This window comes from Bubalus kerabau, chromosome 5, assembly GCF_029407905.1.
Source record: "Bubalus kerabau isolate K-KA32 ecotype Philippines breed swamp buffalo chromosome 5, PCC_UOA_SB_1v2, whole genome shotgun sequence".
In the NCBI taxonomy this organism is placed as follows: domain Eukaryota; kingdom Metazoa; phylum Chordata; class Mammalia; order Artiodactyla; family Bovidae; genus Bubalus; species Bubalus kerabau.
In genome coordinates, this window is record NC_073628.1 from 66,619,098 (window position 1) to 66,907,455 (window position 288,358).

The 288,358-nt window shown below is 39.6% G+C and overlaps 2 protein-coding genes, 1 long non-coding RNA gene and 1 pseudogene across 3 annotated transcripts; 2 read left to right on the plus strand and 2 right to left on the minus strand.

Annotated features, from left to right (window-relative positions):
• Positions 1 to 31,492: 31,492 nt before the first annotated feature.
• On the minus strand, positions 31,493 to 35,618 carry RGS1 (regulator of G protein signaling 1). The gene is made up of 5 exons (XM_055581843.1): positions 35,448 to 35,618; positions 35,009 to 35,089; positions 34,536 to 34,597; positions 33,045 to 33,208; positions 31,493 to 32,353 (listed from the first exon to the last, which is right to left on the minus strand). Exons 1-5 carry the CDS (start codon positions 35,582 to 35,584, stop codon positions 32,168 to 32,170), a joined length of 630 nt encoding a protein of 209 aa, XP_055437818.1. The 5' UTR covers positions 35,585 to 35,618; the 3' UTR covers positions 31,493 to 32,167.
• Positions 35,619 to 59,303: 23,685 nt separating this feature from the next.
• On the plus strand, positions 59,304 to 119,680 carry LOC129652832 (uncharacterized). The gene is made up of 4 exons (XR_008714802.1): positions 59,304 to 59,873; positions 61,374 to 61,536; positions 115,239 to 115,353; positions 119,338 to 119,680. It is a non-coding gene; the product is annotated as an uncharacterized LOC129652832 (long non-coding RNA).
• Positions 119,681 to 119,749: 69 nt separating this feature from the next.
• LOC129654244 (craniofacial development protein 2-like) lies at positions 119,750 to 192,420 on the plus strand (annotated as a pseudogene).
• A 39,290-nt stretch (positions 192,421 to 231,710) lies between these two features.
• On the minus strand, positions 231,711 to 257,418 carry RGS21 (regulator of G protein signaling 21). Its single transcript, XM_055581844.1, has 4 exons — positions 257,408 to 257,418; positions 253,018 to 253,094; positions 248,901 to 249,067; positions 231,711 to 231,914 (listed from the first exon to the last, which is right to left on the minus strand). The coding sequence occupies exons 1-4, from the start codon at positions 257,416 to 257,418 to the stop codon at positions 231,711 to 231,713; spliced, it is 459 nt and encodes a 152-aa protein (XP_055437819.1).
• Positions 257,419 to 288,358: the final 30,940 nt, after the last annotated feature.

A 288,358-nucleotide genomic window follows, 5' to 3' on the forward strand; every position in this document is an offset into this window, starting at 1 on the left:
AGTTGGTGATGGACAGGGAAGCCTGGTGTACTGCAGTTCATGGGGTTGCAAAGAGTTGGACATGACTGAGTGACTGAACTGAACTGAACTATAATTGAGAGCTAAAATTTTTCCATAGCTTTGCCATCATGTAAGGTCATGACCTATCTATTTATCTTTCTGTCTTCCTAAATATCTTCCTTATATATTTAGTTTAAATTTGTAGTCCAATACTTTGTAATTTATTTTATGAAAACTCCACACGACTCTCATATTTTGAATTATTGTGAATATTGAAATGCAATTATGCTGAATTCAAATATTTGTTATGTAATTGCAATGTTATTAGCAACAATTGTGTTATATCCTTGGGAGGATAAAGATAGTACAGATTGTAACTACTATAAGGTTCAGAATGATGTACTAGTGAAAAGTTAGAATGCTCTTGTTGAAGTAGGACTTGAAGTCATAATTGAAGGATAGATTTAGCTTTGCAGGATGGAAGTATACCATCCTAAAGTTGGGGGACAATGAAAAAACTGGGGCTCAGAGGCAGAGAGTAGAATGGTGGTACAGGAGCTAAGGGGTGGGGAAACGCAGAGGTATTGATCAAAAGCTTCAAAGTTTCAGTTATGTAGAATAAATAAGGTCTGGAGAGCTAATATACCACCTGGTGCCTATATATAATCATACTCTATTATGTACTTGAAATTTGCTAAGAGAGTAGCTCACAATGGTGCCCACCAAGAAAAACAAAAATGTAACTATGAAAGTGATGGATATGTTAATTAGTTTGATTGTGGTGATTATTTCACGATGTATATGTTTATGGAAATATCATATTATGCACCTTAAGTATACGCAACTTTTATTTTTCATTTATATCTCATTAAAAGCTGGGAAAGAAAGAAACAAAGAAAATATGTGGGCCCGTAATTACTGTGTGAACTCTGTAAGGAGGAGATTGAGTTTGTCTGTTTATAGCATGGGCCAGACTGAAGTTCAGGAATTAGAATCAGTGGACTCAAGTGTAAGGCAGCTCTAGAACATGAAATCAAGGTCATCTCAGAAGTGGTTGGTGTGGCACCAGGATGTTTGACTGTTGGGAGAATGCATACTGGGCAACTACTCAAGGGTCCAGAAGAAGCACAGGTAGGGAGAGGCTAGCTATCAACAGAGGGGGACTCAGCAGCCGACACACTGAAGCCCGGGAAGGTCGGAAGTCAGGGGGGATCTCTGTGGAGTTAGTATTAGTGCCTGGTGCCTGGGGCTCAACAAGAGAAAACTAAGGCAGGGTGAGGTGCTGGCGGTCAGAAGAAAAGATGAGAAGTGCTCTTGACAGAGTGGACGTAAGCAGCAAGACCAGGCCAACGTACCACAGTGGAATCTACAAGTCCCCTTGTTGTAAGTGTGGGTTTCTTAGAGCCTGGAGGCAGGGTTGAACCTGTGAGTAGGAATCCTTTGAAGGAATCCTTCAAAGATGAGAGAGATATAGGGGTTGGGGTCAACCACACCATTTTTCTTGATTGGATTTGAGGATGTGAGCTCTAGTGTGGGAGATAAAGCTGGATGTGAACGCCTTGGAAACTGGGAGAAGAGTTAGGGTATGATGAGGTTGGTTTTCAATAGGTTCTTCACGGGAGCAGACACACAGGGTAGTTCTCTGTGTGAACTGCTCTGGTCATAGCCCGAAAGTGACAGGAAAAGGGAGATTGAGCAGGTTAAGTGTGAAGTCACAGGACAGGTTAACTTTAAGTTGTCAGGCAGTTTCAAAGAAGTCATGAGGATAGAAGTTTCAATGCAGTGGGTTGAAAGTGAACAGGAAGTGAGTCAAAACAGAATGCCTGGGAGAAAGGAAAAATTAAGAAAGTTGTTGGAGAGGAACTCACAGTATCATTTTTATTTTTTCAAAGAGGAAGGACTCTTAATCATTTCTATTTCTATGTGGATGCTTGAGAAAAAATGCTTTTCTGCTTTTAGGACCAATAAGAATGGTGAGAGTGAAGTTGCTCAGTCGTGTCCAACTCTTTGCAACCCCATGGACTGTAGCCTACCAGGCTTCTCCGTCCATGGGATTCTCCAGGCAAGAATACTGGAGTGGATTACCATTTCCTTCTCCAGGGGATCTTCCCGACCCAGGGATTGAACCCAGGTCTCCCGCATTGGAGGCAGATGCTTTAACCTCTGAGCCACCAGGAAAGCTAAGAAGAATGGTACTTCTGAGCAATTCTAGTTGTGTGTGTGTTTTTTTATGTTAGATACACTTTTGATTGTGAAATTGATCAAGTTTTCCCATTTTTCCTTGACTAAAAGAATTCAAGTTAACTCTGATACAACTGTAGGAAATTTATAGATCTTCATGGGATGGACTTAAAGCCTAATTCCTGATTCCATTTTATGGCCTTGGTCTTAATTTTCTGCCATTTGCTCCTATTTTAATATCATCTCTCCCTCCTTCCCTTCCTTTCTACCTTCCTTTCTTCTCTCCTTTCTCACACTCTCTCTTTTGTAAACTTGTATATCATTTATATTACTTTCTAGAATGAGATGGGGATATAGATAAATTAATCATATTTCTAACACCTATAAATATATTGCCTGGAACAGGGTAAGAATTTCATCAGTTTTTTTTAAGTAAAGTGAATAAATTGAGCCTGGACTATGAATAAAAAAAAAAATCTTACTGACACTTCAGAGCATGACATTCAGGGGTTGAGTAACAGATTGCAAAGAGGGAATGAGGAGAGAAAATAGTGAAAAATAAGCATCAGTTCTAATGTGGAGCTTTGATGGGGAAACCTGGAACACAAGTGGGTATTAAAAAGTAATGTAGCTTTATAGGAAAGTGGTTAGCATGGATTTGAAAACACCTGCTTGGCAATCATGTATAAACAGTTTCAACTTTTTGGCAATCAGGTAGTTTCAACTTTTTGGCGCTTATATTCCTCATCTATGAGTTTATGTAGAAGGGGAGGATCATACTGAGTGGAAGGATGGACTCTTTGAGGGAGGAAGACAGTGATGCTTCTTGCCCGATTGGCATTACCAAGGAGCCTTGTACACAGGACTGTGCTCAAATCCATGCTGGGCATAGTTAGGGACTGATTTCTCTCAAGTTAGAGACAAATTTTAAAAATTGTCTCTATTGTCAGCATGATCATTCCCTTCAATTCTAGTCCTTTTCAGGTACACATGACACTAACACTTTGGACAGTGAGGGGAGGACAGGGGCATCTCAGGAGGGAAAGGAGAGAATCAAGAATAAACAGTGCTCTTAGTAACATGGAATAGGAACAGGAAAAAGTTAGCATACACTTAAAGCTTATGCTGCTCCTGCTGCTAAGTCGCTTCAGTCATGGCCGACTCTGTGCGACCCCATAGACGGCAGCCTACCAGGCTCGCCCATCCCTGGGACTCTCCAGGCAAGAACACTGGAGTGGGTTGCCATTTCCTTCTCCAATGCATGAAAGTGAAAAGTGCAAGTGAAGTCGCTCAGTCGTGTCCAACTCCTAGCGATCGCATGGACTGCAGCCTACCAGGCCCCTCTGTCCATGGGATTTTCCAGGCAAGAGTACTGGAGTGGGGTTATATTTAGATTCAAATAATGGGATGCATTTCTTTCAATTTTTTTTACATGACAATGAACAGAAACAATGTAACATAGTCCAAAAATCTTATGTGATTCAATAAGGAGAGGATACACCCTGACAGAGGTGAAGAGGGCTCAAGGGAGAGAAGTTTCCTTGTGTTCTGCTGGAATTCCCTGCTCTGGGTCTCTGTAACATTTTTTAGACCCACTGAGACAGATGTTGGGTAACATGACTGCAATGGAACGTGTTATAGGACCTGTCAGGACAACTTGCCACAGGACATGGAATTGTTAATTCTGGAGAAGAGGAGCTCTGTTAAGTATCTTGCATGTGAAAAGTAACTTGATTTATTCTGCAAATGTCTAGGGAATATACCACAATCATTAAACAGGATATCATGAAAGATTTCTTGGGCATCTATTGCTAGATGCTGTGGAAAGGGAGGAATAAGACAGGCACAGCTTCTGCCTGAAAACAGTGACAGCTTGTAACACTTAAAATGCATTGAGGTGAACGCCAGGAGGAGGTGCAGGACGCCATGGGTGCATACAGCAGTGGGGCCTATTGGCAGGAGACGTAGGGAGTCAGACTTAACCAATCACTATTCTACATAATGGAGAAGGCAATGGCAAGCCACTCCAGTACTCTTGCCTGGAAAATCCCATGGATGGAGGAGCCTGGTAGGCTGCAGTCCATGGGGTCGCTACGAGTCGGACGTGACTGAGCGACTTCACTTTCACTTTTCACTTTCACGCAATGGAGAAGGAAATGGCAACCCACTCCAGTGTTCTTGCCTGGAGAATCCCAGGGAAGTGGGAGCCTGGTTGGCTGCCGTCTATGGGGTCGCACAGAGTCGGACACGACTGACGCGACTTAGCAGTAGCAGCAGCAGCAGCAGCATTCTACATAAATGAAGTGGACTTCCCAGTCCCTAGTCCCCATCCTCCATGAGGAGTGCTCCTTCCTGCATCAGTTCTAGGAGCTGCCAGGGGGCTTTGTGTACAAAATCTCACAGGGAGGGTTTTTCTTCAGGTGGAAGGTTGGAGGAAAAGAAACGCCTAACCATAGTAACATTTTCAGCTGCAAATTTCTATCTCTATTGAAGTCACTTGAGACTCTTTAACACATGAAACAAGTAACCAACTGCCAATCTTGGTTACTTCCTTTTCTTCCGTGACTAAGTGGTCTTACTTATGAAAAAGTGTTGAGTGGGTGGAAGTAAAATACTGTTTGAGAAGGAAAGAGGGTGGTTAATACCCTTCAAAAACCTATCACCATCTTTGAGTTTTAAATAAACTCAGAAGAAAAACATGCCTCATCTAGCATCATTTTTTTTTTCCAGAAGTTTCCCAAGAGGTGGTTTCTCACCTCTTGAATAACCACAGTAAGAAGGAAGAGGGTCACATTGTTTGCAGTAATGTCATTTAGTGACCAAAGTGATGCTTATTGTCTTCAGGTGACGACTTGTGAGCTTTTATCTCATGGCTGCACTGCTGTCCTTTTCTTCTGCTCTGGATTTTCCCATGAGGCTTTCAGAAGATGCTCTCTGGCTGCTGGAGGCCATGGACTTAATCATGAAAATTTCTCCTTTTGGATTATTTTCAAATAAATTTAGACTTTAATAATCAAAATGCAGAAGGGAGTGAAACCACAGTGAAAAGAACACCTGCCTGAAATCCCTGAAAACTGAGTTCCAGTCTCCTTTTGTTTTTGGTGAGTCAGGTGGGCTCGAGCAAACCCTGTGTCCCTCTTAGCCTTGGATTCCTCAGGTGTGTAACTAGAGGGTCCAGATGATCATCCCTCAAAGTCCCTCCCAGCTGTGCCTATTGGAGTCTGTGAGCTGTTCACAAAACCCGGGGGTGGTTTTTCCTGATTATGTGACTCTAGCCTGGAGTCAGGCTGACTAGCTTCAGATCTGGTCTTCCCACTTGGTAGCAGTGAGAGCTTGTCCATATCACCTCACCTTACTGAGCCCAAGTTGGCCCATCTGGGTGATGGTGAAAATAAAAGCACATACCTTAAAGGGCTGCCTGTGAGGATTAAATGAGAAAGCTTCAGCAAAGCACTTGGCATAGTGCCTGACACACTGGAATGACAGCCAGGTGACCAGAGACTTTTATTAATAAGCCTGAGTTATGTTAGAGGAAAAATCATTGTCTTTTTTATTTTTGCAGAAAGAGTCTAAGAATTAGGATTTGTTTTGGGAATAGCATTTATCTCTTTGAACAATCTTAAAGTATGGAGATAAATTATGAGTTGTTCAGTCACTCAGTTGTGTCTGATTCTTTGTGATTTCATGGACTGCAAAACACCAGACCTCCCTGTCCTTCACTATCTCCCAGAGTTTGCTCAACTCATGTCCATTGAGTCAGTGATGCCATCCAACCATCTCATCCTCTGTCATCTCCTTCTCTTCTGGCCCTCAATCTTTCCTAGCATCAGGGTCTTTTCTAATGAGTCAGATCTTCACATCAGGTGGCCAAAGTATTGGAGCTTCAGCTTCAGTATCAGTCCTTCCAATGAATATTCAGGATTGATTTCCTCTAGAATGGACTGGTTGGATCTCCTTGCAGTCCAAGGGACTCTCAAGAGTCTTTTCCAGCACCACAGTTCTTAAGCATCAGTTCTTTGGCACTCAGCCTTCTTTATGGCCCAACTCTCACATTTGTATATGACTACTGGAAACACCATAGCTTTGACTATATGGACCTTTGTTGTCAAAGTAATGTCTCTGCTTTTTAATATGTTGTCTAGGTTTGTCATAGCTAGAGAGAATTTGTGCCTTTGGAGGAGTTATTTTACTTTTCTAAACTTTTATAAAGTCAGACCTAGATGATCTCCCATACTTCTTCCAGATCTAATAGCCTATGATTCTCATGAGTCTGTAGATACCTATTATTTATATTTATAAATTATAGACATATAATAACTATGTATTTCTATTTCTATCCTGGTAATTTCTCTTTATAGTGTAACCATCACATGTTGAGGATTTTCTTTTGGATAAACTAGTGTTCTGAGCATATTCCAAAATTCATCCTGAAAGACAGGAAGTTCCTGTTAGAGCTGTGCTTTGATAAGTATGTGGAAGTATTATTTAACGTAATGGTTATTTTGCTTAAGGAACTTGGCACCTCAGAGATGTGTAACTTTAAAATGTCAAATATATCAAATCCAGTCACCATTTATTGGCTAACTTTCCATAGACACTGAACTGCAAGCTTTACTATCAGTACTTTATCCTACACACACACACACACACACACACACACACTCACACACACACTCACACGCACGCATACTCCTTGTCAGTGAGGTGTTCTCATTCTATAATTGAGAACCCTGAGGCTCAGAGATGTTAAGTGACTTGTCAAGGTCATATAGGTGGTGACGAACTCCAGCCTTGCCCTTAACTTTCCTATTGTCTCCATAAAATGGTGTAAGTGTACAATGATTAAGAAGCTAAACTATTGGGTTGGCCAAAAGATTCATTTGATTTTTCCCATAAGATGTTACAAACCCTTTGGTCAACCCAATAAATGTTCTGGGGAAAAACTACTAATGGTCTGAGTTTGACATAAATCACGAAAATCTTTTTATTTTTATTTTTCTGGAAGACTGAAAACCCTTGGGTAGGATCTAAGGATCTAATTCTGTAGTTTTGAGGAAGAATTTCTTCTCTCCCAGGAAATCTTGATTTTGCTCATAAGGCCTTTCAACTGATTGAATGAGGCCCACCCACAGTAGCAAGGATAATCTCCTTTACTTAGAGTCAACTGACCATGAATGTTAACCATATACACAAAATGCCTTTCACAGCAGCACCTAGATTAATATTTTATTGAATAGCTGGATGCTATAACCCAGGCAAGTTGGCACAGAAAGCTAATCATCACAGTCAACTTTGTGATATGAAGAAAATTGTGGAAATAATAAAATAAGCAGTTTTCCTTCCTCCCTCCCTGTCATCTTTCCTTCTTTGTGTAAAGGACTCTCTTCATGGTCTGTTCCATTAAATCTCCAGATTAGATTTTGTGGATCTGAAATCTTCAAGAGGAACCATAGATTTCTGAAACATCAAAAGTAATGTTTTGATTTCAGCAAAAAATTTTAAAAATATATCCTTTCAAGTAGTATTATGGCAAATACTTCTAAGAAATCTACACTTCATAATACATTGTTGAAAAATACACCATTTTATTAAGATTTCATTTTCTTTTCTTCCTACCACTTCATAATCACTCACTGACTCAGAAACATCTTATAGCAAATAAAGGCCTGGCCTCATTACTTGAAACCAGGGAAGGAATGGCAACCCACTCCAGAATTCTTGCCTGGAGAAATCCATGGACAGAGGAGCCTGGCAGGCTACAGTCCATGTAGTCGCAAAGAGTCGGGCACAACTGAGTGACTATCACTCACTCATCACTTGAAAGAGTTTCCTGTAAATCAACCAAAAACTTCAACTTTTCTTAGACATATTTTCTATTGCCTTTCAATGTGAGGATGAATACAGATTCAAAATCAAGACTAGCTGCAAGTCTAACAGCAAAATTTCTATGCATCAATTTATATGTTTCTCTGAAACAATCTTTTAACGATTTATTTCACATTTTAGAGAGTTCATTCTGAGAAACCAAGGGCAAATCACACCTCTTTAGGGACTTTCCTTTCTCTCTCTGAATTCTTGGTAAAAAATGTTCCTGAAACTCAAACTTTATAGCCTGTGCAATCCAAAAACCACTTTGAGTTTCCTGTGAATTCTGGGCATGATGAAGTTGGAGAGCTTATAATGCATAATTTCCACTGCCTCCTGAGTTTCTGTTCTCTGTTTCTTAGTATGCTTTGCTTATGCGTTAGACCCTCAATGCAAACATGCTCAGACTCCTCACTATATTAGCAGCAAGAACAAAATATTGTCTCCATCAACACAAAACTTTTATTAGGCAAGTAAGTAGACGTTGTTGTTCAGTTGCTCAGTCACGTCTGACTCTTTGCCACTCCTTGAACCACAGCATGCCAGGCCTCCCTGTCCATCACCAACTCCCGGAGTTTGCTTAAACTCATGTCCACTGAGTCGGTGATGTCATCCAACCGTCTCATCCTCTGTCATCCCCTTCTCCTCCCGCTTTCAATCTTTCCCAGCATCAGGGTCTTTTCTATGCGTTGGCTGTTCACATTAGGTGCCAAAGTATTGGAGTTCCAGCTTCTGCATCAGTCCTTCCCATGAATATTCAGGGTTGATTTCCTTTAGGATGGACTGGTTTGATCTCCTTGCAGAAAATTTTTAAAAGCAGCAACTGTATACATGTGTCTGGAAAACTGGATGAAATAAAGGGATTCACATCCTGACAAGTCAGCGTAGGATGAGGCAGAAGACAGCCAGCGTGCCTTGGTGCCACACTGCCTTCCTTCCTTTCTCCTGTTTCTCTCTTCTGCATTTAGAGCTGTTAGTTGCTTGGAAGAGCTATTATAGCAACTTTCTCTGTTTCCACTATGGAACATCTTAAAAAAATTTTTTTTTTGCATATTTTAGATTTATTTTTTTATTGAGGTAATATTGATTTAAAAAATTTCATGTATTTCATGTGTATATTGTTATGTTTCTATTTCTATTTACCCTGCAGCAGGCTCATCTCCCAAAATTTCAATTCTACCCCTCACCGTGCCATCAATCCTCTTCACCCTTTCTGCCCTCCTTCCTCTTCCCCTCTGGTAGCTAACTGTTCTGTTCTCTCTCTTTGTTGGGTCTGTTCATTTATTTTGTTTATTTTATTTTTTATATTCCACATATGAGTAAAATCATATGGTATTTGTCTCTCTACTCTGACTTATTTCATTTGGCACCATACCTTCAAGGTCAATCCCTGTTGTTGCAACCGGCAACCTTTCCTCTTTTTAATGACTCAATAGTATTCCATTGTGTGTGTGCATGCACATATGTAAAATATCTTCATCAATTCATTCATTGGAAGGCATTTAGGTTTCAGTATCTTGGCTGTTATAAATGGTGCTGCAATGAATATAGGGGTGCAGATTTGTTGTTTTTCAGTTGATTAGTTGTATCTGACTCTTTGTGACCCCATGGACTGCAGCGTGCCAAGCTCCTCTGTCCTCCCCTATCTCCCAGATTTTGCTCAAATTCACGTCAGTTGAGTCAGTGATGCTATCTATCCATCTTATCCCCCTTCTCCTTTTGTCTTCAGTCTTTCCTAGCATCAGAGTCTTTTTCAGTGAATTAGCTCTTCACATCAGGTGGCCAAAGTATTGGAGCTTCAGCTTCAGCATCAGCCCTTCCAATAAATATTCAGGGTTGATTTCTTTTAGGGTTGATTGGTTCAATCTCCTTGCACCTTCTTAAAATAGTGTTTTCATATTCTTTGGGTAAATGCCCAAATGTGGGATAGCTGGATCATCCTATATTCCTTCTGACACCTGTGTCCTTAGATTCTAACTTATCCTAAGGAAAATACTGACTTTTTAAAATCACATGTTAAGTACCAAGACTAACTAATGAAAAGGGTACATACTTATTGCAAATGATGAAAATGATGGAACCTAAGATTATACTTTCATCCAGAAAAACAGATAAGAACAGTCCAGGTTAAGAATGGACTGTTTCCTGTTCCATGGAAAGCTGTCCCAAACCCAAATAGAAGTGTTTTCTTTTTCTCTGTTCTCTCAGTTACCCAGAGGGAAGGTTTTCTTCTGAACCTTTATATTCCCTGCACAGAGTGTAATGGTGAACACTGTTGTTTGAGCTTATTGTTTTCATTCATTCAGCAAACATGCAAATTTATCCAGAATAGTAGAGAGTGGAGATGCAAAAGATGTTACAAAAATATTACAGTCCAAGCATTAGCATTTAAATAAATTATGCAAATACATGTTGTCAACTCTACATAAGGCTGTGTTTTGGGTAAATCGGCCACAAAAAGTCTGGACGATTTTTCACTGATAATGAGTGTTTGGGTGTAGATGCCACAGGTCATTTTGAGAAACAAGTAACTGTTAAATGCTCTGAAGGTAGACAGTTCAACACTGGGGAAACGAAAATGTTTTTCTAATGAATCAAAATAGGTGCTGGTTAAGAGTAAGGGCAGGAGTAGAGAAAGGTGAGAAATGATGGAAAGCTGGAGTAAGGATGAAAGGAAAGTGAAAGGCAAGATAAATGGCTCTCAGTTTATTCGGTCTACTTCAATACAGTCAGACTACTGGTAGCAATTTTCTGAGAGTATCTAGTGGAATTTTGCTGTTTTCCAGCTTTGAGTATGATAGCTCATGAAATATTTACTGACAGCATAATAGGGAATATGTCAGAGATGAATCAGCAGGCTGGCTGTGGTGTGCAGTCAGGATTGGTGATTCACCTGGTGCTAGTGTGTGGCTGGGCCATTGCTGGAGATACAGTAGAGGCTGCGTGAGTTATTATGTAACAAAATATTCATCTACTGTTATTGGCACTTCCTGTTTTATCTTGAGAAGCTTTGTAGGCCATAGATTTGCTGCTTATGGATAATAACTTGTGTGCATGGTAAACTGCTGAGTTCTAATCCATCAAACAGAAACAGAACAGCCTGTAGCACTGTGTTACTGAAAAATTACTGAGGCATTGTCTGAAGTGTTGCTGAAATATTACAAAGTTACGTCTTTATGCACCCGCTTTAGTTTTTAGAACTCTTAGATCTGAGCCAGGCTCCAGGGCATAAACAGAAAACTTAAAAATCCTGATCTTTTTGCACTGGGGCTTCATAATCCTTAAACAGGAAGAGAGGATTAGACAGAACGCCATCTGACGTTCTCTGAGTCCGGAGAGACTTTGTTTTCCTCTCTCACAGTAGATGACAGAGCACTTAGCTGGACAGAAGCCCCCTTACGCTGCTTCCCTTCTCGTGACTTCCTCCCAGACACCACTGGAGTGAGACAGACATTTAAGGGTCCTTGTTTGACAGAATGATATTCTTTCAGGATGGTCAGGAGCCCTCAGAGATTTTTATGAATAGTCTCCAGATATGTACCCCAGTGTATTATAGGCAGATACCCCATTTTGTCAATGATGTTCCTTTTAGCATACATCTAAAAGCATAGATTTAGCTTTGGGGGCATGTGACTAAAGTTGTTTTAGTTAGGTATTTTTCTGGAATGTAATTGAACTTCATTTATAATTGGAATTTTTTTTTCCCTGTAATTATGTTATAAAGGTCAGGATAACAGTCCATTTTGAAAAATGCAAAAGTAAAGTAACCTGGGCCAAGGAGATTCCTGTTTGAAGAGAACCCGGTGCAGATAGAGCATCATCCCACCTCAGAAACTTGAAAAACAAACACCCAGGAGAAAAACAGAAACCACGGGTGCTACGACAAGGCTCTGAACCATAAGAAGCAGGAAGAATGTGATAGGAAGGGCCTGAGTTTTGCCCACAGAAGTCGCAAAACCTCCCTTTGTGGTTTCCAAGGGGCTGCTCTGAAAGGGAAATGGGTAGTGGAGGCTCTTTCAGTTTCCAATTTTAGTCAAAAGGAGTATCTGTCCTGCTGCATGTGGCTCATGCAGGAAAGAGGGAAAACGAAGGATGAGGAAGCCATTTAAAAGCAGGAAGTAGCTTTCAGCTGGTGTTTTGTCTGTTTTAATGTACAATGTCTGGCCTGAGGCCACAGGCATGTCACTGAGGATGGTAAATGATGTAAGAATATAAAGTGTAAAAATGGAAACAGTCATTTTAAAAAGCAGCTTAAGAACTGGGGGGACATGTTTAGAAAACTAAATTAATACTTCCCTAATCTTTTCACTTAGTGGCATATCTGTTAGGAGATGATAAAATGTGTCCATACCACCGTGGTTACTGTTAAAGACTTCAACTGTTGAGGTGACAGACCAGCTCTGGGACTTTGGCCACTCCAGGCCCAACCTAACCAGACCCAAGGGCCAAGGAGGTGAATATCCTTGTTCATCTGAAACTGATATAGTGATAATAAATATATTAGTGTATTAGCTAGGGTACCAGTTACAAACAAAGAGACTCCAAAGGCATGGTGAAACTTGCAGAGAAGAAGCCAGTTCTGATTCCATGTTGGGAACTTTCTTTGACTTGATTTTCATTGCTTTTGTTACTACAATCATGTGTGATGGTGTGCTTCAGAGAACCCTGCCTCTCTCCATCTGCCTGACTGTTAAACTAAAGTGCTTTTGTTCAGAACCCTGTCCGCCTGTAGATAGCAGGAAGGAAGAAATGAACACATCCCCCTTCAGGAGGCTTGGCATTCTAGGAGATGTTTGTCAGATTCATGGCCTTTTTAACTTTGGTTCCTCACCCCCCATCTCTGATCTATAAAAGAATCTGGCATCCAGACCCACATAAGATGGTTATTTCGTGACATTAGTCTGCCCTCTTCTTGGTCAGCCAGCTTTCTGGATAAAGTCATATTCCTTGCCTCAGCACCTTGTCTCTGGGATTCATTGGCCTGTCATGTGGCAAGTAGAGCGAGCTTGGACTCAGTAACTAAATGTCTCCCTCAAGAATCAGGGCAGGTGGATCTCTGCTGCCTCTCAAGGTCATCCAGGGACCCAGGCTGGAAGTACTGTGGCCTCCTCTGGGATGTGGTCACCATCTGCAGACTGAAAGCTGGGTGGGGGCAGGTGTGGGTCCCAGCCAGCGAGAGTGGCATGAAGTAGCAGGAGCATCTCTGCCCCGTGGCCTGGGCATTGGGGGGCACATCAGCTCACTCGCAGCCCACTGCAGAGAGCTGAACTTGGCAGCACAGCCTGCACACGAGGAAGGGAGGACAGGTTCTGCCAAACAGCCAACATTCTCCACCAGGAGCGTCATTTCATCCTGGCTTAGAGAAGTAAAGATTAAAAACATAATTTATTATAACACATGCACTCTTCTCTTTGGGAACTTCCTTCCATAGGAGATAGAAACTCAGGAAAAAACACCGGTTTAAGCTAAAGTAGAAGGGACACAAAGTCCCTATTGCCTAGGGAAGGGTGGAGATAGAAAGTAGTATAGAAATTCAGAATACAACAAATTGACTGAAATCATGTTCGTTTCAAGAGGGCTTGATGGAAAGAATGAAATGAGCTAGATTTTGAAGGAATGGTGAGAGCTGGGTGGCAAAAAAAAAAAAAAAAAGTGAAGTTATTCTATAAAGGGGTAAGGCTACCTCCAGTCCCCTTACAATATGTGGAATTTGGTGCATTAATAAAGTTTATTAAAGGAATGACAGCACTTGGTGGCTCAGAAGGTAAAGAATCTGCTTGCAGTCCTGGAGACCCAGGTTTGATCCCTCGGTTGGGAAGATCCTCTGGAGAAGAAATGGCAACTCACTCCAGTATTCTTGCCTGAGAATTCCATGGACAGAGGAGCCTAGTGGGCTACAATCCATGGGGTTGCAGAGTTGGACATGACTGAGTGACTAATTTTCACTTTTATTTTCAGGCTTATTGATGAGGTATTGGAGAAGGCAATGGCACCCCCCTCCAGTACTCTTGCCTGGAAAATCCCATGGACGGAGGACCCTGGTGGGCCGCAGTCCATGGGGTTGCTAAGAGTCAGACACGACTGAGTGACTTCACTTTCACTTCTCACTTTTATGCACTGGAGAAAGAAATGGCAACCCACTCCAGTATTCTTGCCTGGAGAATCCCAGGGACGGGGGAGCCTCGTGGGCTGCCGTCTATGGGGTCGCACAGAGTTGGACACAACTGAAGCAACTTAGCAGCAGCAGCAGCAGATGAGGTATTTAGTTGCCTTCTTGGGTTGGAATGAAATGTTTTAAGTACTTAGGTGACTTGCAGATGGGGTATGTTGCAAATAAAATGGCTTTTTATAAGAAAAATATTGGGTAAACTGAGTTAAACAGTTGTTGTTATTAGCAACAGTTACTGAAAATAGTGGCATAGATATAAGTACAGTTTCATTTCTTACATGGAAAGGCCTCTTGGAGACTTTGCCCATAGGAAGGATTCTGTATTGAAATGTCTGTTTATGGGTCACATGCCTCTCCATACTTTAAAAATTTTGAGGCAGAAACAGCTGGCTGTCTGCTATATATTCATGTTTCACTTTTAATAGAATATATTTATCACTAGGAAGTGGCTGTCCTTCCAGGGACTACATTTCCTAACCCCCTCCTGAAGCTATGTGATTAGTTCTAGTCAACAGAATCTGGACTAAAATTCTCACACTGCTTCTTGGCCCCACCCTAAACAAACAACAGGGGACTTTTCATGGCTGAGAAATGAACTTCTGTAATGTTAACCCTCCTGAGATCTTGTCTTTGCCCTCTGATAACGCAGGTAGAATTTACCTCATCTAAAGACATTTTTGATTCCAGAAACATTTGTCCTATGATTTTCTTTTAATATGCCTCATAAATTGCCCTGCTTATGACACACATTTAATAATTTCTTGTGGAGAGATTGCATTGAGGTCTTCAAAAGAAAATCAAGAATCTATTCTGAGGCTTTCTTATTATTTCAGGTAAAACAGATTTTTTTGTGATAAACACAAATATAGCAAGTTAACAAATGGAGATAACAATAAAGATCAAGTTACTTTAAACACATGCCTACTTCCAAGTGGTTTCTAAGTCCTGGGGCCTCGGCATTCAGAGAGATAGAAGAAAGCAGAGAAAAAGGAAAATCGTCTGCACGTGCTGTTTGGTCCATGTTGGTCCACCTTTGTCCGTTCATGATGGGAGGGCAGAGGGCGCGTCATTGGGCTTTCTCTTTTCTTGTTTTTGGTCTGCATTTTCCTGCCTTACTTGATTCCCTTACTCAGTTCCTATCCTCTTCCCAGGCTCCTAGGTCAGAACCAGAAGGCTCTCATCAGCTTTGAGATAAGGCAGCTTTAGAATTCGACAAACCTGACCACAAAGCTTTGGCCAGTAAGGCAAAATGATGCTCTAGGTTTTCTGTTTGTGGCTTTACATCTCAGGGTGGGACCTCTGTGGAAAGTGTACTTCATAAAACTCATCGCGGGTCCTCTCTCTGGGGTTTCTCACCGTCCTGCCCAGTTTTCTGTCCTGTTCAGCAGTTGTGTTAACAGCATCTCTCTTTTGCCTCATTGCGTTGTCTCTCCTGCTCCAGATGCTTAGCTGGTTTTCCTAGTGAGAACCCTTGGTCATTCAATGCAGGAGACCCCGGTTTGATTCCTGGGTCAGGAAGATCTGCTGGAGGAGGGATAGGCTACCCACTCCAGTATTCTTGGGCTTCCCTTGTGGCCCAGCTGGTAAAGAATCCACCTGCAGTGCGGGAGACCTGGGTTCGATCCCTGGGTTGGGAAGATACCCTGGAGAAGGAAAAGGCTACCCACTCCAGTATTCTGGCTTGGAAAATTCCAAGGGGTTGCAAAGAGTCGGACACGACTGAGCGACTTTCAGGCATTCAAGGGAAGGCACCTCAACTTCTGGTCAACATGGGCCCTCTGATCAGCTCTCCCTGTGTCTGTCCCTTGCCTCAAGTCGACCTCAGTTACACTTCTCCATAGCCCAGCCCAGAGGAAGCAGGCCTCTTGCTGTTCCTTTTCTTCCTTGTCATTTTCTACTCTGTTTCCTTCTCTTAGGAAGTCAGGTCAGCCTTTCCCATTTGATGATTCATCTTTCTCCACAGGGTCCGTGGCTAAAAGCCTAACCTGAAAATAGAATCTGTACTCTTTATTGTACAGTTTCTAATACTGTTATGCAAGCACCCTTCCGTGAAGTAGCAATTTCATAATAGTGGAAATACCTAGGGTGTGAGTCAGCAATCAGCCAAGCCATCATTCTAATCTTATGAAGCGTGAAAGGTTCACTTAGCGGATAGTACCCAATGCTATGCGATTGAATATTTTTTTAAATATTTAAAAAAAGAATACAGGATACTAGGCAAGATGAAACAAATTCTCAAAATGGTTAAAATGGTAACATGGATGTCTTTTTGAGGCTTTTCGATGATGACTGAGAAAATGTATCATCTTTTTGGATAATACCATCATCCACACAAACATTTATCATAATGTGGTGAAAGGACAATTGGATTTAAAGTAAAAAGTAATTCTGTCATCTTGGGGAAATCACTTCCCCTGCTAAACTTTGGTTTGCGGTCTACAAAGTAAGAACAGCATCAGCTCTTTCTCTGGGTGCTGTTCTATAGCCAAAGAAATGGTGCATGTTAGGGCCGGGAATACTGAAAGGTTCTTATTTGCCTACCTTGCACTCTTTCATGCAGATGCCATCTCTAGATCAAGCTGTGAACATACTTGATGGCACAGTATGCACCTGTTGGGCACAGCACCTCCCCCAGTACCTTACTTGCAGAATAGTTTTAATAAATGTTTGCTATAAATGATGAACTGATATTCCTTTTAAATAGTTTGGCCTTATTTCATTTTAATTTGGAATTTCCAATTAATTTGGAATTTAAATTAAATTAAATTAAAATTCCAATTTAATTTGAAATTTAATACAATGACACAACATGCGAATTGTATAACTCGATTCAGTTCCTTTTTAAAAGGAGATGGGTTATAAATCTTAAACTTTTGATATAGATGCGATAGAGATCTCAGATAATCCTTGCAGGAGTTTTGGAGGTAAAGTAGCCCTTCCTGTGTGACCCAGTTGAAGCAAGACATTTGGATCCTGCACTGACCAGTCCTTGACTGAAGGTTGTGTCCAAAAGCAGCTGTAAACCTGGCCAGGCTGCTTCTGGTGGATGAGGGCAGTTCCTGGAGAGGAAGCACCAGCTGTCAATGTTCAGCTCGTCGTCCCATGACACGTGTCTTCTTGGAGCAGGGTTGAACCTGTTTCCCTTGCTTTGGCAGGTGGATTCTCAACTGCTGAGCTACCAGGGAAGTCTTGATTTCTTTTTCTTGACGGTTGAACTTTGGCAAGGGCAGTAGCCAGAGTGGCTTTCAGAGGTGGAAGTCCATTCTCTTGGGCCGGCCATCTCTACCACCATCACTGTTCTGTTCATGAACCCCAAAGGGCTGGCTGACAACTGAGGCTGTCTGGGGTCATCTGGCATAGTTATTCTGTCTCCTTGGTTGTTCTTGTCTTTTGTGCGGTGGATGTTGCTGTATAATATAAAGACTTGCATACTTTTGAATTCTCTGATAGGTCTACCCACGTGCATCTTCTCAAGACCTTTTTATTCCCAACTATCCAATCTCTCTCCTTCCAGGCCCCAGTTCACCAGCCAAGCTGTTCACCACTTCCCATGAGTCAATATCGATCCTAACCTCAGGTCACTTTTCTTTCCATATGAAGTGGATGAACGGGTGCATTGTCCCTGATTCTGCACCTGGGGAGGGTTTCCACTTGTTGCTCCCTTTTGAGTCCGCCTCTTAGCTGAACTATATTGCAGAATCAGTCCATTTTCATCTAGCACCTACATACTATCCCAGCACAGAAGTGGTTTTCTTCCTCCATCATTAGTCGTGAGGGAAACCTGAGCTCCTGCTGAGGTTCAGTTCTGGGCTGACCATTTCCATCTCTCAGTGGATTGCTGCGGGGCCCACCTGATCTTACGTTCTGATGGTCTGAGAGAACCCAGCTCATCTTGATTAGGCCCAGTCACCTGCAGGAGCTCTGAGCTGGGCTGACTTTTCACATGAGTCCTAACTGAGACAAGACACCTGGGTGTTTGCTCCCCATATCGATCATCCACCATGTAAAGATCGTGCCACTGTCTTATGCTATTGGTAACGGAGTAGTAGGCTGATGGAACTTCAGAGTGAAGTTAGCAGGCCCGTTTGACTTTCTCCCAATGCTCTGTGCTCTGCTCTGACTGTATCAGCAGTACCTTGGCCCCCACTTTGCTCTTATTTTTCTATTTCTCAAGTACCCAGAACCTGAGTGGGGAAAGACATTGAGCCCTTCAAGATCACCACACAAGAAGCTATTAGGCTACTGTGACTGTGTGTCTGCGGACGGGGTGGTGATATCTCCTGCAGCATCACCCCCTTTTCCAGGTCTTCTCCTCCCAGGTGTGGAGGGGGTCTCTTGCCAGCTCAGTGTGTTGCTCTGTCTTGTCAGCACTCTGCTCCTGACTCCAGTGGGGTACTTTAGCACCCCTTGAGGACACCTTGTTCCCATGCGTGTCCTCAAAGGTTTACAGAATGCTCATGAAGTGTGTGTGTGTGTGGAGGGGGTTGCCCATTTAGTGCTCATAACTCTTATGCTCTCTCCTCTCCTGCAGATTTTGGATCAAAGGGCATCAAAGGGCAATCTGAGCTTCAGGCACCAGGTGTATCTCAAGTACCTTTCTCCTCCAGCTCTGTCCCACTTTTTTTTTTTTTTTTTAATTTGTTTTTTATTGCAGATAATTGCTTTATGGAATTTTGTTGCTTACTGTCAAACCTGAACATGAATCAGCCATAGGTTTACATATATCCCCTCCCTTTTGAACCTCCCTCCCATCTCCCTTCCATCCCACCCCTCTAGGTTGATATAGAGCCCCTGTTTGAGTTTCCTGAGCTATACAGCAAATTCCTGTTGGCTATCTATTTTACATACGGTAATGTAAGTTTCCAAGTTACTCTTACCATACATCTCATCCTCTCCCCCGCCTCCCCATATCCATAAGTCTATTCTCTATGTCTGTTTCTCCATTGCTGCCCTGTAAATAAATTCTTCAGTACCATTTTTCTAGATTCTGTATATGTGTATTGAATACAATATTTATCTTTCTCTTCCTGTCTCATTTCACTCTGTATAATAAGTTCTAGGTTCATCCACCTCATCAGAACTGACTCAAATGCATTCCTTTTTATGGCTGAGTAATAGTCCATTGTGTATATGTACCACTACTTCTTTATCCATTCATCTGTCAATGGGCATCTAGGTTGCTTCCATGTTCTAGCTATTGTAAATAGTGCTTCAATGAACAATGGGATACATGTGTCTTTTTCAACCCTGGTTTCCTGAGGGTTTATACCTAGGAGTGGGATTGCTAGGTCATATGGTGGTTTTATTCCTAGTTTTTAAAGGAATCTCCATACCATCTTCCATAGCGGCAGTGTCAATTTACATTCCCACCAACAGTGCAAGAGTGTTCCCTTTTCTCCACACCCTCTCCAGCATTTATTGTTTGTAGACTTTTTGATGATGGCCATTCTGGCTGGTGTGAGGTGATAGCTCATTGTGGTTTTGATTTGCATTTCCCTAATAATGAGTGATGTTGAGCATCTTCTCATGTATTTGTTAGCCATCTGTATGTCTTCTTTGGAGAAATGTCTGTTTAGGTCTTTTCCCCACTTTTTGATTGGGTTGTTTGTTTTTCTGGCATTGAGTTGTATGAGCTGCTTGTATATTTTTGAAATTAATCCTTTGTCAGTTGTTTCATTTGCTATTATTTTCTCCCATTCCGTGGGTTGTCTTTTCACCTTGCTTATAGTTTCCTTTGCTGTGCAAAAGCTCTTAAGTTTAATCAGGTCCTACTTGTTTACTTTTATTTTTATTTCCATTACTCTAGGAGGTGGGGCATACAGAATCTTACTCTGATTTATGTCATCGAGTGTTCTGCCTATGTTTCTAAGAGTTTTATAGTTTCTGGTCTTACATTTAGGTCTTTAATCCATTTTGGGTCTATCTTTGTGTATGGTGTTAGGAAGTGTCCTAATCTCATTCTTTTACATATAGCTGTCCAGTTTTCCCAGCACCATTTATTGAAGAGGCTTTATTTCCCCCATTGTATATTCTTGCCTTCTTTGTCAAAAATAAGGTACCCATGGGTGCGTGGGTTTATTTCTGGGCTTTCTATCTTGTTCTGTCCCCACTGTTTTTAGGCCTGATTTGTGCGTTGTGAACCTCTCTCTTTTTAGGATGAATTGTTTCGTAGGTGGTTCTTTGGTCTCTCAGGAAAACTGGCCCTGGTGAGTTCACTGCCCTAGTCTTCCTGGTTTGCACTGAATTCACACTTCCTGCCTGATGCCCAGCTTAACTGCAGCTCTGCTTTCCAGAGCCTCACACTACATTTGCTTGGAATCCTGACTTTTACTTGGTGATTGGCTCTGATTATAAACCTCAGAGGATTTGTATCTATATCTATTGTACGTAGCCATAAATGGAGTCAGAGTGAGTGAGATGAAAGTACACACGGCCTGGCCAACTTGTTTCCACGTCATGTTTTTATCAGTTGCAGAAATTTCCATCACTAATCCTTTTCCTGCTTCTTAGTTGTCACCTCCCGTTTTTTATGTTGTTTTTGGCATTTTCTGTTCTCAGTTGCCTCCGAAACAAGCTTTTCACATATTGTTCTCATTCACGGCTTACATCCTCTCTTCCAGGCAGCTCTATCTTGAAGAACATCACAGGGTCAGAGAGATAATCTTTGCCTCGTGTGGGAACTGAGTAACACTGCAGTGTGGTGGAGACGTCTCCCTGGTTTTTTTTCCAGGATGGCGCCATATAGCTTTCTCAATGAAAAAGAAATTGCTTAAACTTAAACATATATCAGTGTCTTTATATTTATCAGGATAAAACTCTCTAGTTACACTAACAAATCACTGCCAGGTCTTAAGAGGCTTTTGGTTTTCACTCACACAAATGCCAAAGCAGTTTGCTTCACTGTTTCAGGTGTGACAGTTCCTCCATGTGACTTTGCAATGTCAGCGTCCTTCGCTTCTGGCAGTGCATGTGGGGATGAAAGAGGCAACCTGCGTGTCTTCTTGACAGCTCTGGAAATGGTGTCTGTCCCTTCTGTTCACCTCACAGAACTCAGTTTTGTGGCTCTAATAATTCATGGGAAAATATCAAATTTCAGTTGAAGGAAAAAAAATGCCGAATTCAAATAAAAGAGCTACTAAGAAGTATATACCCAAATCCTGACTGTATAGAAATATTCATGATGGTGGTGGTTTAGTTGCTAAGTCATGTCCAACTCTCTGTGACCCCCATGGATTTTAGCCCGTCAGGCTCCCCTGTCCTTGGGATTCTCCAGGCAAGAATACTGGAGTGCGTTGTCATCTCCTTCTCCAGGGGATCTTCCTGACCCAGGGATCCATCCCACATCTCCTGTGTCTCCTGCATTGCAGGCAGGTTCTTTAATGCTGCGCCACCTGGGAAGCCTGCACAGAAGGTTCTATATTTGCCTTTCACTTTAAGGGGGCGGGGAAATGTGGTTTTCTTGGCGTCCATGGAGAAAGCCTAAAACTGGTGAGCATCTAAGCAGTGTCTACCATAGCCTCATACAAGGAAATAGGAAAAGGAATCATTATTTGAGGACAATAATAATGGTGAAAGCAAAAAAAATATAGATGTGACCTAAGTAATATTAGTAAGTAGTAGGACAGACTTGTTCTAGCCCTTTAATGGTATAGCTCAGTAATGCCAGAATTTTCATTTATTTGAGTTTCAGAGGTTGCAGTTAATCCAGTAATAGTTCAAAAAGTCACCTGGGTTATTCTGAGTTTAACCCCTGCTTTGCTGTGTACCTGCCAATTCTCTGAAGCCACATCCTTCCTCCAGGACAAAATCCCCAGTCCCTCCTCTGAGCTCACATGGCCCATTGTTCCTGTCTGCTGAGAGGAGACTGGGATAGACCCCAGGAAGTCCACAGGAGCAGAAGGGCAGGACGTATGTGGTTCCTTAGCCTCCCAGAATCTGGGGAGAGGAGGTCTGGGCTGCTTTCGCTCTTTAACAGGCACTCTGGAAAGGGGCATGCACCATCCAGCCAAGTTTGTGAGCGTGGAGGGAGAGGACTTGCTGAAGGAGGCATGCTTGAGAGGACTTGCTGAAGGAGGCATGCTTGATGTGACTGGATGCCCATGGATGTTGCATATGGAGCTGACGGCACCTGGAGGCCTTTTGGCAGGTTGGGACCACACGGTCTCTCCCATGAGGGGGGAGAGGGGGTGCCAGTCCTGTGTGGATTTTCATCAGGGACCCAGAGAAAGCTCAGGGGAGGGTGTCTCTTAGACAGTCTTGATTGCCGCTCTTCCTCATCTCTCTCAAAATGTTTAGTCTATCTGCCTGCCTCTCCTTCTGCTGTTTTCTTTCCAAGAGCACCAAGAGCCTCTCACTAGCTGGAGCCATATCTTAGTCATCTCTGTTTCCCTGGCACCCAGCAAAGCTTTTGGCACGAAGCAGGTATCACTGATTGGTGAGTCTATCAAGGAAGCCATCATCCTAGTTCAGTTCTAAAGGCACACAGTAGAGCCTAGAATTCTGAATATGAATTAAGAAACCCCTGAACAAGGAGTATTTTGTGCTTATTTTCCCGCTCAACTTTGAGACTTCTAATCACCTCCTTAGATAGTATGAATTATGATTATTCTAGTCAAAACCATGCCAAATAAACATCCTAGGAAGTATCTTATTCAGTTCTTAATATGGGAACGTGTTCTACCCATGACTTGTTAGCAGCAGGTCATTTGTAAGCACTGAATTAACTGACAGATTTAAGGTAAAAAAAATCAAGAGTAAGACACAGTCTGTTTCTATGGATAACTCAAGCTGAGGGTTTCAAGGCAGAGCATGAAAGGTAAGACCAGTGGAAAGAATGCCAATTTTACTGATTTAAACCTAGCCTGAATTTTAAAAAACTGAATTTTTACCTTCTGGGTTTGACTAAAATAGCAACAGGTAGTTTGGGGAGAGGATAGGATAATATCTGAAATCCACTCCATTCCTGTCCGTTTTCCGTCTCTCTCCAGAAATGAAGGGCAAACTCGTCACCTATTTTGAGGAGTTAAGGTAAGAATGACTGAAGGAAAAAGTGTGCCAGGGGAATGACTGGCTACCTTCAGGTTTCTCATCTTCTTTCTTGTCTCCATGGATAAGAAATGAGCACTAGAACATTCCACTGGTCACATGGACCCACTGTCAAGCTAGGGGCCAAGCCTGCCCTCTGAGGACACAGAATTCCTGCCGCAAAGTCACGGTCATCACACCCCTTCATGCTGTCTGCTGCTGCTCATCACTGGGGCAGTTTCTGTTTCTGTCTGACAGCCCTGTCTCTCTCATCTGGATCCTACACTTCAGTTTTGTTTTCTGTCTTTAAAAGGTGCTTTCAATCTCAGAGCAATTTCTTGCTGCAAATCTGTTGAGTATCTTCATCCTTGGTTTTTATTCTCAGTCTGGATGAGGGCTTTCAAGACTCTGCTTTTGTCCTAGAGATCTTTGAGGGAAAAAATGTGGAATGCTTTGTATGTAGGTTCATTGTGAATAAGCTGTTATCTGTTGAAAGCTCTACATAATTTATTTTGCATGTGGAGCCTCTTACAAACGTAGGCCTTAATCTTCCTCCAGGGCTCCCTTCTTTTGAGTTGTTTGATGCACATTTGCGAAAGACCTCAAAGGTGATCTATTTAAAACTGAGCTGGAAAGGGCTTTGTTGTGATTTTAAGGGCCCAGGCTAGACACCACAGAGGTACCACCCGTGTTCTTCTCTCTTATTATTCTCACAGCAAATCACTCCCCGAATCTTGTCCTTTCTCCCCTTCCCATTGCCTTGATTTCTGCCCTGATTCTCTCTTGCTGGGCTACAAAACTGCTTCCTCTGTAGCTTTTCTTCCTGAGTTATGTCTTCCTTTGTAATTGTCTTCCACACCAAATCCGGAATTAGCTTTTAAAACACAAAGTAGTCATGTCACTTGCAGGAAGGAGCATGACACAGTGCAGAGTCTTCAGAAGCACACACTTGTTGTTGTTGTTGTTGCGTAGTTGCTAAGCCACACATACCTGGATTCAAACCCTGGGTCTGCCACTCACTGGTTCTGTGCCCTTAGATAAATATGCCCGCCTTTTTGGTTATACTTTTGTTGATCAGTAAGATGAGGTTAAGAGTGGTTATCCCAGAGAGTTCTGATGTGGACTCAACAAGCAGCCTGTAAGTCAATGCAAATAGTTCCGTCTTTTGCTCATTTCTTCAAACTTCAGTGGTGACCTATCATATAAAGGATAAAACTCACACTCTTTGGAACGACTATGTTTCTTTTCAGAATATGCCCTAAACTACCTTCTCTGCTCTTCCTTTAATCCTCTTGCCCCCATATATTCCAGCCACACTGAATAAATCATCATTGCTGAATACAGAGTATAATCTTTTCTTATTTCCTGACCTTTTCACAAACTATCTCCTGAAATGTCCTCACCTTCTTTCTTCCCTGGATGGGGTTTATTTATTCTTCAAGATCCAACCCAATTATTCCTTTCCTCTGGAAAAGATGGAGAAATGAGCCAGCTAATATCATAACAAGCAAAAGTGCATATTAAAATCAGAACAAAACCAAAATCTTTTCCCGGATGAACCCATCTGATATCTATTTTAAACCATTACTACTTGAGTAACTATTTTTTGCTAAGAAAACGTGCAGTTAAAGAACTTTTTAGAAGGCTTATACTTTTCACCTGAGAAATAGGCGGCTGGTTTTTCTCTGAGTGATATGGAGAGTGTCTGTGTGGAGGGTCCCTAAACTCTTAGAAATTGTACATACTCAGCTACATGGATTGTGGACCTCTGACTCTGCTTGGAGATCGATAGGAGAGAGAGGAAGGATGATAAGGACATTTAATTCTGAAGTGTAATGACACGGCCGACACAGTGGTCCATGTCTAAGACACGGGCTTACCGTGCGCCATTCCTTCTTATGTAAACCAAACAGCTCCCTAAGCCTGGGAACCTGACTTCTTTTTCAATCATCAAGACTCCTGCCACAGGTCTTCCCCAAATGGCAACATTCCAGATTAAGGCAAGATCCACATGGGTTTATAAATTTGGTTCTTTTGGGATTGGATTAGAATCCTTAGCCTAATCTTTCATCAATTATGGCAGTTTTAAAATAATATAGACAATTCTAAACTATAGCACAATCACTTTTGGCCTTAAACTTCAATTTGAGAAGATAAAATATGTGTGGCATTTCAGGGCAGTCAGGTTTTCAAATGAGATGTAAGGTAATATAAACATTCAAGACACTCAGCCAACTCATTTCCTCTCTCCATCTATCCTTTCCTCCCTCTCTTTCATTTCTCTTTCGTCCTGTTTTCAAATTTCAAGTGAAATGAACCACTGAGGGGTACATACCCAGTTAAATACTGACTATATAGAAACATCCATAGAAGGTTCTATATTTTTCCACAGACTTATTTGTAGACAAGTTTCATTTAGATTAGGAACTGAGTAAGATGCAAAATTTTGCCATTGGAGTGATACATTTTTAGCTTTTGAAACTAAGCAGGACCTTGCAGAGCTTTCCTGAGGTAGACTCCCCTCCCTTATGTCCCCAGTCTCTTGTTTGTAGAAAACCTTTAGCCTCCTAGGTCTTCCCTGAGTTCCAAAGAGCACATTTAATCAGAGAAGTGAGAAAATACAGAAAGGAAAACAGTCAAGCAAGATAAAATAATGATATTTTAGCCATAAAACAGAGTCATGAACCTTTATTTTTCTGCTTACGGGCTGTAGATAATATTCTGAGCCACCGTGTCCTCAAGTTATTTTGCAGATACTAAAACCCCAACTTCTGCTTTATTGACTATGCCAAAGCCTTTGACTGTGTGGATCACAATAAACTGTGGAAAATTCTGAAAAAGATGGGAATGCCAGACCACCTGACCTGCCTCTTGAGAAATCTGTATGCAGGTCAGGAAGCAACAGTTAGAACTGGACAGGGAACAACAGACTGGTTCCAAATAGGAAAAGGAGTCTGTCAAGGCTGTATATTGTCACCCTGCTTATTTAACTTCTATGCAAAGTACATCATGAGAAATGCTAGACTGGAAGAAACACAAGCTGGAATCAAGATTGCCGGGGGAAATATCAATCATCTCAGATATGCAGATGACACCACCCTTATGGCAGAAAGTGAAGAGGAACTCAAAAGCCTCTTGATGAAAGTGAAAGTGGAGAGTGAAAAAGTTGGCTTAAAGCTCAACATTCAGAAAAAGAAGATCATGGCATCCGGTCCCATCACTTCATGGGAAATAGCTGGGGAAACAGTGGAAACAGTGTCAGACTTTATTTTTGGGGGCTCCAAAATCACTGCCGATGGTGACTGCAGCCATGAAATTAAAAGACGCTTCCTCCTTGGAAGGAAAGTTATGACCAATCTAGATAGCATATTCAAAAGCAGAGACATTACTTTGCCAACAAAGGTCCGTCTAGTCAGGCTATGGTTTTTCCTGTGGTCATGTATGGATGTGAGAGTTGGACTGTGAAGAAGGCTGAGCGCCAAAGAATTGATGCTTTTGAACTGTGGTGTTGGAGAAGACTTTTGAGAGTCCCTTGCACTGCAAAGAGATCCAACCAGTCCATTCTGAAGGACATCAGCCCTGGGATTTCTTTGGAGGGAATGATGCTGAAGCTGAAACTCCAGTACTTTGGCCACCTCATGCAAAGAGTTGACTCATTGGAAAAGACTCTGATGCTGGGAGGGATTGGGGGCAGGAGGAGAAAGGGACGACAGAGGATGAGTTGGCAGGATGGCATCACTGACTCGATGGACGTGAGTCTGAGTGAACTCCGGGAGTTGGTGATGGACAGGGGGGCCTGGTGTGCTGCGATTCACGAGGTCGCAAAGAGTCGGACACGACTGAGCGACTGATCTGAACTGAAATCCCCACCAGGTGCAAGAAATTAACTGCCTGCTGTTCACAAGCAGGTAGACCCTAGACTGATTGGAACCAGAAGGTTGAGTTGTTGACTCCCCAAATACCACCTGTTACCTCATCACCAGCCAATCAGAAGAATGTCCATGAGCTAATCAGACACCCTGCAATCCTCACCCTAACACTGACTTCAAAAACCCTTCCCTGAAAGCCACTGTGGAGTTTGAGTCTCTTCAGCCTATTTTCCTTGCTTGGTCCCATGTTGGATGCCTGGCAATAAACCTCAACGTGCTGTCAGTAGATCACCATAGCCTGGTGTCAGTAGATCCGCCACAGCCTGGTGTCAGTAGATCCGCCACAGCCTGGTGTCAGTAGATCCGCCACAGCCTGGAGTCAGTAGATCCGCCTCAGCCTGCTGTCAGTAGATCCACCACAGCCTGGAGTCAGTAGATCCGCCACAGCCTGGAGTCAGTAGATCCGCCACAGCCTGGAGTCAGTAGATCCGCCACGGCCTGGAGTCAGTAGATCCGCCACGGCCTGGAGTCAGTAGATCCGCCACGGCCTGGAGTCAGTAGATCTACCTCAGCCTGCTGTCAGTAGATCCACCACAGCCTGGAGTCAGTAGATCCACCACAGCCTGGAGTCAGTAGATCTACCTCAGCCTGCTGTCAGTAGATCCACCACAGCCTGGAGTCAGTAGATCCACCACAGCCTGGAGTCAGTAGATCTACCTCAGCCTGCTGTCAGTAGATCCACCACAGCCTGGAGTCAGTAGATCCACCACAGCCTGGTGTCAGTAGATCCACCACAGCCTGGTGTCAGTAGATCTGCCACAGCCTGGAGTCAGTAGATCCACCACAGCCTGGAGTCAGTAGATCTACCTCAGCCTGGAGTCAGTAGATTGGTTTTGATGTGTGTTGGGCAAGTGGATCCTAGTTTGGTTCCGTAACACTTTTAGGATACTGGTCTCAACAAGACAGGTAGTGGTATTTCTGCAGTTGGGCAGTATATATTGTTGTTGTTATTGTTCTATAGATTGGATTTCATGCAGTCTTGAGGAAATTCTCTTATTCTGTGTACTAACCACATTTATTTATATCTGTGGTAGTTTAAATCAGCTTTTACTCTATTTTTCCCTTCACATATGTCAGAATTTCTTATTTTTAATGACAAATCATCAGAGACTCCTATTAATATAGCCAATCTAGCCTATGTTTGCATACAAAGTAAAAGAAATTTGAACTTTAGTTTTATCCTATATGTGCTAAATGTGTACTTTTTATTGGACTTCATTCAGAGCATCTGATTTCTACCTTCATAGATTCCTACTTTTCTAAAATATACATACTATATTAGGATTAATGTAAAATATGTCTGAGAAAAGTATATTTGTTTTTAATTTTTAGATGAATTGATTTTCATACATACAAATCATACTTATTGTTCACTGCCACTGCTTTACTATCACAATAGAACACCGCATATGAGCTGAGCATCTCAGATGGAGTGAGTGGATCGGATTTCTCTAATCATATTCCTGTAAATAATTTAGTAAAACATCCACACCATAATAAGCAATGCCAATGAAAAGAAATCTTTTCAAATTTTTTGCAAAATCTTGAATCTCTGCAGCCATGGTGACATTTTTTGTCATTTTGAAAATGAAGAAATGTCTTACATGTTTGTTTTGATCATCTGTCCTTAAATTGGATGTCTGTTTACCATGATATCTTATAAAGACAAAGATCAGAACCATATATTTTATGACCAATGTGTGTATTAGACAGTGGCACTTCTAATTCCTCACAGTTTGAAGGGCCTGAACTATTTAACACGACGGCAGTGCTAGAAATAGGTGCAGAGTGTTTTGTGTTTATATAGACTCAGTTCACCTCCAGTAGACATTGAAAATAACTATGTAGTGATATAAGGTGTTAGAAAGCCTTTATGGAAGAGTAATTCTACCTGTGCCTTGAATAATTCATTGGATTTTGAAAACTAGAAGGAGGTAGGAAAAAGCATTTGTAGAGATAGTAGATTAACCAAAGGAAAGTGAAGATGAAGGCTTCTTCAAAAAACACAAGTAATGCAGAGTGATGTCAAGTAGGAAGGATACCTAGAGGGGAGTCATGCAAATTATACCTTGAAGATCTCACTAGGAATGTTTCTAATTCTAGAAAGTGAAATTTATACTCTATATTGTATGTCATGGGAAGTGACATGGCCAGATCTGAGTCTCAGAAAGTGACGTCTGTGGCTATTCAGAGGATGGATTGAAAAGAATAGTCTGGAAGAAAGGAAACAAGTCACATGAATGAGCAAGCAGTGAGATCCCACGTTAGTGTGCAAGGGACACAGAAAAAGAGCAAGTGACATGCCAACTGCAAACATAGATTTTAGAAGGATAACCAAGGGAATTTGGTGATGGAATGAGTAAGGGAAAGAAATACCTGATGATGGTGATGAAACCAGACTTCCCTCCTAAGCCTCTTTTATAATAGTTCTAGCTGCTAAATCATGGAATTAAGTTAAGGTAGAGACATTGAAAAGGAGAGATATTACTTTGCCAACAAAGGTCCGTCTAGTCAAGGCTATGGTTTTTCTAGTGGTATTGTATGGATGTAAGAGTTGGACTGTGAAGAAAGCTGAGCGCCGAAGAATTGATGCTTTTGAACTGTGGTGTTGGAGAAGACTCTTGAGAGTCCCTTGGACTGCAAGGAGATCCAACCAGTCCATTCTGGCGGAGATCAGCCCTGGGATTTCTTTGGAAGGAATGATGCTAAAGCTGAAACTCCAGTACTTTGGCCACCTCATGCGAAGAGTTGACTCATTGGAAAAGACTCTGATGCTGGGAGGGATTGGGGGCAGGAGGAGAAGGGGACAACAGAGGATAAGATGGCTGGATGGCATCACTGACTCGATGGATGTGAGTCTGAGTGAACTCTGGGAGTTGGTGATGGACAGGGAGGCCTGGCATGCTGAGATTCATGGGGTCGCAAAGAGTCGGACACGACTGAGCGACTGAACTGAACTGAACTGAACTGAGAGACAATTTGGATTATCCCGTGGTAATTCAGGAACAGTACTTTTATTTATTTATTTTTATGGTAATTAAAAAAAATTTTTTTTAATTTTATTTTATTTTTAAACTTTACAATATTGTATTAGTTTTGCCAAATATCGAAATGAATCCGCCACAGGTATATCTGTGTTCCCCATCCTGAACCCTCCTCCCTCCTCCCTCCCCATACCCTCCCTCTGGGTCGTCCCAGTGCACCAGCCCCAAGCATCCAGTATCGTGCATCGAACCTGGACTGGCGACTCGTTTCATACATGATATTATACATGTTTCAATGCCATTCTCCCAAATCTCCCCACCCTCTACCTCTCCCACAGAGTCCATAAGACTGATCTATACATCAGTGTCTCTTTTGCTGTCTCATACACAGGGTTATTGTTACCATCTTTCTAAATTCCATATATAAAACCCATCTACATATTGCACCATTGCTATGTGCTTAATGACAATCTAGTGTGTACTGAGAATGTCCAGAGTATCACGTTGTAGTGTGTGGATGGCTGATGATTCAATAATACGTGGGACACGGGTGCATGGGAAGATACAACTTTGCAGGATATGCTGGGCTATACATCATCTTGATTATCTTTATGTAGGTGTTCCTACAGAGCAGTCTTGTGTTCCTATTTAGGTAACACCTAGGACTGCTGAAGACTTGAGGATTTAGGAAATGTCTTCTAGCCAGTGGGGGGCAGTGTTGTGGAGTAGAAGGAGCAGAAATGATGTGGTCAGAAGGTTTATGTATATAATTCCTGGCTTTAGGACTCTGTCTTAACCCCAGGATTCCTGACCCTGAATAACCAGAGCATCTTCAGGATCACCTGGAATTTCCTCTTAAAATATAGATTCTCTACCTTGGGGATTCTGATTCAGTCAGTCTGGAGTAGGGTCCTGAAACTGGTGTTTTGTTTTTTAACATCCTAGGTAATTTTAGTAGTTAAATTTGGGAAATAGCAATTTAATCTTACTCGTTACTGCTTTCATAGGATTGATATAGACATTAAATGAGAAAATACATTTGACTTTTATAAGCTTTAAAACATAATAAACTACTAGTTGTTAATTAGATGACTTGAAATAAAATTCCCATCCCTTTTAAAAAGACTTCTGTTTCTCATCAGTTTGAAGCTTGACTGTATGAGAGCATATCATATTTGTTTGATCTTTATACATTGTGATAGAAGAGAGAAGACTAATTAATTCTGTCCAATACATGCACATAATACATATAATATAAATTAATTGGATGATAGGTTTTGATGTTGAAGAGGTAAAAGAGAGTAGACTTGCTTAAATTTTTGTTAAATCTGAAAAATAAGTGCCAGATTTTAAAGATGGCAAGGAAATATAAACAGAGATCGTTTCTATATTTTTAATACAAAACTCACATTTATTATTGACACTGTGATAATTTAATTTACAAATATATTCTGACTTTCCAACTTTAAGGCAATAGCTTAAGTTAAATACATTGTTCTCTTCTTTATCTCTTTCAAGCCCCCCAAACAATCAAACAAAAAACACTGAAAAACTTTGTCTGCAACAGCAATGGAGATTCTGAAACACAGACTTTTCAAAGTAAAAGAAATTTCAGCAGCTCAGTCCAGTCTCTGTATAACACTATGCAGCATAAATACCACTTGACCTTGAAGCTTACAGCATGTTTTAATGCGTTTCAAAACCTTTTTTCACAGTTTCTGTGTGGCGAGCGTTACCCGGCCTTCTCAGTGCTGAGGGATGTTCTAATACGCAGGTCCACTTTATTTTATGACAGTACCACAGCATCTCCTTCCTTCTACCATCTCTAAATGTTCACCTCACACGTCTTCAGCCCTGAGCCTGGATAGCTTCCATGTTAGTCTGTTCTGAGTCATGGGTTCTTCCCTTGGGCCTGTGAGTTGTCCAAAAAGGCCAAAGTGTTCCCCCAGGGAGCCACTCTCTCGCCTTCCTTCTGTACTTGATACCATCACTAATTCCCTCCAGCCAGGAGCCAGTCACTTTAGACTATTAGCCTGAAGGTCATTCAGAAGATTTAAGTATATATTTGATTTGAGGAACCTGGGATATGAGTCCTTTTCCATAAGAGTATATATGATTTTTTGGGCTTCGTCAAAAGACGTGGGTGTTGGTGCTTTAATCTTCTTTGCTGTAGATTCTCGAGTGCGGAAGTCAATATTGATCTAAAAAAGAAATCCACATTAGTTCATATACACTTCCCATTTGTTGTATATTTTATGATGTCACTGTTGCTTTTAAACTATCTGGGGATGGTGGCTCTAAACTGTTATTTAAATCAGCTTGAATATCTCTTGAATGCCTATTCTAAACATGCCTTTTACTAGGTGTGGAGGAGTTAAAAAGAAATATCACGAAGAGGCAGATATCTTTGTTCCAAGTTAGCTTACAATCTCTCTTAAATATTTATATAAGGTGACACATGTATCAAAAAATGTGATGTGCACATTTACAGGAACACAGGATGCTTGAACCAGGAATATTTAGCATGAAGTGGGCATTACTTCTAACTGGAAATACTTCTGCTGCTGTAATCCATGTATTGCACTAATCCCTCCTTTTCCTAATCCAAGATGAGCCAGCTCATCCAGGGCCCCCTGACACACAGTTCTGGTAATTGTCACCTTACTCCTTACCCCACCCTATCAAGTTAGCTTGTTTTATAAAACCAATCTTTTATTTAATCTTTTCACAGATATAGAAAATTAGATTATCATTGCACTGAACTATAGAAATACACTTAGATATATAGCAGTGAAAATCATGATGCTCAGAAAGGATTTCATCTTGCATCTATGTTGAATGTTATCCTGTATCTAAAGTCCTTTACACATAAGCTGATGGTAATAAACTCACTTGTTTGGCAGCATCTGACTGCACAAATGCCTTATAGATTTTCTCTGCTTTGCAATGCAAATGATCAGACTTTGTTTTTTTATAGTCTTCACAAGCCAGCCAGAACTCAATATTCTCCTCACTGAACTCAGACTTCAGGAAATTTCCAAAGACGTCTTGACCAGCTAAAAAGACAGAGTGAGGGGGTAAGATAAATTAGTTGAGCCAATAAATGAATAACTTGGAGAAATTTTACAAGAAAAATACTAGTAAATTCTCTGTGTACAAAGGAGAGAGTTGGCTCCTGCTGAAATAGCTGTTTGTAGAGATGGGAAAGCCTTAGAGATCCCTTCATTTATAGTTATCTGTGGTCAGATTCACTTATCACAGTCACACAGCTGCTTAGTGGTAGCTACAAAACTGTGCTTTACTTTCATCTGCTAATCAAATTAAAATTCTGCTCTGCAGATTAAAAAAGTCTCTTGTACTACCAACCCAGCCAGAATGCAGAGTATTTTAGGGAATAAAATACTGACAAAAGGCATTGATTGCATGCTAATCATTAGCAAATATAATTTCTCCATCCAACTCACATAAGTCAGAAGAGGTGAGGCCTGTATGTTACATATGTATGCTGTACTGATTATATTACTGAGGCCTTTCAATGGGCCATTTCTATAGCATCGTTTGTTTTTCTGAATTGTAAACTAAGGCAGATAATAAGCAGATGAACCAGATTGAACTACTTGATCCCCATGTGAGGGTGTTTGGGAGAAGAGGATCAGCTCCCCGGATAGGGACAAGCTGCCCATCTATGTCCCTGACTGAGGTCCTAATTTTAACAGGATCCCAGTGTCTATGATGAGGGTTAAGGTGAGCTGATTTCATTCACCATCTTCATCAGAAACTCCCCACAAAACTCTGTGGTTTAAAAAGTCTTTTATTATCATATCTATGTTATAATGTGTCATGTTTTATATAATGCGATTATATGCCATGTGTGTCAACCACCTTCAAGGCAGTAAGACACTGCTGTTGAATCCTTGTTGCTCTAAAAATGCCTGCACATAAAAGTGGGCTGAATGAGTGATTTAACGCATATATGAATGGAGAATATAATTAATGGACTGAGTGAATCCTGCTTCTTATATCCCATGGTACAAAAATACATCTTTTAGGTAAACTTTCAAAATAGTGGTTGAGATGTTTAATTGACTTTTTAAAACTTTAAACTCCAGAAACCCAGCCTAATTTTAAATTTTGCTCCTATAATGACCCCTGGAAGTACCTAGATGCCTGGGCAAATTTTTCTAAAGGGTGGAAGCAGCACTGAGCTCTGAGCCGTGACACCACAGTGAGGCATAACGTGCTGAAGTTGTCAGGGCTGCACAACTGCCAGAGGGCAGCTTTCCACACACCCTCCACCCACAACACTGTACTTTAAGGAGTCTGTTCAATTTGTCTGCACACTGAGATACAGCCAGAGACATCCAACAGTTAATCTGCACTTACTTTGGTTGGCAAGAAGTTTTTCCAGGGATTCAGACCACTGCTTCACTTCATCAGCAGAGAGTCTGCAAGGGGGCAATATTTACATCCATGAGTATTTTTTTGTGTAAGCACAAATGAAATCAGAATGCTGCTGCATTTTGATAATTTCCCAAACTAAGACTCTATGACTAATAAATTTTATTAAAATGTATCTATAAGAAAATAATAATTCACTTAGAATTACTATTGTTATGAAAGTATCTGCCAGTAACATGTGAAAAATATCCAAATATAGTCTAACAGTATAATAAATAGCAAACATATGCACACACATTTGTATTTAATTTACATTGGTACTAATGTAGCTTAATCTCATCAGGCTTGTTCCTTAAAAGAAACAAAGTCCATTATATCAGTATTACTGTCATGTTAGAATATAGAGCTAGTGCATAGGCTGCTTATATAGTGGCAGTTCCATGTATTAGTATACTTACAGGTCCTTGGACTTGGAAGGCTTCATTCCAGATTCCAGATGTGGGATCATAGATCTCAGGTATGCTTTCACATCCATTCCACTACAAAAGACACAAAAGTAAATATTCATGTTTCTTCAGTACAATACCTTTTATTAAAAAGAAAAGAACATGAAGTAAACTTCTCTAAGGAATCATGTCATAATAAAAAAAGCAGATACAATGTATTGCTATATTAAAGAGAGAGCCACTTTTTATGAGCCAAAGTCTGGAAGAATTCCCACTTCATTTAATGCCCTAGCATGAGTCAGTTTTAAATACAACCAAATATACTTATAATTCACAGAGGTCCTTGCTCTGATCTAGCTAAACTAAAGGCTCATATTTTCTTCCATTCATTTTCAATCGTTCTGCCATTAAAGATCACCTAAGTCCAAATTCACAAAATGAAGGAACTTACAAAGTCTTGGGCCTCTTTTTCTGCGTTTTGTCATCTAGAAGTGAACGATCAATTCCTTTCAGTTCCTTTGGGTTAGCAGAGAGGAACATGCCTGGCATTTTGTCTAACCTTGGCGTGGAGATGGCTGCTGCTCGCATCGTCTCCGGAGGCAAATGCCTGTGAGTCCGCGTCTCTGCCGCTTTATATAGTAACGGCTCACAGGCCCTCGCTGTGCAGACAAGTCTGTTTATCAAGTGATGTTGCCACAGACGCTGGAAGTTCCCCCTTTCTTGGTGTGTTGTGACGTGTATCTTGAAAAAAAAATGAGCATACAGTGATGTTTGCGGTTGAAACCTAACCAAATGAGACTAGGTCACTTGATTAGACAGAAAGAAAGAAACTGAGGCCTGCAGAGGCGCACACACACACACACATACCACATGTTAAATCACTCTTTGGTTCTAGAGGATGCTTGTTTTTTCATAAAGACTGCATGTTTCAATGAAACGTTTCATTTGGTGGATTTACTGTATCATGGAGACTAGAGAAGGGTCCCCTCCATGATTTGGATAGTCCTTGACTATAAATTCATTTGATCACAATATTTTAAAAGACTTTTTTTTCTTTCAGAAAGCAGTGTATAGAAATACTTTTTAGTTTATTTGTACAATGCATATATCTGGTAGGAAGGAGAGTTGTGAGAAATTACCCTGACTTTTCCCTACTTCACATTTTATTCCTTATTTCTGTGGCAAGAAATTTCCATGTGTTTTCCAAGGTGTGTGCTAGACTTGTGACATACAAGATGATCTTAAGGAGCGCATGAATTTTAATATTTAGTTCAAATAAGTAATATATCAAACTGAGTTTTTTGTATACCACTGCTTAGGATAAGAATAAAGTAAAATTTAAAAAACTGCAAACAAAAGAATCATTAACATAAAATATGACATAATATGCAAATACACCGATACAAAAGAATTGCACAGTATCAGGATAAAAACTGCTCATGGTAAAAATAAGAATATATTCAGCCAGGCCAATAATATAATTTTTAGATGATGATTTGAATTTTGGCAGTGTCTCTGGAGAGATATAGTGTAGCTTTAATAAAAATCAAGAATTAAAATAAAACCCCAAGAAAGTGAAAGTGAAACTTGCTCAGTTGTGTCCGATTCTTTGTGACCCCGTGGACTATACAGTCCATGGAATTCTCCAGGCCAGAATACTGGCATGAGTAGCCTTCTCCTTCTCCAGGGGATCTTCCCAACCCAGGGATCGAACCCAGGTCTCCTCCATAACAGGCAGATTCTTTACCAGCTGAACCACAAGGGACATCCAAGAATACAGGAGTGGGTAGCCTATTCCTTCTCTAGGGGATCTTCCCAACCCAGGAATCGAACTGGGGTCTCCTGAAACCAGATGACTAATCACTAATTAGGGAAGAGGGGTTGGTTCAATATAAGCTCTTACAGAGTTTGTATATACAGTGTGATTTATTTATAGAGTGACCAGTTTATATTTTACCCCTGAAAAGACAAAACAAATTTTACTTAGAGAAGCAAGCTTCTGAAAGTATTAGGTATAGTTGACAAAAGGGAATTGAGTATTACTCTTTCTATGTTAGTTCTCTCATTAGGATAAAAAATATTTTAAGAAATCACATTTATATTTAAAAATTTACTTACATTTGATGTTCGAAAGATAATGTGATGCATTTAGGAAGAGAACTAGTAAAATAAGCTGGCTTCGGGAAGTTACCCAGACAAAAATGATGAGGTTCAGGGATGGATGACATAAAGGCATTCATTTGTGTGTTTCTTGTAGTTCAGTTCATAGTTACTTTTCAGTTAAAATCTTCAGCATTGCTCATGTTTATTTATTTAATAACCTCTCATTCCTCTAGATAATTGTGGACATGTTATGATAGAGAAAAATGATTTAAAGTTTACTTCTAAAGCCCACTATTATTGCTATCAAAATATACTAATAATTTGCAAAGCATGTTTCTGTAACAGTAATTCCTTTGGATGTTAAGAAGTGTTATTAGAACTACGATACCAGCTGCAGCAATGGTTCTGGAACCACATAAGTTTGGGAAATGTTGGGTTAAAGCTGAATAAACTTTTAAAATTAACCACCGCTGATCTTCTGAGAACCTATGCACATTTATCAGTCTAAATGGAGGTGGGTGGTGTGCAGCAGTGTCCTAACATTTTTGAGAACTGAACTTTCAGTAAGTAGGGAAATAGTTTGCACAAATAATGTTCTCTTGATAGCATGTTAGGAAGCTCTGGTAAGAGAGAGCAAATAAGTATTTGTCTCTCTTACTTATGTATTAGTAATTCCTTAAACCTCCAATCTTTTGCTACCTTGATAGAGACTTTCAAGCTCAAGCATTTGCATGCAGTTACAATTGTGTGCTTTGAAGCCCAAATGGAGAACTAAACTCCTGATTCAGGGGGAGGGGGGAAATCCCTCTGAAATTCACAGTGGGCTGTTGAAGCCACCTCAGTGGCACACTAATGTAGCTGCGGTTTCAAAGGCTGCTTGGCAGCACATGCAAAGCCTGTGTGTACCAGAGCTGGGCAGATCCAGAGGAACTGTATCAGCAGGGTTGATGGTCCATGGCATGGCACTGAAGTTTCCTATCAGTCATACCACATGTTGCTGTCTGGTTCCTTTCTGTGAAATCTATTAAGAAATGACAAATGATCAAATAGCATCTTTACTTAATAACTTTGGTTGAAATAGTAGAGGATTTAACAAAAGTCAATAGGATAAACAGGGGCTCTCACAAACATGATCTTGTCTGTATATTTCTTCTGTGAAACTGTGCTTAAGTAACCAGATTGCAGTCCTAAGAAAAGGAATACTTCATGTTATCTTTTTTTTTAATTAATACTTTATTTTTGGAGCTTTACAGTAAAATAGAGCTGAAAGTACAGAGTTCCCGCATATTCCTTCCACCCCCACCTCCCCCGAAGTCTTCCCCACCATCAATATCTCACATCAGAGTGGTGTGTTTGTTACACAATCAGTGATAAACATACGTTGACACATCACTGTTACCTCAAATCCTTAGTTTACGTTGCGGTTCACTTTCGGTGTTGAACATTCTTTGTGTTTTGACAAATGTGTAAGATATACATCTACCATTATGGTGTCATAAGAAGAGACATTATGCATTAAAAATTCCAGTGTTACCTTTTAAAATGTCTAGGAGATATGGTTCAATAAAACATTTAAGATTATGGCTATCGGTTTCAATGGGGATAAATTTTCATCTTTGCTGACTTGATTTTACATTTAGTTTCCCCTCCAGCTGCCTGAATCCTTATAGGGAGGGCTTTGCTGCATGACTTTTCCAGTCTTGATATAGATTAAACTGATGCTGAACATTGCTGACATTTTACTGTGGGCATTAGGAATCACGGGAGAAAATAATGATTATGAGATTGTATTTTAAAATAAGAAATACATCTCTGTGGTAAGATTCTGTGACATGAACAGAAATTTTGATCCATTTAAACAAAATATTTTGACTTAATAAACTTTAATGGTAGTCCTACAATGTATCAGACCAAAGTACTGCAGATACAAAGGTGAATAAATATCTGTCCAAAGAGGGGTAGAGTATAGTCAGGCAGACAGTTACTTAAGCAGGTCATCAGAGTGGAAAGTGCCATCACGGAGGAATGTACTAAGGAGGGACTAACTCTGAAATTGTGGGACAGAAGAAAAGTGCTGTATAGAGAGCCCAGAAATACACCCACACACCTTTGGTCAATTAGTCTTCTACAAAGGAGGCAAGATTATACAATGAAGAAAAGACAGTCTCTTCAGCAAGTGGTACTGGGAAAGCTGGACAGCTGCATGTAAATCAATGATGTTAGAACACACCCTCACACCAAACACAAAAATAAACTCAAGAATGCTTACATATAAGATATGACACCATGGAACACCTAGAAGAGAACCTAAACAAAACACTCTCTGCCATAAATCATAGCAGTATGTTCTCAGATCACTCTCCTAAGGCAAAAGAAATGAAAACAAAAATAAACAAATGGGACCTAATCAAACTTGTAAGCTTTTGCACAGCAAAGGAAACCATAAAAAACATGAAAAGACAACCGATGAACTGGGAGAGAATATTTGCAAATGATGCAACTGACAGAGGTTTAATTTCCAAAATATATGAACAAACAGCACATCAATATAAAAGAAAAACCAAACAACTCAATCAAAAAATAGGCAGAAGACATAAACAGATATTTCTCCAAACTAGACATACAGATAGCCAACAGGAACATGAAGAGATGCTCAATATTGTTAATTACTTTAAAAAATGCAAATCAAAACTGCAATGAAGTCTCACTTCACACCAGTAAGTATGGTCAACATTAAAAAATCTACAGATAATAAATGCTGGAGAAGACGTGGAGAAGAAGGAATCAGGGATGGAGACTGGTGCAGCCACTATGGTGAGCAGAATGGAGGTTCCTTAAAAAGCTAAAAATAGAGTTACCACATGACTCAGCAATCCCACTCTTGGGTATATATCTGGAAAAGACAAAAACTAATTTTAAAAGATACAGTCATAGCCCAATGTTCGTAGCAGCACTTTTTGCAATAACCAAGACATGGAAGCAACCTAAATGTCCATTAACAGACAAATGGGTAAAGAAACTGTGGTACATATACACAGTGGAATATTACTCAGCCGTAAGAAAAGAATGACACATGCCATTTGCAGCAACATGGATAGGCCTAGAGATTATCATACAAATGAATATAGTCAGACAAGACAAATATATCACCTATGTGTGGAATCTAAAAAACAGTACAGATAAATTTGTTAATATTTACAAAACAGAAACAGACTCACAGACATAGAAAACAAACTTACGGTTATCAAAGAGGAAAGCAGGCGGAAGGATAAGTTAGGAGTATGGGATTAACAAATAACCACTACCATACATAAAACAGAGAAACAGGATTTACTGTAGAGCTCAGGGAACTATATTCAATATCTTATAATAATCTATAAGAAAAGAATGGAAATAAAAGTATATATATGTGTGTATATATACACACATAACAGAATCATTTTGCTGTATATACCTGAAACTAACAACAATATTGCAAATCAACTGTACTTCATTTTTCTAAAAACATCCTATTGCCATTTACTACAAAATCAACATGTGCTATTCCGCCTGTTTCTGCATGCAAAAGCATCACCCCCTGGAAAGTACAAAAACCTGTAGTGAAGAAAATGGTCTTCAGCAAGTAGACAACTCTTACATACATGAAGACCATGGAAGAATGGATCTGAACATACAAAACTTTGCAGAGTTGTTGTTTTTTTTTTTTTTGAGTATAGTTGGCTTACAATATGGTATTAGCTTTACCACAGCAAAGTGACTCAGCTATATGTATACATATATCCCCTCTTATTTTTTTCTTTTAAGATTCTTTCCCCATGGAGGCCCATATAATTTGCAGAGTTTAAAAGAGTCTATGAAAAGCTTTGTTGAATTTGCATAAAGTCTCACTGGTTAGGGGTTTCAGTTAAGGTCACTACCTGGGTCTATTTTGTCTCCTTCACTCTCCAGGCTTGTGGGTAAGGCCACTGACAGTGTTTCAGCTACATGTCATAGAATTTATTTGAAAAGCTTCAGCAAAGGTAAATTTGGAGAGTTTTCTCTGGGTCTAAGTAGAACATCGATGGGGTCATTGTTACTTACTTGATATCATTGATGAAGAAAAGGATCAAACATTTTAGACATGTTTGCAGTTTTATTTTCTAAACGAAGAAACCAACTGATAGGTTTTATAAGAGAAGAACTAGCAACTTGGGAAATTTCAGTGATCTCAGTAATAGCAAACTGAGCGAGATAAGAATCTAGTTTCTTTTTCTCACCCGGCTCTAATCTACTTATAGTAAACATCTAAGCCCTCTTTTCTATAATTTAAGAGATTATAAGAAAATGACCTTCAGTGAACTAAGCTCATGTGATTCACCTCACTCACCCCTGGATCTCATCTTACCAATAACATTCTCATCTAGACCCACCTTTAATGTTATTATCGCTGATATCCTTCCTGCACATTGGATTCATTTTCATTTATTTTCACCCATGATTTATAATCATTTCAACAAGAGAAAGTAGTCTTGTCAGACTCTATTTGATTATGCTTTGCAAATAAAATTGGGCCAGTGCTAAAGCAAGCATTATTCACAAGTTCAGATAAATGGAAACTGTGCTACAAGAACATTGACACGTTATTTGCAGTTGGACTGGAACGTTCTGTTTCATGACTCAGGACACAAATGCAAAGGCAAAGACGCTCAAAGGTCAGATTGGAGAGGCCATTTGTAATGGAAAATATATTTTAGTTATCAGAGAATAGCTTCAATAAATGACTGTGTTAATTTTTCAAGTTTCTAACAACTTGATTCCAGTGATTTGCCTTTGCTTTTACCACACATTTAAATGGTTAACAACAGTGACTTGTATCCTTTGTTTTTCTCCATTAATTATGTGATTTTCCAGAAAGAGTCTATCTTGCCTGACATGTTCTATCCTTTCTACTCATTTCTTGTCATTATCCTAACTGCATTTTTTTTCATGTCTTTTCTAATGTTTTGCTTTTGTGTTTATTTACTTTTATTTATTTATTTTTTTTACCAAGTAGTGATGTTGGGCCCACTGAAGACACTTATTTCATCATAAATGTCTTACTCTCAAAATAAGTCAATCTTCCTTCTTAGGTGAACAGCTTAAAGTCAGTGGTGACCCACTCTACGATTTTCATGGGTCAGATGGTCTGTGGTCCTCCACAGTTTCCTGTGCCTATACGTTTCCAGTAGGCTTGATTCATTATCCCCTTTTTCGTTTCCTAAAAAAAAATTCAATGAAAGGTCTTATGTCCCTTAAATCCTAATAATGTGCTAATCTTGCTGCATTTCAAAGGGCTGTGGTTTCAGTACCAAGCTCTAACTTTGGCCTGATTTGTGAGTTTGATTGTATCAGCTAACTACTTACCAGTTTCCTCTGTGTAGAAGTCAAAAGAGATTCTTAGGCAGTTTCCCCCATGACAGTGGTAGAGGGAGATTTTTGCTCCTTTTGAGATTCTACAGTGATCAAGACTAGACCCAGAAAAATTAGGGTTTAGTTGTAATTTGCTATAGGTAATGTATTTTACGCTTTTATTCCTAGGCAAGGGCCCTTTGCCTAGACTTCTTAAAACTCAGTAAATTTGGCATACCAAGTGCTCCAAAGGCAAGGCTCCTGGCATAGCAGCTCTGCATTCCCTGGGCCAGTCTTCCACACCATTCCTTTCTCTATCAATATTTATTTGTCATGGGTCTCCTTTGCTTTTAGCTAGTGTGTTTTTGTAAACTAATATGCTAGAGATACGTATGTTCAAGATGTTAACGATGTGGAAATATCACAGACTATTTCTGCCAGCCCCAATTTAATTTTCTCACCATCTGCTTTTTACAGATACTCATAGCTGGAAATATTGATCACTCCCAACTGCAGACCTTTTCCAGCTCTGGTTTCTGAGCCAATCTGTGATGAGTTTGGAAAGTGCTAAGTTATTTCATTTTGAGTTAGGAGTGGTGGAAAGTTTCTGTTGTGATGTCTGTTGTTAAGATGGAATTTTCATGGTTGCAAGTGTCAGGAACCCCATTTTGAGTATGAAGTAGCTCAGGCAAACAGGATGATAATTGAAGTATCCTGGGAGTACCTCAAGTGATAAAAGGAAATGCTGAACAATCTAACCCTTTGAGGGCCAACTAAGCTTAAGCTAGGCCCCAGAATGTTTGTAAAGTGTGAATTTGCTTTAGACCAGGAGTACCTCCAAACTGAGGCAATGGCTACCACCAACTGGGAAGGTTCTATTCAACAATTCCAAACGTAGCCCCTCTTCTAGTTTCTTCCTGTCTCTGTTTTCTCCTCCTATGTGTTTTGCTTTCAACTGGATTTTTAGAAGCAGAAAGCCAGGACAATATATTTGATGGGACCTCAAAATTAGATCAGGCACATAATCTTATTTTATCATTTGTCTCAGGTGATATGGAAGATCAGGATACATACATTTACAACCTGCTCTACAGTTTTGTTACTTTCTTTGTGAAAATCAGGTCTCTTTTACTTAGAGAAACATTTGCCTTTTTTCTTTATCACTGTCAGGTTTTAAATTCTGTCTCATCTTGATCTGGTATCTTGTTTATGACTCTCTAGCTGTTTCTCTTGCGATGCTATTTTTCCCAGGCTCTTGATAGAGACAGTGAGATCTGAACACACCAAAGACAGTGAACAGAACTATTATAAGCAGCCTGGTTCGTGTGGGAGTTTGTTCCGTTCTCCTAGCCCGGGGTTTCTTTTCTCACATTCTGTTTAAGCAAGGTTGAGGTGTATTTGCCTCCCCCACATGAAAGAGTGAGCGGGCAATACAAACAGAGTGAAGTGATTAGGAATGCTTACCCTCAATTACAGCAAGAGGGTGGATGTGTGCAAGAAGGCAAGGAAGCTGGGGCAGAGTGGGGTAAGAATTCAGATGTCCCTGTGGGGCTGGAGGCATCTGTGGTGATCTCCGGACTCACCTGTCCCTCTCCTGACTGGCTTGTTCTCCATGAGACTACAGCTGATTCCCGAGGAAACTGAAACCTCTTCAGAGCACAGCGGCTGCATCATGAAATTACATGATCCTGTTCAATCCTGGAAGCCACAGTCTTTAATAAAACAGCTATCTTATAGGTGGCTACATGTTAGAATTCATGCTTTACATCTTTCAATGAATCATTCTTCACCTTGCATAGACAATGAAAACTTCTGAGAAGACCTAAAAATAAGACTCCCCACCCCCCACCCTTTATACAGATTTCCCCTGATGTGGGAAAAAGACAATGGATTAATCCCAGGAATACTGGAAAGAAAGTCTACCTTTCAGTTCTCTTTTTATAAGCAGAGTTGTTTTACACAGTAGATCACTTCAGAACTAACAGTGAAAGAGATTTGCAGTGTTGATTTTTTTTTTTTTTTTTCTTTTCCTGGCAGAAACCATACCCAAGAATCAAATCAAATGTGAGTCAGTCCACAGAGAGCAGGTCTGGGCAACCAAGAATGTGTCTGAAACCAGAGGGGCATCAGACTGCAGAGCTGCTATAGGATGAGGACACTGGCACGTGTGTCTGAGATCTCACAGACAACATCAAGTGTCCATGATCACATCAAATTAAAGTCTATTTTAGCCACAGCATAACTCTGGCAGTAATTGGTATTAGCTAATGATTAAACTGTGCCAAACATTATGTAGTAAACAGGCCATTATCCAGATTTGTTTATTCTTTCTCAGAAACACTGTTCACTCCCTCTTTTCTGCTTATTTAGTTTGCCTTTTCCCCCTAAAAACCCTTGCATTTTTGTTCTCAAACACTCTTCTCTTCCCTTTTCCCTTCTCCCCTGTACTCCCCTCTTTATCTTCCCAAGTTCATTGGCTTCTGAATGTGCAGATGAACTATGGCTGCCTGATTTCACTGTGAAACCTTTACCTTTATTCATTTTCTTTGTGAAATTACAAGAGAGGACAGAACATGTCATTGGTTAATTAAAAATTTAGGGCTTATTTGGGCTCTGTCTCCAAAACTCCCATAGAATCTATAGTTTTGCAGTCATAGTCTATAAACAACACAAATTTCTTCTAAACAAACTTCATTTTTCTTTGTGTGTGTGTGTATGTGTGTGTGTTAGTCGCTCAGTTGTGTCTGGCTCTTTGGGACCCCATAGACTGTAGCCCGTCAGACAAGAATACTGGAGTGGGTTGCGATTTCCTACTCCAGGGGATCTTCTGACCCAGGGATGGAATCTGGGTCTTCTGCATTGTAGGCAGATTCTTTACCATCTGAGCCAACAGGGATGAAAAATAAGAATGAATCTGTTTTGCTCAAATGTCCAGAACAACGTCTGGCACATATGAGACACCAAAAAAAAGCTTGCTGAATAAGGCATAAAGGGCTGAGATTTGCACTCATTTCTTCAACTATTCAATGAATACTGAGTGCTTATTACATGCTCGTTACTCTGGTAAGTATTAAGGAATATGGGGGTGAATCTTATTCGGGAAAGAGACAAATAAGTGGGAAATTTCAAAACTTGCGTACAACACAGGGTTAAGCTCAGCCTGGGGACGCATGTAAAGTGGCTCCTAACCCAGTATCAGCAGGGTCATGAAACATGTGATCACTCAACAAATAACACTTATTATGTGCCACCTATTGTTCCAGGCACTTTTGAGAGAGGCCAGACTCTTGTCCTTTGTCCCTGTCCGTCAGCCATCGCCAGCTGCCATCTTGCCACTGTGAGCTTTCAAAGGATGAAAGCCAGCGGTGAGGTTGGTGAGGATGGCGGGGCAGAAACGCAGAGGGGCCTGGGGCTCCGACACAGCCACAAGCTACAGTGCCAGCCTGGGCAACAACCTTCCATGCCTCTTGTACAAGAGAAAAGGAAAATGACCAGACTTCCTTGTCTCACCACCTTATATTATGCTTTCTGTTCTTATCATTTTAAAGTATATAGTCTGTGTGATTTTTTTTTGCTACTGTTGTTTTAGTTTGCTTTTATATTCCTCCTGATTCATTTGAAGGTTTTATTTTTTTGCTCCAACTGGTTGTCTTTATAACTATGACTTTACATTACATGCCTTAACCTTTACTGCTTGAAATGGTGTCTGTTACTATAAATTATCATCCCGGTGGTAAATTCTACTTGCCCCACCTCTGCCCTTTCCCTCTACAATGCAGTGTTGGCGTATGATATTTTCTCATATTCACTCTTAATACTTTCAAATATTTTTTTTTACCAGTGTAACAACTTATCTTTGAGTTATCATTTGATACCCAGCAGTGAAAGAGAAGAAAATCAGCATATCTCCAGTTGCCTTCACCCTTTCCAACTTTTGTTAGTTGGAGCGTCAGTCCCTGGGTGATGGGGATGTGAGGGAAGGGTAAAGTCATATGGCTCCAGCCTTTCTGGAGGGAGTTCATGCTCCAGAGAGATGAGGCAATGACAAGACTCCCCCATTTTTTTCTGATTGCTTTCATCAGCATTTGTGTACTGTAGTCTTCTTTTCATAGAGCCAGAGTGCTGGAGCTTTCATTCGGCTTTTCAAGACCAGGGGCCCAACCCCCTGGGCAGCAGAAGCACAAACCAGGTGTCCTACATGGGAGACTGGTCATATGCTTGGGCCTTCTCTACATTCTAATCCACTATGTCAGCCTATATGGAAGCTCTGCTAATATCTTCTCCACTCTGGAGTTTTCTCTGCTTGGTCTAAGATCCTCCCCTCTGCCTATGCCTGGCTATGGCAGAAAAAATGGCCAGTCATCTCAGCCCACCTATGAAGGCTCTTCTCTCTCTACTTTTTCATTCATCCAGTCTTCTTGCTTCTACAACCATCCAGCATCTTTAAAAATATGCCAAGGAATTCCCTGGTGGTCCAGGGCTTAGGAATCCGTGCTTCCAGTGCAGGGGGGCCTGGTTTGATCTATGGTTAGGGAACTAAGATCCCACAAGCCTTGTGGTGCAGCCAAAATAAACATAAAAATATAACATTTTTTGAAATTACTATCTTTAAAAGATATCTGCACCCCCATGTTCATGCTGGGCTTCCAGGTGGCACTAGTGGTAGAGAACCCACCTGCCAATGTCGGCAACATAAAGAGATGTGGGTTCAATCCCTGGCTCGGGAAGATCCCCTGGAGGAGAGCATGGCAACCCACTCCAGTATTCTTGCCTGGAGAATTCCATGGACAGAGGAGGCTGGCAGCCTACAGTCCCTTGGGTCACAAAGAATTGGACACGACTGAAGCAACAGAGCATGCATGCAGTCTCTTATAAGTAGAATCTAAAAAAAGCCACACAACTCATAGATACAGAGGACAGATTAGTGGTTGACAGAGTTGGGGGGTGGTGTGCGTGGAGGAAATGGGTGAAGGAGGTCAAAGGTACAGACTCCCAGCTGCTAAGTCCCAGGGATCTGAGGCACAGCATAGTGACTGCAGTTAGCAGTACTCTATTGTGTATTTGAAAGTTGCTTAGAGACTCCAGTATTTTGGCAACCTCATGCAAAGAGTTGACTCATTGGAAAAGACTACTATGCTGGGAGGGATTGGGAGCAAGAGGAGAAGGGGACAACAGAGGATGAGACGGCTGGATGGCATCACTGACTCGATAGACATGAGTCTGAGTGAACTCCGGGAGTTGGTGATGGACAGGGAGGCCTGGCGTGCTGCAATTCATGGGGTCGCGAAGAGTTGGACACGACTGAGTGACTGATCTGATCTGATAGAGACTAGATCTTAAAAGTTCTCATCACAAGAAAAGCTTCTTTAACTGTGTGAGGTGATGGCTGTTGACTGAGCTTATTGTGGTGACCACTTGGCAATATATGCACATGTTGAATCACTATGGTGCCTACCTACAACTGGTTCAGTCTTATATGCCACTTATATTTCAGTACTCAGGGCAGGGAGAAATGAAACATTTCATTAGTAAAACTTCAAAGAAGTACTTACACAAAAATATTATGCTCTGGGTGTTTTTCTGTTTGTGTTTTCCTAGTTGTTGCCCCAGGAGCTGTATCCTAGCACTCCCTGTGATACTCTGCTCCAAGGCAGTCTTCTGAGCTCTTCAGGCTTTAAGTGAATTTGTGGGTGTGACCGGGATTCCCAGCTGAACTGAACGGGCCTTTCTCTGGAGCCTCAGGCAGAAGCTCATGGGGCACTGCTGCTGCTTCACAGGTTTCCAAGGCCAGAGCACTTTTCCCATCAGGTTATTTTGAAAGATATTTCCAGTAGTCATGTATGGATATGAGAGTTGGACTATAAAGAAAGCTGAGCGCCAAAAAATTGATGCTTTGGGGCTGTGATGTTGGATAAGACTCTTGAGAATCCCTTGGACCGCAAGGAGATCCAACCAGTCCATCCTAAAGGAAATCAGTCCTGAATATTCATTGGAAGGACTGATGCTGAAGCTAAAACTCCAATACTTTGGCCACCTGATGCAAAGAGCTGACTCATTGGAAAAGACCCTGATGCTGGGAAAGATTGAAAGTGGGAAGAGAAGGGGAAGACAGAGGATGAGATGGTTGGATGGCATCACCAACTCAATGGACATGAGTTTGGGTAAACTCCGGGAGTTGGTGATGCACAGGGAGGCCTGACGTGCTGCAGTCCATGGGGTCACAGTCTGACACAACTGAGCAACTGAACTGATACCTGCAATCATACCATTTGCAGTGTCTTTTAAAATGTGAAAATAATAGCTTTTCAAGATTAACTGAACACATGCTAAAAAAGGAAGCAAACAAAGATTCTAGAGAGGTCAACTCAGGCATCACACCAAGCTTACTGTTCCTGTCCACGTGCTATGGACCTGAGCCTGTGGGTCTGGTTGCTGCAGCTCGCTTTTACTTAGACATCTCCCCGCCTGCATTCCAGCTCCCAAGAACATAGATGTTACTGAGCACTCTGATTAGGCGGTTGTATCACTTAATCTTTAAAGCAATTCATGGGGTCTACGTAATTATTTCCATTTTATATAAGAAGATGGAGGCTTGGGGAGATTATATAACCCTCCCACAATCACACAGCTGATCCACGTGCTTAAGACCATGAGAAGGAAGAGAATCCTTCCCCACCCACTGCGCATGCCTTGCCTGTTCCTATTCTCTGTGCCAAGGACCAGCTATCTTGTTGGTCTGGAGACCCATCTTGTCCCCCTTTGGTGGTGGTCTGTTCTGTGGTGTCTGCCCCTGGCCATCTGCCTCTCACTTCGTCTCTGGGATCTCTGCAGGCTGGGCACAGCCCTCCTTTGCAGACCTGCCTTCACTGGGGAAAACCTCCTTTCTCCCTCTGCTCCACTTTCATTTCTATTGCTTCCCCTTCTGAAGGAAAGTCACACACACCCACACACTAATGCACACACACCATTAATGCTTCTAAAAGGAAAAAATCAAAATCTCCCATCTAAAGTCATTTTTCCCTCTTTTTTTTCTTCTCCTTTTTGGTCTCAGTGGGAGGGTATTTTACGTCCCAGTTCAAGTTTCTCTGTTGATCTATAAAATTTTAAGCTTCTAAACCTTGAGACTCTGCCTGTAATTTTCTTTTCAGGAATTGTGATGACTGGGACTCGTAGACACACATACTCTATTTTCTCCCTTGAGGTTTAGTCTTAATGGTGTAATAGGACATTATCACTGTTGTGTTTTTCATTTTGGATATTGTAGTTTTCATCTTGAAAAGTTTAATTTGTGTCTTCTAAAGCCTGTATCTTTCCTTAACATCTTCAGTCTTCTAACCTCTGGACCGTATGAGATGCAGTTATGATGACCGTTTCAGTGTTCTTGTATATTGGTTGTGTTATTTGTATCATTTCTGGAGAAGTTGCAGCTGACTGAGTTTTTTCATCATGGTGGATTGTGTCTTCCAGGCTTCTTGCTTACCTGACAGTTTTTGATAGGATGCCAGAGTTACGATTTTACCTCTTTTGGTGCCACATATTTTTCATTCTTATGAATATTCTACTTGTTGTTGTTGTAGTTGCCAAGTTGTGTCTGACTCTTTTGTGACCCCATGGACTGTAGCCCACCTGGGTCCTCTGTCCATAGGATTTCCCAGGCAAGAATACTGCAGAGGGTTACCATTTCCTTCTCCAAGGGATCTTTCTGACCCAGGGATCGAGCCAGCATTTCCTGCTTGGCAGGCAGATTCTTTACCACTGAGCCATCCGGGAAGCCCCATAAATATTCTTAGTAACAGTTAAGTTACTTGAAAACATTTTGATTTTTCCAGGTTAGGCTTTCTTAGGTGGGGTCAAAGCAATGACTTGTCACAGGTTTATTTTTTCCTGCTTCTAAGACAAGGACTTTTGTGGTACTCTACCAAATATTCTTTGAGTTTTAAGTCTTCTGCTCTGGCTCTTGGGATTATTTCTGTCCCCGTGTGATCTCTGAGTATTGTAGTGCATGCTCAGTTGCTTGGCCACGTCTGATTCTCTGTGACACCAAGGACTGTAGCCCATCAGATAATCCTCTTGTGCATGGGATTCTTCAAACAAGAATACTGGAGTGGGTTGCCATTTCCTCCTCCAGGGGATCATCCTGACCCAGGGGTGGAAGACATGTCTCCTGCAATGGCAGACAGATTTTTTACCACTGCACCATCTGAGAAGCAGAGAAGGCAATGGCAACCCACTCGGGTACTCTTGCCTGGAAAATCCCATGGACGGGGGAGCCTGGTAGGCTGCAGTCCATGGGGTCACGAAGAGTCGGACACAACTGAGTGACGTCATTTTCACTTTTCACTTTCATACATTGGAGAAGGAAATGGAAGCCCACTCCAGTGTTCTTGCCTGGAGAGTCCCAGGGACGGGGGAGCCTGGTGGGCTGCCGTCTATGGGGTCGCACAGAGTCGGACACGACTGAAGCAACTTAGCAGCAGCAGCACCTGAGAAGCCCCTTTGAGGATTGTTAACAATATACTTATCCTTTTAAGTGGTTCGTTCCTTGGCCTCTGGTAGTTCCATCACAGATTAGCACTTATCAGTATTCAATTGACATGGAACCCTCAGCAACCTTGAAAGTCATTTTTCTGTTCAGCTCATTCTTTTCTGGCTTTTCCCTGCTGACCCTAACCTCTCTGGTCTCCCTGAGCTCCCAGTGTTGCCTCCTCCACTTGGGGAGATGGCTGAGCCCTGCCCTGGCCCCTCCAGCCAAGCGAGGCACTCACCCCAGCAGCCCCCTGTGCCTTCACGAGGCACCTCATCCCCTAACTCCAGGGGTCGCTGTTCTTTATTGTCTGATGTCTTGAGAGCCCTGGAATAGTAGGTAGGCCTTTGGATAAAGAAATCCCCGGCTTGGTGACATCCTTAAACCCACTGACCATAGGTTTTGTGTCATTTTTATGTGGATATAAATGTTACATAGTCCGAACTCCTTACTATGATGTTACATGTTGACAACAACCCATTCATATCAAAATTGTATTCTTCATAAATTCATCTGATTGCTATTTTGACCTTCAGAGAACTACTGTGCCGATCTTATTGCATTTACTGATGCATATAACATAATGTATTATTTATAATACAGTTGAATGATTGTACTGATTATCAAGGACCGGGATTTGTACAGTTTTTAAAGTAGAAGTGTTAGATTTTTTTCTCTGGCATGATGCATTTGAGGTTTAAAGGAAGCAGGGCAGATGAACAGATTGGCTCATGCAGGTCAAATGACCAGTCTGAAATCAGCCAGCGCATCATTGTCAGAGGAGGAGGACTCTGGGGAGCAGGACTTCCAACCACTTGTCCTAACCTCCAGACCACACATTCCATCCTTCAAAACCCCACTCACAGTTAAGGAAGAACTGCTTGCTTTGTTTGTGTACTTAGGTCAAACAGTAACTCCCAAGTCTGAATGTATCACAGGTGGGTCTAGAAATTCATTTGAATAATAGCATACCCCAGTTTCGCCTTCTTATCACTGCAGGAAATAGCACATTATATTTGCAATACTTTTACCATAAAAGAAACCTTGCCATGATACAGGCACCTGAAAATAAATCACATTCAAGACTAATTGCAGATCGTGAGTCCTTTGGTGTTGTGATCTGGAAAGCCATAAACTTGGGGGAGTAAAGTGATCTGGAAGAAGCTGGTTATAAGGAGATGACCTGAGTGGCACAACTCTGTCAGTTTTTTGTACATTTATATAGATCAGTGATTCCAGACACATATTGCCCTAAGCCACACATGCTGGTTTTTCCCCTTCAGATTCAGTATAGAAATCATTTTACACAACTCACAAAAGTAACAATGATAGCTGATAATAACGTGAGATAATAGATGTAAAATTATCTCAGACATTTTAGAACCCATTTAGATCTAGTCTTTAATTATCCTTTGAGACAAATGTCATTAATCCCATTTAACAAACTAGGCAACTGAGTTTCAAAGAGATTAACATTCTAACTGAATGATGTGTCAAAACTTGGAAAAGAACTGAAGTCTGACTCAGAAGTTTGTGTTTGTTCCATGGTTTTCAGCTGATGCTCAAAATCACTGCTTTGTGTGACTAAAGTCAACAGCACTTCAAGGCGTTGCTTCCCTTTAGCGTCTGAGCCCAGTGGCCCTGAAGGCTGGCTCAGCACTAGACCTTTGCCACCTGGCTCAAGTTTCCCTTCCTGGGGTAGCCCTGAGGGTTCCCCTTGTACTTCCTTTTGCATCTGTCTTTTCCAAGTTGGAATCTGGTTTGGGGGATTATCTTACTTGTGTGGTACCCACAGCTCAGAATTAAAGCTCTTTCATGCAACCTGTCCTCTGTAGCTGAGAGGTTGACCCCTACTCTGCCCCCGCCACCACCCCATCACTTGCATCAGCTGCTTTCTTGTCCTAGGCAGTTCTCACAGAAATTCTCATCAGTGTATAAAGACTGTAGTTTTTAACACTGTGTTAGAAAATTTACCTAGTTTTCAAGTATAATCATAGAAGGCTTAGCTCTTTCAGTTCAAGATTAGAATGATAATATATCATCCTATGCAATTTTTTGGCTTGTGAGTTGCATGCCTCATCCCTGATCAAAACTCCCTCTTGTTTTGCGTGTCAAATTCGTCAGTTGCATTATAGCTTTGAGTGTATTTTGTACATTTTAGTGTAGGGGAGTTCTTTACAAAATGTGTTGTCAGCTCAGAAAGAAGTATGAGATTGACTTTAATAATATGCTTCCAAAGTGCTTTGTGAGAACCCTGCAAATTGTGGGGGTTTCCATTAGCAAAACATTAGAATTTAGTTCTGTGAAATCTAGGGGCTTTCTGATGTTAAGCTGTAACACATCTGGACTGAAAATTTAAATCTCATTTCATAAGCATCCTGTGTCAGTTTCTCTGCAGTGCAGGAAATAGGTTTAAGAAAAGATGAGAAAGATATATAACTGCTATGCAGGATGCCCTGCATACTGCTTCATACCAATGTGGCCATTTCCAGGAATCAGTGGCTGATTATTTTTCACGTGATATACTTAAAATACAGTTATGGGAGAATATCCACATTCAGTCAGATTCTCAAGTGTCTTTGCTCATACAGTCACGTGTTCTTATACTTACCATTAACACTGACATGTAGACATGTGCATCTGAATGTTATATATGATTTCTCATGTTTCTGTTTTTAGGTATCATTCAAGACATATTTTAAGATAATTCACTTCTGATATATTATGCTTCTAAAGAAAGAATCTCAAAAGATCTTTACTAGAAGAGCACACTGGTTTAAAACTGTAAAGATTAGCTCATAGATTTTCACAGCACAAGAACCATTTCCCCCATATATCAGTTTGTCTGTATTACATTACTACATTATTCTACATTATTTATGGTGGCAGATCTAGGCTCAGAGATTTTTTTAAAACCTGCTTAAGATCACAAATAGAATAGGAAATATATATATTGAGAACTTACTCTGAGCTGTGTTTTATGTATATTGATCAATCCTCATTTGATGATGAGGCACCGTAGCTTTGAGAGGTTAATAAATGAATTTGAGTTAAAATAATTAGCACAGTTTAGGGCTAGAGTTCTTAGTGCTGGGTGTCTGATTTGATCCCCAGTGGCTGTCCACTTCACCATATTTTCTTTCCCTGGTCCTTGGAGCAGGGCAGGGTAAGAACACATACTCAGGGCCTCCAACTTCATTGACCACAGAGTATCCACTTGAAGGTGTGCCAGTTTTATTAATACAAGAATTTAATTGATGTAGAAGTTTCAGCAAATTTGATGGTTAGAGTTAGCAAGTGTCCCCACAACAGGAACTATTTTTTACATGGTGCATTACTCATGAGAGTGCATCTGTAAACATATCAGCCTGGGAGTCACCCTTGGCTGGAAGTGACAGAAGTTGCTTCAGTGGCTCAGCAGCGAATGTTCGGAATAACCTCTTATCTAAACCGCTGCACTCAAGAGTGACTGGTTTGCCACTATGATCATAAATACAGATAACACACGATCAAAATCAAATCTCTCCAAGATACTTCCCATAACTGTTTGAAACATGTACCCTGTGTCCTTCACAAAGCCTTGGCTTTGATTCAGCCGAGAGAACCCATCTGGAGAAGTGGCGATGGGTCATTCTGGAGCGATATCCCCGACCTTCCCATCCTGTAAACCGAGGTCGAGTTCCCCAGCGATCAACTTCAAAGCTGCACGTAGAACACGTGTGTTAGTCACCTCCCCGCCCTATCCTCAGAGGTCCAGTCTCCTTCGTGGTTGCAGTCTCACTCTTCAACTTCCCCCGTGACATCTGATGTGTGGGAAATGTTCCAGCTGCCGCTTGGTCAGGTTCTCTTTGAGGACGGTGGCAGCAGAAGGCCTTCTATATCTGACTGAATAAATGGCTCCAAAACTTCAGAAAATGCCCATGTGAAAGCAGCTGCCACAGTTTGTCACAGACTGCAGGGACCAAGAGAGGCCCTTGACTTCCACTTGAACACCTTTGCTCTTCAGGAACCCTGCCTGAAGGCTCAGGTGGGAAGCCTCACTCAGGGCACATACACAGCTCCTGAAAATGAAGATGTGGCTGCAGACATGCCTGTGAGCGAAGCCGGGGGGTTACCTCCGTAGCTATGGAGGAAGTGTGACTGTGAACACTTTGACCTTGAAGATTCTGGCTGAAAAATCCAACATAGGTCACAGATACAATTCAGAGCTGAATGGAATCCACATGTGGGGCCCCTGCGTCACTTTCTGGACTGCCTTTTCCAGCGCTCTTCATGGGATGTCTTCAGGGAGCTCCAGGGAGGCTTCAGCATGAAACATCTGTTCCTGGTGTATTTTCATCAGTTCATGTGGTGACGGAAGCAAATGCACCATAGCTCAAGGCTCACTTGGCTTCATTAGTCCCACATAACGCTTACTCTGAAGAGTCCTTGGACCTTCGATGCTAATCATCTTCATAGGTGATTTGCTTGGCTGTTCATTATCAAAGTGAGTTCTAATTGAGTGCTTTTTAAGCAGAAGCCAAATCATCCTATGAACTGTATGTACAGGTTCAAGGCCTAATGATTAGGAGGCTGGGAAAGCCCAAGGGGAAAGCAGCTTTCTGTGCCCTGAGGGTGAAACTCAGGTCTGAAAGTGACCCAGAAGCGGGATCTGCGCCCAGAAAGCTCGAGAAAAAAACCACAACTTCCTCACAGACCCTGTCCTCACAGCTGCGCCCAGCGCCTCGCGGGAGCCTCACAGTTTCCAAATAACTTTAAGTAGGGCAGGAGCAGGCCGCAGCTAGGAGTGTCTGTTTCTTTCTTTCTTTCTTATTGGTTAAAACCTTTAATTATTAGGAGGCACTTTTGAAGACTTCTGAGGAACACTGTGGTGGAAAGGCAGCATTTATGGTTAAAGATAATTTCTAGTGAAAGGAGAGTGAGTGGTACTTTAAGGTCTAACTTATGTTCAGGATTGGAATGCTGGTGCCATCACATCCTCTGTCCTCTGTTCAAGTGAAGACATTGAATTAGTGGGTATTGCACACTATTCAAAGGAATACAATATTCAAAGAGGTTTTTTTTTGTTTGTTTGTTTTTTTAAACCAGTGGAGCAAATATTCAATTACCCATCGTGTAATACATGGCAGAAAAAAAATCAATGTTATTAGAGAAGTGCAACAGAGTGGCATGAGATTAGAAGGTATAGAACTCATCCAGTATCCTTGCCTGGATAATTCCATGAACAGAAGTGTCTGGAGGGCTACAGTCCATGGGGTCAAAAAGAGTCAGACATGACTTAGTAACTACACAACAAGGACTCACCACAGAGGCATCAGGTTCCATTCCCAGAGGAGTCCATGGACACCTGATGGTCTGGCCCATGATAACTACAGATGGAGTGACCTGAGAGTGAGATCTTAAACTCTTTCATCTACTATTGAAGTTAAATTTAAAAAAAAGAAAGGAAAAAAAAAACCCAACAAACCACTGTCAATTAGCACATCAAAAACTTTGGAAGGCTTAAATGGTATACCTGGTGATCTGTAGGAAAAAATGAAATTCAAATCAATTAAGCTGTGATTTTTATATAATTGTATTTATTTATTTTTGGCTGTGCTGGGTGTTTGTTGCAGGGTGGGCTTCTCTGTAGTTACGGTGAGCGGAGACTGTTTTCCAGTCCTGGTGTGCAGGGCTTCTCATTGCGGTGGCTTCTCTGGCTTCAGAGCACAGGCTCTGGGGTGCACAGGCTTCAGTAGCTGTGGATCCCAGGCTCTAGAGCACAGGCTCAGTAGCTATGGCTCGTGGCCCTAGTCGTTTTGTGGCATGTGGGGTCTTCCTGGATCAGGGATCGAACCATCGTCTTCTGCATTGGCAGGCAGATTCTTCACCACTGAGCCACCAAGAAAGCCCTGAGGGATGATTTTTAAAACTTTCTATTTTGATATACTTTGAGATTTAAGGCTTAGAAACATACTGCAGAGTTCATGTATAATTTTTACAAAGTTTCCTTAATTTTAACATCTCATACAACCTCTTTACAGTTAGTAAAACTAGGAAATTAACATTGGCACAATTTGTTGTTGTTATTGTTCAGTCGCTCAGTTGTGTCTGACTCTTTGTGACCCTATGGACTGCAACACGTCAGGCTTCCCTGTCCTTCACCAGCTCCTGGAGTTTACTCAAACTCACATCCATTGAGTCCGTGATGCCATCCAACCATCTCATCCTCTGTCATCCCCTTCTCTTCCTGCCTTCATTTTTTCCCAGCATCAGGCTCTTTTCTTTGAGTCAGCTCTTCACATCAGGTGGCCAAAGTATTGGAGTTTCAGCTTCAGCATCAGTCCTTCCAATGAATATTCAGGACTGATTTCCTTTAGGATGGACTGGTTGGATCTCCTTGCAGTCCAAGTGACTCAAGAGTCTTCTCCAACACCACAGTTCAAAAGCATCAGTTCTTCAGTGCTCAGCTTTCTTTACAGTCCAACTCTCACATCCATACATGACTACTGGAAAAAACCATAGCTTTGACTAGATGGGAACTTTGTCAGCAAAGTAATGTCTCTGCCTTTTAATATGCTGCCTAGGTTGGTCATAGCTTTTCTCCCAGGAGCAAGAATCTTTTAATTTCCTGGTTGCAGTCACCATCTGCAGTGATTTTGGAGCCCAAGAAAATAAAGTCTCTCACTGTTTCCATTGTTTCCCCATCTATTTGCCATAAAGTGATGGGACCAGATGCCATGATCTTAGGGTTTTAAATGTTGAGTTCTAAGTCAGTTTTTTCACTCTCCTCTTTCACTTTCATCAAGAGGCTCTTCAGTTCCTCTTCACTTTTTGCCATAAGGGTGGTGTCATCTGCATATCTGAGGTTATTGATATTTCTCCTTAAAATCTTGATTCCAACTTGTGCTTCAGCCTCCATTTCTCATGATGTACTCTGCATATAAGTTAAATAAGCAGGGTGACAATATACAGCCTTGACGTACTCCTTTCCCAATTTTTGAACCAGTCCATTGTTCCATGTCCAGTTCTAACTGTTGCTTCTTGACCTGCATACAGGTTTCTCAGAAGGCAGGTCAGCTGGTCTGGTATTTCCATCTCTTTAAGAATTTTCCACAGTTTGTTGTAATCCACACAGTCAAAGGCTTTAGCATAGTCAATGAAGCAGATGTGTTTTTCTGGAATTCTCTTGCTTTTTCTATGATCCGACAGATGTTGGCAATTTGATCTCTGGTTCCTCTCCCTTTTCTAAATCCACCTTAAACATCTGGAAGTTCTTGGTTCATGTACTGTTGAAGCCTAGCTTGGAGAATTTTGAGCATTACTTTGCTAGCATGTGAAATGAGTGCAATTGTGTGGTAGTTTGAACATTCTTTGGCATTGCCTTTCTTTGGGATTGGAATGAAAACTGACCCGTTTTTCACCCCCAGGCTTCCTTGGTGGCTCAGTCAGTCAAGGATCTGTCTGCAATGCAGAAGACCCAGGTTCGATCCCTGGTTGGGAAGATCCCCTGGAGAAGGAAATGGCAACCCACTCTGGTATTCTTGCCTGGGAAATCCCATGGACAGAGAAGCCTGGCGGACTATAGTCCATGGAGTCACAAGGATCGGACACAAATTAGTGACTAAACCACCACCAACTTTTCACCCCTCAATATCCATAGCCCACTGGACCTGTTCCCTCTCCTTATGTGTGAACTGCACTTTCAAACCTCTCTTGACTTGAGTTTGGTCATGTGTCTAGCTTTGGCTAAAGTATGTGGTTCAAGTGATGGTATGACAGTTTCAAGATTAGGCTGCAAGGGGCATGGCATTTTCCTCCCTTTCTTGTGCCTCTGAGTTGCTAGGAAAGGAGCACTCTGAGGCGAGCTGCCCGTCCTGGGGGCAGACACAGGGAGGAGAGGCAGACTTCCTCAGCTCTCCCCAAGCTAACTCTCACAGGTGTGGATGGCCTCATGGGAGCTCCGCACAGCCAGCCACCAGAGCCCAGCTCAGGTTAGCTGAATCCTCAACTCTTCCTTGGACCCATGAGAATCAAAGATTACAGTTTTAAGCCACTGAGTTTGGGAGAAGATTTTCATCGCAATAGCTAACTGATAAAGCACACAGCAGTGTAACATTTCTATCTGAGATAGAGGAAAGTACGTATTTAGTATCCAAATTTTTTTCTTTAAATTTTTTCTCCTAGAAGTGGGAAAAAAAAAATTACCATTGAGTATGTTGGGATGGTAAATATATGGCTGTTTGTTGTAATTCAAGTTTTTCTATATATTTGAAATATCTTAGTATCTCTTAAGGATAAAATGTTTTATAAAGTATATGTGAACTGTGGTTCATCTAGGCATGGGGTATTATCCAGCACCAAAAAGAAATGAGCTGTCAACAACAAGGTCCTACTGTATAGCACAAGGAGCTATTTCCAATATCCTGGGATAAACCATAATGGAAAAGAATATTAAAAAGAATGTATGTATGTGTGTATAATGGAGTCATTTTGCTGTATAGTGCAGATTGGCACAACATTGTAAATCAACTATACTTCAGTTTTAAAAAAAAAAAGAAATGAGCTATCAAGCCATGAACAGAAATGGAGGAAACTTTAATGCATATTACTAAGTGAAAGATGCCAATCTGAACAGAAAGAAGCCAAGCTAACATATGGTATGATTACAACTACATGACATTTTGGAAAAAGCAGAACTATGGAGACAGTGTAAAGATCAGTGGTTGCTGGAGGTTAGTGGGGAGTGAAGGGTGAATAGTTGGAACACAGAGGATTTCTAGGGCAGTGAACTCCTTTGTATGATACTATAATGGTGGATATATGTCATTACAGATTTGTCCAAACCCACAGAAGGTTTAACACCAAGAGTGAAACATAAACTATGGAGTCCAGGTGATTATGGTATGTCAATGTAGATTCATCATTTGTGGCAGATGAACCATCTGGTGGGGAATGTTGATAATGGAGAACAGGGAGGGTGTAAATGGGAAATCCCTTTTTCTTCCCCTCAGTGTTGCTGTGAACCTAAAACTGCTCCAAGAAATAAAGTATATTTTGAAGAAAAAGTAAAATTAGAGTTATTAATTGCCTGATTCTATATTACTTCATTTCTGATTTTATGCCTATATCAATTCTTTGATATTTTTTCCACATTCATTACTGATTTACTTAAATAGCTCTGATTTATGGTTCATATTTATGTTTATATCCAAATATATCCCAGATTTTTCATGTTTTAATGAAATACTCTTACAAATTGCTGTATTAAAATAGAATAAAATATACCCCAATGTTCATTGCAGCACTGTTTATAATAGCCAGGACATGGAAGCAACCTAGATGTCCATCAGCAGACGAATGGATAAGAAAGCTGTGGTACATATACACAATGGAGTATTACTCAGCCATTAAAAAGAACACATTTGAATCAGTTCTAATGAGGTGGATGAAACTGGAGCCATATACAGAGTGAAGTAAGCCAGAAAGAAAAACACAAATACAGTATACTAATGCATATATATGGAATTTAGAAAGATGGTAATGATAACCCTGTATGTGAGACAGCAAAAGAGACTCAGATGTATAGAACAGTCTTCTGGACTCTGTGGGAGAGGGCGAGGGTGGGATGATTTGGGAGAAAGGCATTGAAACATGTATAATATCATATGTGAAGTGAAACACCAGTCCAGGTTCGATGCAGGATACAGGATGCTCGGGGCTGGTGCACTGGCATGACCCAGAGGGATGGTACGGGGAGGGAGGTGGGAGGCGGGTTCAGGATGGGAACACGTGTACACCCGTGGTGGATGCATGTTGATGTATGGCAAAACCAATACAATATTGTAAAATAATCAGCCTCCAATTAAAATAAATAAATTTAATAAAAAAAACACTAAAAAAAATAAATGAATAAAATAAAACGAGGACTTCCCAGGTGGCTCAGTAGTAAAGAATCTGCCTGCCAGTGTAGGAGACTTGGGTTCCATCCCTGATCCGAGAAGCTCTCACATGCCATGGTGGAACTAAGTTCATGCACCACAACTATTAAGCTTGTGCCCTAGAGCCCGGGAGCCACAACTTCTGAGCCTACATGCCGTGACTACTGAAGCCTGTGTGCCCTAGAGCCTGTTGTCCACAACAAGAGAAACCACCCCAATGAGAAGCCCCTGCTTGCTGTAACTAAAGAAAAGCTCACGCAGCAATGAAGACCCAGCACTGGCAAAAACAAATAAATAAATTTTAAAAAATAAAATAGACTGTGGGACCTTTTAGTTTTATTTCCAGCTTGGTCATGATCTTTTCTAATAATTTGTGAATCATTTCAACACGTGAAATCTGAAAAGTTAAAATCTGAAAAGTTGTGAGTGCTAACCCATCTCTCATTTTCCTGCAACTTTTCAGAAGTAATGAGACAACCACAACAGCTAGAGAGAGCTAAATTCCTCTGGTTTTGGATTGTGAGAGAAACATTTGAAGCTGGAATTCCATCACTTCCACTAGCTTTGTTCATAGTGATGCTTCTTAAGGCCCACTTGATTTCGCACTCCAAGATGTCTGGCTCTAGGTGAGTGATCACACCATCGTGGTTATCTGGGTTATTAAGATCTTTTTTTGTATAGTTCTTCTGTGTATTCTTGCCATCTCTTAATATCTTCTGCTTCTGTTAAGTCCATACCATTTCTGTCCTTTATTATGCCCATCTTTGCATGAAATGTTCCCTTGGTGTCTCTAATTTTCTTGAAGAGATCTCTAATCTTTCCCATTCTATTGTTTTCCTCTATTTCTTTGCCTTGTTCATTTATGAAGGCTTTCTTCTCTCTCCTTGCTGTTTTCTGGAACTCTGTATTCAGATGGGTACATCTTTCCTTTTTTCCTTTGCCTTTGCTTCTCTTCTTTTCTCAGCTGTTTGTAAGGCCTCCTCAGACAACCATTTTGCCTATTTGCAGGGATGGCTTTGATTACGGCTTCCTGTACAATGTTACAAACCTCTGTCCATAGTTCTTCAGGCACTCTGTCTGTCAGATCTAATTCCTTGAATTTGTCACTTCCACTGTATATTCATAAGGGATTTGATTTAGGTCATATGTAAATGGCCTAGTGGTTTTCCCTACTTTCTTCAATTTAAGTCTGAATTTGGCAATAAGGGGTTCAGGATCTGAGCTATAGTCAGCTCCAGAGTGACATTAATGATCATTGTTAAATGGGTCCTGGCAACCATAAACTGCTCTATCTACCAGGAGCCACCTTGCAGTATTACTGGAGGGTGGTTCAAGGTTCCTCTAATGGACTTACTCAATAACCCAGGAACTCTGAGCTCTTCAAGCAGTCCTCAGATACAGGTCCTTCCTTGCTCTGCCATCTGCCTCTGTTATGTTCACAGTGTTGCCGGGGCTGCCATCTCAGGTTGGGATTTTGATGGAAACATAAAGTAATGTTTTTGATTAGAATTATATCCAGGAAGGCTCATCCCACCTCTGTGCTTTCCTGCTTTTGACAGTCATGTAGTTTTCATATATGCATGTTTTCTCCAGCTGCTATTAATGTATAACAAAGAAGTGATAGGGTGAAATAGAGTTAGTATTCTTAGTGACATATTCTTAAAAAGTCTTAAGTCTTAAAAAGTCTTAGAAAAAGATGGGACATGCCATCTGTCATTTTAGCTAAATTTCTTGATACAGAAAATTTCCTAAGCAACGGAGATTCTAATGACAGAGATTCTCTGCTTGACCAAACTTCAGTGCTTCTTCACCTTCTTTTAGGCTCATCTATGCACTTTCTTAAAAAAATCCAATTTTAGCAAGACTCCTGCTAAGTCAGTTTAGCGGGGCTCCCCCATCATCTTTATCCAATCCCTGTGAGTATCTGATTGGTTCCCACACCCCAGCACCCCCAGGTGATGTCTGATCATCTGGCCTGTCTTCAGGGAGACTCCTATTATGTCACTGCAGCCAGAATACTCCCTTACCCCTGATATTTCCTACTAGTAATTTTCCATCCACTGATCCCCACTCTGCTCCTTGGCTATAAATTCCCAAGTCTCCCATGCTGTATTCAGAATTGAGTCCAGATCTATCCTGAGATCTCTTCTCCTCTTACAATGCTCTAATTGAAATGTTTTTACTGCTTTAACTACTGCCTGGTTATTATTTTTTTTTTAAAAAAAAACATTAACTTGGTATTGCATAGCAATGCAAGAATATTTATGTCAAGAAAAAGTTGCACAGTTGGACATAATATTTATATTAATAGTTTCAAGAAGTTACCTTCCTCTATAATGAAGATGATAAAATTTTTATAATATTGTTATTCCTAGTAATTGCCATTATAATCCCAATATTGAGGCCAAAAATATTAATCTCTCTTAAAGATTTCACATAGTTTGGTACAGGTTCTCTTTCTTTTATTTCTCATTTTTCATCTTTTTGGTATTCTTATGAGGTTAGATGTGGGAAAAAGTCATTTTCTTTTGGAAATGGAAAGATTTTTCAGACTTCATTGGGAGTTAATGAGGTGGGGATTAATTGAGACCTGCTGATTCTCAGGCCATAGCTCACAAGTTGTTCACATTTTTCATGGGTTCCTCATTATAAATGACTAGGAATTATGAGAAAATTATAATAAGGTTATTACTACTGGAAATTTTCAAGTTGTCCATAGAGGTGCTTTCTTTTTAGGAAAGAATATTCAATGAATCATGGTTCCTTGCATGAACCCCTATGAAAGAAAAAAAAAGTTCAAAGGGGATGTCCAGAGACTAACTCTCTGGGACTACAGTGAATAGATTCTTAGTCAACGGGGGAATTTCTCAAACATTCTAAAAACCTAACCAGAACTGTACCTGTCAGCAGTGTTTGTCTTCCATGTCAGAAACATTTAGTGAGTATAACTTAAAATGCTAAGAATCTACAGCTCCCTCTTAAACAATTGTCTTCATCCTCTCAAGAGAACTGAAAATAATGGGACTCTGCATGTTTGAATACTTACTCATTTCCTGCAAATGCAAAACCTAACAGTTACATGAAATGAGGATCACAATTAGTTGTGTCTTATAAATGTGTATTAGAAATTTCAAAGAATTCAGGGTCAGAGGAAGAGTGGACCTCTGTCTCTAATCTGGAAAGTTTCCTTTTTAAATCACCAATGGGGATTTCTTTTTGCTGCCAGTTGGCAAAAATGACTCTATTAGTATGAGTTTATTTCATAATTACTTTGCCAACAAAGGTCCGTCTAGTCAAGGCTATGGTTTTTCCATTGGGCATATATGGATGTGAGAGTTGGACTGTGAAGAAAGCTGAGCACTGAAGAACTGATGGTTTTGAACTGTGCTGTTGGAGAAGACTCTTGAGAGTCCCTTGGACTGCAAGGAGATCCAACCAGTCCATTCTGAAGGAGATCAGCCCTGGGATTTCTTTGGAAGGACTGATGCTGAAGCTGAAACTCCAGTACTTTGGCCACCTCATGCGAAGAGTTGACTCATTGGAAAAGACTCTGATGCTGGGAGGGATTGGGGGCAGGAGGAGAAGGGGACGACAGAGGAGAGATGGCTGGATGGCATCACTGACTTGATGGATGTGAGTTTGAGTGAACTCCGGGAGTTGGTGATGGACAGGGAGGCCTGGCATGCTGCGATTCATGGGGTCGCAAAGAGTCAGACACGACTGAGCGACTGAACTGAACTGACTGATTTCATAATTTATAGTTCCTATACTAAATCAAAGTTGTGCAGGTGAAATTTGAAGGGTCATTGATCATTAGTATTTAACCTGAAATTCTAAGTACGCTAGAAATTTCTAATATTTATTGGTACTTGAGGTATTTACCCTGTCTGTCAGATTTCAGATAAAAAATCACAGGAAAAAACTATTCTGGAGAGAATCTCTGGAATTCATCTGGAATTCTGGAAAACATCTCCCTTGTTAAAATATATAGAGAAAATGTGCTTTTATAGCCACCATTAGCAAATCATTGTGGCCTTTCCTAATCTTTATAAAGTAAACCAATATAACATTTTTATAGAAAAAATAAATTATGTTCGTAATTCATTGGATAAAAAGCAGATGTAACGAGTAGAAGAAAAAAAACAGTTAAGACTTTCTCTTGTCAAACACAGCTGGACATTAGTGAAAGTGATGAAAACAGATTTAATTCAGTAAATACTGACTGTGCGAAAAAACGCTGAACTCCATTCAGATTTTCACAGAGATGTGGGGCCTGTTAAAGGCAGAACGGAGGAGTGGGGGGTGACTGGGTCTCCAGTAGAGTCAGGGAAGTGAAACTGTAAGGGGTCGGTCAGTGCAGAAGGCTCCACTGCTGTGTCCGCTAGTAGCAGGCCTGGAAGTTAGCACTTTATCCTCAACAGAGCCTGGGAGGCAGGCCCGTCCGTCCTCAAGGTTACCTGTGAAAGGAACGGCTTGTGAGTCCTTGAGAAAGGGCAATTCTGAGTTGTAGGAAGTACAAATACCTCTGAAAGAGACAGAGGAATGATTCACAGTTGGAAACAATCTTTAGTGAATACTCGTAAGAAACGGAGGTCAGAGGACTCTCATCAGGTGTTGCCTAGAACAAATGGTAAATTCTTTTGACAGCCCTGAGCTTTTCCAGGCAGGAACACCCCTCTCCCTCTGCTTTCCCTCTGCCTTACCCCCACACCCCCCTCCTCTTATTCCCTCTTACTGGATCTGATAGGATGAACTCCAAGAAACAGAAACTATCACTGTAAGTATTTTAAGTGAGAAGGGTTTTAATTCAGGAAATTATGTGCTTACACATATATTAGAAGTGATGGGAGAGGAGTCTGGGCTGGGCCCCCAGGACTGAGCCCAGAATGACCCCACTGGGAGGCTGCTACGTCTGAGGCCTTTACTAGAGCTGTAGGTTGTAGAACAATTCCCCGAGCCCTAATGCAGGTATTGTGTGTGTGTGTGTGTGTGTGTGTGTGTGTGTGTTAGTCACTCAGTCGTGTCTGACTCTTTGCAACTCCATAGATTGTAGCCTGCCAGGCTCCTCAGTCCATGAGATTCTCCAGGATGGAGAATACTGGAGTGGGTTGCCGTTTCCTTCTCCAAATGCAGGTGTTAATCGCTGGTAATTAAGTAGCTATCGCTGCTGCCGCTGTGGCTGACTTCCAACTCTAGGGGTGCTGGAAAGCAGACTCCCATAGCTACAAGCTCGGCACTGACTCTTGACACCCAGGGAACAATTTGCTGCTGCAGGAACACCTCCCGTTTCCACAACTGCTCACCAGCAGAAGGAAGATCAGTTTGAGTCTGCTGTACTTCCAAATTTTTAAGTCAACAGAAGCTAGTTTGCATCCAGAACGCTGGCCACAAAGGTGTCTTTCTACTTTCCTCCCGCTTTTCTCCCCTCCCCCATCCTATAAGTGGATTAGTGTATACTTGAAAAGGGCTAACCATTGATGAGCTTTGAAAACTAAACATGAAATAGGTGAATACCATGCTTTTGTGTAGTTCATGTTCTAACAGACAGGTAGACACAGAGTCCTTGAATAGAATTATGCCTGTGGGGTTTTGGAAACAAAAGAAGTTAACTCTATATGGAAGCAGAACAGTAGTCACAAAAAATAAGCTAACTGCTATCTATGGAAAGGTCGACTACAAGGTTGTCCACTGGGGAGTGGGTAGAGGGTCTTCTTAGAACAAAAAGTTTAATAATGTAGATTTCAGAACGCCTAGGGAGCTAGAGAATAGTAGTTCGGTACAGTTGTAATGCGAGGGTAGTGGCTGTAACTCTAGAAGAACGTCTTTGGAGGTGAGAGCTTGCCTGTAAGAAGGAGCTCTGACTCCCGAAAGAACAGTAGTATCACAACAGGATGCTTCTTGGTCTTTCTTTAGCCTGGCTTTGTAGTTGCTGGAGGAATTAGGCCCGGGCCTGTGACACCCAAGACCTGCTTCCCGATGAGTATTTCCTCTCTAAACTTCTAATTGCATTTACTTCTTAGGGCTTCCCTGGTGGGTCAGATGGTAAAGGCTCCACCTGCAATGCCGGAGACCTGGGTTCGATCCCTGGATTGGGAAGATCCCCTGGAGGAGGGCATGGCAACCCACTCCAGTATTCTTGTCTGGAGAATCCCCACTGACAGAGGAGGCTGGAGGGCTACAGTCCATGGGGATCACAAAGAGTCAGACACGACTGAGCGACAAAGCACTTTTACTTCTTAGGCTTAATAGAACACAGAATGTCTTCATTTTTATGGGCACATGCATCTCATTTTTTTATTCATTTATCACATCTTAAGCTCTGGTTGTGCTAGGCCATGTACTCAGTGCAGAGGAGAAGCAGATGACTGTGTCCGTGATGAGGAGTCTTTGGTGGGAAACAGACATGCAGACACTGGCACTGTGATCCCACAGTTGATCCAAGGAGGCATCGTCCAGAATGTGCTGAGAACCCTGAAGAGGTCTCTCCTGCATCATCTGGAAATATCAGCAGGGACTTCACAAGAGAAGCAGTGTCTTAACTGACAAGGAAAGGCTAAACGGGAATTTTCAAGATGGTTTAATATGTGGAAGGATGTTCCAGGGAGAAGTAGCCTTTCATGTATCAATAGTCCTTGGTGAGGAGAACCCTGAATGTTGGGGGAAAGGGTGACATGACTGGGATGGCACCGTGAGGACATATAGGACCCAGGATGGGTCCTCGAGAAGGTGCCAAGTATGAGACTGCCTAGCAGAAGCTGCAGATGTCTGAGGACTAGCGAGGAAAGGTTTCCTGAGGGCCTGGGACATCAGAGAGGACTTGTGGGTGGGCGTGAGAACCTGATTAAGGCTTGGATTTGGAAAGAATGCAGGGGCATGGCTGCAGGTTCTGTAGCGGTGGGGGTTCCATCCAGAGGTGATACAAATGCTGTTGCAGAGCGGGAGACAAAACCCATCCACGGCAGAGGCACGTCTCTGAGACTGGCAGAAACTAACTTTGGATGGGTTATCCGCACATGTCATGGAAAGCTCACCGCACCAGGGGTCTTTAAGGGAGTGAGATGGAAAAGTGCAGCAGCAGAGGTCAGTAGATTCGAGCCTACTGTCAGTTGTATAGATAACTACAGATGACTATAGTAACTGTAGATTTGAATCTATAGTTAGTTCTGTAATGTTGGACACATTCTAGAGTCCGTGAGTTCCTGGAGCTACCAGGTATAGAGTTAGGGCTGTTCAATTTAATAATCTGTACCCCATTTCCAGTTCTCAATTGCCATATGTCTTCAAGATGTGAAAGCGTTAGTGGGTTTTGTTGTGGTGATACTGTTATTTAGCCTTAAGAAGGCAGATTCAGTTGTGGTAAGGAACCCACCTGCCAATGTAGGAGATATAAGAAATGTGAAATCGATCCCTGGATCAGGAAGATCTCCTAGAGAAGGGTATGGCAACCCATTCTAGTACTCTTGCCTGGAGAATCCGATGGACAGAGGAGCCTGGCGGGTTACAGTCCATGGAGTCACAAAGAGTCAGACACCACTGAAGTGACTTGGCATGTAGTTCATGCACAGTTATCTGGCTTTAAGAAGGCAGATTCAGTTTGGGGAACTGGGACTTAGACCTGAAGTTTCAGCTCGGCAACTTGGTAGCTTCATGACCTTGAGAAAGTAGTTCACTCTTCCTGAGCCTGTTTCCTTATTTCCAAGTTGGATAATGTTTGCCTGGCCTACCACATGAGTTGTTTTCAGGGTCAGATGTGATGAATACGTAAAATACTGTGTGTTCTGTAAAATACTACAGGAAACATTTGAAACTAAGAGAAGTAATAGGCTACTTTGCTAACCCTGTGAGAGGAAACATAATCTGGATATAAGCAGTGCCTTTGCAAATAGTGAATAATATTGAGGAAGATATTTGGAACAAAATGCAGATAGGAAATAGTGACCTGCCCCACAAGGTTGATGGAGAAGAGGCGGAGAAGAGGGGAGTGCTCACAGTGACGGGGGTGACAGGGGAGGTAGTTAATGGTATTTACTTAAAATCTCTGTGCTGGATGCAGGAGCTAGGGCTCATCCCAGAACCAAGGAATTCGAATCTGCATCGTAACAAGAGGCCCGAGTGATTTGTGTGCACTTTTGTGCCCCCTCTCCTAGAAAATACCAGAACTGAGTGTCGTGTTCCATCATAGCTGGGTCTGCCCAACTGTGAGCAGCCTGGGGGCTTTGAGTGGCCCTGGGCCCTAGCCTGACAACCGGACCTCACTCGGAGCTCTTTCCTGATCAAGACAATACAGGAATTATTTCCACCAGTGGTTTTGCTTTCCGAGGAAATCAGGTAAAGGCAAAATACTCCAGTCAGAGGGATGTCGATGATACCTTAATGACAAAGGGTACAGAGAATTTAAACTTAAAAAGAGAGGAGAGAGAGAATCTGTTGAACATTGTATAACAAAGCCAAGAATATGAAAACCAACGAGTGCTGCCCCGGCAAACAGCTTGACCACAAAAAAATCTCATGAGAGACCCTGGGCCAGAACCACCAGCTGAGCTACTTCTGGAGAAACTCTGAGAAAAGAAATGTTTCTCATTTTAAGCTGCTGAAAAGAAAAGAAAATCTCTGTGCTGACACTGTAGAAAACCTATTTTAATGCAAAGTAAATCTTTGTTTTCTGGGCGAAAAGCAAGCCAAAATGAGAAATTTACTTCCAAATTTCAAGAAGCATATGGAAAGAGAACCAGGTCTTAGATATTTGCATCTCTGTCGTCTCCACTAATACGTGTGTGTTCAGGCACTCAGTTGTGTCCGACTCTTTGTGACCCCTTTACTACCCCCTGGCAGGGGCCTGCCAGGCTCCTCTGTCCATGAAATTTTCCCGGCAAGAATACTGGAGTGTGTTGCCATTTTCTACTCCAGGAGATCTTCCTGACCCAGGGATCGAACCTGTGTCTCATGCGTCTCCTGTATTGGCAGGTGGTTCCTTCACCACTGAGCCACCAGGGAAGCCTACCTCCACTAATACTTTTATACAAAATGCTTAGATAATAAAAGATGATAATCTGTTTTTCCTACTGTGGAAAGAGAAAGAAGATTAACTATAAAGTGGTGAGATTTGAGTAGCTCTTTATAGAATTAAATGAGAGAATTTCTTGATGCCTTCTAAATAAAACCAGAAAACTGCAAGTACATGGGGACATTTCTAGAACTGAATATAGAATCCTAGGACGTGTTTCTGCTCTAGGTTTCTGCAATCGCTACCATAAAGGGAGCAGTTCAGATGCTCTGTAGTATGGCTCCCTTCCTCAGGAATTTCTCTAATACTTGACACAGAGTGGGAGGAATGCAGACCTCTGGAGGTCGTATTTTATGTGTTACTATGGTACTATCTAAATATTATGAACAGAACAGTGGTATATGGCATAGAGCAGCCTAAAGCCACGAAACCATGGCAGCTGGAAACCAGAGTTCTGAGATGCAGGCTTCTAGTGTGAAAGATTGGCATGAATGTCTTTAATAAGTGAATTATTCTTCATGGCACTAAATTAGATCCAGTGTGGAGAGATGAGGCGTCACTTCAAAGCAGCTTCAGTCCAGGGAGGGTCTTACAGACCCTACACGGAAACAGGACAGGGCCTAGTGAGGGGCCGGCCTGAGGACAGGACTTGTAGCCTGGGGACCTCAACTGTGGCACTGATGCTACAAACAGAGTTGCTTTTAAACTGCAGCCCAGAACTGTGGTTGGAGGAAACAAGATAACTTAATTCTGGGCCCTGCAAAGTCCCCAAAGCAAGGCATGCCTTTCTCTTCTAGCTCCCCTGTTTTGAGCAGTTGAGACCCCAAACTCTCAGCTACCCAAACTGCAAGGTCTGATTCTTTCTCATATTCCAATAATTATTTATGAAACTTCTGTTCAAATTTTCATGTCAGAAGTGGTTGTTGTTCAGTCGCTTAAGTCGTGTCTGACTCTTAGCGACCCCATGGACTGCAGCACGCCAGGCTTCCTGTCCTCCACCATCTCCCAGAGTTTGCTCAAACTCATGTCCATTGAGCCGGTGATGCCATCCAACCATCTCATCCTCTGTCGTCCCCTTCTTCTCCTGCTTTCAATCTTTCCCAGCATCAGGGTCAGAAGTTACCCACCATAAAGTACAAGTCTTTTTCCTCCCTGTTATAGCTAAACCAAGTAAGGTTCATTAGAACAAGAAGTACAGCTCTGTGCTTCTTTTTGAATAACAGTTCTATGAATGCTATTTTCTTCTGTTGATTATGCCAAAGCCAGTTTCCTCTCTGAATGAATGTTTCTAATATGTGAATTCAAAATACAGCACACCTACGTCACGAACCAGCCTGAGTGAACAGGAACTAAGCGCAGCTGGGGCTTTGTGGCTTCTCTTGTTTTTTTTCCTTTGTTTTCTCCCCTTCTTCAGATAGTTGCTATTGAATATTATTTTTTTTTTAATTAAAGAGGGAAAAACAATTCTCAAAAATCTTTTTACCTACACCAAGAAATTCAAATTAAAAAACTGGAAACTTTCAAAAGAATGAAGTTTACTTTGCAAAATGCAGAGAAATGTGTCCATGTCATTATCTGGATCAGTTTTATTAACACCAGAAAGTTTCCACTTCCCTCTGTTTTTCTATTTTCTCATCTGCCCTGCCAAGGATGAGATGAAGAACCTGTTCCCTCTTTTCTTGTTGGTTCCTCTCTAAAAGGATGGGAATAAATTTTAACAAAGATATTACCTCTTTTCATTGGTATATTTAGACATGGCACCACCTGGATATCCTTGTCTGGAAAACTCCTTTTAAAGTGTGGGAGGTCTAGAAAAAAGTATAATAAGTAGAGGAAGTTTAAAAATATCTGTTGAATGAAACCGTGTCTCAGAATTTTTTTCAAACATCAAACTAATCAGTGTTTCTTTCTCCTTCTTGAGGCCTTTGATACACAGTATATAACGTCAGCAAAACAGGATCAAAGTTCAACCACAATCAAGCATCAACATAATACATTAAGAACTAATCAAATTCAGTGACATTGTTGGTAACGATCTTGAATCAAATACTGCTTGAAATAAGTGGCTCGTTAGCCTAGTCTCGAAAATAGGCTTTGCTGCAGATATTCTCATTATGTTCCTCATTAGAAACGGTGTACACAAGAGCTCTGGACAACTTTAGCTTTTCATCAAAGGGCAAACAAGAAGGTAATAGACAAATATGAAAAAAAAATTGCCTGGGTTTATTTATCATCCAGTCATTTCAAAGTGTCTTACCACTGTCTTTCCCCTGTGCAGTGGAAATCTAAGCCGTTATCGTAAAGCTTCTTTAATGCCAGACGTGAAAACTAATTGTTTTGGAAGATGTCCCTGACAAAGTGTGCTCAAAGTCAAGCCCTTATCAGTAAGCAGATGAAAAACCAACAGGCTTTTGCAACGCAACTCTGTGGTCTTCCTGCCTGTTGCCCAGCTTAGTGAGACATAAATCCTACTGAGTGGACAAAAATCGCCTGACACTTGCTGTTTCTAGGCTGTCGCATTTCTGAAGAAGGAAGTAGATTAGTCAACTGTGGCATCTGTGAGGAGCAGGACTATGACACAGAGATAACGGATCATTGGTGTGCTTCATCAGATGACAGGGTGCAGGGTGTCCTTTGATAGTTTGGGAAGAGATGATGTCTTTATCCTTTTGGCAAAGTTTGGCTGTGTTCTCTTGCTTGATGATTTCAAAACAGTTGCTCAGAATGAAAGAATTAAAAAATATATTGTAAAAATGAATTTCTATCTTTATTGTAGTTGTAAAGTAGTAGATTCTGTGTCAGTGGTTCTCAGCCAGGGGTGATTTTGCCACCCAGGGGACCTTTAGCAACCTCAAGACACACTTTTCATTGTCATGGCTCTGGGCTGGGGGCTAAAGGCCTATCATGGTTGGTCAGAGGCCAGGGGTGGTGGTCCACATGGTCCAGCGCGTTAGGACGGCCTCCCTCCGTAAAGCAGCTTCCAGCCCCAGGTTTGAGAAACTCTGTTTTATGTGACTTTTCAGAATGAAAAAATTACTTAACATACATGGCATAATCCTAAATTTTTTTTTGGTCTTTTCAGGTTACAAAGCTAAACATTTTTTTTTTATATATATTTTTAGAGGTTCATTGTCAAATAAAACAACTAGTTACATTATATCCAGTTTGAAACTGCAAGACATAATTATATTTTTTAAGACATGAAAAGGAAACATATTTCCTCCTTTTATGTGCGTGTTAGGATCCATTCACCATCTTCTACCTGTTCTTCTGCTGCTACTGCTAAGTTGCTTCAGTCATGTCCAACTGTGTGACCCCATAGACGGCAGCCCACTAGGCTCCCCCATCCCTGGGATTACCTGTTCGTGCACCCCGAAATAGAAGCCATTTTCAAACCTGAAAATAAACGGAATGTAAACTGCAGGGGGGAAATGTTCTATTTCATATTGAATTTATAAGCACTACAAACATTATTATAACCCATATTATACTGAGCTATTCAATAGTAACATCTCTAGGCTTATCTCATCTCGTTGAAGCATAAGAACAGAATGAGGATATAGTATCACTACACAGTGAAGGGAAACTGAAAGGGTTAGTCACTCAGTCGTGTCTGACTCTTGGCAACCCCACCAGGCTCCTCTGTGCATGGAATTCTGCAGGCAAGAATTCTGGAGTGGGTTGCCATGCCCTTCCCCGGGGGATCTTCCCAAACCAGGGATCAAACCTAGTCTCCTGCATTGACAGGAAGATTCTTTACCATCTGAGCCACTGAGGAAGACTTACTTACTGCACAGTAAGGATCAGTGCAGTTCTAATTATAAAGAGCAGTGGGAATCTGGATTAAGCTTTTAAAAATTTAATTTGATTTTTATTTTATAATGGAGTACAGTTGATTTATAATACAGTGTTAATTTCAAGTATACAGCAAAGTGATTCAGTTGTGCATATACAAATATCTATTCTTTCTCCGATTCTTTTCCTACAAAAAGGTTATTACAGAATATTGAATAGAGTTCCCTGTGCTATACAGTAGGTCCTTATTAGTTATCTATTTTTCTGTATATAGTAGTGTATACATGTTAATCCCAAACTCCTAACTCAAGATTCCACTTCCCACTCATCTCTCCCACTGAGAGGGAAAAGGAAGTCAGGGAGAGACTGGAAAGAATGTGGATGTACCTCACTCAGCTTAGAGAAATACCATGGTTCTACCTGACTTTGCTGTGGCTAGCAGACTGTATTAGGGGAAAACTCATTTCAAAGAAGCCAGTACCTCAGCTCCTGGTTGGAGTTAAGATATGTATCTGTATGCATCTTTTACCAAGCTGGGTGTAAAGATGGTGTGGATAAACAGTGAGCTTGACCACAGAGACCCTGACTGCCTTCTGCTGTAATTACTGAATATCACTCTGCTTCTGTAAGACATTTTCAAATTATTTCTGAACTCCTGGAAGGGCTGCCTCACATATGGTCACCACATGCCCCTACCCTGCCCTGTCCTGCCCACCTGCCAGTCTTTCCTGATATTATACACCCGAGCTCTCCAGAGGTGACAGGGGTCCTGCTAACCGAGCTGTCTCCAGATTCTCTTAAAACTGCTGTTCCCTGTCTTCCTGGGGAGATGCTGGAGTTGTGGATTTGGTTCTGAATAGATTTAGGGAAAAATACCCCTCTTTCCAATTTCTTGCTTCCTTCCAGGCCCCTCTCCCCCCACAGTATTGATTGACTAATGATTCATAGGGTCTTTGCAAAGGTCCCTTCTGTCCCACAAGCAACTCCTAAAACTAACAGAAAAACCCTTACCAGCTACAAGCAAAAGTCCAGACATGGTCCACTGCTGGTCTTTTCCATCACTGGCAGTTCTTTTTTTCCAGTGACAAACATAAATAACATATAACCTCTGCTCAATCTACTGGTTAAGTTTCCCAAATATTTATTTTATTTATTCCAGAAAATTATCTGGCTTCCTGGAAAGCTCAAATGGTAAAGAAACTGCCTGCATTGCAGGAGACCCAGGTTAGATCCCTGGGTCAGGAAGATCCCTTGGAGAAGGGAATGGCAACCCACTCCAGTATTCTTGCCTGGAGAATTCCATGGATAGAGGAGCCTGGCCAGCTACAGTCCATGGGGTTGCAAAAAGCTGGACACAACTAAATGACTAACACATATTCCAGAAAATTTATTATCTACATTTAGCTTAATGTAGATAGCAGCATGTAGATGGCAGCACAGATGTAATAGATGAATATTTCTTTACATTTATGTAACAGAAGGATCATTCTGGAGATTAAAAAATAAACAATCTGTTCCAAAATGAAAGTCTGCTGGTGGTACAGAAAACTGTGATATTTAGAAACAATTTTCCCCAATTTCTTCTTAGTCACATTTTAAATTCCATGGTATTCAGTTTAAGCTGTCAACTCAAAGGGGAAAAAGAGGCTTTAATCAAAGGGAAATGGAGTAAAAAGTAAATAATACAACACAGGTGTCATTAGCCCAAAGCCATGTGACACAGGAAGAATTTTGATTAGTTGAGAACTTTTGAGAACCTAGATCCCTTGAGAACTTTACTTTTAGTTGCATTGCAGAATAATGGCTTTTCTGATTATTTTCACATTTGTATCTCCAGCCGGATCACCCTCCTAGACACCACACTAATGAATCCTACTGCCAACTCCCTATCTTTACTGCCTGAATGTCTAAGAGGCATCTCAGACGTCTGGGTGAGGACTGAACTTCTCGTCATCCCCCTCCACCACCTCCACGTCTGTCTAGACTTCCTTCTCTAAGCTCAGGGCACCTCCCATTTTTCTGTTCCTCAGGCCAAAAACCTTGGGGGTCATTCTTCTTGAAATTTTTCTTCCTCCCTACACAAAATCCATCTCTAGTCTGTGTTTCATCTTCAAGATGTATGCAGAGTCTAAAACTTGTCTCTACCTCTGCAAATACTATCTTTGTACCAAGCCACTGTCATCTCTCACCTGGGTTATTGCAACAGTCTCTTGTCTAATCTCTCATTTCTTCTTTGGGCCCCTTAGACTTATTTCAGCAAAGATGCTGCAAGTTAGATTGGTTAAAACCTTTCAGTGATGTGTCATTTTGCTCAGAGAATAAGTCAGAGTTCTAACAGGGGGCCTAGAAAGCCCTTCAAATGTGTCCCCTCACTTTCGTATCTGTTTGATCTGACCTCATCTCCTGCCAAAGCTGGCTTCTAGGTCCTGGAGGATGGCTGAAGGATCTGCCGGAGCTACCTTGACATTTTTAATAATTTTGAGCAAGGGACCCCACATTTTCAGGTTACGCTGAGCCCCACAATTTACATAGCCAGTTCCGTCTCTACTGTTCCTCTCGTCACCCACCACCCTCATGCTGACCCCTCATACTTCTGTAAACATTCCTGCAACCCCTCCCCACCAGGTCTTTGTACTTGCTGTTCCCCTCTGTATTTCTCTTTTCCCCAGGGCCCTGGCCTGACTCACAGCTCATCTCCTTCAAATATGTCCTGATGTTAACTTTCAGCAAGACTTGCTTTGACTGCACCATTTATGTTGCAAACTGGTTACCTGATCTATTGGCTCTGCTGTATTTTTTTTTTTTCATTGTACTTATGACCTTCTTGCATAATAATGTCTTCTTATTTATTAATAGTCGATTATCTATATATCTCCCTTTTGAATATAATATGATTCATGAAGGCAAGGATCTTGATTTTTTTTTTTTACTGCTGTATACTATGTGCCTGGTACATAGTAGGTACTTACAAAGCGGTTGTTGAGGGAATGAATAAGCATTGGCCACTGAGAACAGAGTCTCAGATATAACCTCTGTAGTTAACTATATTTAACATGGAATGAAAAGCTATACATAGTTTTCACTGAATCTTGACTCATTTCATTCAGAGCAAGTCTTTGTATTGTTTTCATACACTACTTGTTTCACTCTAATTCAAAAAATAATGTATTGAGACTTCAATTACACTGAAATATGAGAGAATTCCAGCCTATATAAAAGCAGGCAACTTTAGGCCAATTTTGAAATGGAAGCTATTTTGTGGAAAGGGGCATTGATGACTTTGCAACAGAAGCACAAAAACCTAGTAAATTGGGATTTCTCCCAATTTAAGACAAACAAAATACCTACCTCTCCGTTCCTCACGTCCCCTCCTCCCCTGCCAGAAAGCAACCAAGTTAAAGTACATAAAGTACTTCTTGGCTTGTAAAACTGAAACCGATCAGTGGTGCTGGCCGAGTCTGGACAGAAGTAGACGCAGAAGTAACAGCCAGATCTGACTTGACTGTACTGAGTTTCACTTCCTTTAAGCACTTCTCTGAGCGCGTGGCTCTCCTCACCCTGCACAGTGTGTGCCGGGTTAAGACTCTGTGTGTATCAGCACGTCTTGTCCTGTCCTGAACCCTTGTGCAGCTGTCTGTGAAGAGATGGCAGGGGACCAGTGTGTCTCAGTCCATCTCTCGGGACGGTGTTTCTGTTTTCCCACTGGAATTGTATTGTTAGCTTTATTCTTTGAATCTTTACTATCTGGTGATGATCTTGTTTCTCCTTTTACTGAGAAAACAGAGGTGATTCGAGGAGAATTTCTACCTGACTTCTGGCCTCTGTGCCCACAATTCTGTTTTCTCTCCTATTACCCAGGAGAAGTCCAGGGTTGGCTCCTCCCCTTCCAGAAAGATACTGCTCCAGCCATTCTCCTCTCTTTGGAGTTTCTCCCTGGCTAGCATAATCTTTTCCATCAGCACGAAGATGGGATCAAGTCCTCACTGTCCCTTTCCTATTTAAGAAAAACATAAAATTTCTCAGTCAACCTACTTGATCAACTTCTGCCCCATTCTCCCTCTTTTTAAGTAGTAAATGTACATGGAAGAGGCAACTGTGCTCATTATCTTCAGCTTCCCATTTCATCCTGCATCAAGCTTGTACTTTCAGTATTTCACAGAGACTGCTCTTATCTACATCACTAAGATCTGGTGTCATTAAAATCAAGATCTGCGCCCAGCCCACCTCTTACCCAGAGTATGAGTAAAATCAGACACCGCTGATTATTACTTCTTCTTGACATATTTTTCACTTGCCTTCCCGGATAAGCCAGATTTTCCTTTTATTTCACTGGCCATTTCTTTTTATTTTCCATTGTTATTCCTCTTCATCGCCTGACTTCTCAATTTTCAGGTGGCCCAAGGCTCAGTCCTCAAACCTCTCTTCTGTTCTCACTGTATTTCCTGTGAAATCTCATTCATTCTTGTGATTTTAATACTATCCACATGCTGAAAAGCCCCTGAATTTATATAACTCCCTGGATCTCTCCTTTAAACTTGAGACTGAAGTATCTCAACTTGAATGCTGAATTGTTCTCTCAAAATTAGGATGTCTATATTTCCCATCATGCTTAACTTGCTCTTGCCAATTTTTTTCTGATCCTCACACATGGACATGTATTGTAGAAACTTCATTTTTCCAGGTGCTCAGGCAATAGTCTTTAGAGTCAATCTCAATGCCTCTCACATCTCGTCTGTGGTACATCCTGTTGGCTTTGTCTTCAAAATATTCAGAATCTGCTTCCTTCTTAACACTGCCACTACCCTGGTATGAGACATCATTATCCTTTGCTAAGATCATAGCAATAACCTCTTGTCTAGTCTTCCTTTTTATCTTCCATTCCATCTCTCACCTTTAGTCTGTTCTTAAAATAGCAGCCAGAGTGATCTGTTTTTAAAAAGTTGATTATTCACTCCTCTGCTCAGAATCCTCCGTTGACTTTCCATTTTGCTCAGAACAGAGTCAAAGCCACTACCAGACTCTCAGGAGTCTGATCTTCTCTAATCTAACTCCATCTCCTTGTTGGTGCTTCGCTCCACCCACACACCTTGCTTGACCATGCCAGGCACATTCCCTTTGCACCAATTGTCACTCCCACTGAGAAGAATATTCCTTCTGTATCTGGATAACTTGCTCCATTAATTCTTTCAGATTTCACTTTAGTCTTCGCTTCTCAGTAAAGTCTTCCTTGACTACTGGATTTGTATCACAGCATACCTTATCCTTCTTCCCTGATTGATTCTTATCCATAGCAATTATAACCATCTAACATTCTACATATTTACTGTTACTTTTTTATTATCTGTCTCCTTATACTAGAATGTAATTCCCACAAGAGCAGGTTAATTTTGTCTTTTTGTCCACTGTTATTTCCCTGGTGTCTGAGCAGTGTTTGTCACAGAGTAAGTGCTCAGTACATATTTGTTTAATAAGTAAATGAATATATTTTGTGCCTATTGATTCTATACATACACACACACACACATATATTTGATTGTATACATATACAGTATTTGATGAGTAAGTAAAAAGTTACAAATCTTATTTTGGGCCATTTAGAGTCCCCAGATCAGAACAAAGTGAGATAAAATTATTTTTAGTCTTTTTTGTTGTTGTTGCTATGAGAGACTATTTTAGACTATGTCATTTGTTCAGTCCTGTCTAGCATTTACCTGTTACTTTCCTATCTAACTCCGTTCTTGTCATTTCCTACTTTCTCCTTGGGATGAGAAGGCGTGTTCTGCAACCACATCAAGCGTCATCTTCAATACTTATTTCATGATAATTATGTTCAGCTTAAGAGTGGGCTGCTGCTCTTTGATACTGGCCGCTCCTGAGACCCATGCTGAAGAGGAGGTCATTCTGACTCCGCACTCATTCAGCATGTGGACTGTGAATGAAAGATTACACAAGAGATAGAAATGCTTGATGTTGCTTAACAACCTGCTTTTCCATGATTGAATCTTCCCCGAATGTACAAATACCCTAATTCTCAGATATATTAGTTTAGTTATCCTTTCCAAAACATGAAAATGATAAAATAGTTAAAAAAGAAAAAAGCTAAAAGGAGTATATAAATGCTCCATATCTCTCCTGTAATCTCTTATGATATATCAGAGGTAGCGTGTGTGTGTGTGTGTGTGTCTGTGTGTGTGTCTGTGTGTGTGTACGTATGCATATCTGTGTGCAAACACCTGGTTTTTGGATGCATTTGAGGCTGCTCAAGAGAAGGGGACTGTCCTTGAGAAATCCCCAGTATTTTGTCATGAAAGCTGAGCGTCTGGTTTCCCTCGTGACTCTCCTGATCCTTGGCCAGAAGTAAATGGCATAGAGCCCTTGTCAAAATGACTAATGGTGAAAGTCTTTTAGTTCCTGGAATCTCCAAGAAGGCTTAACTTGAGATTCATGAATAAGTACATTAGGATACCCATACTCCATTAAGGTGTGTGTGAAAGCCTGAGTTCATTATATCATTATTCAGTGAGTCCCCCAAGATGTTTCTTTGTGGACCTATTTAAAGAACGTTTCTGTGCATAGACTTCATACTCTGTTCTAAAAACTCTAGAGGACAGACAATAATAAATGGCCCAGAAGGTTTTCTGTGGAAACTGTGTAGGTTGATAGTGTTGGAGGTGAATCAAATGATTTGGCCTTGATCTTCTCCTCCCATGGTTTTATGATCAGTTTGATTACCACATGTGTGACTACTAATCATTTGCTTTTTCTTTGTGTGGTTTCTTTGTATATGTGTGGTGTCTTAGGCTTCTTGACTCTATGTGCTTTCAGATTTATTGAGAATAGTTTATTATTTTTCTCATTCACAAGGAACTAGTTAGTGTCCAGGTTTAGTTGCTGTTGATGCAAGTAACACTTGCATCTGTGTATAAATGACATCTTGCATGTACAGATAGAAATGGATGGCAGAGCCGTGGATGCTATCGCCAGCCGCCCCACAGGGATTCAACTGGGAACTTTGTAAAACCAAGGGAATTCATTGACTACACCTATAATATGAGCCTCTTGTAGCTTACTAAAAATAACTTACATATGTTCAATTAAAATTTAATTTTATTTAAATACAACTTATTGGTTCTCATGATGTTTGGGAAATTGTTCTAGATAGTGGAAGGAGAGCAGAGAACAAAAGAGATACAGCCCTGTGCCCCTGGGGCTTATCTTCTAGAGTAGTGATGGGGTGGACAGTCAGCAATAGGTGATAAATGATGTCATTCCTGGGAGTGATTTATGAGCCAGGAGAGAAAGAGAAGTAGAGGATGATGTTAGAGAGTAAGGTGTCAAGCAGAGTCTTTAGAGGGATGTTGTGGTTGAACAGAGACCTTAAAGAAGTCAAGATACAAGTCATGGGACTGCCTCAGGGATGTGCATCTGGACAGAAAGCAACAGGAGGTCTGGGCTCTGTGTTGGGAGATGATGAAGTCATGGGTGGTGACGAGAGCGATGGCAGGGTTAAAGAGTTACTGTTACTGGATAATGGGGACCTCGTAGACCACCCCAGAGTTTGGCTTTTATTCTCAGCGATATAGGAAATCACTCCGTGTGCTTGGTCTAGGACCAGACGATGGGGAGGTCATAGGAAGCATCCAGATTTATAATAAAATCTGGACAAAGAGTGGCCAGGATACACTCGAAGGCCTTGATGTAGAGTAGGAGAGGAAGAGGAGTCGAGGAAGCCTTCAGGCTTGGGGGCTAAGCAACAGGTGACCAGTAATAGCACCAAGTGACCGGGGGAGACTCGAGAAGAGGGCTAGGGTGGAATAGGGGGTAAAGAGCCAGAGTTTACTTTGGTTAGTTATATTCGCGAAGCCCCTTAGGAAATGTTGAACACAGCTGGACACAGGGGTCTGGCTTTTAGGAGAGAGATGAGGGCTGGAGATAGAAAGTTGGAGGACCCCAGCACACAGATGGGACATGGTGAGAACACCTGTGCAACAAGAAAAGAACCTCAGTATCGAGAAGTGGAGAGGAAGGCGCAGAAGGTTGGTCCGGCAAAGAAGCAGGGAACAAGAGTGGGCTTTGTGAATATAACTAACCAAAAAGGGATACCTCTTTGAACAAAGTGAAGAAAGACGATATTTTTAAAATATAGACTCTGTTTGTGTTAAATGCAGCTGATAGAACAAGTAAGAGATGAATAATAATTAATCCCTGGAATTTGAAATATGAGAGTGCATTCTGAAGGAGATCAGCCCTGGGATTTCTTTGGAAGGAATGATGCTAAAGCTGAAACTCCAGTACTTTGGCCACCTCATGCGAAGAGTTGACTCATTGGAAAAGACTCAGATGCTGGGAGGGATTGGGGGCAGGAGGAGAAGGGGACGACAGAGGATGAGATGGCTGGATGGCACCACCGACTCGATGGACGTGAGTTTGAGTGAACTCTGGGAGTTGGTGATGGACAGGGAGGCCTGGCGTGCTGCGATTCACAGGGTCACAAAGAGTCGGACACGACTAAGCCACTGAACTGAACTGGAAGATATTAATTCAATAATTCAAGATGCAATTCAGTCATTAATAAGGTGTGGTAAATAATATGTTTAAGTTTCTAAAAGATCCTTTTCTTTTTTCATCCCAATACTCCATTGTTTGCTAATATTTTCCTGTCTTTCTCAATAGTGAAAATCCTACGGTCACCTAAGAGGCAATGATTAATTCTTCAGAGAAAGACTTTCATTTTTTTCTTTTTTAACTAAATGTGAGGGCTTTTTGCTCTCATGCTGGTGCTCAAAGTTTGAGTTTTAGACTATTTATCCACGGTCACATTTTCAAACATATTTTACTGCCCACCCTCTGGGGTCTCCATGTTAGAAATTGTAAGGTCATGTTTGAAAACCAAATTCAATTCATCTTTCCCTACTAATGTTCAAATAGTGTTCTATTTCAAATTTTCTATTATGACTACTTGCCAGTATTAATGCAACTATGTGCTTATACTTGGTATCTTAATGCTTGAGAAGCACCAATTTCCCCAGTAGGGGTAGGTTTGTCTTTCAGTGTATCAGAAGTGTCCCAGGTAAGTTGGTGATGTAAATAGTAGTTCCCAGGGAAGGTTCACTTACGCTCAGCTCTTCCCCAGTATATCAGTCAACAACTTGCTTTTGTGGTCACTGGTTATTCAGTGGGAAAAAAAATGAAACATTACAGTTCTTCAGATGCTGAAGAGGGAAACACCTTAGAAAGGGCAAAAGGTCAATGAGTTTGTTTTAGGGGAAACCACTGTTTTTACCAGCACCTTCTCATTAGCTGCCTGGCACACCAAATGAGGAAGAATTGGGAAAATTCTGTATTTTAGTTGGTAGCTGGTAGAACTTTGTGGATTTGGGGGTTTATGGCTCATGTTATCTTTCCATCTGGGAACTTTCAGGGCACTGAAGGCAGAACAAAACTGCTCACATTTTTCTGAACTAGAATTTCTGAGAAATGAAAACTCTTTTCAGTATATGATTAAAAAAAAAAAAAAGCAGCCACCTCTGTGGGCACCAGCGCACTGGTCATTCCGATTTAATCGACTCAGCTGACACTTTGAACATGTAACATGTATATGGTACTGTCAGACCCTCTTTATTAATTTCCTCACTTAGTTTTCCCAACCAAACTATAGCATAGATATTACTAATAATATCATATAAAAAATTATAATACCAAGCATGTTTAAGTTATTGTATTAAAGGACACAGAAGTACACAACGGAGCCCTGACTTTCAGAATCCAAAGCCCACATCTAACATGCTGACCATCTAGGTGCTGGATAGACCAGATACAGCCAGTCAGGGTACAGTCCTATATGCTTGGTTCTGAACACGCTGTTGTGAATCAGTGGCAGAAGCAAGTCATGATCTTTTGAAAAAGCCACAAAGGTAGGTTATCTGTGGAGCCTTAACAGATTAGGATGGAGACGCTTAACGTTCCTGACTTTTGGAGAGGGGTAAGCAGAGGCTGTATACTGTCACCCTGCTTATTTAACTTATATGCAGAGTACATCATGAGAAACGCTGGGCTGGAAGAAGCACGAGCTAGAATCAAGATTGCCAGGAGAATTCTCAATAACCTCAGATATGCGGATGACACCACCCTTATGGCAGAAAGTGAAGAAGAACTAAAGAGCCTTTTGATGAAAATGAAAGAGGAGAGTGAAAAAGTTGGCCTAAAGCTCAACATTCAGAAAACGAAGATCATGGCATCCGGTCCCATTACTTCATGGGAAATAGATGGGGAAACAGTGGAAACAGTGTCAGACTTTATTTTTCTGGGCTGAAAAATCACTGCAGATGGTGACTGCAGCCATGAAATTAAAGGACGCTTACTCCTTGGAAGGAAAGTTATGACCAACCTAGATAGCATATTGAAAAGCAGAGACATTACTTTGTCAACAAAGGTCCGTCTAGTCAAGGCTATGGTTTTTCCTGTGGTCATGTATGGATGTGAGAGTTGGACTGTGAAGAAAGCTGAGCACTGAAGAATTGATGCTTTTGAACTGTGGTGTTGGAGAAGACTCTTGAGATTCCCTTGGACTGCAAGGAGATCCAACCAGTCCATTCTAAAGGAGATCAGTCCTGGGATTTCTTTGGAAGGAATGATGCTGAAGCTGAAACTCCAGTACTTTGGCCACCTCATGCGAAGAGTTGACTCATTGGAAAAGACTCTGATGCTGGGAGGGATTGGGGGCGGGAGGAGAAGGGGATAACAGAGGATGAGATGGCTGGATGGCATCACCGACTCGATGGACGTGAGTTTGAGTGAACTCCGGGACAGGGAGGCCTGGTGTGCTGCGATTCATGGGGTTGCAAAGAGTCGGACATGACTGAGCAACTGAACTGAACTGAAGCAGAGGCATAAATCACAGAAGTGATGTCTTTTATGACTGCATGCAATATACCCGTTGTTGCAAACCTTTCCAGGGTGGAATGTCAAGTCTCTGTGTATTCAGTTACCCATCCACGCTCTTCAGGATTGGCTGTGTGCTGCTAGTGATGGGAGTTGCTGCTGCTGCTGGTAAGTCGCTTCAGTCATGTCTGACTCTGTGCAACCCCATAGACGGCAGCTCACCAGGCTCCCCCATCCCTGGGATTCTCCAGGCAAGAACACTGGAGTGGGTTGCCATTTCCCTCTCCAATGCATGAAAGTGAAAAACGAAAGGGAAGTCGCTCAGTCGTGTCCGACTCTTAGCGATTCCATGGACTGCAGCCTACCAGGCTCCTCCATCCATGGGATTTTCCAGGCAAGAGTACTGGAGTGGGGTGCCATTGCCTTCTCTGGAGTTGCTAGTGGTACACATATCCAGAAGCTTGCTTAACCAACCACCATTACAGGGATACGTGGAGGCATGCCCTAGGAAAGTGCCTCAAAATCCTGGGTCATCAAGATTCTTGGAGGATGGAGAGGAGAGATATGCAGAAAAGGGGAAGCCGTGGGGCAGGTTGCTCCCCCGTCATTTCTGCGCTGGCTTCTAAACATCTCTTTTTCCAGGGCTGATTGTCCTGATTGTATAACATCAGAAGATATTATTTGAAAGCCTGAAGTCAAGTCCAGTGAGATGAATTAATGTAGGAAAGAGTAAAGGGCATTTCTGGTCTAGGTGATCAGAATGTCCAGTCCAAATCAAGTCCACACTGACCTTGGAGTTTAACACAAGAAAGAAAGATGCACTTCTCAGTAGAGTAGCTCAATCTAGGCATCAATTCTGGAAAGGGATGGGCAACTGTAGTTACGTATGGATGTAGTTCGAGCATAAGTCAAAACCTTTCTGGTGTAGGATGTAGCATTGCTTCTTTCCAAGGCTAGAGCTACCTCCAGGGTTGGCAGTTCTGATTTTATAAGTGGAGAAGAACAAGACTGGACGAGATGGGTGGAGTTCCTAGTGACTCAGATCACTTTTCCTGGAATGGTTTTTCTAATGGGGTTTGGGGTCTAGTCCCAGAACCCATGTGCTCTGTTCACTTGCACTTTGCTCTGCTTCTGTGTTTCCCAGGTTTTCTGTTGCTAAAGATGTTAGGCAAGACTCTACTGCACAGATGTTCCCCTGATACTGATTATATCTGTAATGTTGCATGGTCTGAGCTAAGTGTCCTGACTGATGTTCCTTTGTGAAGCCCATGTAACTCATAGGCTACCAGCCTTACTTCTACTCCACAGGGTGTAATATGGACAGGCGTCTAATTCCTGCAACTGAGAAATGGGTGTTTCCCTTGACCTCTGACCCCTGAACTTCTTCCCCAGCAATTTATGGGTTATACCTGTGTCCTAACAAGATGTATTACTTATATTTTCAGGTACATGTGTCTTATCACCTAGACTGTATTGTGGGGTCCTTGTGGTCAGGGAACACAACTGTCTGCTTTGATATTGTGTGCAACACCTCATTTAGTGCTTGGTCCACTGAAGCTGCCTAACATGGTTGTTACAGAGGGATTCTGGATCCCTCCCCCTGGATACTTTGATGACCTAGTCATTCTAGGGTGGAGGCCCAGAACATCCTTTTTCTAAGCCAGTTATCTCTGGGGATCATGATTGTACTTTGAAAAATACTTGAGTCTATAGTAAGAGTTCAAATAACATATATGGACTGAATATTGATGCACAGGGTATAAGTGGTGGAAAAAATGAAGAAATCGAGAGGTGTGATTTGATGTTGTTTTCTGTAATAAGCACTGGTTCTGTTGGTTGGTGTGCCATTGAGTGTTGCCACTTTGGTGGTAAAGTTCAAAATGTTCCTTCATACAAAATCACCCTTTCACAGTCAATGATCTCCCTACTGCCACCTCCACTGGCTTGATTCATTCTTTCCTGTCTTTCAAATGGTGACCTAAGTGTCACTTCTTCAGAGACTCTCCCTAACTTCTTCAAGCTCTTTGTACACACCTTTCCCCATACAGCCCTTATTCTGTTTTAACATTTATTTCAGTTGTCATTTTTTGTAAATACCCATCCACAAGTTACCCTTGATGTGCAGATGGAAAAACTGAGATGCAGACAACTGTCTGTTTCAAGAGGCCCTGGGTAGTTAAGGGGCAGTGTCTACCCACCCTCTCACCCCAGGTCTAGCCTGTGTTCTCCTGTAGGACACTGCATGCATGGGGTGATCAAGCTGCTATCACCGCTTTGTCTGTGTCTCTAGAATTAAGGAGAGGATCTGATGGCTAGGAAGTCACAGACTCCACATTTCCAGAACTATGTCTTGGAAATCGTTCATCATGGGTATATTTTTCTTGTTTTTTTAAGACTATATTTTGGTTCTGCTGATGATGAGCTTCACTTGTGGTATTCTGTTGATCCTCACATAGCTCCTGTTGAGGAAAGTTCTTTTTAGGGAGAAATGGCTTCCCTTCTCTTATATCCTCAGGATTATGTGGACTGAATTCAAGGTGTGGATTGAAACACATTGCACAATGGCAGGGCATGTTCAGAGAGAATTCATAAGGCAATGACACCCCACTCCAGTACTCTTGCCTGGAAAATCCCATGGACAGAGGAGCCTGGTAGGCTCCAGTCCATGGGGTCGCTAAGAGCCGGGCACGACTGAGTGATTTCACTTTCACTTTTCACTTTCATGCATTGGAGAAGGAAATGGCAACCCACTCCAGTGTTCTTGTCTGCAGAATCCCAGGGACGGGGGAGCCTGATGGGCTGCCGTCTATGGGGTCGCACAGAATCGGACACGACTGAAGTGACTTAGTAGCAGTAGCAGCAGGTCTACACTTTGAGTAGTGGTGTCGATTTTCTCAAAGTCATCTTTAATGTGGGTGTGTGTGAACAAAACCACCAATTCATTCTCCACAACTGATACAACCTCACTGAGACAAAATGGTTAACTGTTGACTTGTTTATCACAATATACTACTCATACAGTAGAATCAGTTTTGAAACAGAATAATTTTGTCTATCATTTATAAAGGTCTCTTAGAGATCTATGGTTTCTAATTATGATAATTTCTGTATATTTTTGGCCTCAAATAATGATTAAAATATTTAATAAAATGCAGTGTTATTAAAGTCTGTATTAATCTTTCTATGTAGAGTTTTGTTCCATAAATTTTGTTTCTGGGGTGGAATATTTTATTTGGCATGGTCATGAGGAAGTGAGTGGGGTCTTTGATCTACTAAAGTCATCTACATTTAAAAAGATTGCAAATCAGTACTAAAAAAATATGGCACCTCATTACTTATGGATTTCATTTCTTTCAGATGGTTCAGTGTTAAAGCATTTTACAGTCCAGTAAGATTATATGATAGATAAAGTCATGTAATTTATACTGAATCCAAGAAAGACTATTCTGCTGCCTACTGCTTTTTTAGCAGATATGAGTAAGAACTGAAGAGGTAACCCCAGAGCCAATGTGACAAGTTGAGGACCAGATAAGAGAATATGAAACGTAGTCAAATTTAACTTTACCCTTGGGTGACCTAGGATCTGTGATCATGCACATCTGAACCTTAGTGCATGGCCCCACCTGGTTTCTGACTAGGTCGGTGGCAGCCTTCCTAGAGTTATCAACTGCCTTTATCAAACTGGGTAGTTAAGAGGGAAGGCTTGATTGATCCTAATCATGTGCAGGGAATGAGGTGCACTAGCAAGGAAGCTATCTGGGCGACATGAGTGATGTTATAATATCTCTATGCTAGTGCTCAGTTGCTTAGTCATGCATGACTCTCTGTGACCCTGCGGTTTGTAGCCTGCCAGTCTCCTCTGTCCATGGGATTTCCCAGGCAAGAACACTGGAGTGGGTTACCATTTCCTCCTCTAGGGGATCTTCCCAACCTAGGAATGGAACCCATGTCTCCTGCAGCTCCTACATTGGCAGGCAGATTCTTTACCACTGAGCCATCTGGTAAGCCCTGTCTGAGTGATGTTAGAACATCTATACACTACATTCCTTGCAGCTCAGTGGGCTTCCTTGGTGGCTTAGTCAGTAAAGAATCTGCCTGCAATGCAGGAGACCCGGATTCAATCCCTGGGTCAGGAAGATACCCTGGAGAAGAAAATGACAACCCACTCCAGCATTCTTGCCTGGAGAATCCCATGGACAGAGGAGCCTGGCAGGCTACAGTCCATAGGGTCGCAAGAGCCAGACACGACTTAGCGACTAAACCACCACCATGTTACATCAAAATGAAGTGCCATGTCACTCAGTTCTCCAGTTATGTCTGTTTCATAATTGGCAAGATGAATTTTGGTCTTACTTCTGCCAGAACAGCCAATGCCCACCCAATAATAAAAATTGAACAAACTTGTCCTCACAGATACTGACCTACCTGGGTTTATTTTGATGACATATACATAGGAAGTTGCACAGTGTGAAAAAGACCACATCAAGTCTAAAACCAGCAAGCAGAGACTCCCTTGGGGTAGGCGGTTCAGTGCCCTGAAATTCTGAAAATGATTAATGTGCCATATAGCACTATTTACTGGGGCAAATGGTGGGCCTCATGGTTTTAAACCCAAGGCAAGAATTTGAATGTGACAAAGACTCACAGCGGGAAAGAGGAAACACCTGAGGTCTGAAAAGTGGGAGATAATTTTTAACTTGAAAACCAGAAAGTTCCAAAAGAGTATTAATGTTATAGTCAGTGACCAAAATACATCTACTTTTAATACAAAGTGGCTTTAATACAAATACTTTAATACAATTATTAAATTAAATTATTAAAAAGTATTAATAATTACTTTAATACAAATATTAAAAGTGCTTTTAATACTCTTATATAGTTTAGGTTCATAGGATATTCCTTTTATACCTTACTAAATAGATATTGAACAGGCTATTTAAAGAATATATTAAGTTGAAGAAATGCCAAATAACTAGCCTCATGGGGCTCTTACATCTCTCCCACATACTTGGCCCTACCCCTGACTCCTGCTATTTCTCCTATATAATCTCCAGGTTTATCCCATCATTCCACTAATGCAAAGTGTGCAGTGGCTTAACATTACCTATGGAAGGAGGTCTGAACTCCTTGACTTTGCATTCATATTCTTGCTAGTCTGACTTCCACCTGATTCTCAGCCCTAGTTCCTACTGTTTCCCCAGGTTCCTTTGCTGCAGCCAAGTCCAGTCCTTGTTCCCTTAACTTCCCTAAAGCTTTCCTACTTCCCCACTCCTCTGCCTTTTGCTCCACTCTTCTTCCCCCCTGTTCTTATTTCTATTTTTCTTATTCTTCTGTTTTATCTGAGTGGTTCTCTTCTTCAGAGCTGACATCAAGTGTGATTTCTTTATAGATTGCTCTAACTCATGATTATGGTAATTTAACTGTACACACATCTCTGATTATCAACATCAGTCATTTAGCAATGTATTGCCTGTGCCTGGTTTTGCTACTTCTTTTTTTCACATGCCTGAAACTTCCTCCTGTAACCAGATTGCAAATTCCTTGAGGAGCAGAAGCATTTTTTTTATACTTCTCTACAGTATCTATAAGAGTAGTACTGTGCAAATAATTGTTATCATTGTTGCTAGTCGTGTCTGACTCTTTTGCGATCCCATGGATTATAGCCTGCCAGGCTCCTCTGTGATTTCCCAGGCAAGAATATTGGAGTGGGCTACCATTTCCTCCTCCAGGGGATCTTCCTGACCCAGAGATCAAACCTTGGTCTCCTGTGGCTCCTGCATTGGCAGGCAGATTCTTTACTACTGAGCCACAAGGGAAGTCTATGCAAATAATAGGCATCCAAAATATAATTTCATTTGGCAAAACTAATACAATTTTGTAAAGTTTAAAAATAAAATAAAATTAAAAAAATATATAATTTCATCTAGAATAGTTTGGGTAGTTTAATTTGAATAAAAGTTGCTGAATTGTTTCCCCCAAAACTGTCATATAAGTTTTGATCTGAGATTCTCAGAGATGCTGCTTGTTTAAGCCCAGCATCTTTTGGCTTTGTTATAAATTTCAACACAGAGAGTCCCCACAACTAGTCAACAGCAACATGTCCTAAATTAATGTGGGTGACCTGACTAAGTTCTTTTGCTGTGTCTTGTACAAGTTTTATGTGTTGCATCGGGAAAAGCAAATGATTGCTGAAATGAGTAATACAGAGCTTCATGGTTAGTCAGCCTTCCTATTCCGGAAGCAAAGCCTTCCACGCACCACTCACTGACATCTCAGGCTGCAAAAGGAAGTTTGGGGCTAAGTGTCTGTAGTCTCTGCTCAACATGCGTGTCCCACACAACCGCACGGTCCTTATAAAACCACCTATATCCGTTCTCATAGCCCCTGTCTCGCCGTTGTGTTAATCATACTGGCAGCTGCACTTTTTTTTTTAAGCTTCTGAGCTCTTCTGTGGCTGTGTGAGATGTGGCGGAAAGTAAGTAAAGTGAATGCCACTTGAAAGGGAATCATCCCCAATATAACGTTTTATATACCATCCAAAAGAGTTACTTGATTCCATATCCATGTCCTCCTCTAGACTTAGAGTTCTTTGACGGCAGGAGCTGTTTCTTACCTATTTCTTCACTGTCTCCAGCACAGGGCCTGAAAGGGTCCAGGAGCTCAGCGAATGTTTATTGGAAGAATGTTTGGAGAAAGAATAAAGCAGTCAAGGAAGTATGTATGAGAGGTGAAGGGAATTAGTACCATTCCCACAACCAGTGAGGCTATGACAACAGTTCAGTTCAGTTCAGTCCAGTCGCTCAGTCGTGTCCAACAACTATGTGCTAAGGGCTTATTCATGAGCTATGGGCTTCAGAGAATGCAGAGAAGTGTGACTAGGACAAACTCGTGAAAGCTCACTGTCCGGTTTAAAGTGAAAGCCAGTGGAAAGAGGAATGAGGAGAGGAAGAACTGTCTATTCTCCTCTAATTCCTTTACTCAGCGTCGACCTCGTACCATTAGGTTGTGGAATGCTCATTTCTTCACTTTATCCATTGTTCTAGAAGGCAAAACTGGTGGTTTGTTTGGCCTTCTTACTGTTTAAAAAAATAGAAAAAATTTACATCAATATTCAGATGTCTGTCTATTCTTGAAAAATATCCAGCAACAGTGGGTTGTTCTGCAAAGCAGTGACATCTGAACAGGAGCTGCAGTTGTTAAATAGGACATGTGGATAATATTTGTAGGTGGTCACTATATACATTTTGAAGCACATGTTTATTGTTGTTTAGCCGCTAAGTTGTGTCCAACTCTTTGCAACCCTGTGGACTGTGGCTCACCAGGCCCCTCTGTCCTTGGGTTTTCCCAGGCAAGAATTCTGGAGTGGGCTGCCATTTCCTTCTCCTTTGAGGCAGGAAACTATACAATCACAGTTTGCTCTGCACACAGGGGTTTAAGAATTCAGTTTGTAAAATTTATTTTATTGAAGTGTAGTTGATTTACAATGTTGTGTTCATTTCTACTGTATAACAAAGTCATTCAGGTATATGTATGCTGCTAAGTCACTCCAGTCATGTCCGACTCTGTGACCCCATAGACGGCAGCCCACCAGGCTCCCCCGACCCTGGGATTCTCCAGGCAAGAACACTGGAGTGGGTTGCCATTTCCTTCTCCAATGCATGAGAGTGAAAGTGAAAGTGAAGTTGTTCAGTCGTGTCCGACTCTTAGTGACCCCATGGACTGCAGCCCACCAGGCTCCTCCATCCATGGGATTTTCCAAGCAAGAGTACTGGAGTGGGGTGCCATTGCCTTATAGGTGTATGTATATATATATATTCTTTTTCATGTTCTTTCCCACTATGGTTTACCACAGGATATTAACTATAGTTCCCTGTGCTATACAGTAGAACCTCCTTGTTTACCCATTCTGTATGTAATCATTTTGCATCTGATAATCCAAACTCCCACTTCATCCCTCCCCCACACACCTCCTCCCCCTTGGCAACTGCAAGTCTGTTCTCTATGTCTGTGAGTCTGTTTCTTTTTCATAAATAAGTTCACTTGTGTCATATTTTAGATTCGACATATAAGTGATGTAATTTGCTATTTGTCTTTCCCTGGCTGACTTTCTTCATTTAGTATGATAATCTTTAGGCCCACTCATGTTGTTGCAAATAACAGTATTTCATGCTTTTTGATGACTGAGTAATATTCCTCCATTTTATATATATATATATCCCATATCTTCTTTATCCATTCATCTGTTGATGGACATTTAAGTTGCCTTCATATCTTGGTTATTGTGAATAGTGGTGCTATGAACATAGGGATGCATGTATCTTTGTGAATTATAGTTTTGTGTGGAGTGAGATTATATGACACCTCTAATTTTAGCTTTTCGAGCAGACTTCATACTGTTTTCCACAGTGGTTGCACCAATTTACATTCCCACCAGTAGTGTAGAAGGGTTGCTTGCATGCTCAATCATTCAGTCATGTCTGACTCTTTGTGACCTCACGGACTATAGCACACCAGGTTCCTTTGTCCGTGGGATTTTCCAAGCAAGAATACTGGAACGAGTTGCCATTTCCTCCTCCAGGGGATCTTCCCAACCCAGGGATCAAACCCCTATCTCTGCATCTCCTACTTTGGCATGTGGATTCTTTACCAATGAGCCACCTGGGAAGCCCTGTAGGAGGGTTAAGAATTCTTAATTAAGTTTAGAATGAGAGGGAGTATGGAGGGTGTGTGAGTGTGCGTGCTCAGCCACTTCAGTCATGTCCAATGCTTTGTGACCCTATGGACTGTAGCCCACCAGGCTCCTCTGTCCATGGGATTCTCCTGGCAAGAATCCTGGAGTAGATTGCCATTTCCTCCTCCAGGGGATCTTCTCGACCCAGGTAATGAACCTGTGTCTCTTACGTCTCCTGCATTGGCAGGGGGGTTCTTTCCCACAGCGCCCCCTGGGAAGCCATGGAGGGTGAGTAGCACCAAGTTTCATTTAGGTGTTTTCCTTAGAACACAGACGTGCATGACATAAGCAGCATTGAATTGGGGGGTTTAGTTATCATTTAGGTGTGTTCCTTAGAACACAGACATGCATGACATAAGCGGGTTTGTTTGTTTTACTAAGTTTGCTACCACTTAGCTGTGTTTATGTCTCCAAATACTTTGGACCTTATTCTCATCATAGGTTAAATGAGGTCACTTGGTGGTCATTAAAGCTACTTTCTGATTTTTTCGTAAACACCCAAACAGAAGTGGGGTATGAGAGTAGAGAGAGAGGAAGGAGAGGAAGAGGCAGGACTTAGAAGAAGCAAACTGAATAGAGGCCTGCTTACCAGTTGCTTTTGTTTGCCTTGTTTCCTTTAATGTTTACGAACACATCATAAGGTAATTTTATTATCCCCAGTTTATAAATAAAAAACAAGGATTTAAAGTTCAAGAACATGTCACAGAGCCAGAAAGGCAGAATGTCCATGTGCTGATCTCTTTGATACTAAACTTAAGATGCTTCTAACCATCTGGGTTGATTTGAGTGCCTTTCTTTCCATGAAGGAGACCAAACCAGTCAATCCTAAAGGAAATCAACCTTGAATATTCACTGGAAGGACTGATGCTGAAGCATTCACTGGAAGGACTGATGCTGAAGCTGAAGCTCCAATATTTTGGCCATCTGATGCAAAGAGCCAATTCATTGGAAAAGACCCTGATGCTGGGAAAGATTGAGGCAAAAGGAGTAGAGGGCAGCAGTGGATGAGATGGTTAGAAAGCATGGGCAGGAATCTGAGCAAACTGGGAGATAATGAAAGGCAGAGGAGCCTGGCGTGCTGCAGTCCATGGGATCGCAAAGAGCTGGACACAACTTAATGGCTGAACACCAACAACTTTCCATGAAATTGGATTGGTGATCCATCAGCTCTGAATTATAGAATGAAACTTAGAATGCTGTGAAATTTTAAATGATAGAACAAATATAAAACACCTGGCATGAAACCAAGTACATAATAGGTGCTTAATAAATATAAATCCCAATCCCTTTTGACAGCCTTAAATAAAAAGTCATTATACTTGCAAATTTGACAATGAATTCCCAACCTTAGATACTTAATGATTTAAAGAATTAGTAAGGAAAAATGAGTTCTTGCCATTGCAAAGTCAAGTACCTATACATCTAATATCCATAAGTAGCCATCTATGTATTTATTTATGTAAGGACATATACCCCTTTGAGTTTTAAGAGTTGACCTGGGGCACAGGTTATTTAAGTCAAGTGACATAGTTGCTATTTCATGGTCATTGACCGGAATCAGCGTAGCTCCTCCTTGTGTATCAGCAGGAATCACCATAACAAAGAGAACACTTACAGGTCTCTTTAGTCTCCAGGGCACTAACACAAACTTAAATAATAAACGGTTCTGTTCTTGGAAACCAGGAATGTCTTTGGGAATCCTGGAGCAGAAAATAAAATGTCTGGAAGCTGATCAAGCCCAAACTGCTGCCAGGTAGAATTAGCTCAAGTAACACAGGCCAAAATGTACCATTTAGTCCATTTTTTGCTATCACAAAACGGATACTCTGCTTTGTGCTGATAAGCCTGTAGCCAAAGTGAATTAATCATTAGTGATTAAGAAAAATTCTCAGCAACCAAAGAGACCTCCTATTGAGTTATAGTGTAGTGTAACTTGAACTGATGGCAGGTTATTGGATGACATCAGGAAAGGGCGAGTAGAGAAGATGTTAACTGGTTGGATGTGAGTGGGTGGTCCTGCTTCCACACCGAGGAGGGCCTGTGGTCGCTTGGGGGCCGGCTCGCTGCCCACCTGCAGGTAAGCCAGGTGTCTTACACACAGGAAAGCGCTGTGAGCTAGGAGCAGCTCCTTCACACACTTGCAGTGTGGAGCACCTCACCCCACACACCTCACCCCACACTCTCCGCCCGGGGAAGAGCACATTCAGAAACAAAAGGCCTCTTCATTGCCTGTTTTCTACTTTTTGGTCCTATAATTAGCAGGAAGAATTCTTAAGATTCAGAAGGGATGAATATCCAGAATTTAGAATTTTTCTGTCGCTTGAAATAACTTACAGTTAGTAAGTATCCAATTTGATAATATTTTCTTGATTAGCCTGTAATGCCTAAGGAGAAATGCATGTGGTTTTATTTTTGTATTTCATTTAGCTTGAAACTAAAAGGAAATGAGCTATTTTTTTTTTTTAACCGTTGGAGACCCCATAAGAAATGCAAAATCTCAGACCATCCCGCACACACTCCCCCACCCCTACACACCACTCTTCCTCTTTTTGGAAAGGTACGTGTTAACTAAACTGAAGATTGATGAAGTGTTTTACTATTCAAACAAGAATATTTCTCACATAAGATATGGCGATCACAAGGCCTTTGAATTAATTCTTTGACACATTAAATTTCTATAATTTATTCCTTTATAAGCCTACTGAGGGAGAACTTTAAGCTCTAAAAGCGAACTTTAGAATTAGAAGATTGATGTAAACAGTGACAAAGAGATAGAAGATGATAGGATTTCAGCGGCTAATTGTTCATCCTTCTGTGTACCGGCAAGTGTACTGAGCCAAGAGCCAGCAAAAGACATATTTCTCAAGTTCAGGTAAGAAATTGGACATGCACACACTGCTGTATATAAAAAGGATAATCAACAAGGACAATCTGTACAGCACAGGGAACTCTGCTCAATGTTATGTGGCAGCCTGGATGGGAGGGGAGTTTGGGGGAGAATGGATACATGTGTATGTATGGCTGAGTCCCTTTTGCTGTCCACCTGAAACTGTCACACCATTTTAAATCGGCTATACCCCAGTACAAAATACAAAGTTTGAAACAAGAAGAAAGTGGATCCTTACCCAAGACAGTATGTGGATGAGTTCTGTTTAGAGTGAGTGCTACTGCAAATGGTTGATGACTAACCAATAAGAAGTAGAACTGTTCTCTGTATCTCCTTTACTATCATTCAGACAGAATGGAAGCTGAGAAAGTAGGAATGTAGAATGTTTACATTAATTCTTCTTTACTTTGTAAAAGATTCAATTTTATTTCCAGTAAAGTGGCAGGTTACAGAGAAGTAACAGGGACTGAGGGCTTGCCTGGTGGTACTAGTGGTAAAGAATTCACCTGCCAATGCAGGAAACACAAGAGATGCGGGTTCAATCCCTGGGTCGTGAAGATCCCCTAGAGAAGGAAGTGGCTACCCTCTCCAGTATGCATGCCTGGAGAACCCCATTAACAGAGGAGTCTGGTGGGCTACACAGTCCATAGGGTCACAAAGAGTCAGACCTGACTGAAGCGATTTAGTATGCATGCGTGCACAAGAGGGGATGAGGCTGAAGGCTTGCCATGTTGACGGGGCTGTTAAATGCTCCCTTGGTAGCAAAGAGACTGGCAGTCTTCCTCTGAGAACTGTGGTCACTCTTCTGCAGCATTGGAAATGAGGGAAGCTCTGCTGTGGGAAGTGGTTTCTCTTCCTTTTCCATGTGGGTGGCAGTGAGGTCTGAGCATCCAGAAATCAGAATTAGAGACATTTGTGCTCACGCTTCCCTAAACCAGTATTTCCTGAACACGTCCCATTGTGGGTGGGGCAGTGGGAGCTTATTCTCTGTGTCAGTTCTGGGGTTTGGGAAAAGGATCTGGAAATAAAAACCATAGACAAACTAGAGATGGAAGAAGGGAATGCAAATAGATTTCCAGCTTCATTTGTATCAAACTCTGTGCTGGTCTCTCACTGTCTTATCTAATTCTCAGAGGAGGACTGAGACCCAGAGAGATTAGGGAACTTGTCTGAAGTTGCACAGCTAAAACAAGCGGAAGCAATCTGTCAACTCCCAAAGCTCACACTCTCTCTACTTCATTACGCTGAACAGCAGGTTACAGAAAGAACTGAAAAGCAAAGCCATTCTAAATGCTCATCTTTCCTGGCTGAAAAATCAAGCAAGCAAACAAACAGATCTTGTTTATGTTGTTTCACTTTGTATAATGGCTTGCTTAGAAAGAGATCAGGAGCAAGGCCTTCCAAATAAAGCTACTTCTGTCTTTTGCTTCTTGGAGACATTCCTAAAGTGTGTCCTGGGGAGATGTGGAAGGTCCTGGAATAACTATTATCATAGATATAGCTTTGCTACCTGGGACTGTGAACTGACTTCCAGTTTGGAAGAATGCCTGGGATGGTTATACACACGGAGGCATATAGCCATGTCTATGTCATACGATTATATTACATGTAAGTCATTTAGTAACCTTTGGATTTTAAAATATCTTAATCAAAAACTCTGGCTCCAAGTCTATGGTCCCATTGTGGGCCATAACTAAATAAATAGATTTTGAGGGTAGTTTAGAGCAATTCTTCTCACACTTCAGCGTTCTACCTGCGAGGCTGTTACAACACAAACACTTGGGCAACCTCTGAGTTTGTGGGTCAGGTCGTCCGCAGTGGCATCCAAGGTTTGCATGGACGGCAAGAACTTTCTCACACTGTTATGCAGGGACCATGCTTGGAACGAGTCTGGCAGAGAAAGTGAGCAGGGCAGTAAAGAACTGGGACAAGTTCTGAATACTTTTTTTTTTGGCATTCAAGATTTTTCAGCTGTGAGCATGAGACTACAATTCATTCTTTTTCTTTGATGATTTCTTGAATCAATTCAGTTCGATTCAGGATATAATTTTGAGTGTCTTCTCTGTTTTGGACATGATGCCATGCACTATGGATGAAATTCAATTTTAATGCCTTTCAAGAAATAAATGCTAAAGGCTCTCACAGTTGTTCTAAGCTGGAGCTTAAAAACAGGTAAACAAATACTCATCATAGTATTATAGAAAAGGAAGAAAAATTAGGGCTAATCTACGACACCTTCATTTATGGATGAAGATATGTTCCAGATAAATAACTTGTCCCAGTTCATACAACTTGTGGACATGGCCAAGATTCTAAATTCTATATTTTTTGTAAACAACTCTGAACAAAATTCTGTGCTAGCTTTTGAGGGGGAAAGGCCTTTTCTGAGAAATGTTGCTTAGATACATTCTTTCCTTTCTATTCCTACTTTCACCAACTCTTATTCCCTTGTGTGAATTTATCACATTTCTTTCTTGCTATTCTGATTGCCAGATCTCTACCACCTCTAACTCATCCTGTTCCCAGTAAAGTACTTGTTTCTCTGATGTTCATCATAGATCCTCACTCTCTTGAATGTAACTTCAGCTTTTCTGCCCAGTCTCCACTATTGCTCTTACTGTTCCCCACCATGAACCTTCAGCCCCAGACCAGACATTAACACCCAGACATCAGCCATTGTGAATTCCTAATCTTCATTATCATGGGTTCACCAATTTAGAAGGTCCATTCCTTCCTTCGGGGCTCTCCCTATGGCTTAAGTGGTTAAGAATCCACCTGCCAAAGCAGGAGACACAGGAGATGAGGGTTCCATCCCTGGGTTGGGAAGATCCCCTAGAGGAGGAAATGGCAACCCACTCCAGTATTCTTGCCTGGAGAATCCCATGGACAGAGGAGCCTGGCAGGTACAAAGCTGGACACAGCTGAGAACACATGCACTCCCATCCCTCCATCACACAGGGAATCAGAATAGAGTGTTGGCTTAGAGCATGAGCTCTATAAGACAGATCATAATGAAATCTTAGCTACAGCCTTTGGACAGTGTAACCTTTCCAGACTTCCTTTGGTTTCTTCATGTAGGAAGGGGTCACTTACTCACAGGTGTGCGATGGAGATTAGCTAGGTGGAGATGATGGACACAAAGGACTTCACCTGGTCCCTGGCACGTAATGAGCAGAGCTCCCTCCCTGGTCTCTGCTTCAACATTGACCCTGGAACTCACCAGAATAAATCCTCCACTGTAAATGGATAACAGATAAATGGGAGTCCCCTGGTGGCTCAGATGGTAAGGAATCTGTCTGCAATGCAGAAGACCCAGGTTCTATCCCTGGGTTGAGAAGAATCATCTGGAAAAGGTACTACCCACTACCATCTGGAAAAAGTGGCTACCCACTCCAGCAGTCTTGCCTGGAGAATTCCAGGGACAGAGGAGCCTGGTGAGCTACTGTCCGTAGGGTCACAAAGAGTCAAACACAGCTGAGTGACTAACACTTTGTGTGCAGAGAGAAGGAAACACTTTGTAAACAGGTAATTTTTCTTCTCTGTTCTCACGCTTTCAGTGGTTTCTCACCTCACTGAGGGTAGACAGTGCCATTCAGGGGCTTGCAAGACTCTCACCCTGTCCCTGTTTCCCCCTGTGGCTTTGTCTCTGATTGCTCTCCTTTTGCCTTCTTTCCCAGACACACTGCTCCCCTGGCCTTTTCTCCAACCCACTAGGTATCTCCTGCCTCAGAGCCACCACTCATGCTGTTCCTCCTCCTGAAATGCTGTTCCTCCAGATATTTACATGGCTTCCTTTCTCATCTCTCAGGGCTCTGCTCACATACCGCCTCATTAGTGAAACTCTCCCTGGCCACCTAATGTACAGTAATGACTCCCTACCCATTATTTCTAGCTACTTCCTCTGCATTATGCTTCTTTTTAGTGTTTTTTAACTTATACCATATTAAATATATTTCATATTTTATTGTCTGTCTCCATATAGTCTATGTTATACATATGTATTTTACTGCTAGGACAGAGAAGGCAATCCATAAGTATTTAATAAATGTTTATATAATACTTAAGGAAAAAAATCTTACATCAGTAATTATAGGACTAGAAATCCACAGATATTTATATTGGTTGTAGTGTCTCTTTGTGTATAAAAACATAGTGAGTTTTTTACTTCTATTAATCTGTCCCATTTTCACTTCCCATATTATTGGGTGTTTAAAACTTTTATGTATGTTCATGTTATTTCATTTGATCCTCAAATATATTCAAGAATGTTATAAATATTTATGTTATTGAAATTTGCTGAATATAGGGAATGGGCTCTATTGGATTGAGGATGAAATAGTATTAATACTTTAAAAGTTGTAATTTGTATCTTTGTTTAGAAATTCAAAGCAGAAATCTCAGAAGTAATTAACATTAGAATCAATATAAATCAAGATTAGATTATAGATAATTAGATTATATAGAATCAAGATTTATCCTGATTTTTAAAGTCATTCAGAAAGATAAACATTTATGCCTAAGATTTAGAGTATAAAACTGAAGTCTTCTTTTTTTAATATCTGATTTTCTGTACTTGCCAAGTCTACATTTCTTCTTCCTTCTTCTTGCACTCCTCCTCTGCTTTTTTCTCTTTGTTTTCCTTGTCTTCCTCCTTTACCATTTCCCTGTTTTCCTCCTGTTCCATAGATTTCTTATTTTACTTTGCTTTTTAAAATACTCATTTTATGTACTTCTAATTCCTGATGATGAGGTGTTTTACTAGCATGTATATGTTTTATAAAGTATGTATAATCAAATGAAAGTAAAGCTGAGACTGTGAAAATAAATAAAAAAGAAATTAAAAACAACTACTCACTGTCTCCCCTGGAAAAAAATTTCAGAATGAATTAAATGTCTCTAGAGAGTTGAGATCAAACTGATGGGTCTCTTCAGTGGTAGAGGATGGGATGACCCTGGATGGATGGAGGGAATTAACTTTTGTCCTGGGCAAAACCAAAACAAAATAGCTGGTTATTCATTAATCCAATTACCAAATATATATATTCATGTTATCTTAAGTCTTTTGGTGCTCAATCCCGAAGACATGTCCAACTCTTTGCAGACCCATGGACTGTAGCTTGCCAGGCTCCTCTGTCTACGCAGTTTCCCAGGCATGGATACTGGAGAGGGATGCCACTTCCTCCTCCAGGGGACCTTCCCAACCCAGGGATCAAACCCACATCTCTTGCATCTCCTGCTTTGGCAGGCGGGTTCTTTACCATGGAGCCACCTGGGAAGCTCGAGTATTCTGGGAGATGCTGAAAAATATTAAAACATGATCTCAGTCTGTAAGGAGTGAATAACATATGGATATAGTTGATGTGTTAAACTGTAATTGGTATTAAAATAATGCAATTAATTATAGCTCTCACTCAAGTGGAAGTTCCCTGTTTGATCTAAATATTGACTTCAGTGAACCTGCTCAGGCTGCAGTGATCATCACCACAGTGAAGTTGGGTGTCTAAGCATAGTCTCACCTTGCCTGCCTGACCGGAGGGGTCCCCCTAATGGTTGAACAGTTCCCTGAAGCTCAAATGGGGCTTCTTAAGGACAGAAACAGGAACTCCTCTGGCCCTGTGCCCAATCCTGCTAGTCCCATCTCCTCTACGAGCCTAGAACAATGGCTTTTTAAAGTTACATAACTAGCAAATCCTGTGTCCTTCACACTCCTTTTGAGCTTTGGTCTACAGATATATTGAGTTTTGACTCACAAACAGATATGGGCAAGTCTTATTCTAAATTGAGCAGCAGCATCAGGTACTGCAGGGACTTAGGTCCTTATATCTATATGGACAAGCAGCTGTGAGCATCCAGTAGGTATAGTGAACAAATGTCTATGTGATGGGATTTTAGGGTTGCCAAGGAAAATATGCTACCGTCTGTCTCTTCTCCATCATGCCTTAAGTTCCATTGTTCACATCAGTGTCCTTAAAATAAGGCTCTGCCTTGTTAAATTGCACGCTTTGTATGGGAATACTAGCATCCTCACATCTTACCTATCACAGGAGGTTATAGTAGGAGAAATTTCTGCCTTGCTTGAAGTATCATAAGTTTTGGAGAGTCTAAGAAAGGGAAGTGGATTCTCTTTGTCAGTTTCCCCCTCAAATCGTTCATCCTTTTTGCTTTTCTCCTTCTGACAGAGTGGCATCACTGTTGGCAGTTACTCTGATTCTTTCTCCAGAATGATCTTGAAATTGGCCCTCATACATCGTAGCCAAAGAGTCAATAAGTTGTGAGGAAAACAGTCGAGAGGAAAATGGATTGCCTTTAGGTACAGAAAACAGAGTTCATCTTGGTGGTAAAACTCAGTGTCCAGAGGAATTTGCATGAACCGTCTTCTGTAGGTAGTTAAGGAAGGATGGTCCAAGACGGGATGTGTGTGTGTGTGTGTGTTTGTGTGTGTGTGTTAGGTGTAGGGAAAGGAACATGTGGTATCTAAAAGCACAAAAGTTACGAAATGGTGGAATTGATTTGTGGAACTTCAGGAAGGCTGCCAATGGCATTTATGTTGTTAGAGAGAAACTCTGGGACAGAACTGGTCCTGGAATTTGGGACTACAGATATTTCAGCTCTTGTCAGGAAAAGAAATGCAAACACTGGTTTGGATATTACAGCTGATGCTAAATCAATCGTGAATGTATTTAGCCACAAAAATTCAAAGACTTAATTGGTTTTTGAAGATTCATATTTGAAATAAATTTATGTATAGATGCATATATGAAAATTTGAAGGAATAGGTAATTTTTCACATGCTAATTTTTAAAGGTGTAGCCTACACAGAATGAAATACATGGATCTTAACCATTCAGTTCTCTGAGTTTTGACAAAGTACATACCCATGTGGTACCTGCCAAAGCAAGATGGGGTGCTCATCCATCACTCCAGAGGGTGTGTTTCCTGTCTATTTCCAACCAATGCACAGCCACACCCACCTTCCCCAGACCTTCCCTATTTTCTTATTTCTATTGTCATAAATTAGTTTCATCTGTCTTTCGACTTCATATAAATTAAATGATAAAATATGCATTATTTTGTTTGTTTTTTTTTGCTTTTTTTTTTAATTTTATTTTATTTTTAAACTTTACATAATTGTATTAGTTTTGCCAAATATCAAAATGAATCTGCCACAGGTATACATGTGTTCCCCATCCTGAACCCTCCTCCCTCCTCCCTCCCCATTCCATCCCTCTGGGTCGTCCCAGTGCACCAGCCCCAAGCATCCAGTATCGTGCATCGAACCTGGACTGGCAACTCGTTTCATACATGATATTTTACATGTTTCAATGCCATTCTCCCAAATCTTCCCACCCTCTCCCTCTCCCACAGAGTCCATAAGACTGTTCTATACATCTGTGTCTCTTTTGCTGTCTCGTACACAGGGTTATTGTTACCATCTTTCTAAATTCCATATATATGCGTTAGTATACTGTATTGGTGTTTTTCTTTCTGGCTTACTTCACTCTGTATAATAGGCTCCAGTTTCATCCACCTCATTAGAACTGATTCAAATGTATTCTTTTTAATGGCTGAGTAATACTCCATTGTGTATATGTACCTTTGTACTTGGCTTTTTAAACTCAGTGCAGTGTTGATGAGATTTATGCCTGTTGAATGTATGACTAGTTTATTCCCTTTTTTATGACTGAGTAGTTTTCCATTGCATGACTATATTAGTCATTGAAATAAATAGAAAAACTATCTACATCTATATCTGTGTCTATCTCTCAGGGTTTTCCAGACAATAGAATCAATATATATAAAGAGATTTTATTTTAAAGAAATGACCCCTGCAATTGTGGAGGATCTAGTCTATCTGTTTTTCCTTTCAATGCCCAGTAAATGTTTATTGTGTACAGTATATTATGGACAAAATTCTGTAGAGATTGTATTTTACTATCTTCTTCTGAAGAATATTAATTATTTTTTAGCAGGCAGTTCAACTACTGGCTGAGAATTTTGAACTTATGGAGGCTTGATGTTAGGCTTTGTTAGGGAAAGTATATTTCGGTCTTTCCTTCTTCTGGGAGAAGTTTCTTGGTCTTGTGACATTGTTTTTACTCCTAAAACATGGCAATTTGTGATGCCCTGGAAAGCCTGAGGTTATTACAGTCTGCTCTTTGTATTAATTATCACTGTATACTTTGTCTTCTGTTTTGTAGGCAGCAGTTTAAATCTCTAGTCAACAATATCTTTTTCTATTTGTCTCCCAGAATGATGGAAATAAAAACAAAAATAAACAAATGGAACCTACCTAAGCTCAAAAACTTTTGCACAGCAAAGGAAACAATAAAACAAAAAGGCAACCCACAGTTGGCATAAAATATTTGTGAATGATATGACCAAAAAGGGATTAGTCTCCATAATTTATAAATAGCTCATGGCTTTTAATAGCTTTATAAAAAATAAAAATAATAGCTTTATAAATTTATAAATAAATTTATAAATGGTGTTTATCAGCATCAAAGTAGACAACCCAATCAAAAAATGGACAGAAGACCTAAATAGATATTTCTTCAAAGAAGACATACAGATGGCCAAGAGGTGCATGAAAAGATGTTCAACATTGCTAACCATTAGAAAAATGCAAATCAAAACTACAATGAGACATCACCTCACACCAGCCAGAATGGCTATCATCAAAAAATCCACAAACAATGAATCCTGGAGAGGATGTGGAGAGAATGGAACCCTCCTATACTGTTGGTGTGAATGTAAGTTGGTACAACCACTATGAAGAACAATATGGAGGTTCCTTAAATAATGCCATTTGTAGTCACATGGTTGACCTAGAGATTGTCATACTGAGTGAAGTCAGACAGAAAAGGAGAAAACTCGTATGACATGCCTTATAAGTGGAATCTAGAAAGAAATGATACAAATGAGCTTACAGAAGAGAAACAGACTCAGACTTAGAGAATGAACTTATGGTTTCCAGGGGGAAGGATGAAGGAAGGGACAGTTGGGATGGACATGTACATAACTGCTGTATTACAAATGGATAGCCAACAAGGACCTATTATACAGCACATGGGATTCTACTCAATATTATGTGGCAGCCTGAATGGGAAAGGAGTTTAGGGGAAAATGGATACATGTATGTGTGTGGCTTTCCTTGTGGCTCAGAGGGTAAAGCATCTGCCTACAATGCAGGAGACCTGGGTTCTATCCCTGGGTTGGGAAGTTCCCCTGGAGAAGGAAATGGCAACCCACTCCAGTATTCTTGCCTGGAAAATCCCATGGACGGAGGAGCCCAGTAGACTACAGTCCATGGGGTCACAAAGAGTCGGACACGACTGAGCGACTTCACTTCATGCGTGTGGCTGAGTCCCTTTGCTGTCCACCTGAAACTATCACAGCGTTGTTAATCAGCTATACCCCAATACAAAATAAAAAGTAAAAAAAATCTCTGGTCAGTCCTTTGAGCCAGCCTACTTTTGATTTCTACTGTGCTTCTTGGGGCAAAGCACAGGGACCACAGATCAAGGCTCAGCCAAGGGTTTGAGGGGAGTTTTGCTCAGATTTTGAGGCTACTTGCTCTCTGGCTCCCCCCTTTCTGGTATTGCCCTCCCTAATTTCTACCTTCTTTGGAAGTTCTGAATCATATTCGCTGACATCTCAATCCAATGAGACCTTAGTTTTCTGCTTTAGTGTCTGGCTTTTTTCACTTCCTATAATGTTTCTGAGATGTATCCATGCTGTGTGTATGAATAGCTTGTTATCTTTTATGACTGAGTAGCTTTCCATTGTATGACCGTATCTGTGTCTGTAGCTGTTAAGTTGGCCAAAAATTTGTTTGGGTTTTTCCATAAGCTCTTACTTATTTCCTCTTAGAGGAAAACATAGGCAGAACACTTGATGACATAAATGAAAGCAAGATCGTCTATGACCCACCTCCTAGAGTAACAGAAATAAAAACAAAAATAAACAAATGGGACCTGATTAAACCTAAAAGCTTTTGCACAGCAAAGGAAACTATAAGCAAGGTGAAAAGACAACTTTCAAAATGAGAGAAAATAATAGCAAATAAAACAACTGACAAAGGATTAATTTCCAAAATATACAAGCAGCTCATACAACTCAATGCCAGAAGAACAAACAACCCAATCAAAAAGTGGGGAAAAGACCTAAACATACATTCTCTGAAGAAGACATATAGATGGCCAACAAACACATGAAAAGATGTTCAACATCGCTCTTTATTAGAGAAATACAAATCAAAACTACAATGAGATATCACCTCATACTGTTCAGAATGGCCATCACCAAAAAGTCTACAAGCAATGAATGCTGGAGAGGGTGTGGAGAAAAGGGAATGCTCTTGTACTGTTGGTGGGAATGTAAATTGATACAGCCACTGTGGAAGATAGTATGGGGATTCCTTTAAAAACTGGGAATAAAACCACATATGACCCAGCAATCCCACTCCTAGGCATGTACCAAAATTGAAAAAGACACATGTATCCCATTGTTCATTGTAGCACTATTTACAATAGCTAGAACATGGAAGCAACCTAGATGCCCATCAACAGATGAATGGATAAAGAAGTAGTGGTACATATACACAATGGAATACTACTTGAGCATACAAAGGAATGCATTTTGAGTCAGTTCTAATGAAGCAGATGAACCTAGAGCCTATTATACAAAATTAACTAACTCAGAAAGAGAAAGATAAATATCGTACTCTAATGCATATATGCAGAATCTAGAAAAATGGTACTGAAGAATTTATTTATAGGATAGCAATGGGAAAACCTAAAGTATATAATATGATATATAACTGTTTATAGATATAAAATTTTATACTTGAAAAGGAAAAGAAAAAAAAGGAATTGGCCTTTTGCTTGAGTTCTAACCACTCTGCAGTAAACATTCCATAAAGTGCTGTATTTCAGAAAGCCCATAACATGTATATCACCCAGTGCAATTCCCTTTTCTCAAAGATCGACTCCTCACCAGTTTTCTGTTTTGTTGTTGTTGTTGTCTAACACTGTGAAATGCCAGGCTGGATGAATCACAAACTGGAATCAAGATTTCCAGGAGAAATGTCAGCAACCTCAGATATGCAGATACTACCACACTAATGGCAGAAAGTGAAGAGGAACTAAATAGGCTCTTGATGAGGGTAAAAGAGGAGTGTGAAAAAGCTGGCTTAAAATCACCATTCAGAAAACCAAGATCACGGCATCCGGTCACATCACTTCTTGGCATATAGATGGGGAAACAAGAGAAACAGTGAAAGACTTTATTTTCTTGGGCTCCAAAGTCAATGTGGACAGTGACTGTAGCTATGAAATTAAAAGACACTTTCTCCTCGGAAGGAAAGCTATGACAAATCTATGACAATGTGTTAAAAAGCAGAGACATCATTTTGAAGACAAATGTCATGTAGTCAAAGCAATGGTTTTCCCAGTAGTCATTTTTGGATGTGATAATTGGACCGTAAAGAAGGCTGAGCACCAAACAATTGAATTGTGGTGCTGGACAAGACTCTTTTGAGAGTTCCTTGGACTGCAAGGGGATCCAACCAGTCAATCCTAAAGAAAATCAACCCTCAATATTCATTGGAAGGACTGATGCTGAAGCTGAAGCTTCAATACTTTGGCCACCTGTTGCAAAGAGAGGACTCATTGGAAAAGACTCTGATGCTGGGAAAGATTGAAGGTGGGAGGAGAAGAGGGCAGCACGATGTAGTGATTAGAGAGCATCACCAATTCAATGGACATGAATTTGAGGAAACTCTGGGAGATAGATGAAGACAGAGGAGTCTGGTGTGCTGCAGTCCATGGGGTCACAAAGAGTCAGACAGGACTTGGCGACTGAATAACAATCACAACCAATGCCTTCACATTGTTTTTATAAAAATGTTTGTTTTGAGTTTGTGATTGTTATCTATAGGAGGATCATTCCCACATAGGTCACTTTACCATTAGGTTTTCAGAACTGGAACTTTTCTCTTTTTTTAAGGTATACTCTTTATGTTTAGTCTTCAACAGTTTCACTAAGACATGACCAGGTGTGAGTTTTTAGAATTATTCTGCTTAGTGTTTGCTAAGATGTTTAACTGATATAGGTCAATTTCTTTCATCAATTTTTGAATATTTTTGGCCATCATCTTTTCTTAATGAGTTACTTTTCTATTTTTACTTGTTGTTGTATTAATTCTCTCTTTTCTCTTCTGGTGAAACTTCAATTAATGTATGTTAGAAAGTTTGGTATCACCACATAGACCTTGAATAGTCTCTTCTTTTTTCTTTTTGTACATCAGTTTTGATAATTTTAGTTGATCTGTATTCAAGAAAATGACTTTTGAAAATCCACTGTGTCCAGTTTCCTGATTAGCCACTGAAACTGTGGTGTTGGAGAAGACTCTTGAGAGTCCCTTGGACTGCAAGGAGATCCAACCAGTCCATCCTAAAGGAGATCAGTCCTGGGTGTTCATTGGAAGGACTGATGTTGAAGCTGAAACTCCAATACTTTGGCTACCTGATGCAAAGAGCTGACTCATTTGAAAAGACCCTGATGCTGGGAAAGATTGAGGGCAGGAGGAGAAGGGGATAACAGAGGATGAGATGGTTGGATGGTATCACCAACTCAGTGGAAATAGGTTTGGGTGAACTCCGGGAGTTGGTGATGGACAGGGAGGCCTGGTGTGCTGCAGTTCATGGGGTTGCAAAGAGTCGGACACGACTGAGCGACTGAACTGAACTGAAACTTTTTATTTCTGATACTACATTTTTTTTTAATTTCTAGCATTTACGTGTATTTGTTTTTTAATAGTTTCCATCTTTTTGCTGTATTTCATCAACTGTTTCCATGTGTTGAATAATGCCATTTCTACTAGATTCTTTTAAATATTTATTATAATATTTTGAAGTGCCTGTGATAATTCCAACATGCCATCTGTGGGCTTGTTTCTATTGACTATTTATTCTTTTAAACAGATCACTTCTCACTTTGGATGATTCAAAATTCTGGACTTTATAATGGGGATTGAGATTTAAAGGATAGTAAAGACTGAAGTAATATTATTTACTACCCTCTGCCCCTGAATCAAGACGTTTTTCTGTCAAGCCTCGAGCATTGACAACTAAATCAGTATAATCTGGTTAATTTCATCTGTCTCTGCTTTGCTAAAGCTTTAGTAAGATTTAGATCACTACTGACTTCAAACATTTTGAAGGCTGGATCAGGACTTTCCCTTCACGAGGACTCAAATCTGAGCTCTGGCAAGATCTCAAGGCTCTCCTCATACTTTACAGCCAAATTACTTTCTGTACCCTGGCTTCTAGACTTTTTAATTGCTCAGAGTACTCCTGGTTATTTATTCACACTCTTAGTTCTCTGACCCTTGGGAGATCTCTCTTCATCTTCCTGTCTCACCACCAAACTTCAGCAGCAATTGCTGGCATCCACCGAGAGCCTTAAGTGCCTCAGATGGACTTGCCGGGTCCCCAGGCCTCCGCACGGGTGCTTCTCGTAGGGAAGGCCCTGTGCGCCTCACCCTGTCCCCAGCTGTACCTTCACTTGCAGGAACTCTATGAGGAAATGGCGGGCTGGAGTGATTTGCTCTGAGGCCAGGGGTCCTGATGATTCTAATTCATTGCACCAGCCCTCGCTTGGTCACTGAGGGAGAATTGAAGAGTTTGGACAGTTTCTTCTTACTCTAGTCTGTGGTAGTTTTCTCCTCTTTCTACACTATTTCCTCATAAAGGAAAGCAATTTGGCTCAAATCTCTACCAGGCAGAGCTCAACACTTTTTGGATTTTGTTCCTTTAGGTTTCTTTCCATCCTCAACTCTCTGATGATTTTAAACTATGTTTTTGGAGTTTAACCATGTATTCGCGTTGGGGCTGGTCTCCTGTGATTTTTTACATGCTTCTTTGCAGCACAAGTCCCAGTTCAATTTAATGTCCACTACAAAATAATTTAATAAATGCTCTTACTTGAATGGGGTTAGGGTAAAGATTGTTTTAAATCCATAAAAGATGAAGGTTAATTTTACAGAAATTCTTTATGGTCAGGGAACCTATCTTTGAGAAATTCATGGCCTCATACAGAATTAAAAATTTATTTTGATAGGGTGAGAGAAAGAGATGATAGGAACAGATTACTAAATCTTATAAAACAATGATATTCTTTTTTAAAAGAAATATTTATACTTTATCTCATTAAGTAAGAATATGTGTTAAAACAGACACATACATGCTGCTGCTGCTGCTAAGTCGCTTCAGTTGTGTCCGACTCTGTGCGACCGCAGAGACAGCAGCCCACAAGGCTACCCCGTCCCTGGGATTCTCCAGGCAAGAACACTGGAGTGGGTTGCCATTTGCTTCTCCAATGCATGAAAGTGAAAAGTAAAAGTGAAGTCGCTCAATCGTGTCCGACTCCTAGTGACCCCATGGACTGTAGCCTACCAGGCTCCTCCGTCCATGAAATTTTCCAGGCAAGAGTACTGGAGTGGGGTGCCATTGCCTTCTCTGAGACACATACATATGTATACATATAAACATACATATTAAATTCTTTAAGAAGGAATTTTATACTTCATCCTACTTAACATTGATACATACTCATTATTAAAAAATCAAAAGGCATAGAAATATGTAAAATAGAGTTAATATTTCTTTTCCTCTTTAAAGATGATCACTGTGAACTTTTTTTGTGTGTGTGAATATATATACCTTTTTTTTTTTCCATTTCCCCCTACTTTTAAATTATCTATAGGGGGTTCCCAGGTGGCGCTAGTGGTAAAGAACCTGCCTGCTAATGTAGGAGATGCAGGTTCAAACTCTGGGTAGGGAAGATCCCCTGGAGAGGGCTTGGCAACCTATTCCATTCTCTGGAGAATCCCATGGACAGAGGAGCCTGGTGGGCTACAGCCCATAGGGTTTCAGATTTGGACATGACTGAAGTGACATAGCATGCAATACACAGAACTATCTAGATCTTTTTTAAAAATAGAAATTACATTAATAATTGTACAACATGGTGTGTTTTAGTTGACACACATGGACAGAATGTCATTCCATTATGTATTTTCCTAACCAGTTATTTTCTCCAGAAAGCATCCCTAATTATGGTGCATTAAGCAAAACTGAAATAACAAAGAATTAATCTCCAAAATGTACAAGCAACTCATGCATCTCAATACAAGAAAAATAAATGACTCAATCAAAAACTGGGCCAAAGGACTAAACAGACATTTCTCCAAAGAAGACATACAATGGCTTCTTTGGAGATGGCTAACAAACACATGAAAAGATGCTCAACATCACTCATTACCAGAGAAATGCAAATCAAAACCAAAATGAGGTACCATATCATGCCGGTCAGAATGGGTGCCATCAAAAAGTCTACAAGCAATAAATGCTGGAGAGGGTGTGGAGAAAAGCACACCCTCTTACACTGTTGGTGGGAATGCAAACTAGTACAGCCACTATGGAGAACAGTGTGGAAATTCCTTAAAAAACTGGAAATAGAACTTCAATACGACCCAGCAATCCCACTGCTGGGCATACACACATAAACCAGAATTGAAAGAGACATGTGTACAGGAATGTTCATCACAGCACTGTTTACAATAGCTAGGATTGGAAGAAACCTAGATGTCCATCAGCAGACGAATGGATAAGAAAGCTGTGGTACATATACACAATGGAGTATTACTCAGCTATAAAAAATAGCACATTTGAGTCATTTCTAATGAGGTGGATGAAACTAGAGCCTATTACACAGAGTGAAGTAAGCCAGAAAGAGAAACACCAATACAGTATATTAATGCATATATATAGAATTTAGAAAGATGGTAATGCCGACCCTATATGTGAGACAGCAAAAGAAACACAGATGTAAAGAACAGACTTTAGGACTATGTTGGAGAAGGTGAGAGTGGGATGATATGAGAGAATAGCATCAAAACGTGTGTATTACCATATGTAAAATAGATGACCAGTGCAAATTTGATGCATGAAGCAGGGCACACAAAGCTGGTGCTCTGAGACAACCCAGAGGGATAGAATGGGGAGGGAGGTGTGAGGGGGCTTCAGGATGGTGGGACACATGTATGCCCATGGCTGATTCATGTTGATGCATGATAAAAACCACCATAATATGTAAAGTAATTAGCCTCCAATTAAAATCAATCAATTAATTAATTAATTAAAAAAAGAAGTATTACCAAGGGGGAAAAAAGAAATTACATTAATAATTGTACAACACAGTGTGTTTTAGTTGACATACATGGAGAGAATGTCATTCCATTATGCATTTTCCTACCCAATTATTTTCTCCAGAAAGCATCCCTAACTATGGTGCATTAAGCAAAATAGAAATAATCAATTTTTACTTGATTTTTTCCCAGAATATGACTTCAGTTCAGTTCAGTCCAGTCACTCAGTCGTGTCCAACTCTTTGCGACCCCATGAACCTCAGCATGCCAGGCCTCCCTGTCCAAAACCAACTCCCAGAGTTCACCCAAACCTGTGTCCATCGAGTCAGTGATGCCATCCAACCATCTCATCCTCTATCGTCCCCTTCTCTTCCTGCCCTCAATCTTTCCCAGCATCAGGGTCTTTTCAAATGAGTCAGCTCTTTGCATCAGGTGGCCAAAGTATTGGAGTTTCTGCTTCAACATCAGTCCTTCCAATGAACACACAGGACTGATCTCCTTTAGAATGGACTGGTTGGATCTCCTTGCAGTCCAAGGGACCCTCAAGAGTCTTCTCTACACCACAGTTCAAAAGCATCAATTCTTCAGCTCTCAGCTTTCTTTATAGTCCAACTCTCATATCCATACATGACCACTGGAAAAACCATAGCCTTGACTAGACTGACCTTTGTTGGCAAAGTAATGTCTCTGCTTTTGAATATACTATCTAGATTGGTCATAACTTTCTTCCAAGGAGTAGGCGTCTTTTAATTTCCTGGCTACAATCACCATCTGCAGTGATTTTGGAGCCCAGAAAAATAAAGTCAGCCACTGTTTCCACTGTTTCCCCATCTATTTGCCATGAAGTGATGGGACCGGATGCCATGATCTTCGTTTTCTGAATGTTGAGCTTTAAGCCAACTTTTTCACTCTCCACTTTCACTCTCATCAAGAGGCTCTTTAGTTCTTCTTCGCTTTCTGCCATAAGGGTGGTGTCATCTACATATATGAGATGACTGATATTTCTCCTGGCAATCTTGATTCCAGCTTGTGCTTCCTCCAGCCCAATAGAATGGGAAAGACTAGAGATCTCTTCAAGAAAATTAGAGATACCAAGGGAACATTTCATGCAAAGATGGGCTCGATAAAGGACAGAAATTGTAGGGACCTAACAAAAGCAGAAGATATTAAGAAGAGGTGGCAAGAATACACAGAAGAACTGTATAAAAAAGATCTTCACAACCCAGATAATCATGATGGTGTGATCACTCACCTAGAGCCAGACATCCTGGAATGTGAAGTCAAGTGGGCCTTAGGAAGCATCACTATGAACAAAGGTAGTGGAGGTGATGGAATTCCAGTTGAGCTATTTCAAATCCTGAGAGATGACTCTGTGAACGTGCTCCACTCAATATGCCAGCAAATTTGGAAAACTCAGGAGTGGCCACAGGACTGGAAAAGGTCAGTTTTCATTCCAATCCCAAAGAAAGGCAGTGCCAAAGAATGCTCAAACTACTTCGCAATTGCACTCATTTCACATGCTAGTAAGGTAATGCTTAAAATTCTCCAAGCCAGTCTTCAGCAATACGTGAACTGTGAACTTCCAGATATTGAAGCTGGATTTAGAAAAGGCAGAGGAACCAGAGATCAAATTGCCAACATCCGCTGGATCATGGAAAAAGCAAGAGAGTTCCTGAAAAACATCTATTTCTGCTTTATTGACTATGCCAAAGCCCTTGACTGTGTGGATCACAATAAACTGTGGAAAATTCTTCAAGAGATGGGAATACCAGACCACTTGACCTGCCTCTTGAGAAACCTGTATGCAGGTCAGGAAGCAACAGTTAGAACTGGACATGGAACAACAGACTGGTTCCAAATAGGGACAGGAGTATGTCAAGGCTGTATATTGTCACCCTGCTTATTTAATTTATATGCAGAGCACATAATGAGAAACGTTGGGCTGGAGGAAGCCCAAGCTGGAATCAAGAATATCACTTAAGCTCACCCAACTCTGTTCCCTATGGTTACGGTTTGCCCCACGTTTCTCAGATGTCTTATAGCCTGCATTAGCTATGCATTTCCCTCCACCAGGAAACCACACTGGGGAAAATTGTTGGCAAAGACACTGCCTCCCATACCAGGATTTCTCTGAGCTCCACTGCCATTGGCAAAGTGAAGGGGTTCTTATTGCCAACTGGGTAACAAGAGATTCAGTTCTAAAATCCTGTCTTAGTGTTTGCTTTCATAGACCATACATGGCAGCATTGCTTGCAATAAGTTAGGACTCTTGGGCGCAAATTATGTGATGAAGCTTAGCATGCAGGATATTTACTACGTAAAGCTCTGGGGAGAAGAGGGATTGGGAGATGAGGCAGCCACTGACCTGGCTCAGAATCAACAGTGCCTTCCAGAATGGTTTTATTCCCATGGTGACTATGGCTCTCTGATGACCGAATGAACTGTCCTAAGTCAAAGCAACAGGTACCCTGAAAAACGGCATGAAATAAACCACACAGAAAGAACAGGGTACATCATGCCTGATCCTTTCCCTTTTTTAAACCATTTTTTTGAAGCTTCTCGTAACCATCAAAGGTAACAAGTGAAGAGTGTGCTATTTTTTGTATAATTACTAATTCATGATTTCATATATATAAGATCCATTTCAGACCTTTCCAGTCATTTCTAGCAATACTTAAACTGTTCCACAAACTCGCCCATAAGAACTGCTCTCATTGCTTCCACTGTCTCTTTGCTTTGACCTCTATGATCTTTGACAGCTTTCTTGCTTTTAAGCACAAGATATCACAGCTTTATTTAACATTTTTTTTTTCCACTCAGGCCTGGAATCAATGTTTCCCAAGGAGCAAAATAAAGTTCCAACACCAGAATCAAAGCCCCAGAGGTGGTCTTTGCTACTCATTTCTTGCTGCTTCTGGAACTTCTCAGTGGACAGGTACTTACATAATATGTATATTTTTAAAAGATAAATAAATATAGGTAGGTGTCGTCAGCTCAGGCTGCGGTAACAAATAGCATAGGCTAGATGGTTTAAACAACATTTATTTCTCAGTTCTGGAGAATGGGAAGCCCAAGATCAAGGTGCCAGCAGATCTGGTGTCTGGTGCAAGCCCACCTCCTGGCTTGTCAGTGGCCACCATGTTTCATCATCACATGAAAGGGGACGATGTCATTTCTTTCCTGTCTCTTCTTATGAGGGCTCCCTCTTAGGATCTACTGACCTTCCCTGAGCTCCATCTTTAAATATAACACACTGGAGATTAGAGTTTCAACATGAATTTGGGGATGGGTGGTGGGTAACAAATATTCAGCCCATAATTGAAGTATTTTTTAGCAAAAAAAAAAAAAATGTATATCCAAAATGATTTTTCTATTTCAAATGTTGGTTACAGTGTGTTAATTTATCTGTTTTTATACTTTTCTTCCCATAATTTCTTATATCAAAAATCTTGGTGACTTGATGTTAGCATAATTGCTTATTTGATATATCCTATAACCTACACAGGCAGTAATTTCAAAATAACAATGGCAATATCATTAACAATAAAGCTATTGATTGCGGCTTGAAATTTTCTTGTGGTGGTTTTTATCCTGAAGATGTATCTCTCTAGTGATGGACAGTAAACATACTGCATTTTAAAGTTATTTGAAGTAATTCTCTGTGTGTTTATGTCAACAATTTGTTACAGAATGAGATTCTTTTATTTTCATTTTTAGAAAGTGCTTAGCTTTGTATTTCTGAAATAATTATACATATGGCTTATGTGACAAATAGATTCAAGGATTAGACCTGATAGAGTGCCTGGAGCACTATGGATGGAGGTTGCTGACATTGTACAGGAGGCAGTGATCAAGACCATCCCCAAGAAAAAGAAATGCAAAAAGGCAAAATGGTTGTCTGAGGAGGCCTTACAAATAGCTGAGAAAAGAAGAAAAGTGAAAGGCAAAGGAGAAAAGGAAAGATATACTCACCTGAATGCATATTTCCAAAGAATAGCAAGGAGAGATAAGAAAGGCTTCCTCAATGATCAATGCAAAGAAATACAGGAAAACAATAGAATGGGAAAGACTAAAAGTCTCTTCAAGAAAATTAGAGATACCAAAGGGAACATTTCGTGCAAAGATGGGCACAATAAAGGAAGAAGTGATATGGATATAACAGAAGCAGAAGATATTAAGAAGAGGTGGCAAGAATACACAGAAGAACTATACAAAAAAGATCTTCATGACCCAGATAACCACGATGGCATGATCACTCACCTAGAACCAGACATACTGGAATGCGAAGTCAAGTGGGCCTTAAGAAGCATCACTACGAACAAAGCTAGTGGAGAAGATGGAATTCCAGCTGAGCTATTTCAAATCCTAAAAGATGATGCTGTGAAAGTGCTACACTCAATATGCCAGCAAATATGGAAAACTAAGCAGTGGCCCCAGGACTGGAAAAGGTCAGTTTTCATTCCAATCCCAAAGAAAGGCAATGCGAGAGAATGTTCAACCTACTGCACAATTGCACTCATTTCTCATGCCAGCAAAGTCATGCTCAAAATCTTCCAAGCTAGGCTTCAATAGTACGTGAACCAAGAATTTCCAGATGTACAAGCTGAATTTAGAAAAGGCAGAGGAACCAGAGATTAAATTGCCAACACCCACTGGATCATAGAAAAGCAAGAGAATTCCTGAAAAACATCTACTTCTGCTTCATTGACTATGCTAAATCTTTTGACTGTGTGGATCACAACAAACTGTGGAAAATTCTTAAAGAGATGGGAATACCAGACCACCTGACCTGCGTCCTGAGAAACCTATATGCAGGTCAAGAAGCAACAGCTGGAACTGAACATGAAACAGCAGCCTGGTTTAAAATTGGGAAAAGAGTGTATCAATTCTGTATATTGTTGCCTTGTTTATTTATTTTATATGCAGAGAACATCATGCAAAATGCCAGGCTGAATGAATCACAAGTTGGAATCGAGATTGCCAGGAGAAATATCAGTAAACTCAGATATGCAGATGACACCACTCTTATGGAAGAAAGCAATGAGGAACTAAAGAGCCTCTTGATGAAGGTGAAAGAGGAGAGTGAAAAAGCTGGCTTAAAACTCATTTAAAACACTTAAAACATTTTTAAAACATTAAAAAAACTAAGATCAAGGCATCAAGTCCCATCACTTCACAGCATATAGATGATAAAATAATGGAAACAGTGACAGAATATAGTTTATTTTCTTGGGCTCCAAAATTGCTGCAGATGATGACTGTAGTCATGAAATTAAAGACACTTGCTCCTTGGAAGAAAAGCTATGACAAACCTACACAATATACTAAAAAGCAGAGATATTACTCTGGCAACCAAGGTCCATCTAATCAAAGCTATGGTTTTCCAGTAGTCATTCATGTATGGATGTGAGCTGGACCATAAAGAAGGCTGAGCTTTGAAGAACTGATGTTTTTGAACTGTCATGCTGTAGAAGACTCTTGAGAGTCCCTTGGACTGCAAGGAGATGAAACCAGTCAATCCTAAAGGAAATCAACTCTGAATATTCATTGGAAGGACTGATGCTGAAACTGAAGCTTCCATACTTTGGCCATTTGAAGCGAAGAGCTGACTAATTGGAAAAGACCCTGATGCTGGGAAAGATTGAAGGCAGGAGGAGAAGGGGACTACACAGGAAGAGGCATTGGATGGCATCACCGACTCAATGAACTCAATGAGTTTGAGCAAGTTCCAGAAGATGGTGAAGGACAGGGAGCCTGGCGTGCTGCAGTCCATGGGGCCACAGTCGAACAACAACAAAGGCTTTTGCAGGGTTCTCAAGTTTGTATATATACAGACATTCAGTTGCTATTTCTGGTTCTTGCCCCACAGTAACCATTTTTAAATAGCTTTTGGTTTGTCTTTATATTGCTTCACGAGAGTAAATTTATATCTTTATTCCTGATTTGAAAGCATTTTTTTAAATTTGAAAAGTAGAAGGACTTTCACACACAGTCATGTAGTTGTATGTCCTGGTTCTGTAGTGAGACAGCTGTACCATACAGGAGATTGCTTCCTTTTGTGCTAATAGAGACTCAGAGCATAGGACTTCTAGTTAGAAAAATCAATTATTACAAATCTTCAAGGAGACATACTGGAATATTTTAATAAAAATAGAATATGATCTCATTAACATAGTGCTTTTCAGAATATATAGCAATTTCACTATGAATTAATTAATTGATTTTCACAATAATCTTTTGACTTTATCTCCATTTTACAAGTCAGAAATTGAAGCCTAGGGACAGAAATGCTTTGTTCAAGGACTTGCATTTACTTGTCAGCTAATTACTGATGGAGATTAGGGAAGAATTCAAGCTATCTGCCTCCAGCTCCACGTTGTAATGACGCTGCTTCTCAAATTACTTGCAAATACACATGAAACCCTTGTGTCTTAAGCCATGTCTTCTGGAGTTGTTTACATCACTCCAAGTAAATTTTTGAAGTAGGAAAACTTCTACTCCCTTTTTGAAGATTCACAGAACAAAATAACATTAAATCAAGTCTTTGAAAATTTCTGCACTTTTTAAAATCCGTGTAATGTTGTATTTTAAATGCTTCCAATTTTATAGACCATAGAACACCCCCCAAGCCCCCTGACTCTGGACTAAGCCTGAAAGGTGTCAAAACTGTAAGGCTTGTTAAAGTGTGGGTGAATGAATTTCATGGCAGCTTCAATAAGCAACTATTTTTTTGACATAGACCATGCTTGAGAGTTACATTTGGTTTAGATGGATGTCTATAATGTGTCATGTCAGAAGCCAAATTTTGAACATCAACTGTGTTGTAATTTGATCCAGTCAATTCTTTAGCAACTTAATCAGGCCCCATTTTTTTTTTTTTTTCTTTTAAAGACATTTACTGGTAATGTTTTCCTCATAGAAAACTTCACCCATATTTAGTTAACAGACTAACAGGAGAATCTACAGCAGCTGAGAGGTGCTTCTGTGTGTTCCTAGCAACGGGGAAACCGTGACACAGCAGGGCCTCAGCAGGAACTGTCTGCATTTTCTCATCTGTGATGAGGTAAGTTGATCCTGGAGATAAATGAGTCTGAGATATAAAGAAGGATTTACCCCTGGAAAATATGCTCTGCACTAAAACAGTGGTAAGTGTGGATGTGAGCAGAACAGAACACATGGAAATAGAAAGTCTTGGGTTTTCAGAAAATTTTTGTACAGAGTAATAATGAATACTACAGTTCTTTTAATCCAATTTTCTGTTGATGGGCAGGGCTGTGTTCCCTCCTGGTTGTTTGACCTGAGGCCAAACTATGGTGGAGGTAATGAAGATAATGGGGACCTCCTTCAAAAGGTCTCATGCATGCACTGCGAACTCAGTACCCCAGACCCTGCAGCAGGCTGCTGCCCACCTACACCTTCACTGGAGACTCCTGGACACTCACAGGCAAGTCTGGGTCAGTCTCTTTTGGGGTCACTGCTCCTTTCTCCTGGGTCCTAGTGTGTACAAGGAAATTTGTGCCCATCAAGAGAAAATTGGATTAAAGATTTACTGAGCAAGGCCCCACCCATCAGAACAAGACCCAGTTTCCCTCTCAGTCAGTCTTTCCATCAGGAAGCTTCCATAAGCTTCTTATCCTTATCCTTGACATGACATTGACATTGAAGTCACTCAGTCGTGTCCGACTCTTTGAGACCCCATGGACTGTAGCCTACCAGGCTCCTCTGTCCATGGAATTTTCCAGGCAAGAGTACTGGAGTGGGGTTCCATTTCCTTCTCCAGGATATCTTCCTGACCCAGGGATTGAACCCAGGTCTCCCGCATTGTAGGCAGACGCTTTATCGTATGAGCCACCAGGGAAGTCCTTATCCTTAAGAGGGCCAACAGAACAAAAACCATAATCACAGAAAACTAATCAAACTGATCACATGGACCACAGCCTAGTCTAGTTCAATGAAAAAATGACCATGCTGTGTAGGGCCACCCAAGACAGACGGGTTATGGTGGAGAGTTCTGACAAAACATGGTCCACTGAAGAAGGGAATGGCAAACCACTTCAGTATTCTTGCCTTGAGAACTCCATCAACATTATGAAAAGGCAAAAGGATACTACACTGAAAGATGAACTCCCCAGGTTGGTAGGTGTCCAAATATGCTCCTACATATCAGTGGAGAAATAACTCCAGAAAGATTGAAGAGATGGAGCCAAAGCAAAAATAGCACGCAGTTGTGGATGTGACTGGTGATAGAAGTAAAGTCTGATGCTGTAACGAACAATATTGAATAGGAACCTGGAATGTTAGGTCCATGAATCAAGGCAAATTGGAAGTGGTCAAACAGGAGATAGCAACAGTGAACATCAACATTTTAGGCATCAGTGAGCTAAAATGGACTGGAATGGGTGAATTTGACTCAGATGACCATTATATCTACTACTGTGGGCAAGAATCCCTTTGAAGAAATGGAGTAGCCATCATAGTCAACAAAAGAGTCTGAAATGCAGTACTTGGATGCAATCTCAAAAACGACAGAATGATCTCTCTTCGTTTCCAACGCAAACCATTCAGTATCACAGTAATCCAAGTCTATACCCCAACCAGTAATGCTGAAGAGGCTGAAGTTGAATGGTTCTATGAAGACCTCTGTCCATGGCAAGAATACTGGAGTAGGTTGCCATTTCCTTCTCCAGGGTATCTTCCCAACCCAGGGATCGAACCCAAGTCTCCTGCATTGGCAGGTGGATTCTTTAGCACTGAGCCACCTGGGAAGCCCAGAGAAACACTGGCACCGTTGTAAACTGAAATCACAGATCACCTTACTGTGCAAACCCAAAAACTAAAGAGATTTGATCGGGAGGTGGATACAGACTTCGTCTCTTTAAAACATTCAGAACCCTGATATCCTTTCAATTAGGATGCAGAGAAATACAAAACAAAATAGTTTTTGTAAGCAAACCAGAAAACCACAGTTGTGAGGAAAATTTTCATAGACTGGGATTTCAGGAGCTAAGAGGCAGATCAAGTGTTCTGTTGATTGCAAAGCACGGGGTGGACCGACATCGCCTGGCCAAGCTGTGGAGTGTCCCCAAAATTAGAACTGTAGCGAAAGCATCCAGTGTGTTTTGAGGTAGGATGGTAGTGGTTTAGTCACTAGGTCAGGTCTGACTCTTGTGACCCCATAGACAGTAGCCTACCAGGCTCCTCTGTCAACGGGATTTCCCAGGCAAGAATACCAGAGTGGGTTGCCATTTCCTACTTCGGGGGATCTTCCTGACTCATGGATCAAACCTGCATCTCCTGCATTGGCAGGCAGGTTCTTTACTTCTGACCCACTAGGGAAGCCCTTTTTATCGGATATCACACACCAAAGTGGAGAATAGACATGGAAAGTTAGGAAGGGCAAAGTCTAAGGATTTAGGAAAATGATTTTAATCGACACAATATTTATAAAATTATTAAAGAATTTAATTTTGGAATGAAGATACTGGGAAATTCAGGTTGAATAATTAAAACTGATTATTTTCAACTCACTTTCCATACTTATTGGAAATTCACAATGAAACTTATATGCATATATTTTAAAAGTCATTCTAGAAACCAAGTCTCCATTTCAATGTTAGATTTTGGAAAAAGAACAGCAAATTAAATCCAAAGATATAAAGGGAGGAAAATAATATGATACCAAAGAGATTAAACAGAGCAAACACACAGTCAAAAAAAGATTATTAGTAAAGTGAAGTTTGCTAAATTAAAAAGATGAATAAAATTGCTGAACCCTTAGCACATGTGTGTAATGCTGAAAGACAGACAATCTCCTTTCACATCAGATACAAAGCTAGCATGATGTCACTACCTTGTCTCCTGAAAGTGGAGGCCCCGAGGAACACATTAGGAAAAAGAAAACACTTTAATGCTAGCACAGTAAGAAACTGGCATTCTCTGCATAAGATATAATCATGAACTGAAAGTGAAAGTGTTAGTGTCTCAGTCATTTCTGACTCTTTGGGACACCTTGGACTATATAGCCCACCAGGCTCCTCTGTCCATGGAATTCTCCAGGCAAGAATACTGGAGTGGGTTACCATGCCCTTCTCCAGGGGATCTTCCCAACCTAGGGATAAAACCTGAGTCTCCTGCATTGCTGGAGGATTCTTTAGCATCTGAGCCACCAGAGAAGTCCAAGATATAATCATTTATACAGAAAATTCAAAGTTTTACACATAAATAGTATCAACAAAAGAGAGAATTTAGCAAGTTTGCTGATTATAGCCAATGTGCAGAAATTGTTGTATTTGGATACACTAGTAACACAGTTAGAAATTAAACTTTAAGAACAAGATACTATTTAAGAAAACATAAAAATGCCAAATTCCTAATTCTAGGTGCAAGAACTCTATGTAGAACATTTTAAAACATGTTCTACAAGAATTCTATGTAAAACATTGTAAAACATTTTCAAAACAATTCGATATATTGAATTCATGGATTGTAAGAAAATTCATCCTTGTAAAGGTGGCAATTTTAAGAAGATTGATACCCTTCAGTAAAAATCCCAGTAGATATTTGTTGTTTGGGGGGTTTGGTTTGTTAATGTGTGTGTGTGTGAAAAAGCGGTTTTTGCTTCAAAGTTGGTAGCCAGTTTTGTTACAAGTCTCATGTATTATCCCAGTTTTTAAATCCCGAGCACTGCATCAACTGCACCCGGTGGGTCCGAGGGCCCATTCATCGCAGAAGGCACTGGCACCCCGCTCCAGTACTCTTGCCTGGAAAATCCCATGGACAGAGGAGCCTGGTGGGCTGCAGCCCATGGGGTCGCGAAGAGTGGGACACGACTGAGCAACTTCACTTTCACTTTCATGCATTGGAGAAAGAAATAGCAACCCACTCCAGTGCTCTTGCCGGGAGAATCCCAGGGACGGGGGAGCCTGGTGGGCTGCCGTCTCTGGGGTCGCACAGAGTTGGACACGACTGACACGACTTGGCAGCAGGACCCATTCACGTGTTCCCAGGTCTCTGTGTGCCAGGCACTACATGTTATCACTGTGGTACCAAGGTGCGCTTCTGCCTTGTTCTAACGATTCATGGATGGTTTCATTCTTTTCCAAATTAAAACAAATCCATGCATGTGTTGTTAAATAGTTTTGCTTTAAAATTTATATAGGTCTACGATGGAAAATTGTGCTTATCAATTTTATGAAACTAATAAGCTAAAACAAATGCATCATATTTTAGCTAAAATTTGTTCCCTTACATACGAAGAGTCATTGTTCTACTCTTTTCATTGGTGGCTGCCACAGGAAGAACTGAAAAAATGGCTTCTACCCATGTTCAAAAAGCAGACAGACCAAGAATCTCCTGCTTTGTCTGGTAGGTACTGATTTTATACTGTATCTGTCTGCCCTCTAGTGGTTGTAGAGCAAAGTCCAAGGAAAAGTTCTGTAGGTCAGAATAAGGTGATTAATTTTTGAGAAACATTATTATTTTAATTTAGCCTGACTTTCTGTGTAATGTATTATACATTTAGAAATCTGGGACAGATCAATAGTTTAGACATCGGCACACACTTGTTCAGAGCTCTTAAAGATAGTGTTGTCAGGTACACAAGATTTTTGTTATTGTTTAGTCGCTAACTCATGTCCGACGCTTTTGTGACCCCGACTCTTTTGTGACCTGGTGAATTGTAGCCCACCAGGCTCCTTTGTCTATGGGATTTCCCAGGCAAGAATACTGGGAAGAAGAATACTGGGAGAAGAATCCATTTCCTTCTCCAGCGGATCTTCCCAACCAAGGGATCAAACCCATGTCTCCTGCATTGGCAGGTGGATTCTTTACCACTGAGCTACCTTTTAGCTAAATCCTAAAAGACTCATGTCAAAATAATTTATATGTTGACAAAGATAATAAAAATGACAATGGAACCAAATCAAAGTGATAATTATAGATAAATTGTTCGAGCTCTTACACATTGTGCTAAGCCCTTTGCATATATTATTTGATTTTATCTGCACGGCAGTCAGGTAGCAGGTCACCATTGTACAGAGGGAAACTTGGGCTTAATGTGACTAAGATCAAGTATGTGATATCACTCATACGTGGAATCTAAAAAATAAAACCAGCTGGTGAATATAACAAAAAGGAAGCAGACTCACAGGAGGGGGAAGGAAATGGGGCAAGATAGGGATAGGTGGTTAAGAGGCACAAACTGCTGTGTATAAATCAAATAACAAGGATGTATTGTATAATACAGGGAATATAGGCAGTATTTTAGAACTATAAATGGAATGTACCCTTTAAAATTGTGATACACTATGCTGTACACCTGTAATTTATAATATTGCACATGAACTATATCTCAATTTTAAAAGTTAAAAGAGGTCAAATATAAATAATAATAATAATAGCTAACAAGACTGTTGAGAGTCCCTTGGACTGCAAGGAGATCCCACCAGTCCATCCTTAAGCAAATCAGTCCTGAATGTTCATTGGAAGGACTGATGTTGAAGCTGAAACTGCAATACTTTGGCCACCTGATGTGAAGAACTAACTCATTGGAAAAGACACTGATGCTGGGAAAGATTGAAGGCGGGAGGAGAAGGGGACGACAGAGGATGAGATGGTTGGATGGCATCACCGACTCGAAGGACATGAGTTTGAGTAAACTCCAGGAGTTGGTGATGGATAGGGAAGCCTGGTGTGCTGCAGTTCATGGGGCTGCAAAGAGTCTGACATGACTGAGCAACTGAACTGAAATGAACTGAATAGCTAACATCTTTCAAATAATGTTTAAGTACCCCAAACCCTGTTAAGCGATTAGTAGGTCTGTATTCAGCGGAAGAGACTCAGCGCTCACCTAGGAGGGCTCCCACCTCCAAGGTCCACCCTGATGCCAGACCACTAGCCTCAGATCAGATCAGATCAGATCAGTCGCTCAGTTGTGTCCGACTCTTTGCGACCCCATGAATCGCAGCATGCCAGGCCTCCCTGTCCATCACCAATGCCGGAGTTCACTGAGACTCATGTCCATCGAGTCAGTGATGCCATCCAGCCATCTCATCCTCTGTTGTCCCCTTCTCCTCCTGCCCCCAGTCCCTCCCAGCATCAGGGTCTTTTCCAATGAGTCAACTCTTTGCATGAGGTGGCCAAAGTACTGGAGTTTCAGCTTTAGTATCATTCCTTCCAAAGAAATCCCAGGGCTGATCTCCTTCAGAATGGACTGGTTGGATCTCCTTGCAGTCCAAGGGACTCTCAAGAGTCTTCTCCAACACCACAGTTCAAAAGCATCAATTCTTCAGTGCTCAGCTTTCTTCACAGTCCTACTCTCACATCCATACATGACCACAGGAAAAACCATAGCCTTGACTAGACGAACCTTTGTTGGCAAAGTAATGTCTCTGCTTTTGAATATGCTATCTAGGCTGGTCATAACTTTCCTTCCAAGGAGTAAGCGTCTTTTAATTTCATGGCTGCAGTCACCATCTGCAGTGATTTTTCAGCCCAGAAACATAAAGTCTGACACTGTTTCCACTGTTTCCCCATCTATTTCCCATGAAGTGGTGGGACCGGATGCCATGATCTTCGTTTTCTGAATGTTGAGCTTTAAGCCAACTTTTTCACTCTCGACTTTCACTTTCATCAAGAGGCTTTTGAGTTCCTCTTCACTTTCTGCCATAAGGGTGGTGTCATCAGCATATCTGAGGTTATTGATATTTCTCCTGGCAATCTTGATTCCAGCTTGTGTTTCTTCCAGTCCAGCATTTCTCATGATGTACTCTGCATATAAGTTAAATAAACGGTGACAATATACAGCCTTGACGAACTCCTTTTCCTATTTGGAACCAGTCTGTTGTTCCATGTCCAGTTCTAACTGTTGCTTCCTGACCTGCATACAAATTTCTCAAGAGGCAGGTCAGGTGTTCTGATATTCCCATCTCTTTCAGAATTTTCCATAGTTTATTGTGATCCACACAGTCAAAGGCTTTGGCATAGTCAATAAAGCAGAAATAAATGTTTTTCTGGAACTCTCTTGCTTTTTCCATGATCCAGCGGATGTTGGCAATTTGATCTCTGGTTCCTCTGCCTCTTCTAAAACCTGGAAGTTCACGGTTCACATATTGCTGAAGCCTGGCTTGGAGAATTTTGAGCATTACTTTGCTAGCATGTGAGATGAGTGCAATTCTGTGGTAGTTTGAGCATTCTTTGGCATTGCCTTTCTTTGGGATTGGAATGAAAACTGACCTTTTCCAGTCCTGTGGCCACTGCTGAATTTTCCAAATTTTCTGGCATATTGAGTGCAGCACTTTCACAGCATCATCTTTCAGGATTTGGAATAGCTCAACTGGAATTCCATCACCTCCACTAGTTCCACCTCCTTTGTTTGTAGTGATGCTTCCTAAGGCCCATTTGACTTCACAAAGTCCGGACAGCAGACTCAGTCTGCTGCAGGAGACCTCCAGCTCCAACACCTCGCCTCTCAGCAGAGGTGGCCGAGCTGCAGGAACAGGGTGTCTTGCTCCTGGTCCAGTTTCTGCCTCTGGTGGACAGCAGAGGACTCATGCCAGAGCCCTAGGTGCCAGGGGAGCAGTCGGGGGAGAGGGGAGGTCAGCTTTCCGGCTGCTTTCCGGCCTCAGTGGACCAGCAAGGAGCAGAGGCAACAGGTGGGGTGGATGCAGGGAACCGACCGCATCACCCACGATGTCCTGTCTGTCCAGGCCCCGCAGAGCTCTGGTATTTGTGCTTCTGTATTTTGTAGATGAAGGGGAGAGGCCCCGCAGCTGAAATGATAGCCTGGAGGGTCAGGAGAGTAAACGGTCCCTCCTTTCTTCCAGAGCACGGGCCTGTCCCACGCTTCCTGATGTGACCGCGCGAGTTAGCGTGCGTTCTAGGTTAGAATAATGTGGGAATGGTGCCCCCCAGTGGACATGTTTCTCTTCATCCTTTTCTCAGGAAGAAACCCACAGATTCAAAGAGAAGTGCATTGAAGATGCTGCTCTCCTGTTCCTTCCTTGGGTGAGTTGGCTGCCAGGCTTAGGATAAATAGACAGAAAAAAAAATGCAGCTCTTCTGCTTGGGGTCTTGCAGGAAAAACAAGTGTGTTCACTTGCAAGCTTGCCAGGCAGATGGAGCTTGCGGTGTTGCTGGCTCAGTTGGCATTTTTGTAGGAATCAAGGGGTTGTCATCTAGAGGGAATCAGAGGCGGTGGGGTGGTAGTGAGGGAAGTGGCAGAGTGGCAGATACCATTCCCCTCGGTCCAGCCAGGCTCACCTGGGCTCACCTGCACTCCATGTGCTCCGTGGACGTGGTTCTCAGCTTCACAGGGCGGTGTGGATCCACAGCAGGCCAGTGTGACCTCTCATCTCAGGAATAAGGACCCTGACAGAGGGCCCATCAGGACTGAAAACAGAACTGCAGTATTTTGTGGCAACCTTTGCGGCAGTCATTTCTTGACTGTGCCTTAAGAAAATGCCCTTGACTCATGTGGATATTCCTGGGCAGCGAGCGAGAGGTGGGGATCCTGATTCTTGTCTCTTTTGAGGCACAGTTGTTCGTGTGTGTGTGTGTGTATGTGTTTGTATATATATGTCTGTATGTGTGTATATATATATATATATGTTTGTATATACACATATTTTTGCAAGTCTAGTTGAAAGCATTGGCCTTTGTCCTCATCCAAGATTACATTGGAAGCATTTGGGAGCTTCTTAAAACTTCATAAGCTAATGCTACATCCGTGGTGGCTGTAATTTAATGAATCATAATAGAAAGAAAGAAAAGAAAGTGAAGTTGCTCAGCTGTGTCCAACTCTTTGCAACCCTATGGACTGTAGCCCACCGGGCTCCTCTGTCCACGGGGGTTCTCCTGGCAAGAATACTGGAGTGGACTCCCATTTCCTTCTCCAGGATATCTTCCCAACCCACAGATCGAACCCAAGTCTCCTACATTGCAGGCAGACTCTCTACCCTCTGAATCACCAGGGAAACCGGAGTGGGGCTCAAAAATGCACATTTTGAAAATTCTCTGGCATGAGGGTGAGCTCACCCTCACTGTGAATCATTAGCTTAAAATGGGTAGTACTGTGATATCTTCACAAGGAACTGAAGTCAGACTCGGAGTTGCAATGACAACATAAATAAGATTAAGTCACGAGTTAGTGAAGTCAGTTTCCTGAATTAGAAATAGGTCGTTTGGATTTTGGACCTGGAGATTTAAAAGTGTCAGAATCAAGGATGTAATATTTGTAGGGAAATTATTTCTTGCCTTTGATAGATACCTGCCATTTTTTAAAAGGGCATGCCTATTAAAGAGCTAAAGTGCCCTCTAGTGGCTCAACTCTAAATTACATTTTAGTGAAAAGATTTATGTGTAAAGGGCGAGGGGAAAGAATTCTTTGGAGTCCAGGGTTTTTCATTCACAATATTAGAAGCTGTAATTTGAAAATGAGATGGGGATGCCATGAGATGCATCTTATATCTGAAATTTCCTGCCAAAATTGGTGTTAAATTATTTCCACTCTCAAACTTAAGGTGCATTAGGGGTGTGTCTCACCTCTGGAGGTCCATGTTTCATTTATTGTAATCTGGGCTGGCCTCCTTAGACTCACTTCCCACTGAAAGGCACCAGGATTATATCTTCTGAGTTGACACAGAAGAACAGTCACATATTTTTGGAAGTCTTTATTTGTTGATCATGAGGATCATGCATTAATTTAGCCAACAAATACTAATCCAGGAGCTCTTTTGTGCCAGCGCCGCCCTGGTCCTTGGGATTCCAGAGGTCCACTAGACACAAGAGCCTCTGTCCTCAGGGATGTGTGTGAGGTGTGTGTCGAGAGAAGACCAACAAGACCCAAGTCACACCCCGCCCAGGTCACAATCACTCCTCTATAGTAAATGCCATCCGTGCAAACCATCTGAAGTGGTTTGAGGGGCATAAATGTGGGGGTGCTTTAGGATCTGGTGGACGGGCCGGCAGCAGGATCATCAGGGAGAGGCTGAGGTGCCGTTGGAGAGGAGCTATGAAGGAAGTCAGCTGAGTGGAAAATAGGGAAAGAACAACCCACACGGAAAGAGCAGAAGGGGAAGCGTTGAGTGTGTTTCCGGGGAGAGGACAGAAAGCAGAAAAGCCTACGGGCAGCGAGGAATGGGACGAATGGAACAAGAGGAGGCCGCTGCCAGCCGGCCTTGTCTGCGGTGCTTGTTCCAAGCTAATGAGCCGACCATTGAAGGTTTTAATGAGCGAGATGCAGAGTGAGTCAGCCAGATTTGCATATGTCAGTTCTGTGCTATGGGGAGTATTGATTGAATGAGGCAAGAGGAGAAACCCATCAGCTAGGAAGCAATAGTAACCGCCCAGGCAAGAGACTGTTTGAACTCAGGTGGTAGACTTTCAGATGCAGAAAAGTGGACAGGTTTAAGTGCACAGGTGTTTGGGGGAGAAATAGGCAGGTCTTGTTAATGACTTAGATGTGAGGGCTGAGGGAAGGAGGACAGAGGATGACTCTGCAGTATTTGTCTAGAGTCACTGGGTGGAAGGAAGCATAGTTTATTGCAATACCTAACCCAGAAGCAGAAGTTGGGGTGAAGTGGGAAAGCTTCTTTTGGGCTTGTGACCTTAGAGATGCACGTGGCATATTTGCTAGCATGTCAAGAAGAAGTTGGCTCTAAGAATTCAGAGCTCTGGACAGAATTAGGAACCAGGGCTGTACATCTGGCACTCATAATCTAGTCATTCAGTTCAGTTCAGTTCAGTCACTCAGTTATAGCCGAGTCTTTGTGACCCCATGGACTGCAGCACGCCAGGCCTCCCTGTCCATCACCAACTCCAGGAGTCCACCTAAACCCATGTTCATCGAGTTGGTGATGCCATCCAACCATCTCATCCTCTGTTGTTCCCTTCTCCTCCTGCCCTCAATCTTTCCCAGCATCAGGTTTTTTTTTTTTTTTTCAAATGAGTCAGTTCTTCGCATCAGGTGGCCCAAGTATTGAAGTTTCAGCTTCAACATCAGTCCTTCCAATGAACACCCAGGACTGATCTCCTTTAGGATGGACTGGTGGGATCTCCTTGCAGTCCAAGGGACTCTCAAGAGTCTTCTCCAACACCACAGTTCAAAAGCATCAATTCTTTGGCACTCAGCTTTCTTTATAGTCCAACTCTCACATCCATACATAGCCACTGGAAAAACCATAGCCTTGACTAGACGGACCTTTGTTGGCAAAGTGATGTCTCTGCTTTTTAATATGCTGTCTAGGTTGGTCACAACTTTCCTTCCAAGGAGTAGGAGTAAGCGTCTTTTAATTTCATGGCTGCAGTCACCATCTGCAGTGATTTTGGAGCCCTAAAAATAGCCCAGATCTAGTCATAGGCATTATTTAAAGCCATGGAAATGAATGAAATTATCAAGTAATACGTTAGAAAAACAGAAAGTGAACTGAAAGTGGGGAAGTCTAAACATTCTAAGGTCAGGTGGCTGCAGTGAAGTCATCAGAGCCAGCTGAGGTGAGACATGAGAAAAGCAAAAGAGCAGGGAATAAAGGGGAGTGTTTCAAGGTGTGAGTGGCAAAGTAGGTGAAATACTGTCAAGTGTAAAGTAAGCGAAGAACTATAAAAACGTCTACAGAATTTTGCAACATGGAATTTTTTGAGAGCTTGACAACAACAATTCAGCAAGAACAATGTGAGAGGAAGCCAGATTTATGAAAAATGATTATGCAACATCATCAATAAGAGATGTCAAATAGAAACTTCCAAGTATTGTGCTGTAACAGGGGAGCAAAGAAATGGGTGGCAACTCAACATTCTTCAACTAATTTCTTTCCCCAAATGGGATTACAAAAGGATGTTTTCATAATGGATCAATTGATAAAGACAGCAATAGAAAATTGATGACGTAGTAATGAAGTCTTTGAGAAAATAGCACGGGTTGACAACTAGGTGTGTGTGGACGGGCCAGTCCTTAAATAGGAAGGGGGCACCTTTACATGGGCAGTAGAGACAGCCCATGGGGGCAGGCACAGACTGTGTTCATCTTGAGCTAAGGCCACTTCACCATCTTGAGATCTTGTGCTTTTGAACTACAAGATCACATTTTTTGCCAAAATTTATTTATGCTTTACACATTTGCATAACATAGGGCTAAAAAAAGCTTTCTTTACTCTGTGACTTATCAGATTCTTTGATTTGCTCATTCATATTGTAAATTTCTTAGAAGAGAATTTATAGAATGCAACATTCTCTAAACCCATTTAACCACATAAATATTTTCTCCTGAACTATCCTTTGTATCTTGGAAGAAGGTTTTCAAGGAACATACCTTGGGAGATTCTGAATAATCAAAAGAGCTAGAGTTTCTTTATTAAAATTGATTTTTAAAAGGCATTTTTCTTTATTTTGCTTCTCATAAATCCCATTTTTCTAAGTCACATAAGATGAAGAAAAATTATATGCTAACTATGTGAACAATATGGTAAATATGGTAAAAATGCTGTTTTTAGCCAGTTCCTGACTTCTCAGTAAACTGAACACTAATAATGTAAGTACTGCCATGTATCGAATATTGACATAGTTGGATTAATCTCTACCACATTTGTTACTCTTTTTTATTTGCTGTCTTTGTTCTTTGTTCCTGTTTTTGTCTTCCACTATTTTACTGCCTTTTTTGGTTTTAATTGAGCATTCTATGAGATCCCACTTTTCTCTCCTTTCTTAGCATTTCAGTTATACTTCTTTTTGAACTTTTTTAGTGGCCCTAGAATTCTCAGTATACATTTATAATTCATTCAAGCCCATGTTGGAAAAGCACCACACCACTTCATAGTGTGAGCGCCTTATAGTAACAAAATAACCCTATTTCCTCCCTTCAGTCCTTTGTAGCATTCCTTACTTTCATTTCATTTGTATATAAGCACCCATAAGCACACATGTATATAAAATATATACATCAGCGTATGTAATCAAATACATTGTTGCCATTATTTTAAACATACTGTTGGTTGTTAGATCAATTAAGAATATGAGGAATAAAATTTTTTATCTTCACTGACTCTTTACTGATGTTCTTCCTTTCTTTTGTAGATCCCAGTTTCTGACCTATATTATTTTACTGCCCTCTAAAGACTTTTTTTTTTGACATTTCTTGTAAGACGGGTCTACTTGGCAATAGATTCCCTCAATTTTGGTTTGTCTGTGAAAGTTTTTCTTTCTCTTGCCCTTTTGAAGGATAATTTCAAAGGGTACAGAAATCTCAGCTGGAGGTTTTTTTTTTCTCTAAGAACTCTGAATATTTCACTCCACTTTCTTGTTTGCAAAGTTTCTAAGATGTTGGATGTAATCCTTATCTTTGTTCCTCTGTAGGGAAAGTGTTATTTTTCTCTGGCTTCTTTCAAGATTTTTTCTTTATCTTTGATTTTCTGATAGTTTGAAGGTGATATGCCCACATGTAGATTGTGTTGGCATTTACCCTGATGTTTTCTGAGCTTCCTGGATCTGTGTTTTGGTGTCTGACTTTAATTTGGGGAAATTCTCAGTCACTGTTTTTTTCCATTTTTATGTTCCTTTCTCCCTTCCATCTCCTTCTGGTATTCCCATTACACGTATGTTATGTATTTTGTGACTGTCTTGCAGTCCTTGGATATTCTGTTCTGTTTTCTTCAGTCTTTGTTCTCTTTACTTTTCTCTTTTGGAGGTTTCTAGTGACATGTCCTCCAGCTCATAGAGTCTTTCCTCATCTGTGCATAGCCTACTAACAAGTCTATCTAAGGCATTCTTTATTTCCGTTACAGTGTCTGTTTATCTCTAGCATTTCTTTTCAGTTCTTTCTTAGAGTTTCCACCTCCCTGCTGACATTGCCCATCTGTTCTTGCCTGCTGTCTACTTTGCCCATTTAGAGTCCTTAGCATATTAGTCACAGTTGTCTTAAATTCCTAGTCTCATAGTTCCAACATCCTTGCCATGTCTGGTTCTGATGTGTTCTCCTTCTCTTTAGAATGTAGATTTGTTTATTTGTTTTTTTTTGCCTTTTGGTATGCATTGTTTTTATTTTGATGGTGAGACATAACATACCAGTAAAAAGACTTGCAATAAATTGGCCTTAGTAACATGGTGGTGGGGTGGAAGGGGAAGCATCCTGTAGCCCTGTGATTAGATCTCAGAATAAATGAGCTAATGCCTCTGGGCTGTGTGAGCCTCACAAGTGATCCTGAGTTTTCTCTCCTCTCTTAGGTGGGACAGGATTGCTAGAGTGGGCTGGAGTTGGGTATTTGTCTTCTCAGCTCAGTTTTGCTCTGACGATCCCCCAGCAGGTCAGACTCAGGTTAATTAGTTTCCCCTGAGGGCAGCCCTGTTAAGAACAGAGTACTCTGATGTACTCCAGATGGTTACTTTCCCCCTCTCACTGCTGGAGCCGGAGGAGATTTTTCTCTGATATTTACTGTGGAAGCCTTGTCACGGTCCTGGAGGTAATGTCACAAAACTGTAGGAAATGCCTGTGACTCTGTTTACCTTAAATGTTTAACTTTCAGCATTGTCCCCACAGTCTCCAGCAATTCATTAGTGACATTGTGGAGTTCCCACCCCAGCGTGGGTCCCATGGCTGGTATGCTCATGCTCTCTGCTTCAGTAAACCATGTCTCCCTGTATGTGACAGACTGCCTTTCTGGTCTTGGGGCAGCATTTTTGCCTGTGTCTTCATCTCTCTCCAAGAAGAGCTGTTGATTTTTCAGTCTATTCAGTTTTTCACTTGTTCTTGGGAGGGAGTGGCAACTTTCAAACTCCTCGCATGTGGAACCAGAAACCAGAAATCTCCCCTTTCCTCTAATATTAAACTGTGAATAAAGCTGCATTCATTTAGAAAGAGAAATTTTAAATGTAGCACAATCAAATATCACCTATACTTTGAGTTCCATATTTAGGATCTTCCAAACTGCCTAATATAATATAGGATCTTCCAAATAGAAGGCATTTTACAAGTACTTATTGAATGAAGATAATATTGAATAATATTGAATGAAGATAATATTGAATGAAGATAAATGAATGAACTTCCATTTACCATGACCATTTATTATTTATCCTGAAATGAGGAATTAAGTATCTTTTAAAAACTGTTTTAATTGAAATACAGTCGACATACAATATTACATTAATTTTTGGTGTACTGCATCGTGATTTGATATTTGCATATATGATGAAATTATCACCACAGTAAGTCTAGTAACCATCTGTCTCCATACAAACTCATTACAATGTTCATTTATTATTAAATTTAAAAGAAATTCAGCTCACTTGTACTATTTAAAAGAGTTCGAATTATCTACTGGTTCTGTCTACTATTATATTTGGGGTGGTAGAAATAGTTTTACTGTTAGAATAGATTCTGAAATACAGTGGTGAGTAGGAAATAGCATTTGCCCTTCCCTAGACCAATGAAGAAACTATTTAAAATTAAGAATTTAATTATTAAGAGTGAATATTCAACTACATGAGGTCTTGTTTATATATATTGAAATATAGTTGATTTACAATGTTGCGTTTAGTTTCTGTGCAAGCAAAATGATTCATTCATACATATCCATCTATATTCTTTTTTATATTCTTTTCTATTATGGTTTCTTACAGGGATTGGATATAGTTCCCTGTGCTCTCTAGTAGGACCTAGTTGTATCTGCTAGAACTCCTAGTTTATCCCTCCCCCAGTCCCTTTATCCTTTGATAACCATAAGTTTGTTTTCTTTAACAGTGAGTCTGTTTCTGTTTTGTAAGTTCATTTGTATCGTATTTTAGATTCCACATATAAGTGATATTATATGATATTTGTCTCTCTTTCTGACTTACTTAATTTAATATGAAAATCTCTAGGTCCGTCCATGTTGCTGCAAATGACATTATTTCATTCTTTTTATAGCTTTTTATAGCTGAGTAATATTCCATTATATGTATGTACCACATCTTCTTTATCCATTCATTCTTCTGTTGATGGACATTTAGGCTGCTTTCCTGTCTTGGCTATTGTGAATACTGCTGCTATGAACGTTGGGGGGTGTGTGTATCTTTCAAATAAAGTGAGATCTTTTTTTTTTTTTCAGTTTTATTTATCTATAGAGTATTGTATTGGTTTTACCATACATTGACATGAGATCTTATTTTTACATCCGTGATAGACCCAGCAGAGTGATCTGTACATAGCAAGAACTCAACAAATATGTGTTGACTTTTTCTATAGCATCTCTTTATCTTATTTATTTATTTTGGCCGAGCTGTGTGGTATGCAGGACCTTATTTCCAATCAAGGACTGGAGCTGGTGCCGCTGCATTGGGAGCATAGAGTCTTAACTTCTGGTCCACCAGAGAAGTCCCATATTTAATTAGAGTTTCGAAAAGACCTTTCCTAATTAAATTTAGCACAGAAAACCTCACATGTTTGCTTCACGTCAGGAAATCCAAGAAGGCCCAATAAATCATTTTCAGAAAGAGACCAATAGTATGCGAAAAGCCACTTTAGAAAAGCCAAAGTTTTGTCTTTCTCTTTCTGACTTACTTCATTTAATATGAAAACCTCTAGGTCCATCCATGTTGCTGCAAGTGGCATTATTGCATTCTTTTTATAGCTGAGTAATATTCCATTATATATGTACCACATCTTCTTTATCCATTCATTCTTTAGAAAGACAAAGAGCTTTACTCTTCAAGCCTGGCTGGGACACCTAGTGGGCACCAGCCACGCTGCTGGGCGCTGGGAGCTCCAGTCCAGTCTTGTGCAGAGCCAGGCATGCAGACAGCATCACCTGTTTAATTGTCTTTCGTTTTTGATGAATGATCTTCATCTGCCTTCTGTGTGGTGTATTCCTCTCTGCATCTGCCTCCTTTCCTACGTGTCTTTCTATTAATCTTCATATTGTTCCTCTTGGAAAGGCGAGCAGAAGAAAATAACCATGAAGAGTTGGACCAGATATCAGAGAAAAGGGTGGGCTTGCAGGTTTTGGAATTCAGCCAGCCTTGTCCAAAGTTCCCTTGCTCCCTTCTGTGTTCTGGGGTCACAGGAATGTCCATCAGGGCTCTGTGAAGTCTGGAACATTCTGACTTGGTGGGGGTGGTGGGTGTGCATACTTAAGTGTGCACGTGCACAAGCTTGTAGCTGGGTGTGCATACATATGTGTGCACGTGTGCGAGCCTGTATTGGTCCACACATGCACACACAGGCCTGTCCACATGTGCACACGTAGGCGTACTGAGATCTTTTTTCCTTCTCCAGTGGGAATGGTCAGCAGTTGCAGGCTACCTGCTCTCATATTTTATTCTCTGTGCTGTCACTCCCATGGCAGACAGCTTTTAAATATATTTCCTCTTTCAGTTCCCCTTTCCTGGCCACTTCTTTGCAACACAGAGACATCTCAGAGGCTGCCTCTGCCACACCACGTGGACACCTTGCTATTCTAACTGGACCACTGTTTACCTCTTAACTTGGGATGTGGCTCAGCATACTCAGTGTGCTGTACACACTGCCTGGGGTCTGCTGAGACCTTGTGTGAACTTCCGGTGCCCTCATATGATTATTATTATATGAGGAATAAGAGAAATTATATATAAGAGAAACTCTTCTCTATGTGTGTGTTTTCATCCACAGTTATGGACTTTCAAGAGTTTTTATTGAGGAGGAGGTGGTCTTTTTTGTTTTTCTCCTAATTATGTTTTGGTTTGTTTTTAAGGAAGAGAGGAACAGAAGATCTTTCGCTCTGCCTTCTTTTCCTAGAATTCTCTCATAAGGCTTAAAAGGTAGTTGCAGTGGGAGTGAAGAAGATAAAGATGTAAGGCTAAAAGCTGCTGGTGATAGAAAATCAGAGTTTAAGACTTAAGGGGTGAAGTGTTCGATAATGATGTGTTCAAATGTGCTCCAAGTATCCACGGTTGAATGGAGATGAAAAATAATGAAGATGAGGTAAGAAGCTGTCAGGCTGGGCTCTCAATTCCATCATCCATGTGAAAGCTGATGGATAATTGCAGTAATTGGGGTTAAAGAGGAGGCTGTGGATACCATAGTAAAGTTCTCAGAGAATATGCATCAACTGAAAGCTATGGGTGAGACAGTGAAAATGCAGACTTTTTATGTTGCTTCTTAAATGAAAGAAGCTGCACCCCATGACAGTTTAATAAGAGAGAAATAAAAAAGCACAGGAAGCAAGGGCAGGCCTGGAGGGAAGTGTCTGTGGGCATCGGCCAGAGCTAGAAGTGCAGAATTTGGGAGTGTTGGCTTGCTGGAGGTAGAGGTCTGTGTTAGGAGAGATGGCTTCTGGACCTTCGCCGGTGTCGGGGCTCATCCCTTTCTGAGCATTTTTCACGAAACACAGGAACTCTGCTAAAATCTGCAGGATTTTCTGATTTCATTAAATTTTCACAGTTGCGTTTTCCCTCCTTCTTGATTAATACAGAGCAGAAAGAGAAATACTATTAGCAGTGTATGGTAGCTGCTGACTCCTTCTAATGGAATTGCTTAAATTACCTCTGCGGTAATTTCACTGATGAACGTACTAGAATGGACCCTGATGGCATTTTTGGTTGAGAATTGGGATGCTGTGGGTCTGAGTGAGTGGGAGGAAGACCGGCGTGAACTGTTGGACAAGATAAAAGTGAAAAGAATTTTGAGTCACATGGAGTCAGCCAGAGGAGATCATCTAAGTGAAGAGCCAGATAAGGAGGAAAGAGAGCCTTACAGACATGGTGGAAGGCAGACTTGCGGGTGAATATGGACAGTGAAGAATATTTCTGCAGCAGAGGAGTGACCGCATATTTAGAAACAGGGATGTCCCCCACTGAATCTGCAGTAATTCCTTTCCATTTTTACTTTTATACGGTTACCATCAAGTTTCCATTCCAAGTTTTGTGGCTCAAAATAGCCTTGTGTTATTATCATTTGGGGGGGGAAATAGTGTTTCTGTTAGGACTGAACATGGCTCTGTGTGGCAGAAAATCTAAATATAATGAAAAGTTTATTTCTCATGTAAAGAATTGTAGGAGTGGGCCTTCCAGGGCAGGAGTTCTGGCCCCACGGTCATCAGAACCATGGCCTTTCCTGTGCTCTGTTCAGCCGTCCCAAGGGAGTGTCTCTCAACCAGCAGTTCCCTGTGGTCACTTAGCAGGTCTCAGACCTGCGCCCGAGGGGGTAGAACAGGGAAAAAGAGGGAGAAGGGCATGTTTCCTTTTCTCTGATGAAGCTTCCTGGAAATTCTCCAGAACCCCTCCATCCTGCACGTCAACAGACCTTGATATGCATCTCACTCACCAGTACTTAGAGACAAGGGAGGCAGTGAGACCAAGACTTCTGGTTGCCTGCAAGCCGTCTAGCTGAAAATCAGGATTCCTTATTTTGAGAGACAAGGTGAGAGTGTGTTCTCGCAAGGAGACCAATACCGGTGTTTCTGCCGTGGAAACATGAAATCCTGCAGGAAGGGCAGGCAGACCTGCTGGGGACCACAGCTGGGTGAGTCCAGCTGCAGGAAATATTGTTATGTTGAGCTTTGCAGTCTTCCAAATACTCATGAACTTTATTATACAAGACGTTTCATTCACATTACTACCAGATTTACCGGAAAAGTGTGGAAATATCGGAAAGTTGTCAAGCTAGTGGAAGCTTTTACTTTAAGCTTAAATTGTGTTATTGGCTATAAATATTGTCAGTTGTTATCCTTAAGTGACAGGCTCACTTTGTTCATGTTTGAGAAAATGTCTGACAGATATTCTTGTCTGAATAGTATTTGCCTGCCAGTGGTTCTTTGCAGTAAACGTGCTGTTTCATGAAAAGAGGAGAAGGTTCAGCTCACAACTAAACCATTGCACAAATGTTTTTCCTCATGACAACGATCATACGTTCACAAACAGCAGAAGTGCCTTGTGTGTGCTTCCCAACTTGCCACCCAGAATGTTAAAAAGGGTCCAGATTTAGTCGTGTTTCTGCTTCATCAAGGACACCCTTCAGTAGAAGTGGATGTGTTGGCATGAAGACAGTAACCGCTGTCCAGTTTGGTGCCACCACATCCATTCATTCTAAAGTGACAGTTGCTTAGCCCATCTCTGTTCTGCACATTCAGTGCAAAGGTCAACACAGTGAAAATGACAGTCTTAGTCTTTTATTAAGATGGCTCTGACCTTGCTCACCACGAGAGGGTTTGGGTGGCCCTCTGCAGACCACATTTTGAGAACTGCTAAATTATTCAGTGATATATTTCAATATAACTCGGCATAAATCCACTAGATTTTAGTGTTCAGTGTTATTTTTGAACACCACAAAGATTAATCATTTTTGTATTCTTAATTTCAATTAAATAAGTAGTTTACTGGACAAAATTATATTTGACAATTTAAAAATGCCCAATAGTGATTAAAATGATTGAATACTTTTCCCTTCCCAGCTAATCCATTTCCTTAGAGAATATAATCGGCGAAGCAGCAGGCAGAAGGTGACATCTTAGTGAAGGTTGATGGAATCAAAAAAACCTGTTAATTTAGCATGCTGTTGTAGATTATGGCTTCATATTTATCACATTTTCTTCAATGATTACTGACCTCTTTATTCTTTTTAAAAACATCTTTCAATCATTCATTGAAATTGTTAACCTCATTATCTAGTGAGACATATTGTTTCCATACAATGAGTGTATCTTACAGATGGTAGGGATTTTATTTTTGTCTCCAGAGTCACCTGTGTTTCTCTGGCACTAGCCACAAGGTACGATTTTACTAGGGAGCCCATGGGGATCTCTTTCAGCTCCTATTGTTCACCTTCTCTCCTGGAAACTCCATGTGCCATTCATTCTCCTTCAAAGTTGCCAGCTTCTTTCCGACCGTGAGTTTTCTCTCCCCTCAAGTATGTTTGCAGAGCACACTCCAAACATTTGTGGGTTTTTTTTTTTAACCAATAGAAAATATGCATGCAGACCCTTATTTGTTTTTAGATATTGACTAAAAATCAGTATGGGAGGTATTAAAAATTAAAAAGTCAATTCAATCATCCAATCTTCCATCTGTTTTATTTAAGCTGAGCAGCTCCTGCTGTAATATGCTGTCACTCCATCAGGCCTCTGTGTTCTCCCTTACAATAAACCCTCTGGTCTTCATTTCCCATTCATTGTAAGCTTTCATGGTCCAGCTTTTGAATATTTTTAAAATCATATGTTTAATTATATTTCTTCTTTATCTACTGTGTACTGAATTGTGTCACCTCCGAATGCCTGTGTTGGTGTTGTAACACCCAGTGTGGTGGTATTTGGAGGTGGGGCATCTGGGAGACACTGAGGCCTACATGAGGTCGCTCTGTAAGGCCACATGAAGGCTTGGTGTCCTTGCTGGTTGAGGATGAGTGACCCAGTGCGCTCTCTCTTTCTGCCCTGTGAGGATGCGGTGAGAAGGTGGCTATCTGCAGCCCAAAAAGAGAGCCTTCGCTGAGGAGTTGAACTGGCTAGCCCCCTGGATCTTGGATTTCCCAGCCTCCCAGAACTCTGAGAAATGTTTGTTGTGGTGGTGGTTCAGTTGTTCAGTCATGTCCAATTCTTTGCAGCCCCATGAACTGCAACATGCCAGGATTCCCTGTCCTTCACCATTTCCTGGAGCATGTTCAAACTCATGTCCATTGAGTCGGTGATGCCATCTAACCATCTCATCCTCTGTTGTCCCCTTCTCCTCTTGCCTTCAGTCTTTCCCAGCATCAGGGTCTTTTCCAATGAGTCAGCTCTTCGCATCAGGTGGCCAAAAGAATTGGAGCTTCTGCGTCAGCATCAGTCCTTCCAGTGAATATTCAGAGTTGATTTCCTTTAGGATTAACTTGTTTCATCTCCTTGCATTCCAAGGGACTCTCAAGAGTCTTCTCGAACACCACAGTTCAAAAGCATCAATTCTTCAGTGCTCAGCTTTCTTTATAGTTCAACTCTCACATCCATACATGACTACTGGAAAAACCATAGCTTTGACTAGACGGACCTTTGTCAGCAAAGTAATGTCTCTGCTTTTTAATAAGTTGTCTAGGTTTGTCATAGCTTTTCTTCCAAGGAGCAACCGTCTTTAATTTCACGGCTGCAGTCACCATCTGCAGTGATTTTAAAGCCCAAGAAAATAAAGTTTGTCACTGTTTCCACTGTTTCCCTATCTATTTGCCATGAAGTGATGGGACTGGATGCCATGATCTTTGTTTTTGAGTGTTGACTTTTTTTTATTTTTTTTTATTTTTAAACTTTACATAATTGTATTAGTTTTGCCAAATATCAAAATGAATCCGCCACAGGTATACATGTGTTCCCCATCCTGAACCCTCCTCCCTCCTCCCTCCCCATTCCATCCCTCTGGGTCGTCCCAGTGCACCAGCCCCAAGCATCCAGTATCGTGCATCGAACCTGGACTGGCAACTTGTTTCATACATGATATTTTACGTTTCAATGCCATTCTCCCAAATCTTCCCACCCTCTCCCTCTCTCACAGAGTCCATAAGACTGTTCTATACATCAGTGTCTCTTTTGCTGTCTCGTACACAGGGTTATTGTTACCATCTTTCTAAATTCCATATATATGCGTTAGTATACTGTATTGGTGTTTTTCTTTCTGGCTTACTTCACTCTGTATAATAGGCTCCAGTTTCATCCACCTCATTAGAACTGATTCAAATGTATTCTTTTTAATGGCTGAGTAATACTCCATTGTGTATATGTACCACAGCTTTCTTATCCATTCATCTGCTGATGGACATTTAGGTTGCTTCCATGTCCTGGCTATTATAAACAGTGCTGCGATGAACATTGGGGTATACGTGTCTCTTTCCCTTCTGGTTTCCTCAGTGTGTATGCCCAGCAGTGGGATTGCTGGATCATAAGGCAGTTCTATTTCCAGTTTTTTAAGGAATCTCCACACTGTTCTCCATAGTGGCTGTACTAGTTTGCATTCCCACCAACAGTGTAAGAGGGTTCCCTTTTCTCCACACCCTCTCCAGCACTTATTACTTGTAGACTTTTGGATCGCAGCCATTCTGACTGGTGTGAAATGGTACCTCATAGTGGTTTTGATTTGCATTTCTCTGATAATGAGGGATGTTGAGCATCTTTTCATGTGTTTGTTAGCCATCTGTATGTCTTCTTTGGAGAAATGTCTATTTAGTTCTTTGGCCCATTTTTTGATTGGGTCATTTATTTTTCTGGAGTTGAGCTGTAGGAGTTGCTTGTATATTCTCGAGATTAGTTGTTTGTCAGTTGCTTCATTTGCTATTATCTTCTCCCATTCTGAAGGCTGTCTTTTCACCTTGCTAATAGTTTCCTTTGATGTGCAGAAGCTTTTAAGGTTAATTAGGTCCCATTTGTTTATTTTTGCTTTTATTTCCAATATTCTGGGAGGTGGGTCATAGAGGATCCTGCTGTGATGTAAGTCAGAGAGTGTTTTGCCTATGGTCTCCTCTAGGAGTTTTATAGTTTCTGGTCTTACGTTGAGATCTTTAATCCATTTTGAGTTTATTTTTGTGTATGGTGTTACAAAGTGTTCTAGTTTCATTCTTTTACAAGTGGTTGACCAGATTTCCCAGCACCACTTGTTAAAGAGATTGTCTTTAATCCATTGTATATCTTGCCTCCTTTGTCAAAGATAAGGTGTCCATATGTGCGTGGATTTATCTCTGGGAATGTTGACTTTTAAGCCAGCTTTTTCATTCTGTTATTCAAGCCACTTGGTCTACAAAATTTTATTATGGCAGCCTGAGCTAAGAAACCATCTATCTGGAAGAATTTCTATCCTAGATCAATTCTACTGCCTACTTTTTTCATATCCACACTTGCTTGAGCTATTGAGCGAATCTTGAGATTTCCAAATGATTAGTGACACTGTCTGTTTCTATTTGCTGCCCTATCTGGAAGCCCTTGCAGTTAGAATGGGAAAAAATAGTGAGAATTTTGATCCTTTTCTACTCTCTTCCAAGTTCTGTCTCAATTTCCCTCTCACTCTCACAGCAGAGAATTGTGTGTTCTACTTTGTTGGAGGAAACTGGAAATAAACATGTAGTTTAGCGAATCTGAATTCATATCTTTGATTCTGACACATTCTGATTGTGTGATCTTGGGCAAACTATCTTCTTTGAGGTTTTTTTTTTTTTTTTAATCTACACACTGGTAATATATTATTGCAGGAAGCTCTGAGTATTAGATGAATTCTAATACTGTGATTGAGATATAAAATGTAATCAATAAATATTGATTATGGTATTTGTTCACATAGAGATTGAAACCAGTGCATGTGAATTCTTTCAACTTGTTGCCACTGCACCTTTAAATTTGTTTGTATTCTTCTTTATTCTTTCCTCACATTAAAATGTAATGGTCCTTCTTCAAACCCATTCCTCAGCTGCGCTATACCCCCATTAGACCTTCACGAGGTCCTTCTTGCATCAGTAATAAACACTGTCTCCTCTAACCTCATCTTTCTCCACAGTGGATCCTCCCTAATCTTTAGACCAAGACTGGATTCTCTGATATTTTGAAGTAAAGCATTGCTTCTCTCATTATTGCCCTATCTTGTTCCTTTTTTTTCAAACCATCACCTTCCTGCACCTGGTTAAAGGCTTACCACTCAAGATCCAGCTTGGATGTCACTTCATCTATAAAACTGTTCATAACTCCTACAGTTTTGTCTAGATGCATTTTTGGTTTTGTTTTTAATTTTTAATTAATTTTTATTGGAGTATAGTTGCTTTATAATGTTTTGTTAGTTTCTGCTGAATGGCAAAATGACTCAGCTATATATATACATATTTCCCCTCTTTTTTTGAATTTCCTTCCGATTTAGGTCACCATGGAGCACTGAGTTTCCTGAGCTTACAGTAGGTTGTTATTAGCCATCTGCTTTATATATAGTATGAATAGTGTACATATGTCAATCCCAGTCTCCCAAGTCCTCTCAGTCCCCTTTCCCCCTTGGTATTAGGTGCCTTTTAAAAATGTCATCCTTTAAGAAACTGCCCCTCCCTGTCAAAGCACATATCATACTGGAAATGCCCATTGCTTTTTGGTGCCTCTCTAAATATCGTGAGTTTTGGGACACAAAACCTTTATTTATATTATTTACTATCATATCTTTCATACTGTGCAAAGTGCTTGGGATGTAGTAGGAATTCAATAACCATTTTTTACTTTAATAAAGGGAAACAGATAAAGCTTAAGGTAGAGTAACAAGAGAAGTTGAAAATGTTAGAGGTATTTTAAAATCGTTGTCCTGACTACTCACTGACATATATTCTCCTGCAGCTCTGTTACAAGTTGTAAGATATATTTAAACAGTTAACAAAGTAGAGACTGGATGCTGTGGAGGCCTAATGTTAATCCTTATGTAGAATATAATTTAAGAGTAATTAAATGGTCAGTGTGCTTTTGAACTTGCTAAATTGCTTTCCCATTCTCTGTCTGCAGTCAGACTTAATTTCTCCCAAGGGTAATAATGGTGAAAGGTCAGAAATTTGTGGAAAGGTTTTCCTTTTCTTTCTCTTTTTAATTCACAAATAGTATTCTTGAACCTCCCCTCCCACACACACATACCCCCAAATGAAGCAAGCCGTACTTAAAAGGGGCCTAAGGATGTTCTGAGCAGGAGACACAATATATTGAAGGTGTTACAAATTTTAGACCACTGAAGGAGGCAATAGATTCTGAGATAAGATGTCAAATTCTCTCCTTCCTTTTGTTTTATTATGGAAATGAGAAGGGCTAGCATCTGGGAGCATCCAGGGAAGAGATGATACTATTTTGGCTCATGAGATTTTATGAAATCTGGGCACTCTGAGTTAAATTGTATTGCCTTCCTAGGGCACAGAGATGCCCTATGGTCAATAAAATATTTTAACATCCTTTCAGTCATGGTCTCTGCTTCCTTTTGGAAATTATGCCAGTCACAAAGGGCTGTGATGACCACAATAAAAAAAAGTGGTGGGTTGATCAGTATATGTAGCCACAAAAAAAGAGCTCTTCTTGCTTTTATTCCTGGGACTGGACCTTAATTATGAAGACTTTTCCATCATATAAATCTTCAGCAACCTCAAGGTCAAGGAAAGCCCCTCTTCCCAGGAAGTAGTATTGAAGTACACATTACAAAAGACAGATATGCTACATAGCTTGATCAATACCCATAAAATGCCTTCTTACTCAAGTGAAAGAAAGTGAAGTCGCTCAGTTGTGTCCGACTCTTTGCGACCCCATGGACTGTAGCCTGCCAGGCTCCTCCATCCATGGAATTCTCCAGGCAAGAGTGCTGGAGTGGGTTGCCATTTCAGTGATCCATATGCCAATGTCATCTCAACCTCCACGCCCACCACATACCCCGATAATACCAGGATCCATCTCCAGGACTACAGGTCCTTTCTCTCTCTCTTGAGAATAACTGAAGGAAAAGAGAGATGTGATTCCCTTCACTGTGCTGTGTATGAAGGCTGCAGAGGCAAAACAACCAAACTAAAGAAAAACAATAGCCAGGCTGGGCTTTTTGTCTAGACCCATTGTCTTAAGGCACTTCCTCTGGCTTGACTTGAAGATAAAAACAGAGGAAGATTAATGTTTCTCATTCTGTTTATTACAATAGAGAAAACGATGATATTTTGTGCTGATGCTGAAGCTCAAACTCCAATACTTTGGCCACCTGATGTGAAGAACTGACTCATTGGAAAAGACCCTGATGCTGGGAAAGATTGAAGGTGGAAGGAGAAGGATGGCTGGATGGCATCACTGACTCAATGGACATGAGTTTGAGTAAACTCTGGGAGTTGGTGATGGACAGAGAAGTCTGGCCTGTTGCAGTCCAGGGGGTCGCAAAGAGTCGGACGCAACTGTGACTGAACTGAACTGAACTGTGAAAGTGAAGTCACTCAGTCGTGTCCGACTCTTTGTGACACTATGGACTGTAGCCTACCAGGATCCTCAGTCCATGGAATTTTCCAGACAAGAGTGCTGGAGTGGGTTGCCATTTCCTTCTCCAGGGGATCTTCCCAACCCAGGGATCGAACCTGGGTCTCCCACACTGCAGGCAGACGCTTTACCATCTGAGCCACCAGGGAACTGAATTGTAATACTTCCCTAACATTTTTCTAAACTGAATGCTTTTGCTGACCAATATAAGGGGTAGCCAAGGTTCTTAATTGGTGACATGGAGGTGAATGTGTACCCTGCTGGTAACATTGTTTTTTTGTGTCTGTATACAGTTGCATTTTCCTTGGGTGATCCCAAGGAATTCAAGACCTGAAAAGAATTAACTTTTGTTTATCTATGTAAAATAGTTGCAGCTAAGGCAATGGCACCCCATCCAGTACTCTTGCCTGGAAAATCCCATGAATGGAGGAGCCTGGTAGGCTGCAGTCCATGGGGTCGCAAAGAGTCGGACACAACTGAGCGACTTCACTTTCACTTTTCACTTGCATGCATTGGAGAAGGAAATGGCAACCCACTCCAGTGTTCTTGCCTGGAGAATCCCAGGGACTGGGGAGCCTGGTGGGCTGCCATCTGTGGGGTTGCACAGAGTCGGACACGACTGAAGCGACTTAGCAGTAGCATCATAGACCCCTCAAATAGGTATTACATACAGTATATATGACTATATATATGCATGTATACATGTGTGAATGCATAAAAATACACATAAACATGCATGCATGCATGCTAAGTTGCTTCAGTTGTGTCCAACTCTGTGTGACCCTATGGACTGTAGCCTGCCAGGCTCCTCTGTCCATGGGATTTTCCAGGCAATAATATTGGAGTGGGTTGCCATGCTCTTCTCCAGGAGATCTTCCCAACCCAGGAATGGAACTCACGTCTCCTGCGTTGGGAGGCAGGTTCTTTACCACTAGCACCATCTGGGAAGCCCACACATAAACATACATGTGCTTATATTATTTACGCATGCATACGTATAATACCTACCAACACATACACTTGTTGACATTTTAAAATGACCAAAGGTTTTACAAAAAGAAAAATGCTTGAATGCTTTTGAACATTTTTCTCGTAAGGAGACATAGATCATAATATATTTATGCAGAGGTCACTAGGATGATAAATTACTTGGGGAAAGAAAGAGATACAGAGGTGGTTTGCAGGAAGGTCAAAGCACCTGAAAGATAGAATGAAATCGACTGTCTGCATAATTTCATCTTTCTTATTCTTTTTATTTTCTTGATTTCTCTTCTTGATTTGCTTTTACCAAGATGAATATCAGCAAGTGGCCATGCCTATATTAACAATGAATGAACTAAGCCTAAATTATTAATTTCATTAATGTCTTCCTATCTCTCACCAAGAGCATGTGTATCACTTCAGAACTGAGTCAGGGCTAAAACAAGTTAGCTGTAATGTCATTTCTAGATTTAATGCTTATACTGGAGTGGATAGCCATTCCCTTCTCCAGGGCATCTTCCGAACCCAGGGATCAAACCTGGGTGTCCTGCATGGTAGACAGGTTTTTTACCGTCTGAGCCACCAGGGAAGCCTGATACATAAAATAGTGAGATTATACTTTTTGTTCAAAGGGCCAGAGAAAACTCCAGCATTTTTATCATGAAACCTTTACTGGTAACTTTCACAATTTGAGTGCCTGAAATGTGATGCTGGAATTCTCCAAGTCTTTCAGATACCTATTTCTGACCCTTTATCATTTCTGTGGCTGGCAGCACAGATGCGTCTCAGGCATTCCCTCGTTTTGCTCTGCGCATAGTTGGGCAAAGGTAGTGTTGAACAAGGCAGAGATGATGTACTTTGAAAGGGTCTCTAAGCACCGTTTTGTTCATAGTCAGTCATGCACTTTAACCAGCAAGTGTTTAATTTCTAACTTAATAAAATTACCAAAATGTGGATCTTAAAATAGGTGTCTAAGAAATGTCTCTTTGGGGAGGGATTACCATCAGCCACACAGAAAGCAGGATTGGAGACTGCAATAGTACGTACTGTAAAAAAGCATCTGCTCCTGGGCCTATTAATCCTCTTGCTTATAAAAACGTTCCAGCCCTAAGCACAAACAGCAAAGGAAGTGGGTAGAGAGGGCAGCAGAGTGCCTGGCTGGCGGTCTCTGGTGGGGAGGGCCCGGCCCGTGAGCCCATCCCTGAAAACCACTTCCAGGCACTAATGTCCAGCATCTGCTGGCCCCTGCTGTTTTATCACTCTGCTCGGCCACGTCCAGTTTATCCAATCTAATGTAGGTAATGAACATGAACTCTTTAGGGTCGCTAAGGACATTTCCTAATGAATATCAGAAACTCGAGAAGGAAAATGATGGTAATGGATGCAGCAGTGTTCTCTGAATCACTAGACCAAATAAACTGGACGAGACATAATAGCTTCTTGTTTTTGCCAGAGACACACTCTGGTTCCTTAGAGAGGAATTCAGTCATTTTTGTTCCGGTCAAGTCTTAATCAGCTGTTTGAATTCTTTGATGAATAGCTCCAGTGAATATCCTGGGGCCTGGGATTTTTATGAATCACTTAGGGTGCTTGTCTGTATAATAGAAGAATTCAGAATATTTCAGTCGAGCATGTTTTTCTTGCCAAATCTTGTATCCGAAGTTAAGTGTAATGAAGTGATGTGCCCACTTGGCATTTTTGAGAGTTGCTTTCATTTTCACCTTTATATTCCAGTGGAGTGGTACCAGTGAGAGCACTCTGAGGGTCACAGAGGCCACCAGCTCCTCTAAGATTCAGCATCCTTTTAAACGTAGATGATGCTGTTTTAAAATTGAAATACAATCTTCTAGTGTTCAAATTATTTTCTCATTTAGTAATAATAATAACATTTAACAGTTCATTCTCATACAGTGCTTATTATTAGCAGAAATTCTAGATCCTCTACCTGTTGTTTGTTTTTCAGTAGCTATGTTGTGTCCAGTTCTTTGCAAGCCCATGGACTGCCGCTGTGACATGGACAGCAGGATGTCAGGCTTCTCTGTCCTTCACTGTCTCCCAGAGTTTGTTCAAATTCATGTCTGTTGAGTCCATGATGCCATCCAACCATCTCATCTTCCACTGCCCTCTTCTCCTTTTGCCTTCAATCTTCCCCAGCATCAGGGTCTTTTCCAGTGAGTCGGGTTTTCACATCAGGTGGCCAAAGTATTGGAACTTCACCTGTATAATCCATTTAGTTTTCACAAAGACCACATGAGGTGAATACAATTAATATCTGCTTTAGACAGGAGGAGACCAAGGCCCAGAGAAGTTTAGAGACATACCCAAGGTCACAGAATTGTTAGGTAGCAGAGTTGAGATTGAACCCATGCCACAGAGACTGTGTTCTTCCCCATGGAGCTATACTACCTTTTAAATATCTATAACACAAGTTAGAGTTACTTAGTGCTCCTGGTCAACTATTTGGTATTAATAACATAGAGGAAAATGTGAACTCTACTCATGTCATTGCAAAAAGAGCAATTAGCCCTGAAATCCATAGATTTTTTTTTTTTTTTACCTTATTGATCATGCTCAATTAAAGGTGTTTAAGGCACATAGCCTTATGGATTTTTGAGACTGCAGGGAACAGAGATGTGTTTGGTTACAGGAGATAATAGGACTTTTGATTAAGGAAGAGCAGGAAATAGCCTGAAAGGGTACACTTCCAGTCCCCACGTTGAGAATAAAACTGTAATTCAGTATGAGTCATGCCTCAGGGAGACATGGAGCTTTGCTTGGCATTCACTCCGCATTGCTCTAGCCCTAACCTGGTTCCCTGTGCCGCCTCCAGAGATGTGGGCCCATCTTCTTTACTGCAGAGTTTGGCTGTTTTATACCCCAGCCCATCTCTGTCTCATCTGCTTTTGCTCCTGTTAACTGACTCTGTCTTCACAAGTTTCCCCAAGAGAGAGAAGTTATTTTGTCTGAGTTGTCATCACCCAGTATAAGGGCATTTCTTGTGGGCAGGATGGCTGCCTTGGGTACGACAGCCACGCCTGCTCCAAGCAGCTGTGCCCAAGACCGACATCCCGTGCCCATGAAAGTCTCTTCTCTTCCCTCAGAAGAGAGCCGAGGACATTCAGCACTCCGTGTCCAAATTGCACCTCCACGTACGTCCCGTAAACTATCTAAATGCCAGTCGGACTAAAAGCTTCCCTGAGCTAAGCTAGATAGCAGTTATTGTCCATGAATTTCTTATTTAAAGTGAAGAAAGCAGTATTTTCTAAATACATAATTAAGGGAAAAGTATTATCTATCTAAATATTGGAATGCATGTTAGACAATATGTTTAAATATACATATGTGTGTATGTGTGTGCTCAATTGCATCCGACTCTTTGCGACCCTGTGGACGGTAGCCCACCAGACTCTTCTGTCCATGGGAAGTGGGTAGCCACTTCCTTCTCCAGGGGAATCTTCCGCACCCAGGAATCCAACCAGAGTCTCTTGCGTCTCCTGCATTGGCAGGAGAAATTTTTTTTCCCACTAGCGCCACCTAGGAAGAGTCCATCTTCCAATTCCTTGCATGTCTTTTCTTACAAAGATTTAAGAACTGAAAGTAGATGTGTCTTTAAATGAAGAACTCCAAGTTTAATATCGAAGTACATTCTTTTAAAATAAGACTTCAATTATTCAGTTCTATTGCTATTGGTTTCTATTTGGCTTTTAATAAAAAAAGCAATTACTCTGTAATTTCTAGGGCATGGTGTGCCTTTCAAACTTTAAAGATGGTTGGCACAAGTAATAAGATATATTAACCTGAAAGGCTTCAGTCCCTGCGGATGGATATGTGTCCTCCTGAGTGTATTATTACCCTGACTGAGTGGCGGCACCTCCTGATGGATTGTCCACCTGAGCTTGCTCACTGTGGGGAATCTTTTATCCCCTGTGTTCTTGTGACAGTTTAATATGGAGACCTCTGTGCTCATCCTCATATAGTAAGGAAAATGGTCTCATAGAAGAAAAAAAAAAGTGGGAATAAAAATGAGTCTTGGTGAGCAGAGCTTTCTCAGAAAACTGAGACACCCATGCCAGAATATTTTTAAAGTGTTCTTCCTTTTGTTACAGTTTGATCTGTTTTGAAATAACAGATTTTCCTTATTGATTTATTTCCTCTTTAATCTTTCCTTGATCATTGTGGAATTCAAGCTCAAATAATACTTTTTTTTTTGTTGTTGTTCCAAAGAATTTTACTTTGTATTTGTCATTGAGAAAAAAGAAGACTGTCTCCAGTACATTTTACCTTATGTGAATGCAAATCTGTCTTGTGTCTTTTTCCCCCTCCGCTGATCTCTGGAAATGTGTTGGGATTGGTCTGTTATACTAAATTCTGGCTGAACCTTGGTTCCAAGTTAGCTTAGAGACAGCTCTGTGCTACTCATTAGTGGAAATGTTTTTAAGCCCATGGTAGCAGGTAAAGGAGAGGCCCATAAAATATTTATAAAAAATAGAATAAACTGGATTAGGAGCGAGGAGTCTGGTGCTAAATTGCACCACAATTCGAGGTGAGTCACTTAACCCCTTGACCCTCAGTTTCTTCATGCAGAGCTTACTTGGTGTTAGTACTCAGAGGTGGCTGTGAGTTTGAAATATTAACACCAGCTGTTTGGTACATGGCCCCTTTTCTAGGTCACTTGAAAATGCTATTTTTTTATTGGCTAAATATGATTACCTAGGAAAGAGACATTCTGTTAGTTAAATGACACATTGCTGGGAGAGACGTGGTACGATAATAGAGCTAACGTACGGATAATTCGTCTTAGCCATGGTACCATGAACTCTCCGACTCTTACAGACAGAACGGGCTATGTGGCACAGTATATTCAGGGTTTGATCTTGGGTGCTTTAGAGGTGCATGTCATTCCCTGGGGGACCCTAGAGTTGTAATGAGGGAAAGCAGCGACTTAGTGGAATCTGACATTCCCCTCCTCAACTTCCATAAAAGAAGTTCAACTTTCTTTTGCACATATTTTTTGGTGTGTCTTCAAATAGTTTCAAAGTATTCTGCCAAGCGTTTTTGAATATTACTGATCATACTCAACATCTTCACTTACACTTAAAAATCTACTCCAAAGTCACACTAGTCTGTGATTCTAGTTGCCAAAAGAGCTACAACATTAGTCCAAAAAAGTGTTAAGATCTTGGAGCCATTTTCCAACCTCGGCTGTACACTGGAGCCACCTCGAGACATCTACAAATTGTGATATTCAGGAACTCCCCAGACCAACTTTATGGAGTCTCCATTGGTGGTTCTGATGAGTAGCCAAGTTGGAAACCACTGGCTTGGTGGGAGGGAGAGGTGACTGTGACTTAAGCTGGTGGGGCGTGGGGTTATGGAGAGAATGGACTCTGAGCAGAATTTCACAGATGGGCTGAATTCTGATGGAAAACAAATGGAGGCATTTTAGGACATGTATTAACATTCATTTCAGAGACTAGAGAGGGAGGAATAAAGATGGAGAAAAACAGAAAGAGAGAAACAGAGTAGGGGGAATGAGGGAGGAAGAAGAGAGGTGGAGGAGAAAATTAGAAGTATAGCATGGCATTAAGAATTAGAAATAACTTCGTATATCAAATTCTGACTCTATCATTTACTACAAGTGAAAAAATGTGGCCAAGTTATTTAATCTCTTAATCTGCATTTCTTTATCTGCAAAATGGAAAATGAAAGAGCCTACTGATGAGGCTGGTTGTTGCTCAGTTGGTAAATTGTGTCTGACTCTTTGCGATCCCATGGACTGCAGTGCACCGGGCTACCCTGTCCTTCACTATCTCCCAGGGTTTGCCAAATTCATGTCCATTGAGTCAGTGATGCTACTGAACCATCTTATCCTCTGCTGCCCTCTTCTTTTGCCTCCAATCTTTCCCAGTATCAGGGTCTTCTCCAGTGAAAGCTCTTAATATCAGGTGGCCAAAATATTGGAGTTTCAGTTTCAGCATCAGTCCTTCCATTGAATATTCAGGGTTGATTTCCTTTAGGATTAACTTTTTTGATCTCCTTTGAGTCCAAGGGACTCTCGAGAGTCTTCTCCAGCACCACAATTCAAAAGCATCAGTACTTCAGCACTCACCCTTCTTTATGATCCAACTCTCACATCCATACATGACTGCTGGAAAAACCATAGTTTTGACTATACAGACTTTGTTGTTGGTGCTATTGGTAAAGAACTTGTCCACCAATGCAGAAGACATAAGAGATGATCTCTGTGTCAGGAAGATCCCCTGGAGAAGGAAATGGACCCCCTGGAGAAGGAAATGGCAACCCAGACCACTATTCTTGGTTGGAGAATCTCATGGACAGAAGAACCTGGAGGGCTGCAGTTCATAGGGTCAAAAAGTGTTGGATGTGACTGGAATGACTTAGCACACACATGCTGTGTGTGATTAGTCGCTGAATCATGTCTGACTCTTTGTGACCCCGTGGACTGTAGCCTACCAGGCTCCTCTGTCCATGGGGTTTCTCCAGGCAAGAATACTAGAGTAGGTTGCCATGCCTTCCTTCAGGGGATCTTCTCAATCAGGGATCGAACCCAGGTCTCCCACATTGCATGTGGATTCTTTACCATCTGAGCCTCTAGTGAAGCCCAAGAATATTGGAGTGGGTAGCCTATCCCTTCTCCAAGGGAACTTCCCGACCCAGGAATTAAACCAGAGTTTCCTGAATTGCAGGCAGATTCTTTACTAGCTGAGCTACCCAGGAAACCCCAGCATGCACATGTGTACACCTTAGTCAGCAAAGTGATGTCTCTGCTTTTTAATGTGCGTCTAGGTTTGTCATAGCTTTCCTTCAGAGGGGTAAGCGTCTTTTAATTTTATGCCTGCAGTCACCATCTGCAGTGACTTTGGAGCCCAAGAAAATAAAGTCCATCACTGTTATCCCATCTAGTTGTCTTGAAGTGATTGGATCGGATGCCATGATCTTAGTTTTTTGAATATTGAGTTTTAAGCCAGCTTTTTCTATAACAAAAAAGTGATTATCTGTGGGCTGTCATATTGAAAATAGACCACAAGGTGGCATCAGAGTATTTGAAGTAAGTGCATTTAGCTCTGCTTACTGCAAAATGATTGGATGGAATGCTTCTAAAAATATTTTTAGATATGTATGTAAACGACTTAATAAAAATATGATTGAAATTTTGAATTTCAAGTATTTTTCTGGGTACTGTTTTGCTCTCAAATGTGAGTGCACACTGAGTAAGCATTTTTTAAAAATAAAACTGTGGATCTAGTCAGAAAAGGAGGGTCAAAGATGGGATGTGTAGAAAAGAGCATTCCACAGGCTGGCCAAAATTACTCCTTTTCTCAAAAGAATGCAGAATACACATATGTGTCTATTTACATATGTGTATGTATACACATTCACTTATTACATATTCATGTATTATATATAAATACCTATTTTGCATATATTTTATATAATTATATAACATATAACAGAACATATCTATCAGTTTCTCTGTATCTATTCCTTTTTATCTGTCTATTAAATCTGAACATATTCTTCAAAGGAAGCAGGCTGGCCTGTCTTGTGCCTTCGAGCTTCTGAAGCAGGCCTGTCTCACATTCCTTTCCAGACTCCACTCAGAAACCCCTTTCTTTGTGAAGCCCTTCCTGATCTCTCTCCCAGGTAAAAACCTTACTGTTTGTTTGGTTGTCAGTGGCCCATTATTTCCTTATATAAGTTTCTCTCTGTCTCGAGGCCTATTCAGTGCGCTTTACTTACTTTCCTACCTGCCCTCGTTTGCTTAACTGTGAGTTCTTTGAGAAAGGAATTGTATCTTACTTGGGTTTGACTCCCAGAGCTGGCACATAATAGGAGCCTATGAAATGCTTTGTGAATGAATGTCACGCCTTCCATGCTGAGAGAACACTATGGGGAAAAAAAATGGCAAAAAATAGAGAATGTACTTAAATTATGGTCCACAATCTCAGCATTTTCTGACCAGTGTTGATATCAATCATATTTAATTGATAATAATGTTCATGAATTTATGAATTCATTATGGTATTTGTTAATATTATTAATTTGAAAATTGTCATTAAATGGTTACTATGTTCTTGCCTGGAGAATCCCAGGGACGGGGAAGCCTGGTGGGCTGCCGTCTATGGGGTCGCACAGAGTTGGACACAACTGAAGCGACTTAGCAGCAGCAGCAGCATCCTTCTTATTTCTTAGAGCATGGGGTGGAAGAAACTAATTTTAATAGATATGAAAAATAAATAGATAACTGTTGCCATTGCCATTTTGCACATTAACTTGTACTGTGTAACTATCCCACCTCCCCATTCACTACATCTACGAAACAAAGCAGGTCAATTAAAACTAGACTCAGCATTGGTCCTTCCATATGCTGATTGCTACTCCTTCATCAGCTAAGAGTTTAGATTTCTAGTTTTTTTAAACCCCATGTTTATAAACCTTCTGCTTATTTTCAAATAATGCACCAATGCTAAAACTGTGAGCCAATAACACTCAATTTTCAAGAACCAAATGTTCAGCTAGAGATGCAGTCTCTTGGAGATGTGGACTAATGAATACCTTTGTGAGTGGTTTAGTTTCTTTAAAGAAAATAATTAAGTTTGCATTATTTAAAATTGGAACAGTATTTTCAGTGGCAATATTGTAAAAAAAAAAACCCAGTATTTTCTTAAATTTTTTTTTTACAATTTTTAAAGGTTACACTCCATTTACAGTTATTATAAAATACTGGTTGTACTTCCCATGTTGTAAAATACATTCTTGTGGCCTATCTTATACCCAATACAATCATAGGATGTTTGTTTTCCTTTTTAAGGGTGGAAAATGGAGTTGACCAAGATCTCATTTCTGCTACAGACCGTTACACTAAAGAAACCACACACTCACACACACACAGGATACATATACCCTCTGTTCTGTCTCCACTAAAGGTCTTTAGTGACTTGAGATTGTAGGCAGGTGATGATCATGCATTCCAACCAAACCCAGACATCTCTCCTGATGTTCGCTGGGCAAGCTGAGAGAGAATGTAGAATCTGTCTTAGTGCACTAACCTTTTATTTCCTTAGATTTTTCTTAGGTTTCCTCAGAGTAAAAAGAATAAATATCTATGTGACACAGGAAGTCTAAAAGAGACGGAGACATTTTCTATCACTTACACAGCCATCCTTGCTTCTCCTGGCAGTATGGACAAAACTCCTTTTTATTCCTCAGAACACTTTATGTGGAATTTGTAAATGAAATTTGGAAAATATACAGCAGAATCTTAAGACTATGTATGTAAATCATTCCCCTAATTGTGAATAACTCTGAATGCCACATATTTCATGTCAATGTCAATTTATTCTTCCCAGAAACGATCCTATGCAAGCTCCCCATCCCAGTACCTCCCTGCCTCCACTTTCCACCGGGAACATATGTGCCTATTTTAGTCATTTCTTCCATGCTTTATGTAATCTTTCAGAACCTGTTTCTCCGTGTGTGAGTCATGTACCACTTTGATGAACCATTTTCTCAACCTTCAATCCTACTGTTTTCCCCTTTATTAGCAAGATGTTTTAGAAATCTTACTCCTAGAAAAGAACACACATGGTTGATTTAGAAAGGCACCCTCTCCTTCATTTTCTCTCTCTGCCTAGTCCATGGGCTGGCCTCCTGATCAATGTCATGTTAGCACCCAGTGACCACTTACTGAATGCATGATTAATGAGTGAATGCACTGTTTGCAAGGCTACTGAGTTAAAGAATTTGAGAAGAAAGTGATTGCCACATATGAATATCTTGATTCCTTATTTTGCTTATGTAAGTATCAAAGATGAGTTATTTCATATATTTATTTCCTGTTTTCCCAGTACCTAGCATAGTTTCTCGGAGAAGGCAATTGCACCCCACACCAGTACTCTTGCCTGGAAAATCCCATGGATGGAGGAGCCTGATAGGCTGCAGTCCATGGGGTCGCTAAGAGTCAGACACTACTGAGCGACTTCACTTTCACTTTTCACTTTCATGCATTGGAGAAGGAAATGGCAACCCACTCCAGTGTTCTTGCCTGGAGAATCCCAGAGATGGGGGAGCCTGGTGGGCTGCCATCTATGGGGTCGCACAGAGTCGGACACGACTGAAGCGACTTAGCAGCAGCAGCAGCAGCAGCATAGTTTCTTGCCCACACTGTGTATCATAACATTCTTTACCATTTCTGGGTCTGTAACTCTGTTTGTATCTTGGTTCTACCATTTTTTAGCTGTGTTAACCATTCTTAAAGCTCAGTTTCCATTGTAAAATGCAGAGAATAATATCCAGTTAATAGATTCGTTTTGAAGATTAAATGAGTTAAATGATGAGAACATAATTGGTACCATCATCCATTGCTGCTTAATAATTCACACCCAAATCTTAGTGGTACAAAATGGAAACTATTGTGTTATGCTCAGAAACTCAGATAGGGATCCTTGGAATCTGGGCCTCAGCTTGGAAGACTCAGATAGCTGTTGTTGCTGTTGTTGTTCAGTTGCTCAGTTGTGTCCAGCTCTTTGCGAGCCCATGGACTGAAGCACACCAGGCTTCCCTGTCCTTCACCATCTCCTGGAGTTTGCTCAAACTCATGTCCATTGAGTCAGTGATGCCTTCCAATCATCTCATCCTCTGTCACTCCCTTCTCCTCTTGCCTTCAATCTTTCGTATCATCAGGGTCTTTAGCAATGATTCAGTTCTGTGCATCAGGTGGCCAATGTATTGGAGTTTCAGCATCCATCCTTCCAATGGATATTCAGGGTTGATTCCCTTTAGGATTGACTGGTTTGATCTCCTTGCAGTCCTAGGGACTCTAAAGAGGCTTCTCCAGCACTACAATGAGGGTGTATCAAATGCTGGGGCAGAATCTTAAGAAAGGCTCTTAATGCCTGATGGGTGATGATTTAAGGGGGCAGGCACCCCCGTGGCTGGGCAGTGCAGCCTCTCCGTCTTGTTTGTGCTTCTGACAGTGTGGGGACTGGCCTCCAGGAGCACCAGTTCTAAGAGTGGTGTCTGGAAAGCACGTGTTTCAAGAGAACCAGATGGAAATGCTGCAGCGTTTCTGACCTAGCCTCAGCTGTCACATAGAGTCACTTCCTTTATGTTCTCTTGGTTACACACTGGTCACTAAGTCCAACCTGGAACCTAAGAAAAGGGGGACTAGACTCTGCCTAGGAATGGGCAAGGTCACATTGCAGGGAAGCCCACAAATGGAGAATATTGTCGCTGTTATCTTTGTTTAATGTGCTCCATCTACACAGAACTTGGCAATACTGACCAAAAAGAAAAACATTTTCCTGTTATTGTAAATGGTGATGTATCATTAAAACGTATATATATGTATGTATATATTCAGTAGGCTCTGAACTTATTGTGCCCACCGGGGACAGTGGCTCACTCAGTTGGCTCTGCTCACTATTAGCTGAATGAATGTAAATGATTTGGTGACTGAGCTAGTTCTGTCTCCTGATCACACTTTGGGTTCTTGATCTCTGATACTACCTGATATCTTTTCCTGGAGGGAGCTACAAGTTGACCCTGTAGATTCATGGTTCTGTGTGACAGTGAATGGTACACAGTTCTAGGCTGTGTCTCCCCTTCACATGGCAACATTGTGTGTAATGCTTCGGCCTCTTGGATCTGGGAAGAACAGAATGTCCAGGTTTACACAAGTTTTTAATATACACGTGTGATGAAATTGTCTTGGTCTCCTTTGCTGGTCTCTTGTCTTCTTAACTTCTAACTGGAATGCTCCAGGACTCAGTCCTTGCACCTATTTTGTTTTCTACCCAAACTCCATGACTTTGTGATGCCATCCAGTTCCATGGCCTTAAAAACCTATCTACTATTTATCACTGACTCAATGGACGTGAGTTTGAGTAAACGCCGGGAGTTGGTGATGGACAGGGAGGCCTGGTGTGCTGCAGTCCATGGGGTCGCAAAGAGTCGGACAAGACTGAGCGACTGAACTGAACTGAAATTTATCTATCCATCCATCTGTGTATCTATCCATTCATCTCTATCAAAAACTTTCACATACACATAATTTCTGGCTCAGATCACCTACTGTTCACCTCCACATGGCTGACTGATAATAATTTCAAACTTAACATGTTCAAAACTGAGTTGCTGAATCATACCACCTTCTGACCTGCAAGCCTGCACCCAGAAAGCTCCTTCTCCTTCTGTCTTCCCCATTTTTGCAGTTGCTTGGATTAAAAATAATTGGATCACTTTTGTCTCCTCTCTTCCTCCCATCATCTAATCCAACGTGGAAGGTTATTCTCTTGGCTCTGCCCTCATATTGTCACCGCTTCTCACCTCCGTGGCTATGGCCCTGGTTCCATCCTTGCCTCTCTCCTGCGTGAGAGTCTCAGAGGCACCTCCCTGGTCTTGGTGCTTATGCATTTGCCACCTTCTAGTCGATTTTCAACAAAACTATCAGAATAAGTTTTTAAAAATATAAACTAGTTCTTTTTACTTATTTGTTCACAACCTTGTTATCTTAGTCTATTTCCTATCTTACTTGGATGAAAGTAAAGTTCTTACAGTGGCCTAAGAGGCCCTATAAACACACACACACATACACACACACACACATTTCCACCTTACCTCCTCTCCAGTTTCCCCCCAGTTGCTGCTGCTGCTGCTAAGTCACTTCAGTCGTGTCCAACTCTGTGTGACCCCATAGATGGCAGCCCACCAGGCTCCCCTGTCCCTGGGATTCTCCAGGCAAGAACACTGGAGTGGGTTGCCATTTCCTCCTCCAATGCATGAAAGTGAAAAGTGAAAGTGAAGTCGCTCAGTCTTGTCCAACTCTTAGCGACCCCATGGACTGCAGCCTATCAGGCTCCTCCGTCCATGGGATTTTCCAGGCAAGAGTACTGGAGTGGGGTGCCATTGCCTTCTCCGTCTCCCCAGTTACTTGTCACCATATCTATACTGGTCTCCTACCAAGCATACCGGCATCAGGGCCTTCGCAATTGTTGTTCTTTTGTCCTAGATTTCTCGTTCTCTAGAAAGCTACGAGACCGGCTCACTCATCTCCAGGCTGTTGGACTCATGTCACTTTTCCCTGAGGTCTTCCATCCTGTTTCCATCATAACCGCTCCATATGTCCCCAGCATCCTGCTCTGCTTTATTCCTCCCCCCAGCACTTTCCCCACCTGACATATGATTTATCTCCTTATTTTGTTTATTGTTTATTGCTTCACTGGAAAGCCAGTGCTCTGAAGGCAAGACTTTTTGTCTGATATTTAGCTTATTTTCTCACAACGCCAGTCACCATGTCTCTCCTGGACACTCAGGAAATATTTGTTGAATCAGTCAATAAATTAATGTATAAAATATTATAATATGTTCCTATTCAAATGAAATAAAATAATTTACCATCTATCATATATTTATCAAAAATAATACCCATCTCAAAACACTGAATATATGTATGTATTTTATTTATCGGTTGGTCTTTCTGAGTATTCTAAGTTTATTTCAGGTTATTTTGTTTCTCTAAGAGCCTCAGTGGGCCCCAAGTTCTGTATTAACTGCTCTGTGCACATTGGTGAAGTTGTTCTAGTGAAATAGCTTATACATTAGGAGTCATTTTAGATGCTAGGAGAACCTGACTCAATTTGTATCTTCAACTTTAAATATATCATTAAAAATAAAAATTCCCTGTATCATTTTGGGAGATATTACCATGAATTTCTGAGACACTATTTTGTAAATTATTTTTAACAAGTAGGGGTAACTGTAGAGATTTCAATTGTAAGCTAAATGCAGAATAAGTCAGGTAAAAGCTTTAGTCAATATTATCAAATTATAAATGTTCTGGTCTTACAAATATGTGTAGTGTATGACTACATAGCCAAGTGTAAATTGATTCTTCTTATATACATATAAGATCAAGGATATAATTTAGCAATCTTCAAGACCTAGGATGGTAGCAGGGAATTATGGACATCATAAAATTTAGATGTGTAATCTGGCCATGTGCTCAGTTTTTTCAAAGCTTATATGAAGAACTGTGTAAACACTGCTGTTGTTTACTGAGCTCTCCTACAGATGACTTATTTTATCTCTGTAGATTCCTCTTCAAAGCCAGAGAAAATATGAGAAAATAAAAGAGAATGAAAAACCAAAGCCATATGTTTTATTTTAAAGGTGAACTCTTTTACTATATTTAAAAGACATTTATTTCATACTATCTCTTTTCTTTAACCTTCAGTTCAGTTGTTAATTTGGTGGTATGTTATTTGAAAAATATAAATTTAAATTTGAGTTGTTAGACATGATTGGTTAAAAATTTAGGAATATTGAGAACTGAGTAAATGTTTATGGACTGGTTTATTTATCATTACAAAGCTTGCATTATAGAATATGTTTGCATGTATATTTATATAGTATAAGTAATGTTCTGTGATGTTAGGAAGGTTTCTTAGCGAGATAGATTTAACAGAGTGAATGCAGGTGACCAAACCCTAATTCAGAAGGGATTGTGCTTGTGGGAGTGGTGTCCTCTGGCAGATGAGGGGCTCGTAATGGAATCCTTGATGTTGTCTAACTCACACAGTCTAAAAACTGGATTTGGATTGTGTAAACATACTGGGAAGAGGGATGAGGCTGGATGGTTCCCTAGAGATCTCCCTGAGCAGGATTGGGAAGGCCCCTGGGACCTGGCCCATAATAAGCAAAGGTAAAGCTAGACATGGTGGGCTGCCCTCAGCAACAGAGCCTTGACGACTGCAGGCAAGTGGCGGTCCTGACTTCAGTGTGGGGGTTGGCACATGCCTCCATTCAGGGTCAAGGGCTCATGTCTGGTGCTGAAAGAAGGGTAAGCAAAGACTGAACCATTTGTACTAAAGCATTTTCAAGTGTGGATGGACAGGCATCGTTCCTTAGCATTTCCTACTCAAGAGAAACTGAGAGCTGTTGAGCCCTCCCCAGACAGAACCACACGTTTCTGCTGGGCATCATCTGCAGAGCCCAGATGAGACAGTGCTGTCCCGTGACAACGTGCAGAGCAGTATCTCAGAGCTGCTCCCAGAGCAACATCCTTGGGACTCTCAGAAGTCTGAATAGGCGGCCTTTGCCAGCGTTTGGGATCCTCTGAGGGAAACGTAGCAATAGCCAGGAGAGTTTGGGTTGATGTCGTTCACATGACCCTGTGTGTCCTCAAAGGTCGGTCAGGTCTATGGAGACCCGCGTGACATTAAAATCACAATGACACTTCCGCCTCATGGGATTACACATGAGGATTAGATGGCTGGCCACATCTGGCATATGAGTTGCTCAACAAAAGTTCACTGAATGGATGAATATTTAAGTATAATAGGAATGCTCCAGATAGACTTCACTTCTTTAGAATGCGGGCTTCTGTCCTAGGGGCTCAGTCTGAACTGAGCTCTGAGACTGGTTCTGTGGTCTTAGAGGAATCACCTCTCCGCTCCATGCTAAATTTTCCTCAGGGAATTCTTAAGTGGAGGTTTTGTGATGACCCTGCTGGATGATCATTTTACCTGATGCGGAACAGCAGGAAAGGCTGGCATCATGCCCCCTTCCTGATTTTTCTTTAGCCCCTTCGTGCTCATTCTCTCAAATACACATGCTCAGTGACTCTATTCCCTTTCCTTCAAGTACATTATCAATCATTTTATATTAATATATTCATACTATTCATATTTAGCAGTAATATGTACCCCATTCTTTCCTATCCTTTAAAAATAGTTTTATTGAGATATAATTTACATACCATGAAATTCACATTGTAAATGTGTGATCCAATATTTTAGTAAATTTATAGAATTGCTCAACCTTGATCAAAATCGAGTTTGAAAGCATTTCCATTTCTCCCAGAAGTCCCCTTGTGCCTGTTTGCAGTTAATTCCTGTTTTCACTCTGCAATGTACACTCAAGCACATATATAGCATCCTTCACAGATAATTGCATTTATTTTCGGTCTTAATAAAGTTTCAGCTATTAAAGAAGAGATATTGGGAGAATAAGTTATTATTAACCAAAGAAGCTGAAATCAGGTAGCACAGTGACTACTCACACTTTTTAAGTGTTCCCATAGCACTACAGCTATAAGTATCTGAATCTGTTTTATTCTGATGAAATCTGACAGGTGCCTTTAGCTCTCTGCCTCTCTGCCTAAGATCGTATTCTAAGGCACATGTGGTGATAGGGAGGAAGCAGCCTACCTAGTGAGAATGCCACAGCGGGGTGCTGAGACAGCATCATGGCTCTGGGTTTATCCCTGTCTTTGCCATTTAGTGACTTCGTGACAGTGGATAAACTGTTTGATGTCACTGGACTTGTTTTCTCTTTTATAAAGTGGGGAATAATACTTACTTTTTTTTGATTGCTGCATATGCAAGACACATGGGCTCAATCCCTGGGTCGGGAAGATCCCCTGGAGTAGGAAATGGCAACCCACTCCAGTATTCTTGCCTGAGAAATTCCATGGAGAGAGGAGCCTGGCGTGCTACAGTTCATGGGGTCACAAAAAAGTCAGATACGACTTCGCCACTAAAGCACAACAGCAGCACATAGGTTAGTTTTCTCCTTGTCATTAACAAGGTTAAGACCAACTCTGTCTTCAGAGAACTCCTTTTTACCAAAGGTCTAAAGCTGAGTTGATAAATAAATAAGGTAAAGTATTTTTCATCTGCTTAAACTCTAAAGCTCATTAGATACATGGGTTGAAAATAATTAGTATCCATTTGAGTTACATTTTTGCATCAATTGAATGACTAAAATCTTAATATTAGTAGTGCGTGTAGAGAATTTATTGAAATTTTAACATCATTCTACTTTTAAGTCCCAGAGATCTAATGTTTGACTCTCCCTGATGAAATGTGCCGAGAACTTTCATCTTTCCACTTGAGAAACAATGTTAGGTTGCTCGTGGCACTCAGCAGGCAGCCTCCTACACAATGATACTGCAGTTTTCCTCTGTCAAGGTTAAAAGCTTAATGCTAGCTTGTCTTATAGGGTAGAAGCAAGCAATTTGAATCATCTTTAAGTGGAAAGAAGTAGAAAGAGGAATTTATGAAATTCTTCAAATCCCACTTCTCAAACATCTTTGCTGTCAGCTTCCTCTGCTTTTGAAAGGAACCATTGTTGGTAAAGCTATCTGAGCCCTGTATCCCTGAGCGCTCTTCGTCTTGGGTGTGACAGAGAAAAGACTGCTTCTTTGCAGCAATACATTGCACATCTTGAGAGAATTGAACAGTAAAGATTTCAGGTTCTATGTAAGCATTATTTCCTGTTGGGGGGCCATATTTAGTGGGTCAGCTGTCTTGGTATTGTTTGCAAAGGATATGCCCATTCAAAAGAGCTGAATTTAAAAGCATATGGAGACATCAATAAGCATTTCTCAAATACAGGTTTATCACAACCACAGGCTCCATTGTTTTCTATTAAAACCAAATCAGAGATGATAACTGATGATAAATAACTTAATTCTACCTCTTGTTTGTCCATTGCATTGGTCAGAGAAACTTGCATCTTTTCCCTTTCCAGGGTTTCATCTGTTATCAAGTGTATCTATTCATCTATTCTCTTATTCTTTATTCTCTTACTATTCTCTATTATTTGCATATTTTATCTTGACATTGAATTGGTTTTTATTGATCTAAAAACTTTTCATTTTGAAGTACAAAAATGGTTCTCCATCACACTGAAAAATCAAACCTCCGTATCCTGGCTTACACAGCCTTGTGTGATCTAACACTGACCTAATTTTCTGACCTCCAGTTGAGCCATTCTTTTGAACAGTTAAACTCTAACCTCAATCATTTTTTTTTTGGCCTGCCCTTCCTACTTGAAAAGCCTTAGCACTAGCAGTCTCCTCTTTCTGGAATGTTTATCACTCTAATCATTCTATTGCTACTGCTGCAGGTTCAGTTTCCCAGGAAACAGACTCTGCAGTAGAAATTAGGATATGAGAACTTTATTAGGGAATGCTCTTGGGCTCAACATTGTGCAAGGGAGGGAAGCAAGTGTGCAGGCAGAGAAAGGGGGCTGCGTCACAGGCTTATTAAATCCACAGCTGACCCCGAGAGGACTTGAGGCTGGGTTGGCCCCTCACAATTGTCTGGGGTTGAGTTGAGGGGCCAGGCCTTCACTCTTCATCATTACTGGGAGTTATGGAAGGAAACCCCTTTATGGATCACAGCCTTGTCATGGTGAAGGGGCTTGCGTACCTCAGTGAAGCGATGAGCCATGCTGTGCAGGGCCACCCAGGACGGATGGGTCATAGTGGAGAGTTCTGACAAAATGTCATTGGAGGAGAGAATGGAAAACCACTTCAGCATTCTTGCCTAGAGAACTCCATGGACAGTATGAAAAGGCAAAAATCAATGGACGTGAATTTGAGCAAACTCCGAGAGATAGTGGAGGACAGAGGAGCCTGGCGTGCTGCAGTCCATGAGGGTGTAGAGGGTCAGACATGACTTAGCTACTGAACAACAATAAATTGAAGGAAAACTAATAAATTGAACTTGGCAGTGCCATACCTGAAGAGGTTAGCCATGTCCCACCAAAGGGAACTGGGGAGAGAACTTTGTAGATGAAAGGCCAAAGCAAAGTGAGAAAATTATTGATTGGCTACAGCTCAGTCCTAGTTGCCTATCTGTGGTTGGTTGTCCTTAGGTTTCAGTTTTGGAACCTTGAGGCGTTTGCAGGATTAGATTTTGATTTGCTTTCTTAGACTCCACCACATTAGAGCCGCCTCTGTCTGATGGTCAAGTCGTTTAATTTCACGTAAGTGGACACTCCCAGGCGCCAACACTTCCAGCAGCTGGGGAATACCCACCAGTGCTTGAGGAATACCTGCCAGGGCCCCCGAAACACCTGTCAGTGCTGGGAGAATACCATGTCAGTGCTGGAGGGATACTCATCAGTGCTCGGGGAATACCTGGCAGTGCTTGGGAACTCTGGGTAGTCCACCACTGGGTACAGACCAGCTGCCTCCTTCTGATTATTCAGATCTCAGCCTGAATGTCCACCCATCTAGAGGGGCTTTCTTGGTCACTGTGGCAGACACACCCCAGGGCAACCCAGTGAGTCACTCTTGATTCATCCCCTCCCGGAGTGTGGATGTCACCTGGGACTTGCGTTTGATGATGGAACATAGCTCAGAGGATGGGATGTCACACCCACAGTTAACGTTATGTTGTACATGGTTCTATCCTGGCAGATGGAACCGAGAGAGATTCTCACTGCCTTGCTGTGAGCTGTCTGTGGAGACAGTCTCCACACGTAGATGGTGGACCTGGGGCTGCTTCCAGCTGATAACCAGTAAGAAGCAGGTCTCCCAGTGGGATAACCCTGAGAAAAGCAGTTTTGCCAGCTCACCTAGTAAGCCTGGAGCCGGGCCAGACCTCCAGAAAGATGACATCCTGGCCACCACATTGACTGCAGGCTTGTGAGACCTGCGAGAGGACCCCAAAATCTGACTCATGGAGCCTGAGATAATAAGTAGATGTTGTTTAAAGTTGCTAAATTAGAGGCAGTAGAAACCCCAAACAATCATGCTGTCTAAAGTCTACACTGAGTTATTCCCCATCATATCTCTCCGTTGTACTTCACACTGTGTGATATTTCATGATCTACATGTTATCTATTTTCCATCACTAGAACGGAAGTGACCTGGAGAGAATTTCTTGTTTGTCTCCTAGTTTTGTTTCCAGTATGTAGAGCAGGGTTGAGAGACATGTCTTTCCACACTTGTGGAAAGACACATGGAAGTTCTCCTTCCTTATTCTCTCTGCCCTCACTCCTTTCCCCGGAGTTCATTTCTGTTACCACCTTCAGTTCCAGTTGTATTCAATCATGCATATACATATGCAAATATGTAACATTAAAGCACTCATGTGATTTTACTTTATATTTCATTCTTTGGCTTGCTGTTTCCAGTTAGCATTTCAGAAATAGCTCCATTATCACTTCCCATTCATTTAATTCTCTTTTCATTACTGCATAGTATCACATAGGATCACATAGGATCACTGCTTCCTTGGTGGCTCAGTTGGTAAAGAATCAGCCTGCAATACAGAGGAGACATGGGTTTGATCCCTGGGTTGGGAAGATCCCCTGGTGAAGGAAATGGCAATTCACTCCAGTATTGTTGCCTGGAAAATCCCATGGCCAGAGGAGCCTGGCGGGCAAAGTCCATGGAGTTGGGAGAGTAAGGCACAAATTAGTGACTAAACCACCACCCATCACATAGTATAGATGTGTTGCTGTTTAGTTAACGTTTCCTTGGTAACATTTAGGTTTTTCCATTTTTAAACAATATCACCCTTATTTAAGTCATACAATTTCTTCTTTACATACACTTTCACATAGATTTGTTCATGTAAATATATTGGTGTATAATAGATCCTAAAAATGGAATTGCTAGAATATAAGTGGTGCATGTTAGATTTCTACCAGTTTTTCTTACCTGAGCTGTTTCAATAATTTATTAGGAGATCATGTTACCTCCTGGTCTTCCTCACTCCTGCGTCCCGCAAACTTTTAGCATGTCACTAACATGTCTCTACAGTCCATGGGGTCGCTAAGAGTTGGACATGGCTGAGCAACTTCACTTTCACTTTTCACTTTCATGCATTGGAGAAGGAAATGGCAACCCACTCCAGTGTTCTTGCCTGGAGAATCCCAGGGACGGAGGAGCCTGTTGGGCTGCCATCTATGGGGTCGCACAGAGTCGGACACGACTGATGCGACTTAGCAGCAGCAGCAGCAGCGTATCTCTGATAATGCAACAAAGAACCTTAAACCTTTCAGTGTTTCCTTGTAGTCTAAGAAATAAAGTCTCACCTTCTTAGTTGGGCATTCACAGCTGCTTTTGTATTTTCTGAAACTTCTAGCCTCATGCAGAACTGTCTGCGTCCCATGCTTTATTAATGAGTTTACGGGGAGATCCGTTCTCCAAGCATTTCTGGCAATCTGTCTTCTGCATGTCTCTCTTACTTCTTCCCTCCCCAAAAAGGCTAACCTCTGCCTGCCCCTGACCTTTCATGTAGCTCCAATGCTGTCTTTTCTAATTAAATATTTCTTTAATTTCCTAGTCATTGACAATGCTTTTATATTGCAGAGTTCTTTTAATGGTTCACAAATACTTTACGTATTTTTACATTAATTCTTAAAAAAATTCTTTAATTTTTATATTCTTTAATTCTGGTAATAGTATAAGTTTTGAAGATGAGCAGACTGAAGTTAGAGAATTTAAATGATTGACTAAAGCCTGCTGCTTTTTAAGGGGCAGAACTGTGGTGTAGAAACTTCTAATTCCAAGTCCAGTGCACAGACTTCTATGCCTTGGCTGTCTTTCTTCCAAGTCTCTGCTGTGCTGCTTCTGGGCTAGTCTAGTCTTTGCTGCTTATCCAAAAATGTAAAATGATGTACATTTTGCATTTTCCTTTGTTATCATGTATTCCCTTCTAGAGCATAAGTTCCTTAAAGTCAGGAGCTTCACTTAATTTAATTTTCGAAAAAATTCCCACCACTTCTTATTATGTCAGCAATGTTTAGTCAGTGAGCAAAGATGAAGGAATCAATTACATATCCATCACATTCAGTAGGGGAAAGCAAGCCGTATTTGGACAGAGAAAAAAGCCTGGTTGAGGCTGGCCAAGACAACCTCCTCTTTGTGGTCTGTGCTTGGGTTTGCATCTTATCAGTGTCTAAGATGAGCTGCCCTCCCTGTGCAGGGTCTGTGCACACGTGGTTGGTCCCCAGGCATCCAAGCACATGACTCAGCCAGTACTTTCACAAACCAGCTTATAAAAGGTGTATATAGCCCACTTTCTAATACCACCTGATTGCTATTATCAGGTTATTGTCATCAGTCTAAGGAACTGAGCAGAGATTTTAGCCACTTTGAGTCACTTAGACTTTGAGTCACCTCCAGCAGACTGGAGGTCAAATTCGCTCTCCCTCCCAGGACCAGAGGCTTTCCTGGGGCCAGGTCAGGGCAAGGCTACTCCTACTGCATCACATGAGAACAAGCAACTCTAGTTTACAGAGAAATCTGTAAAGCCATCACGCATGCTCAGAGACTAACCCTCAGACCCAAGTGGAAATTGAAGATGCTCGCACAAATACGGGTTGGCCAAAAAGTTTGAGTTTTTCCGCATCATCTTATGGAAAAACCCAAATGAACTTTCTGGCCAACCCAATATTTTAAACATTGATTTTCTTCATTCTTTTAAGAATTCTTGACATATATCATGAGTGATTCTTGACATATATCATTAATTCCCTCTAAGAACCATATTATCAAAGATTATTCACCTTGATAAGAAAACTGATTCTCAGTGAAATCAAGATGAAGTCATGAATTCATTACTGCTTATAATTAGACCAGCGTCTTTTCCATTTTTCCAGCTCCCAGTGGTCTGCCTGACAACTGGATAAAAGAAGTTGCTGGAGATTATAAGCAGGTATTAAAGGCTGGGGTGTATTAAAAATTTGTGAACAGGGCTCTCATTTTTCCTCAGTAGAAGTATACAATTCTAAGCCTTCCTCATATTTTAGTTTGTTGTTAAATTATATAAGGGCTTCCCTGGGTGGCTTAGGTGGTAAAGAATTTGCCCGCAATGTGGAAAACCCAGGTTCCACCCCTGGGTTGGGAAGATCCCCTAGAGACACAAATGGCAACCCACTCCAGTATTCTTACCTGGAGAATTTCATGGACAGAGGAGCCTGGAGGGCCATAGTCCGTGGGGTTGCAAAGAGTAGAATTACACAAGTAGTGTTTGTGAAAAATAGATATATTTCCAACAGCACTGAAGCATATAAACAGTGGAAGCCTCCATTGTCCCCCTGCTTTTATTTCCATGAGTAGGAACTGTTAGCATTTTTGGTTATATATTTCCAGATGTGGGAGAGCAAGAGTGTATAAGATATATTCTCACCAGTGCACTATTCAGCAAGCTTTTATTTTCTTTCCAGAATATATCACACATCCCTTCCATGTTAATACATAACTTCCATCTTCCAGTTCCCTCTGGCTAGAGGCTGACTTTTACACAACTTCCTCTACAAGAAGGGCCTTGTTTATATTCATGTATTTGCTTGTCCAACCATCCGGAAAGGACTGTAGTCAGAAGTGAGGCAGTGCGGATGGCAGGGTCTGCATTACTCTGTGACTCTAGGCAAGGTGGGGGGAGGTGGGAGGTGATGAGGGCTTCTTGGCCTTTGACCCCACCTTGTTTGAGTGCAAAATGATCTTTCCTCGCAACAGAAGGATCACTGTTAATATTTGAGAGGAAGCTGTAAAACAAAGTAGAACATTTTTCTTTTTAATTATTGATTACTGAGTCATACCATCCTCTGGATACTTCTCTGGAGATTTGAAAGAAAAAGTCTTTGGCTTGTCAATTGCATTTTCATTTCATAGCATTGACTCGGGGTTTCTAATGGCCTGTGTATTTTTAAAAAGGCTATTTTTAGAACAGTTTTAGATTCATAACAAAAATAAGAAGGTGCAGAGATTTTCCCTATGCATCCTGTGTTCTCACACGCATACCCTTGTCTGTTATCCACGTCTGGTATCAGAGTGGTGTATTTGTTAAATCTCTCTACTTAAATTGATGCGTTATTTTCACCCAAAGTCCATTGTTAACATGAGAGTTCACTCCTGGTGATGTGCAGGCTATGGATTTGGAAATATTTAATGATACACATGGACTTCCCAGGTGGCACAAGTGGTAAAGAACTCGCCTGCCAACACAAAGATTTAAAAGATGCAAGTTCAATCCCTAGGTCGGGAAGATCCCCTGGAGGAGGGCATGGCAACCCAGTCTAGTATTCTTGGGTAGTTCTCCTCTATATCAGTCCCTGAAAACTTTGCAATTTGTAATTAGATTACATCTATTTTTTCCAACATAGAGAATATTTTTTCCTGCTACTTATTTTGTTGTTATTGTTGGAAATACAGCTCAAATAAAAGTCAAAAAACAGAAATTGTGTTGAAGATCACTTTCCCTAGCAGTTGTGAGTTACTGCGTCAGCACTAATGAACTATCTCGCCTCATTCCCTTTATTTCCTTGATTCATGAAATATTCATGAATTTTGTCTTTAAGGACAACAAAATTTTTATAGTAGATTCTTCATTAAAGGACAATTTGGGGGTGATCATTTTGAATTTAAAAAGTATTTTATTGATGTGTACTTGATTTACTATATATATATTTTTTTCATATTCTTTTCCATTATGTTTTATTATAGGATACTGAATTTAGTTCCTTGTGCTATATAGTAGGGCCTTGTTGTTTATCCATCCTATATGTAATAGTTTACATCTGCTAATCCCAAACTCCCAATCCATGCTTCCCACATACCCTTGCCCCCTTGGCAATGACAAATCTGTTCTCTAAGTTTGTGAGTCTGTTTAGCAGATAGATTCATTTGTGCCATATTTTAGATTCCACATGTAAGTGATATCATATGGTATTTTTCTTTGTCTCTCTGACTTACTTTACTTAGTATGATAATCTCTAGATCCACCCTGCAAATGGCATTATTTGATTCTTTTTTATGGCTGAGTATTATTACATTGTTTGTGTATTACTTTTAACTTTTTATGTCAAATAGTAGTAATAGGAATGGTATTTGGAGAAATCCTATGCATATTTACCAACTGATTTTTTTATTCATATCAAAAGCATAGAGTTAAAATGTTATGATACACTGTTATAGTAAATACTCAAGAAAGTGTTTCCCTTCATTTTTAGGGGAGGGTTGAAGAATAGATACATAATATTTGCATGACTTTGCATTCCAGCACTTACAATTGAAGACTGATATTGTAGATGTATTTGCAGTTTGCCCAATATTCAAACAATACAAGACACAATTTTAAGTGTATGGAATTAGGAGATGATGTTCTTTCCTTCTTCATCCTTATCTATACATGATGGAATTTCCCCTTTCTCAAAATTTGAACTATTGGGTGTTTTTCTGTTCTGTGTGATCTTTCTCAAATTAAACATTTAAAGCTTTAAAATGGTTATATGCATTGGACATTCAATTTTGAATATTTGTCTCCGATTTTTGTAACCTACCAAATGACAGTTTAATATTAACTAAATGGCTTACATGTCAAATCTGTCACCATCTTACATTGTTTTTTGTTTTACCAGTTGTGATTAGCAGAAAATTTGTGGGTGTTGTGACCATTCAAATAATGTTATGATATGTATTGTACTTCTACTCGTATTTTAAAGTAACTTCTCAGTATTCAAAATGCATTGAGCTTCTTCTCTGGGTAATACAGCACCTTCTCCTTCTTCCACAAAACACCCAGAATAGGATGCAAGTCTTGGGCTTCATGTGGATTTTCGAGATGTGAAAGAAACCATCTCAAAAGATAAAGTGTGGATTGGTAGAACCATATATTCATTTCCTCATTAAGCATTTATTGGGCCATTATTCAGTGTTCAGAATTTCTGTTTAAAGCACCTAAAGATAACAATTCAGTTTGATAGGACTTCATAAATGTACTTTATAATTTAGATTTAGGTTTCCACGGTTTTTTATCAATTTAGTCACATACAAGTGGGGCTGTTTGATCATATTCTATTTCCTGGCTTCAACATTTCAAGCCTCTCCAGGGCAGAAATGAAAGATTATGAGTATGCTACATTTCTATAGCTCTTTCATTTTTTTCCCCAACCCTAGCTTACTTTCATGCCTGCAATAAAAATTTTGATCCAGGTCGGATTTATGTGAACATTATTATTTTTTTTTCAGATTGACCTACCCCGTGACTGAATTTTGCAATGAATCCTTATCAGGTTGTTATACACCATTGCAACTGGGCACCTTAAAATTAGATGGAAGGAACAGAGGATGTTGCCAGAGGATGTGCTGACTGTATAAAAAGTAGGTTCTACCTTGTTTCATTTTTTTTTTTTTTTCTGAGCATAGAAGCCACTTTAAAAGTTTGCAAGTCTTTAAAACATTAGCTCCAGATGTTTTAAATGTGGTAAGGTGAGCAAGTGCAGTGAAACCATAAAACACTGTGTGAAGGCGATTCTGATGTGCTATTACATTAAAGAAAGTAGATGGAAGTTCAGGAACATACTGGCAAGAAACCCAAAAAGCCAAGTTTTCTACCGACTGGTTCTGAAAGGCTGGATGAGTCATGATCTTCCTTGCATCTCAAGATGCCTACAGATTTTGGATCAAAATTTGTTATCAAAAACAAAAACAAAAACAAAAAACAAAATCTGTTGTCAATTAGTGTTACCACTCTGAATTGACATAATTTTGACCAATGTCAAAAGAACAGTGTTTTATTTAGTTCATCCAAAATAGATAAATGGGCAATGTCTGTAAGACATATGGGGATTGAAAATAGTTCATAGACTTCCCATGACTACCTTGGAAGGTGGCATGTATAGTGATTAAAATATCTAGGTTGCTTGGGTTCAAATCAATCAGCCATTTACTAATGGAATGACCCTGGAAAAGCTTCCTCATCTCTCTCTGCATTTATCTCCTCCTCATTTTAGAATGAAGAATCCCAAAGCTCATAGTTTTATTGTAAAGGGTTAAAAATTTTGTGCGTGTAACATATATGGAATTTCTGAATACAGTAAGCACATAATAAATGTTTGTTATTATTTTATCCATATTACTATTAGCATCATTATTGTTATTTTAGAGTCCATTTGGCATGAACCCTGGAGTCCAGGGTTCTGGATTGAAAACCACTGGTGTAACCTCATAAACTCATTAAGTTGAATTTTAATTTAGAGAGATAAAAATTAGTCAAGCAAGCATTTATAAAAATTATTCTCATTATTTAAAAAGTTATGAACTATTAAGTATTATGGTGTATGGTCTCAATGGTTAATTAGGAAGAGTTTACACCTTTGTAAATAGATTTTGACTATCTACATTGAGTTGACAGAGATTAGTTAGTATATGACTCTTGCTGCTGCTACTGCTGCTAAGTCACTTCAGTTGCATCTGACTCTGTGCGACCCCATAGATGGCGGCCCACCAGGCTCCCCCATCCCTGGGATTCTCCAGGCAAGAACACTGGAGTGGGTTGCCATTTCCTTCTCCAATGCATGAAAGTGAAAAGTGAAAGTGAAGTCTCTTAGACTTTTGTTGACAAATACACAGGAGAGTTTTCCATCCAAGCTGAAAAACAGGTCATTCTTTTGGGGTTGACCTTATTTTAATATGGAAATCAGTTTTGTTTTTAAATTCAAGCGTTTTATTCCCTTTCTCCCCTCCTTCCTTCCTTTTATACTGAAACAATAAGGTAAGTTTTCTGTGCTACAGCCTGGGTATGCCACATTCAGACCGTATATCCAAATGTATAAAAGAGTAGAAAGTTTTATTAATGATTTGTAGTCATACATACTGTATTCAAGATTCGGGGTAAAAATTTATATATAAAAAAGCTCATAGTCGAATATATACCATATTATGATGAATGAAGACATACTAAATTTCTTTTCCATCTCTTCTAAAATATAGACTGCATTGTGTGATGATATACTCCCACAAAATACCATTCTAGTAACACACACTTTTGGTTTATTATTTCACTTGGGTAGCTTGATTTTGCCTGGGCAGTTCTCTGTTAAAAGTAGAACAGTTTGTATCTAGTGAGGCATCTTATTGAATGTTGCTTGAAAAACTCTTCTTTCTATAGTATTGTGCACAAAAAAACATAAATTTAAACAGATCCTGGTCTGGTTTTATTACATTTAGTTCCAGGCTATGTAGACACATTATCTGGATCCTTTTGGCATCACATAATAATATATCATTGATATAAGAAATAGTTTGTGTGTGAACAGCATTACTGTACTTTTTATTTAAATGTATAGATTTACCCTAGAGCCATGCTGTCACTTCTGCTTGTTATAATATTTTCCCTTAAAGAACACTGGCATAATATGTCTCCTTAAGATCCTGTAGAAATGTTGGATTTTAATATTTTATATTATAATTATATTCTGATATTTCCTTCCAATAATAAAATAACCCTAGTTTCTCATAAGGAATAACACATTTGCAGAACCTCATATGAATTCTAATTTTTAAACTGGAAAATTTGTGGTACTAGGAAATATTATCAGAACTATTTTCATTCCTATTTGTTTTAAAAGAAATGGTCTAAATGAGGTTTTAAACTTTCTTTTTTAAAGTCTGTCTTATTTTCCCTTTCTACATTTATAAAAAATTTTTAGCTCTTTTATATCATTAACAAGAAAAGATACCAAACGTAAGCATGAAAAATAGACTATTTAAGTTACTGGTTGAAATATACTTAATTTTAATAGGACATAATTAAATTCTCAAGTATGTGTGATACAGTTTGGTGTATAATGGTAGATTCATTTGGAAAACCTAGAATGTTACTTTTTTTCTTTTGTAACAGTAATTTTTATTCATTTGCAGTTAGTTTCAGTTAAAGTTAAAAATATAATTCATATCATAAGGCAAATGGCTAATTTCTATAGATTACTTTCGAGGTTTTTTTTTGTATTAAATTTGTTTAATTTAGATCTGAGACTCGTTTATTGGGTTTTGATTATTGAATATGATACTTTGTTCATGAAATGGTCATCTTATGTCATGTTTAGCCATATTTGTATATATGTAACTTTTTAAATAATCGAATAATGTTGGATAAACTTATATAGAAGCATCTTTATAAGAATTCAATAAATCTAATTCTCACAATTTTATTGTTATAATTGAATTTTGCAATCAATCTTTTTATCCATGTCCTAGGCAAGATCACAGAGGTCACTAATAGTCCACATTTGTTTTTAAACAGTACTTGAAAATATATAATGACATAGGAATTTATCAACTTACTTATAATATTAACAAAATTTATACTAATAACTATTTGCATCTAGCTAAAATAGTTAAGTACTCACCCTGTTAGGAAGATAAGGTAGTCAAAATGTGACTCTAATGTATTTTAAAGATGATGTAGCGATACTGCCACAGCAAACTTCTGAAATAAAACTACTAGTTTATATTTTAATATATTGAGTTCCTTATGTACAAACAACTTTCAAGGATGCAGATGTGCCCCTGCATGCCAGCTGTTGTGCTACTGTACTTTTCAAGGTACTGTACCATAAATTAAAAATATTTTCTTCATTTTTTTGTGTTTGTTAGTTTTTTATGTATCATTTGTGTGAAAAGTATTATAAACCGGTTACGGTACAGGACTATATAGCCAGTTGTGTTCGTTTTATACTTGGGCTAGCTTTGTTGGACTTAAAAACAAGCTGGACTTACATTCTTGGGACAGAACCTACTCATATGTAGGGAACTTAACTGTATTGGATTATGTGTTTTTACAATTGCTGCCATCCTTACTCTTCTCACCGTTTAAGCATTAGCAAGTCTTTTATATACACTGAGTTAAGTATACAGTAGTCAGAAATATCCCTCCTTTTATTGGGAAAAAGCAGTACTTTAAAGAAAAAATCATTTAGTAAATTTTATAATCTTATTTTTTAATATCAACAGATCAACTTTTGAAGACTCAGAACAGGGCTTAAACCCAGTGAGAGAGAACTGGAGATGAGTAGAGACAGCACAAAGGGCTGGATTGTCAAAGCAGATTGATTCATATGAGAAATCTTTCCCAATAACAAGCTTAGCCAATGACTTCAAGAAGACATACAATCACGAGGCACAGGTGAAACAGGGAGGGAATCGGCCCTTCAGTGCAGTTACTCAGGTTGCTTCTTGCCAGGCAGGATGTGCTCTGGCTCAGGTTATGCAGAGAGCCTCTGTGTGACATTTGTGTCTGCATAAATGACACAAAAGAGGGCCATTTTGCTGTGACACATTATCATTTCATTTCCAGGTGGTTGTACAGCTTATGTGACATTTTCCAGGAAGCCATTCACTATAAATTTGTAGATTCCAGATTTGTTTAGTACAAACAATTGTAGACAAATGAAGTATATTCTGCTAAAATATTTTCATAGATGAGGACCCTCTTGAGAGGGAGGTGGTTAGTGTGTATACCAGGAGACCTGTTGTCTGCTTGACTGTAAGGAGATTTGGTAAATTAGCTTTTTTGTTTCCAAGGGTGTCTCCCCATCTCCCTCCTGCTACAAGAGAGACTGTGGACTGTAGACATTCTGCTTAATGATTTTCTTCCCAGGAGCCATTCTTGAAGAAGACAGGGTGAGCGGGGAGTTCATCCACAGGGCAGGAAAGAGCTCGGAGGAAAATGCATGTAGTTTACTGGTTTCTGGGTCTTTGGAAAGAATTTCAATCTTTGCTATAATCTTCTCAGCTGAGTCCAGGGAGAAGGCATGACTCTGGAGATACTCTGTAAGTTTGGAGATATTTCAGAGCTGAATATACTCTCTGAGATATCTCCATGACTTAACGTGTCTCAGGGCACAGCTTAACAAGATGGCTAATGTCTTGGAATATAGGAGTTGTGATTGTCAGTGGTTGAGTGCAGTACCTTGTGGACCAAGCTGAGTCATAGCCGTGTTATGGAGTTATGCACATCCAGGCCAGGCATGTTGAGGGAAGATTTATAAATTTACTGTTGTTTACAAGAAAGGCATGGAGATAAATGTGACTGCTTCACCACTGGGAGAAGGGATATATAGAGTGTGGACCCATCACTGAATGTCATGGAGGATCACAGAAATGAACAGCAGATGTGATAGAGAAGATGATACCTAGACAAGGCAGGATCAGCTGGGCTCAGGGGAGGCCAGAGATGGTACACACCATTACATGGACAAGCTGCCCTAGATTCAGTTCCAGGAAAACCTGTAAGGCCACTGGAAATCACATAACTTTGGGGAGGGAAGGAAAAAGAAGGGGCAGTAGAGAGCAATAGAAATAGGACTTGATTTGATTTAATTTTACATTGGAAAGGACTGTATTACCGTAAATTGGCAAGATAAATTCTTCTGATGGGAAAACATGTTGTAAGCCAAATTCCACTCAGACATAGAACAATAAATATTATATATATTTTTTAAATATTGAATTCATGACAGTGGAATTTCCAACATGCTCTAGTACTTCAGTGCTGTGTGCTTAGTCACTCAGTTATGTCCAACTCTTTGTGACCCGTGGACCGTAGCCCACCAGGCTCCTCTGTCCATGGGGATTCTCCAGGCAAGGATACTGGAGTGGGTTCCCATGCCCTACTCCAGGGGATCAAACCCATGTCTCCCACATTGCAGGTGGATTCTTTACCATTATAGCCACAAGAAGTTCAAGAATATTGCAGTAGGTAGCCTATCCCTTCTCCAGAGAATCTTTCCATCCCAGAAATCAAGTCGTGGTCTCCTGCATTGCAGGTGAATTCTTTACCAGCTGAGCTACCTGGAAAGCCCCTATTACCTCTGCTGAAGAACAAATAATAGAGGAATTAAAAAACAAAAACAAAAACTCTGTCTTTACTTGTTGTGTTACCTTGATCATGTTATTAGTCTCCTGGACTCTCAGTTTCTTTACAAAGTAGGTATAGCTATGCCTATTCACACAGTTGCTGTGAAAAGTAAATAAGATGTAAATGAACGCATTTAGCATGTGGTCTGGTATACCTACTGGTAGGTTTCCAATAAGTGTTTGGAAAAAGCCTGATCTGAAGCAATGTAATTGATGTGATACTATTCCTTATCATTTTGCAAATTATTTAGTTTCTGTTTCCATATTAAGACAATTCTTCCCTGACCCTTTGAGATTTGAAGTTACCTCTTTTGTTCTTCTGTTTCTCGGACCAAACATTTCTGCGACCCAAAGGTTGTTTGTGGGCCACCAAGTGTTCTACTGTTACTAGAAGAAGGAGTTATCGTTGCGAATGGGTGAAGAAATAAATGTAGCAGGTACCACAAAGTCCCTTGGTGCTAGTGTGGCCATTGGGTCATAGGTCATTGAAGGTCATAGGTTGATCAAAGAATCCTTACAAATGTGGATCTGAATTATGCCTTACACATTTCTAGATGTAGTCCTCTTATTACCGAACCAAATTTGGGTCTACCTGCCCATGTTCAACTCAATCTACTGACAGTAGGTGGTGGTGAAGAAAAGAGCAACATTTATTGCAGGGTGTAAGCAAGAAGTCCAGTAGTTTTAGTGCTCAAAATACCTGAACTCCCTGAAGACCTTCAGGGAAAGGTTTTTAAAGACAGGGTGAGGGAGAGGGGTTGTGGGGTTCATGATCCGCTCATGGACACTTTTCCTCCTGGCTTGGTGGTGAGGTAACCAGGCGTCAACATCATAAACCTCTGGTTCTAAGGAACTGGGGTCCACATGCTTGTGGGCAGCATATGTTGACATTTTCCCACCTGGTGGGGGTTTTAGTATCTACAAAACAGTTCAAGGGACATGGCTCAGAATGTTATCTATATCCCTTGAAAGTGAAAAGAAAGTGAAGTCGCTCAGTCCTGTCTGACTCTTTGTGACCCCTTGGACTGTAGCCCACCAGGCTCCTCCATCCATGGGATTCTCCAGGCAAGAATACTAGAGTGGGTTGCCATTTCCTTCTCCAGGGGATCTTCCTGACCCAGGGATCGAACCCAGGTCTCCTGCAATGCAGGCAGACGCTTTAACCTCTGAGTCACCAGGGAAGCCCCTGAGGAGGAACTAAATGTCCTTGACTGTGTTTAATGGCTAAACTGTTATTATTTTGTCTTGCTTGACTGTTTTCCCTTTTTTCTGCTTTTCTGACTTCTCTGATTAAATATGCTCTTTGAAACTCGGGGAAAGCCTAGGAGGCTAAAGTTTTTCTATGGACAAGGGGCAGAGAGTGGACACTGGACTGAGGGGTGGGGGTTCTGTTCTGGGAAGGGCCCATAGGTTCCTGCTCAGTTACACTCTAGGAGCCATTTTTTTTTTTTTTTTTGGTAACACTGATGTTTAATTATTTGAATTCACTGTGGGGTTTTTTGTCGTCCCATCATAATTTATATGAGAGGGCAAGGCAAACACGATTTCTGATATTTCATTTATTTATTAGTTTTTATTTTACAGCTATCAGTGGAAGTACTGATATTATGGACCTGTGTACATTTTCAAGAGTTTCTGTTCTCCTTAAAAGTAATAAATAATACCTGTAAGCTATTGGGAACACTCGTTCTCTTACGAGGTCAGGAATGTACAGGTGTAAAAGATGCAATATTTCCCCAGGATATTTTTTTAAGCACCAATCAAAACTCAACCAGTATCTTCATTTTCAAAAGAAATCCACTGAGCTTCTTTCATGCTCAGATGCTGTAACAACAGGCATGAAACTAATTAGAGACCAAAGGCTACAATGCCATGTTGTCCCTTTGAATGCAGCCCTGGAGATGGAAGGAAGCTGGAGGGGAACATGGCTGAGTGTATCACCCTTTAACAACAAGTTAGCCCAAAACAAAGCACATTTCTGCCTGCAGATTCTTGAATTTTACAAATGTTTCCAGGGAAACAAACGTATAATTTAAGGTTTTACAATTTCCAAATTTTCTACTATATATCCCAAGATACATAAACTTAGGGTTACTTCTCCAGATCATTACTTTATCAACTACGTTTTCCTTCTTTACAACTACCAATTCCAAATAATTTGTGTGTTAATGTGGGATTTTGAAACCTGTATTAGCTATTTTGAAAAAATAATCCAACTAATGTATTTATTACCTTATTAAAAGTTACTGCAATGATCTTTTTAAAAATTCTGTTTAGAATATTTTAAAACTTCTTCTTGTTCCTTCAGTCTCTTTTATTCAATTTTTAAAAAATTATTTGGAATCTGTAGTTTAAATTACATATTTGTTTCCCTGGAAATTCACTGATAGAAGATTGAAAATATCAAACGAAAGGAAGGAGACTTGGCTTTTGTTCTCAGTTCTGTCACTGACTAGCGCTTTGACCCTGGGCTCTTGATTTCTTCCCTGAATCTGTGTTTTCTTTCAGGTAAAATTAAGACATGGTGTTAAAAGATTCTTAATTTCTTTTGTTGTTCTAACATCTTTTGAAATTGCTTTATGATTTTTTTGATGACTTCTGACTTTCTCAGCACTTATCACAAATGTATGATGGGTTTTATCTTTCATAACTCTGCTATTGAGACTAACTCTTGTGGCAATGTGGATGGTCATGAGATCCATTGGGATAATATACCAAAATGGACATTATTTAAATAGCAAATAAAACATATTTACATCATGTGGAACCTGGAAGTCCCAGGTTCAGTGAGAAGCATGATATTTCCTATTTGCCTTTAGAGATGTGTTAGGAATCCAGGGATAAAATGTATTTTTTCTTACATGTTCATCGCTTTCCTTGAAGTCAGCAGTAACTCAATACACCCAATGTGCTTAGACATGGCCTTTGTAACAGGTGTCATTGCTTGCTGTCTGTAGCTTGCATTCTTATTCTATATAACTCCCAAAGAATGTTTGTCAAGTTCAAGTCTGAGGAGCCAGTGTAATGATTTGCTTCCACATCGTGGGCTGAAGTTAGAAATGGAGCGACTGACATGCAGGATGAATTTACTGGCCTGGAGCCACTAATTACAGAGGCTGTGTTCGCAGAACCTGAAATGTTTAGATGGAAAACCCGAAGCTCTGAAGAAGATTGGAAGGAACATTTTCATCTAAAGAAGCAGTGGAATTTTAAATTAAACACGATTGGAAGATGATTGTGTACTAGTTTAAAGTCATCCCAGGTGTTGCATTATTATAGACTTTAAATCAGTCATTTTGTGCAAGAATAATACTTAAGCCTGGTTTTATTACCGTCTTCTTCAGAAATCTTGAGATGAGAGAAGAAATCTTCATTATAATAACTGAGATAAAACTGGAATTATAGATGCCAATAAAGTTAACATCCTGGAAGAAAGAATAGGCCTGTATCTACAATTACCTGGAATATAGCTGTATTTGCTGTGTATATCAGATGGAGTCTCTCTCCAAAATTATTTTTTGAATTGGATTGATGTGACCAGTTCACATGACGTTTTTAAGCCAGTTTAACAATCAAAACAGACAAAGTGACATATCTGGACAGTATATGTTTGATAAACTTAAAGGAATCCAAAGAGACAATAAGGATTTATATAAGACAAAATTTATATATAAAAAAGTTTAATGACATATTTCTAACTTGTTTCTCAATTTAATTCAATATAAGGAAGTATGTTGAATTAGTCTCACCTCCACAATGGATAAACTGCAGACATTTACAAACAGGAGAAAAATAAAAAGACTCTGAATACTTAACAAAATGACAAATTAGAAAAAAAATAGATTATGTGATTTTTTTTTTCACGCTTCCAGGGGTAAATCATGCTAATTCAGGATATACTATTACAGAAGGACCCACTTTATATAATCCACTTGAATTTCTCAACAGTATCATTGAGGTTCCACAAAGAACTAGGGTTTACTATATGACATCAGTGTAACATAGTTATTTTTCCAGGAAAACGACTTAGGGCTAGAAAAAAAGGGCAAGGGCATGTTATTTCTGTGCTAGAGCCGTGCCAACATTTGCATCAGTAGAAGGTTATCAGATTAGTTTTGTATTATTAAAAAGTAAAACTACAGAGTATTTTAATCAGTTAAATATGTAATAGTTATTGACATTGGTAACAGAAAAGCATCTTAGTTTCAGAGATGGTATCCTAAGGTATTAATTTATGGTAATGCAGTACCCAACCAAAGCTAGTGTAATTAACAACAAAAATTTACACTGAACTTTTTTTTTTTCCAAAATCTAAAGCTGCATGATAGAAGTGGGTATAAACTTTTTGGCTTAAAAGTCTAAAAAATAGACTAAATAGGAATTAAATCTAAATATATAATATCATTAATGACATGAATGAGGCAGTTTTTTCTACAAAAATCTTGAAGTGCTAGAATAAATGTACAATTTTCAAAATCTTAGCAATGAATAAAAGTAGAAAAATTTACTTGATATAATGAATAATAGAATTTAAGAAATCTAAACGTTAATGAGACAAAATGTTAATAAAGAACAATCTTTAATGAAAAAGATTAAAGATTTCTTCTTTTATCAAAAAGCCACATATAACATTATATGTGTTTACAATAAGCTAAGTAATTCCAATATCAAAGTATTGTTAAAATTTGTTCACCCCATTAATTCATTTTAATATTATATATAATAATTGCTCAAATGTTGTAATATTTATTTATTATAGAGGCATATAACTATGTAGAAAGATGTATTTTAGTTTTTAGAAAACTTCAAATATTTTTTGCAGGATTTATTTACATATGAACATCTGACTCTATGAATCATTCTTAGGTAACATTAATAGGTTTCCCACATGGTGCAGTGGTAAAGAATCTGCCTGCCAATGCAGGAGATGTAGGAGACTCAGGTTGGATCCCTGAGTTAGGAAGATCCTCTGGAGTAGGAAATGGCAACCCACTCCAGTATTCTTGTCTGAAAAACCACATGGACAGAGGAACTTGGTGGACTACAGTCCATAGTGTCACAAAGAGACGGACATGACTGAAGTGACTTAACACACCTAGAAAAAACCAGGAATTACTCTAGATCCATAACATTGCAACTAAGAATATAATTAAAATTAAATAATAATTCTAAAAATACATTATGATTATCACATATTTTAATAAAATTTAAGGAAAAGTTTAAATCAATGAGCATTTACTCATTGTAGGTGTTGTGGAATGTATGCACAAAGAATTAGTTTCTACCTCAAGAAGTAATAAACAAAATATCAAGAAATAACAGAAAATTTTGTTAGAAAAATTTAAAAATACCACAGTGATGCATGAGTATTGTGATATGCATGCTATAAACATTGAGACAGGAATATTATTTCATGTTTACTTTATAACTCAAACACATCACAGTTTTGGTATGTGAAGAACAGCTATTAATTTCTAGGTATGGTATTAACATGTGAATTAGTATTGCTATTAATATCACATGAAATGCATTGAATATAAAATATAAAACAGCTGTGAAAAAAATTTGAATCCATCAATTGGTTAAATTTCTTTTATTCACATTTCATTATTGTTTTCTTCTTCCCAGATTAAGGATGAATTTCAGTTCATTCTCTATCTAGGTTTCCATAAATTTTGAATTAAGAGAGCCTATGTTGAAAAGGTTTTATAAGTCTTTCAAGAATCTGAATAAATATGCACATTTTTTCTTTCTCCATATATCTGCAATTAAAATTTGTATCTTTCTGAGAAACCTGCAGACTTATAAAGAAAGAATAGCCAAGCTAGTAAAATTAAAATTAGTATCTCTCTAAGGAAACTACGCACTCTTGAAGAATGGCCTGGCTCGTTACCATGAGGAGTACTTAAGATCCAAGGAGTGATTTACTGTTGTACAGCTGCTCGGTTTTTCCCTCTGGTTTTATGAAATGAACTATTGAGCAACAACTTTGTTTATGTCATTAAGATTACATCTCTGTCAAAATTGTCCTGGAGGAATTCTAAAAGGTCTGGGAAAATGGTTTTAGTATTAACAAGGATGCTGGTTTTTCACATTAAAAAATATTGTATTTTCTGACATCCTAATTTGTGTATTTGCATGTGTGTGTTTGGAGGGTAGCATGAAAAATAACTTAAGAGTGGTAGATAGATATTTCATTAGTGACATCCTGTTTCTTTTTTGTATATGCAGGTATGAAAAATTTTGGTGTGTCTGAGGGGGAATTGGTATGGCTTGTTAGAGTTGAATACATTTATAGATGGCTCATTTTTCTATCATATGCTACTCAAACTCTGAAGGCTAAGACACAGTAATATTCTAAACTGTTTAAAATAAAATAGGTATTAGAGTGAAAGATATGATGACTTGGGAAGTTATATGCTACTTTAATTTCCAAAAGTAGTTTTAAATGACTGCTTAATAAGTGTTGAATTCTGAATGTGATCATGCTTGAAAGACAAGTAACTTTTTTGATATATCTTTTTATTTTTTAATTGAATAAAAGATTATTTAAATTCTGTAGTGCTTTACAATTTTCAAAAGCATCACACACATGATTCACATAATCTCATAACAACCTCTTTTTCGTCTCTACCTCTTCCTTCTCCCCACTGGTAACCACTACTTTGTTCTCTGTATCTGTGAGTCTGCTTCTTTTTTGTTTTATACAGTAATCCGTTGTATTTTTTTTAGATTCTACATGTAAGTGATATTATATAGTATTAGTATTTCTCTGTCAACTTATTTCAGTTAGCATAATGCCCTCCAAGTTCATCCAGGTTGCCACAATTGGCAAAATACCATTATTTTTTATGGCTGAGCAGTATTCCATTGTACATCTGTTGCTGTATACTTAGGTTGCTTCCATATTTTAGCAATTGTAAATAATGCTGCTATTAACATTGTATGTTTTTGAGTTAGTGGGTTGTTTTTTTATGATATATACCCAGAAGTAGAATTGCTGGTCATATGGTAGTTCTTATTTTTAGTCTTTTGAAAAATCCCCATACTGTTTTCCAGAGTGACTGTACTGATTTACATTCCCACCAACAGCATATGAATGTTTCTTTTTCACCATATCCTCATCAGCATTTGTTTATTTGTATTCTTTTTGATAATACCCATTCTGACAAGTGTGAGGTGATAACTCATTGTGGTTTTGATTTGCATTTCCCTGATGATTAGCATATTGAGCCTCTTTTCCATGTGTCTTTGGCCATCTGTGAAAGATGACAACTTTAAAAAAAAATTTATTTTATATTGGAGTTGATTGCGATGTGTTAGTTGCAGGCCTACAGCAAAGTGATTCAGTTATTACCTATTCATGTATACATTCTTTTCCCATTTAGATTACTATAGAATACTGAGCAGAGTTTCCTGTGCTGTAAAGTAGGTCCTCGTTGGTTATCTGTTTTAAATAAGCAGGGTGTACATGGATCATGGATGATCATGGATGTTCTGTGCCTACACACTCTGATGAAGCCTTACACTGATAAACTGCTACTGAAAAATTTATTTTCTTTCAAGTTCAGATTTGTTGTTATGGTTCTTTAGCTTAAAGAAAGAGAGAGAGAATTTTAAAAATATAATTCTGAATTTCTCCTTGAAGGATTTTTATATTATAGGAAAACCCTCTTGATCTCAATTTGCTTGCAGCTCATGGTCTTACGGTGCAGCATTCTACTTAGTCAACTTCCTTAGTAGTAACACCTGATCGTGTGAAGAACGTGTGTGTCTCAAGATGTTAAATTATTTAACAAGTCTCACAACGTTATGTAGTGATCTCACTTTATTCTTAGAATACATTCTAATGAAATGTGAGGTAAAGGAAATTTGTGGGAATTCAGCACAATGACTGATCACAGGAGCAGGATCTATTCCTTGAAGCCTTGTTGGCCTAAACTCCCCGTTGACTGAGTTTTCTATACTTCATTCATTGACCCCTGTGCTCAGCAATTCATCCTGGCTGGAAAGAGATGGTCACCCAGATATGAGTGCTCGTTTGTGCTACATCTTCCTCTCGTGTGTCATTTGTGATCATTGTTTATGTTGTTGGCATAATTTAATGTGTTGTCATAATATAATGTGTGTAAGAGTTGCTTGAGATGATTACTGAAAACCAAATGGAGAATGTCACTATAGGTGTGTCTGTATCATGTAGGTACTATGGGAGCTTTCTGTTGTAAAGACTCTGTTCAGAGTGGTATTTGACAGTCTTATACAAACAGACCAGAACTCATCTGATGAGTAAATTATTAGACAATTGATAGAGTTTGTAATAGCAGTAGTAGTAGAAGTCAGAGTAATAATTATTGTTCTTTTATTTGTATTCACAGTTTTATAGAAACATTTATATGTATCACTTCACAGATATGACTAACTTCATGATAATTTATTCCATGTTTACTGATGACTCAGGTGCTCAGCTGGAGATGAAGCTCAGAAGACTAGGGAGTTGTACTGAGAACTACCATGAGGCTAATTTCCAGTCTTAACTCTGAAAGTACTTGCTTACTTTAATATTCTTATTCATATCTTTTATTTCTCCCCAAATTAAAAATTTCCCCACAAATTTCTTGAGAGATTATATAATACAGTAATAGACTACACACTGTTGAGAATAATATTTATATGAAACAAAGAAAGCAAAAAAATTCAAGCTTTTCCATAAGGTCAAAATAACAGTGACATACAACCCACTCCAGTACTCTTGCCTGGAAAATCTCATGGACAGAGGAGCCTGGTGGGCTACAGTCCATGGGGTCGCTAGGAGTCGGACAAGATGGAGCGACTTCACTTTCACTTTTCATGCATTGGAGAAGGAAATGGCAACCCACTCCAGTACTCTTGCCTGGAGAATCCCAGGGACGGAGGAGCCTGGTAGGCTGCCGTCTATGGGGTCGCACAGAGTTGGACACGACTGAAGCGACTTAGCAGCAGCAGCAGCATTAAAGTTTTAACACTGTATTCTAATTATTTCTTTGAAAGGCACAGTAATAGTCAATAAAAAAGGCATTGTGAAAAATAAGAGCCCACATCAGGATTTTCAGATTTTAAAATGGAACGATAAGACAAAGCATCTTAGCAGCTTCACTACAGAGGAGATAATTCCCCATGATGTCAACATTCCAATTTAGATTTTTAATTGCCTTGTACTTCCAGTTATTTAAGCAAGTCTGATAAAGGAAAGAGGGAGATTTCATGTAGTTTTTCCTTGATGCGACTTCATATTTTAAACTAATTTTTTTTAAACTGTGTTGTTTTCTTCTTGCTTGGACCAGAAAAAAAAAAAAAGAACAAAATGAATGGAGTTTGAAGTGATATAAGAGCCTGTCTTGATTCAAATAAGAAATTCTGAGTTCATAATCTGAAACTTTTTCTTAGTTTCAGGTCACATAGTAAAAAACTGAAACCCAAAGTATGCTCTGTCTCTAGGCTGTTTTTTTTTTAATATTCATTTGTTTACTTATTTTTGGCTGGGCAGAATACTTGTTGCTGTGTGCCTTTTCTCTAGTTGCGGCAAATGGGGGCTACTCCCTAGTTATGGCTGTGCAGGCTTCTCGTTGCAGTGTCTTCTCCTGTTGCAGAGCATAGGCTCCAGGCACTCAGGCTTCAGTAGTGGTTGTACATGACGTGTGGGATCTTCCCCAGCCAGGGATCAACCTGTGTCCCCTGCATTGGCAGGCTGATTCTTAACCACTGGCCCACCAGGGAAGTCCTGTCTCTAGATTCTTTAAGACTATTTTGGAATTGATATAATTGGGGAGTTACTTTTTACTCTGAATATGGGAGGAAAAAAAAACAAATAAATTCACCCTTATCTTGTGAAACCAAGCAGGTAAACATAATTTTTTTTTACTGGATTCCTGTTTTTGCAATTATTGTATGTTAAAATAGTTATGGTTTGGGGTATAAGTCTTTTCAGTATTCAAACCTCTTTAGAACACCATAATGCTGAGAGTTTGTTCTGAAGTTAAGAAAGCTCTGGATACAGGTAAGATGCCTGAAAAATACTGAAAGTGTTAAATCAGAATAGCAGTGGCAGAAAAAGGTGAAGTAATATTAGGAAATATTCATTTTGTTTTGAAAGGTGCCTAGACAGTTGTGGTAGGATAGGTAATATGGGGTTGGGTTTTTATCCAGGCTGTTCAATTACATGAGGGATCAGGGGCAAGTCCCAGTGGCTCTGCCACACTTCTCTCTCCTATTATTTCTTATTTTAGACTTTGATTTTGCTTTAACAAAATGCATGAAATGCTTACCTCAGGCCAAACTATTCACCTATATGTCTTCTCTTGAAATAGCTGCAATTTGCAGCTTCTAGAAATAAAGAGGTCAATTTGTTTTATATAATGTGAAATTACTCAGGAAATACTCTTGATGTTTAGACTTGGGAACTGAGGTTTCAAATATTTGCTCTGTCCCCAAGAGTGTCCATGGATGGAATGGCCACCTGTTCCTGGAGCAGCGATGCTCCTGGGTCCCCTGCTCACCCTCCCCAATCTCCAGTTCCCATCTTCTTCCTGAAATCTCAGTCCCACTGCTCCTGCACACCACTTTGCACTTGGAGTGGAAGGGGCATTGGGCCTTCTCAAGAATGTGGGGATTTACACCCTTCATAGGGCAAAGCTAAAGGTAGATTGTGCGCATGCTGGGTCGCTTCGGTAGTGTCTGACTCTTTGCCACCCCAGGGATTGTAGCCTGCAGTCTTCTCTGTCCATGGGATTCTCCAGGCAAAAATACTGGGGTGGGTTGCCATGCCCTTCTCCAGAGGATCTTCCTGACCCTGGGATCAAACTTGCGGAAGCCCTAAAGGTAGATTAGCACCTAGATTAGAGCAAGATGTTTGCATCTGGAATAAATGTTTGCAATTTTGTGCTCTTGCCTCAGGAATCTCTTGTCACTGGGGTGAATAGTCATATGAATGTTTTGTTTGAATAAGCCAGTACATTTATTTATTTACTTAGTATTATTTTACAAAAACTTTAACAGGCTTACAGGAAATTACAACAAATGTGAAGATGTAGGTAGAATTTATGACACACTATCTGTTCTCAGTTGAGCTTCTAGACCTTTCTATGTGTGTCCTTTTGGTTTAATGGTACTCTTTGGGTAACTATTTGATCCCTGGGTCGGGAAGATCCCCTGGAGAGGGGAATGGCACACCACTTCAGTATTCTTGCTTGGAGAATTCCACCAATCAGGGGAGCCTGGTGGGCTACAACCCGTGGGGTCGCAAAGATTCAGACATGACTAATACTTTCACTTTTCACAAAGTCTCACTAGTAACTACTAAACAGTTAATGATGGGATCATTCATGTACAGTGGTCCAGTTGTTTCTCTGAAGGTTGTAAATTCCTTGAGCTCACTGGAAGCTCCATGTCATTGCTGTACTGTTGCCCTGAGGAGGGTGGGGTTCACCACCCCACCCAAAGTCTGGTCTGAATGTCGAGACTGATGAGACCACACATACACTGCAAGGGTGTGAAGAGGTGTGCCACTCATATAAAGAGGATCTCTGGGGGATGCAGGGCAGGCCGCCAAGGGGATCTGCAAGTGGCTTGGGTGCTGGGGGAGGCACATGGCTTTGATTTTTCTTGAGGTTAGAGGGTAGGTGAGGTGAGAGTTCCCAGGCAGGGTGGGGGCTCACAAGTTTGGACTCTAAACTGATGGAGACCTAAATGATGGAGAGAACAAGCTTTCTTATTGGTTGCCCAGATGTGGGGTAGGGTGAAGAGGGGGAGAACCAGGGCCTAACCGCCATCCGTGATGAGTCATCAAAGGTGGAGTCAAACTTTTTACTTAATAGCAGTGAGCATCACCTTTGTAAACCAGTCCCTCTTCTCCACCTGCACTGTCACCCGTCTGTCACTATCACCTTTTACTTTGCTTCCTTCCTTCCTTCTTTATTTTCATGGCACTGTTCACCAGCTAACAGATGAGTGTCTTCGCTCATTGTTTGCATCGTCCAGCTGCAGTTGTGAGTTCCCGAGAGTTAAGATTATATCTGTCTACTGCTATATCCTCAGCACCTAAACAGTGCAGGAAGCATAATAGGTACACAGGTTTTTAAAAAATAGGTGTATGTTCATCAGCTTTAAAAGACTATGTGCCAGACTGTGGCTGCTTCTAACAAAGTTGAATCCAGGGATTTAGAGGACTGCTTTGTTCTTCAGTAAATATTAGTGGAAAGAATTCATCCTTTTAGTTACTTTAATAGAGCACTTTTATTTTTGGATTTTTTTGTTTTTATTTATTTATATTTTTATTGAAGTGTAGTTCATTTACAGTGTTGTATTAGTTTCAGGTGTGCAGTAAAGTGACTCAGTTGTATATACATATATTCTTTTTCACATTCTTTCCATTGTAAGTTATTATAATACTGAATAGGGTTAATTCCCTGTGCTCTACAGCAGGTCTTTGTTATTTTTCAGTTTTATATATAGTAGTGCTGCTGCTGCTGCTGCTAAGTCGCTTCACTCATGTCCGACTCCGTGCAACCCCACAGATGGCAGCCCACCAGGCTCCTCTGTCCCTGGAATTCTCCAGGCAAGAACACTGGAGTGGGTTGCCATTTCCTTCTCCAGTGCATGAAAGTGAAAAGTGAAAGTGAAGTCGCTCAGTCGTGCCCGACTCTCAGCGACCGCCTGGTCTGCAGCCTACCAGGCTCCTCCATCCATGGGATTTTCCAGGCAAGAGTACTGGAGTGGGGTGCCATTGCCTTCTCCATATATAGTAGTATGTATCTGAAACCTGGAATGTCAGGTCCATGAATCAAGGCAAATTGGAAGTGGTCAAACAAGAGATGACAAGAGTGAATGTCGACATTCTAGGAATCAGCGAACTGAAATGGACTGAAATGGGTGAATTTAACTCAGATGACCATTATATCTACTACTTCGGGCAGGAATCCCTCAGAAGAAATGGAGTGGCCGTCATGGTCAACAAAAGAGTCCAAAATACAGTACTTGGATGCAATCTCAAAAACGACAGAATGATCTCTGTTCGTTTCCAAGGCAAACCATTCAATACCACAGTAATCCAAGTCTATGCCCCAACCAGTAATGCTGAAGAAGCTGAAGTTGAATAGTTCTATGAAGATCAATAAGACCTTTTAGAACTAACACCCAAAAAAGATGTCCTTTTCATTATAGGGGACTGGAATGCAAAAGTAGGAAGTCAAGAAACACCTGGAGTAACAGGCAAATTTGGCCTTGGAATACAGAATGAAGCAGGGCAAAGACTAATAGAGTTTTGCCAAGAAAATGCAATGGTCATAACAAACACCCTCTTCCAACAACACAAGAGAAGACTCTACACATGGATATCACCAGATGGTCAACACTGAAATCAGATTGATTATATTCTTTGTAGCCAAAGATGGAGAGCTCTATACAGTCAACAAAAAAAAGACCGGGAACTGACTGTGGCTCAGACCATGAACTCCTTATTGCCAAATTCAGACTTAAATTGAAGAAAGTAGGGAAAACCACTAGACCATTCAGGTATGACCTAAATCAAATCCCTTATGATTATACAGTGGAAGTGAGAAATAGATTTAAAGGCCTAGATCTGATAGATAGAGTGCCTGATGAACTATGGAATGAGGTTCGTGACATTGTACAGGAGACAGGGATCAAGACCATCCCCATGGAAAAGAATTGCAAAAAAGCAAAATGGCTGGGGAGGCCTTACAAATAGCTGTGAAAAGAAGAGAAGCGAAAAGCAAAGGAACAAAGGAAAGATATATGCATCTGAATGCAGAGTTCCAAAGAACAGCAAGAAGAGATAAGAAAGCCTTCTTCAGCGATCAATGCAAAGAAATAGAGGAAAACAACAGAATGGGAAAGTCTAGGGATCTCTTCAAGAAAATCAGAGATACCAAAGGAACATTTCGTGCAAAGATGGGCTCGATAAAGGACAGAAATGGTATGGACCTAACAGAAGCAGAAGATATTAAGAAGAGATAGCAAGAATACACAGAAGAACTGTACAAAAAAGATCTTCACGACCCAGATAATCAGGATGGTGTGATCATGGACCTAGAGCTAGACATCCTGGAATATGAAGTCAAGTGGGCCTTAGAAAGCATCACTACGAACAAAGCTAGTGGAGGTGATGGAATTCCAGTAGAGCTATTCCAAATCCTGAAAGATGATGCTGTGAAAGTGCTGCACTCAGTATGCCAGCAAATTTGGAAAACTCAGCAGTGGCCACAGGACTAGAAAAGGTCAGTTTTCATTCCAATCCCAAAGAAAGGCAATGCCAAAGAATGCTCAAACTACCGCACAATTGCACTCATCTCACACGCTAGTAAAGTAGTGCTCAAAATTCTCCAAGCCAGGCTTCAGCAATATGTGAACCCTGAACTTCCTGATGTTCCAGCTGGTTTTAGAAAAGGCAGAGGAACCAGAGATCAAATTGCCAACATCTGCTGGATCATGGAAAAAGCAAGAGAGTTCCAGAAAAACATCTATTTCTGCTTTATTGACTATGCCAAAGCCTTTGACTGTGTGGATCACAATCAACTGTGGAAAATTCTGAAAGAGATGGGAATACCAGACCACCTGATCTGCCTCTTGAGAAATTTGTATGCAGGTCAGGAAGCAACAGTTAGAACTGGACATGGAACAACAGACTGGTTCCAAATAGGAAAAGGAGCTCGTCAAGGCTGTATATTGTCACCCTGTTTATTTAACTTATATGCAGAGTACATCATGAGAAACGCTGGACTGGAAGAAACACAAGCTGGAATCAAGATTGCCGGGAGAAATCTCAATAACCTCAGATATGCAGATGACACCACCCTTATGGCAGAAAGTGAAGAGGAACTCAAAAGCCTCTTGATGAAAGTGAAAGAGGAGAGTGAAAAAGTTGGCTTAAAGCTCAACATTCAGAAAACAAAGATCATGGCATCCGGTCCCATCATTTCATGGGATATAGATGGGGAAACAGTGGAAACAGTGTCAGACTTTATTTTTCTGGGCTCCAAAATCACTGCAGATGGTGACTGCAGCCATGAAATTAAAAGGCACTTACTCCTTGGTAGGAAAGTTATGACCAACCTAGATAGCATATTGAAAAGCAGAGACATTACTTTGCCAACAAAGGTTCGTCTGGTCAGGGCTATGGTTTTTCCTGTGGTCATGTATGGATGTGAGAGTTGGACTGTGAAGAAGGCTGAGTGCTGAAGAATTGATGCTTTTGAACTGTGGTGTTGGAGAAGACTCTTGAGAGTCCCTTGGACTGCAAGGAGATCCCACCAGTCCATTCTGAAGGAGATCAGCCCTGGGATTTCTTTGGAAGGAATGATGCTAAAGCTGAAACTCCAGTACTTTGGCCACCTCCTGTGAAGAGTTGACTCATTGGAAAAGACTCTGATGCTGGGAGGGATTGGTGGCAAGAGGAGAAGGGGACGACAGAGGATGAGATGGCTGGATGGCATTGCTGACTCGATGGACGTGAGTCTGAGTGAACTCCGGGAGTTGGTGATGGACCGGGAGGCCTAGTGTGCTGCGATTCATGGGGTCGCAAAGAGTCAGATACGACTGAGCGACTGATCTGACCTGATCTGATCTGTAAATCTCAAACTACTAATATATCTCTCCACACCTTTGTTAACCATAATTTGTTTTGTATGTCTGTGAGTCTGTTTCTATTTTTGTAAATAATTTAATTTGGATCATATTTTTAGGAATCCACATATAAGCTATATGTCATATGAGAGTTACCTGTCTTCTGTTCACTTCACTTAGCATGATGATTTCTAGCTCCATCCATGTTGCTACAAAGGGCATTATTTGGGGGAAATGTATAGCACTTTTGCAAGGTTCTCATAACTTTTTAAAACATTATTGATGTTTAGCTGATTTAAGGTTTTCCTCAGAGTTTTTACTTTCAATAAAGAGACTAAACATATCTTTTATGAAATTGTGCCTCATTTTAGTCCTGAAATAGAGCAAAAATCAAGTTTATTGAGTCTTATTGATTTGCTTAAAAGTTTGGACAGAGCAGCAAATTTACTGAAGACTTGGGAACTCACGTCTGATGACAGAAATATGCTGAAATTTAAACGATTTAGAGATTATTCAGACTTGGCCACTCTTGTTCACAGAAAGCAACAAGAAATATCTTAATTTCTGGAACACTAAGTGAATTTTCAATTTAAAATCAACTATTTAAATACAGGACGGTACGGTCGAAGTCAGGGAAAAATCTAATGAATAGCCTTTAGGTGAAATTAATTACGTGTATTTATTAATATGTCAAATATCCCATCCAATATAAATAAGTTAGACAGACACATAGATAGATTAATAAGTAAATAAATTGCATAAATAAGATATTGTTCTGCTTTCTGATCTAACCCACATGAGAAAACAGAAGTCATTGTCTTGAAACTAAACTTTTTGATTTATTACATGTTCTGAGACTTAGGCTGGTTATTTTTAGTACTTGAACATTTAGTTCACTCTAATTTAGTAACTTCTTACAAAGGAATTTGATATTTTGCAGCTGTGCAATTATATGGCTGCTGGACTCCACAACTGACTACAATGCTGTCATTGCTGGGAAAGGAGACCCAACCCAGTCCCCTTCCTGGTGTCCAAGCCTTGGTTAGGTTAGCTTTGCACAGCCTGCCTTTTACCAAGTGAAGGAGGTGGACTGCTGTGTGCTCTTCAGAGTAGTCTGTTGCTCAGCAACCACATCTTCCCTCTTAGGAAACAGGTCAGCAGAAAGGAACAGAGGTGAGGGGGTGATTAAATGTTTGTCTGCCATCTCTGATAAAGCAGAAATCCTCTGAAAAGATATCGTTCTGGATAGATATGAAACCCAAGAGAAACAAATTAATCTCATTAGGTAAAGGGTTAATATCTGTTTACTAGAAATGCTATTTCTCCCATCACCTGGAGGAAAGTTTTTGTGATTTTAAATAGTGTCTAAGACCAATAGCATTCTACTTGATAAAGTTTGAAAATTGATATGACTGTCAGCTCAAGGTCAAACAAAAAAAAATTCAGTTTGAAAGAATGGATGTTTTACTTCATACAGGTCATTTATTTAGTTATTCAGAGGCACTTAAATGTCATAACAAACTCTAGCTTTTTTTATAAAATAAAAATTCCATTTTTTTCTCCTCTTACTTCAGAATTTGGATTAATGGTGTTTGTCAAAAAAAAAAAAAAAAAAAAAAGAAAAGAAAGAAAAGAAAAACCGCGTTGTAGAATCTTGACTCTTTCTAATTGGAAAATTTGAAACAGAAAGTACTCTTTTTTAATGAAAATTTTCTTTCATGTATTAAATGATGTGAACTTGTGATAACTGTATACCATTTGGTGAATTTACAGTCTAAAAAAATTAAAATTAAGATCTGCAAACATATGGTAAAACAGACATTTGGGCTAGGAATAGTAGTCAGAAAAAAAGAGTCCATGATTATTTAAAAGTCCTCTTTTACTTCCCCTGTTAAGTCAGATTTTCTTTTAAAAAATATTTTGTCTCAGCTGATATAATTATACATGCTAAACTATCACACATTTTTTTTCTATATGACATATGCTATTTAAAAGGGAGGCTGTGCCACTTCAGTTCTTCGTGGTTAGGACCTATTCTCAGGAGCAGCACTTCTCAGTTTTAAGATGTGAGTCACTTAGGAGAATGTGGAGTCACAGCCCCCAAAGGGAATAGCTAAGGGTTGACCCAGGACACCGTGGGTGCTTCTGTGTGTGTGTTGATGACTCCACCAGAACCTCAAACTGGATCCAAGTAATAACTTATGCATCTATTTGTTTACAGTTCATTCTTTCATTCATTCATTGATGATTCAGTTTTTACAAGGCCAAGGATAAATACAAATAAATTAATTTGGCAACGATTTACTGCTTCCCAGCTGGTTTTCTCAGTAGAGAATATATTGGCTTTGAGAATTGTAGACAACTTAAATATATTTAGAATCCACAGGAAAATATGGAAGAAGAGTTAGCCCTTTTTTTATTCATGATTAGCTCACTAAATTACAAATTCAAATATCTATCTCTACTTTGTCTTCTGTAAAAGGGTGTTTAAATTTCCTTGTATATCTGTGAAGAGGTATCATTTTGGAGATCTTATTTTTTTTTTTAATTTTTAATTTAATTTTATTTTTAAACTTTACATAACTATATTAGTTTTGCCAAATATCAAAATGAATCCGCCACAGGTATACATGTGTTCCCCATCCTGAACCCTCCTCCCTCCCCATTCCATCCCTCTGGGTCATCCCAGTGCACCAGCCCCAACCATCCAGTATTGTGCATCGAACCTGGACTGGCAACTCATTTCATACATGATATTTTACATGTTTCAATGCCATTCTCCCAAATCTTCCCACCCTCTCCCTCTCTCACAGAGTCCATAAGACCGTTCTATACATCAGTGTCTCTTTTGCTGTCTCATACACGGGGTTATTGTTACAATCTTTCTAAATTCCATATATATGTGTTAGTATACTGTATTGGTGTTTTTCTTTCTGGCTTACTTCACTCTGTATAATAGGCTCCAGTTTCATCCACCTCATTAGAACTGATTCAAATGTATTCTTTTTAATGGCTGAATAATACTCCATTGTGTATATGTACCACTGCTTTCTTATCCATTCATCTGCTGATGGACATCTAGGTTGCTTCCATGTCCTGGCTATTATAAACAGTGCTGCGATGAACATTGGGGTACACGTGTCTCTTTCCCTTCTGGTTTCCTCAGTGTGTATGCCCAGCAGTGGGATTGCTGGATCATAAGGCAGGTCTATTTCCAGTTTTTTAAGGAATCTCCACACTGTTCTCCATAGTGGCTGGACTAGTTTGCATTCCCACCAACAGTGTAAGAGGGTTCCCTTTTCTCCACACCCTCTCCAGCACTTATTACTTGTAGACTTTTGGATTGCAGCCATTCTGACTGGTGTGAAATGGTACCTCATAGTGGTTTTGATTTGCATTTCTCTGATAATGAGTGATGTTGAGCATCTTTTCATGTGTTTGCTAGCCATCTGTATGTCTTCTTTGGAGAAATGTCTATTTAGTTCTTTGGCCCATTTTTTGATTGGGTCATTTATTTTTCTGGAGTTGAGCTGTAGGAGTTGCTTGTATATTCTCGAGATTAGTTGTTTGTCAGTTGCTTCATTTGCTATTATCTTCTCCCATTCTGAAGGTTGTCTTTTCACCTTGCTAATAGTTTCCTTTGATGTGCAGAAGCTTTTAAGGTTAATTAGGTCCCATTTGTTTATTTTTGCTTTTATTTCCAATATTCTGGGAGGTGGGTCATAGAGGATCCTGCTGTGATGTAAGTCAGAGAGTGTTTTGCCTATGTTCTCCTCTAGGAGTTTTATAGTTTCTGGTCTTACGTTTAGATCTTTAATCCATTTTGAGTTTATTTTTGTGTATGGTGTTAGAAAGTGTTCTAGTTTCATTCTTTTACAAGTGGTTGACCAGATTTCCCAGCACCACTTGTTAAAGAGATTGTCTTTAATCCATTGTATATTCTTTCCTCCTTTGTCAAAGATAAGGTGTCCGTATGTGCGTGGATTTATCTCTGGGCTTTCTATTTTGTTCCATTGATCTATATTTCTGTCTTTGTGCCAGTACCATACTGTCTTGATAACTGTGGCTTTGTAGTAGAGCCTGAAGTCAGGTAGGTTGATTCCTCCAGTTCCATTCTTCTTTCTCAAGATCACTTTGGCTATTCAAGGTTTTTTGTATTTCCATACAAATTGTGAAATTATTTGTTCTAGCTCTGTGAAGAATGCTGTTGGTAGCTTGATAGGGATTGCATTGAATCTATAAATTGCTTTGGGTAGTATACTCATTTTCACTATATTGATTCTTCCGATCCATGAACATGGTATATTTCTCCATCTATTAGTGTCCTCTTTGATTTCTTTCACCAGTGTTTTATAGTTTTCTATATATAGGTCTTTAGTTTCTTTAGGTAGATATATTCCTAAGTATTTTATTCTTTCCGTTGCAATGGTGAATGGAATTGTTTCCTTAATTTCTCTTTCTGTTTTCTCATTATTAGTGTATAGGAATGCAAGGGATTTCTGTGTGTTGATTTTATATCCTGCAACTTTACTATAGTCATTGATTAGTTCTAGTAATTTTCTGGTGGAGTCTTTAGGGTTTTCTATGTAGAGGATCATGTCATCTGCAAACAGTGAGAGCTTTACTTCTTCTTTTCCAATTTGGATTCCTTTTATTTCTTTTTCTGTTCTGATTGCTGTGGCCAAAACTTCCAAAACTATGTTGAATAGTAATGGTGAAAGTGGGCACCCTTGTCTTGTTCCTGACTTTAGAGGAAATGCTTTCAATTTTTCACCATTGAGGATAATGTTTGCTGTGGGTTTGTCATATATAGCTTTGATTATGTTGAGGTATGTTCCTTCTATTCCTGCTTTCTGGAGAGTTTTGATCATAAATGGATGTTGAATTTTGTCAAAGGCTTTCTCTGCATCTATTGAGATAATCATATGGTTTTTATTTTTCAATTTGTTAATGTGGTGTATTACATTGATTGATTTGCGAATATTGAAGAATCCTTGCATCCCTGGGATAAAGCCCACTTGGTCATGGTGTATGATCTTTTTAATGTGTTGTTGGATTCTGATTGCTAGAATTTTGTTAAGGATTTTTGCATCTATGTTCATCAGTGATATTGGCCTGTAGTTTTCTTTTTTTGTGGGATCTTTGTCAGGTTTTGGTATTAGGGTGATGGTGGCCTCATAGAATGAGTTTATTTTTAAATGTATTTTAGATCTTATTTATAGTTAATAATGTTATAAGTAAGAATAATGCTGCTATATAACCAATAATAAACAATTCTAGCCTATATAAAATACACACATTTATATTCTCATTTATATATATATATATTGAGTTTAATTTATGTAAATGGTTTTAATTTTCAATAAGATGTATTATTATGATTTGTTTAATATTCCTATATGATGAATAATGGAAAATTATCACATGCACACATATTTGTATTTTATGGTGACCCTGGAGACTTAGTTCAGCAGATCATAGCTGTAATTTATATCTTTATCTTTATATCTGTCCTTAGAGCTGGAACATTTTCCATCCATAACTTTCTCACTCCCACTTTTCAGTTCTCATGCTGGCAGTTAAACCTCAGAAGCATCCAACCACTTTCAAAATCATGTCCTAACCCCTGTGTTATGATTCAGCCCCCTTTGCTCAAACATGAGGAGGTCACATTGTGAGGTCCTGTTGTTGTTGTTAAGTCCTAAGTTGTGTCTGACTCTCTGCAACCCTAAGGACTGTAGCCCAAGAGGTTCCTCAGACCATGGGATTTCTCAGGCAAGAATTTTGGAATGGGTTGCCATTTCCTTCTCCAGGGAATTTTCCTAACCCAGAGATCAAACTCCTGTCTTCTGTTTGGCAGTAAATCCTTTACCACTGAGCCACCTGGGAAGCCCCATGCATGGGATAACTTTCCTCAAAATCCATGATATGTAAGGTGAATTCCCCCAAAACATCTACTTCTTCTTCATTGACTATGCTGAAGCCTTTGACTGTCTGGATTACAACAAACTGTGGGAAATTCCTAAAGAAATGGGAATACCAGACAACCTTACCTGCCTCCTGAGAAACCTGTGTGCAGGTCAAGAAGCAACAGAACTAGACCTGGAGGAACGTACTGATTCAAAATTGGAAAAGGAGTATGTCAAGGCTGTATGTTGTCACCCTTCTTATTTAACTTATATGAAATGTGAAATGCCAGGCTGGATGAATCACAAGCTGGAATCAAGACTAAAAGTGAAAGTCGTTCAGTCATGTCCAATTCTTTGCGACCCCATGGACTGTATAGTCCATGGAATTCTCCAGACCAGAATAATGGAGTGGGTAACCTTTCCCTTCTCCAGGGGATCTTCCCAAACCAAGGATCGAACCCAGGTCTTCCACATTCCAGGCGGATTCTTTACCAGCTGAACCACAAGGGAAGCCTGGAATCAAGATTGCCAGGAGAAACATCAATAACCTCAGGTATGCAGATGTTACCACTCTAATGACAGACAGTGAAGAGGAATTTAAGAGACTCTTGATGAGGATGAAAGAAGAGAGTGAAAATGCTGGGTTAAAACTCAACATTCAAAAAAATAAGATCATGGCATCTGGTCCCATCACTTCATGATAAATAGAAGGAGAAAAAGTGGAATCAGTGGCAGATTTTATTTTCTTGGGCTCCAAAATCAGTGCAAATGGTGGCTGCAGCCGTTAAATTAAAAGATGCTTGCTCCTTGGAAGGAAAGCTATGACAAATCTAGACAACGAATTTAAAAGCAGAGACAGAACATTGCCAACAGATGTCAATATAGTCAAAACTATAGTTTTCCCAGTAGTCATGTATGGATGTGAGAATCAAACCATAAAGAAGGCTGAGCACCAAACAACTGATGTTTTGGAACTGTGGTGTTGGAGAAGACTCTGGAGAGTCTCTTGGACAGCAAGGAGATCAGACCAGTCAATCCTAAAGGAAATCAACCCTGGGACTGATGCTGAAGCTGAAGCTCCAGTACTCTGGCCACCTGATGTGAAGAGCTGACTTATTGGAAAAGCCCCTGATGCTGGGAAGAGTTGAGGGCAGGAAGAGAAGGGGATGACAGAAGATCAAATGGTTGGATGGCATCACTGACTCAATGGACATGAATTTGAGCAGACTCTGGGAGATTGTGAATAACAGGGAAGCCAGGCGTGCTGCAGTCCATGGGGTCCTAAAGAGCAGGACACAGTAACAGAATAACAACAGCAACATTTCTATTTTAATGTGGCCTGGTTGGGTTTTGCTTTGGGGGAAAATTTGCCAAAATATGCTTCTGATATTTTGTCTCAATGTGCCTTTTTAATAAGAAAATAAAACAGCCTCATATAACTTTGGCAGGTATAGCTAACCTCTGGACTCTCTTGCTTTATAAGATTGCTTCACAACTGTGCAGACTCGCAGTGTGTCAAACAATTTGCATTTAAACGTGATAATCAGGAAAAAGAGGTTTTTTAAAACATAAAGCTCAGATTAAGAATATATTGTATATGCAAATATGCTGATTTAGATGCAGAGGATGAATTCTAACAGTGGGCAAATCTAGAAATTAAGGCTAACACTTTTCCTGAGTGCCCAGTAATGTCGAATTACAATTGAACACCTATAGAAATAAATGTGACATCCAAATGGTTACCAAATGAATATATTATGCTCTGTGATGTTTCACTGAATCCTAAATGAGTGCAGAATGATGACATACCAAGAGGTGCTGAAGTACTTCAGACACACTCAGTCAAATGCGTGTGGTTAAATAAAAATCCGTGGAATGTTCCTTATATAAAATGAGTTTTTCCTGTTCAGAGGCAAAGTAGAGCAATTTATTTTTTCTTTTACAGACTCATCACAAGTATGAGTTCACTTTAAAAAACTTGCTTCGGCTTTTAAAGAAACTCTTGCAGTTTGAAAGTTACATTGCCCTGTTTTTGAACTCTAATGTGATGTTAACAATCTTGCCTTTATTGTGTCCTGTGGCACTTCAGTTCAGTCGCTCAGTTGGACTCATGTCGACCCCACAGACTGCAGCACCCTGTGACGCTTACCCTGTGACCCTGTGACGCTTACATTTTCTGTGTTTATTCAGTGAAGTAGTTGTGAGTTGGTTAAGTGGACTAATTGAAAAGAAGAGACATTACTTTGCCAACAAAGGTCCGTCTAGTCAAGGCTATGGATTTTCCTGTGGTCATGTATGGATGTGAGAGTTGGACTGTGAAGAAGGCTGAGCGCCGAAGAATTGATGCTTTTGAACTGTGGTGTTGGAGAAGACTCTTGAGAGTCCCTTGGACTGCAAGGAGATCCAACCAGTCGATTCTGAAGGAGATCAGCCCTGGGATTTCTTTGGAAGGAATGATGCTAAAGCTGAAACTCCAGTACTTTGGCCACATCATGCGAAGAGTTGACTCATTGGAAAAGACTCTGAGGCTGGGAGGGATTGGGGGCAGGAGGAGAAGGGGACGACAGAGGATGAGATGGCTGGATGACATTACTGACTCGATGGACATGAGTCTGAGTGAACTCCGGGAGTTGGTGATGGACAGGGAGGCCTGGTGTACTGCGATTCATGGGGTCGCAAAGAGTCAGACACTACTGAGCGACTGAACTGAACTGAACTGAACTGAACTAAGTGGACTAATGGGCAGAATATGTTAATGCAACTGAAAGGCTTTCCAATAAACTAGGGAGTTGGGATGTTTTAATTGTCCTAGTTAATATGCACTTTTTACTATATATAAGAAATCTTAAATGTGCTACATTTAGGTGACACTAAAAATTCACCTATATTCCAAGCGCCTACTCCCTTTGATAGCTGTAGATTAATGATTGTTGATGTTCAGTTGCTAAGTCATGTCTCTTTGAAACCCTTTGGACTGCAGCACACCAGGCTCCTCTGTCCTCCATGATCCCCCGGCGTTGGCTCAAATTTATGTCCATCGAGTCAGTGATGCCATCTCACTACCTCATCTCAGCCACATATTGGATACCTTCTGACCTGGGGGTTCATCTTCCAGTGTCATAGTTTTTTGCCTTTTCATATTGTTCATGGGGTTCTTGCAGCAAGAATACTGGAGTGGGTTCCTAGTTTCCTCCTCCAGCGGGCCACAATTTGTCAGAACTTCACTATGACCCATCCGTCTTGCGTGGCCCTGCCCAGCATGGTTCACAGCTTCTTTAATGCAAATTCCTCTGTCAGGACAAGGCTGTGATTCATGAGGGATTAATAGTTAGGGAGTGAATTTCAAAGAGTAAGCTGGTCAACAATGGCCCCTCTGAGGACGGCTCTCTGGGGTGGGATCTGCTCCAACAACTGGAGGCGCACACAAAACCCCTTGAGTTTCAGGTCTACGTGTGATAAGGACATCCTGGGACAGAGCTGGGTCAGAGAGGAGGGCAGAGGGGAGCCCGGGTGGGAGCTCCTCTCCAGGGGCCGTGGACAGAGGGAGCAGAGAGAACTAAGGAAGCAGGAAACACCGCAGCAGCCCAGCTCATGTGTCCTCTGCCGTTCACCATGGAATCCAACCTAAGAAAGTCATAAAATATTGCAAATCCCAAGTCTGCCAGTGACTTGCTATGAGGCATTGGTGAGCCCTCTCTGTTTCCGTTTTCACACTAAAATGGGAGTAGGTGTAGATTGCTGGGTCATTGCAGGTTTGGCAGAATCACTTGTATTATGCAGCACGAAGTTCACCTGACCAATTAATGGCCGTGGTTACCATTATTTCTCTGGATCTCCCAAGGACCCAGCACCCCAGGAGCTGGCTGTCCAGACCTGCTCCACAGTAACCCTTGCTCCAAGACCCCTTCCATCCCTGAGGCCCTTCCATACCCCCGCCTGCCTCACCCCGATCTTCTTCTACTCCCTGCTTCATCCCTGGCACATTAGCCCACAGGTGTGCTCATTCCTCCTACAGTCAAATCCTTTGCCTTAGGGGTTTTCATCCTTGATGCTCTCTTGATCTTCAAATAAATGGGTGCCCGTTTCTTGTGGTCTTAGCTTAAATATCCCCACCTCTGTTAGGTCTTCTCTGAGCATCACATCTGCTAATAAAATTATTTTTAAAAATCTGAAAATGAAAATAAAAAAATTTTTATATAAAAATTATATAAATTTTTTCAAACCATCCTACTTAACTTTCCCCTAGCCAGTATTACTGTCTCATATTTTCTTGTTGTATTTATCGATGGACTGTTTTTGCCCCACTAGAATGCAAACTGCTTGTGAGCAAAGTTTGGTTAATCTGTTCTGTATCTCCTCTACCTACTCTGGTGCTTAAATAAATAAAGGTGCTCAGTAAATATTCTTTGGATGAATAAGCGTGTAGCGCAAGGAAATGGAAACCCACTCCAGTGTTCTTGCCTGGAGAATCCCAGGGACGGGAAGCCTGCTGGGCTGCTGTCTATGGGTCGCACAGAGTCGGACACGACTGAAGCAACGCAGCAGCAGCAGTAGCAGGAGCAAGATGGCTTGGGGGTTGCATCTGCATTTTCTAAGTGTGGGGAAGCCCCTCCTGGGTGCAGGCCTTAATCTTTCAGTGTGTAGTTGGGGGCCGGGCCGTTCTAATTTCCTCACGGTATTCTGAGGTCTCTTTCTCTCAGATATGGGCTGACGACTGCTCACTGCTTCTCCTTTTCTTCCTCCTCCATTTCGTTCTCCTTCTTTGTCTTCTGTTCCTTCTTTTGCTTCTCCTCCTCCTCCTCCTTCTTCTGGCTCACTTTGCCTTAGCCTTTGTCCAGAGACCCAATTTAAGTGTTCCCCACTCAGGAGCAGTCAGTGTGGAGTGAAAGCAGCTTGGGGTTACAGTCAATAAGGAGCAAATTAAGAACGTGATACTTGTGAATTCAGGTTTCTGTATAGGGATCTTAACCAAAGTGTGGAGCTATAAATTGCCTCATGTCCACTGAGAAGACAGTAAGTGAAAGTGAAGTGAAGTCGCTCAGTTGTGTCCGACTCTGCTACCCGTGAACTGTAGCCCACCAAGCTCCTCCATCCATGGGATTCTCCAGGCAAGAATACTGGAGTGGGTTGCCATTTCCTTCTCCAGTACAGCTGGATAAAAAGAGAATAATAGTGTGATGACCTCTTTCTTTTCCAAAAGACACATGGAAGCTGCCCAGAGAAGCTTTAGGCCCCTCACAGGGCCCAAGACACACTCGCTGACAGTTGCTGGAAGTCCAGTGGAAATCTGCTGGGGTCCTGAAATGGAGCAAGGCTTGAGGAGAGCTGTTTACCTGGAGTGAGTGTCTTTCTTTATTCTCTAAAATTTCAACTCTTTGACTTCCAAGAACATCTGATTCAAATAATCATATCTTATTAATTCTGTATATTGCTGCTGTTGTTCAGTCGATAAGTCATGTCTGACTCTTTGTGACCTCACGGACTGCAGCACGCCAGGCTTCCCTGTCCTTTACTATCTCCCAGAGCTTGCTCAAACTGACGTCCATCGAGTCGGTGATGCCATCCAACCATCTCATGCTCTGTTGTCCCCTTCTCCTTCTGCCTTCAATCTTTCCCAACATCAGGGTCTTTTCCAGTGAGTTGGCTGTTCGCATCAGGTGGCCAAAGTATCACGTAATCATATCTTATTAATTCTGAATATAGAAGATAAATTAAGAAACATCCAGTATTCACTACCTCCTGGTAGTTTAAATCCCTCTCATGGGGCATTTCTTCTGGGTTTCCTTTGGCCAGTCATCTTGCTTTGCCTGGTTCTGAGTCTGTATATGGTTTATCTGGGGGTACTCCCGTGTGTGCATGCCTATCTCTTAGGCAAGTGAAGAGGTCTATGTGTAGCTTGACACCACCTTTCTTCTGACCTCCAATGCACTTTATAGTCAGGAAGGTCTCCTCGATCTCGAGAATGAGAAATATGTCGCTTATCTTTAATCGTGGCAGGGCTCAGCTTCTATCGTGCTTCTGCTTTCTTCACATTGGAGTATCGGTCCACAGGGATCCTGTGTGCTAACCCTGAGCCCTTCTAGCTCCTGCCTCAGGGGAACTGTATATTTATTTTTAAAAGTCCCCATATAAGTGGACCAGGGCAGTTCAAACCAATGTTGTTCAAGGGTCAACTGTAATTTTGCCAGCTTTGCAATTTTGTCATTACTAATTGAACCTTAAAATTATTCAAAGTTCTATTATTTTAAACTTTCTCATGAAATGGGTTACCAGTATTAATCTATAGGCATGCATAGACCTGTACTTTAATCTTCAAATGGCACACTTGTACTTTAGTTACAGATGGCCTCAATCCTAGCCAGTTACACTTTCAAAGAGCAGAACGTGTTTCTAAATGCTTAGGGTCAAGTACATGAATGCTTAACAGTATGTACCCTCAATGGTTTATGGCAATTATCTGAGCCATCTTTGCAAATATCCAAGTGGTAATAATGCTCATATTTGAGCATTAGCTGGGAATGTTATTGTCTTCACTTAACTGCCAAATGTGCAATAAAGAAGCTTATCCTTTAGATGGCTATTAAATCTTTAATGTTCAATTATTTCCAAGTCTGTGACCACTATTTTATTTCATATGGTTATTTTAATTAAATTATTGAATTACAGTTATGAGGTATCTTGTTGCATGGCTAATATTTAGTGAATATCTGACTAGAATGATTTCTGCATTGTTGAATTGATCAATCAGATCTCCTCAGCACAGGAATAATATTTGATATTATACTCTTCAATAATAGCAGTTACAGTAAAGAATTGGGCCTTGGACTTGATAAGATGTACATACAGGAAGTGAACAATGTCTGCTCTGCACAGTTTGGTGGTGAAATGATAGTGCTATGGCAACTGTATGGAATGGATGTGTGTTTTTTTATTTTATTTTTTTTGATAAAGAGAAGATTGCTTCACACTTTTAATTTCAATTAACATGAAATTGTAGAATATAAAATTCCATAATTATGGAAATTAGGAAGCAAGTGTATTGACATTTAGTATAGTTCAAAATAGTGAGCAGGAACTAAAGAAAATGAGACTCAGAAACTATTACCAGCTTAATGTTTAGAAAGTTTTAGATCTTGGTGAAGATTTAATCTGAGAGCAATCCAATTTCTTGTTATTAAAAATGGTTTTGTTCTTTGTAGTTCCCATTTACAACAAAGTTCATTAAAATTTAAATTTCTTATTATTTTTCAGAAACATGTAGGAATTCACCAAAGGTTACAGTCAGGGTAAAGGTTGACTATGGGTGCTAGCACCCTGTATTTCTCTTCTTCCTGGCAATTTGGCATTTGAAAGGGCAACTAAATGGTGTCGAAAGCTGTACTCTTTCATGTGTGTGTGTGTGTGTGTGTGTGTGTTAGTCACTAGGTCATGTCTGACTCTTTGCAACCCCATGGACTGTAGCCTACCAGGCTACTCTGTCTATGTGATTCTTCAGGCAAGTATACTGCAGTGGGTAGCCATTCCCTTCACCAGGCGATCTCCCCAACCCAGGGATTGAACCTGTGTCTCCTGCATTGTGGGCAGATTCTTTACTGTCTGAACCACCAGGGAAGCCCACTCTTTCATGCATGAGGTCTGAATTAAACCCATACACTGGGTTTCTCAAATTATGGTATGAAAATGCCCCTTTCTATTTCCTCCACACTCCCCCGTCCCAACTCTCCCATTCTGGACATATCCTAGGAAAGACTCTGTCTCCTCATAAGGAGAGTTTACTTTTTAAAAATTTCATTTACAAAGACACCTAAAAAATAATGTGAACACATTCTGGATCACCTGAATTATTATTTAGTCACTAAGTTGTGTCTGAATCATCTGAATAACTGTGCTATAACTGAGTACAGTTAGGCCATTTCAGGGCTCCTCTCTGCTTTATTATTATTATCAGAAACACATAAAATTTGCCATCTGAACCATTTTTAAATGTGCAGATTAACCAAATGTGCATTGTTGTGTTACATATCTCTAGGACTTCTTTATCTTATACAACTGAAACTGTCCATTGACCACTCCCCTCCTCCACCTCCCCCCACTTCCTGGAAGACACCGTCTACTTTCTGTCTCTGAGCATTTGACCATTTTGGACTTCTCATATCCTCCAGCTTCATCCATGTTGTAGCATGTCGACTTGCCTTCAAGTTCACGAATTCATCTGCTTGATTGACTCTCCTGTTAAATCTTTTTAGTGAATTTTTCAATCCATTTACTGAATTCTTAAGCTCTGGTATGTCTGTTTAGTTCTTTTTAAGAGTGTCTTATCTCCTAATGTTCTCATTTTTTACATGGATTATTTTCCTGATTTCATTCAGTTGTCTATCTGTGTTGTCGTGAAGTACTTGACTTCCATAAGATGATTACTTTGAATTCTTTGTCAGGTAATTCATAGATCTCCATCTCTTTAGTGTCATTTTCTGGAGAATTTGTTCCTTCAGTTTGGCCCGAGTTTCCCTGTTTCTTCATATACGTTATTATTATTATTATTTGTCATGATAGAAAAAAACCCAGACACTTTCACCAGTCATTATATAGCCTGGCCTCATACAGGGGAAGGCCTTCACCAATCAATTTGGGTAGAGACTCTGGGGACCTCTCAAGCCTTAGCAGCAGCAGCATCTCTGGAATCGTGTGTGCCATTTCCCCAACGAGAGGTATTTGATGGTTTCCTTTTCAGGAGTTTGTGATTTCTTGCTCCCTCTGGTGTTTCTCTGTGGTACTACAGATGCTGCTCTCCCCGGCCCCCAAACATCCAAGGTGAGCTGGGTTTCCTTGTTGCTGTTGTCGTTGCTGTGGTTTTTTCTTTTTTATTGGAGTATAGTGGCTTTACAATGTGCTATTTCCTGCTGCACAGCAAAGTGAAACAGCCATACGTATATATACGTCCTCCTTTTTGGATTTCCTTCCCATTTAGGTTACCACAGAGCATTGAATAGAGAAAACTAGGGGGTGATGGAATCACTCATGACCCATATTGAAATTCAAAAAATACTGTAGTTGCCAAAAGCACTTTCACATTCTAAATATGATTTGACTGCAACAAAATGACATTCCTGTCATGATAATTTAAAAAGTGAATAAATAACAAAAAATGTTAAATTTTTATTATTTGTATATAATTTTAAATTGCTTGCTTAACGTTATATGAATTATAAGAAATATGTGCCTTTTGTTACTGAACCAGGTAACATCAAAATAAAAATAGTCAATGTGGGTTATCTGCTAGTGTATTTTTATCTTTAAAAGAGGTTCCTACCCATTACAAGTTGTATTATGTGCTGACCAAATTTCCTGGGTTGAAGTCCTAAGCCCAAGTACCTCAGAATGTGACCTTTTTTGGAAATAGGATCATTGCAGATATGATTAGTTAAGATAAAGTCATAATGGAGTAGGGTGGGTTCCTGATCCAATAGACTTGTGTCTTTATAAAAAGGGGAAATTTAGATACAGGATACATATACAGGAGGGCTTCCCAGGTGGCCCTAGTGGTAAAGAACCCACCTGCCAATTCAGGAGACATAACAGACTTGGGTTCGATCCTTGTGTTGGGAAGATTCTCTGGAGGAAGAAAATGGCAACCCACTCCAGTATTCTTGCCTGGAGAATCCCATGGACAGAGAAGCCTGGTGGGCTACAGTCCTTAGGGTTGCAAAGAGTCGTACACAATTAAAGTGACTTAGCATGCACACTTTCCTGCATTGGAGAAGGAAATGGCAACCCACTCCAGTGTTCTTGCCTGGAGAATCCCAGGGACAGGGGAGCCTGGTGGGCTGCCATCTATGGGATCGCACAGAGCTGGACATGACTGAAGTGACTTAGCAGTAGCAGCAGCAGCATGCACATATCCAGGAAGAATGCCACAAGAATGTGAAGATGGCCATCTTCGAGCCAGTGATAGACACCTGGAACCGTGTTCCTCTTGGATCTAAAAAGAACTAACACTCTCATGTCTTGATTTCAAAATTCTAGGCTCCAGACCCATAAGACAATCAATTTGTATGATTTAAGCCATCCAATTTGTGATACTTTGTTATAGCAACCCTAGCAAATTAACACACCTGACTGAGGTTCTGAAAAATACTTAGCTTTCTTCTCCTCTGTAAATTTGCTCAATATTCTTGAAGCTTTCTCACATGACTCATTTTGGCAAAAATTATATATATATATATATAGATATATATATCTATATATATCTATATATATATCTGTTCTTAAACCTCTTTTCCCAATTGTCCCATGCATTTACTTGTAATATTATTTATTCAAGTAAACTGGAGCTTACAAGATCTGTTTTAAAATAGTTTCAATGATGTCACTTCCTTTTTTGCTGACCTTTCTGTTTTATACAGTTTTGGAGAGTCAGAAACCCTAGGACCAATTGACCATCATCGAGAAAACTGCCAAGGGACAGCGTATGTCATTGTGACGTGTAACTGGATTGTGATGGTGCTGTATCAAAAGAACGCACAGTAAACTCCACTGCATTCTTTATAGTCGTCATTGGTATAGGATTTAATACTTACATAATTGCCCTGCACTTTTCTGGCCTCTTCCTTTTTTCATTCTTCCTACCTGTCTGGGCATTACTGCTTGTCCTTTTTCTTTATTTCTCTTGACTACATATATCTTAGTTACATATTACATATTCTTGTCCCAATTCACATGCAATATTTTTCTTGAAAGATGATAATTATTTAATTATGTTTTAGAGAATTTCTTGCCTACTATTTGTGCTCCTAGAGCTAAAGAAAAAGGATGTCAAAAAATCACCTGAGAGAAAAAGAAAATAGTCTCCAGATTCCATCATTTCCCATAAATCCTCTTTGCTTTTTCTCTGACTAATGAATGCAGAGTGGAGATTACTCACACTCCAGCAGCAACTTGGATGCAGAGATGCTTGCAGAAGACCTGGAATGTCACTCCAGGATTCATTCATTTTCTATGCAGATCATGGCATCTGAGTTAGGACAGGAGTGTCAGAGGGAAAGGGTGTGTTCTAGGCACTGCAGAAACTGTCAAGGTGACTAGGTGGCATAGCAACTCAATTATAAAAATAAATCTGAAAAGAGAGTGTATCAGGCACGAATTTTCTATTTCACTCCTGTCAATGTCAGATGGAGAGTATACATTGAAAATCTTAGTTACTGGGATCCCAGAAAAAAGCATTAGAGAAGGAATAGTAGCAGAAAATCCAACCCTACAAAAATGGGGATATAAAATACACTCATCTTCAGGTTATTTGAGATTGCTATAATTGACAACTTTTGAGATATTTTCTGAATTAGAGGCAGGGAGTAACTTTTCTATAAAATTAAAATATGTGTGTGTGTGTGTGTGTGTGTATATATATATGTAGTGCCTTCTGAACTTTATGGAATTGTGTGTTTTGAGTTTTTTAATGAAAATTTTGCACACTTTTACCCACAGGTGTGTTTTTCTCCAGCATTAATCTTATCATAAACCAAATAAGTAGCAAAGACCAGGGAATACTTAACACTCAGGAAAGAAATTTAATTGAAAATCAATCCTAAATAATACAGCCACATTCTAAAGATGGGTCTGCACTTTTTCGGCTTGAGAGTGTAGGGGTAAAGTGTCATGGAGGTCAGTTTGGGGCTGAAACATTGCTCTGGGAGACATCCCTTCAGCTACAGCTGTGAACTCTGGAGGAGCCAGACTCCACGCCTGGTGCTCAGCAATTAAACTTAATTGGCCACCACCCTTCCCTGGGGGGGATTGTGGAGACGCTAATTAGCAGAAAGCCTTGATTTTTCCACCAGGTGCTCTTTCACTTCTTCCCATATTTAGATATTTAAAGTGAAATTTTAGAAGTAAAAATTCCCCCCTAATGATATCAATTTTGATGTGGAGAGCCAGGGAGGAAGTTGCTCTCATTCTAAAATACGTATGTGGGTCCCACAGGGAGTTCCACCTGAAGATGAGAGGTTACTGTACATTTAATCTATGAGAAAAGTGTTAGTTGATTTCCTATCCACGAACCCACCCTCCTCTGGTGCAGACCAAGGAAATAGGCAGAGAGGGAAGTTGGGTGATATTTTTAAAGAACTGATTACAGAATTTTAGTCAAACTTTGACATAATTTTTTTTATTTCATGGCATATGAAACATGAAATTCTTACAAAATCAGTGTGCTTATAATCATGTCAATCATATTTGTAGCCACTTTTAGGGTTTATGATGAAATCATTCATTGCTTACAGAAGGCACACAGACACAGTTTCAGTGTGTTGTATTTTCTGGGTTTGGATTAGACATTACAAGCATTTAAAACATGTTTACTGTGTATGTCCCACTACCCTGTGAAAGGAGACCTTCTTGCCCTAAAGATGCTTATAACTTATATGTGGAAAGGAGATGGATGATATAGAATATTTGGGTGAACATTGCTACATTTATCAGAGCATACATAAACACTTAACCTTTAAAAGTGGAAGTTTTGTTCATTTCCAAGGTATTTCAACACTTCAGACATCTTTCTAGAGGAAAATTTTAATTTTGTTACTTTGTTGCTTAAACTTTCCAGTAGCCTCCTGCCCACTTGAGTTCTCCATCATATCCTTCTATGAACCCCATCCTTTCCCTTTAATAGAAAGTGTCATTGGCCTTGTTTAGTTGTCGCTCCACTGCTAAGCTGTATTTTCCAAAGAGGCAGGAGTTCTGTCCTCCCTGTTTATTTTTGTCTCCCTAGAAACTAGTGCCTTGAATACTTCATAGCAAGTATTCAGTACTCCAGAAATGACTGGAACAGGTGACTATTAATATCTCTAACTTCAGGTACATCAGCAGGCAACAAAGCAAAGCCGAAAGGAGAAGTTCTCTTCTGTGTGGCCCTCTGCAGCCTTGGCTTAATAGGTATTGGCTGGGGAGAGGAGTGGTACAATTTCTAGGGTGCCATATGTCTCCACTGTCAGATTCAGACTCAGAGATGAGGAGACCAGTGAATGTGAACAGAGATAGGATGAGACTGTAAACCACTCAGTCAAGGTTGGAGCTGGCTGGGCACTGAGGTTTCCTAACCTCATAGTGCTTTCACTCTCTTTCCTTCCCCAATGCCTTTAATATCTTATCACCCTATCTGCTAGGGTTTTAGGATTGGTTTGCTGCTGCTGTGGCTGCTAAGTCACATCAGTCATGTCCGACTCTGTGCGACCCCATAGATGGCAGCCCACGAGGCGTCCCTGTCCCTGGGATTCTCCAGGCAAGAACACTGGAGTGGGTTGCCATTTCCTTCTCCAATGCATGAAAGTGAAAAGTGAAAGTGAAGACGCTCAGTCATATCTGACTCTTAGCGACCCCATGGACTGCAGCCGACCAGGCTCCTCCGTCCATGGGATTTTCCAGGCAAGAGTACTGGAGTGGGTTGCCATTGCCTTCTCCATTAGGATTGGTTTAAGCCTAACTTATTCCTTCAGTTTTTTTCTTTTAAGTCTACTCATGTTCCAAACACGCACACACACACGCGCACGCACACACATACATCTTTCTCATTTTCTTAAACTTTCTGCTCTATCCCAGCTGACTTATACAAGGCCTTCTATCATGCATTCCTGTAACAATTTCTCTATTGTGTGATCAGTGAAAGTAATATGTTATTTAACCCATCAAGAGAGGTCCCTACTCACTTTTCTATGAACCACAGTTATGAAGCAACCCAACAGTTAATTATTTGCTGGATTAATTAATTGGTGAAAGGATTATATAGATAACTGGGAAAATGGGTGGGTGGATGAATAAATGAATGGATGGGTGGTGAATGGATGGAAGGATGGTGAAGGAATGGATGGATGGTGGATGAAATGGAGCAGTAACTTCTTTTTTACATTATCTTGTTAACTGGGATAATTCTTATACTCCAACAATGGATTAGGTGTTAATAGATGAGAGTAAAACCTCTGTAGGAAGGAATTAATAGCAAAATAATAAGTAAAAATAAAACAATCTTATTGCAAGTAGTCTCATGCACAGTCTTAAACATTTATATTATACAACATATACCAAGTTACTTAAGATATTTTCTTATTTTGTGGAGATTTTGGTTAGGTTTAGAGTGGAGGTAGTACACATTTTTTTAAATGAGACCAAAAAAAAAAAAAATCATTGATTTTAGTTCATTGTTTTGATTGTGGTTTTCCTTAAAACTTCTTCCTATACCGTTTATTTAGTGTGTGCATAAATTATATCTGTGTACTTGATGAATTAGTAGATTCATAAGGATGTGTCCTATGCCTCTTATAGTGGAAAACATATTTATTTTAAATATTTGTATCAGATCAGATCAGATCAGTCACTCAGTCGTGTCTGACTCTTTGCGACCCCATGAATCGCAGCACGCCAGGCCTCCCTGTTCATCACCAACTCCCGGAGTTCACTGAGACTCATGTCCATCAAGTCAGTGATGCCATCCAGCCATCTCATCCTCTGTCCTCCCCTTCTCCTCCTGACCCCAATCCCTCCCAGCATCAGAGTCTTTTCCAATGAGTCAACTCTTCGCATGAGGTGGCCAAAGTACTGGAGTTTCAGCTTTAGCATCATTCCTTCCAAAGAAATTCCAGGGCTGATCTCCTTCAGAATGGACTGGTTGGATCTCCTTGCAGTCCAAGGGACTCTCAAGAGTCTTCTCCAACACCACAGTTCAAAAGCATCAATTCTTCAGCGCTCAGCCTTCTTCACAGTCCAACTCTCACATCCATACATGACCATAGGAAAAACCATAGCCTTGACTAGACGAACCTTTGTTGGCAAAGTCATGTCTCTGCTTTTGAATATGCTATCTAGGTTGGTCATAACTTTCCTTCCAAGGAGTAAGCGTCTTTTAATTTCATGGTGGCAGTCACCATCTGCAGTGATTTTGGAGCCCAGAAAAATAAAGTCTGACACTGTTTCCACTGTTTCCCCATCTATTTCCCATGAAGTGGTGGGACCAGATGCCATGATCTTTGTTTTCTGAATGTTGAGCTTTAAGCCAACTTTTTCACTCTCCGCTTTCACTTTCATCAAGAGGCTTTTTAGTTCCTCTTCCAGTCCCAAAGAAAGGCAATGCCAAAGAATGCTCAAACTACTGCACAATTGCACTCATCTCACACGCGAGTAAAGTAATGCTCAAAATTCTCCAAGCCAGGCTTCAGCAATATGTGAACTGTGAACTTCCTGACGTTCAAGCTGGTTTTAGAAAAGGCAGAGGAACCAGAGATCAAATTGCCAACATCCGCTGGATCATGGAAAAAGCAAGAGAGTTCCAGAAAAACATCTATTTCTGCTTTATTGACTATGCCAAAGCCTTTGACTGTGTGGATCACAATAAACTGTGGAAAAATTTGCATAGCACCACATTTTAGTATTATTCCCAATAGACACACATTGATTAAGTAGAAATGGAGCAATTGCTTTGATGTCTACTTAGAGGGTTCTCAGAACTATAGCAACACCGTAAATGAAGCTGTCGTTCAACTGGGCAAAATGGTTCCACTGCAATATTGCATAACTGAAATACGGAGCCACAAGGAATGTGACACAACCGAAACTTAAGATCTGAAATGATGACTTCTTTTTAGATGACAGCAAACAGCAGATCCAGGAGCAGCAAAGTTTCAGTTGAGTCATCTCACTTGAGACACTTATTTTGAATGCAATCTGTTTAACTCCAAGTTTTACCATGTTTAGAAAATAAAGGCCTCTTTTCCAGGGCACTTCTCATATCCATTTGTAGGCAGCTTGTTGAAGAGCATCCAAAGAGAAAAATCCCATCTCATGGAAAGTAGTATACTTTGACATTTTTGTGGAGAGTATCTTCTCTAATGAAAAATGACTGTTACCTTTTCACTGTTGATTACTACCTCCTGCTCTCAGGGCATGACTTCCTGCAAGTTCAGCGCAGGTCTGCATTCATGGTCCACAGAGCAAAGATGTCTGAGCATTTTCCGTGTGTTCCCTGTAATAAGACTACTTATTTTATAGGCTTTGGGTAGTTGTTTGGAGACCACTGTCCATGAACCTCTCACATTTCTGCCCATCTTGTAAGCAGAGACACTATTTTTGCAAACAGCCTTGAAAAATAGTGTGTCTCTCTCCAGAGCCAAGGATGGAGCCAAGTCACTGGCCCCAGATGGAGTTCCTCTCCTCCGGAGGCCAAGAATCCCGGTGTCATTCGCGGCTCAGCAGCAACCTTTCATAACCCAATCCATTGGGCATGCAAGCATGTCACCCAGCTCTCTGCTCATTACATAGTGGGAGCGGGAACTCAAAGATCCTGAAACTTTGGCTGCTGCTTTTACTCTGAGTAATAGCATCATTAGTTTCAGATTCAGGAGTCTTGTGTCTTCTGCTAGCATCTGTGGGATTACAGTAGGCCAACTTGTTAGCCTGAAAAGAGGATAACATCTCATATCCTTCCAGTAAGGCAGAACAGGGAGGTAAGATACGTTATTTTCAGCATTCTGATGTAGAATTAATTAATGAAAGCTTTGGTTTTAACAAGTACTTGTACTTCTAGTATATTAAATAATGTTTTACTGATGGCTGAACTGTATGGTAAGTTTAAAATAGTGCTAAGAAGAAATGCTTCATTAGGACACAGTATGTGCATTTATTCAGTGTTACAGCAAGGGTAGAATTAAATTTGCATATGTATAGCATAGCTCTTCACAGCCAGCACTTTGCATGTTTGGTTGAAATGTTGCTACTTTCCTAAGCTTAACATTTTAAACTTGAGAGAAAAGTAACCTTAAATTAAAAGAGTTGTACAATTAAAAATTTTCAGGTACTTTCTACCATGAAGTTCCTCAATTATTTTCTTATATTTCATGCCCTGCCTAATTTCTATTTTTTCTAAGGCATGTTTCTGAAATGTGCCTGGTTAATAAAACTCACTATGTTTGTTCACACTCAAATATGGTTATACTTTAAAACTTGTAGAGTTTAATTACTGCTAAATATCATTTTGAATTTATGAAACATTATGATTACATGTTTATAGGTTTGAGAGCATTCTCTTAAAATATTTAAGAAGCCTAATTTAAACAACAGTTTTAAATAACTCAAATATAGTCTCATAATAGTTGCATTTCATAAAATAAGAATTTTCATTAAGTACTTTACTTGAATTTAAATAACTTTTAATTTCATATTGTAGGTTTAATAAAAGTAATTCAGCCTAATAATTTGCTATTATATTACTGATTTAGAATTACTTGAAAATGCAAATTCAGGGATATATAATGGTATTCTTTTTCATTATGCAAATCTAGATTTTTAATAGTGTCTGATAATTATGTTAATGGTGATAGATATGTTTGACATTAGTTGGTTATGTATATTTTATAGTTTTTTATCTTTCTTGTTAACACACTGTCTTTCATAGATCAATTTGGGTGGTTTATTTGTCGTTCAGTCACTAAGTTGTGTTTGACTCTTTGTGACCCCATAAAGTGCAGCAGGCCAGGCTTTTCTGTCCTTCACTATCTACTGAAGTTTACTCAAACTCATGTCCATCGAGTCAGTGATGCCATCCAACCATCTCATCCTCTGTCATCCTCTTCTCCTCTTGCCCTCAATCTTTCCCAGCATCAAGGTCTTTTCCAATGAGTTGGCTCTTCACATCAGGTGGCCAAATATTGGAGCTCAGCTTCAGCATCAGTTTTCCAATGAATATTCGGGGTTGTTTTCCTTTAGGATTGACTGGTTTGATCTCCTTGCAGTCCAAGGAACTCTCAAGAGTCTTCTCCAACACCACAATTTGAAAGCATCGATTCTTTGGTGCTCAGCCTTCTTTATGTCCAATTCTCACATCAGTACATAACTATTAGAAAAACCATAGCTTTGACTATATGGACTTTTGTTGGCAAAGTGATGTCTCTGCTTTTCAATACACTCTCTAGGTTTGTCATAACATTTTTTCCAAGGAGCAAGAGTCTTTTCATTTCATGGCTGTAGTCACCGTCCGTAGTGATTTTGAGGCCCAAGAAAATACATTCTGTCACTGTTTCCATATTTTCCCCATCTATTTGCCATGAAATGATGGGACCAGATGCCATGATCTAAGTTTTTGAATGTTGATTTTTTTAAGTCAATTTTTTCACTTTCCCCTTTAACCCTCATCAAGAGGCTCTTTAGTTCCTCTTGGCTTTCTGCCATTAGGTTGTTGATATTTCTCCCATCATTCTTAATTCCAGCTTGTGATTCATCCAGCCCATCATTTCGCATGGTGAACTCTGCATATGAGTAAAATAAGCAGGGTGACAATATACGGTCTTGACATACTCCTTTCCCAATTTTGGACCAGTCCATTGTTCAATGTCCAGTTTTTAACTGTTGCTTCTTGACCTGCATACAGGTTTCTCAGGAGACAGGTAAGATCATTGGATATTTCCATCTCTTTAAGAATTTTCCAGTTTGTTGTGATCCACACAGTCAAAGGTGTTAGCATAGTCAATGAAACAGATTAGATGTTTTTGAAATTTCCTTGGTTTTTCAATGATCCAACAGATGTTAGTGATTTAATCTCTGGTTCCTCTGCCTTTTCTAAATCCAGCTTGCATATCTGAAAGTTCTCGATCTACACACTGTTGAAGCCTAGCTTGAAGGATTTTGAACATTACCTTGCTAGCAAGTGAAATGTGTGCAATTGTATGTTAGGGACTGGCAACTTCTGTTGTGCAGAAATGAAAGCTTACCTTCGAGAAGCATGTTTTATTGTGCATCCTGCTTTTTTCTCTCTTAATTTCTTGTTTTTTTTCCCTAGTTCTATATCTTCCTTCCTCCTTTTTTTTTTTAAATACACTTAGAGGGTTGGGAAATGGGAGCTGCAGACAGGGGTGGATTGGGGAAAAGGGGGGAGACTCCAGAGTGTTTCCCTGTCTCTCTGCCTTGAGTGGTGTCTCCATCAGGGACTGTGTCTTCTCCATGTTTCCACCTTAGCCTTTCTTCTGTGGTTCTGACTTCTGCCAGGCAACCCCACATGGTGTTCTGGCCCCAGCAGACCCCTCTGACTCTGGAGGTCTGTTCACACCTCCTCTTCTTGTGTACCTCTAGGCCTAAGACAATATTGCTTCCTGATGAGGTTAATGTCTGTGTTTCATCACTGTCCTTTGCTTAGCTTGTCAGCTCACCCTCACTTTTATAACTAGTTTGTGTATTCAATTTCCTCTTTTTAACATACCCAGAATGGTTTCTGTTTGCCTTCTTGGACTCTGGCAACTCTCTTGAAGGGATAAAATATCTTTATTTCTCATCCTAGTCAGAGCTTCTTCCTTTCCTTTTATTCCTCCTTCTAGATTCTTCTCTCTTCTCTTTTAGCTCTTGACTCTTCAACTGGCTTTGACTTTTTTTTGCATGTACAATAGACGATGATTACAACCACCTAATATAGAAATATGGAAAATGATGCCAACTGAATTTATTATTAAACATCTTATGTATACATTATTGAATGAGTAAGTGAAATAGTCTTTAAAAAATAGTTTATCAAAACTCACTTGCATGTGTGTTTGTGTGTGTGTATTGTATGCATATATGTGATTAGGAGAGATGAGAGAGCAGGACACCGAGGTCACATTCCAGTCGCAGTTGTGGATTCTGCTTTAGAGCTTTGTGCTCATCAAGTCTTTATGCCTCTGCTACCTCCTTTCTGTGATGAGCAAATTATCCAGATCTTGGAAGAAAGGCAAGGGAAGGTGCAAGGTTTTTTCCAGTGTCATACTAGAACTTGTGCAACAGGCGTATTCACGGATTATTTGATTGTCTAAGGCAGGGATTTAGTGAATTACAGCCCACAAGTAAGATCCAGACTAAGACCTGTTTGTTCAGCCCACAAGTAAGCTCCAGACCAAGGCCTGTTTTTTCAGCCCCTGAACTAAGTATGGATTTTTTACATTTATATAAAGTTAAAAAAAAATATATGAGACAGATTTTATATGGCATGCAAATACTAAAATATTTACTATCAGGCCTAAAAGGGTATTTATATCTCTATGTATATAGATATTTATATCTTTCTATATATGTAGATATCAGGCACTTTATAGAAAACGTATGCCAGTCCCTGCTTTGGGAGAATGAGCTATTTTTGATTTACTACTTACTATTAATTCAGAATTTAGACTCAATATGGGTTTATGATAACATGGATAAGTTGCCAATGAATTTTGTCTGTTGGAGAAGCAATGGATTTATGTCTGGTAGAAAAGAATATGGCTATAGGACATTAATAAGTTTCACATATAGCTTTGTAATTACCTTTTAGCATCTTCAGTTGATTGTGAGTAGTTTAAGATCTCTTATTTGAAAAGACTTAACTATCCTCCATGTTCCCTTATCAAGAAGTCAAATGATTTTGTCAGTATGTATTTATATTTGCATTTAAATGATATGTTCAACTCTTAGAAAGTGATGCTTTGATGATACATGGGCCACCTCCATCTTTCCTATTTGGCTCTCAGTTCTCTCAGAATTTTAATACAACTTCAGTCAGTCAGTCCATTTAGTGTCTCTGTCATATCGACTCTTTGTGACCCTATGGACTGCAGCATGCCAGGCTTCCCCATCTATCACCAACTCCCAGAGCTTGCTCAAACTCATGTCATCAAGTCACTGATGCCATCTAACCATCTCATCCTCTGTTGTCCCCTTCTCCTCCTACCTTCAACCTTTCCCAACATCAGGGTCTTTTCTAATGAGTCCATTCTTTGCATTGGTGACCAAAGTACGGGAGTCTCAGCTTTAACATCAATTCTTCCAATGAATATTCAGGACTGACTTTCTTTAGGATTGACTGGTTTGATCTTCTTGAAGTCCAAGGGACTGTCCAGAGTCTTCTCCAACACCACAGTTCAAAAGCATCAATTCTTTGGCACTCAGCTTTCTTTATGGTCCAACTCTCACACCCATACATGACTACTGGAAAAACCATAGCTTTGACCAGACAGACCTTTGCCGGTAAAGTAAGGTCTCTGCTTTTTAATATGCTGTCTAGGTTGGTCATAGCTTTTCTTCCAAGGAGCAAACGTCTTTTAATTTCATGGCTGCACCCACCATATGCCATAATTTTTGAGCCCAGGAAAATACAGTCTGTAACTGTTCTCACTGTTTCCCCATCTATTTGTCATGAAATGATGGGACCAGATGCCATGGTCTCTGCTTTTTGAATGATGACTTTTAAGCCAGCTTTTTCACTCTACTCTTTCACTTTTCATCGAGAGGCTCCTTAGTTCCTCTTCACTTTCTGCCATAGGGGTGTTGTCATCTGCATATCTGAGGTTATTGATATTTCTCCTAGCAATCTTGATTCCAACTTGTGCTTCATCCAGCCCAGCATTCCGTATGATGTACTCTGCATTTAAATTGAATAGTAGGGTGACACAGCCTTGACGTACTTCTTTCTCAATTTAGAACCAGAAGGTTGTTCCATGTCTGGTTCTGACTATTGCTTCTTGACCTACATGCAGATTTCTCAGGAGGCAGATAAGATGATCTGGTATTCTCATCTCTTTAAGAATTTCTCCCAGTTTGTTGTGATCCACACAAAATATTTGGCATAATACAACTTGATGTTGGACAACTACGTGTGGATTTTCTCCATTTAAAAACTCAGTCTGGGTGTTCTCTTAACAAAAATCCTATCAAAGTCCTCTCTGAATTTTTCCACTTTCTCTACTTTTTTAATGCACCATCTGATTTCCACAGTATTGAATCATAGTTGCTAGTGCTCATCTCCTTGCTCAGATATGTTCAACTCTTTGGGATTCTCCAGGCAAGAATACTGGAGTGAGTAGCCATTCTCTTCTCTATGGTATCAAACCCATTTCTCCCCCAGTGCAGGCAGATTCTTTACCATCTGAGCCACTAGGGTAGCTCTTATCAAGAGACAGTGATTTTTTTTTTAATGTAAGTTTTACTTATTATTAATGTATTATTTGATTAAATAATACACAAACAAAGTTGGTGCAGGAAGACAGAGTTGACTTAATCGAAACCACACTGAAAGGTTCGTGACATTGTACCGGAGGCAGTGATCAGGACCATCCCCAAGAAAAACAAATGTAAAAAGGCAAAATGGTTGTCTGAGGAGGCCTTATAAATAGCTGAGAAAAAAAGAGAAGTGAAAGGCAAAGGAGAAAAGGAAAGATATACCCATCTGAATGCAGAGTTCCAAAGAATAGCAAGGAGAGACAAGAAAGCCTTCCTAAGTGATCAATGCAAAGAAATAGAGGAAAACAATAGAATGAGAAAGTCTAGAGATCTCTTCAAGAAAACTAGAGATACCAAGGGAACATTTCATGCAAAGATGGACACAATAAAGGACAGAAATGATATGGACTTAACAGAAGCAGAAGATATTAAGAAGAGGTGGCAAGAATACACAGAAGTACTATACAAAAAAGATCTTCATGACCCCGAAAACCATGATGGTGTGATCACTCACCTAGAGACAGACATCCTGGAATGCAAAATCAAGTGGGCCTTAGGAAGCATCACTAAAAACAAAGGTAGTGGAGGTGATGGAATTCCAGTTGAGCTATTTCAGATCCTGAAAGATGATGCTGAGAAAGTGCTGCACTTAATATACCAGCAAATTTGGAAAACTCAGCAGTGACCACAGGACTGGAAAAGGTCAATTTTCATTCCAATCACAAAGAAAGGCAATGCCAAAGAATGTTCAAACTACTCACAATTGCACTCATTTCATACGCTAGCAAAGTAATGCTCAAAATTCTCCAAGCGAGGCTTCGACATTTCATTTACCAAGAAATTCCAGATGTTCAAGCTGAATTTAGAAAAGGCAGAGGAACCACAGATGAAATTGCCAACATCTGCTGGATCATAAAAAAGGCAAGAAAATTCCAGAAAAACATCTACTTCTGCTTTTTTGACTATGCCAAAGCCTTTGTGGATCACAACAATCTGTGGAAAGTTCTTAAAGAGACAGGAATACCAGACCACCTTACCTGCCTCCTGAGAAATCTGTATGCAGTTCAAGAAGCAACAGTTAGAACCAGACATGGAACAACAAGACTGGTTCCAAATTGAGAAAGGAGTACATCAAGGCTGTATATTGTCACCCTATTTATTTAACTTATATGTAGAGTACATCATGTTAAATGCCAGGATAAATATAGCACAAGCTGGAATCAAGATTGCTGGGAAAAATATCAATAAACTTGGGTATGCAGATGATACCACTCTTATGGCAGAAAGCAAAGAGGAACTAAAGAGCCTCTGGATAAAAGTGAAAGAGGAGAGTGAAAAAGCTTTAAAACTCAACATTAAAAAAACTAAGATCATGGCATCTGGTCCCATCACTTCATGGAAAATAGATGGGGAAACAATGGAAACAGTGACAGACATTAGTTTCTATCTGTCAGCAGATGGTGAGTGCAGCCATGAAATTAAAAGACGCTTGCTCCTTGGAAGAAAAACTATGACCAACCTAGACAGCATATTAAAAAGCTGAGACGTTACTTTGCCAACAAAGCCCTATGTGGCAAACTATGGTTTTCCCAGTAGTCATGTTTGGATGCGAGAGTTGAATCATAAATAAGGCTGAGCCCTGAAGAACTGATGCTTTTGAACTGTGGTGTTGGAGAAGACTCTTGAGAGTCCTTGGACTGCAAGGAGATCAAACCAGTCAATGCTTAAGGAAATCGGTCCTGAATATTCATTGGAAAGACTGATGCTGAAACTGAAGCTCCAATACTTTTTCCACCTGATGCAAAAAACTGTCTCATTGGAAAATACCCTGATGTTGGGAAAGATTGAAGGCAGGAGGAGAAGTGGATGACTGAGGAGGAGATGGTTGGAAGGCATCACCGACTCGATGGACCTGAATTTAAGTAAGCTCTGTGAGTTGGTGATGGACAAGGAAGACTGGCATGCTGAACTCCATGAGGTCGCAATGAGGGACTCAACTGACGCTGACACTGAAAACTTTGAGAAGATTCAACAAAAATGAATTGCTAATTAATTGCTGTGCAGTTAAGTCTGATTGAAACAGTAGCCGGAGGCTGGCATGCTTGGCTGTCCCAGGCCTCTGCTTAGAATTGCCCGGTTCTGAAAGCACTGTGCTGCTGCTTGTCAATCACCTCTGTTAAATGTGGACAACTTTATGCTTTCTGGCTCATAATGACTAGAAAGCTTATTGCCTTTTGCACAGTGACATTTTCTTCTGAGGTGTAGCTTTGGGCTAACAGGAGGGCTAATTGGGGTTATATAGCTCAGGCACAAGGAAACTATTCTCTCTTAACCCACAGCCTACAGATGCAGAGTCACCTGGGAGGCACTGGCAAGGGGGGCAGCACAGGGAAGCTGGTGTGCCTGTCGCTCTAAATAGCTGGCCTCGTCTGTACCCAAGGTCAGAAAATGTAGGGAATCACTGTAAGTATTCTGAGTGGTGACTGCACTAGACTGGGTTCCCATACTTGGAAAGTTAAAAATCAGGAAGAATTCCTATACTCGGACTATTTCTTGAGGTTCTCATTCACTTTCAAGAAACTAGAACTGTAATTTGGAGACCTTTTATGGTGGATATGAATTCAAAAGACAGAGGTGATAAGCTGAAGTTAAAAATAATAGATTCATACTCAGGGAAAAATGTTTTAATAATACTTATTTACTTGTTTATTTTTATGTCTCCCCACTTTAACTGGTTCTGATCTTGTTGAACAAGATGACTTGCAGTCAAATAAGGACCTTAAAAAGCGTAAAGGTATCTGAGCAAGTATTTAGATAATCTCTGAGATTTTAAACAAACAAAAAAAAATCTGAGTTTATGAAAATTACATAGCTTCTTCCTTCATAAGAGATTTTGGACTATTACCAACTCTCATGGAATATTTATAAGATATCAATATGTTGTTATACGACAAACCTAAAACCATCCTGTGCCCTCCAGGTATCAGTGTCTTGCTCACAAAAGCTGGATATACTATTGGATTTTTTCTAATATGAATATGGATATAAATAATAATACATGACTCATACCCTAATAAAGGTACAGATTAGATTCATCTAGTGAGTCTGGATTGAGGTTAAAAGGATAGAGTGGCATCAAGCATCACAAAAGGCCTCTCGGAACGGAGTCAAAAGACCAGAGCATTTTAACCAGGTTGTCCAGGGGGTGATATTTCTGACAGAGGGAGCAATGGATATAAATACTTGAACATGGTGTAATCGATTGTAATGATTTAGTATTACCAGAATGTAGGCTAGTATAGAGAAGAGGGGTACGTAGTACAAGAGAGATTGGGCTCAAACATCAGGAACTATGAAGACTGAAGACATTTATATGCCAGACCATGAAGTTTGGAGATCATCCTATGTGTGAATCTCCATTAAATGTTTAGGAAAGAGGGTGACTTGATAGGATTTTTCATTCAGAAAACTCTCTGCAGAACACAAAAGTGAGTCACAGTGAAGTAAGACTGGCAAAGTGGGGGCCAGTTAGGTGGCTGTTGGAAAGGCCACCTTTCCAAATGATGTGGCTCTGATTTATAGCAATGACAGTGCTGATGAGAATAAATTAAATAGGTAGCACTTATAAATTAATTAGATCTGAGATCAAAAGAAAAATGTCAAAATGACTCCTTAATTTTAGACTCATAAATATACTGTTATGGTCTTCCAGCATTGACTCAAGAAATGTTCATTAATGTTTCAGGGCAAATGATTCCATTTTAATGACAGAATGAGAAAGTAAATATATTTTGCTTACAGTTAGGCTCTTTTTTCAGTTATTAATTTAATATAATTAAATTAATATTTACTTGCATTTTATCTTTTTCTGAGGCTTTACTCCTATTTGAAATGGAGGTATTATGAAATACAGTTTATTTGAGCTTAAAAATAACCAATTGAAATAAGTAATGAATTCTTTCAAAAGGTAGAAACAGAGTTTCATAATTGGGTATATGTATGTGTTTGTAGATACATACAACCTTAGAGTTTTCAACGAAGTTCTAAATTTACTTCAAGCCATTGTGCAATGATACGTTTTACTCTTCATTGACTTCTACCACTTAATATAAAAACTACATTTGGGAGAATGGCTTTTATCTGGCTTAAAACATATTTTCAGTCAATCTTTAACCTTCTATTGTTGGGGCTTATTTACTCTTTATAAAAGACCACTTCTAGCAAAAAATAAAATCCTATAAAAGAGTTTATAGAATTGTTGGACAATAAACATACTTTTAAAGCAAATTTTTAATAGTTCAATCATAAACTCAATATTTAAAGCTCCCTCAATATGCTCTTGGTTTTTAATAATGGGTTTTGGTATGATCCCTCAAAAGATTCATGTTCAGGTATTAAACAAATACTGCTTTGAAATATGAATTTCAAAATATATTTTTCCCTAGTACATAATAGGAATTTTCTCTGTCTTTTCTGTTTGTAAGCAGTAATGAAAACCAGTTTTGTGGTTTTGATTCCTGATTATGTCTTTGTGGTAAACACAATGTATTTGGAAAGTAGAAAAAAATAATTATTCAAAAGCATCACTCATAAAAATATTTACTTTTTAAAAAATATTGACTTTTTAAAACCTAATCTGATATTTTAAAAATAAGATAGTTTAATTAAAATAGATGAAACAATTATAAGAATATTTAATATAACCTACATTATGAAACACTTAATTTTTTATCAGTTTTTAAAAAGCATCAGATATTTATAATATTTTATATCCAAGCCAACTGTTGAGGAGGACATGGCAACCCTCTCCAGTATTCTCACCTGGAGAATCCCCATGGACAGAGGGGGCTGCAGCCCATGGGGTCGCAGAGTTGGACATGACTGAGCAGCTAAGCACCGCACAGCACATCATTTATAAAATTAATTTACAACTTATTTTCCCTAATGCACAAAATGAGTAAAAGTATCAGAATAAGGAAACTATACCATATTTGTTAAAAATTTACTACTTCAAAATTCTTATTGTAAAAATATAAGTTGATGAAATGTTTTATGTGAGATATCCAGGAATAACTAAACAATCATCACCTCAGGGAAAAATGTAAACTTAAGAAGACAGGTTTCTTTTTCCAGAAATCTTCATTGCTGACTTCAATCTGGATATAACACAAGGCATAAATATTCAACGGCTAAACAATAACCCAATTAAACTTTTTTGTTCTCTACTAGACATCCAGTCTTATTTTTGTATCTTAAATAAGGAGAGAAAAATTATGTTTCTTAGAGAAATGAGGTTATTGTTAGAAATGTTATTTTCCCACCTTCTGTTTGTTATACTTGGAAACACACTAATATCTATCCATGTATTATTATAATTAATTATGCATATATATTTTACATTCAAATGTACACTATAAATAGTAATTTTAATAAAACATATAAAATTCCTCTGAAGTGACATAGCTAAAGTAAGTAGTTTTTCTTTAAAATTCATTCCCCACACTTCCCAATTAAAATGCAAAGACAAATCTGACAAAACACAAAGAGGAACACAGAGTGAGTGCCCTTTATTCATATAATAATTGATTACTGCCGTGACAACATCCCACTTTTTCCACACAGTTGTGAAAAGAGTTCATTTTAAATTAATTGGCATCACCATGAAATAAATTATAAAACTGTGTAGTTGGGAAGAAAACCAGGCCCACATGAGATATAATTGGGTGAAACTGATACAAGGATTGTGTGGGCGAATGTTAGAAATGGAATTTTTGCATAAGAAATAAATGTATGAAGCCTATGATACTGAGACCAGCCTGTTTTTGTTTTTAAGGGGAATTTCCTCTCTTTAAAAAATGAATCTCTTTGGACTGTATAGTCCACGGGGTCACCAAGAGTCGGACACGACTGAGTGACTTTCACTTAATTATCTAACAATGATTATTATTGATTACTTATTTTAGGACGTGGCTTGTATAATTCAGATTAGCTGATCAGCTTCCATTTAAATGAAAGGGGAGGTCCGTTTAATTTAAACTTCAAGTCCTAGATAATAGATTTGAACGTTCCTTGAAATATTGGAAAATAAATCTAGACTATTCTCCAAAGTTATGGGCCAGGATGCTACTGTTTGTTTAAGAGCCAAGATGATATTAAACTCATTAGAAAAGATATTGGAAAGGGAACAGAAAAAAACATTTTTCTTTGCTTTTATTATATCAACATATATGCTCATTGGGAATATTATTATGGATACATACATAATAACTACGCCACACAAAATTTGAAACACTATATAAAATAGTAAAATAATGAAGGTGAATAGAATGAATTCTATATAAACACAGAATGAAAAAAAAGTTTGGGGAAAGAAATTTGACACTAGTTCATGTTTGTAATGCCCAAAAGATTTTAGTTGTTTATAATATAGTATTAGTATAAAAAAAGTTGATTATATTTTGAGGTTGAAATAGATACTTCCTAAGCAAGTATCTCGGAGACGGCAATGGCACCCCACTCCAGTACTCTTGCCTGGAAAATCCCATGGACGGAGGAGCCTGGTAGGCTGTAGTCCATGGGGTCGCTAAGAGTCTGACACGACTGAGTGACTTCACTTTCACTTTTCACTTTCATGCGTTGGAGAAGGAAATGGCAACCCACTCCAGTGTTCTTGCCTGGAGAATCCCAGGGACGGGGGAGCCCGGTGGGCTTCCGTCTATGGGGTCGCACAGAGTCGGACACGACTGAAGTGACTTAGCAGCAGCAGCAGCAAGCAAGTATCTGCATAACCTTATAGTCTTCCCAGGTGGCGCAGTGGCAAAGAATCTGCCTGCCAATGCAGGAAACTCAAGAGGTGTGGGTTTGATCTCTATGTTGGGAAGAGCCCCTAGAGAAGGGAATGGCTACTCACTCCAGTGTTCTTGCCTGAAGAATTCATGGACACAGGAGCTGGTGGGCCACAGTCCATGGGTGACACAGAGTTGGACATAACTGAGCAACTTTTACACACATAGTAAAAACTATCAGAAAATGGAAAACACTAGGCTTGGGAAAACTCTTCTTATAATTTGAAGATTATATCTATGTCACTGTTTTATTACTGCTTTACTGCTTAGTTTAGTTTTTAATATAAGTAATTCATTTCTTAAAGCTGATGTAAATATTTTTAGAAAATGGCATTAAACAATTGTTGAATATTTAAGAATGTTACTGGGAATGTTAATGATGTTATTCATTTTTGGGCAAGTTAACCTTTTATTTAAAAATCCCATCCATAAAATCACTCATCAGTGATAACTGATGAATAAAGTAGCATATGGAGTAAAAGAGACCTACAGAGAACAACGTATCAAAGATAAAGATCTGATATTTTGCCAAAATTCATCATTACCAAGTATTCCAAATGCCTGAAAACTGATTTTATTCCCCAAACTGGCAGTTTTCTTTTCTAAGTCAGAAAACCTATAATTATAGTTGAGGAGATAAGGGGAAGGGATTGCTATTGAGGGCCTTTGCCTGGAATCTGCAAGAGGTGATTCAACATCCAGTTTTTTAACAGATCTCATTGACACCTACTGTATTTTTAGCCACTACCCACCATCTGCTTCTGGGTGGTGAAAGTCTGACTTGTGACTGCCTGTGCATTCTTAGAGAAAACCTGAGGCAGTCACTGAACAGAAGTCTTGCTCTAAGGTAACCAGAAGGAATTTGCAAACTGACTGTAAAAGCACAATTTGCGTGTTCAACGAAAGGAAAGGGCTCCTAAGTATTTGAGGTTGAGTAGGATAGTAGATTTCTGGCCTTGGCAAGGTCCTACTGGGAAGGACGTTGCTCTGCTCTTGTGGGAACAAGGTGCTGGTTGTGGCCCATGTGGAAAGCACTGCTCCTACCAGCTCTGCCTCTTACCAGCATGTGACCTAGGAAATAACCAAGATCATGGTTTTTTATGTCTAAAAGGACCGATGTGATTTTAATTTCTAGAAATAATTTTTAAATTTCCTCTTTAAATACAGGCTAAATTAAGGCTGGGTCCTTCCAAATAAATGTTGCAGAGTATAGCTCTTTTCCATTAAGTGCTGCTTAAGGAACACTGAATATTCACAATCAGTGTTCATTATGTTTTCCTTTAAAGAATTTGCAAGTATCCAGGGAACACTCCATTTGCATGTGTTTAAATGTTTATTTTTAAAGACAAAGAGTAGACAGAATTTTGTTTATCAAATGAATAGCCTGTGGAAACATAAAACAAATCCTGCTATTTTTCCTCCATTTTCTAATGTTAAAATAATCTGTAAAATAGATGTATCAACAAAGTTAAGAAAATCTGTGAAAACAAAATGGAAACATGGAAGATCTATTGAATCTTTATAGCTTCTCATATTAACATTAAATTATTCAAAATTATCATGGAATGTTTACACGTAGTGGAGTAGGAAATGGCAATCCACTCCAGTACTCTTGCCTGGAAAATCCCATGGACAGAGGAGCCTGGTGGACCACAGTCCATGGGTTGCAGAGTTAGTCAAAACTGAGGACATTTACATGTAGAAAGAGTATGATGTAGGAACATCTCAAAAGAAATGCATTTTGAAAATATCTTTGAGTTCTATAAACACATTACAGTGCTGAAGGAGAGAGTGCTTAACTCCATACTTATTTGAGTTGATAATGTTGCAGTAATTTTTTGTTTTATGGGATAGGTACTGCTGTGCAGCTCATCATATATGCACTTATCCATCCTCTTTATTCTTTCTCTTTTCTTTATATTTTTATTGAGCTAAGAAAATCAATCCTTCTTACCCAGAAGGCCCATTTCATACATGCCTGTGTGATGCCACAGAATTAAACCAAGTGATCTATTTTGACGGTTTAATCAATGGCATATATGTATGTGCCATTTTTTCTTTGTCATTAATCTGAGGGCCATAGCAGTTTAGATAACCACTGCATCATTATGTAGCAGATCCTGGTTGCAAAGAAATAGTGATATACTAAATGAAGGGTTGTGTTTTGGTTCAGAATTTCTCTTTTTACAAAAGTGAAGTTTTGAATAATGCAAATTGTATTTAAAATTATCTGTATGATGCTAAACAGTCTCCCATGCAGCAACATGAAGATATATAGTTTCCTGAATTTATAATGTCATGAGCATATCCACTTATGGTTTAAGAGTGTATTATATCTTCATAAACTTCCTTTGTACTCTCCCAGTAAGAGATTTTTAAGTACCTGATAAAATAAACACATCCTAAACAAGTGACTTAAACATTCAGGCTTCAGATATAACATATTTTTCTACTGAAGTAAAGCATGTTTTCTAAATCCTAAAAAAACTTACATTGTGTTTGTATATTTAAAACATTTTAGCCTTGAAGTTTATCGATTGAGCTGATCTAGCCTATCACTTCTTCCCCCCCAAATTATAATCTGATTGTTAGCTTGTCATTTACCTTCTTTACAAGAAAGGGAGCCATTTTTTATGATTTCCAATCTCTTTGCTATTTACCAGTTTCTTATAAATCTCTGACTTTAGAAATCGAGGAAAAGAATCCTTGGCCATCAGACTATAGATTAACTTCTGAGCTTCATCAAAACATTTGAGAGTTGGTTCTGCAATATTCTTTGAGATGAGGTCCCTGGTACTGAAGTCAATGTTAATCTGTGGAAATAAATTGCATCACATTAGACTAGTTTCACAAAGACTGCATGGTCTATACAGATGGGAGATCCACATATGATCTGAATTTTTTTAAGCATCAAGTTAATCTTATGCAAAACAACAGAAAGGTCACATGTTCATTTTCTGAAATGCAGAACACATGCCTGGTTTAATTACTTTACCTAGGTTGAGAGGGTTGGCATTGACAGCAAACAGAGGTCAAACCTTATTTTGAGATTATAAAAAATGACAAAGGAGATGCATATAAGATTTTTTATGACTTCACATTCTTTTTGCTTACCATCTTTTATTTCTTTCTAGTACTTTGGCCTTAATACCTGAAATGTTCTTCTATAGGCAGAGCAGTAATTAGAATTTACTAAACTGGCCTTCACCAGCACATTCCCATTCTCCATAGCTCCTGGTGTTGTTTCTCATAATGTTGCTTTTCATCCTAAATTGTGTTTTTTTTTTTTGTTTGCCAAAATGGACCAACTCACACTCTACCCCTGTTCACAGAACACCACACCTCCCATGGGATGTACACACACGCGTGCAGATGTGCATATGTACATTCTTGCCCCCTTAGCACTACCGCAAGTAAGCATTCTCAGCAAGGTCTAATAGAGATCTATGATACTGCAACACGACACACCTGCAAATACACAAATGCCCCAAACCTCATGGAAATTCTTGTCCAGTTCTACCCATTTCCAGGATGCTTTCTGAGAAGCAGAAAATTTCTATTCCAAGTTTTTTCACTTAAACTGAAAATATTCGTGAATTATCAAAGAGAGGTGAATCTTAAAACTCAAAGCTCACCAAAGGCAGGTGCTGCTACTGCTATAATAGGCAGTCAAAATTATTTGTTGCATAGAATTATGTCTCTTGGCAAAATGAGGGAGACTGTAAAATGCTAAAAATTGGGGGTCTGGTGAAAAACTATAAATGACAATTTATGTTCATTGCAGTTAAAAGATAGGCAGACAGACCTTCAATCAAATGTCTTAGCTACTTACTTGCTGTTCACATGAGTAAAGCAAGTTTTACAGTTTCCTTCAACTTTCTATTTCCATAGTGTAAAAAAGGATAATGATAACGTCTTAAAGTCTTTTAAGGGCTAAATGAGATAAGTAATATCAAATTATTTCAATATTATTATTCTAGTAAAAAGAAAAAAGAAAAAAATATATTTTGAAAAGAATCATCAAAGGCTGCTATTTGCTCACTGATATTTTCTTTCTTAGGGATTTCAGCTACTTGGGGATTCAGATTACACCTTGTTTTTATTTCTTTGATCATCCTCTCAGTTCCTTCATCAAAGTTCCAGATGAAATTCTGCAAAGTCCTCCAAGGCTTCAAAATCTATAATCAGTTTCTGCTTCTTTACACAGAAAGATGGTGTGGAGTAGTAGTAAGATTATAGGATAGTTTTCCAATCTGTACTCTGATGCTTATGACCTTAGTGACCTGGGTTACCAAGCTATTTTTCATCTTTAAGCCCAGTCATTCTTGATAGAGTTGTTACAAAAATTAAAATGAGATGATCCATATAATCATTGATTACAAGATGCTTTCTATATTTGGAGAAAGTACTATGTATTTTCTCTACAGTGTTATTTTAGATTTACACTTAAAGAATGAGAAGGAACCAGTTCTCTAAGAATCTGAGGAAGAAGGTTTCTGGCCAAAAAAAAAAAAAAAATTCAGAGTCCCCAAGGCAAGATCAAATCGGTGATGTTCTGAAGAGCCTCTGTGTTTGTGTGGTGGGGGTGCAGCGGGTGATAAAGTTCCTGTGGGGAGATTGGCAGAGGAGGTACAGGTCAAGTCTTGTAGGATTTATCTGCTGTGGTAAAGGGTTCCTATCTTTCTACTAGAAGCAGTGGGAAGACACTGAAGGGTTTTTGAACAGGGAGATGACATGATATCATGCTATGAATCCGGTATAGTTCCTGATTTCCGTAGTGAGAATAAAGAGTAGTGGGTATTATCAAGATTCTGTAGGAGTTTCTCAACATATAGTGGAATCTTTTTCATATCCTATCTTGTGTTGCTAGGGTATGAGAATATAGATTGCCCATTTCCTCTTTAAATGCACTGTTAATTCTTCAATGGTGTCATCTGCAATTTGTTTAACTTTATATCCCCCATAATGGTAAATATCCCAAGATAACTCCTTTAGGCATTCATTCATTGGCTGAGTTTTCACTGATAGCAGGGACAGTGTGTGCAGAGTGCTGCCTTGTTATTTCATTCAGAACGGAATGCCTGCAATAGCTCCTTATTCCCTATTTAAAATGCCCAAAGCCCTGAGCTTGGCATTCATGACCAATACAATATGGTCCAAACCTATATACTTTTTCTCCTCTCTGTGTGACCTGTGTCACCACCAAGGTAGACTCTTACCCTCAAATTTCTTATATTTTGTTGCTGTTGTTGTTCAGTCGCTAAGTAGTATCTGAATCCTTGTAACTCCCTGGACTGCAGTATTCCAGGCTTCTCTGTCTTCTACTATCTCCCAGAATTTGCTCAAATTCATGTACATTATTACCAATGAATATTTTCCCTGACCATCCCAGGCTAGCTGAAACCCACTCCTCATCTAAGTCTTTCACAGTCTTTTATGTCCTTAAAGTGAAAGTTACTCTGTTGTGTCCGACTCTTTGTGACCCCGTGGACTGTCACCTCTGTCCATGGAATTCTCCAGGCAAGAATACTGGAGTGGATAGCCATTCTCTTCTCCAGGGGATCTTCCCAACTGAGGGATGGAATCTGTGTTTCCTGCACTGGAAGAAGACTCTATCATCTGAGCTACCAGGGAAGCTCTTATGTCCTTAAAGTGAAAAAGTGAAGTCACTCAGTGGTGTCCGACTCTTTGAGACCCTGTGGACTGAAGCCTACCAGGCTCCTCCGTCCATGGGATTTTCCAGGCAAGAGTACTGGAGTGGATTGCCATTTCCTTCTCCAGGGGATCTTTCTGACCCAGGAATTGAACCCAGGTCCCCTGCATACAAGCAGACGCTTTTACTGTCTGAGCCACCAGGGAAGTCCTTAAAGTTACATTCAAATAACATCTACCTTGTAAGGTTCACCTTTTCTGACCTGTGAAGGGACTTTGTGTTACTTACATTATATTTACATTTTGCCTATCCCTCACTATGCCTTGCACAGTGTAAGGATTCAATACATGTGTGTTGTGTAAATAAAGTGAAAAAGGCTTCTACATTTGTTAAAAATCACGGTAGCATTTTAAGCAGAAATATTCATTTCAATATATCACTGATAATTAATATTATTTGTCCAAATATACTAAGTTTGTACGTCTGACTTGCCCTTCTCACTTTTCTGATTTGCCTGTTTTCCTACCAATAAGCTGCCAACATCAGTTATAGATATCTAAGTGATGAGCAGAGACACTGTTCCCAGGAGATAATCAGTAATCTTAGGAAGATGTGTCTTGGCAATTCATTTTAATGTCAGTGACAAAATATCACACCCACATGTTTTTATAAATGTCATTATTTTTCTCCAAGTTGTTCAAGCTGGAAACTTAAGAATCATCTCTGACAAATCTTTTTTCCCTCTGATCTCTCTATTTCTCTATCTATCTATATATAGAACTTTCCTAATTCACCTTTTCTTTGTAATTTCACAATGCTCTTTTTATTTATCACTCCTTCAGTTCAGTCCTCAGTCGTGTCCAACTCTTTGCGACCCCATGGACTGCAGCACCCCAGGCTTCCCTGTCCTTCACCAACTCCCAGAGCTCGCTCAAACTCATGTCCATAGTGTCGGTGATGCCATCTAACCGTCTCATCCTCTGTCATCCCCTTCTCCTCCTGCCTTCAGTCTTTCCCAGCATCAGGGGCTTTTCAAATGAGTCAGTTCTTCACATCAGGTGGCCAAAGTATTGGAGCTTCAGCTTCAGCATCAGTCCTTCCAATCAATATTTAGGGTTGATTTCCTTTAGGATTGACTTGGTTGGATCTCCTTGCAGTCCAAGGGACTCTCAAGAGTCTTCTCCAATACCACAGTTCAAAAGCATCAATTCTTTGGTGCTCAGCTTTCTTTATATTTCAACTCGCACATCCATACGTGACTACTGGAAAAACCATAGTTTTAACTAGACGGACCTTTCCTGGCAAAGTAATGTCTCTGCTTTTTAATATGCTGTCTAGGTTAGTCATAGCTTTTCTTCCAAGTAGCAAACATCTTTTAATTTCATGGTTGCAGTCACCATCTGCAGTGATTTTGGAGCCCAAGAAAATAAAGTCTGTCACTGTTTCCCTTGTTTCCCCATCTATTTGCCATGACGTGATGGGACTGGATGCATGATCTTAGTTTTTTGAATGCTGAGTTTTAAGCCAACTTTTTCACTCTCCTCTTTCACCTTCATCAAGAGGCTTTTTAGTTCTTCTTCACTTTCTTCCATAAGGGTGGTGTCATCTGCATATCTGAGGTTATTGATTTTTCTCCTGGAAATCTTGATTCCAGCTTGTGCTTCTTCCAGCCCAGCATTTCTCATGATGTACTCTGCATAGAAGTTAAATAAGCAGGGTGACAATATTCAGCCTTGACGTACTCCTTTTCCTATTTGGAACCAGTCTGTTGTTCCATGTCCAATTCTAACTGTTGCTTCCTGACCTGCATACAAATTTCTCAAGAGGCAGGTCAGGTTGTCTGGTATTCCCATCTCTTTTAGAATTTTCCAGAGTTTATTGTGATCCACACAGTCAAAGGCTTTGGCATAGTCAATAAAGCAGAAATAGATGTTTTTCTGGAACTCTCTTGCTTTTTCGATAATCCAGCGGATGTTGGCAATTTGGTCTCTGGTTCCTCTGCCTTTTCTAAAACCAGCTTGAACAACTGGAAGTTCACAGTTCACATATTGCTGAAGCCTGGCTTGGAGAATTTTGAGCATTACTTTACTAGCATGTGAGATGAGTGCAATTGTCTGATAGTTTGAACATTCTTTGGCATTGCCTTTCTTTGGGATTGGAATGAAAACTGACCTTTTCCAGTCCTGTGGCCACGGCTGAGTTTTCCAAATTTGCTGGCATATTGAGTGCAGCACTTTCACATCATCTTTCAATTTCACCAAAACATCACTTTCATTGTATGAATGTTCAATCGACAACCATTAGTTTCTATAATATAAAATTTAAACATCTTACCCTTGCATTTGAGCTTCCTCATACCTGGGCTTCAAATGTTGTTTTGAAACTACCTCCTACTTATCTTTGGTGACATCCAGAGATGAACAGAAGTTCATCTACTTTCTGTTCCCAGAGTGAATTTTCTTTCTAAAGCTCTTGTTTATGCTGCTTTACCATCTAAAGTCCCTCTCTCCTCCACAACTTTATTCTGTACAGATTATCCTCAACCCTTTATGATTTAGCTAAAGTTGAATATCCTCCAAGAACCCTTCCTTGATTACAGAAAGAGTGTCACTATGATTTCCTTATCATCATACATTATTTTGATTTAAAAATCCTAAGAAATTTGATTTCTTGCTTAAACAGGTTTGGACACAGTGGCTTCTGTCAATATTAAGTATTCAGTCTGATAATCAGAGGAGAAAATTTGTCACTATAAAGGGAATTCAGTAGTTTGTGGCATGGAATTAACCTGTCTTCTAGCTGCTATCTTTCCCTATTTCTTCCCTGATTCTTTTTTCTCTACCTGTCCCTCAACATATGAGCAGAGGAGTCAGACATCATCTAAGTTCCATGCCCAGTCTTCTCTCCTTGGATTATTTTCCTTGGTGACTTTGTCATCTCCTGTTTAAAAATATTTAAGCAATGACATTATCTCTAAAATAATCCTAAGGATATTTAAAGAAGATTACTTTAACTGTAAATAATAATAGTTAATATTCATCAAATATTACCACTGTTGTGCTGTCTTTATATGGCTACTGTATGTCACACACACATACCTATAAGATGGATAGTATTATTATCCCTATTTTTCTTTAATAAAAAAAGACCTCATCTGAAAAAGTGGTTGTTTTATAGTAAATTTCTATAATTTATTCATTTAAATTATTTCATTGAATGGTTACTTAGGAATTGTGCTAAGATCTGACCATATAAAAATAATTGAGAGTCAATCAAGAAGACAGATTTTGAGAAAATAATCCAAAGGAAAGAAGCTACCTTCTTAAAAAAAAAAAAGTCTTTCTAAAGGAAATGAGGTTGTAAATTGATCATCAAGGTATTATTATGAGTATAGAAGATTATGGAAGGCACTTGGCCATGGAGGGAAAACTGGAAAAAGCCCAGTAGGTTTTCAGAGTGAAAGGGGCAACAGCCTGAAAAGGCATGAAGGTCTATATCACATAGACTTTTATAGGTCTTCTTAAATAATTTTTAATTAACTTGAAAGCAACAAGAAGATTTTTAAGTAATGTAAACACATGTGCTTGAAAAAACATATTACTGGCTGCTATGTGATATAATGATTAGTTGTGGATAAAGGGCAGAAAAATTAGTAAGTTATACCAGAAATTCAGGTGGTTAGTCATGGAGGATTAGGCTGGGTCATTTCACAGAGAATGGAGGGAAATGTATAGATTTCAGAGATACTTAGAATGTAGAGTAGATGAAGCCTGCAACTGAATATTTATGAACTGGGATAAGCAACAACATTTTTTGGAATGACTGGATTTTAGAAATATTCTGAAGAATGAGACGACAAAGTGTCAATGGATTGGATATGGCGCTGAAGAGAAGAACCAAGGAGGAGTATCAATTATTCAGCCAGAGCAAAAAGAATGGAATTGCCATTCACTGAGACAGAGAGACTCAGAGAAAAGTTTGAGGAGAAAATAAGGACTCAGATTTGTAGTGAAGTGTGAGATGCCCTTTTAGAGCCAGAGACTGGAAGAAATCCCCTGGGGAGTAAATGCAGGCAGAAAACAGATGACAACCACCTCCCCTCAAGATAGTATGTGCTGGGCTATAGGTAGGAACAGTATAAGAAATTGGCGAAGAATTGTCAGTAAGAGAGGAAGAAATTAAGTACAGGAAGCCAACTGAAGTTAATATTTCAGTTAAGAGGGTGATATGTGTCATTAAATGGTCCCAAGGAGTCGGTCTGAATAAGGTTTGAGTGCAGTCTACCCACAGCGCCCTGTCTTTTCTTCTTGAGTCCCCTGAAATTTTAGTATCAAGACAAAAGTGAAAATATTCAGCCTAGCATATATTTTGATACATACATTCCTTTAATATGATCACTTTGAGGCTCATGTCTGCCAACTGCATCTCCAATTGTGCACTCATCTCGTTTGATTTTTGGCAAAGTTGTATCAATTTCCATCTCAAAAAGTAAGCACAGAGGAGATATTGAGATTGGAGTAGATTGAAAGCAGGCACCCTGACAGGAGGTAACCCTCTAGAGATGCAGGCCTCCCAACTGTGTGGACCTGAGGCCGTCCTGAGCTGCTTGGACCTTGGGGTGAAGCTTAGACTCAGCTGAGCAGCTCAGATTAGTAGGTCCAGAGCAGGGGCTGAATGGCATATCGATTGATGAAATAAAGAGAGGTATATCTATATTATTTACTCATGGGAATAGTCACTGCATTTTGTTTCTATGGATACACTCAAGTTTCAAGGATGCTGAGAAAGACATTTAATTTGCTTATTTTTCCAAAGGTCACGAATTATCTTAGCTCTCTGAGACTGCTGCACTGCCAATCTCAGAAAACAAGACATAGGCTTATGATTCTCACAGAATGACAGCTGAGATGTCATCGCAACTGTTTAGCGACTTTTAAATCCTGTCATTTTTGAAAAGGCCTTGACACAGCTGACATTGACAACAATCCATTGCATTAAAATGAGTGCCTCTGGTTTGCACTGTTGTTTAAAAAACAATTTTATTATAATGAGCTAGGGATCGTTTAATGCTCAGGTGATTTTGATAACTGCGTTATGCAAGCCAATTCCTCTTTTCTATGACAGCAGTTTTAACTTCTTTTGGCTTCCAACAAATTATTTTAGCAGGAAGAATGCATTTGAAACTGTACCTTTTGGCTTTCCTGTGACCCTAGACTGTGCTTTATATATTTTTACATAATTTGAATGAAAAGTTTTCAGTCGAGCTCTCGCATTCAAATGAGATTGCCTTTCCCTCATTTAGAATGTATAGTGTAGCAGGAGATGGTCATTATGCAAAGGGTGTGTGCATGCATATGGAAAGCGCCTTACTCAAATGGGGCAGGCAGCCTCCTCAACCTCATTCACAGCAGTGCTTAAAAATTACTATTCAAATTAAAGTTGCCTATAATCATGTTTTTGGCTACATAATTCTGTTTAATCACCGTTAACACCTCTAGTATTACTTCGTTTTTGGCATCATTAAAGGCACATGAATATCCTGAGGTATAGTCTCAAGGGTTACTATGAAAGTTGAGAATAGCCAAGTTTATAACATCAAGAGGGAATCCATTCTGCACACGAGTGTATCCTTTGTCACAGTTGGTTTTAAGGACAGAAATAAATGACATGAGTTGGGAGGCAGCACTGACACCTTAAATTGGACAAGAGAAATGAAAAAAAAAAAAAAATCAAACGTATGCAATCAATGTATAAAAGCTTGAGGAATACGGATTGCTAAAAATAGATGTACGCAGCAAGTGCTATCTGGAGCAGGCGACAGAGAATAAGATGGACAGGTTTCCGTGAGGAACCCCGACATGCTAATCCAAGATTAAGTGGGACAGGGATATGTGCAAATTCAAAGAGTGTTTTGTTTTAGAGTTGAAAGGCAGTAGTCATTTTTTCAGAGGGCCAAAATGATACCACAGGCTATTAAATGAGATGCTCCTGAGACTTTTTTTTTGCTTTACAGTTTAAGAAGTTATACAAAATAGAGAGAATATGAGAAGAGAAATACAGCTTCTGACAGAAAGGAAGATAGACTCTATGTGACGAGATAGTTTTCTGCTTTCACCTTTAGTGTAAACATCAAGGTTCCCAGGCTGTGTCATGAACATTTAAAATAAGTAGAACATTTAAAATAAGATCTAGAGGAAGGAAATTAAAATGTAAAAGCAAGGGCAGAAGACCTCTCTCCTTATGATCTGTGAATCTTAGTGACTGCAGGACTCATCATTTTTCTGTCCAAGCCTCAGTTCATTTTTCACCTGTACAAGGTGGATGATTGTAGTACCTAAGACAGAGTGCTTGTGATCGAGTCAGATAGTCCACATAAAAGCCCTGGGCGAGTGTGCGGCTTAGAGTTTCTTTATCTCTGCTTTTCTTCCTTTCTTCCTCCTCCTCCCCGTCCTCTTCTTTCTTTTTCTCTGTCTCTCTCTGTCACTCTCTCTCTTCCTTTTTAAGAGATCCCTTGAGTTGAAGAGGAAATAAACAAAGATGCAGAAATCACTAGGATTCAGAACATGCTCTTGGCTCCACTTCTGCTTGGAGGCACCCAGAACTAGGCTTCTTCCTCTACTGGGCCAGCCTTCTAGGCACCAGCTGGTGCCCTGCTAGACTCTTCTTCCGTTTCCTCTCCTATCATCCTTCCATCCTTCCATGTTGTCTTATTTCCTTCTGTATTCACATCTCTAATCAAAGCTCACTAATTACTTCCTTTGAGACACGTTTCCCGATCCCTTAGAGTTGGACTTTTCCAGTTACAGTGACCACATCACATGTATTTCCCTATCACAACATCCCTGAAAGTTTATTCTAATTTTTTTTTTTTAAACTAGAGTCTTCCCACCAATATGGTTAGCTTGATTTATTCAGAGACTCGGCCTTTTTTCATAGCTGCATCAGCATGGTGCTTGGTATGTAACAGACCACTAACTATTGATTAGTGTACAAAAACTTAGGAAATTAATAAATAAGCAAATATTATATCTGGCGGTGATTCTATAGTTCGGGGGCACTGTTGACAAGCAGCAACTTGTGGGTCAGGACCAAGACTCAACATAGCATCAGCTCATTGTGGAAGTAACACTTAAAAATGCAAAGAGAAAAGTGTTACTTGCCTGGTCGTGCCGAGCTCTTTGCGACCCCACGGACTGTAACTCACCAGGCTCCTCTGTTCATGGGATTTTCTGGGCAAGAATGCTAGAGTGGGTTGCCTTTCCCTTCTCCAAGAGATCCTCCCAACCCAGGGATTGAACCCAGGTTTCCCACATTGCAGGCAGATTCTTTACCGTTTTGAGAAAATAGGAATATAAAATGGAGGATACAAAACTGGCATTTTGAGAATATCAAGAAATGCCTATAGTGCCATGGGTTTCTCTCTGCCAAGAATTCAGAGGTCTATCTTTTCCCTCAGGATTATAAAACTAACCTTATTTTTGTGTGTGTGGGGTGTACCGTGTGGCTTGTGGGATTTTAGTTCCCTGATCAGAGCTCCAACCCCAAGCCCTCGGCAGTGAGAGTGCAGAGTCCTAACCACTGGACCGCCAAGGAATCCTCAAAATTAATCTTATTTAAAATAAAGGCATGGTTTCTCTGGTGGCTCGGAGGTAAATAATCCTCCTGCCAATGCAGGAGACAGGTTTGATTCATGATCTGGGGAGATTCTTCATGCCTCAGAGAAACTAAGCCCTTGCACAACAAGTACTGAAACCCACGTGACATCCAGCCTGTGCTCTGCAGCAAGAGAAGCCACCACAGTGAGAAGCCCACACACCACAACCAGAGAGCAATCCCCATCACGCCAAAACTAGACAAGAGCCTGTACAGAAGTGAAGACCCAGCATAGCCAAAAATAAATGAAGAAGGCCTTATCTCAATATCCTTCCTCAGTACTATTCAATCATTATCAACTTTTAGATATAATACAAGGACTTCCCTGACCATTTAGAACCTTTATAACAATGTCCCTTCAGAACCAGACATGGAACAATGCACTGGTTCAAAATTGGGAAAGGAGTACATCAAGGCTTTATACTGTCACCCTGCTTATTTAACTTATGTGCAGAGCATATCATGCGAAATGCCAGACTGGATGAAGCACAAACTGGAATCAAGATTGCTGGGAGAACTATCAATAACCTCAGATATGCAGATGATACCACCCTTATGGCAGAAAGTGAAGAGGAACTGAAGAGCCTCTTGATGAGCGTGAAAGAGGAGAGTGAAAAAGCTGGCTTAAACTCAACATTCCAAAAATGAAGATCATGGCATCCAATCCCATCACTTCATGGCAAATAGAGAGAAACTGGAAACAATGACAGACTTTATTTTCTTGGGCTCCAAAACCACTGCAGATGGTGAATGCAGCCATAAAATTAAAAGACACTTGCTCCTTGGAAGAAAAGCTATAATAAACCTAGACAGCATATTAAAAAACAGAGACATCACTTTGCTGACAAAGGTCCATCTAGTCAAAGCTATGGTTTTTCCAGTAGTCACGTATGGATGAGAAAGTTAGACCATAAAGAAGACTGAGCACCAAAGAATTGATGCTTTCAAACTGTGGTGTTAGAGAAAACTCTTGAGAGTCCCTTAGACAGCAAGGAGATTAGACCAGTCAATCCTGAAAGACATCAACCCTGAATATTCATTGGAAGGACTGATGCTGAAGCTGAAGTTCCAATACTTGGGTCACCAATTGCGAAGAGGTGACTCATTGGAAAAGTCCCTGATGGTGGGAAAGATTGAAGACAGAAGGAGAAGGGAATGACAGAGAATGAGATGGTTGGATGGCATCACTGACTCAATGGACGTGAATTTTAGCAGACTCCAGGAGATAATGAAGGACAGGGAAGCCTGACATGCTGCAGTCCATTGGGTTGCAAAAACTGGGACACGACTGAGCAACTGAACAACAAAAACTTCCCTGGTGGTCCAGTGGTTAAGGCTCTACACGCCCAGTGCACAGGGCACAGATTTGATACCTGGTCAGGGAACTAAGATCCTGCATGCTGCATTGTGTGCCCCCCACCAAAAGAAACAGGAAAGAAAAATAAAAATCCTAAAAATAGATATAATGCAAACAATTTCATCTGTTTTAAAAATTTTTCCACTTAATCATTTGTTGCTTTGCTGTTTTTTCCTGGTTCTAGAAATCTAATTTTTTAACCCAACTAGACTGACTGTTTCTTTTGAGCCAAACCATAGTTTCAATTTATTCTATTTTCTTGCATTTCCTTATCAAGCTACCTCATTTCCACAACACATTGCATTGTACTTCTGTGTTTATTATGTGTTCTCTTGCTTAGACCCAACTTCCCTTCCATGGAAGGAATTTATCTTATGGTGGTTAATTGTAGGCACAGAATAAGCATTTATTGATATGAAATAAGAGTCACCAAATAACACTGTGCTACAATAAAAATTAAAAGCAAAACATCCAGACACAGATATTTTAAAAGTCTCCTGCATAACGCATTAAGATTCTTTTCCTTTATGATGATAGTTTTGTCTCTTTAATGGGTTATGATGTCTTCACAGTTAATAAATACATTTAAGAATTAAATTTTTTGTAATTTTTTTTTTTTACTTAAAAGACTGCCAATGTATTTGCTCCCAGATTGGTCATAATTTGAATTTGAATTTATATAATTTTTAAACATCACAGTGTGGTATAATTGGGAATATTTTCTAATCTCACAGAATGACAATCAACATAAACAGTTTTCTCTTTAATCACATATTTTCCATCTTGACCAATTTTCTTATTAATATAAGAGAGGATACAAACATAATTCATAAATGACAGAAATAAAACATAAATATTTAAAATATGTCAGTATCTTGGGTTTGCTGGATGGCTCATACTATTTTAATTTTTTTTAAGATTTACATTCTTCTGAAACCAAATATTGTTTGAAATTTTTAAAATATTATGAAATTAATGGTCCAAATTGAAGGAAGAATAAATACAATGTTAAGAATTTTTTTTTTTTCTTAGCCACATTCGAGTTCTTACTGTGTGCGGAGTAAGGACACTTTAAAATATATATTGCTTATCTAATAATTTTATCATTTTCAGACTACTTAGAAATATCTGACTCACACTTTTATTTCCCCTTGAATATCTTCTGAAAATATCTAGGTATAATCCATTCAGTTAGTAGATATTTCTACCTGAAACTCATGATTTGCTAATGTGTTTTTCTAATTTGTGTTCATACACACACACACACAAATGTATACATTTAGGGGCTTACTTGGTGGCTCAGACAATAAAGAATCTGCCTTTAGTGTAGGAGACCCAGGTTCAATCCCTGGGTCAGGAAGATCCCCCGGAGAAGGGAATGGCTACCCACTCCAGTATTCTTGCCTGGAGAATTCCATGGACAGAGAAGCCTGGCGGGCTATAGTTCCTGGGGTTGCAAAGAATCGGATACAACTGAGTGACTAACACTTTCACTTTCATGTATACATTTATCAAGTCATTCAAAGTGGCTTGTCCTCAGATGGTCTTAGAAGTTAGTTAATGTTTTGGGGTAGAGTCAGTAGCACTTATAGTGACTTGTGTAAAGAAAAAAAGGAATTAAAACTTCTTAAAGACTGTTCTGCCTGTTGCAAACCCTAGATATGCTATCTCATTCACCATTTTCATCTAACCTATATGACTGCTGTGTCCTTTTTCACAGCTACGTTTTTAGATGAGGAAAGTGAGGCTTAGAGGGATGAATAGGTCAACACAAGATTACAAGATTTGAGTCTGTGTCTCTAACCTTTAGATTTTCTACTACATCACACAATTAGTGTAGAAAACCAAAGAGATGATAAAACTCTGAGGGAGAGGGCATAAAGTTTCCTGCAATTATCATCTCTCATAGAGACCTGAAAGTTGTTTTTCTGTGCAGTTTTGCCTATTAGAATAGGAAATGAAGAACCATTAGTAACATCCATTTACAGACAGGGATTGTTAGTAAATGGTCTGATGGTAAACTGTCTAATTGCATCAATTAAAAATTATTGTCATGCTAGCAATTTTACAGATGAAGAAATAAAGACATGAAAAGTTGAAAAGAAAGTAAATGGGACTTAATAGACATCTGGATGATGTGACCTTGTCATTGTTCTCTATTTTAGGGTTTTCTACCAAGGAAATTGGTTATAATTTTGATTTCTTTATGCAAGACAGTTTTACAACTGTAATTGAATATTGAAAAATGAAGAATGCTTTCATATGAATCTCATTCTTGCATTAATTTTCTACTTATGAAAATGATATTTTCCAACCTCCATAAGCCTGTCCAGCCTTATCCCACTGCTTCTCATTAGTGATATCAAAATGCTTGTGATTTCTGGAAAACTCTAGGGAGTTCTGTACATTTATGCTGTACACTGTGCCCTCAGTCTGAAGTACTTTCTTCATTTGCTCTCTTGATAAATATGACATAGTTTTCATATGTGAACCAGCCTACAAATCCATCCTGTAAATCTCTGGATAGGCTTCATTGCTCTTCCGCACACTGCTAATAACAAGCTTTAAATGATTCAACTTATTTGTTGCCTATTGTGTATTTGACTGGTTTTATCACATGTCAATCTCCCCTTCTACTGTGTGACTTCATTGTGGGAACAGATTGTTCATTGTGGGAACAGACTCTCAAAAAATTTCCATTTAATGACTCATACTAATACTTGTATTATATAATATATAATTGATGGGCTATATAGCAAGATATGCTGAAGACTGAAATTGGTATGTAAGAGACAAATGCCCTTTAGTTAATTTGAATTGGAAATAATTAATGGCAAATAATAGGAAAGATGATGGCTGTTTCAACTGTATATATACACTTCATCTTCAATGAGAATTTTGTTATATCCAATAATAATATTTTTAGATGGTTTGAGACAATATAATCTGTGATTTGTAAAACAGCTATAAAATTAACTAGATGGACAAATTATAAAATAAGTATGAAAGCTTTGTATCCTAAAACAATAACTGTACTATTCTTTTAAATTATTACCATATTAATTTATTTTGGCAGGAAAGATTAGGAAAATAAAACTATTTTATCCAAATTGATAATTTATTATATAACTTTGAGTTCAGCTGTAATTAAAAGATTACATTTCTTTAGTATTAATGTAAGATTTTTCATATATAATATTTAAAAAACTTAAAATAATCATTAAGCAGACAGATTCATGAAGAAAAATAAATGTGGCTTTCAAACCAATAATAAATAGATTACCTTTAGAGTTGATTTCAAAGCCTTTTAGGGAATGACACATTAATCAACTTGACAAATCTTATACACTACATTTAAATTTTTCTGGACTCATTTATTGATTCTTAGATAGTGACTGGGAAATAAACGTTGAAATAGCTCCACAGGAGTTAAGTTACTTTTTCTTTCCCCCTTTGAATTCCACTCTAAGCTTCAGTGGTTCATATGTCAGCAAAATTTTACTATACCAACATATGCTTCAGTAATTAATGTCCATCTAAAACTTGAACTATTGATACAGCAACTTTATGCCATAGATTAAAAAAAAAAACTTTGCATATCATCTTTGCTGTCCTCTGTCCTCATTAGTACAATAACGTCTCATACCATGAATTTAAATTTTGAATTAGAACATAAAGTAGCTGTCACTTGGGAGGGTATCAGTATTTCAACTCTGTTAGGAGAGATGACGTAGGTGGTTTATGTTTGGTGCTAGTGGCTATAGATTCCCGTTTGCTGCTTAAGCATTAAAACTCTCTGCTTAGATGTTATAATCAGTGAGGGATTACAGCAGTTTTAAAATGTAAATAGTTTAAACTTTAAAGTTAAACATTAAGGGGATGCAGCAGAGATGATCATCATTTGGTTCTGGAAATTAAATCAATTATAAATGAGATGGTATACACATAAAACATTTTTGAGGGGCTCTTCTCAAAGTCCTTCCAGGTTTTCCTGTAAGGCCTTTTCTATTTTCCTGATCTTAATGCAGCACAGGTGGGATCTGACCACTTGAGACATACCCTGGCTCATTTTTACTGTTGTAGGACCAGGCCACCCGCACACCTGTGGCTTATTTTCACCACGGTGATCTGCCCATGCAGGATGGCTGTTTGCTCACTCCCTGTTCACTCCCTGCTCCTGGAGCAGTTCCTAGTTCCCTACAGCCCACTCACAGGATGGACCTTAGTCAGTAAACATCTGTATGTTTGCCCCTCAGGCCCAGATAATGACTGCTTTAATCTTTAGGACAGAATGACGCCCTTTGATAGTTGAATAAGGGAAGACCTCTGCCCCAAGAAGGTGCTCAGAGGGCCCTGACCCTCTGCTGGTTTCCCTGGTAACCCAAAAGCCAATCCGATGTCAGTCATTTCCCCATTAACTAGTAGCCTTCCCATTCCTCCGCATCCTCTGCAGTGAAGTCTGCCTCCATGTTCCTTCCACTGTCCACCCCAAACCATGGTGTGTGGCTCCAGGACCCTACTTCAGACGTGTATGCTCCCACGTTCACTGAACCATGGATGTCTCTGCAAGCCTGCGAGGTGCAGCCCAACAGCCATGAAGGAAATAAAGTCAAGCAACCCCCTCTTTGAGAAGGTAAGGCATTATTATATGCCGTGATGTGGGCCTCCAGAACATTAAATATTACGAATTTGGATTTTGAACTTAAAACAGTAGGTTTTAAGTTCATGTATGTATCTTTTTTTATTTTAAAAATTGTATTCAAGAGTTCTATTCCAAATTGACCCCTGTGCTTACAAAAGGAAAAATGAAACTGAATTTGAAATCCAGAAGCACGCCTAAGTAGGATTTCTGTAGAGCTGTTTAATTGGGAACATTAGACTGCTTTTTAAGAGCCTGCTTGTTGTGCTCAGAAAATAGAAACACTGAAGCACATAGAGAGTGCTAGAAACTATTTAGTGAATCAGTGCCAGAGGATCACTGTAAGGAACTTCTGTTCAAATTTACGGACATCTTCTGTTTGAAGACATGGTGACAATTTAATTTCCCTTGAGGTGGACTTAGTGTCCTTCAATTGGGAGCAGATGTGTTAGTGGATAAGTGGATAAATATTCACTGTTGTGGAATATTTCACTCACCTCTTTGGGGGCATCGGCTTCAATGAATTCAGAATAAATCATCCTGGCTTTGGAAGCAATTTTTTCTGCACTTTCTGTTTTCTTAAAGTCTTCACAGGCAAGCCAGAACTCAACATTTTCTTCACTAAACTCTGATTTTAGGAATGTTCGAAAAGCATCTAGACCAGCTATAAAATACATGAGGAAAACGTTTGTGCATCACACAGTGCAGTCATATGACCAATTGTATACATTGTTTAGTGAAAGCATTTGAGGATTCAGTGGCAAATATTTATCATCGCTCAAATATAGCATTTATACATTTTAGTTTTTAACTTTAGAAAGCTTGATTTTGGATCAGTAGTCATCGATGTAAAATATTCAATCTATTTTTCTAATATTAGCACTTTAAAAAAATTGAACAACAACCAGAAATGCTAGGATTCCTGTACGTTCCAGCTCTTCTCACTGTCTTATTTTCAGCCACATTTAAACATTTATTATTCTTGTTCATAAATGTTTAAGTTTCTGACCACCTGTTTAGACTCTTTTCTCTAGTTTCCTCATATAAAATGTGCCCCAGAATCTTCTTTGGCACACCTAGAACTCCTTTGAGAAGGCAATGTTTCTAAATCTTTTACAGCCAAGGATGGTTACGAGTGGGCCTCTACTGAGGTACCAGGTTAGAAAGATTATTATCAAATTCCTGCAGTTGCCTGAACTAAGCAGGCCTTTCAGTTTGTGTTAGTTTCAGTTGGTACCTTCCTATGGCAGTGTCTGCGCTTCAGTGAGACTGTGCGTCTTAGAGGAGGAATCACCCATTGGCACGTTTGTCCTTCAGAGGATTCGCCTTCCAATACATTGGTGGTTTTCTCCTACACCTGCCAAGGGGGCCCCTCAGCCTGGCTCAAAGCCACTCCTCCCTAACTATGTGCTAGAGGGCTGACTCTTCAGGTTGCAAAGTAAGGAGAAATTAACTACCAAAAAATAAGTATCAGAGAAACATGTATGGAAAGGGGCCTAAGTTAGTTGTTTGTTGGTTGCTGCAGGTTGGAAGGAAAGTGAAGGTTAGTATAGAAAAGGTCTTCATGGAACAAGGTGATTATCTAGAAGCCTGGATTAAAACTAAACATAACAATTTTATTTTTAATGATTCGAAGTAGAGTTGAAATAACAGGTCATTGCAAAAGATTATCAGATACCAATTAAAATTCTCAGTATAAATATTGCAGAGTGTGAAAGTTGTTAATATGTGAGCACTATAAAAATTCAATTGCACATGTCTTGTGTTTAGAAAATACATTAGAGAAGCTTCTGTGACACAAATTTGGTTTATAAAAATCCTCTTAGTAACACAATTAAAATTTTCCGTGAGTTTGGTCCAAACAGTGATGAATTTGAGAGGTCTAAATAGAATTTATACTAAAAAATCTATTTTATAAAATAAAGTATATACTTTAATAATACTGAAAGAATATTGCAGAAGCATGTCTGGCACTATTTTATATGTGTGTCATTAAGGCATATGAAAGTATTTTGCAATATGGGTTATCTAAATACATCCCAGAGAGATGGGAAGTTAGAGATCTAAAAAAAAATTATTATTCTCTCCCCTCCTGCCATATTCATGAAGAGAGACACTGAACTAACAGTCACTCCTCCTTTTTTCCTCCCATTGCTCTGTTTGGACACATAGGAACAGAATAAACAGGTAACATTGGGGCTAGTTATCTCTTCCTTGCATAGACAATCATTGAATCACTCATCTATTATATACATACAATTTGAAAGTTCACAGGTCGTCAAGTGACTTTAGAATGACCACAGCCACAGCCATATATTATCTGAGGGTCCCTCTGTGTGAGGGAATAGTTATGGGTAAGTGTGACGGGGGCTGAGGAGTGGAATATGTCAGGAGCAGGTGGCAGAAGCCACACTAATATCTCTGCTCAGTATGTGCAAGGCGTATCATCAAGTTACCAAACAAGCAGGTAATATGGTGGGTCATCTGTTTAAAGCATTGAAAAGCATGGGAGATATTTTTCTGGTTTTAGAAAAGCAAAATCCAAACAGCTTTGCTGATGAATCTATGACTTTTGTACTTTCTGTGGGCATAAGGTACAAAATGCCAGGATATCTGCAGGACGGTGCGTCTGCCTTCATCTATAACCTTCATGCCTCTGTCTGCACTACTGCGGAGGCCAATCCCCCACCTGCAGAGACACCTTCCCCAGGGTGTTAGCAAACCTGATCTGTCCCGCTTGTCATGTATTTAAGGAAAAAAGAAACATGCGCTTGAAACTTACAGAAATGAAATTCCGTATGGCTTTAATATATGTTCTTAGTTGGATTCTAGGGTTTTGACGGGTTATTTTATGTCTGTGCTTTGTGTGTGTGTGTAGTGTCTGACTCTTTGCGACCCCATGGACTGTAGCCTGCCAGGCTCCTCTGTCTATGGAATTTGTCATTTCTTACTCCAGGGGATCTTCCCTACCCAGGGATCGAACCTGAGACTCTTGTGTCTCCTGCATTGGCAGACAGATTCCTTACCACTGTGTCACCTGGGAAGCCCAAAGTATGTGTGCATGTGTGCTTGGTCATGTCAGACTCTGCAACCCCATGGACTGTAGCCCACCAGGATCTTCCGTCTATACTTTAGGAATTAGTTATTTAAGAATCATAAAATGATAGTGTAATTTCATCTAAATCAAATTGTTTTTACGAAAAAAAAAAAACCAAACAGCCATGAAGAACATATTCAGATTTATCATGTTTCAAGCATTTCTAATATTCTGATATTTACTTTATAAATTTAAAGTGGAAATGCCATTTGATTAGAACAAACACTACATTTATATATTTTCTATGTATGTCTCTTGTAGCATCATTTCTATCCTGTATGAGACAGAAATGCTGTAAAGCAGGTTTGTACAGCAAAAGCAGAATTCTAGATATCTTTGTATATGACTGTTTTATATTAAATTCTGGGATGTTTTATTTATAATTGACCAAACTCACTTTATTAAGCCATCATTTTAATTACAAGTATATATCCACAATGTACATATTTATATATATATACAAATATATTCAAATATATTTTTGTATTCTCTAAAGTAAGAATAACTTAGTTGGATTAAATACTTTATTTTAGCCTGAAGAAACAATCAATTTATTTAAATTTTCAACTTTTCAATAGTTTGTATGTTTTAATTTGCAACAATAATAGTCATGCTGCTGCTGCTGCTGCTAAGTCGCAAGAGTTGTGTCCGACTCTGTGCAGTCCACCAGGCCCTGCCGTCCCAGGGATCCTCCAAGCAAGAATACTGGAGTGGGTTTCCATTTCCTTCTCCAATGCATGAAAGTGAAAAGTGAAAGTGAAGTCGCTCAGTCGTGTCTGACTCTTAGCGACCCCATGGACTGCAGCCTACCAGGCTCCTCCGTCCATGGGATTTTCCAGGCAAGAATAATGAAGTGGGGTGCCATCGCCTTCTCTGAATAATAGTCATGATATATATCAAATGATAATGAGACTGGCTTCCCTGGTAGCTCAGCTGGTAAAGAATCTGCCTACAATGCAGCAGACCCTGATTCTACTCCTGCTTTGGGAAGATCCCCTGGAGAAGGGATAGGCTACCCACTCCAGTATTCTTGGGCTTCTGTGGTGGCTCAGATGGTAAAGAATCCACTTGCAATGTGGGAGACCTGGGTTCAATCCCTGGGTTGGGAAGATTCCCTGGAGAAGGGGATAGCTATGCACTCCAGTATTTGATATACATCAAATGATAATGAGACTAAGACAACTTTATCACTTCCTTTCTATTTGGAATTTTCTTGTTCTTTTAATGTCTGTAATTTCTATAATCTTCATTTATTTATTTATTTAAAAATTTTTAAATTTAAAATTATGTATTTTAATTGGAGGCTAATTACAATATTGTATTGGTTTTGCCATACCATTTAGACTCAATCTAATTCCATTTAAACTTTGGGCCTGTATAAGTTTATAAGACTTTGGGGAATCTTATACTTCACATATTGATCAAACTCATTGTTTATAACATGTCTACAACTTCCAGAATTTATTGATTTGATTTTAATCCTTGCATTTTTAGACCTGTTATCATTTGGATCTTACCTTGATTGGTTAAAAGTGTGTCCATATTTTCAGACCACGCCACTGTTTCTGTAGTTGGTGACCTGTGGAAACAACATCTACCCTTGACCATAGCATTGTGATCTTTTTCTCCTGTAATCTATAGTAATATTTGAGTTATGTGTATTTGTTGAATTATATCATTTAAATGAGCTTTGCATCACTAATTAAGCTACAAAAGGTGAACAAGGATATATAATATTTTCCACAGTGGACAGCAATAGCAAAGAAAGGGGAATGTGATTTGACACCAGCAAATTATTTACTGTTCTAACCAACAGTATTGATCATATTTGCAAATTCTTGGTTTCTAATGAAGGTACAAGAGAGGTTGCTCATTGCTCTGTGGAGCCTAGTGAATTTAATCTCAACTATATTAATTGTTAATTTACGTGGGTTACACTAGTCTGTTCCTGAAGAGTTATCACTATAGCAATAGTGATGAATGAACTATTTTCTAAGTTTCACAGTATACAAAATTGTCCATTTCATAATTATGCATCTTAAGTTTCTTTACAGTTTTAAAGATTTTTTAATGTGGGATGATCTTGAAAATGTTTATTTATAGTATTTTAAGGAGTCTTTACCCCATTTTGAGACAGCCTTCATTTCTCTTTAAAGGTATGCTTCCATCTGGGTTGATTTATTCAAATCTAGGTATCTGTCAGGACAGAGTAATATCTTTTCCAAAGCAGTCAAAAAATTTATTGACTTAAGTCTTCTGAAGAGGGTATACTTTGGGGGATGTGATGTAGAAATAATAAATCAAGTTTCCAATATAAACTTTCTGAGATGTAAACATATCATGCATTATTCCCCTTAATAAGCAAAGATCCTAATGAAATAAGCCCCCATCCATAGAAAACATCTGCTACCCAGAAGAAAAATCTTGGATGATGTAGCTGTGATGTGCAAATTACTTATTAGCTATGGAAAGGAATGATCTAATTGAAGGTTTCTATTAAAAAGATTGATAGTCGCACATCCAGTCATTCTTATAAAATTTATATTTGCATATCAAGGTGACTAATCTTAAATATGTGTGATGCAGTCCCTGTGGTTTTACATTTTATTACTTTGTGTGATTTGCCCCAGTTTGCATTGCTCTTCTCTCTCCTGCTGTTGTAGTTATATTCTCAGATGGTAATGTCTGTACTCAGAGGCCACACAGGGAGGCTGGGTGACAGGGAGCACAGGCTGATATCGCCCAGTACTTGGATTTCCTATCTGCCATTTCTTTTACTTTTTCCTCAATGACAGGCAACTGATTTTCCTTTCTCCCTTAATCTACTAAATCTTGGGGACACAGGGTTTCCTGTGAAGCCATTTTGAAATGGTTTTCTTTCATTCAAATGGGCATTTTCAGTTCTCATCTTTCGTAAATGGAGAAGGGGACCCTATATAAGATCTAATTTTACGTAGAAGAGCTTGTGTGCATTATAAAAACTATTGCTCTAAAATGATCATGTTATATTTCATATGAGTCCAACATTAGTTCTATCAAATTTTAGGAATTCTAGCAGTTCAGTTCATTCTGTCAGTCGCGTCCGACTTTTTGTGACCCCATGGACTGCAGCACGCTAGGCTTCCCTGGTGTTAAAATTATCATATGATCACTTAAAATGCACATGTTTAAAATGTTGTCTGTATTTGTAGATTGAAATTTGGTGGTTAACGTGGTACTCAAATTTCTCCTTAGTGCCTGTGGAATGTGTGTTAATGAAGAGGGCAGAAAGGAGATTTGATCTCCAGTCTGGCTGCAAAGTACATTCATTTTAAATAAGGAACAGTCATCAAAGAAAACCCTGAGAAGTAAACTCTAGGCAGAATCATTCAGGGATGAATATGTACTCCCCCATTTGTTTGTAAGTTGTACAATGACAGGAAAAAAATAGTATTGTCCAGCATGGAGAGCAGTGTGTCTGGTTCGAAAAATATGTCTTGGATGTATAAACAAATAATGACTGAATGGCCAAGCCCCAAACAGTGGCAGGCCTTAAAGCCTTCAGTAGAAGAAGTGCAGTGACTTTTAAGATGCTAGTAGATGGCAGTGATGAGAAGGTTAGTAAAGGTGTAGCTGAATTTTATTAGCTTCAAAGTGTGTTTTGGATGAGGAAAGAGAAGTGATGCAAAAGCTTCACTGGGCAGCAACAAACCAGGGACCTCTCTGTCAACCCCAAGTGAGTGAAACTATAGGGATGGACAACATCCATTTTGAAGTTATCAAAGCAAACCGTGTCCTTTAGGGAGAGCCAGAATTTGCTTAAGCCAAAAGCAAAAGGAATATTCAGTGAAGTGCTGGTTGGAATGTAAAAGAGTCTTTTTTAGAATGGAATTATTCAAATAAGTGTTAGCTATTCTTATTATCATCATAAAGGTAGGGAAACTGTAAAAACAGGAAAAAGAGAGCAAAGTCTTGGAGCTGGTGTAGAACCAAGAACAAAAGAAAATTCCTTATGTGTTGAATTAGAGAGATTATGCTAAAATATAGGTATTCTATAGGTATAGAATATTAGTGACAATAGAATTAGAGATACTAGGATGTTATAAAGGAAAGAAGTTGTCCTTCAGCTCTCTGAATAAATACCCGCTGCTGTGTGTGATTGTGCCTGGAATGCCCTCAGCTCACTATTTTCTAAGAGTTCAAATTTGACTTAAAGGTTCAGTTTCAAACCTGATAGAATAGAAGGGTTGGTTGTAAGGCAATGCTTTTCAGATTCATTATTTTAAGAAACAATGTTAATTTGCTGTCCAAATAAAAAATTGGGGGCTGATTATATGTAATTCTGTGGAAGAGTAATTTATTGCTATATGTGAATAAACTGAAAGACAATTTTTATAATAGCACGAAAATGCATAACAATGTACCAAATGCTTACAGTCTATATCATATTGTGCTAAACATGTCACATACTTTACCTTATTTAATCTTGAAAATGACAGTCTGTTTTAATTTCATGTTATCGATGAGTAAGAAGAAGGGATGTGAATAACTGGTGTAATATCACACATATATTAATGGGCAGTTAGAGTTCAAACACAGGTGTATTTTTGTGTTTCAAATACACAGACTCTTTTCACAATTCTTCTTGGCATAGATGAGTGAATATACATATGGTTATATACTTTGTTCACATTTTGGAACACATATAATATGTCAAATAAATTTTAGAGTGCTTTTCCTATAATAGGATTTATTACCTGTCACAGCAAATATTTTCTCTACATAGTTAAATTTTAATTTCTGCTCAGTAGAAAGTTTTTCAGAAGACAGTGATTCTTCAGTTTTGTATGCTGTCAAACCAAAATAAGACCTTTCTTATTTTAGATGTGACTGACACATAGGTTTTAAATTTTTAGAAATGTAACTATACAAATGTTAAGAAAAATCTATTGAATTAAAATTGGGAGATAAAGAGGGTGGCTGGCTTCAGAACATACTGACTGGGTAGAACTTACTTGACATGCGGTACCGTAAATAAATGGACATTGTACATTTCCCTCCCTCCCTCTTTCCTTTCTGACTCTCTTAGTTTTCTTTTTTTCTCTTTTATTTGTGTTTTAGTTGCAACTTTACAAAGCTTTTGTCCAGCTCTTCTCCTTTGTGTGTGTGCATATATTTCCTGTAAAATTGTGATGCATGGTCAGGGTAACTTGTGTGTGTGTATGACTTGCCATGAAAATTTCACTTGTGTATCTGGAACCAGAATCACACTTAGCATTTCATGGGGTTTGGGCTGATTTCCTTCCTTATGTGAGTGCCATTAAGGCCAGCAGTCCTCATATTACGCGTCCAGAGTAGAGTCAGGCCAGATGGGAACTGTGTGAAAGCTACCAGTTATCTTGCTAATGGTGCCCGTTAGAACCTGTTGTATTCCATTAAAAAAAAATGTGGGCTCCAGCAACTGAGCTGTCCACACTCAATTAGCAAGCGGGAGATTCACACAAGGAGCCGGGTGCTTCAGGAAATGACAGCTGCTGCCTTATCAACAGATATACCTGTGTTCAAGTTTCTCAGTCCATGTTGCAACAGCGAATAATTTTTGCTAGGATTGTGTATATCTTAGGTCTTTAACCTGAAGATCGAATAATTTGGGAGAGCCTCACATAAAGACAGTGGGTTTTCTCCACTTTCTAAGCTTGCCTTATCTTAGTAAATATAAAGAATTAACTGTAAACACATGCACTGTGGGCAGATTTTAGAAAAGAAGGGAAAATCAGTTGAGAAAGGAGAAAAAAGTATAAATCAGGAGGGAAGACAACAATTAACATATTTATAATAAATGAGAGAAACGCAACATCGAGACTCATGGAGACTCAAGTGTTTTCATTTGTACATCTGAGATAAAAAGAACTTTAAACAGCAACTCACTTCACCGGCATTTTTTGTTCCACTGTCTGAGTGTCACAGATGATGCCAAATTTCTCTTTCTGACTGATCTTCCAGCTGAAGGGAATGCGACAGCAGGAACAGTACAATTAGTATGCAAATAGCTATCCCCTGGGTCACAAACTGACATTCTTTAAATCAAGCTGTCCTCAGCTTTGTTTCATTTTGTTGTTAACTTTTCACTGGTCAGAACACTTAAACTTCTAAGTAACAAATAACTCTTTGAATAAATGTGGCATTTCCTCCAGTCTGTAGCATAATTGGAACAAATTCCATTTGGAAGTTTGGTTTCTAAAGTTCATATACATTCATTTCCAAGACAACTATTGTTCACATGAGGTTAAATCAACTCAGGAAAAAACATATAGACGACTTCACTTTCACTTTTCACTTTCATACATTGGAGAAGGAAAGGCAACCCACTCCAGTGTTCTTGCTTGGAGAATCCCAGGGATTGGGGAGCCTGGTGGGTTGCCCTCTATGGGATCCTACAGCCTCAGACACGACTGAAGCGATTTAGCAGCATAGTTGTGTATACCTTTAGGTCTTTAATCTGACTAAAAAGTCATTTTGTTTCTCTTCTTCGGTTCTCAAAGTCTGAGAAAGACTTTTTTTTTTAATACTCTTATGTTAAGTATACGTGCTTAAGGATTTTTCCAATCTTATTCATGAACTAAAATATTCTAGCACAAGGCATCACACTTTTGAAAAAATTGTGCATTTGTTATAGTTTAATAACATACATTTGTCAATTTATTTTACCATGAAACTCAAGGCATTCTGTGCCAGTATTTCTTTATGCAATGCTGATGTTTGAGATAATAATAGCTGAATATATTTTTCAAGGTAAAGGACTTATATTGGTATTTTTATTTGTAGTTGAAATTTTGTACCTATAACCCCATGTTTCATCAAGCTTTTATGCCAATATGACAGAGTTCTTTGGTAGTAAAATTCTACCAGTGTATATTTATGACCCTTAATGTAAATTAAACACTCCTGAAAGATTGACAGTTTTCAGGGTGGAAGAAATAGGAGTCAGAAGATGGCAGAAAAATTGCTTGTCCCTGAGTTAGCATGGAAACATCCCTGTTTCATTGATCTACAGAAATGCCAGAGGACACTCCCTAGGCAAGTGGCCCTGGGCTAATGAGACCAAGAAAAGCAGAAGCAATGACCTAAAAAGTCAGTATCATTAAGAAAGGAAGCCATCAGTTAGCTCCATTCATTTGGTTAATTCAAGCACCATTAAGTAATGTTCTTATGAGATGCAAAAACAGAATCATTAAACATATTTAGGCTTGTTGTTTTGCTGAAGGGGGATAATGAAGTACTAACTTATAAAGTATATAAACATATGCCTTGAATGTAGTACATTTTAGAAAAATAAGCTGTCCAAATGTAAAGATCCTCATGGTAAAAACCATGCTAAGTCTACAAGAAATAAGAGGCAGGAATAGACTAATTTTACAGTAAAACTTAAAAAAATGAAATTTGTTTTGAGTTCAATGCAATTGCAAGTATACTCCTTCTCATAACTCCTCCCACACACATAAATTGTTTTTTAATATGTACTTCCTATGCTTTTCAAACTTCTTTTAATTGCTCAGGAAGAACAGAATTGAATTTTATTTACCAACCTGAAAGTTCATAATAAAATGAGCAGGTGAGTAAATAAACTTGTCTTCTTAAGCTAAATGATTCTTAACTGTGTTCCATACGCCTAGAGAGAAGATTGTCGTGTTGGTGTTGCTAGGACATCTAATTATCAACAGCTCTTAGTTTCAGGGGACTCAGACTCTGTCATCAGAGCTCATGCCCAGTGTGCCAGGCTGAATGATGGCCCCCCAAAGAGGTTCATGTCCCTGTAGCCTGAAACCTGTGGGTGTGTTATCCTACATGGCAAACGGAGGTTGATGATTCTAGGTCAGCGAGATGGGCCTGGTGTTATATAAAGGTCCTTATAAGAGAGGGCCAGGAGGGTTCAGACCAATCATAAAATACATGAGGACAGAAGCCAGAGGCTGGTATGGTGTATGGATGGGCCAAGGAATGCAGGTGGCCTCTAGAAGCTGAAAAAGGCAGAAAAACAGGTTTTCCTCTCAGAGCCTGCAGAAGCAACCAGCCCTGTCCAGTAAAGCTGATTTGGGGTTTCTGACCTCCTGATCTCTAAGATAACAAATAACAAATTTGTATTGTTCTGAGCTTCTCAATTTGTGACCATTTGTTACAGAAGCAGTAGCAAAGTAATGCATCCATGGAACTCTAATCTTTAAAAAATGCTGCTTAAAAGAAGACAGGAGTGAAATAAAATGGGCATGAATTTTGAGACCAGAGTACTGAGTTCACATAAAATGTGGATCCTTCCTACTGAGCAGTAATCTTGACATCTCTGAGGCTCTTTGCTACTGAAACGGAGATAGGGTCTCTTTCACGGGTTATTGTGTGAAACCAAATGAAAATATGCTAAGCCAAGACACCTTACATATAGTACTTGTATGTTTGTTTTTTATTCTTTTCCCTTATTTGGCGTTCACAGAGCAGTGAATGTCAAATAACGGTGGTTAAGATGTAGTATGGGGCTTGTATGGGCAATACTACCATCATACAATCAATGGAGGTTTCTGTGTAAGGAGTTGAGATTTATTCTATGAATTTTTGAATGTTTACTTTGTATAATGAGTCATGATAGGTGTACAAAATGACGTGCATGATAGGAATATAAAACTTTAATCAGGCAATCTAAGATTGATGATTCTGGAAAATTAGCATGATGAACTTGTATGTGGAATGAATTGAAAGAATGTGATAATAAAGTGGTCCGCATATGAGATGCCAGGGGTTTGGATAAGGACAATTGTAGAAGAGTGGAAGAGGAGCCATCAGAATTCTGGTGGCTGTGTAGAAGGGATGGAAGAGAGAATGTCAGAGGACCAGATTTCAAACCTGATAGCCAGAAAGAATGGTATTCCCTAGTAACCATGGTAATAGCAAAAGAAAAGCCAGTTTAGGGAAATCAATAGGTAAAAGGAAGTTTAGGGATACACAGTATGTTGGCAGAGTTTTGATTAAATTTCCTGTCAGTGGGAGATCACAGTATTTTTGACAGCATACCCCAAGACAACACAGAGCTTTCACATCTATATGAAGCCTCTCTGTTAATTTAAAAAGGCTATTTTTGTCTACCCTTCAGTACCTTTAAGTAGGAGAAAAGTCATTTTAAAAGAATTTAATTCTCTTACAAAATTTAATCTATTAAACTAATAGATCCATGTTTTGTGAAAGCATAACATTTTATTTTGGTGCAACTTGTAGACAAAGTTTATATCTATAAAAAAAAATATGCTGAATGGATTGTATGACATCCAAGTGAGGATGTCATGAAGTATTGGTGTGTGTGGGGGGGATCATAATAGTTGAAATAATTGAACACTTAAAATATAACAAAAAATTCCTAAGCATGATTTCCTTGAACATTATTCTATGAGATAGACTGTTATTTTATCCTCATTTTACACATGAAGAAAGTGAGACTCAGAAGGTCAGAGAACTCGATCAAGGTTGCATAACCAGAAAGTGGTATGAATGGACTGAGTCTGAGTAGTGGCACCTGATATTTGAGTAGCTGCTGCTGCTAAGTCACTTCAGTCGTGTCCGACTCTGTGCAACCCCAGAGACGGCAGCCCACCAGGCTCCCCCGTCCCTGGGATTCTCCAGGCAAGAACACTGGAGTGGGTTGCCATTTCCTTCTCCAATGCATGAAAGTGAAAACTGAAAGTGAAGTTGCTCAGTCATGTCCGACGGTGATAGTTAAATGTGTAATATTTAGTTTAACAAGGGAAACAGCACAGAAAAGCAGAGCCAAGAACAGAGTTCTTAACTATTTATTCAAGAAATATTTAAATACTTCTGTAACTCTGTATGAACAGCAACACTTACATGAACAGGGAACGAAGACATGGCACAGTAAGTCAGAGGATGTAGAGTGGTGGTGTGGAATTTCCTTTTAAGAGTGCTGTTCATAGCATTTTTGATGGGAAAAAGGATGATCAAGAATGTCAGATGACTAAGAGGTTGTGAAGAATAAGAAGAAATAAAATACTGGAATTTGCCAAGGTGGTCATTGGAAGAACAAACAGGACCATCAAGCATGAAGTTAGGACAGTGAGGCAGCTTATGACACAGCTGCACTGATTATGGGTTCATATTATGTCCCCAGGCAGATTCGAAGGGGAAAAGAAGAATGATGATGATTATGTTTATTATTTTTGCAATTGTCTTTTTAGATTTAAATAATAAGCTTATAAAAGCAGTTTATCGGGGGGCTTAATAATTTAACATTTGTTGCTTTTTGTAAACAAAGAAAGAGAAAATTGCATATTTCATTTCTGCTTTGCCTCAAGTTGCTGCTGCATGAAGTGTAATTTATAAAGCAGCGAGCCTGAGTGTTGTGTGGCTCATAAATTATTTCTGAGAGCCTTCTAAAGGAGAAGTTGGAAATGCGTTGAGCAGTGGCAGCACCACTGAAATGTGTCTGATCTCCCATAGTGGCTGCTTAGAAATATAATGCTCGTTTGAATGTTTAGTTTAGTATGCTGGTTGACAAATCAGTCACATTGCTTGCTAGTCACATCTCACGATTGTGTATCTTAAATGTACTTTTTTGTTATTGTAGAATACCAGGACACTGATTTGCCTTGATAAAGTGACATTTTCAAAGTTTACCAAGCTTCAGAAGCAAGTAAAATGGTCTTTTATGTTTTAAAAGTTAAAAAATATTTTAAATTTTAATGCATTTATATACCTTAATTGATTAGAATTAAGCTTGTTTGTATAATAGAAATGAGTAAAGCTAAATGTATCAGCCAAATCAAAAGATCAACTTCTCTTTTTCCTTTGGTAAAGACTATTTAACACCACAGTATAATCTCATAGTCTATATAATATCTATTATTAGTTTGACTATTTGTGGTTTTTCTTTACTTTAGCTGAACATTTTAACATAGAGGAAAATGACCATTGAATTCACTTTCTTTCCCCTCATGTTTCAAATTTCTGTGTTGCCATCTTGTACAAATGTATCTGACTTTTCTCCTGAGTGAGCCTTCCCTTTCCTCACCATCTGATAGAGTTCAGTATTCAATCCTGTACAAAAGCATGTAGGGCAGGATAGCAGTCATGGGAGATAGCAATACAAGTAAGTTCTATAGTTTTTAAAACAATATTTCAACTGGAATCAATGTACATCTTTGGCCAAAAATTTTTTTTTCACTTTATGTGGACCAACAGAATATTCAAAATACATTAGTAGGGACTAGCCTGGTCTGAGTAGTGGAATTTTGATATAATAAGAAGAATGAGTCTTCTTATTAAGATTACAATGTAATCTTAAAATACACAAAAGAAAGAAGATGCTTACACGCTCCTTGTATTTGAGGGCACTGATTCCTAAAAAGAAAGAATAAAATACAAATTAAGGCTATATATGCCTGAATCAAAACTCTGTTACATCCAAATACACTGCAGACATAGCAAACAGTGCCCTGTACTATTTTAAAGACCAGTGATTCCATTCCTTTTACAATGTATTAACTAAATCAGATACTTAAGCCATGATACAAATTACAGTTTATTTAATTCTGCTGTTACATCTAGATTCAGATTCCTACTAGGGATAGCTTGACATACCCTCTTATAAGTTACCCAGAATCAAAAAGGAAAAAGGCAAAGAAAAATCTCACCAGGGTGATCAACTTTTTCCTCAACACATAACAAGATTACTTCTTTTCTTCTTAGCCATGTATTTCCCCTTAAAAATAATTTGCTGTCATGTATAATATATATACATATATGTATATCTCTCTGTGTATATGTATATATCCATATATATTTCAGCTTTTAAATGTGAAATATCTTTTCCTAGAATGGAGAAAGGGTAAAGGCAATAAACAGCTTTTCACTCTTTGTAGCAAGTATTAGTAAAATATCTGACTAGATACGTCAAGATTTTAAACCATTTAATTTTTGACAGGCTGAATGGGTTTCCCTTAATTTGCAGATTACTGCTGGAAGAACTCTCTTTGCAATATTATGAAGTAGGTAGGAAGTCATCAAATATGTGCACTGCTGGGAATCAGACAGTAGCAACGTCTTCCATTGAATTTATCACTTTGACTACTTGAGCCTTTTAATCTTCTGATCATTGGTGCTTAGGCTTGACTTATAGACTGGCTACAGGAAATTCAGAAATGTCATACATACATTAATTTTCAATCAATTGATTTTTAGACAGTGTACTTTACACAGAAGGATATTATGAGTTGTTAGCCTGTACTATTACAGTGAGTGTGCTTCCCTGAGCACTGGTTTCCCATTGCTTGTCCAGTAAGCCCACAGTCCTTAGCATGGCAGCATGTAAATCGTTTCTCTAAGACACAGATTTTTTTTTTTCCTTTAGACAAACTGAGTGCCTGCATTCCCTGAGGGTGCCTCTGCAGTCTAACCATTACGTTCTTGGACTTTTTATTATTCTATCCATTTTCTTTCTTTTTTTTAAAATGTCTTTTGAAATATCTCTAAAACATAGCCTAAAAGTTGCCTTTATGGGGAGTTCCTGGCTGGTCCAGTGGTTAAGAATCCACCTGCCATTGCAGGGGACACAGGTTTGATCTGCGGTCCAGGAGGAGAGCACATGCCACAGAGCAGCTAAGCCCGTGAGCCAGAGCTGCTGAATCCTGCTCGCCACAACTAGAGAGTAACCTCTGCTCCTTGAAAGTAGAGAAAGCCCTCCCACAGCAACAAAGACCCTTCATGGTCAGTTGCAAAGCAATAATTTTTCTTCAAGTTGCCTTTACTTAGAAGCCTTTGGTGTTCTTCAGAGAACCATTCTGTCATTCACCTTCAGTTGGTAATACTGCAAGGCTCTTAGTATATGTGTTCTACTGGTCACACTCTGCATCTCAATGTTCTGTTCTTTTCTGAGGCCGAGATAAAGTTTTGTTCATCTCACGGCACATGGCGTAGTACCTTGCCCTCTAAGAATGACCTCTGAATATTTGTAAAAAGAATAAAGTGAGACAGATATGGTAGCAAATGATATATAAATCTAGGAGACATATTGGAAATATTAAAGAATCCACAAGTAACAATGAGGAGGGTAAATAAAATAATTAACGATAGTGATTCCCATTAGTAAGCCTCTACTGTATGCCAGATGTGTATATAGCTTTATACAGCGTGTTCAAGTTCATTCTTATACAAGCTCTAGGTTCTCATTCCATGTGTGAGAAAACAAACTATAAAAGTCAGTTTTTTCCTTCTAAAAGTTATTTGGTTTAAGTGATTTTTTAAGGATTTAAATATGGGCTTCCCAGATCCCAGAACCTATGTTCTTTCCTTGCATATAATTTAAAATCTCAAATTACATTAATCCTTTGCTGTAAAGGTATTTGTAATAGCTTTATTTTTTTTTAAATTTTATTTTATTTTTAAACTTTACAAAATTGTATTAGTTTTGCCAAATATCAAAATGAATCCGCCACAGGTATACATGTGTTCCCCATCCTGAACCCTCCTCCCTCCTCCCTCCCCACACCATCCCTCTGGGTCGTCCCAGTGCACTAGCCCCAAGCATCCAGTGTCGTGCATCGAACCTGGACTGGCAACTCGTTTCATACATGATATTTTACATGTTTCAATGCCATTCTCCCGGATCTTCCCACCCTCTCCCTCTCCCACAGAGCCCATAAGACTGTTCTATACATCAGTGTCTCTTTTGCTGTCTCGTACACAGGGTTATTGTTACCATCTTTCTAAATTCCATATATATGCATTAGTATACTATATTGGTATTTTTCTTTCTGGCTTACTTCACTCTGTATAATAGGCTCCAGTTTCATCCACCTCATTAGAACTGATTCAAATGTATTCTTTTTAATGACTGAGTAATACTCCATTGTGTATATGCACCACAGCTTTCTTATCCATTCATCTGCTGATGGACATCTAGGTTGCTCCATGTCCTGGCTATTATAAACAGTGCTGCGATGAACATTGGGGTATACGTGTCTCTTTCCCTCTGGTTTCCTCAGTGTGTATGCCCAGCAGTGGGATTGCTGGATCATAAGGCAGTTCTATTTCCAGTTTTTTAAGGAATCTCCACACTGTTCTCCATAGTGGCTGTACTAGTTTGCATTCCCACTAACAGTGTAAGAGGGTTCCCTTTTCTCCATACCCTCTCCAGCATTTATTACTTGTAGACTTTTGGATCGCAGCCATTCTGACTGGTATGAAATGGTACCTCATAGTGGTTTTGATTTGCATTTCTCTGATAATGAGTGATGTTGAGCATCTTTTCATGTGTTTGTTAGCCATCTGCATGTCTTCTTTGGAGAAATGTCTATTTAGTTCTTTGGCCCATTTTTTGATTGGGTCATTTATTTTTCTGAAGTTGAGCTGTAGGTGTTGCTTGTATATTTTTGAGATTAGTTGTTTGTCAGTTGCTTCATTTGCTATTATTCTCTCCCATTCTGAAGGCTGTCTTTTCACCTTGCTAATAGTTTCCTTTGATGTGCAGAAGCTTTTAATTTTAATTAGGTCCCATTTGTTTATTTTTGCTTTGATTTCCAATATTCTGGGAGGTGGGTCATAGAGGATCCTGCTGTGATATATGTCAGAGTGTTTTGCCTATGTTCTCCTCTAGGAGTTTTATAGTTTCTGGTCTTACATTTAGATCTTTAATCCATTTTGAGTTTATTTTTGTGTATGGTGTTAGAAAGTGTTCTAGTTTCATTCTTTTACAAGTGGTTGACCAGATTTCCCAGCACCACTTGTTAAAGAGATTGTCTTTAATCCATTGTATATTCTTGCCTCCTTTGTCAAAGATAAGGTGTCCATATGTGCATGAATTTATCTCTGGGCTTTCTATTTTGTTCCATTGATCTATATTTCTGTCTTTGTGCAAGTACCATACTGTCTTGATAATTGTAGCTTTGTAGTAGAGCCTGAAGTCTGGTAGGTTGATTCCTCCAGTTCCATTCTTCTTTCTCAAGATTGCTTTGGCTATTCGAGGTTTTTTGTATTTCCATACAAATTGTGAAATTATTTGTTCTAGCTCTGTGAAGAATACTGTTGGTAGCTTGATAGGGATTGCATTGAATCTATAAATTGCTTTGGGTAGTATACTCATGTTCACTATATTGATTCTTCCAATCCATGAACATGGTATATTTCTCCATCTGTTAGTGTCCTCTTTGATTTCTTTCACCAGTGTTTTATAGTTTTCTATATATAGGTCTTTAGGTAGATATATTCCTAAGTATTTTATTCTTTCCGTTGCAATGGTGAATGGAATTGTTTCCTTAATTTCTCTTTCTGTTTTCTTATTAGCGTATAGGATCGCAAGGGATTTCTGTGTGTTGACTTTATATCCTGCAATTTTACTATAGTCATTGATTAGTTCTAGTAGTTTTCTGGTGGAGTCTTTAGGGTTTTCTATGTAGAGGATCATGTCATCTGCAAATATTGAGAGTTTTACTTCTTCTTTTCCAATTTGGATTCCTTTTATTTCTTTTTCTGCTCTGATTGCTGTGGCCAAAACTTCCAAAACTATGTTGAATAGTAATGGTGAAAGTGGGCACCCTTGTCTTGTTCCTGACTTTAGAGGAAATGCTTTCAATTTTTCACCATTGAGGATAATGTTTGCTGTGGGTTTGTCATATATAGCTTTTATTATGTTGAGGTATGTTCCTTCTATTCCTGCTTTCTGGAGAGTTTTGATCATAAATGGATGTTGAATTTTGTCAAAGGCTTTCTCTGCATCTATTGAGATAATCATATGGTTTTCATTTTTCAATTTGTTAATGTGGTGTATTACATTGATTGATTTGCGGATATTGAAGAATCCTTGCATCCCTGGGATAAAGCCCACTTGGTCATGGTGTATGATCTTTTTAATGTGTTGTTGGATTCTGATTGCTAGAATTTTGTTAAGGATTTTTGCATCTATGTTCATCAGTGATATTGGCCTGTAGTTTTCTTTTTTTGTGGGATCTTTGTCAGGTTTTGGTATTAGGGTGATGGTGGCCTCATAGAATGAGTTTGGAAGTTTACCCTCCTCTGCAATTTTCTGGTAGAGTTTGAGCAGGATAGGTGTTAGCTCTTCTCTAAATTTTTGGTAGAATTCAGCTGTGAAGCCGTCTGGACCTGGGCTTTTGTTTGCTGGAAGATTTTTGATTACAGTTTCAATTTCCGTGCTTGTGATGGGTCTGTTAAGATTTTCTATTTCTTCCTGGTCCAGTTTTGGAAAGTTGTACTTTTCTAAGAATTTGTCCATTTCTTCCACGTTGTCCATTTTATTGGCATATAATTGTTGATAGTAGTCTCTTAGAATCTTTTGTATTTCTGTGTTGTCTGTTGTGATCTCTCCATTTTCATTTCTAATTTTATTGATTTGATTTTTCTCCCTTTGTTTCTTGATGAGTCTGGCTAATGGTTTGTCAATTTTATTTATCCTTTCAAAGAAATAGCTTTAAAGGAACAAAGGTATCAAGAATTTTTCTAACAACCTATGAAATTATTTTTTTATGGAAGATATGTCTGGGGGAATAATATAATGAATGTATTTATTCAGGATCATATCTGAATACTCTTATTTGTAGATCCAGATATGATAATAAATATTTAATTGGAAGAATATATGAAATAAAACATGAAAATAGAATTTATGCAAACTCATTGGGTAGGCTTTCAAGTTTTGTAGTGATGTAAGTGGTGTATGGATTATGATTTATTTTAAAAGAAGCACTACACTAGTGTCAGCCTAAATTTGGTGGGACAAGGGAAAGGAAATGAAAGGGGTAGTTAGAGGGCATGTTTATTTTTGCAGTTTTAGCAATACGATTTAACATACTTAATGCCTTTGTTACACGGGCTTTTTTAAACTAAACACACACTCATAAGCACTATGTATTATCTCCTCATGTCTCTTCCTAATTTTGCAACTCATTCTTTATTCCACCATCTCTGCCCTTTTCAGCATTTCTCTGATATTTTTTGGTGGTGGCTGTCCTAAGTTTCCTACATATATCCTAGCATAAATTAGACATCACTTCATAAATTAGACATCACTTGTTCTCTTTATTTTATAAAGTTTCTCAGAACTTTATAAAGAGAAAAGCCAAGGTTAGGTGACCTTTCATGATGCAATCATAAAAGTAGGTTATACTCATTGTTACGTGAAGGAATGTAAGTTCTTCCCAGCATAGACTAATAATTCTATTCTTAAAATGGAAGGAAAGTTGGTAGAGATAACTTAATAAATTGTGTTTTTTTCTGGACCACAAAACTATATATTCACTATTTATTATCTGTACTTTAAATATTATAAGCTGAACCTTAGAAAACAAGATTTTTACATATGACTGCATAAGTAGTGGGGCTTCCCTGGTGGCTCAGATGGTAAAGAATCTGCCTGCAGTGTGGGAGACCTGGATTCGATCTCTGGGTCAGGAAGATCCCCTGGAGAAGGGAAAGGCAATGAACTCCAGTATTCTTGCCTGGAGAATCCCATAGACAGAGGAGCCTGGCGGGCTATAGTCCTTGGAGTTACAGAGTTAGGCACAGCTGAGTGACTAATGCATAACACACACACAAGTAGTAAACTTCTTAAATTAATAACCACTGGATCTTAGATTGAAGCTCACATCTCTCTAAATCTTAATCTGTTTTCCACCACACTTCTGATGAGAAGTTCTGTTTTAACATGGAGCCTAGATTAGCAAAGGGCATGCAGACTCAAAGATATATACAGGAAGTCCATCTTTTTATATCCAGCACCCGTTTAGGGAGCCATATGTTAAAGTAGTTCACTCTTTCCAAAAGGCTAATGGTATAATTTTGAGTTATATTTTAATCCATACAATATGTTTTATTTTACTTTTTTACAAGCTTTTTATTTTGACATAATTATAGATTCTCAGGAAATTATAAAGATAAGACAGAGGGGAACCATATGTATACCCTCTACTCAGTCTTTCCCAGTGCTTGTGTCATACAAAATCTCAGCACCGTGTCAGAACCAGAAAACTGACATTTGTACATTTGTGTTTATTTCTGTCATTTGCTACATCTAGACTCATGCAACCACCATTGCAATAGAGATACAGAACCTCAGTGACCTCCCCATTCTTCTCGTTTGCAGTCATCCCTCTGCCTCATCTCTAACCCCTGGGAATTAATAGGCTGTTTTCATTTCTCTTTCTTGTCTTTTGATCTTGTTATATTATCATACATGTATGAAATCGATTATCATGTGACCTTTGTAGACTGATTATTCTTACTTAGAAAACGTCCTTGAGATCCACCCAAGTTGTTTTGTAACCCAAGTTGTTCCATTTTATTGGTGAATAGCATTCCATAGTATGGATGTAGCACTGTTTGCTTAACCATTCACCCACTGAGGAACATATTAATTGTTTAGAGTGGTTGGTCTATGATAAATAAAACTATTATGAACATTCGTGTGGATGTAAGTCCTCTAGAGGAGGAAAAAGCAACCCACTTAGCCACTAAACAACAGCAAGAAAGTTTTCATTTATTTGAAATAAATGCTGAGGATTGCAATTGCTGGGTCATAGGATAAGTACATATGTGTATAAATGTGTGTATATATGCATATGTGCATGGGGTCACAAAGAGTCGGACACAACTGAGCGACTTCACTTTGACTTTTCACTTTCCTGCATTGGAGAAGGAAATGGCAACCCACTCCAGTGTTCTTGCCTGGAGAATCCAGGGACAGGGGAGCCTGGTGGGCTGCCATCTATGGGGTCACACAGAGTTGGACACGACTGAAGTGACTTAGCAGCAGCAGCAGCTAAGTTGCTTCAGTCATGTCCAAATCTTTGCAACCCTACGGACTGTAATCCTCCAGGCTCCTTGTCCATGGGATTTTCCAGGCAAGAATACTGGAGTGGGATGCTGTTTCCTCCTCCAGGGGATCTTCCCAACCCAGGGATCAAACATGCGTCTCTAACATCTCCTGCATTGGCAGGCAGGTTCTTTACCACTAGCGCCACCTGAGAAGCCCATACATATGTATACATCTAAATATATATGTGTGTAAAAAAAAATAGTCAAAATGTTTTCAGATAGCTGTGTATATACATGTATATATACATATGTATTCATTTACATATATGTATATATATAAATTGGAGAAGGCAATGGCACCCGACTCTAGCACTCTTGCCTGGAAAATCCCATGGATGGAGAAGCCTGGTGGGCTGCAGTCCATGGGGTTGCAAAGAGTTGGACACGACTGAGTGACTTCCCTTTCACTTTTCACTTTCCTGCGTTGGAGAAGGAAATGGCAACCCACTCCAGTGTTCTTGCCTGGAGAATGCCAGGGACGGGGGAGCCTGGTGGGCTGCCGTCTGTGGGGTCACACAGAGTCGGACACGACTGAAGTAACTTAGCAGCAGCAGCATATACATAAATATATGTTTAAAAATAACCAAAGTATTTTAATATAGCTTTTATTTTCCTTGTTTGCTTTAGTTTTGTCACTATTTTTATCTCTTCTAATAGGCATGTAATGATAACTCATTATTGGTCTTAATTTTAATTCTCTAATAGCTAATAATATTGTGCATATTTTCACGTGCTTATCTACAATCTGTATATCCTTTTCAGTGAAGTACCTCTTTATATGTTTTGCCCATTTCCTAATTGGACCTCTATTTATTTTTTAAAACTATTGAATTTTGATAACTATATATATCAGAGTTTTGATAAATATATATCTATCAGATATGTAGCTTCCAGATAGTCTTTCTTAATAGTATGTCATCGTCTTACCAGGGTCTTTCACAGAGCAACATTTTGGATATTAGGAGTCCAACTTATTAATTGTTTTTTCTTTTATGGATATACTTTTGAGGCTGTTTCTGAGACTTTCCCCCCCAAGTCCTAGGTTTTAAACATTTTATCCTATTCTAAACAATTTAGAGTTTTATGTTTTATGTTTAATTCTATGATCCATTTAGAGTTCATGTTTATATAAGGTGGAAATTTAGATGTTGCATTTCTTTCGTATGGGGATTTTTTTTTTTTTTTTTTGGCCTATGGCTATATTACTGATAATTTGAGTGGGATAGAATTTAGGTTTAAAACCATTTTCCCTTGTAATTTTGATAGTATTGCTGGCCAATCCTCCCCCATCCAACATTGCTGATGACTGATACCATATGATTCTCATCTCTTTATATTTTTTTGTTGCTGGTTTCATGAAATAGTTTAATACAATTACTTATTGTGGTTCTATTTCATTCACCTAATAAACTGGACACCTGATCATTTCAATATAGAGCTTTATGTTCTTTAGATCTGAAAGTTTTTCCTTCATTATTTTCCAATAATTTCTTCTCTTAAGGTTTATATTCTTTTTCTGAATCTTCAATTTACCAAGTAGATTGTGAACATCTTGAGGTTTATATTTATATTTTTGGTCTTTTCAGCCATTGTGAACATTTAGTCTAAGATTCTGCTCATCTGCCCTGATGCATGATCTTTTTTTCTTCTTTATAGCATTTTAACTTTTTCAAATTAAACATATTTTTTTTACTCAAGACTCTTCTCCAAATATCTTTTTTATTTTGGATATATACAGTATTTATTCTTTTAATATTACTTCACAATGGTATTCCTTCTCTTGAAGGAGAAGCAATAAATATATTTGCAATGTTACTTTTTAAACAAAAAAGTAGAAATAATTTTATATCCATTTTTTAAAGTCCCTAGTAAATATTTTTCATTATCTCATAATGAAAATTATTTTTCATTATTTCATTATTATTTCATAATTTTCATTATTTCCTATAGCATTATAATTTTCTAGCCTATGCTAGAAAATTAGCATTAGCCTATGCTAATGATTTCATGGAATTTAAAGATTACCCTGGGGCTTCCATGGTGGCTCAGTGGTAAAGAATCTGCCTGCCAATACAGGCTAAACAAGTTTGATCCCTGGGTCGGGAAGATCCCCTGGAGAAGAAAAGGGCAACCCCCTCCAGTATTCTTGCCTGGGAAATTCCAGTCTATGGGGTCACAAAAAAGTCAGACAAAATTTAGCAACTAAGCAACAATGATTAACCTATCAGTTTAATCATTTCAGGTATTAAGTACCTGGGCTTACTTTTTAACCATTACTCTCACTATGCCACTTATTAGGTATTTAGGTATGTCTGATTTTCTGAACAGTATATTAGCATACAAAAAAAAGTGGACCATTATCTACACCAGATGTACAAGTATCAACTCAATGGATTAAAGACTTACACGCATCCTAAAATTATAAAACTAACAGAAAAACAAAAAGAAAAGCTTTTTGACATTGGTATTGGCAATGTTTTCTTGGATATGACACCAAAAGCACAGGCAATACAAGAAAAAATAGACAAATGGAATTGCATGAAATGAAAAAGCTTCTGGACAGCAGAGAAAACAATTAATAGAATTAAAAGGCAAACTACAGGATAGGAGAAAGTGGTTACAATTCATATATCTAATAAGGGGTTAATGAAGTTAATATGCAAAATATATTACAAACTCATACGGAGACTTCCCTGGCAGTCCAGTGGTCAAGACTCCGAGCTGCCATTGAAGGGGGCTTAGGTTTGATCCCTGGCCCAAGAACTAAGGGCCCACATATCATGTGACATGGTCAAAATAAATAAGTAAATAAAACTCATACCACTCAATAACAGATAAAGTAACCTGATCTACAACATGAGCAAAGGACATGAATTGACATTTCTTAAAGGAAGACATATAAATGGTCAGCAGGTAAACGCATGGGTGCTCAACATTGCTAATCAACAGGGAAATGAAAATCAAAACCACAGTGAGGTCTCACCTCACATCTGTTAGGATAGCTATTATAAAACCCAAAAGATAACAAGTGTTGATGAGGATACGAAGGAAGTGATTATTTCCCATTGTCTACCTATATCAAAACACAAAGTTATATGTTTTAGCTATATAAAGTTGTCATTTGTTTATACCTCTATAAGGCTGAAAAAAACAGTTTAAACACATCTACATTTATTTAAAATAATACAGTTTTTATCAGATTACCTATAGCTCTTTGATCCAGGAGCAAGGGGGGAATTAAATGGTGAAGAGTTTGCACTGCTACATGCAGTCAGATTAAACAACAATGCAGAACTCCTATTTACCCCGGGTTCCATATTCTCTGCTTTAAGTGGCCTTGGTGGCATGGCTAAACTGTGTACATCCAGTTATAGCTAACTGTATTTGTTATTACTTTATATGGATGTAGGAATCAGTACAATCTCCTGGACTTCCTTGGTACCTCAGTCAGTAAAGAATCTGCCTGCAATTCAGGAGGCCCGGGTTTGATCCCTGGGTCAGGAAGATCCCCTGGAGAAGGAAATGGCAACCCATTCCAGTATTCTTGCCTGGGAAATCCCATGAGCTACAGTCCATTGGGTCAAAAGATTTGGACATGATTTAGGGAGTAAACCACCACCATATATATATTTCCATGCCTGCATGCTCAGTCATGTCTGACTCTTTGTGACCCCATGGACTGTAGCCCACCATGCTTCTCTGTCCATGGGAATTCCCAAGCAAGGATACTGGATTGGGTTTACATGTCCTTCTCCAAGGGAGCTTCCTGACCCTGGGATTGAACCTGTGTCTCCTGCATTGGCAGGCAAATTCTTTACCACTAGGCCACCTGGGAAGCCTATATATATGTGTGTGTGTGTGCACATATATATACATATATTCACATACATATAAATCAGTACAATCTGCTATGTTATAACCACCTAATTAATTACCAAAATCAGTCTCATTGCCACATTGCCAATTGTTGCATACCTCCTTGCTGATTATCCCTCAAACTCATCAAATCCAATGTGTCAAAAAATGAATTTCTCACATTTCATCTTCTATCATTGATTCTTCAGTTTTTGCTTATGACCATTACTATGCCCTCAGTCTCTCATATGTAAACGTTATAGTTGGTATTATTAATGTTATTAATGTAAATTAATACGGGCTTCTCAGGTGGCACTAGTGGTAAAGAACCCACTTGCCTATGCAGGAGATTCAAGAGATGCAGTTTCAATCCCTGGGTTGGGAAGATGCCGTGGAGAAGGGAATGGCAACCCACTCCAGCATTCTTGCCTGGAGTATCCCATGGACAGAGAAGCCTGGCAGGCTTACAGTCCATTGGGTTCAGAGTCAGATACAATTGAACCAACTTAGCATGCGTACTTGCATGAAGATAGTGTATTATCAGGTCTCATTTAGATATCCCTCACATATGTATATAGCTCACAAGTCATGTATATGTATCACAGCAAACTGTGGAAAATTCTTAAAGAGATTGGACTACCAGACCACCTTCCTGCCTCCTGAGAAATGTGTATGTAGGTCAAGAAGCAACAGTTACAACCAGGTATGGAACAACAAACTTGTTTAAAATTGGGAAACAAGTACGTCAAGGCTGTATATTGTCACCCTGTTTATTTAACTTATATACAGAGTACAGCATTTGAAATGCCAGGCTGGATGAATCATGGGCTGGCTGGATGAATCAGGCTGGAATCAAGATTGCTGGGAGAAATATCAATAACCTCAGATATGCAGATGATACCACCCTTATGGCAGAAAGTGAAGAAGAACTAAAGAGCCTCTTGATGAAAGTGAAAGAGGAGAGTGAAAAGGCTGACTTAAAACTCAACATTCAGAAAAGTAAGATCATGGCATCTGGTCCCATCACTTCTTGGCCTATAGATGGGAAACTATGGAAACAGTGAAAGACTTTATTTTCTTGGGCTCCAAAATCACTGCAAATGGTGACTGAAGCCATGAAACTGAGAGACATTGCTCCTTGGAAGAAAATCTATGACCAACCTAGACAGCATATTAAAAAGCAGAGACATTAATCTGCTGACAAAGGTCCATCTAGTCAAACTTATGCATTTTCCACCAGTCATATATGGATGTGAGAAGGCTGAACACTGAAGAACAGATGCTTTTGAACTGTGGTGTTGGAGAAGACTCTTGAGAGTCCCTTGAACTGCAAGGAGATCAAACCAGTTAATCCTGTAGGAAATCAGTATTTACTGAATATTCATTGGAAGAACTGATGCTGAAGCTGAAACTCCAATACTTTGGCCACCTGATGTGAGGAGCAAGCTCATTGGAAAAGACCCTGATGCTGGGGAAAATAGAAGGCAGGAAGAGAAGGGGATGACAGAAGAAGAGATGGTTGGATGGAATCACTGCTGGACATGAGTTTGAGCAAACTCCAGGAGATGGTGAAGGACAGGGAAGCCTGGTATGCTGCAGTCCATGGGGTTGCAAAGAGTCGGACATGGCTGAGTGACTGAACAACAAGAACGACACAAATCAACCAGCATTACCTAAGTATCCAACTAAACTAACACATTTGTCTTCAAACTATGCTGTCTCCAGATTCTTTTTTCTCTCCAACTCATCTCATATATCTTAGAAGAGTCTTACTGAAAACAGATATAATCCCATTAGTTTCTGTCCTAGGACCTTATATGTCTCTGTTTCTTCCTAAATTTTATGTAAACTTCTTTGGATGACTTTCATCATCTTCCACATCTGGTTTCAGTCTGATTTTCTTCCAGAGTGTGTTGTTTCAAGTAGATTGGACGTTAGGAAAACTGTCTTTTTCCCACTTTAATTTACTCATCGTGTACCTTTGTTCATACTTTGACCCCCCTCTAGAATTGCTTAAACTACGCCTTCTTTACATTTTTAAATTCTAAATTTTGACCATAAGTCAAAGTTTGGCTTGCACACTTTCTTCTTTCTGATCCACAGAACTGGAAGCTATCGTGTTCCTCTGAACTTTCATAGCCTCTGCAAAATGTCTAATCACTTCTAACTTGGGAACTTTTAATGTCTCTCCTTCTAGATCTTTATTTTTAACCTGTAAAGTTTGCTTTTTATTCATCTTTGAATTTCTTCTCAGAACTTAGCATACTACTTGATACATAACAATACAATTGTTTACCATGTAATATTAATAGCATTAAATGTAAAAGTATAATTCAATAGAATAAATAACTTGAGCATTTTTATTCCTCTCTCAACAGCTAGGGAAACTTCCATAGCAACATGGCTTTAATTTTGCCATGGATGTATCTGCAAGATGGAATTCATCATTAAGTAGAATAGTGCTGTTGAAATAAATAAGCTCCTATATCTATCCCTGCTCATAATGTGAAAAGGCAAAGAACGTCTATCCTGAATATGTAGATTTTTGGAGTTTGGGGCAAGATCCAATGTTTGAACTGTTTTCTGTCTCTACTGACCACCTTTACTCATTTGTATTATAGCCTCAGGCAACAAGATTATAGCACAAAGATTTGGCTACAGTTTTACATTAATTGCATGACACACCTCATTTGATAAACATCCCTTTGCTTTATAGAGTCTATGAATTGCCTAAAAATTTTAATTCCTCAGAAATGTTTTCTTCACAGCAGAGTAACAGGTGGCAACACAGTTTAGTTTTTCTTATATAAAAGCTGAAGTTTGCATAGATACCTTTTTTCCCCTTGACAATAGCCAGCAGATAAATTACAAGACATTTCCACTTTCCACTCTTTTCAGAAATAGACACCTCAGAGTCAGAAGCAGTCAAAATGTTGCTTTGATAAGCAGGAGACCTGGTTAATTTCAGGGTAATGGCCTTGAGAGGCAAAAGTAACAATGGAGTAATACATAGCTTGTTTTCTTCATGAAGCTGACATATATCCAAAGGGAAAAAGAGACTTGGTAATTGGATTTTGTGCTCACACTAATGGGATCAGTCCTGTATATTTTACTTGCCCATTACTTTTTTCACTGAATTTAGTGAAGTGCTATCATTTATTTCCAATTTTACCTAAAGATATGAAGCCACTGACAAATGGAAAATTTGTTAATATTAAATTTGTGATTTATTGTATCATATAACTTTTACTTGTGTAATTCTGATTGGGATGAACTCCTCTGATTCTTTTTGTTTAAAAGGAGACAAAAATGGCTCATGGGATTATTGCAATAATCGGTCTGTTTGAAATTATATAAAATTGCATAATGCTTTAAAAATAAATTTAATTATATTTATAATGTGAAATATGAGATCCTATTAATGTCAAACTTTAATATTTCCATATCAATAGATTTCTTGAGCATAGTACCCAGTGTCTGCAAATTATTTCATGATTTATTTAATTAATCCTCTGTTAAAGTTTGTGTTTTTTCTCCTTTTTCACTAGTTAAGATAATGCTGTGATGAACCTTGTCATGTGGACATATTTTACACATATGTCGTTGTATCAGTGTAAGTTCCTAGAAATGAGATTTCTACATCAAATTCTACGCACAATTTATATTTTGATACTTAATGTAAAACTTCCCATTAGAAACATTTTACCAATTTGCATTTACACAAAGAGCATGTTCCCAAAATTTATCTATGACTTTTTATTATTTTTAACAAAAGCTTTGCCATTCTGATTTAAAAAAGCAATGAAATGCCAAAGCACATGTAATGGCCTCTTTTGTTAAAACTCTTATGTGCAACTTGCAAATATGTTTGATTCAGAAAAAATATATGGAGACAAATTATTAAGGGAACTTACTAAGCCCTTACAAGTAATAAAACCAACTTTTTTCAGGTAATTGATAAGCATCTGTGTTTAAAATTGTTTCCAATTCTTTTACCTCCAGGTTTATAAATGAAGTTCATAATGTGAAATAATATAATATGTATATAGTGTATAACATGAAATTAGTGTTAATTTCAATTGATTTGAATTATTGTGTATATGTTTCACAGTATTAATTTCAACAGACACAAATCATTGTGTATCATTAATTTTTTAAAATTGAGGACATTATATTTTATTTTGCATATAGGATATGGTCACATTGCCAATTACTTGGATTTTACTCATACAAGTGAAGACAACCTTCTTGGTTAATTTTGTTTGGTTGGCCAGTACAACAAAAATAATCACAAACATATACATATATATTTTTTTACTTATGAAATTGCTTCTAATAGTTATCTCAAAGTTAACATTTGAGATAAAAGCTGTATTTTTAAGGTGTGAAAATTGATTCACTTAGTTCATAAAGCTGACTACCTGGAGTGTTAAAATTGGAACCCAAGTTTGTCCAAAAATTTTAGAGGAGTCTAATTTGGCCTCTTGCTTTCTCCTTCCAGGCCAGTAATCCTGACGATAACACCACTGTTTAGCTCTTTGCTGTGTATTTTCAAATAACTTTTGTTTCATCAAGTGATGCAAGATAAAAAGGAGTATCATTTTAAAGTAATTCCTAGCATTTTTCTAATCCGGTTTTACAAAGTCAATCCAGGTTTGTCTGTCCCTGTACCAAACATTCTTTATTCTTTGTTCTGTAGAGTTGTAATAGTAATGGAATATATACCATTTGGTGATGGTTTAGTCAGAAGGCGTGTCTGACTCTTTGTGACCCCATGAACTGTAGCCCTCCAGGCTCTTCTGTCTGTGGGATTTCTGAGGCGAGAATACAGGAGTGGGTTGCCATTTCCTCTAACAAGGAATATTCCTGACCCAGGAACTGAACCTGGGTTTCCTGCATTTTAGATAGTCTCCTGTATTACAGGTAGATTCTTTACTGACTGAGCCACCAGGAAAGTCCCATATACATTTTAGTATTAATTATTCACCATAGACTAGTAATGTTTTATTTCTATAATAATTATGTTATAATCTTTCATATAGAATATTACTTTTTCATAATAAAACCTAAAAAGATCCATGTTCTCCCTACAACATCTGCCCTTAGTTGTTTGTCTTGTTCACTCACTCAGTCATGTCCAACTCTTTGCAACCCCATGCACTGCAACACGACAGGCTTCTCTGTCCTTCACTATCTCCCAGAGTTTGCTCAAGCTCATGTCCATTGAATCGAGGATGCCATCCAACCATGTCATCTTCTGTCATCCCCTTTTCCTCTTGCCTTCAACCTTTCCCAAAATCAGGGTCTTTTCAAATGAGTCAGCTCTTCACATCAGGTGGCCAGAGTATTGGAGCATCAGCTTCAACATCAGTCATTCTAGTGAACATTTAGGGTTGATTTCTTTTAGGATTGACTGGTTTGATCTCCTTGAAGTTTAAGGAACTCTCAAGAGTCTTCTCTAATACCACAGTTCTGAAGCATCAATTCTTTGTCACTCAGCATTCTCTATGGTACAATTCTTATATCCATATATGACTACTGGAAGAACCATAGCTTTGACTAGATGGACCTTTGCTGGCAAAGTCATGTCTCTGCTTTTTAATACGCTGTTTAGGTTTGTCATAGCTTTTCTTCCAAGGTGCAAGCATTTTTTAATTTCATGGCTGCAGTCACTGTCAACAGTGATTTTGGAGCCCAAGAAAATAAACCTGTCACTGTTTCCATTTTTTCCCCATCTTTTTGCCATGAAGTGATGGGATCAGATGCCAAGATCTTAGTTTTTGGAAGTTCTCGCACTGTTGCAAAAGTTCTAAGCCCCACAACAGACTTTCCAACCTGGGGCTGTGGTAAAGGCACTGAGAATCCCCAGGGAATCTGACTTTGAAGATCAGGGGGATTTGATTTCAGGACTTCCACAGGACTGGGGAAGCAGAGACTCTTGAAGGGTACAAACAAAACCTTTTGAGCACCAGGACCCAGGAGAAAGGAGCAGTGACTCCGTATAAGAGACTGAGTCAGACTTGCCTGTGAATGTTTGGGAGACTGGTGGAGGCGTGGGTCAACAGTGGTCTCTGTCTTTAGTTAATCAAAGCAAAATTCTTGTTATTACAAGGCAATGTAAAACTAAAATAATAAGAAATACAAGGTAGAACACCTTCATTCACACACACAGTGCAACTTAAATACAGAAGGGGCAAATTTCATCCCTATTATCACAGTTTTTTTAAAGATTTTATTTTGTTTTTTATAGCTTTATTTATTTAGGCTGTGCTGGGTTTTCGTTCCTGAACTGGCTTTTTCTGGTTATAGCAGGCTGAGGTTACGTTCTAGTGGCTGCCTCTCTTGTTGTGGAGTACAGGCTGGGCGTGCAGGCTTCTGTGGATATGACACACGGGCTCAGTAGTTGTGACGCATGGGCTCTAAGGCACAGGCTGAATGGTTGTGGCATGTTTGCTCCACAGCATGTGGGGTCTTCCTGGCCCAAGGATTGAACCCCTGTCTCCTGCACTGGCAGGCAGATTCTCCATCACTGAGCCACCAGGGAAGCCCTTAAGAATTTTTTTGTTTGTTTTAAGAGGAGTTTTAGGTTCACAGCAAAACTGAGAGGAAGTTACAGGGATTTTCCACATACCCTGTGCCCTACACATGCATAGCATCTCCAGTTATCAACATCCCCCACCAGAATGAAAATGGAAAAATCTGCATCAATGAGGCATAAGCAGCCAAAGTGCAGAGTTTACCTTAGGGTTCATTACTAGTGACTTGCCTGGTGGCTCAGACGGTAAAGCCTCTGCCTGCAATGCGGGAGACCCGGGTTTGATTCCTGGGTTGGGAAGATCCCCTGGAGAAGGAAATGGCAATCCACTCCAGCACTCTTGCCTGGAAAATCCCATGGACGGAGGATCCTGATAGGCTACAGTCCATGGGGTCGCAAAGAGTTGGATACGACTGAGCGACTTCACTTTTCACTTTCATTACTAGTACTGCATATTCTATAGGTTTGGACAAATGTATAATGACATCTATCCATTATTATGGTATCATACAGTATTTTCAATGCCTTAAGTTTTTTTCTGTGCTCTGCCTGTTCATTGCTCACCCACCCCAAATGGTGGTAGCCAGTGATCTTTTCACTATCTCCATAGTTTAGTCTTTTGCAGAATGTATTCTTTTACTTTAGTTAAGTTCAGTCACTCAGTCGTGTCCGACTCTGAGACTCCGTGGACTGCAGCACACCAGCCTTTCCTGTCCATCACCAACCCCCAGAGCTTTTTCAAACCCATGTCCATCAAGTCAGTGATGCTATCCAACCATCTCTTCTTCTGTTACCCTCTAAACTTCATGCCTTCTATCTTTCCCAGTATCAGGGCCTTTTCCAATGAGTCAGGTCTTAGCATCAGGTGGCCAAAGTATTGGAGTTTTCAGCTTCAGCATCAGTCCTCCCAGAATTGACTGGTTGAATTTGCTTGCAGTCCAAGGGACTCTCAAGAGTCTTTTCCAACACCACATTTCAAAAGCATCATTTCTTTGGTGCTCAACTTTCTTTATAGTCCAACTCTCACATCCATACATGACTATTGGAAAAACCATAGCTTTGACTAGATGGACCTTTGTCAGTAAAGTAACATCTTTGCGTTTTAATATGCTGTCTAGGTTGGTCATAACTTTTCTTCCCAGGATCATGTGTGTTTTAATTTCATGGCTGCAGTCACCCTCCACAGTGTTTTTGGAGCCCAAGAAAATAAAGTCTTTCACTGTTTCCATTGTTCCCCAACTATATGCCATGAAGTGATGGGACCTGATGCCAAGATCTTAGTTTTCTGAATGTTGAGTTTTAAGCCAACTTTTCAACTCTCCTCTTTCACCCTTGTCAAAAGGCTTTTTAGTTCCTCTTCACTTTCTGCCATAAGGATGGTATCATCTGCATATCTGAGGTTATTGATATTTCTCCCTAAGTTTTTGATTCCAGCTTGTGCTTCATTCAGGTTAGGATTTTGCATGATGTACTCTGCTTATAAGTTAAATAAGCAAGGTGACAATATACAGCTTTGACATAATTCTTTCCCAGTTTGGAACCAGTTCATTGTTTCAAGTCAGGTTCTACCTGTTGCTTCTGACCTGTGTACAGGTTTCTTAGGAGGCAGGTAAGGTGGTCTGGTATTCCCATCTCTTGAAGAAATTTCCACTGTTTGTTGTGATCCATACAGTCAAAGGCTTTATGAAGCAGGTCAATGAAGCAGAAGCAAAAGTGTCCTCCATGTCTTATTGTGGCTCGATAGCTCATTTCTGTTTAGTCCTAATATTTCATTGTTTGAATGTACTCGTGCATCTACTGAAGGACATCAGAGTCGCTTCTAGGTTTTGGCGATTATGAAGAAAGTCGATATAAACGCCATGTGCAGGGTTTTGTGGGAGTAGGATTTTAACTTCCTTGGGTAAATGCCAAGGAGCCTAAGTGCTGCACTTTATGGTAAGGGTATGTTCAGTTTTACAAGAAACCACCAGAATGTCTTTCAAAATGCTGCACCCGTTTGCATTTCCACTGACAATGAATTGGTGTTCCTGCGGCTCCACATCCTTGCCAGCATTTGTTGTCAGTGTTCTGGATTTTTGCCAGATATTAGGAGAGGTGTGTAGTGGTTTCTTGTTTTAATTTGCGTGCCTCTGATATCATGTGGTATGGAACATCATTTCATATGCTTATTTGCCATCTGTATATCTTCTTTGGTAAGATATTTGTTGAAATCTTTTGCTATTTTATTAATTGTTTAATTATTGATTTTTTGAGAGTTTTTTTGTACATTTTGGGTAACAGTCCTTTTATCAGAATTGTATTTTGCAAATATTTTCTCCCAGTTTGTGACTTGTTACTTGTCTGCCTATTCTCTTGGGAAATGATTTTTCATAGCTTAAGAAATCTCACTTTCCCAGTCTATTCTTAGAAACATCAGTTTCCAATTATTTCAATATAGCTTCTGAATTATAGCCTGAGTCTAAGACTTTTGTTGGAATGGTTTAGATTTTATAGGCTTGCATTTCATGAGATTTGATAATCACTTATTTTTCAACACAAAAGTTAAAAGAGATAAGTAGTTTTTAATAAATGTAGATGAAGCCAGTATATTTTTCCATGAGTGGAGATTCTTAACAGTTAAAATTTTGTAAATATATATTCCTCTGTGAATACTTTTGGTTTTTTTGTGTTCAGATTTCCAAGTGCAACATAATCATTATTTCCATTTTTCCAGTGTGAAATTCATATCCAGGTGAAATACTATTCCAAAGGGAACAGTATATCATGTTATTGACTTTTAGTTCAATTTCACAACCAGTGCAACATGAAATCACTGTTAAGTGAAATTATTAATGCCTTATCCTTTTGTGAAATAGATGTCTTTCAGGAAAAAACCTAAGCAAGGGGAAAATTATACCAAATGGAGACCAGTATCAAACTGAAGTGAAAATTCTCCTAGGGAGAAAATTATTTAAGTGGAATAATTGTAAAATTATTCTTGTGGAGTTTGTCATCCTCCTAGGGCTTTACAAACTTCGTTTTTACCTAAATATAATTGAATATAGTTGGTCGCAAAACATATTGATCTTTTAATATTAAAGAAAGCTCTCTAATGCTGATTTTTTTGATATTATGACTCTAGAGAAATACATGTGTCTGTGGAAAAAATAATTATTGTGTATGTATCATTTCTATCTATCTCTAGCTATGTATTTGCTTTTCTTTGTCACTTGTGGTATTTCTCAGGAACAAATAATGAAATAGGCTACAAACACTGACTTGAGGTGAAATGGGTTTTGACGATCAGTTTTTCCATACAAGCTACTTTTTAGATATAAATTCTGTGTCGTAAATCTAATAAATAATTATGATCACTGGGCTGTGCATATCTAAAGCTCAGTACCTGACTTTTTTCTGTCCTAAATATATATTCTGTTTACATCATCTCAATAACTATTTGAGTAATATTCAGTAAATTCATCCATGCCACTTTAAGGCTGATTTTCAAATCTTCCTTTGCAGAGCTCAAAAACCTTCTTCTGAGCTTCTTATCTTTTTATCTCCACTGAAAACTTCCCCAAACCTGCCAGCATGTTCATGTTTATCATCTTGGCCATCTAGCTAAATGGCTCTTTCTTTTGTAATTTCTCTTTCAGTCAGTTTTTCTGTCATTTACTCTGGGACCTGAACAGAAGCAATCCAAGGGTAATTTTGGACACTTTCCTCTCTCACAGCACATCCTGTGTAGTTTCTTACTGACCCTTCAATTGTCGATTCACGTTCTCTTCGCTTTCACTAATCTAGTGTAGCTCTTGGGTGATGTACCTACATATTCACCTGGAGTGCCCCCTCGCCTTCCTAAAGGCCACACTCCATGATGCAGCATGATTCATCTTCCTGAAAAGTAGATTTGTGATCATGTTGGTGTCTGACCGGATGTCATGCAAATGAACCCAGTTTCCTTCACAGCCAACCTTTATGTGAATGCAGAGGGGAAGCTGCCTCTACAAGGTAAAAGGAGGAGTGACTGAAATTTCTTCACCTCAAACTTCTCCCTTTGCAGAAGCATCATGCTGCTGCTGCTGCTAAGTCGCTTCAGTCGTGTCCGACTCTGTGCGACCCCAGAGACGGCAGCCCACCAGGCTCCCCCGTCCCTGGGATTCTCCAGGCAAGAACACTGAAGTGGGTTGCCATTTCCTTCTCCAATGCATGAAAGTGAAAGGTGAAAGTGAAGTCGCTCAGTTGTATCCGACTCTTTGTGACCCCATGGACTGCTGCCTACCAGGCTCCTCCGTCCATGGGATTTTCCAGGCAAGAGTACTGGAGTGGGGTGCCATTGCCTTCTCCAGCAGAAGCATCATACTAACTGGAATTTCCATCTTCCTCTTTATTTGGGTTCCTACATTGAAATCTCATTTTAAAACCCAATCTTGGTTTTTGAAATACACCACTTATTTTGTACTAGTTTTATTTTTACAGAGAAGTGGCAAAGCTAATGCAGAGTTCATATAGATGCCTCACCTATTCCACCCTCCTCCCTCAAATTCTTAGAGATGGGAATACCAGACCACCTGACCTGCCTCCTGAGAAATCTGTATGCAGGTCAAGAAGCAATAGTTAGAACTGGACATGGAACAACAGACTGCTTCCAAATCGGGAAAGGAGTATATCAAAGCTGTATATTGCCACCCTACTTATTTAACTTATATGCAGAGTACATCATGAGAAACGCTGGGCTGGATGAAGCACAAGCTGGAATCAAGATTGTCGGGAAAAATATCAGTAACCTCAGATATGCAGATGACACCACCCTTATGGCAGAAAGTGAGGAAGGACTAAAAAGCCTCTTGATGAAAGTGAAAGAGGAGAGTGAAAAAGTTGGCTTAAAACTCAACATTCGGAAAACTAAGATCATGGCATCTAATCCCGTCACTTCATGGCAAATAGATGGGGAAGTAAGGGAAACTGTGACAGATTTTATTTTGGGGGGACTCCAAAATCACTGCATATGGTGACAGCAGCCATGAAATTAAAAGACACATGATCCTTGGAAGAAAAGCTATGACCAACCTAGACAACATATTAAAAAGCAGAGACATTATTTTTCTAGTAATGTCTAGTCCATCTGTCAAAGCTTTTGGTTTTTTCAGTAGTCTTGTATAGATGTGAGAGTTGGATCATAAAGAAAGCTGAGTGCTGAAGAAATGATGCTTTGAACTGTGGTGTTGGAGAAGACTCTTGAGAGCACCTTGGATTGCAAGGTGATCCAACCAGTCCATCCTAAAGGAAATCAGTCCTACCTAATATTCATTGGAAAGATTGATGCTGAAGCTGAAACTCCACTACTTTGGCCACCTGATGTGAAGAACTGACTCATTTGAAAAGCCCCTGATGCTGGGGAAGATTGAAGGTGGGAGGAAAACGGGATGACAGAGGATGAGACAGTTGGATGCCATCACCGACTCAATGGACATGAGTTTGAGTAAGCTCCGGGAGTTCATGATGGACAGGAGGCCTGGTGTGCTGCAGTCCATGGGGTCGCAAAGAGTCAGACACGACTGAGCAACTGAACTGAACTGAATGTATGTTCATCAAAACTGAGAAACCAGCATGGGCACATTACTGTGAAGTAAACTCCAAGACTTAATCAGATTTCATCTAATTTCCCACTGATTTCCTTCTTCTGTTCCAGGACCCATTCCAGGATGCACAGTGCCTTTCGACAGCATTGATTTTGATAGAGACAATTAATTGCAGTTTTTGAAAACATAAAAAGAATTTTTTATTAGACAAATAAGCCAATAGAGGAGGACAACAGTCTGCAAAATTTGGAGGGAGCACTTTGGGGTGTCTGAGAGGTCTGCTATTGTGTGGGACCCCGGGTGAGATGGGTATGTATGGCATTGGGACAGACCCTGGGAAACCAGGGGACACCCTGAGGACACTTGATTTAGGGATTCAGAGTGGAGGATGGTGAATAAAAGAACAAAATGAATAATTGTACACAAGCATTTCCATTCCTAATTTGTGTAGGAATAATATTTGTTGATAGATAATGATCAAATCATATGAGTCCAAACCCAGAATGAGAAAATATTTGAAGAAAACATTAAAAGCATATGTACCATGAGCTAGAACTGCAGATCTGCATATTTCTTAAGAGATCCTTTGTGTAGCGTCTAAAGGAGATACCAGTTTGAAGATGGGAAAATATATCCTGAGTAACTAGTTTGTTACCATCTGTCATGATGGCTTTTCTTCAGCTGCTACAAAAGTTATGATTGGCCTTAGGTATTTGAATGTCATATTTCTATATTCAAACGAATCTTCTCAGGTTCTCAAGGGGACAGACAGAACTTCCTGGCTGACTCATCTACCTTGGAAGCTGAGGGGCATGTCTGTGTGTTTGTCAGCCTCCCTGGAAGTGTCAGCTGTGGCCCCTGCAAGGGGCAGGATATTGGATTAACTGTTCTACTTCTCATTTCCTGGGAACATATTGTGTAGTTCCAAGGACATGATAAAAAAAATCCTGCATTGAAGTCCTTTTTTTAAAAAATGAGGCATTACAGAAGATTTACCTGCTATAAACTGCATGGGTAGGGGAAGAGTTTGTGGGTGTAGGTTTGTGTTCTGGTTGTTCTAGTCTATGGAGTTAGATTTTCCATTTTAAGATAGTATAATGTGCTATTGAAAATGAAGGGTTTGTTCAAGTACTGAAAATGAAAAACATTCAAAAAGCACATTATTCTCAAATCAGAGTTCTAAACTATATTTATATATATATACTATACTGTACTATATCTGATTACTATATTAATGTGAAACTTGTGATTTACTAATTGTGCAGCTTTATAGTACATATTTCAGTTTTATCATGTGTTTATTATATATGAATATGTAAATAATAAACAAGCAGTGACAAAGCATAAAAATAAAATCAATAAAGATTTACTCCTTTTGATAAGGTGTCAATAACTTTCTTATTTATTTATATTTTTAATGTTTAGGACCTATAGTTATAATTAGAAAAAAGCAAGGATCAGGATGTTATTTTATTGGAGTTGGATTTTATCAATATGCCTCTAGATTAGAAAAGTCTCGTCATAAAACTTTCCACTATTTCCAATGAAAAGTCAGCTGTAATGTCAAATCACTAAAAGTTTATTAGGCACTTGTCATAACAACACTAATTATAAATTAGATCATTTTATATTCTTGAGAATGGGAAAAGTAATCACACTGGTGGTTTCACTAGCTGATGAACCATTTTAAGAGTTGTTTTGGAAAATCAAGGTGTATTGTTCTTTCTTCTTCTAAATGAGTGCTTAGTATAAAAATGGGTTTAATAGAAATCTAAATTTAATGGAAATAAAATAATCCTATGAATATTGACTTGATTTTATTAATGAACTTTAGTATAATTATGTTAAAGATGTAAAGCCTTAGCTTAGAATTTAAATATTAGAATTTTTATTCATTATATAAGACTTCAATTTTAAGATAGTTTAATTAGATAAGAACAGTGATGATAATATTGCCTGTTGTAGAGTCTGTTCTTTGAAAATATGCTAATTGTGGACTTTACAGAAGACATGGAGATTAAAATCTTTGTAAATCCTTAAGCATTGTAATTA

Excerpts from the sequence above, each read along its gene's own strand:
- RGS1 (XM_055581843.1), bottom strand. The coding sequence starts at position 35,584 with ATGCGAGCAGCAGCCATCTCCACGCCAAGGTTAGACAAAATGCCAGGC. Across the intron at positions 34,598-35,008 it reads CCTTCCAAGTCCAAGGACCT|ACTCTCTGCTGATGAAGTGA; the intron begins GTAAGTATACTA and ends GCCCCCTTGCAG. Across the intron at positions 33,209-34,535 it reads AAAACTTCTTGCCAACCAAA|CTGGTCAAGACGTCTTTGGA; the intron begins GTAAGTGCAGAT and ends CTGTCTTTTTAG.
- RGS21 (XM_055581844.1), bottom strand. Across the intron at positions 249,068-253,017 it reads CACACTTTTAACCAATCAAG|CTGGTCTAGATGCTTTTCGA; the intron begins GTAAGATCCAAA and ends TGTATTTTATAG. Across the intron at positions 231,915-248,900 it reads AAGCCGATGCCCCCAAAGAG|ATTAACATTGACTTCAGTAC; the intron begins GTGAGTGAAATA and ends TTATTTCCACAG.